Below are 284,417 nucleotides of genomic sequence, written 5' to 3'. Positions count from 1 at the left end.
TATATACTCGCCCTCCCCGCACAGTGAAGATAACTTTACCGTTGAATTGGCTGGAGATTGTACCAGGGGGTTATGTGGATAGCAGCCAAACAGCAAACTTCGCGAGGGCGTAACATTGTGGTTAAATGGGCTAATCGTCCACTTAAAGGAAATTCGGGGGTGCCGTTTAACAGTTATTTGTTGCTTCTCCAAAATTATAATTCTTCTTTCTCTTTCTCCTCCTCGCCCTCCTCCCTCACGCCCTTCGCCTCCCCCCTCTCTCTCTCTCTCTCTCTCTCTCTCTCTCTCTCTCTCTCTCTCTCTCTCTCTCTCTCTCTCTCTCTCTCTTCTCTCTCTCTCTCTCTCTCTCTCTCTCTCTCTCATCCACTCACTCTCTCTCTCTCTCTCTCTCATCCTCTCTCTCTCTCTCATCCACTCTCACTCTCCCTCTCTCTCATCATCTCTCTCTCTCTCTCTCTCATCCTCTCTCTCTCTCTCTCTCTTTCTCTCTCTCTCTCTCTCTCTCTCTCATCCTCTCTCTCTCTTTCATCCCCTCTCTCTCTCTCTCTCTCTCTCTCTCTCTCTCTCTCTCTCTCTCTCTCTCTCTCTCATCCTCTCTCTCTCATCCTCGCTCTCTCTCCCTCTCTCATATTCTCTCTCTCTCGCTCTCTCTCTCTCTCTCTCTCTCTCTCTCTCTCTCTCTCTCTCTCTCTCTCTCTCTCTCTCTCTCTCTCTCTCTCTCTCTCTCTCTCTCTCTCTCTGTCTCTCTCTCTCTCTCTCTCCTCCCCACTCTATTTGGTGTTCCAATTAATATTGTACATCAATATTTATTATAATTCGGGGCATTTGGAGGAAACATCAAAGAAGGGTCCCGACCCGAAACGTCACCTATCCACGTTCTCCAGAGATGCTGCCTGACCGATTGAGTTACTCCAGCACTCTGTTATTTTTTGTTAAACCAGCACCTGCAATGCCTTGTGTATCCATGTCAAGAATGTTGGTTGGGACATCAAAATGCCCCTTCAATCCACTCATAAACATGAAGAATACGTTTTTCTCGCCTAGGTTAACCCTCACACTTTGTGCTTCAAACGAGGGAGACAATTGCCATGGATTGTGGTAACGAAATGGTAAACACTTTCTAATTAGATTTACATGTCCAATCACTTCTCCGCGATCAAAATGTAACTCCTAAATCAAATTCACTGATCACCCACAAGAAATGTGAGAAAAATGCAGCAGGTTATCAAGAGGATTGGTTACATAAGTATCTCCTGAAATTGTGTAGCATTGTGCATTGATCTCTAGTGAACATAGCACCATGAACTGTTGAAAATTTATATAAGGAACTGCAGATGCTGGTTTACCAAAAAAAGACATTGAGTGCCGGAATAACTCAATGGGTCAGGCAGCATCACTGGAGAACATGGACTAGTCTGAAGAAGGGTCCTGATCCAAAACGTCGCCTGTCCATGTTCTCCAGTGATGTGTCGTGACCCACTAAGTTAATACTGTACTTTATGCCTTTGTTAAATAGTTATGCTGTTCTAAGACTCCATGAAGGATTCACAGCAGATAATTAAATGCGTGGCTATAAGGCACGATGTATCCAAGCAATGTGGATTGGGTATTGTATATGGGTACAGTACAGAGAAATATGAATATTATGCCATTTAGGGGAGTAGGACTGACAGGAAATTATGATATAAATTGCCTGAAATAGAGCTAACAGACCCGGTTCCTGCTTTCAATGCAAAAGGTATTTATAGATCAGTAAATGACTGCAGCTGATGATGTAAAATGTTTATCCCCTATTATACCATTTATTTTAAAAGTTCCTTTCCTGTTTTATTCTCATTAAGTGAATCAAATGTTTGCGCCATTCGGTTTAACCCTTGCATTTGTCCCATCCAGTGCCAGCACAAAACTATGCCGACTATTCCTAAATCAACGCCTAACTTTCCGAATGCATGTATTTTGAACCCCTCAGAACACTCTCCTTAACTTGCCATTGCAGTGGCCATTGTGTCATTGGCCAGAGATTCCTCGGAGCAAGAAAGGACGTTTCTTCCTCAAGGAAGCTTTGACCGCATTGTTTAATCTCTTTTTCACTACTTATAGGTAATCGCCTCCCATGAAAGAACTTTTAATGGTGTGTTTGTTTTGGAGTCCAGTGTCAGGCATGTGACCAATGTGGCCAGTCCAACATAGCTGATTGAGAGAAACAAGGGCCTCAATCTCCCAGATCGTCATCCTGGGAGAAGTCACTGAGGTGAGTTTGGGGTTATCTCTCCAATGAATTCACAGGATTTACAACTTTGGGTAGTATTTTCCAATGCCTTGAGAAGCTTGCTGTAGATAGACCTGGCCTCAGAAGCACACAGAGGATCAGAGATCACTGTAGACCACAAGTTTTGTACCAGGGCAGAAGTTTCAATCTTCAATTATATTTTTCCTCAATAGATCAAAGACTGTGTCAGTGCATTTAAAGAGGTGATGGATTTCATCCTTGATGTCTGCCCTTTGCAAGAGATGGCTCCAGAGATTTGTGATGCGATCCACATTCTCCAGGGTCTCACTGTGAACCTTTACTGTGTGAGGGCTGTGCTATACAATGGAGCAGGTTGGTAGAGAACTTCTGCTTTTCAGATGTTACCTGTAAGACCTATTTTTTCACCTATTTATGCTTATGCAAGTCGATATCACGTTGCACAAATATAAGCATCATCTGCAAACTGCAGTTCCACAACTGAGATTTAGGTGACCTTAGTTGCCCATAAGTTGAAGAATTTCACATTAGTTCTGAAAATTAGCTCCAGTCCTATGGGAAGTCTGTTGAAGGTGCAAAATGAAAGGGAGCAGTAATAGTTACTAGGCATGATCGTGTTTGACCTCCCTAAAGCCTTTGGCTTCAGCAGTTGGAGGCACTTGTGGAAAACTCTCCTCAAATTAGGCTGCCCACTGAAATTCTTCCCCATCTTATATTCACTCTATGACAGCCATGATTTTAACGAAGAAATCTTACAGAACAAAATGCAGGAAAAACAATGTCAAACCAGACTATTATTAAACTTATATGAGTGTAAGGACACACAGGCGTTTAGGTTTAGGTTTATTATTGTTGCGTGTACTGAGGTGCAGTGAAAAGCTTTGTTTTGCATGCTATCCAATCAGATCAGATCATACTATACAAAAATACAATCAAGCCAAACTCAAGTACAATAGAGGGAGCAAAGAGGAAGATACAGAGTTCTCGGCATTGTAGTGCATCAGTTCCATATACAAAGTCCAATGCCTGCAATGGGGTAGAGGTGAATGAGACAGTACACTTGCTTATGCAAGGACCGGTCAGAAGCTAGATAACAAAGGGGAAAAAGTTGTTCCCGCGTTTGGTGGTGAGCACTTTCACGTTTATGATATCTGATGGGAGCAGGGAGAAGAAGGAATGACTTGGGCAGGGCAAGTCTTTGATTTTGCTGGCTGCTTTATCCAAGGCAGTGAGAAGTACGGATCACTGGTGGAGTGTCGGGTCTGTCTAATGGACTGGGCTACATCTGCAAATCCTCTGCAATTTGTTTTTGCATTCTTGGGCAGAGTAGTTCCCAAATCAAGCTGCAATGCAACCCAACAGTATGCTTTTAATTGTGCATCTGTAGAAGTTTGTCAGAGTCATTGGAGACATCCATTTAGAACAGAGATGAGGAAAAACTTTTTCAGTCAGAGAGTTGTAAATCTGTGGAATTCACTGCCTCAGAAGGCAGTGGAGGCCAAGTCTCTGAATGCATTCAAGAGAGAGCTAGATAGACCTCTAAAGGATAGCGGAGTCAGGGGGTATGGGAAGAAGGCAGGAACGGGGTACTGATTGAGAATGATCAGCCATGATCACATTGAATGGTGGTGCTGGCTCGAAGGGCCGAATGGCCTACTCCTGCACCTATTGTCTATGTCTATTGTCTATACTGAATTTCCTCAGTCTCCAAGGAAGCAGAGGCAAAGGTGTGCCTTCTTGGCTTTTGCAACAAAGTGGTTGGTCCACACCAATTTTCTGGTAATATTAATGCTAAGAAACTTGAGGCTCTCAACCATTTCCACTTCCACACCATTGATGCTGATTAGGGCATGTGCTCCACCATGCTTCCCTTCCCTCCCAGAACCACAATTGATCAGACTTTATGATTAGTCTCTGACCTGAAATGCATTCTATATCTCTCTCCATATTTGTTGCCTTTATTATTTGTATGCTATGTTTTTATTTCACAATCCAAACACGTTAGCTACGTGTTCTGCTGTCTACTCTTCAATGCAGACAGCAGGCAATGTTTTGATCATATTAATTGATTAACCAGTTTTGCTTTTGTTCCATAGATATAATTTTATTAATCTATTTACAACCCTGTAGCATTTTATGAACTAAATATTAGTTCAGTAATAACAAATTATATTTGTCTCATACTGACTTAATTCATATTATCAATAAACAGGCCTTATTTGTATACAATCCAGTTTGACCATGTTTGGGGTTATGTGGACAAATCTGATGATTACAAAATAGGAAGAATGTATTGGAGAGAGTGAGGTCTAGATTTACAGATCACGATTTCATGAGGTGAAATAACACAAACTGGAATAGTAGTCTCTGGAACTTTGTATATTAGTATCATGGTTTAAACTTTTTAAGGCCATCCTGTATCTCCCACTATGGGTTTACATTTCACTCCACGTCTGTCCGCACCTGACATCTTTTTTACTCCTTTTCATCTCCAATGGTTATCACTCACCCCACCCAGGTGCCGATGAAATCCACCTCACTTGTATCCACGTATTACTTGCCAGGAATTGCCCTGCCTCCAACTCTCTTCCAGCTTTCTCCCCCCCCCCCCCCCCCCCCAACTACAATCAGTGTGAGGAAGGGGCCTGACCCAAAACATGGCATATCCATTCCCTCCACAGATGCTGCCTTAACAGGCTGAGTTACTGCAGCACGTTGTGTTTTGTTGGTAGGAGGATTGATAGATAGGAAGAATCTAGAACTAGGCTCAATAGTCTAAAAAATCAGGTGTGATAATGGGATAACTATTGATAAGCTATTTTATCCATAAATTTGGAACTCTCTTCCAAATATGGCAACCGATTCTTGGTTATTGTGCAATTTTAAATCAGAACTTGATAGATTTTGTGTTTAACCAAGCATGTTAAGGAATGTTGGTCAAAATCAACTGGACTGTGTTTGTTCAAAGGTCATTATTGATCTCATTGAATGATGGAACAGGGTTGAACAAGTAACTTGGCACAAGTTCATATATTCCCCGTATTTTGCGAACAGGATCTGTTAGGACTTAACATATTAGCAGCAGAACGCGGTTGTCATAACCCCAGCATAAAACTGCTCCTTGCTAGTTAGTGCACAAAGGCAAATACATTGATTTGGTGGAGCAGTGGAATTATTCTTCTCAGAGTTATATGGAACAAATGTGAGGTGACGTTGCTATTTATCCAGCTGGATCAGGCACTGGAAACACACTGTGATGTTAATGCCGGCTGCATACTCGCCTCAACCCATACTTGCCTCGACCCATACTCGCCTCGACCCATACTCGCCTCGACCCATACTCGCCTCGACCCATACTCGCCTCGATCCGTACTCGCCTCGATCCGTACTCGCCTCAACCCATACTCGCCTCAACCCATATGAAACACTTCCATATTTCGAGTGACAAGATGACACACCAGTTTAGTCACAAATTATTTTGCTGATCCCTGGCATTTTCATATAATCATTTATAATATTTATCGTCCCTTTACAATTGCAATTGAAAAAATAATTGTAAACCAATTCTTCATGCCTTCCGTTGTACAGTTTCTCCCGTGGCGCTACTCCAAAGCGGATGTGAAGATAGACATCAAGTGCTGGAGTAACTTATCGAGTAAGGCAGCATCTCTAGAGAAAAACGATGGGTGGCGTTTCTGGTCGGAACCCTTCTCCAGACTGCCTCCGTTTTTTGTTTCTCCAGAGATGCTGCCTGATCTGTTGAGTTACTCCAGCACGGTGCCTATCTTCGTTACAAACCAGCAAATGCAGTTCCTTTCTACAAACAGTGGGGATTACTGTTGGCTTCGGTGCGGTTCCTCATCCACATGTGATTAGAGTTGTAATCATATTTGCGTGTAGCAGTGAGTTACGTTCAATAATTCGTTCTTGACTGCACGGGAGGGGACAGGAGACTACTCTGTCGTCGTCGTCGTCGCCCCCCCCCCCCCCCCCCCCAACACACACACACACACACACCTCCACCCCCTTTCTCAAAGTAAATATAAACATAGCACAAAAAGTAAGGAAATTTGTGTTTGGTAGATTATTTCTTTGTTGTAACAATGCTTCTTGGCAATAAATCTTATACCGTTGGAAAGCCTGTTTATTTCCCTTTTAAATGGTGCCACATTTGTAAGGAACATGCATTTGTGGGATGAGCAGCAGAGCTGAGTATATGGGTTGCGCCCATGAAAAATTTGCCAAATCTTCTCTGCCAATGCCAAACAGCTTATTCTGCTGTTGCTATTGACTCTTGTTTTGAGCTTCTGGTACCCCCAGGTGCTGACAATCAGGTGCCTGATTGGCACCTGATTGGCAGCATCTGTGAGCATGTGCCCTGCTACAGTGGTCAGTAGGTGTCTGCTCCAAGAATCGGCATGCCACGTTTGACTGATCTGGATAGGGCCCGTGCGATAGGGCAACTTTAAGGCTGGTGTTCCGCAAAACCAAGTTGCGGCATTATTTGGAGTGAGCCCTAGTACCATCTCCAAAGTGAAGGCCAAGTTCCATATAGACAATAGACAATAGACAATAGACAATAGGTGCAGGAGTAGGCCATTCAGCCCTTCGTGCCAGCACCGCCATTCAATGCGATCATGGCTGATCACTATCAATCAGTACCCCGTTCCTGCCTTCTCCCCATACCCCCTCACTCCGCTATCCTTAAGAGCTCTATCCAGCTCTCTCTTGAAAGCATCCAACGAACTGGCCTCCACTGCCTTCTGAGGCAGAGAATTCCACACCTTCACCACACTCTGACTGAAAAAGTTCTTCCTCATCTCCGTTCTAAATGGCCTACCCCTTATTCTCAAACTGTGGCCCCTTGTTCTGGACTCCCCCAACATTGGGAACATGTTATCTGCCTCTAATGTGTCCAATCCCCTAATTATCTTATATGTTTCAATAAGATCCCCCCTCATCCTTCTAAATTCCAGTGTATACAAGCCCAATCGCTCCAGCCTTTCAACATACGACAGTCCCGCCATTCCGGGAATTAATCTAGTGAACCTACGCTGCACGCCCTCCATAGCAAGAATATCCTTCCTCAAATTTGGAGACCAAAACTGCACACAGTACTCCAGGTGCGGTCTCACCAGGGCCCGGTACAACTGTAGAAGGACCTCTTTGCTCCTATACTCAACTCCTCTTGTTACGAAGGCCAACATTCCATTGGCTTTCTTCACTGCCTGCTGAACCTGCATGCTTCCTTTCATTGACTGATGCACTAGGACACCCAGATCTCGTTGAACTCCCCCTCCTCCTAACTTGACACCATTCAGATAATAATCTGCCTTTCTATTCTTACTTCCAAAGTGAATAACCTCACACTTATCTACATTAAACTGCATCTGCCATGTATCCGCCCACTCACACAACCTGTCCAGGTCACCCTGCAGCCTTATTGCATCTTCCTCACAATTCACACTACCCCCCAACTTAGTATCATCTGCAAATTTGCTAATGGTACTTTTAATCCCTTCGTCTAAGTCATTAATGTATATCGTAAATAGCTGGGGTCCCAGCACCGAACCTTGCGGTACCCCACTGGTCACTGCCTGCCATTCCGAAAGGGACCCATTTATCCCCACTCTTTGCTTTCTGTCTGTTAACCAATTTTCTATCCATGTCAGTACCCTACCCCCAATACCATGTGCCCTAATTTTGCCCACTAATCTCCTATGTGGGACCTTGTCGAAGGCTTTCTGAAAGTCGAGGTACACCACATCCACTGACTCTCCCTTGTCAATTTTCCTAGTTACATCCTCAAAAAATTCCAGTAGATTTGTCAAGCATGATTTCCCCTTCGTAAATCCATGCTGACTCAGAACGATCCCGTTACTGCTATCCAAATGCTCAGCAATTTCGTCTTTTATAATTGACTCCAGCATTTTCCCCACCACTGATGTCAGACTAACTGGTCTATAATTACCCGTTTTCTCTCTCCCTCCTTTCTTAAAAAGTGGGATAACATTTGCTATTCTCCAATCCACAGGAACTGATCCTGAATCTATAGAACATTGAAAAATGATCTCCAATGCTTCCACTATTTCTAGAGCCACCTCCTTAAGTACTCTGGGATGCAGACCATCAGGCCCTGGGGATTTATCAGCCTTCAGTCCCATCAGTCTACCCAAAACCATTTCCTGCCTAATGTGGATTTCCTTCAGTTCCTCCATCACCCTAGGTTCTCCAGCCCCTAGAACATTTGGGAGATTGTGTGTATCTTCCTCAGTGAAGACAGATCCAAAGTAACGGTTTAACTCGTCTGCCATTTCTTTGTTCCCCATAATAAATTCCCCTGCTTCTGTCTTCAAGGGACCCACATTTGCCTTGACTATTTTTTTCCTCTTCACGTACCTAAAAAAACTTTTGCTATCCTCCTTTATATTATTGGCTAGTTTACCCTCGTACCTCATCTTTTCTCCTCGTATTGCCTTTTTAGTTAACTTTTGTTGCTCTTTAAAAGAGTCCCAATCCTCTGTCTTCCCACTCTTCTTTGCTATGTTATACTTCCTCTCCTTAATTTTTATGCTGTCCCTGACTTCCCTTGTCAGCCACAGGTGTCTCTTACTCCCCTTAGAGTCTTTCCACCTCTTTGGAATAAATTGATCCTGCAACCTCTGCATTATTCCCAGGAATACCTGCCATTGCTGTTCTACCGTCTTCCCTGCTAGGGCCTCCTTCCAATCAATTTTGGCCAGCTCCCGCCTCATGCCTCTGTAATCCCCTTTGCTATACTGTAATACCGACACTTCCGATTTTCCCTTCTGCCTTTCCATTTGCAGAGTAAAACTTATCATGTTGTGATCACTGCCTCCTAATGGCTCTTTTACCTCTAGTCCCCTTATCAGATCAGGATCATTACACAACACTAAATCCAGAATTGCCTTCTCCCTGGTAGGCTCCAGTACAAGCTGTTCTAAGAATCCATCTCGAAGGCACTCTACAAACTCTCTTTCCTGGGGTCCATTTCCAACCTGATTTTCCCAGTCTACCTGCATGTTGAAATCTCCCATAACCACCGTAGCATTACATTTTTGACACGCCAATTTTATCTCCTGATTTAACTTGCACCCTAAGTCGAGGCTACTGTTTGGGGGCCTATAGATAACTCCCATTAGGGTCTTTTTACCCTTACAATTTCTCATTTCTATCCATACTGATTCAACATCTCCTGATTCTATGTCACCCCTTGCAAGGGAATGAATATCATTCCTTACCATCAGAGCAACCCCACCCCCTCTGCCCACCTGTCTGTCTTTTCTATACGTTGTGTACCCCTGAATATTCAGTTCCCAGCCCTGGTCCTCTTGTAGCCATGTCTCAGTGATCCCTACAACATCATACTTGCCCATGACTAACTGAGCCTCAAGCTCATCCACTTTATTTTTTATACTACGCGCATTTAAGTACAACACTTTAACTTCTGTATTTACCTCCCCTCTCACATCGTTCACAATTGGCCCTGCCCTTAATTTCTTTTCCGCTCTAGAACTTCTGTTCCCATTCTTCCGAGAGTCTTTTGCAATATCTCCTGTATTCCCTTTTACCTCATCTTCATATTCACAATTTGTTAACCCCTCCCCCCCACTACTTAGTTTAAAGCCACAGGTGTCACACTAGCAAACCTGCCTGCCAGAATGTTTGTCCCCCTGCTGTTAAGATGCAACCCGTCCCTTTTGTACAAGTCACCCCTAGCCCAGAAGAGATCCCAGTGGTCCAGAAATCGAAATCCCTGCTCTCTGCACCAGTCCCTCAGCCATAAATTCATACCCTCTATCTCTCTGTTCCTGGCCTCACCAGCACGAGGTACCGGTAGCAGTCCAGAGATAACTACCTTCGACGTCCTACTTCTCAGCGTTTTTCCCAACTCTCTAAACTCCCGCTGTAGCACCTCCTTCCTCTTCCGCCCGACGTCATTCGTGCCCACGTGCACAACGACTTCAGGTTGATCGCCTTCCCTCGCTAGGATTTTCTGAAGCCGGTCTGTGATGTGTTGAACCCTGGCACCAGGGAGGCAACAGACCATCCTCAAGTCCCTCCTGCTGCCACAGAATCTTCTGTCCGTCCCTCGGACTATGGAGTCACCGACCACTACGGCTCTTCCAGACTTCGGTCTCCCCTGTCGTGTATCCTTGCCAACAGGTCCGCCACTCGGACTGGAAACGTCTTCTGCCCCGACAGTTCCCAAGAGGGTATACCTATTTGCAATAGGCACAGCCACTGGGGTCTCCTGTAGTCCACGTCCACTCCCCCCGGAAACAGTCTCCCACCTTCGCTCGACCTGGACCCTTGGCGTGACAGCCTCACAATAGGTCCTGTCGAGGAAACTCTCGCATTTCCGGAGGATGTCAGAGACAGGCCGTGAAGTGGGCATCCCAAGAAGACGACACCCGAAGAAGACCGTTTCCTCACCCTGTCAGCACTTAGGAATCGTAGGCTGTCTTCTACAGATTTGCAGTCAAGGTTTGCAGGACGATATGGCCGACGGCTCTCTGCCCAGACAATTCGGAACAGACTGCACGCAGCGGATCTCCGGTCTCATAGGGCTGCCAGGGGGCCTGCCATGACTGCCCTTCACCATCAGGCCCGTTTGCGCTGGTGTCGGCAACACGTGCACTGGAACCTGAACATGTGGAGGAACGTTATGTTCAGCGATGAGTCCAGATTCTTCCTACGGCAGTTGGATCATAGGGTCAAAGTGTGGAGAAGACGTGGAGAACGCTATGCTGATTGCTGCACCGATAGAGTAACATCTTTTGGTGGAGGCAGTGTGATGGTGTGGGGCGGCATCTCCCTCACTGGAAATACGAGGCTTGTCATCATTGGAGGCAATCTCAATGCAGAGAGATATCGAGATGAGATTCTGCAACCAGTGGCAATCCCATATCTCCACAGTCTGGGACCGAACTCTATCCTCCAAGATGACAATGCTCGCCCCCACACAGCAGGGTTTCTCAGAGACTACCTCCAGAATTTGGGAGTGGAGAGGATGGAATGGCCTGCCAGCAGTCCTGACCTCAACCCCATTGAACACTTGTGGGATCAGCTTGGGCGTGCTGTTCGTGCCAGAGTGACCAACACAACCACGTTGGCTGACTTGCGACAAATGCTGGTTGAAGAATGGGATGCCATCCCACAACAGTGTGTGACCAGGCTGGTGACCAGCATGAGGAGGAGGTGCCAGGCTGTTGTGGCTGTGTATGGTTCTTCCACACGCTACTGAGGCTCCTGTTTATTAAATGAATAAATTGTTAAATTGCCAATATGTCTTGTTTCTTCAGACTTCAATCATCCAATCCACCAAACAACACCGAACAAGAGTCAATGGCAGAATAAGCTGTTTGGCATTGGCAGAGAAGATTTGGCAGATTTTTCATGGGCGCAACCCACATACTCAGCTCTGCTGCTCATCCCACAAATGCATGTTCCTTACAAATGTGGCACCATTTAAAAGGGAAATAAACAGGCTTTCCAACGGTATAAGATTTATTGCCAAGAAGCATTGTTACAACAGAAATAATCTACCAAACACAAATTTCCTTACTTTTTGTGCTATGTTTATATAGCGATATCCGTTATTACGATGCCAATCCAAGTCTCACGTTCTGTGATACGACTCGGTCAGGATGTCCGATTGGTCAAGCGGAACAACTCGCCGCTAAAGTCGTTGGAAAAAACATCCTCCCGAGTGCCGCGGGATGTTGACGTGTTGAAGCTTCCCGGTGGGACGTTGCTGCCGGTTCTGGTGAAGAATCTCACTGACCACAAGGCTGCCCGTTGCACGTGAAACTCATTGAATCCAATCCCAATAGTTAATTCGAAATTTACATTACTTGGATTTTTAAAAAAAGGATTAGTTTAACGCAGACGACTGGAAACGATGGGATCAGAGATTAAATGAGTAAATAATGGATGAACATTCGTTATATGCGCCAGAGGTAGACACTAAATGCTGGAGTAAATCAACGGGTCAGGCAGCATCTCTGAAGAAAAGGGATAGGTGACGTTTCGGGTAGAGACTTCCTATTATATCATATCATATCATATCATATATATACAGCCGGAAACAGGCCTTTTCGGCCCACCAAGTCCGTGCCGCCCAGCGATCCCCGTACATTAACACTATCCTACACCCACTAGGGACAATTTTTACATTTACCCAGCCAATTAACCTACATACCTGTACGTCTTTGGAGTGTGGGAGGAAACCGAAGATCTCGGAGAAAACCCACGCAGGTCACGGGGAGAACGTACAAACTCCTTACAGTGCAGCACCCGTAGTCAGGATCGAACCTGAGTCTCCGGCGCTGTATTCGCTGTAAAGCAGCAACTCTACCGCTGCGCTACCGTGCCGCCCATATCTGGTCCATATCTGGCCATATCTGGTCCATATCTGGTCCATATCTGGTCATATCTGATCCATATCTGGTCCGTATCTGGCCAGATCTGTAGACACCCGTAATGTCACCTCTCCATGTCTTGCTTGACTCATTAAGTTTCTCCAGCACATTGCACCTATTGCCTATTGCCTTTTGAACAGAGCAACGTTCCACTTTATCTCATGCACAGTGACGGATCACCTTCCAGTTTCTTGGATTTGCTCCAACTGACCTGTAATAATGCAACATCAACAAACGCAAGAAAGTGGCAGAGTTTCAGGATGAAACCGCCTGCCACAGCGGGGAGCGCAGTGAGCGACAAATCCCCACAGGGAAGGTGCAATCTTCTCATAGACGATCCCGCACACAGGACAACTTCACTCATGTCCAGCGCCGCTCGGTGTTAGGCGCTGGACATTACCAGTCACTAGGACGGCTTCAAGCACAAATAAATCATTTATCTTGCTCACAAAATGCTGGAGTAACTCAGCAGGTCAGGCAGCATCTCGGGAGAGAAGGAATGGGTGAAACGTCACCCATTCCTTCTCTCCCGAGATGCTGCCTGACCTGCTGAGTTACTCCAGCATTTTGTGAATAAATACCTTCGATTTGTACCAGCATCTGCAGTTATCTTCTTATAATTTATCTTGCTGTTGCAGGGAACAGCGTGTAGCTTCTGCGATCTCTTCGTCCAGCATGAACAATGAAGATGGTCAAATATCAAAAAATAGGTGTACTGTTAGTATAGGAATGAAGTAGTATTGGAATGAATAGACTTTAGAATTTACCTCATTTTTTTCTAACGTGTTAATCCAACTGTTTTGAGTTCATTGTTATTTATGGGAACAAATCTTTTCAGTGGCACCTTGTGGTTTCGTTTTGGCGGTGAAGACCCCACCGGCAAGACCTGCATTTATTATTATTGTCACGTGTACCGAGGTACAGTGAAAAGCTTTTTGTTGCGTGCTTTTCAGTCAGGGAACAGACGATACATGATTAGAATCAAGCCGTTCACAGTGTTCAGATACAGGATAAATGGTATAACCTTTAGTGCACGATAAAGTCCAGTAAACTCCGATTAGAGTTCAAATGTGTCCAATGAGGTAGTGCCAGGACCTCTCTCTAGTTGGTGAAATTATGATTTAGTCGCCTGACAACAGCTGGAAAGAAACTGTCCCTGAATCTGGAGGTGTGCGTTTTCAAACTTCTTTACCCATCCCGAATGTCCATGATGAGTCATATTATGAACCACTATAGTTCTTCTGGTGAAGATACTTCCCACTATGCTATTAGCTAGGGAGTCCTAGGATTTAGACCCAAGAGCAAAGGTAAAGAAATGGTTGTGTAATGACCACAAGCTTCTAACAGAGGTGAGAATTCTATCGCGGATGCTATCTTCAGAACTTCCAGAATCTGAGCAGAAATTACCTGCATCTGCTCCTCCTCAATAGTCTTGGTTCACCTAGTTTCTAATCAGCAGATCCTGCATTGCTAAGAGTGTTGAGCTCATGGAAATTAATCTGGAAGTTGGCCTGTGAAGTTTAAAGACCCAAACATACAAATGTGTATTCACCTCAATGAACTCCTCCTTCACTCAGCACAGTAATATGGTCAGGATCATTCAACTCCATGCCTCTGGTAGCTGTGGGAGTCAGTGGGTTTGTAGTAAATGGTCAGTGGATTGTTAGTCTTCTAAGATGGAGACACAGAGAGATCTAGAAAAAAGAAGTGAGTGTCAGAAATATCCTTCCCAGCTCTTCAGCAGAGCCAGTTGTGATGCTATTGATGTTTCTTTGCCCAGAGAGACAACTCCCCACAACAGCATCCAAAGTGATGATATACTGTCCCTGTTATAGAGGGAAGACTACAGAGGAACCCAGCAGTGCCTGCCTGTCCCTCCTGTCAGTCACCCTTGTATATGAGGCTGAAGCTCCCTGAACTCCTATCTTCTTTGTAAAAACCCTTGAGCTCAACACTGAGACCACAAAGCAGTGTTTACTTGAAATGGTCTATCCCCATCAGTATTCACGAAAGAGAAGGTTGGGCAAGATGGTGAGTTAAGGAAGAGGTACACTAATATTCTGGAACATGTCTGTGTTGGGAAAAATTAAGTGTAACAGATATTGGTATATTGGTGCACACTAACGTAGATAAGTCCCCAAGTCACAAGGGATCTATCCCAGGACACATTGGTGGTGCTGGACAAGCACATTTCCTGCATTATTGAATGTTGAATCCTGCTGATTATCCAACTCACTTTTAATTCGCCTTCTTAGATGTTACATAGTCACATAGTAGGATAATAACATTTCCACTGAACTCAGTAAGGTGCAAGAGAGCATGGTAATCAGTGGCAGTGGAGTTTTAAGGGAGCTCAAGAAACAGTTCCTGGCTTCTCTTTAAACTCACCAAGGCTCTGGTTTGTGAATGGACGCAAAGGAATCAGCACCTGGTGGGACAAATGCTAAACCGTCAGTAGGATAGCAGATTGTCAGAGTTGTATTGCATCTATACATGAAACTATGCTGTATTTATTTTGCCTCAGAAACACATTATTTTCACACATTGGAAAGTAGTAAAGACAAAAATATTGAAATGTCGTGCCACTCGGGGAGAAAAGCAGAATCAGTACTTAAAGCTGGGTTTAGTTTTCTGTGTTGCCATGTATATCTTAAAAGTGGGAGAAGTAATGATATGGACTGATCTGACCATGTGGTATAATCATGAGTACACTTATGAATATTTTTTCTTCTCAGTATGAGTAATAAATATGCAGTTTGTTTTTTAACAACGTGTTGATGATTTTACTATAAAATCTAAATTAGGAATGCTCACGATGGTGGTAAATATTGTTACTGGACCAGTTCTTGGCCTGTGTCATAATATCCTTAAGCAAGATGCTTTTAAAATATCTCAGCTTTCATTCCCACCCAGATGGATCAGAGCTCAGCTGGTGCACAGGCAACTTTTGCCTGCAACCTGTCTAGTCTCTTTCCACTTCAGGAAGTAACTGGAATCCATCCAACGGATGTCTTAGGCCGACCAGTCTCACAGAATGGGCTCATCCCCCCTTGTTCGGTGACTCTATTAATGCCTAACTTGCGTGCCTCTTCACTGATAACGCGGTTGTTAATATTTGCTTGCATGATGCATCGACGGAGAAATAAAAGTCATTTGTCAAAAAGTGATTTACCATGGGATCTCTTCCTTAAACAGTTTCTGGCCACAGATTTGCCTGGGCTTCAAGTTAAATAAACATGCATTTCCTTAAAGCTTAGTAAGTTAATTTATCATAATACAGTGGGCCTCTCGTGATACTACTCTGCCTTTCCTGTATTTTTTTTTTTGTCCAGCTTCCAGCAATCTGGATACTGGAGAAAGGATCTCTATCCCAACAAGCACTTCCACTCTAGCCTGTCAACAACAGTATGGAGTAATGCTTTAGTGGAAGGAAGTAATGTGGCAGAGTATAGTACATCACTCACAAAAATTACAAACTTATGTAAGACAGGACATTCACCAGCAATTTCAGTACAAGTCATGTTATTCATAGTATTTAATATTTAATGTAACATGTTTTTATTTTCGTACAGCCCAGCACAAAACAGTTCATGGGGTTTACACACTGTTTAGCGGCACAGGAGCCTTAAAGTGTAGCCTTTCCACATAGTCACTCTGCAGCAGCTTCCTGCAGGTTCGGCACATCCCTCAACCCTATCTATTGAGAGGCATAGTTAGGGTAGATAGTCAGAACTTTCTCCACAGGGTGGAAATAGGTCTGAGGAAGGGTCTCGACCCGAAACGTCACCCATTCCTTCTCTCCTGGGATGCTGCCTGACCTGCTGAGTTACTCCAGCATTTTGTGTCTACCTTGGAAATATCCAATTCCCGAGAGGGCATACCTATAAGGCGAGAGAAGAAAAGTTTAATGGAGATGTGAGGGGCAAGTTTGTTTTACACAGAGAGTGGTGGGATCATGGAACACATTACCAAGGATGGTTGCAGAGGCAGATACAACAGTGGTGCTTAAAAGGCTTTTAAATAGGCAGATGGAGGTTCAAGGGCTATGGATCTTGTACAGGCAGATCATAACTTGGCATCTTATTCGGCACAAGCATTGTGGGCAGTTGAGTCCATTCCTGTGCTGTACTGTTCTATGTAATACGTTCTTTGATCTATATTCATGGTCCTGGGCATTAGAGTGTGGTGGTTTGAAACACTGATATCATCCTAATATTAAAGAATTCATATAATCTAACATCCTGAAAATGTTGAAAAATGTCCTGCATTATATACGTATGTAAAATTTATAATTAACGTATATTACCGAATTAAAAATAATGCACACTGTCACTTCACCCCCTTCAATGTCCTGGTGTCAGTGCATTGGAGTAGTGGTTGGAGTAGAGATCCATTGAAAACACATTACTCTGAAGACCAGTGAGTTTCAGGCAGACCAAGTCAAGTCAAGTCAAGTCAATTTTATTTGTATAGCACATTTAAAAACAACCCACGTTGACCAAAGTGCTGTACATCTGATGTCTGTACATCTGATGTACACCAGAGGATGTCTTTCAGTGGGTTTGGTATGAGTTGAGGTGAGGCTGAGCAACACTACATAAATGATGCAAGGTGTTGGCTGTAAGCTCTGGCTGATAAGTAGATTCTGCACAGAAAGTCAACATTTCTATCAGTGCACATTTTACACACAAATTTCATTTGAACACGTGCAAACTAAACATAATAGGGAAGTATCACATGTGAATGTGTGAGCATTTATGGTTTTTTGTCATTATGCAGAGTCTGAATTTCTGTGAGCCAATGGATAGACTTATTGGATACCAGGAAAATGCAATAGGAAGATCAGGATGGAAATATATTTTCAATATATTCTTTTCAATGAGTTAAATGGAAAATTAGAGCAACCATTATATTTATATTTTTGTGTATTCACTGATGTCAAGCAATGTAACATGTGTGGGAAGAGGAAGATTAACCCTCTACTGGTTTAACAATGAATGCTTTTAAGCAAATAAAAACTCTAATTCAAGTTGCAACATGAATTCATGTTGCTGGTTCGATCATCTGTTTCCCAGGCAGTACCCCCCCCCCCCCCCACTCCCCCCAGGACCTGGAATTTTGTAGTGGTCTCCCTTGCAAGTTCAACCAGGTTGGAGTCTGCTCAGCTGGATTCACAGGAGGCACAAGTTCCCATTCTAGCCAGTACAGAAATGGCTGCCCATTATTCAGTTTTCCTGATTAAGCCTTCTAATAACTCCAACAGGAGGAAAAACCAGGCAAGGTTTGCAATAGTTCAGTTGTTCGGTTGCATTTGGTTTATGCAGGTAGTTCAGTTGCACCTGGTTTATATTAGATCCCAAATCTGAAAGTAGTCCAGGATACCCAAACTAAAATATATGTGAATGTAAGTCTGAAGAAGTCTCTCGACCCAAAAGGTCACCTATTCATGTTCTCCAGGAAGAAGGGTCCCAAGCCGAAAAGTTACTCCAGCACTTTGTGTCTTTTTTTTGTAAACCAGCATCTGCAGTTCCTTGTGTCTACAAGAATGTGTGTAGCTTGGCCATGTACTGAAGGGGCTAGTCAAAAGGAGCCTAGATTGTTTGAATTAATATCTATGTAGATCTCAGGCATTCATCTGCTAAAACCATTTTTTATATTCGATGAAAATTAAAAAATTACCTATGCTGCAAATCTGAAATGAAAACAGAAACGACTGAAGTGCAACAGATCAGGCAGCATCTGTGGAAAGGGGAACAGGGTTAACAGGGGGAGAGCTGAGATGTTAACTCTGTTTCTCTCTCCACCGATGCTGCCTGATCAGCTGAGTGTTTCCACCATTTTCTGCTTTCGCTCCATTTTTAAATGCCACTCGATATATTCTTGTATTTCGATCAGTTTAATTCTCCCTTCTCATTTAAATTTCTACACTTTGCGCTGTTCCCCGAACATTACTTCCTTTTAATTTCCAGTGGGTAGAGCAATCAATTCATTATGGAGCATTTCAATTATATGGCCCGGTAATAGATTAAATGATCACTTCACAGGGTGTTCAGTCAGAAATAATCGCGGAATTGTGATTAAAATATTCACAACAAACTAACTTTCCGGACGATTTCGCTGCTATCATATCATATCATCATATATATACAGCCGGAAACAGGCCTTTTCGGCCCACCAAGTCCGTGCCGCCCAGCGATCCCCGTACATTAACACTATCCTACACCCACTATGGACAATTTTTACATTTACCCAGCCAATTAACCTACATACCTGTACATCTTTGGAGTGCTGTTTTGCACTTTCCGGTATCTGCACCTTTTTATTTCCAAGAGCCTAAAGTAAATACAAGCCGGCCCAACAAACGGATGCGCTTTTTGATAAAGCCATTGAAAATTAACCTTTCCATCCCCTTATTGGAACAAGTCAGCGATAGCAAGGGAAACCCGAGTTCTATCTTTAGATCGTGTGCATTTGAGCAGCTGACGTAGGACTAGGGCCAAATGGAACAAGAACACACATCTGTCTGAGGGAAGCAAGTGCTTCGGCCATAAGAACAGGAATGCTGTTAATGGATCTTAAAGAAGTCTGGATTATATAATAATATATTTTATTTGTCATATGTAGGTTGGCACAATGAAATGTATTTGACAAGACAACAGGTCACCTCAGCAGTAATATTCCAAGGATAAATAAGATTTTTTTAAATGACATTAGTAAGGTAAAAAGACAATATTAAAAATAGGTAAAAAGACAATATTAAAAATAATCAACATATATGATGTGAATTGTGTTTATGAGTTCAGAAGCCTGATGGCCTGATGGTAGAAACTGTTCTTAAGTCTGGTGGTACGCGCAGCCATACTCCTGTATCGTCCGACTGATGGTAACAAGGAGAACAGCCTGCGTGCTGGGTGTCTGTGGTCCTTGATGATGCTGTGTGCCTTCCGCAGGCACCGCCGGTAGAAAATGTCCTGAATGGCCGGGAGACAGTTGCCAGTGATGTGCTGTGCCGTCTTCACCACTCTCTGTAGTGATTTGTGGCTGTGGGCAGAACAGTTCCCGTGCCAGACTGTAACGCAGCCCGTCAGCAGGCTCTCGATGGTGCATCTGTAGAAGTTTGTGAGGATGCTGGCGTTTATGCCAAACTTCCTCAGTCTTCTCAGGAAAAAGAGCCGCTGGTGGGCCTTCTTTGTTATTGTGTCCGTGTGCAGTGTCCACGAAAGATCCTCAGTGATGTGCACACCGAGGAACCTAAAGCTGCTGTCCTTGCAGTGGACTTGGGCAGTTTATATCGAGTTTTTTTGCTAACCGCTCTGCCTTATTTATTGAATCTCCCCCCTTTAAGCTTTTTTTTTTACAGTGCTTGGAAGGGGTCAAATCTTTTAAGCAAAGAAAACAAAAATCTCCAAAGGTTACCAATTCTAAACTGTTCAATCTTCCCTCTTAGGACAATCCACCCAACTCAGGTATCAGTCAAGTAAATGTTCTCTGAACTCCTTCCAACATATTTACAATCTTCTTTAAGTAAAGTGACAAACTCTGTCCTTGTGCAATCCATCTAGTCTAAACCTAGAAGAAGGACCTCGACCCGAAACGTCACCTATTCCTTTCCTCCAGAGATGCTACCTGACCCACTGAGATGCTCCAGCATTTTGTGTCTATCTTTAGTTTAATTCTACTGCAGACTTCTCCTTTGTTCTACTCACCCCTCCTTCACTTCCTCTCCTCCTGAAAAGATAACTTGTTTTTCTCTCTTTCCCAGTCCTAATGAAGGGCCTTGAATCTGAAACATCAACTGTTTCTCTTTCCACTGGTGCTGTGTGACCTATATGTACCAACAACAGAACAATTACATTCTTACTTACAGCAGCTTAACATAGATACATCGATACATAGATAGTAGGTGCCTGGTGGTAGGCCATTTGGCCCTTCGAGCCAGCACCACCATTCAATGTGATCATGGCTGATCATTCACAATCAGTACCCCGTTCCTGCCTTCTCCCCATAACCCTTGATTCCGCTAGCCCTAAGAGCTCTATCTAACTCTCTTTTAAATGCATCCAGTGAATCGGCCTCCACTACCTTCTGAGGCAGAGAATTCCTTAGATTCACAACTCTGTGTGAAAAAGTTTTTCCGCATATCAGTTCGAAATGGCCTACCCCTTATTCTTAAACTATGGCCACTGGTTCTGGACTCCCCCAACATCAGGAACATGTTTCCTGCATCTAGCGTGTCCAATCCCTTAATAAATATATATGTCTCTATAAGATCCCCTCTCATCCTTCTAGATTCCAGTGAATACAAGCCCAGACGCTCCATTCTTTCATCATATGACAGTCCCGCCATCCTGGGAATTAACCTCGTGAACCTACGCTGCACTCCCTCAATAGCAAGAATGTCCTTCCTCAAATTAGGAGACCAAAACTGCACACAATACTCCAGGTGTGGTCTCACCAGGCCCCTGTTCAACTGCAGAAGAACCTCTGGTCCTATACTCAACTACTCTCGTTATGAAGGCCAACATGCCATTAGCTTTCTTCACTGGCTGTTTTACCTGCATGCTTACTTTCAGTGACTGATGTACAAGGACACCCAAGTATCGTTGTACATCCCCTTTTCCTAACCTGACACCATTCAGATAATAATCTGCCTTCCCGTTCTTGCCACCAAAGTGGATTGCCTCACATTTATCCACATGCCTGCAAATGCATTACACGCAGATAAATAAAGCTAATCAAAAGATTCAATAAATTGATAATACTAGTGCATAAAAATCCAGAGTCCAAAGACACTGTCCATAGAAGTTCATGGTTGTTGAGGTTAGTACTGTGTGGTGTTCAAGTGCCTGGTGGCTGCTGGGAAGAAGCTATTCTTGACCCTGGTGGTCATAATTTTGCAGCTGTGAAACTTCTTCCCAACAGTAGGAGTGAAATGAGAGTGTAGCCGATGTGGATCTTTTAAAATATTGGCTGCCTTTTTGAGGCAGCGCTTTCTACAACTCTTCCTTCAAGGGCGGTGAGGTCAGTCCCTGTGGTGGACCAGGCAGTGTCTTTCACTTCATTCCTGGCCATTAGAATTGCCGAATCAGGATGCGATGCAACCTATTAATGTGCTCTCTACCATACACCTGCAGAAGTTCAATAATGACATATCAAACCTCCTCAATCTTCTGAAGATGTCGAGGTGTCAATGAGCTTTCACATTGAATGAGGGTGTCATGTCCTATCCATGCTTCAGCAGATTCATATCTGTCTGGCACAACATCGAATATAGAACATAGAACAGTACACCACAAGACCAGGCCCTTCAGTCCACAACATCCATGCCAAACATGATGCTAAGTTAAACTAATCTCCTCTGCCTACAGGTGATCCGTGACCCTACATTCCCTGCATATCTATGCGCCTATCTAAAAAGTCTCTTAAATGCCTTAAACTATTATATCTGACTTATTTGATTGGGTCTGATGATGTTGTGAACAAAGGAGGACCCTGCATGGGGGGGGGGGGGGGGGGGGGGGGGGACCGCCGAGAACTAAGTGTGCTGCAAATGGAATACTTTGTGTTCAAATGGAATACTGTAACTTTGTCAGCGCCCTTTATGTGGCGACTCTTTGCATACCTTGGGTATGGGAAACAAAGAATTTCACAGCGACATGTCAGGTGCGATAACAACGTTTCATTCGTTCATGTTGAATATTTCCCACAAAACAACAGATTGGTGTCATGAAGATCACTGGAAATTTTGACCAGATAACATTTCTTGCCTTTGAATCTTCAGAATGCTTCACCCAATAGGGCAATGGGGACTGAGCATATTCAAGGTAGTGTAGCGACCATAGAGAATGGTCCAGGTCGTCGAACCCTCAGATTGGCCAGCAAGGTCACGTGTGAGCGCGACCGTAGGGATTGGTCCAGAGAGCGACATCGCTGATTGGACAGCGTTGTCATGTGCGCTTTTGGCGCCCGAAATGTTCAGTTCAGAGGAGTCTTCGAAGAAGACAGTGAGTTTTTGATGGTTGTCCTTTACCTTGTTGTTTAACCTTTGTATTCGAATATTGCTGCCGCAATAAACTTCTTCTACAACCAACAAGTTTCCGGACTCGCCATAGTAGAGGTTGAGTAATTGTTGGATATTGAGTATTCAAGTGATGTGGGGTCGATGCGGGAAAATTATGCTGAGGTTTAAAAATAATCAGCTTTTCTTTCTATTTTTAAAGGGAAATCTCTGCAATCTATTCATGGCACGAAACATGTTTCAACGACCGTTCTCTGTGAGGACATGCGCTACCCACCTGAACAAGATGGGGCATCGCTTTCACCACCCACAACCTTAGAGCTCTCTGCAGAGACGAGATTTTTAAAGTACAAAACTTAACCATTCATAATAAAATATATGCCAAAACAAAAAACGTGCAAAATTCTTAATACGTTCTTAATGTTTATACATTCAATATCGCTAGTGTTAGACCCAGAAATGTTAGCACCTATCTTTTTCCTTACACATAGCACTCATGTGATCGCTTGGGGCGATATCCCTTCCCTTATTTGACGTGTATCAGATCTTTCTCTTTAATGATGTCTCTGCTCCCTGTTAACAGGCACGCTGGCAATATCATTGCGGCGAGAACTTCATAGATTTAGCAATGACCGATTGTGACCTGTTTGGAGATATGGTTTGCAATATTGTGTGGAAAGCTTCCACAGGCAAGGACGCTCGCTGTTGTAAATAACAACCATCGTCAAGCTTGGTTATTTCTATTGTATCTTCTCTCCGTTTGAAAAAGTTCTATTTTTGTATGTGGGGCCTAATTTTCGAATATTGTAGCAGTTTGCCTGGTCACTTCAGTCTAACAGGCAGAACTTTGCAACAAATGACAAACTGCAGCCTTTCAATACCAGAGGATTGAATATTTTCGCTTGTAGCGGTTATGGGAGCAATGGGCCTCGTTCGTGTCTTCCTGCGCACACTGTTTGTTGCAAGCATTAATGTCTCGCACAGAAGAAGCTCACGAGTCCCGACGTGTCACGACCCTGACTTTGTGAACCATTCATCTGTGCAACTTGCCCTCAGAACTCCGTGTGGTAGCTTCGCGTTTAAGGACCGTTTGGATGGGACAAAATTCCCCTCAAGTTCCCATATGATTTTTGATAACAATCCTTTAGTAAGCTTGGGGATTGTTCAGTTAACCCCGGTGACTTTAAGGGAAAGTCGTGCTATGGGATTGAGGTTGGTGGTTTAAGACACAGGAAATAAAGAAAGAGATAACCTTTACATTAAACAAAAATATTCCAGAAAGTATGGATTAGATTTGGGGATTTAAGATTATGGGATTGTCATAATAGGAGAACTTGATTAGGTTAGTATCACCTACACACTAAAACTCTCGTTTGTTATCTTGTTTGTGACTGAACTTCAGCCAAAACGGTACATGATAGCGCGACAATTTTAGGCCCACCTTACTCCCCATTGTCACTTTAGTGATAATGCAAGTAGTTTTATGGAAATCGGTGTTATATTTTTTAACTTATTCACATTTTAAAGTTTAAAAGGAAGGGAGGGGGAGGGAGGGGGGGTGGGGGAGAAGGGAGAGGTGAGGGGGGGTTGAGGAGAGGGGAGGGGGTAGGGGAGGGGGTAGGGGAGGGTACTGCACCAATGCAGGAGAGGTTTGGGCTCAACGGGTCCACTTTGTCTAGTATTCTTTAAATTTAAGGAAAATGAGAAGAAATCTTTGATTTAATTCAGGGAGGAGTCTAGGACCAGATGCACTGTTTGAGAATAAGGCAAGGTCCTTTAGGACTGTGATGAGACAAAAATTCTTCACTCCGGGAATGGCGAATATTTGGAATTCTGTACCCTGGATCACTGTAGAGGCTCAGTTACTTTATTCAGAGCACAGATCAGAGCAACTGTCCTGGATTGCCCCCTCGACTCAGTACAGCCAGTGGGATTGAGGAGGATGATGGCAAAGTTAACATCGCTGCTGGACAACGACTCCCACCCCATGCAGGACACTGTCACTGCACTGAGTAGCTCCTTCAGTGATAGACTCCTTCACCCCAAGTGCGCGAAGGAGAGATATAGGAGGTCCTTCCTTCCCGCTGCTGTGAGACTGCACAACCAGCACTGCTCCCAGCAGACGAGTCAACAGTAACAGTTAAGGAATACACAGTAAACTGATGACAATTTATCCTTGTATTTACTTTCATTTATAATGAATGATCTCTTGCTATCCATTTTGCTGCTGTAACACTGTAAATTTCCCCGGTGTGGGACGAATAAAGGAATATATTATTATAATAATTATTATTATTATAATAATTATTATTATTATAATAATTATTATTATTAATTTTCTGGACACAAAGGGGATAGTTCTATTATATAATAATATTATAATAATAATTATTATTATAATAATTATTATTATTAATTTTCTGGACACAAAGGGGATAGTTCTAGAAAACGGTGCAGTGGTAAAAGATCAGCCATGACCTCATTAAATGACAAAGCAAAAGCCCAGGTGATCAACTCTTGATCCTATACATATAACAGAAATTTCAATTTGTATGCATAATTTTTAATCTGACTTTAATATCAATCCAAATATAATTTATCAAGCATTCTAGATGAGCAGATTGATTAAATTACCAGAACTTTTAAAAGTAAAGATGGGAACATTTGTTTTGAGAGATAAATCAGTCAGAATTTGATTACATTGTGGAGGAAATAGGCTGAATGGCTTCTTTCTATTTCTAAAGTTTCAACGTAATCATTTACTGTAAAATAACTTGCCTTGCTGCAAATTAAGATCAACCTTCTAAACGTTGTACTAGATGTAGAGCACCAGTTAATTTGTATCTATATGAGAGGTATAAAATAGATCGTAGAATTCAAATTTGCGATTGTGTGAAGAAGTGTCTCGACCCGAAACGTCGACCCGAAACGTTGCATCATTCCTTCTCTCCAAAGATGCTGCCTGTCCCGCTGAGTTACTCCAGCATTTTGTGTCTACCTTCAGTGGAATTCAAGGATGGCTTTGCAGTGGGAACAAATACATCCTATTCAATAACCATCAACAACTTGTTTAGATAAATTGGCCTTTAAAAAAATGCTTTAATGCAGCCTTTTCAAATTCTCCACATGTTGATTGTTTAATTAAGTAAATGTGAGAAGTATTTGGTTTTGTATAGATGCACAACAAACATCATGGTGTTTTCCTGCCACCAGGTGCCAGTATTGGCTAGGACATTTCCCTTTGCTGCTGGAAATCGTGGAAAAGCCTATTCCTGCCTTAGCTTCTTGATTTGGGCTTTCCATAAACACAAATGTAAAATACGCTAAAAGGTTAGAGAACTGAAAAATATCTCCCAGACACTGCTGTAAGTAAAATCAAATGGGCATTAAATGTAGTGTGACCTGTCCTTTTGCATACGACAATTTTGTGGTCATAAAAATTTTAACACTAATTGCAGGGATTGGGCCCTTGTAAGATAAGCCAGCATTAAATGCCCATCCCTAATTGTTCTTTATAAAGTTGTGAAGAGCAGCCTTCAAGAACTGTTACAGTTCTTGAGTTGTGGGTATACCCACTATGCTAAAGATAGACACAAATTGCTGGAGTAACTCAATGGGTCAGGCAGCATTTCTGGACAAAAAGAATGGGTGACGTTTCGGGTCGGGACCCTACTTCAGACTGAGGACGCTGCCTGACCCGCTGAGTTACTCCAGCACATTGCATTAATATTTGGTATAAACTAGCATCTACATTTCTTTGTTTCTACTATACCCACTATGCTGTTAGGGAGAGAGTGCCAGGATTTAACCCCCCCCCCCCCCAGCAGCCGTGAAGCAAGTTAGGGTGGTTTGTGGCTTGGAAGGAAACTTCCAGGCAGTGGTGTTCACATGCTGTCCTTAGCCTTCTAGCTTGTGGAGGTCAAGCATTTGGAAGGCACTGTCTCAGGAATTATCGTGAGTTCCTGCATTGCATCATTCAGATGGTACAAACTGCTGCCACTGCAGAGTGGAATCAGTGAATGGTTGTGGATGGGGGTGCCTGTCAAGCGAGCTGTATACTTGTGGAAGAAGGATCTGCAGATGCAGGTTTAAACCAAAGGTAGGCACAAAAAGCTGGAGTAACTCAGCCGGACAGGCAGCATCTCTGGAGAGAAGGAATGGACCATTCCTTATCTCCAGAGATGCTGCCTGTCCTGCTGAGTTACTCCAGCTTTTTGTGTCTATCTTCGAGCTGTATGTTTGAATGGTGTTGAACTTCTTGAGTGTTGTTGAAGTTCACTTATCTGGCAATTGGACTGTGATCTATCATAGTCTTGACCTAAGCCTTGTACATGGTAAATAGGCTTTCGGCAGTTAGGAGGTGGGTGAATACAGGAGATAAAGTGTCAATTTAACAAGATGAGACATTTGAAGGCCAGAGGTTACATAATGAAACTTCGAAGATTATGCACAGGGTTGGACTAGCGATAGTCCCTGAGCCAATGGTGGCCGGATTTCTGATGCCTCTTCACATGACGCTGGCCATACAGTAATCACCTCTCCAGATCTTGAGAGCTCTAATTGCCAATCTTCACTTGTAAGAGCATCAAAGGTTAACGGGAGAAGGCAGGAGAATGAAGTTGAGAGGGAAAAATAGATCAGCCATGATCAATTAATGAAATAGTCTTGATGGGCCGAATGGCCTATTTCCGCTCCTATTTTTTATGGTCTCAATCTGAAATCTTGCATCAAACTAAGGTCAAAAGTAAAATACCATCATCTAACATTGGTAGCTCTTCTGGCCCCTTCTTGCCTCCTCTGAACAGTACTGTAGAGTTCATGTGATTGCTGGTGAGGAGAGGACCTTGACATTGCCTCACATATACTTTGGGGCTGCTCCTGGGATGGAATAAAGCTAAATGTGTAGGAAGGAACTGCAGATGTTGGTTTACACCAAAGATAAACACAAATTGCTGGAGTAACTCAGTGGGATAGGCAGCACCTCTGGAGAAAATGAATGGGTGACTTTTCGAGTCGAGACCCTTTGTAGGAAGGAACTGCAGATGCAGGTTTACACCGAAGATAGACACAAAATGCTGGAATAACTCAGCGGGACAGGCAGCAACTCTGGAGAGCAGGAATGGGTGACATTTCGGGTCGAGAATGAAAAACGGTCTCAACCCGAAACGTCACCCGTTCCTTCTCTCCAGAGATGCTGCCTGTCCCGCTGAGTTCCTCCAGCATTTTGTGTCTATGGAATAAAACTATTTGGGTTGATTACATGGATATCCAATAGAGGGCACTATTGGCTCATCCATCTGCCTTTAACAGCACAAGCTGAACAGCTGGCTTGTTCAGGAATTCAGGCTGGTTTTCTGAATTTAGATCAAATGCAGGTAAAGATGTAAAAACCTCTGAACTGACAGCAGGCAACTGATTGAACACTGGGCATTCATTCACAATGTTTCATTATGGTTATTAGGGAAAGCATGGCAGTTTTGAGCAGTTTTGCAGTGGTGCTGGGGGAAAGGGAGAGGAAATTAAGGTCATCTTCATTTATCTTAGATGGCCTTATTAGTAGTTTCAGTGTACTTAGAGTGATGGTTCTTGCTAATGACATAGCAGTGAGCTGAGGGCAGTGTAAAGATCTAATGGCTTTCTGTGTTTTTCCACAATAATCCACTTCACTAATCCAGCAATCCTAAGAGTGTAACTCAGACTGAAGAACGGTCTCGACCCTAAATGTCACCCATTCCTTCTATCCAGAGATGCTGCCTGTCCCGCTGAGTTACTCCAGTATTTTGTGTCTACCTTCGATATAAACCAGCATCTGCAATACCTTCCTACAACAATCCTAGGAGGGTGAAGGTTTGTAACACTCAAAGTATTGAATTTCAATAGGCACATTTGAATGTGAATCACTACAGGTGCTGTGAAGATCATAGCTGGACATTGGATTTAGCTCAGGTACCTCAGGAGAGGAGGCAAAATTGTGTCCATCCCAGTGAGCATATTCCCAAGCAGTTTCCAAATCTACCATGTCATGTCTGTACCTCTCTGTAGAATAATATATACAGATGCTCAGATTTCCCAAGGCTTTTTGTTTAAATGTGACAATCAACAGGAAGATCTTCAGTTGTTCTCCCCCAAGTTCACTGCAGATCCCTGCTGTATCTTCCAATTTGCTGCTCGTAGCTGTCCTGTACAGGCAAAGAAATGGATTCATATACTTTGAGCTGATATTTCAGGTTGAAGGCCCTGAGAAGAGAATTCAACTGAAACATCAACTCCGTTTCTTTCCACCTGATTTGCTGGGTGTTTCAATCATTTTCTAGTTTTATTTCAGATTTCCAGATTCTGAAGTATTTTTACTTACATGTAGTTTAATTTCAGTGACTCGTGAATTTCATCAATCTAGGAGCACCTTTCCGCGTACTGACCGAGCAGACGAGGAAGTACTGGACCGTGAAGCTCACTGGGAGAGCAGCATGCATACAGTAATGATAAATTCAACAATGAATACATGGGCAAACCACCCAAATGGTGCAAGACTGTTGTGCAATCCAAAGTTGTGCAAAGAAGTGATAAAATAGAATATTGGAAATAATACATTAGAACCACAGTGGTTGAGAGCAGTGAACATAACATTTTGATGAGATTAGAGAGTAGGGAGAATGTGGTGAGAAGTTCAAACCAATGAAGCCACAGTTGTACAGCAGTGAGAAGTCCCTCATCTGGCACCAAATGGCATTCATTTCAGGCCATTGCACCAAGTATTTCAGGGTAAGCAATGGGGTGCAATTGATCATTGGTCATAGATCCCCATTTCGCTCGGCTAACAATAATGAGATCAGTTTCGTGCAGTATCTAGGTGTTCAGAACAAGTCATCAATGCCTCAGCTATGCTCCAACACTAATTTCTTTCATTTTCAATGCACTGCATAAAAGATGGCTCTGCTGAAAGGGCAATGGCAAGCAGATGTTTCATTCCAGTGTGGAACCTCCCCCCTGTTTTTTTTCCTTTCAACCCCATTCTCCTGTCGCCCTTACTAATCAAGAACCCACCAATCTCCACATTAAAATACCTAATGACTTGGTCTGCACAGTCGTCTGTGGCAATGAATTCCACAGACTCATCACCCTCTGGCTGAAGAATGTCCTCCTCTTCCCCATTTTAAAGGTATGTCCATTTATTCCAAGGCTGTGTCCTTGATCCGAGACTCTCCCACTACTGGAAACATCCACTCCACATCCACTCTATCTAGGCCATTCATTATTCAGTAGGTTTCAATGAGATTCCCTGTCATCCTTCTGCACTCCACACTCCTTCTACTTCTTCTACACTCCATTGAGTATAGGCCCAAAGCAATCAAATGCTCTTTATACATTAACTCTGGGATCATTCTGGAGCCTCTCCAATGCCAGCACATCTTTCCTCAGATATGGGATCCAAAACTACTCACAACATTCCAAATGTGGTTTGTCCAAGTCCTTCTGAAGACCCCCCAACCTCCTCAACACTACCTGCCCCTCCACCTATCTTTGTATCATGCACAAACTAGGCCACAAAGCCATCAATTCCACCAGCCGGATTATTAACATATAACATGAAAAGTTGTTGACCCAACACTGACCCCTATGGAATTAGTCATTGGCAGCCAAGCAAAAAAGGCTTCTTTATGGCCACTCTTTGCCTTCTGCCAGTTAGCCAATCTTCTATCCATGCTTGCCTCTAATACCATGGGCTCCTATCTTTTTTAGCAGCCTCACGTGTGCATCTTATCAAAGGTTTGAACTCCATCTTCAAGTTTGCCGGCAACACCACCGTTGTTGGACGAATTACAGATAGTGATGAGTCAGAGAATAGAAGTGAGATCGATCGATTGACCAAATGGTGCCAGCACAACAACCTGGCTCTCAATGTCAGTAAGACCAATGAACTAATTGTGGACTTTGGGAGAGGAAGGATGGGAACCCACAATCCTGTTTATATCAACTTGGTGGAGAGTCAAATTCCTGGACGTGCATATTTCCAAAGATTTTTCCTGGACCCCAGCCTCTACTTCCTGAGAAGATTACGGAGATTTGGTATGTCAGAGAGGATTCTCTTGAACATCTACAGGTGTACAGTAGAGAGCATATTGACTGGTTGCATCATGGCGTGGTTCGGCAACTTGAATGTGAACTTGGCTCAGTGAACACTGCGCTGACCTCCCCACCATCGAAGGGATTTATCGGAGTCACTGCCTCAAAAAGGCAGTGAGCATCATCATCACCCACACCTCGCTGGCCACACACTCATTTCACCCCTGCCATCGGGAAGAAGGTACAGGAGCCTGAAAATTGTAACATCCAGGTTCAGGAACAGCTTCTTCCCTACAGCCATCCGGCCATTTAACACTACAACCTCAAATAAACTCTGAACTACATAGACTATTATTATTATTATTGTACCATTATTGTTTGATTTTTGTGTGTACATTTGTGTTCGTTTGTGTGTATATATAAAGAATTCTAACTGATTTGCCAGGCAAGATCTCTCCTTAACAAAACCATGCTGACTTCTGCCTATTTTGTTATGTGTTTCCAAGTACCCCAAAACCTCATCCATAATAAATGACTCTAACATTTTATCAACCACTGAATTCAGGCTAACTGGCCAATAATTTCCTTTCCTTTGCCTTGCTCCCTTCTTAAACAGTGGAGTTAAACAGTGTGATTTTCCAGTCCTCTGGAAACATTCTGACTCTCATGATTCTTGAAAGATCTGTTGTGTGAAATAACTACCAATACCAATTCAACCTTAGGATGTCAAGAAAATCATAAAATTCTTAACATTTTAAGCTCTTAACATTGAAATGCTTCCCAAGATACTGTTTAGTTTAGATTAGTTTAATTTAGTTTAGTTTAGTTTAGTTTCGTTTAATTTTAGTTTAGTGATACAGCATGGTAACAGGCCCTTCGGCCCAACTAGTCTGTGCCGACCAGCAATCACCCGTACGCTAGTTCCATCCTACACACTAGGAACAATTTTACAGAAACCAATTAACCGTCAAACCTGCACGATAAGATGTGGGAGGAAACTGGAGCACCCAGAGAAAACCCTATGCTCACATGGAGCATGTACAAACTCCATTCAGACAGCACCGGTAGTCAGGATCATACCCAGGTCTCTGTCATTGTATGGCAGCAGCTCTACCACTGCACCACTGTGCCATTTTGCTGGGTTGTTAGGTAATATTTGACAACAACCCACAAAGGAACAGTAAAAAAATACTGTGATGTTACAAGATAGAAGTGTCGAGAAGTGACATGGGTTTTTTTTTAAACTTGGATTAAAAAGATGCAAACTCATGATCTGAGTTCATGAATATAAAGGAGTCAAACAATAAAAGTAGTGTTTATTAAGATAAAGAATGTCAATGCAAGAAAAGAGAATACTTCCCATTTCTGGGGCTCCAAGAATCAGCACCGTACTTCTCACTCACTTGGGTTAATACCTGGCTGGTTTATCGCCTGGCTGCTCAGAGTAAGACTTTTATAACTCCATTGTCGGTACATATAGTATTTCAACACTTTTGTGGAAACTCTATCTGCTTCCTTCCAATGTTCAGCAGTATCTCCAGCTTACTTGCAGATAGTAATATGTTTGCCCATATTGCTTTTCCATCAGAATAACGTCCTAATGTTCTCACATAAGCCCTTCCAAACATTTGTTTGCCAGGTTAGGTTCAATTCTGGGCATTATCCCATAGGCCCCTGACACCAGCATCCAATCCAACTGCAGTGCCAGTACTCTTGAAATTTGCTTGTGAAACAGTTGAGCTGCACATTACTGTTAATCCAAAATAGTAGCTGGGATAGAAAAGCAGCATGAATGTAAAATAAGATATTCAATCAGTGTGGGTATTTCAATTGGGTTCTCTCACACTGATTCTGTTTTGGAACATGTAACAAGCACTTTTATGATATGTGTACCGCACTGTGATGTCTATTGATGCTTGTGTCAAACAACACCGGCATTATAAATCTGATATTAATGTGCATTATAATGTGAATATTACTAAATTAGATATTTACTGCAGCTGAACAATTCGATTAGAGTAAGAAATAAAGGAACTGCAATTCCCTCTCACTTGGGGCAAGCAAAAAGGACATCGTAAAACAAGATTCAGCTGATCTTGGATGGAGCAGATGAAACTTGCTGTCTGCAGGAAGCATCAAACTAAATCCTGCTCACCTGTTACACACTCTTCACAGCCTTAAATTGGATTCACATTAGAATTTACAGTTAAAATTATCACATTTAAATTCATTTGCTGCCTCTGTAACCTCTTGTGTCCTGCAACCCAACAAAAAAGCTCAGAGATATTAGAAATGGAACAGGAAGTGGTTATCCAGACCCTCGAGCTTCCCCGCCATTCAATTTGATCATGGCTGGTCTATGCTGGCCTCACCCCTCACCCGTCTCCTCTACCACAACCTTCCATTTCCTGATCTTTATCCATCTCCACCTTAAATATCTCTAACAATGCAGCCTCCAACCCCCCCCCCCCCCCCCCCCCCGCCCTCCCTCCATCCCTCTCCATGGGAACGAAGAGTTCCGGAGATTCACAACAGTCAGAGAAAAGACATTTCTCTTATCACCTTGATTTAAAATGGCTGCCCCCCTTTATTGTAACTATATCCCCTTGTTTGACAATAGACAATAGACAATAGACAATAGGTGCAGGAGGAGGCCATTCGGCCCTTCGAGCCAGCACCGCCATTCAATGTGATCATGGCTGATCATTCTCAATCAGTACCCCGTTCCTGCCTTTTCCCCATACCCCCTGACTCCGCTATCCTTAAGAGCTCTATCTAGCTCTCTCTTGAATGCATTCAGAGAATTGGCCTCCACTGCCTTCTGAGGCAGAGAATTCCGCAGATTCACAACTCTCTGACTGAAAAAGTTTTTCCTCATCTCAGTTCTAAATGGCCTACCCCTTATTCTTAAACTGTGGCCCCTTGTTCTGGACTCCCCCAACATTGGGAACATGTTTCCTGCCGTTTCGATAAGATCTCCTCTGTGAGGAAGAAGCTATCTATCCCACTGATTCCCATGAGCTGCGCACTATCCCACTGATTCCCATGAGCTTCCTAGGGGCACTACTCCAGCAACACTTTCAACCTCCTGGGCTGTGCACTCTGGAATTCCTTTCCAGTTCCAAACAGTTCTTGAAGGCTTTCCCTGGTCCCTTCCTTAGGCTTGGTATCCTTATTTTATTTTTCTCCTGCAAGATGCTTTCTTTGACTTTAGTTTAAAGGCATGTTTTAATCAATTTCTTGTGAATTTCTGGTCTGCTCCAATCAGTGACAATCCTTAACATCTTTTTAACCTGATTTTAGCCATTTACTGAATTGTAAGACATCCGAAAACAAATAATATTGCTCAGGGGAAAGGGATATTAAGATGAGTCCCGGCACGAATCGTCGCCTATACATGTCTTCCATTGATACTGTTTAGTTACTCCAAGATTTTGTACCTTACTCAATATTCCAACATCTGCAGTTCTTTGTGTCTCCAAAGACGTCTGATGGCGAGTTAGCCCATTTAAATACATCATTAAAAGCGAAGTTATGCTTGTTAGTGAGTTAAAATAGAGAAATGCTCATAAAAACACAGCAGGCCAGGCAGCATCTATGGGGCGAGAGAGAGATGCAGAGTTAATATTAAGTGTCGAAGACCCTTCGTCGGTGCCACGAGGTGGCGCTGTCGTCAATGGATTGCATTGGCGAGAGTGGTCGAGCTCCAATTCGTTCGGCGCCGAGTCCCGTGAGTCCGGACACCGCAATCCGCTTCGCTTCTTCTGCAAATCATTGAGTCCTTGAACCCGTCTCTCGTTGGTTTAACTGTGACACACAACTGTGCTCCGGTGAAAACGCTGACACCCCGTCTCCATGTGTGGAATGGGATGCTACTTTAATCTCCTATCTCAGTCCAAACACGCGTCCACATGCCCGGAATTTCCGCAGTTCCATTGAAACTATTTCTGCTGGATATGTATGTCCTCAAGTTCTCCAGTATGTACATCCCGGGCTCCTACCTGCCTGCATGCATCCTTGTATCATGCGTGTTAGATGTAGCACCATTTATATTTGGATCAGAGGAGAAGTTGCGATGCTTGAACCAAGTTTCTATGTCAAGAAATATTTCGTATTGCGGCACATTTATCAAAATCTGCACTTGCATTTTGTGGCAAAAAAAAGTTCCTTATATAAGTGTAATTATGAAATGGCGTGAAACCAAGGGGAATACTTAGATGCTTGGGACATTGAAGTCCAAATTGAGGAAGGAAACGATTTTGATTTTTGAGTTCCATTTTACTAATGTCCACTATTAAACTACCCCCCTTTTCGGTTTGATGGGACAAAGCTGAAGGAGATATTGTTTGGGTACAAAGCCGAGCGGAATAGACAGAATTTCATCTAAATTATTGAACGATAAGCGCGTAGATGGAGAGGGAGATCTCGGTTTGTCTGAGGCTGGGGAAATGTCACTAGTAAATTGATCTTGTCAGTGTCACTATGGATTAAGACGGACATCGAAGATTCGAATATGTTAAAAAATTTAAATAAGAGATTTTCGGAGAAGCCTCGAGGAAGAGGAGATGGTGTGAGATTATGGAGTTGTAGCAATAGCCCTAAATCCGTGGGATCCCTAATTTATCACACTGCCATTCCTGAGTGATTGGGTAAAATGTAAGGTCGCACCAAGCAGTTTATGTTCTAAATGGTTCTAATGAGCACCTAAAGTCTCGGTGTGTTGCGAAAATTGCAGTTTTGCATGCGATCGGCCCAGATCAAAGGATTTTACACAGACAATAAATAAATTGTAGAAATTGCGCTGTTTATTTTTTTGTGTTTTGTCTTATTTGTTGTTGCGGGTCGGGGCGTGTTTCGTTTTATAGTTCCTTTGAATTTTGTCTGTTTGTGTGTGTTCCTAGCAACATTTTACTCCCTCGGGCTCCAATATTAGATCATCCATTTATCCCCCCCACCCCACCCCCCCCCCCTCCTCCCGCCCCCATCTTCCCCAACCTTCCCACGGTTCATTCATCACCCCCTTTGGGTTAACTGTAGACGACCAAGGAGCATTTCCCCTTTATACACGAAAGAAATTAGATAAGTTATTGAAATGTAATTAAAAAGCGATCGTTTCTCGTGTTTTTGAGGGAGTTATATTGATTCCCGCGTTGGATCCATGTTTGAAACGAGCACCGTTTTTTAAACCTTTGGATAAGAACTGCGAGGAGTCGCTTGGACATTGTTCAGTCCGCAAGGTCGGCAGATTATTCCTGAAAACTGTCAGCAGGCACTCGGAGTGAGGGCCAGTAACGGCGAGAGCACATCTTCGGACTCTCCGAAACTCCAGGATCGCTTCCCTGGAACTCTGTCTCCCTGACCTCCTCCTATTCGCTTCATTTTCCTATAAGTAGGAAATCAATTGCCGCCCCCTAAACAACACGCGAGAAGCCAAAAACAATTAAGCGTGGAATAAAAGCCAAGACAACCAGATTGTTGTCATATGTTTAAAAAAAACCCCCGACTAAATTTATTTACAAGCTACAAAGTTAATTGCTGTGTGCAAAACAGCAGGTGCGCGTCTCTCAGTGTCACAAGACAAATAATAAACCCTCACATTATTCCACGGCAGTCAAACGTTTTGTATAATTATTACCTAATATCTACAATACGGATTTATACTGATGGGTGAACGGAATAGGAACGTTATCGCTTCTTCGCAGCACACTGTTAGAGTTGTCACGGATTCCTCCCGCTGTTTTCCTCCCACGCTAGTTCTCAAATTATTTACATACGTATTCCTCCTTTTATTCGGTACTATATTAACTCCAAAAAGATTTGTGTGTAAAAAAAAGTTTTTTTAAATATATTACCCCCCCTTTTTTTTTAGGCGCGCAGGAGAGATAAACTGAGAGAATTGGTCTTGTATTAACACGGATTCACCAGACAGCCGCTCGTTTACCTCCCCTCCGACATCCATCCCGAATCACTAGTTACAAATAATTTCGGTTCTTTAATCCCAAACAAATTCGATCCGATTTTTCCCACAAGACATGTAAAATTCGAAGTGACTGATTCGTTTATTGCGCTGTCATCGTGTTCATTTCATAATTAAAAAGTTAGACAAGTGTGAAAAGATTTTCTGTCAGTGCGATACTTGAGAATTATTAAATATAGACTATGTCAGACTGTCAAAGGGCTACTGTCTTTTTAAAATGCCCCAGAGAGACACATATAATCCTGAATTTATTTGCCGTCCCTCTTGCTGTGCCCATATTCATCATGCTGTTTTGTGTTGAAGAGAAGGTTAACACATGTCGACCATTATCATTCTTACATTCCCTCCTTTCTTTAGGGGCTGTGAAAAGGCCAAGCCTGGTTATAACTCTCCAAGTGTTTCCATGGCGACCATCCCGGCAGGAGCCCATTCTCCCATCCTTCCTATTCAAAGTGCCCTCCTCTCAACAATTTTATCATTACAGAGCCGACAAACTAACGAGCATCAAAACACTACCTTGTGCAATTAGCTGGATATTGGGGTGGTAAGACATGATTGACAGCGCTGAACTATATAATCATCTGTGTCCTAAGGCGGTGAGATCGGATTGGGTCCCGACGTGCAGTTGAACCCCTTTACTTTTATATTAGCATCTATCTGTATAATGTGAGGACGCTCCCGTCCTTATGGTGAAGTGTTGACCCCGAGATTGCTGCCTTCCAACTTTATTTTTTTGGGGGAAAAAAAACTTTTCCCACCTCTGTCTCAATCCCCTCTCTCTGCCACTTACACCCTGCCACACTCATGGATTTGTACCTGTTTGGATTTGTGCTGTCGCTTCTGTTGAATTCGACCCGCGGTCTGGCTGGCTATCCGATCTGGTGGTAAGTGCTTCTCATTGCGGACTCGTGTGTGCGTGTGTGTGTGTGTATGTGTGTGCGTGTGTGTGTGTGTGTGCGTGTGTGTGTGTGTGCGTGTGTATGTGTGTGTGTGTGTGTGTGTGTGTGTGTTTGTGTGTGTGTGTGTGTGTGTACGCGTGCGTGTGCGTGAGTGTGTGCGTGTGTGTTTTGCTTTGCTTTGCTTTTATTCTCGGCTGTGCGCAGTGAATTGGCTGTGAATAAACTCGTTCCAGCTCATTTGAAAAGGCGGTCAAGGAGGTTTGCGAGTGCACTTGGGGAAGTATCTGATCAACAAACGGTGTTATCTGATGCCTGCTGTATCACAGACACCGACTGATTGATACTGTTACAGAACTGGCAATCCGAGACCCGAGCCAGAAAGAAAGAAAGAGGAAGAAATTAGCCGAAACCCACGCCGAACAGGGTTGAACGAGGGGGGGAGAATGGGGGAGCGGTAGAGATAAAACAAAAGATGAGATGCTTTAATGGTAAAGGGAAGTCAAAGAGAGAAATCCGGAGTAAACAGAGGTGGGCTGAGACGGAGTGAAAACTGGGGAGAGAAAGTGAGAATAATATTGAGACAGGAGGCGAGGAGATAGACGGGGCTGGCGGAAAAGAGGAATGCAGAATGCAGAAAGAGTGTCAGGTAAGCCTGACTCGCCCGGTCTGCGAGCCGCGGCAAGGGCGTCTCCGACGCATTGGTAAAACAGAACCCAAGGGGCCTTCACCTGAAGTATTACCCAGTGCCGTGGACTTGCAACGTCGTCGGGCTTTGAAACAGACCCGGGAAAACTGCCCGATGTGTGTTGAAACTTAAAGCTGTCAGCTTCCCCCTCTCTCGCCGCTGGCTCAGGCGCTCCCTGAACATGTCCATTCGCGAAAAAAAAGCTTGAAATAATGTGTTTATATGTAATATATATTTAAAACAAACCATGTTAGTCGTTATCAGGTCTGCCCATAAGCGATTGGGCAAGGAGTGAAGGGAAATCTGACCAACCAATGTACTAATTGCGAAGCACAATTCCGATCAAATAAACTTCCAAATGTTTTGAACTGGTAAGAGCGTGGATAAACTCCTCTGAGATTAGGCCGGCTTATTTCATGAGCGTTATCTCGTTTCTAATTGTAACAGATGGTTTAGGGATTTTTTTCACCAGGTACGCTGTTGAAGTAAGATCACCTTAGGACAGGGACAAGCGCGGACTGAGCCAAAGAAAGATTGGAATTCAAATATTATTTTATTCCAGCACCTAGCAGACTTTTTGGTTGTTGTTGGGAACCAGACTACAGCTTTGACTCAGGTTCCTGTTACCGCAAGGGGCTTTTCAGTTTTTTGAAGAAAATACACTTTTTACCGAGTGTCTGTCACGCCCGTTTAAAAATTATCCCAACGTGCTTTGCAGAGGTTTGGAGACTAGTCACTGTTGCAATGTTGAAATCACCGCCGCTAATTTGTGCACATCAATCCCCAACTCCCAGTCTTGACCCGAAATGGCACCAATTCCCTCTATCCCTCGATGCTGCCTGTCCCGCTGAGTTACTCCAGCATTTTGTGTCTATCTAACCTGAACGTTTTGGAAAAGAGCTGATTGAATGATAATCCGGAATATTCATACCCCTTCCCTCTCTTCTCTTGCACACACCTCGCAGTGGGCTTTGATTTAATTCTATGTGGCCGAATGCGTCGAGGGACCTTCACTACCCAAGGCAGGTATATGCCCTCTCTCTACGCGGCACCCAGCGCCTACCTGTTCCTGCCCAGGTGTATTGCCGCGTGCGGGCTGTGAGGGAAATAATCTAACTCAGCACCACGCCTCCTGTCAGCCTCACAGTCCCCTCTCTTGGCCGCGCCAAGCCATCACCGTTATCAATTAACTTCTACATTGTGTATTTCATTAGGTCACTTTTTTTATTTTACAGAAAGTAATACGCCACCCTGTTTTAACAATATCAGCGAGTTACTGGGTGTGACACATTACGGAGTACCATTCATGGATTCAACGTGACTCACTGGGAGTTACTAGTATGGGCAACCTTTATACAATTAACATTAATTCCGGCGTAGGAACAAAGAGCAAAAGTACCACGTCCCTGCTGTTTGAGGATGTGTTCAATGCGTATACGCCTCGGTGAGAAACTGTGTGTATATTTTATCAGTGGTCGCCGTATAGAAAGAGATGCGGAGACGTTTTCAATATAGTCGGGTAAAATATTACTCAGCAATCAGTTCGGGAAAGGACCAGACACGCACGGCTGTAAGTGACAGACAAAGGGAGAGGAATAAGTAAAGGACAGGGACACAGAGAGATGCGAGCGACATGTAATATGATGAAAGAGAGTTAAAATCCAATTTTTGTTCCTTTCTATTCAATGGCAGATTGAGGGCGTGACTTTGCCAAGGAACGGCAATAGATTCAGAATAATTCCTTCCCCACAACAGCCCGCCCGCACCCTGAAAGCAGCTCACCGCTCCTGGCGCATCGTGCTCTTAATCACTCCCATTTATCGCTTGTCGGACGATAAATGTTTTATCTTCTTTGCCATCACCTGCCTCGCCCCTCCCTCCGACATCTTCATCATCCCCCAGCCAAACCTGACCCTCAGTCTCCGCAGACCTAACATTGGGTTAACGAGGGTGAGCCGATACCGTTTTTACTGGTGTGGACTCCATACGCTTGTATGTGTGACGGGCCCAATTCACGGGGTCCTTAGGTGACATGTGTCGGAAGGAACTGCAGATGCTGGTTTAAACCGACGACAGACACAAACTGTTGGAGTAACTCAGCGGGACAGGCAGCATCTCTGGAGAGAAGGAATGGGTGACGTTTCTTGTCCAGAAGAAACCTCTCGACCCGAAAGTCACCAATTCTTTCTCTCCTTCTTTAATACATTTCAATTTAAACAATATTTGTCACATCATCTAAACAACCGCGGCTACAACGAATAATGCCGGGGGGGGGGGTCGACAGAAAATACTGGAGTAACTCAGCGGGACAGGCAGCATCTCTGGAGAGAAGGAATGGGTGACGTTTCGGGTCGAGACCCTTTTTCAGACTCGTCGCCCATTCCTTCTCTCCAAAGATGCTGCCTGTCCTGCTGAGTTACTCCAGCATTTTGTGTCTATCTTCGGTGTAAACCAACATCTGCAGTGTCTTCCTACACTATCAAATGGGAGATGAAGATACTGTACACTTCAAAAGAGGTGTGCGGAGAACGAGCATCACAGTGGAAAATTGGAAGGGGGGAATTGCTCACGAGGGCCGGCGCAGGTTGGGTGGGGCAACGTGTCTCTTGTGCTGTGGGATTCTCTGGTTCCAATGTTGCTTCAGGTTAACAAGGGATACAAAACCGAGCCTCCAAACTCAAAGCGATTCGTGTTCCCGTTGGGGGGAAAAAATCGCTTCAACAGGTTTCGCGGGTATAAAGATGAGTGTGATTTGTAATGTTTACACCGTAAGTGGCAATTTGTTCACATCTAAAATTAATTATCTTCTTTAGCCAATGAGCTAATTTCAGAAAGTGGAAGTGCACAATCCGAGGGCGCAGTTGCGAGTATTTATTCGTAATGATTGCTCAGACCAACGAGGGGTGAGATCCGGGTGCTGACCTCCCTCTCCCTCTGCCTCTCTCCCCATCGACCCGGGGCTCTACCTGCAGGCATGTCAGGTCATGAACTCTCACCTGACAGATTAACACAAGACAGTTCAAAGCTCCAAACTCAGCGCAGACTGGCCGGCTCTGATATGACTTCAGCGAACACATTTTTAAAAAAGGGGGAAGGGGGCGAATTCTGCGCAAAATAAAGCGAAATGCTTTGGAAAGTTTCAAAACACCCCCCCCCCTCTCCCCCCACCCCCCACCGCCACCTCGTCCCCACATTCACATTCAGTTTGACAGGGTCTTTGTATCCCAGTGTCGGAAATGCGATTCTATGCGAGTTTGCGTTTAAAAGTTTTTAAGTTTTCAGAAACATTAAAAAGATAGTTTTTCCTTCATAGAATACTAAGGGATCAAACTTAAAATTTATTTAGGCAGCACCGATCGAACCCATTCAGACAGCCCTGGTGTTCCGCCCCATCCACTTCAGTTACTTTCTTGGCGTTTAAATTTAAAATATTTAAAGTTTTGTGGCTTATTGTGTTTAGTCTGACATTGTTTGAGCCTCTCTTGAGTGACGCCACGCGACATCATGACACATTTCTTCAGCATCTCAATGTTGTCTGTGACATTATCAAACCGGGTGTTAGATCCCCACAAATAAACTGCCCCCCCCCCCCCCCCCCCCGCCAATCTAGACAGTGCGATAAAAGTGCATTTTTCTTGGCTCAGTCAGACGCGAGGTTCGCACCCTACAGATCGCTGTGTGACTCACCACCAGCGAATATGATGAATGGAGGAAGCGGCTTGTCACCGGCTGTCCTGTACACGGACAGTGATGGAATATGTCTTCTCCGCAGCGATGGCGGGCGCCAGTTCTTGCCCATCCAGGCTCAGAAGGCATATTTCATCCTGACCCGCCCCACTATCATTTACAGTATTTCAAAGCTGTTTTTTAAAAAATCACTCTTAAAGAGACCATTCAGTATTTGGTTCGTTGTGTAGAAAAATAACTGCACATGCTGGTACAAATCGAAGGTATCACAAAATGCTGGAGTAACTCAGCGGGTCAGGCAGCATCTCAGGAGAGAAGGAATGGGTGACGTTTCGGGTCGAGACCCTTCTTCGGACTGAAAAAGGGTCTCGACCCGAAACGTCACCCATTCCTTCTCTCCTGAGATGCTGCCTGTCCCGCTGAGTTACTCCAACATTTTGTGATACCAGTATTTGGTTAGCGATCGGAATAGGGTTTGATAATGTTTATGTATGTCTAAACACTGTTGGACAAAGTCATACCCCTCAACACATAAATTAGCCCTTCGGTCCACCATGTCCATACTTTTCTATAGTAATCTCATTTACCAGCGCGACGCCCACAGCCTGCTACGACCTGGTGATCCAAAGTACTGGTCCAGCCACCTTTTAAATGTTGTGAAAATCGTTACCTCGAAGAAATAATATTTCTGGAACAGAGAAGGTTAAGAGGAGATTTATTGCGGGGGTTTACGACCATGGACAGTTCCGAAAAGAGTGAAAAAGAAAAATATTTTCACTTAGGGAGAGGTAAAGGTGAGATCTTGACGAAAGGATGAGAGGGGACATTGAGGGGATATGGAATTTCCTGGCTGAATGTTGGTGAGAATAAATTCATCAATTTATTTGAAAGTGAATTGGATTTGTACTCAATGGTGAGACAAATGGCGAATCATAGGGAAAAATGCAAGAGAATGTGGCTGCAGTAATATTCATTTATTTCAAAGGCCCAGCAGAAACAGGAAGGGACAAGTGGCCTCCATGATTATGATCCAAATGTTTTTAAATATCTTAATTGATAAGTAAAATTTGCGAGAAGATGATCTTCCTTTTAATGAGGCCGCGAGTTCTGTCCCAAGGAAACCAATGCCATCGCATATGCGTCAGTCATTGGCCGACAATTTAACTCGAGCAAGGCCTGACGTGAGGGGAAGGTGCATATTTAAAAGAATTATGGAAAGTTCTGGAAAAGACGCAGTTTCTGAGAGGGTCTCGGCCAACTCCGAGAACCGTCAACTCCGACCGAATTTTGAAGGATGAGAGCGGACCTTATAGAAACATATCAAATACTTAAGGGATTGGACAGGCTAGATGCAGGAAAAATGTTACCGGTGTTGAGGGAGTCCAAAACCAGAAGTCACAGTTTAGGGAAAAGGGGTAGGCCATTTAGGGCTGAGATGAGGAAAACCTTTTTCACCCAGAGAGTTGTGAATCTGTGGAATTCTCTGCCACAGAAGGCAGTGGAGGCCAATTCACTGGACACATTCAAGAGATAATTAGGTACAGCTCTTGGGGCTAACGGAATCAATGGATATGGGGAGAAAGCAGGAACGGGGTACTGATATTGGATGATCAGCCATGATCATATTGAATGGCGGTGCTGGCTCGAAGGGCCGAGTGGCCTATTTCTGCACCTATTTTCGATGTTTCCATGTTTAACTCGGCGAAGCAGCTTGCAGTGCGTCCCGGAGGTCTACGGGAGACATTCCTGAATACACGTGGGCGTGTGAGCGTGTGTACACATGAATAAAATTACAAACAATGTGAATGACTTCAGGCTCACGACTTTGTCGAAGGAGACGAGGGACAACCTGGGAGCCTTAGGCCGAGGTAGATAGAGAACGATGCTCCGAGTAAGCAGAGGCATGGGGAGAAACAGAAGCTAATAGGCATGGTAATAGATACATAAAATGATCTACGTGATAGCGATGTAGAATGACGATAGATAGACAGAAAGAGAGTCAGAGAAAGATGGAGATAGATGGAGATGGTAGATAAATACGTACCCCATAGATACAAATCACAAAGTGCTGGTGGAACTCAGTGGGTCAGGCAGCATCTGTGGAGGGAATGCCCAGGAGACGTTTCCGGTCGGGACTCCTCTTCAAGCTGAATAAGAGTCCCCATCCGAAACGTCGAATGTTCGTTTCCCTCCAGAGATGCTGTCCGTCCCGGTTAGTTCCTCCCGTATTTTGTGCTTTTTCTCCCTCAAAATTCAAGCACCTGTAGTAGATAGATAGATAGACAGACAGACGGATAGACAGACGGGCGGGCGGGCGGGCGGATAGATAGATACACAGACAGATAGAAGTGTAGATAGACAGAGTGGTAGATATAAGTAGGGCAGATAGATATGGAGGTAGATAGATGTGGAGGTAGATAGATGTGGAGGTAGATGGATGTGGAGGTAGATGGATAGGGGGGTAAATAGATGGAGGGTAGATAGATTGGGAGGTAGATCGATGGGGTGTAGATAGATGGGGGTAGTTAGATGGGGAGGGATAGATGGTGGGGGTAGATACATTAGGGGATAGATAGAAGGTGAGATAGATATATAGGTGGAGAGAGTGGAATGAACAGAAAACTCAGTTAATCACTTGACAGATAGGACAGGTTTGGAGGGATATGGACCAAGCGCAGGCAGGTGGGCCTAGTGTAGTTGGGACATGTTGGTCAATGTGGGCAAGTTGGGCCGAAGGGCCTGTTTCCACACTGTATCACTTTATGACTCTATGACTCTATGACTTGAGACTATTGGGCTGAGTTCTCGAGGTCCTCTTTGGACATTGGCACGTGTCTGTACGGTCTGTGTAACATCTTACACGGTCTGTTGCATATGTTCACGTTGTTTCAACAACGTATTCTTTAAGAAAGAAATGTTGGGCACTCAGTTATCTTTTCCTGATCTAAGAAAATGTAACAGAAAGCCAGTGCGAAGTTACTTTTGCGAGATTCGTTCCCAAGGATTGTGTTTTCTTGGAATCTGTTTGGGATTATTTTCTGGGGCGTGGTAGACGTGACCCACACGCTTTACCTCCCGCCAGGAGATTGCTGTAAGAAATCAGTTACCGTGATCAAGATCTTGCTTCACTCAGTTCGATTCAGTGAAACCACTTACCAATAAATAAATTCCTGTAGGAACATTGCTTGAGTTATGTTTAAAATAAACTGCAAGCATTTCCAAATGTCGGATTTTAATATATATTACGAGCATGCGACCGTATAGCTAAACTACCATTTCATAAGATCATAAGATCATTAGTGATAGGAGCAGAATTAGGCCACACAGCCCATCAAGTTTACTCCGCCATTCAATCATGGCTGATCTATCTCTCCCTCTTAACCCCATTCTCCTGCCTTCTTCCCATTACCTCTGACACCCGTACTAATGAAGAATATATCTATCTCTGCCCTAAGTATATCCACTAACTTGGCCTCCACAGCCTTCTGTGGCAAAGAATTCCACAGATTCACCACCCTCTGACTAATTTCGTGAGCTTGTGCAGGTAAGGGGGTGTAATAGAATAGTCAAAGATAGACACAAAAAGCTGGAATAACTCAGCGGACAAGCAGCATCTCTGGAGAGAAGGGATGGGTGACGTTTCGGATCGAGACCCTTCTTCAGACTATATAACAGCATCGAGTGATGTAGACGGTGACGTGGAGAGATAAAGAACAATGGATGAAAGATATGCAAAAAAGTAACGATGATAAAGGATGCAGGCCATTGTAAGCTGTTTGTAGGGTGAAAATGAGAAGCTAGTGTGACTTGGGTGGGGGAGGGATAGAGACAGAGGGAATGCCGGGGCTACCTGGAGTGAGTGAAATCAATATTCATAGCACTGGGCTGTAAGCTGCCCAAGCGAAATATGAGATGCTGTTCCTCCAATTTGCGTTTAGCCTCACTCTGACAATGGAGGTGACCGAGGACAGAAAGGTTTGTGTAGGAATGGGAAGGAGAATTAAAGTGTCCAGCAACCGGGAGATCAGGTTGGTTCACGCGGGCTGAGCGAAGGTGTCTGGTAGCCATATGTCAGCAAAACACGAATGGGAGACCTGTGCCTCGTGAGCTGAGTGGTTGCTGTGAAGTAGCCATCCCTATTACTTGTTAGTGTTCTTCATTTTGGGGGAATTTCCTATGAGTCGTCCGCCAGTTACATGCTCGGAATTGTGTTCGGCGACTCATTCAGGAAATTGGCAAATGCTAATGAAACTCGTCACCCAGTGGGCGTCAAGATATGTCCCCCGGTCAGCGATGCTGGAAGTCCCTGGGCATCACTGACATGTGCATTCGCCACAATTTGATCCCTAAAAAACTTCGCATTTCACTTTCTTTGCGACGCAGTAACACAAATGTTTATATTGTCATCTGTTTAAAAGAATAATCATCAGTCTGAAGAAGGGTCTCGACCCGAAACGTCGCCCATTCCTTCTCTCCTGAGATGCTGCCTGACCTGCTGAGTTACTCCAGCATTTTGTGAATAAAAAGAATAATCATTCTCTGCGCGATAAGCGTGCCTGCAAACACGTGCCATTGGATATGTACGTGTTTTGTCTATGTTTACATAGATTATGCATATCCGCCTGCATTTGCATTGCGTGCATCGTGCGCCCGTGGTGCATGTCTTCGTGTGTATGTTTTACCTTTGCACATATTCATGCATGTGTTCATTGATGCATGGTCGTGCCTGGGTATGTGTACCAGTTTAATGTCTCTCATGGAGGTGCATGTCTATCATCAGTGCAAGTATCCGCCTCTATGCAAAATCTCGCATGAGCCAGCACTGAATTTAAAACACAGAGTCCTGGAGGAACTCATCGGGTCAATTCGTGTCTGGGCAGTGAATGGACAGGCGATGTTTCCCGTCGGGCCACTTCTTCAAACTTCCCTGATGCTGCCTGACCCGCAGAGTTCCTTCAGCGTTTTCTGTTTTGCTCGAGATTCCAACATCTGCAGGTCATTGTGACAGCACTCAATTTTAACGATTAACACTTAATGTCCGATGAAGGGTCTCGACCTGAAATGTCACCCATGCCTTCGATCCAGAGATGCTGCCTATCCCGCGCAGTTACCACGGCATTTTTGTGTCATTCTTTGGTATAAACTCGCATATCTGCTGTTTCTTTCTGCACCGTTTAAGGAAATGGCTGAGTAACATCAAAGCAGAGGAATTAGCATAATAAAGATACTGAACAAATGATGTTTATTCCAAGCCAGAAAGTTTAAGGAAATGGACACAAAGTGCTGGAGTAACTCAGCGGGTCACGCAGCATCTCTGGAGAAAAATGATGGTTGATGTTTCAGGTCCCGACCCGAAACGCCAACCATCATTTTTCTCCAGAGATGCTGCGTGACCCGCTGAGTTACTCCAGCACTTTGTGTCTATCTCCGGTATAAACTAGCATCTGAGGTTTCATTCTGCACAGTTTAAGAAAATGGCTGAGTAACATCAATGTAGAGGAATTACCACAATAAAGATACTGAGCAAAGGATGCTTCGCACTGTGAGATATTTAAGGGTGAGAGCGTCAGGGTGTGCAGCCAATACTGAACTTGCGAACACTGAATGTTCTGCGTCAGGTAATGGGGCGGAGCGCTGTGGAACTTGGGGGGGTTGGGTGAATGAATGGAGGTGGCATTGAGATGGAAGGGAAATGGAGAAAACAAGTTCACTCAGATCACCATATATTGTCGTAGCGAGGGGAAAGACAGTTAAATGTCAAGTGTATTATGCACGTACTAAAGGTTATCGATAGAAAATGTAACGCATGTTACATTCATGCTTTGCTCTAGAGGTTCCTGCGCCTCACGATAATGTGAGGCACTTAAAGTTGTCATATCATTATGGCTTGTTGGCTGTCGGTGTCATATTGCATAATATTCAGGTTACACACTGTTTTGGACAACATTCGTTTTATTCCTTTTTACACAACCTATTTGACACAGGTTGGATATTCTACCAACCCAACTCCACCATGAATGTGTTTACACGCGTCTGATGGGACACAGGTGTTTGGTAAGTGATTCTTTGGCAAGCTGTTCCGTTAGCAAATTGGCTGCCACTTTGCCTGAACTGTGGCTAAACTAAAACCGAAACCTCATTGTTGTGAATGGCTGTGGGATTCCCCGAACACCGGATACATGCGATGAATGTTAAACCCTTTCTATACCAGGTGTGGCGAGGTTTCATAGGATGTCAAAATTTACATGTAGTGCCCACTCAGGAAGAATAGGTTTAAAATATCGACGTGTCTTTCTGCCCTTCCTAACTTCGCTCCAAATCTCTTAGAGTCATGGAGTCATGGTCAAACAGCGTGGAAACGGCCCCTTCGGCCCAACTTACCCGCACCGGCCAACATCTCCCATCTACACTAGTTCCACCTGCCCGCGTTTGCCCCACATCCCTCCAAACCATGTACCTGTCTAACTGTTTCTTAAACGTTGGGATAGTCCCCGCCTCGTACACCCACCACCCTTTGTGCGGAAAAGTTACCCCTCAGATACCTATTAAATGTATTTAAAATTAAATATTTAAATCCTCTACCTTCTCCTACTAGTGATCAGGGTACTTTATTTTCTTTCATTGAGTCCTTTTCACGCTCAATCCACTCCCTCCCCGCAGCTCCACCTTTCTCCTCGTCATTTTGCCCCATTGGAGTTACTCTTTCAACCTTCACCATTTCAGTGCTCATGGGGAACTGAGTGGTCCAGGCCATCGCCCCTCCTTCACACGAGGAGTTGAATGGAAGCTGCCTCTGCCTTATCTAACGACAGACCATTTGAGGAGGCACCGAGTTGGCCCAGTGATCAGCACTAGCCCCCCAACCTACACCATGTTAAATAAAACAACTTAAATGGTTTGTGGTCTGGACTGTACCTCTGATATGACGACGCGCGGGTTTCCTCCCTTCCGCGTCAGAATATTGTTTTTCTCAAAAATGACCTCGAAATGATTATGTAAAATTACAACCAAATCTCAATCTGGCGACTAATCACATAATCACATCGCCGACAAGTCCCTTCAGTATTCACACTTCTTCACCAATCCTCCACACATACGCATACCACCCTCAAAAAAGACATGGCCATTAACTTTAATTACATTAAATAATCATTATATTTTATCAGACGTTGTTATGTGTTTTCTAGCATTAAGCCAAGCAAGGAACGTGCCACCATTCTGACCAGTTATTTTACAATAGTAGAATATTTGTCACACACGTGGGCCTATTGGGCGCAACAAAAGTGTAACTGTTTATTCTACACTCCATCTTGCTCCCCACCCTGGTCTAACTTCATGTTCGTACTCCTTTCTTTCCACTTGATCCACCCCCACCCCCCTCCCCTCCCCTTCTACCACCACCACTATCAGATACGCGAATGTACGGAGCACAGTCTGTGCTTTGGCAGGCTGTTTCTCCAGCTCCCTATGGACCCATTAGAAAATAGCAAATCTTCCCTTCTGTGGAGGTGGTGATTTCTTATATGTGAACTTCACACAGCTCTGGCCAACCATGCTGGATTCAATACAACCCATTGCTTCGTCAACAAGATGCCATTGGGCACGTGTGACAATCGCTCCACAACTGACAAGTGGACAACTCATATAAGCGTGAGTGTGTTGCGGATGCGGGTAGGCGATGATATCCAACTGCCAGTGACCGTGGGTAGACACAAAATGCTGGAGTAACTCAAAGGGACGGGCAGCATCTGTGGCGAGAAGGAATGGGTGACGTTTCGGGTCGAGACCCTTCGTCTGAAGAAGGGTCTCGACCCGAAACGTCACCCATTCCTTCTCTCCAGAGATGCTGCCTGTCCCGCTGAGTTACTCCAGCATTTTGTGTCTACCTTCGATTTAAACCAGCATCTGCAGTTTCTCCCTACACATTTTGCCAGTGGCCGTGGTTGGTCACAGCGAATCACTGAAATAGTAATTAAAATCTTTTCAGGTTTTCAACTTTCTAACAAAAATGGCAAATATACTCAGGAAATGATAAAAGTACGCAGCATGTAAGGCAACATCTGTGGAGAGAGAATCACAGTTCTAAAGGAAGGAAAGTTCCGTTGCAAGTGTTTGTACCTAAAATATTAGCTTTTCTCCGTCTTTCCACAGAGGTGCCAAACTTGTTAAGCGTTTTCAAAATTAAAGACATAAATTTCTGTAAACGTGGTATTTTGCCATGCACCAAAATGTCTTTGAATTGACTGAGATTGTGCCATGGATATTTAAGTCGTTTGTGAGATGCTGTCTTTTTATTCCTTTTAAAAAATGTAAAAAGATCGATGCTCCTCATCGATGTTGGAAGTTTTCTGTTCTGTGCAAGGACTGTGGTCACCTGTACTTGATCGGTTTCAAAGATAAAATGAGCAAAATTCCACAGGAGGCAATACTAAATTCAAGCCACATTGTTTATTTGCTGAATAAGCAAACGACTAATATTGGTAACGCGGAATAAACACGAAGACAACTGAGTAGAATATGCTTTCTCTGACAAACAGTTACGGGTTAGGATGACAAACATTAGAATAGTTCTAAATGTCTCAGATCCAACAGTCTAAAAGTTTTCAGATAAATAGCGCCAAGACCAGTCAGACTGTGATAAACTGATTGTCACAGTTTATCCATGCTGTGGCCATAGATAAACTGCGACAATTAACAGGGGTTAAACTCGAAGGACAGTGTAGACTGGATGTGTAGGAAGAAACTGCAGATGCTGGTTTACACCGAAGAGAAACAAAGAATGCTGGAATATTTTGGAGATGGATGCTGTCTGAAGAAGTGTCTTGACCAAAACGTTACCTATTCATTTTCTCCAGAGATGCTGCCTGACCCGCTGAGTTACTCTAGCATTTTTGTGCCTATCTTCAGTATGGACTGGACTTGCGTTCCCTAAACAGAATATTAAGGCAGGGTGTCTGAAGATGTTGATGGGTATTTACCCTGGTGGTGGAGTTTGGGAACATGATCTTAAAATTGGACAAAGCGGTTTTCTGGAACCACTGGTTGGAATAAAGGGTAGAAGATATCTAGAACTCTCACCTCCCCACTAACCCCCTCCTCCACCACCACCGCCATTCCCCCCCAAAATGATTAGCTGTATCAAATCAAGTTAGATGTTTAATGTCATACGCACAGGTACAATGAGGTAGAGGTACAATACAAATCTTACTTGCAGCCGCACCACAGGCAACTAGACGCAGATAAACACAGATACACCTAACTTACACGTAACATTATGCAAGACATTAAAGAAAGAAGATTGCAAAAAACAAGATTAGTGCAAACCCAATTGAAACAAACAAAACCTCACTTAAATATTTAAAGTAATTTTGTGATAAAATAATTATTCAATTAATTAAAGTACTAATCACATCAGAACGGCAATTTATGTAACAGAAACTGTATTGGTAGAGGAGATACAATGAACTGCAGATGCAGGTTTGTAAAAAAAAAAACACACAAAGTAGAGGTTCGGAATGAACTAAGTGCAAATTATGGTAAATCGCCCCTCAATAATCCCCGCGTGATGTCCACATGTTAACCTTGACGTACACACAATAAACCCGATGAGTTTAAACAGTTTGATGAAAATATTTGTTAAATAACATTATAGTTGTTCATTGTCATGATAAAGTGTTCTACATTACTTAGTCAGACACTGTGGAAGTGGATATTAATAATTTTAAAAATGTGCAAATATGGAACCTAAATGACGATTCCTAATTTGACGATTATGAAATCCTTTTGGTACTGATAGCTGATACAATAGTACTATTACCATGGCAGAAGCGATATCCCGATGATATATTCCGCGCAATGCGCATTAAAAAAGCGGATTGTAAGCAATTCGTTATTAACTATTTGTTTTACCAAATAGATAAAGGAGGGGATCAAACTATTTTAAATCTGTGTCCTTGCAGTCCTGATGGACTTTGGAACCCGGTGCCGGCTAACCAAATGCCAGAAGCATCCTTGCAGACATATTTTGCAGTAGAGGAATTATCCCAAGTCACGCCCTTCCGCTGCTCCGCCACCAACCATCCTGAACTTGCTAGTTCTGTATGAAGTTCCAACTATTAAAATAGAAAGCGTTAGTCGTAAAATGTAAACTAGGCACGATAGAGTAACGATCGCTGTGAGACTGGGTTTTCAGAACAAGACTTCCTGAGAAGCACTAGGAATTTAAGTTCGGACGGAAAGTTAGTTAATTCTATTGTAACTCGTTTCTTGCTTCCGTAAATCTTACTCTAGCGGTAAATACACTTCGTTTCAACATAGCAACATAAGGAACTGCACGTGTTGGAATTTTGAACAAAACACAAAGTGCTGGAGGAACTCAGCGGGTTAGGCAGCATCTGCATAAGGAATGGATAGACGAGGTTTCGGAAAGGGACCAGTATTCGATCTTATTACCAAGTCCTTTCACGTTGTTTCTCACTTGACGTGTCTATCCTTGTGATGCATTTCTGTTCTTAATAGTGGCCTTTTTTTAATGTTGCCAATATCTATCGATTCTCGGGGTTAAGAAGATTCCCTCTAAGGTGTATTTAGAAAAAAAAAACAATGGCATAAGATATTCAATATGCACCAGATAGTTGTGTTGAGAGGCAAGATTTATTTCATATACATAAAAGGCTTTTTTATGTGCCAGCATTGCCTTTGAAATGTAAAGCATTTTATTGCATTTTGGTGATCAGTACACATTTGGATGGATGCAAGTCAAAATGAATTGGATAAAAGAAGGTGTTTGTAACACTATCTCCACTTGAAGGGTCCTGACCCGAATCGTTATCCATCCATTCCCTCCACAGATCCGCCTGAACTCTGAGTTCATCCAGCATTTTGTGATTTCCCCCGTTTCAATTTCTATCTCAACATAGAAACAATGACTAATTTCTGCAAGTTCAATGTGATCCAAGATCAGTGCAATATTATTAGGAAGAGAAAAATGTGGGGCTAATCGCCAGGTATCCCTTGTTAGTTATTTGGATATAACACCCAAGGGTCCCCTATTTAGATAACATATATCACTGCCCAGCGGACCGTGATACAATCGTCCTGGGTGAAAAATAATACTGGTTGGTTAATTAATCCTCCAAAGGGGTGTAGCCGAACCATCCTATCCCGCCCTTTCCCCACTCTCTCTAACTCTACATATAAGCACTTGTGAACGCCTTCGCAACGTCGCGAGGGTGAATCATTAACTCTAGTCAGAGTGCAATTAAACCGAATAGAGATCGATAGCAATTGTAGTGATATGCTTTAACATAACAAATGACATATCAGAAATACGAAGAAACAAGGAACTGCAGGTTTACAAAGAAAGACACCTACTGCTGGAGTAACTCATTTTTACAGCAGAGATAGACGGACCCATCAATGACGATTCTAGAGGAAACAAAATGTTTAGATTAAACTAATAACTACATTGTTGTGATATAGGGTTATCTGTCCCTTTTTTCTGCAAGATTCACCTTGCTATCCCTGGTGGATAGACGTTTGCAGACGAGTGTTCAGGAAATGTGAAAAATGCCAACATGTTCTCGATGGAATGGAATGGAATGGAATTCGACTTTACTGAGTGTCCAAAGCATTTCTGACTGCGGGGCACAGAACTCCCGGGGAGGGGATTGTAACGCTTGTTACTAATTGATATTGGGACGCAGAGCCGAGCTTCGGTTGAAAACGAACTCACTTGTAGGAATAGCGAGTCAGAGGGGAAAAAGGGGGAGAATGAAAATAAAGGAAATAAAGAGAGAAAAGACCAGAAGCGACAGCGCTCCATCAACATAGCAAACGTGCCAGCTATTTGCGGTTAAAAGCTGTATAACATTGTTCAGTGTAATGTAAATCATCTCGGGCAGTTCTCGAAGCTGTCACCCAGAAGCTCTTTCAGGCGGGTTCCTGCAGCTCTATTTTCCACACGTCATTAATGTGGATTTTATGAACTCAGGCCTTTTTTTTCTTGTTGGGAAGGTGTGAGGAGAAATGAAAGCGAGGACGCGATTCTCACTAATTACAGCCGGTCCCGCGTTATGCTCGTTAGAAGTAGACATCATGAAGGCATCGACATCAGTGGGGCTTTGTGAAGAGCAGAATTAAATATATGATTGTCACACCAAGCATCTCCGATCTATGTCACCTCCCTGCTGGCTCGGGGTCAGGAGCTGAACGCCACTGGATGGGTAATATCGGCAACAAATAACTATGTCCACCTCAGCCATATCAATGGTTCTTTATTGTCACATGTGCAAACGCACAGTGAAATTATTTTCTTACATACAGTCCAATAGTGTATTGGCCTACCTAAACACAAGCATATATTGCACATACGCAGAATACCCCAGCTAGTTCCATCATCTATTTTTGCCTGGCTATTTGCTTGTGTCTAAATGTTCATGTACCTCTGGTCTGTTTAGTCGGTCTGCCAATGTAACACATCACTTACCTCCCTGAGTATTCACACATTCGTGTTTCTAGTTATATATCGGTCTGCTTTTGCACTCAGTTTCCTACTTATTCGCTTATCTAATGAAATAGCTGGAAATACTCGTACACCCCCCCCCCCTCCACCCCCCTCCCCCCCCCCCCCCACACACACACAGAAAATACACACAGAAAACACACACACAGACAAAACACACACTGAAAACACACACACTGAAAACACACACACACACACACACACACACACACACACACACACACACACATACACAACCAAAACACACACACACACACACACACACACACAACATACACAAAACACACACATACATACACACACACAATCACATATGTATATGATTGTTAAAAGAGAATTGCTTCTTTTATATATATATATATGAATATGATATATTGAAAGAAGCAATTCTGTATTAACAATTGTACAAGCGTATGCAGGAAACTATATTTGTGTGCGTGTTTGTAACACACTCTTACTCTCATGCCTGTCCCAAATAATCTCTTCAGTGGCAACGACAGACTGTGAAGCTCAGCAATGTTGTATCAAGCAAAGACTTGAAACATGTTGTGATATTGCAAGGGAGAGAATGAGAAAAGTGAACCAGAGCCTGATATAGAGCCGGAGGGAGACCAACGTGATTTATGCTTGCCTGTTAATAGCTTCAGAGAGTGTGCCCAAAGGAGTCCAGACTAACCTCACAAAACATGTAGGACGTCTGAACGGATTCCTAGACGGATTAGAAAAGGAATCATTATCAAATATCCTCGATTAATGAGAATTATGAGTCCCTCATTGAAATACCTTGTCATATGTAACATTGTGGCCAAATATAATCCAAGGCCAACAAATTGAAATCGAAACGTAAACAATAATGTTTAAACATCCTGGTTGCTAAAGGTTATTCAAACGCGGCCCTGCCTCCTGCCACATGCGCTCAGAGTATAATCCGAGTCTCACCTGTTAAAGACGAGCTCGGGTTACACTGTGGGTCTGAACATTCATGAAGTCTGATTTTGGTCGATGATACCGTTCGCACTGTTTATCTCGAACTTCGCAACTACTGCACGCTCTCACTCCTGGAACAAAATCAAATAAATACTGTCAGTATTGGACCTTAGGGTTGACTTTTGGACGACGGGTCGTAGCGGTACATAAATGCTAATTATGTTGATGTGCACCCAACCAGCAGTTTCAGCCTTAATAGAAAAAGCAAAATCACCTTCAGCTTTGACTCCAAGGTGGCACCTGTCATCTATCTGTGGATTATACGAGGTCCTCGGAAATTTAGCAGTGGCTCTCCCGGTCCTCACGTAACTTAGAATCCAGGAGTTATCACGGGTATGTGCAGGAAGGAACTGCAGGTGCTGGTTTACACCGAAGATAGATACAAAATGCTGGAGTAGTTCAGCGGAAAGATCAGGGGTTCTTGTTGAGTATTAGGATCAATCCCAGTTGCCGCGCAAACACTGTCCCACGGTGCCCATTTCTCTCCCAAACTAAAATTTATAGTCTGCCAGTTATCGCCCTAAATACCAACCAACCCAACAGCTACTTCGTTCAATTCCCTGCGTTAGAGTCATACAGCGAGTCAGAGAGTCATGCAGCATTGAAACAGGCCCTTCGGCCCAAGATGCCCTATCTAACCTAATCTCATTTGCCTGCATTTGGCCATATCACTCTGAACATTTGGATATTTTCCAAAGATTGGCTCAAAAAGCTGGAGTAACTCAGCAGGTCAGACATCATCTCTGGAGAAAAGGAACAGGAGATATTTTCCACATCGCTCTAAACCTTTCCTATTAATGTACCTGCCCAAGTGTTCTTTAAATGTTGTTATTGTACCTGTCTCAGTGATTAGTATAATACTTAAACCATTCACAGCATTTTGCATCCGTATAAAAATGAAAACCATTGACCTGATTTTTTTTTAAAGTTGCTTTAAATGTCAAAACCAAGATCCTAAGCTGAGAGCGAAAGCCGGTGAAACAGTGAATGTTGAGTGAGGGGGGAAATCATGACAGCAAAGTGAAGGTGACAGGTAGCCTGTGGCCTGCATAACCTGCCGTAGAAATGGAATAATCCATGTGCATATTCTGTTTACTTTAATTCCAAAAACTATTTTTAAATAACAGTGGTTGTGAAGATGGCGTTGTTATCAATTTAGACAATTTTCTTTTAACAATCTGTCAGTCTAACAAATGTTTTTTCACACAAAGGGTGGTGGGTGTATGGAACAAGCTGCCAGAGGAGGAAGTTGAGGCAGGGACTATTCCAACATTTAAGAAACAATCAGACAGGTACATGGATAGGACAGGTTTGGAGGGATATGGACCAAATGCTGGCAGGTGGGACTAGGTAGCTGGGAAATGTTGGCCGGTTTGGGCAAGTTGGGCCGAGGGGCCTGTTTCCACACTGTATCACTCTATGATTCTATGACTCTTACAGTGGTGGCCCGATTCCTCTATTCCCTCTCACACCTAAACCAGACAGCGTGCGCTGAAGTGTGTGGAATTCGTTCCTCAGCACACTGCCATTATTATTTCCTTTGGAAGTAACGAGTGGTTATTGAAGAGTTGTTACAGGTAGAAATTGACCCTCACAATAGCAACAGGTCACACCTTTGGCCTGACTCAGATCTAATCACTTGGTGACTGATCAGCGTGGCTTCCTGGTCTCCAAACTTCTGTTTGATACATCTCTGGGATTATATATTTTTTAATATAAAAAGGGCATCAACCCAAAGAAGAATTTAAAATGTTGAGGACTTCTCATTCAGGGCCATTTTAATTCATGGGAAGAATGACTTATTCTGTGAATCATTAAAGACAATAGTCTTCGCTGATAATGGAGTTAAACTGCTCAAATACTGATCAAGAAAGCTCTAAAGTGGAAGGCGTTTGTCAACTGTCCCTGAACTGTGCGCTCGGGAAATGATGGGGTACTGCCCTGGTCTACGCGTAACGGAGCTCAGTCACCCATTAACTTAATCGCATTGTTCTACTCTGCCCTCTTCTATTTTACCAGAGCCTTTTCCCATTTCAGAAACTGCACAAATAGCCATTTTAGTTATTTTAGCAAGGACATGTATTAGGAAGTTCAGTAGAGGCTCACCATAATATCAAGCAATTGTATTATTGTTGCGTAAACATAACTTTATGAATTATTTGAGCAATAGAGTCTACTGCACAGCTCTACTGGTCCTGCTAGTTTTGCTAGTGTGACACCTGTGGCTTTAAACTAAGTAGTGGGGGGGGGGGAGGGGTTAACAAATTGTGAATATGAAGATGAGGTAAAAGGGAATACAGGAGATATTGCAAAAGACTCGGAAGAATGGGAACAGAAGTTCTAGAGCGGAAAAGAAATTAAGGGCAGGGCCAATTGTGAACGATGTGAGAGGGGAGGTAAATACAGAAGTTAAAGTGTTGTACTTAAATGCGCGTAGTATAAAAAATAAAGTGGATGAGCTTGAGGCTCAGTTAGTCATGGGCAAGTATGATGTTGTAGGGATCACAGAGACATGGCTACAAGAGGACCAGGGCTGGGAACTGAATATTCAGGGGTACACAACGTATAGAAAAGACAGACAGGTGGGCAGAGGGGGTGGGGTTGCTCTGATGGTAAGGAATGATATTCATTCCCTTGCAAGGGGTGACATAGAATCAGGAGATGTTGAATCAGTATGGATAGAAATGAGAAATTGTAAGGGTAAAAAGACCCTAATGGGAGTTATCTATAGGCCCCCAAACAGTAGCCTCGACATAGGGTGCAAGTTGAATCAGGAGATAAAATTGGCGTGTCAAAAATGTAATGCTACGGTGGTTATGGGAGATTTCAACATGCAGGTAGACTGGGAAAATCAGGTTGGAAATGGACCCCAGGAAAGAGAGTTTGTAGAGTGCCTTCGAGATGGATTCTTAGAACAGCTTGTACTGGAGCCTACCAGGGAGAAGGCAATTCTGGATTTAGTGTTGTGTAATGATCCTGATCTGATAAGGGGACTAGAGGTAAAAGAGCCATTAGGAGGCAGTGATCACAACATGATAAGTTTTACTCTGCAAATGGAAAGGCAGAAGGGAAAATCGGAAGTGTCGGTATTACAGTATAGCAAAGGGGATTACAGAGGCATGAGGCAGGAGCTGGCCAAAATTGATTGGAAGGAGGCCCTAGCAGGGAAGACGGTAGAACAGCAATGGCAGGTATTCCTGGGAATAATGCAGAGGTTGCAGGATCAATTTATTCCAAAGAGGTGGAAAGACTCTAAGGGGAGTAAGAGACACCTGTGGCTGACAAGGGAAGTCAGGGACAGCATAAAAATTAAGGAGAGGAAGTATAACATAGCAAAGAAGAGTGGGAAGACAGAGGATTGGGACTCTTTTAAAGAGCAACAAAAGTTAACTAAAAAGGCAATACGGGGAGAAAAGATGAGGTACGAGGGTAAACTAGCCAATAATATAAAGGAGGATAGCAAAAGTTTTTTTAGGTACGTGAAGAGGAAAAAAATAGTCAAGGCAAATGTGGGTCCCTTGAAGACAGAAGCAGGGGAATTTATTATGGGGAACAAAGAAATGGCAGACGAGTTAAACCGTTACTTTGGATCTGTCTTCACTGAGGAAGATACACACAATCTCCCAAATGTTCTAGGGGCCGGAGAACCTAGGGTGATGGAGGAACTGAAGGAAATCCACATTAGGCAGGAAATGGTTTTGGGTAGACTGATGGGACTGAAGGCTGATAAATCCCCAGGGCCTGATGGTCTGCATCCCAGAGTACTTAAGGAGGTGGCTCTAGAAATAGTGGAAGCATTGGAGATCATTTTTCAATGTTCTATAGATTCAGGATCAGTTCCTGTGGATTGGAGGATAGCAAATGTTATCCCACTTTTTAAGAAAGGAGGGAGAGAGAAAACGGGTAATTATAGACCAGTTAGTCTGACATCAGTGGTGGGGAAGATGCTGGAGTCAATTATAAAAGACGAAATTGCTGAGCATTTGGATAGCAGTAACGGGATCATTCCGAGTCAGCATGGATTTACGAAGGGGAAATCATGCTTGACAAATCTACTGGAATTTTTTGAGGATGTAACTAGGAAAATTGACAAGGGAGAGTCAGTGGATGTGGTGTACCTCGACTTTCAGAAAGCCTTCGACAAGGTCCCACATAGGAGATTAGTGGGCAAAATTAGGGCACATGGTATTGGGGGTAGGGTACTGACATGGATAGAAAATTGGTTGACAGACAGAAAGCAAAGAGTGGGGATAAATGGGTCCCTTTCGGAATGGCAGGCAGTGACCAGTGGGGTACCGCAAGGTTCGGTGCTGGGACCCCAGCTATTTACGATATACATTAATGACTTAGACGAAGGGATTAAAAGTACCATTAGCAAATTTGCAGATGATACTAAGTTGGGGGGTAGTGTGAATTGTGAGGAAGATGCAATAAGGCTGCAGGGTGACTTGGACAGGTTGTGTGAGTGGGCGGATACATGGCAGATGCAGTTTAATGTAGATAAGTGTGAGGTTATTCACTTTGGAAGTAAGAATAGAAAGGCAGATTATTATCTGAATGGTGTCAAGTTAGGAGGAGGGGGAGTTCAACGAGATCTGGGTGTCCTAGTGCATCAGTCAATGAAAGGAAGCATGCAGGTTCAGCAGGCAGTGAAGAAAGCCAATGGAATGTTGGCCTTCGTAACAAGAGGAGTTGAGTATAGGAGCAAAGAGGTCCTTCTACAGTTGTACCGGGCCCTGGTGAGACCGCACCTGGAGTACTGTGTGCAGTTTTGGTCTCCAAATTTGAGGAAGGATATTCTTGCTATGGAGGGGGTGCAGCGTAGGTTCACTAGGTTAATTCCCGGAATGGCGGGACTGTCGTATGTTGAAAGGCTGGAGCGATTGGGCTTGTATACAATGGAATTTAGAAGGATGAGGGGGGATCTTATTGAAACATATAAGATAATTAGGGGATTGGACACATTAGAGGCAGATAACATGTTCCCAATGTTGGGGGAGTCCAGAACAAGGGGCCACAGTTTGAGAATAAGGGGTAGGCCATTTAGAACGGAGATGAGGAAGAACTTTTTCAGTCAGAGGGTGGTGAAGGTGTGGAATTCTCTGCCTCAGAAGGCAGTGGAGGCCAGTTCGTTGGATGCTTTCAAGAGAGAGCTGGATAGAGCTCTTAAGGATAGCGGAGTGAGGGGGTATGGGGAGAAGGCAGGAACGGGGTACTGATTGAGAGTGATCAGCCATGATCGCATTGAATGGCGGTGCTGGCTCGAAGGGCTGAATGGCCTACTCCTGCACCTATTGTCTATTGTCTATTGCCTCAATGAACACAGAGCTGATGACACATTCCACTCCCACGCCCACAAATACATACAGCACCCATCAGGGTGGGTGAAGTGCCAGTGTGCCTGCTATTTGCTAACAGTGATTTTCATGATGAATAAATACTAACTCAAGAATACCAACAAGTTCCTGAAGGGAAGGGCCAGCAGTGCATTGACAATCAGATAAGGCATGCCCCAGGTGAAATTAGCTATCAGAATGCCGAATATTTCCAAAATTCATACAAATTTGATCTATTACAAATTAATAGAACATAATGGGCCTTTTGACCCACAATATCGGTGCTGAACATTGTGCCAAGATAAACTAATCTCATTTGCCTGCACAAGATCCATATCCATCCTTTCTCTGCATATCCTTGTGCCAATTCAAAAGACTCTTAAATGTCACTATTGTATCTGCCTCCACCACCACCCCTGGTAGTGCATTCCAGGCACCCCCCACACTCTGTAAAATACTTGCCCCATACAACCTCTTTAAACTTTGCCTCTCTCACCTTAAAGCTATGCTCTTTGACATTTCTATCCAGGGTACAAGGTTCTGACTGGTCTATGCTTCATATAATTTTATGCACTTCTATCAGGTCTCCTCTCAATCTCTGGTTTCAATCATACTGTTAAAGATGTTAATCATACGGTTAAAATTTTTAAGCATATTTCACAATTGATATTAAAATATGGCATAATCTTATAAGACAACAGAACACATTTAAATATATTTGTTAACATCATTAATTTTAAAATGTAAAATACTTCAAACTTGCTATTCTGTCACAGAAACATTCCGTCTCCTGTCCATTGAAATAAAGGGAATCATCTAACCTGTGCCATTGCTGGTTCTGGTCTTACTAAATCTGTTTCTTTCCACTCCCCCTCTCCTCTGGCATCCGACAACAACAACATCTCCACTTCTGCTTTGTTAGGCTACAAGAAAAATATATGAGCTTTTTAAAAAATTCCCTCTCACGTTTGGATATTTGAACTCACGATGATTCTAAAAATGCTACCTAGTAAATTTTATGGGATTGTTTTGTGAAACTGTGTATTCAAATGGTTCAAAATCTTGATATTTTAAATATTAAGATTGTTTAAAAATACAAAAGAGAGCAGAGCCAACAAAATGGACATTGGAAGAGCACATTGACAGGAAATGTATGCGATCAATGCGCATAGCTCTATACCTGTATTTGTAGTTGGATGTGTGCATCTTATACCTGTACATGTGGAAATGTATGTGTTCATTCAGAGTATGAGTGGATTTATATATTTCCATATCTGCCCACAAACCGCCTATGACATTATACGTGGAACCAGGGGCCACAGTTTAAGAATAAGGGGTAGGCCATTTCGAACGGAGATGAGGAAAAACTTTTTCAGTCAGAGAGTTGTAAATCTGTGGAATTCTCTGCCTCAGAAGGCAGTGGAGGCCAATTCTCTGGATGCTTTCAAGAGAGAGCTAGATAGAGCTTTTAAAGATAGCGGAGTCATGGGTTATGGGGAGAAGGGGTACTGATTGTGAATGATCAGCCATGATCACATTGAATGGCGGTGCTGGCTCGAAGGGCCGAATGTCCTACTCCTGCACCTATTGTCTATTGTCTATTGGAAGGCAACACAAAGAATATTGTCTGTTACTTCACTCTTTGGCCTTTATGCTGCTGTTTTCTCCTCTTCTTTTTATATCCTATTCTTTGGTGGATCAGTTCCCCCTTCAAATACCATTTTATCTGTTTCTCTAGTTCTTATTTGCTTTTCCTTTCAGTGTGGATGTTGATGTGGTACAGCATTATGATGGGGAAACTGGTCTACTAATTGTTACACTTCTGGTGACTCTTGAAGGAAGATTTCCTCAGCTGCCACCTCACTGCTAAAGTCACTGCATGAGTGGTAGAATGGCGCAGCGGTAGAGTTGCTCACTTACAGGATCAGAGACCTGGATTTGATACTGACTATGGGCACTGTCAGTATGGAGTTTGTACATACTCCCTGTGACCACGTGGGTTTTCCCTGGGTACTCCAGTTTCCTCCAACATTCCAAAGACCTACAGACTTTTGTAGGTGTGTAGGATAGCACTAGAGTACTGGTGGGCTGAAGGGCCTGTTTCCATGATGTATCTCTAACATTCTAAGGTCTAAAGAATATGTAGATCCCAGAGTTTGTCAACACAGTGGGACCTCCCTGCCTCGTGTTCTAATCCTATCTACATTCTGCCAATTACCATTCACTGACATCATTGGAACACTGTCCCATCTCATGGTCATTGATTCTGCAGCTTCATGCCCCTGGAACTACCCAGTGAAACTCATTCTCATTTCCTCTGCTGTCATCTCTCTCTTAAACTCACTCCAACAATTCTCAACGGTGTTACCTACTCTGCTCAAAGGCAGGTGCCGAGTGCCCAAAAACTATGGCACCCACACCATCAACATCAATGATCTCTCCCACACTCCCATCCCCAACAGACCCTTTGCCCCACTCCACTTCTTCTCTGTTCCAAAACTTTCTCTCTGCTTTCATCAATACACTTTGTCAAATGCATCTTGTTTTCAACCGGTCAGGTTGAGTAAAGTGCCCTGTCTTTTGCTTTTCAGGCCACTTCTACCTTGTTGTGTCACAGGGGCCAGCAATGAAATACCCGCCGGTTCTCACTCCCAATTAATCAAGAGATTGTCTACCAGCATCAAAATTCTTCTTGAAAATGGGTTTAAAAAAATAAAAGGAAAAACAGTCTCTTTCCATCTTTTTTATTATATTACATTCTCCAAAATCCGTGGATATATCAAATGCACAAATTATCCATGAATAACTATCACTTACATACTACATCTAGTCGAAAATATATACCAATATATCAATTGGCTGCGTTTACCTGTGTGTGAATGACCAGGATGGTATTTATAAAACAAACAGAAACATTTGGAAATAGTAGATTAAATAGCATCTGTGGAGCAAAAGTTACCCTTTGAAGTCCAGTATCTTCCATCAGAAGTGGAAACAGTATAAGATTGTAAGATGGTGCTTAAAACCATCTTGCCGTATCTTAAAGCTGTTTATTCCAATGAAACGCCATGAATCTGAAACATTGGGCCCATCTCTGATCAGAAGCTGAATGGCTTACTTCTAATATTTTATTATTTTGTAAAAAATATCTCTAGTATTTTGGGGGGTTTTCGGATTACCGTCATCTGCGAGGTCTTGCCATGATGGAGTGCATGGTGCATCGGTCACATCGAGTTATTTATGATCTATATTTTTACATCGACTTGCTTATGCGTCAGAGTAGATGTTTTCACATCGTCTCCATCGGCCATCAGTGCTTCTAGTCAGGTGCTCATTTGTGACTGTCTGAGTTTAGATATCGATAATTTATTTCCATCACTTGATCAGATTTAGATGCATTTATGCTAGTGTGGTTATTTTATTGTTGATAATACAAAGTGTTTCTTGATTTCGGAAGTGTAGCGGCCTATTACATGTATGAAGTAAGTTTTGCTGTTTTATATTTTAGCAAGAAGGTGTCTTCTGATTAAACAGATTGCCCACTATATTAGTGGGGAAAACACGTTTTTGTTGACGTCGTGCATTTATCATTGTATTTAATTATTTTCAATTTATAAAACGATTAACAATTATGAAACACGTTCCAAGTAGTTAACTTGGAAGGCAATGATGGGTTCTTATACCCCATCGAGTTCGATTCGGTTTGGATTGAGCGGAATTCTTTGACGATCAACGTCGGTAATTGACCTTATGGCGTCGTCAGCTCCCGATGGGCTGTAAACAGCGACGTTGGACGTAGATGTTTGTTCACAGGTGGAGCTGGGACGTGTACACGTGTTTCACCAAACTCTCAAAATCACGTTTAAATAAGCACTGTTTAAATCAAAAGGTGCGACGGACACAAGGCCAGAATCTGGGATCTGATCGGCTATCAGTAACGTTGAGTGCTGCGTTTTGCTCAAGATTCCAGCATCTGCAATCCTTTGTGTCTTGGTGTAATAATTATCTGGCAACTTTTCAATGTTTTTATTTTGCTGGAGTGAGGAATTTATCAACTCGAGGAATACAGCCAGGGAAACTGGCCAGATGTCATGGCCAGGAACATTTATTGGAATGCAAAACAGTTCGAAGTATACAATTACAGTGAACTGGAATCTTGGTCCTGCAAGAACCTTTAAGCCCCCACGAGTTTCGAGACGAAAAACCAGAATTGGCAATAATTAAGACATTGGGTCACCTAGATCTGTAAACCTCCGTTAACCTGGCACTCTGTATCTTTCTGCTCATTGCAAATTTTACCCTAAATTCGTTAACTTCAGAAAAGTCGGAAATGGTTGTTGGTGTGATGTTTGTAAAGTTATTTTACGCAGAATGTTTATTAAAAATTGAAACGTCCCAATAAAAAGCACATCAGCGCTGTGCCAACAGATCGCTAGCAAAAGAGTTCGGTGCAAACGAAAAACCGCCGGCAAACTTGCCGTATACGAAACCACCTCAAAAAATAATTAAGTGGGAGAGTAATTGCATTAGAAATTGAAAAATGAATAATTCTAACCGAATATTTGACGACAATATTACAAGATTCACAAGTACTCGTGCTCAGACGTGGAAGAACACCGGAGGAAATGTAGCCTTTCCTGCTAATTGGGAACGAATAAATGTCAACGATTGTAATAAGAATGAACTAAGCATGCTGGTTCAATATTTTGTCTTTGTTTCTGAGTAATAATGAAATAATTTTAAACAAATAATTCCTTAATTGCATTGGTTTGACCATCTCTTATCTTGTCCAGGTCTCTGGCTCTGGGGCATCAGTACTCGTCTCTCGGTTCCCAACCCATCCTCTGCGGTAGTATCCCGGGTCTAGTCCCAAAGCAACTCCGCTTCTGCAGGAACTACATCGAGATCATGCCCAGTGTGGCAGAGGGAGTCAAGATCGGAATCCAGGAGTGCCAACATCAGTTCCGGGGCAGGAGGTGGAACTGTACCACTATCAATGACAACCTGGCCATCTTCGGGCCCGTTTTGGATAAAGGTATTTCAAGCTGACACACCCAGGCAAGATGAGAATGGCGGAATACTAACACACCTACCATTCAGGGGAGGGGCGGGGAGAGTGAAAATCGAGAAAGAAAGATTATGTGGAGAAATGCTTACACTATGAAACCACACAAAATCTTTTACTGAGTAAGATTACCCAATGGGCGAATTAAACCTATGCTTAGAATAACTCTACCCTCGTAAAACAAATTTAATAGTTTGTATAACCAATCAAAATACCATGCATTTGAAATAGCAAGGTGGGGGGGGGGGTTGTTGTTTTTTTGGTGAAGCATATAATAATAATAATAATGCATTACATTTATATAGCGCTTTTCATACACTCAAAGACGCTTTACAGGGATTTAAAGAACATAGGGAAGTGAATAAATAGATAAATAAGTAAACGAACAGAGAAAGGAGACAGAAGGTGAGGTAACCTTCAGTGGTTGAAGGCAGTACTGAACAGGTGAGACTTCAGCGATGTTTTGAATGTGGTGAGTGAGGAGGAGTCTCTGACGGTTTGGGGTAGTGAGTTCCATAGGGTGGGAGCAGCGATGGAGAAAGCCATGTCCCCCCAGGATCTGAGTTTGGTCCGGAGGGGGGGGGGAGATAGGAGATTGGCAGCAGCAGAGCGGAGGGTGCAGGTGGGAGTGTGCCTGTGGAGGAGGTCAGTCAGGTAGGATGGGGCCAGGTTATGGAGGGCTTTGTAGGTCATGAGGAGGATTTTGTACTGGATTCTCTGGGGGATGGGGAGACAGTGGAGTTTGTAAAGGACGGGGGTGATATGGTCACGGATCGGGGTGTGGGTGAGTAGACGGGCAGCGGAGTTTTGAATGTATTGAAGTTTACTGATGATTTTTGAAGGTGCGCCATAGAGGAGGCTGTTGCAGTAGTCCAGACGGGAGGAGATGAAGGCGTGGATGAGGGTTTCTGCAGCTGTGGAGGAGAGGGATGGACGGAGACGGGCAATGTTTTTGAGGTGGAAGAAGGCTGTCTTTGTGATGTGTTTGATGTGTTTGTCGAAGGAGAGGGTTTGATCAAAGATGATTCCAAGATTAATCTTCATATTAATATAGATCAATCCTCAGAAAGTTGGGACAAGTTTCTAACCATGTCATGACGATACTATTGAGATTGTGCTGCGGCTGCGTTGCCACTTAGCTTCAGAGACCCATAAAGTCAACAAGTAAAACGGCCGAGTTCCTCTCCTGCAAGTAATGGTATTGATTTATCATTATCACGTGTACTGAGATAAAGTAAGAAGCTTTATCTTGCTTGCTACCCCAGCCAGATCATACCATGCACGAGTGCAATCACACCATTCCTACAACTGCAAGTGGGAAAGAGAAATAAACACAGTATGGGTTTACAGCTCCAGAGAACCCTAAAACAGGTGTTCTGTCTGTTTCTATAATTATAAAATATAATACATCCAAATTTCCGTGGTTCTCTTTTAATTTAACCTTCCCCTCTCTTTACATCTTATTTGGCCAATTATACTCTTAATGTGCCATGTTTCCTTCTTGATCATTTGTCTCCCTCTCCCTCCTTCATTCTAAGCAGCCCACTGGTTAACTGATGGCAGACTGTAGTTCGCCAAATTCATTAATTTCCCGGTTGTTTTGTTCTCTTCAGTGTGCCATTGTTCGCTCAAATATGACCATCTTGCAATGCAATGTCAATTAACTTAAAGGTGAGGAGAAACTCATTCCAGCAACAGACACAAAATGCTGGAGTAACTCAGCAGGACAGGCAGCATCTCTGGAGGGAAGGAATGGGTGACATTTTGAGTCGAGACCCTTCTTCGGACTGAGTCTGGGGAAAGGGAAACGAAAGATATAGACGGTGAAGTAGAGAGAAATATATAACAAATGAATGAAACATATGCAAAAAGCAACAATGATAAAGGAAACAGGCCATTGTTAGCTGTTTGCTAGGTGAGAATGAGAAGCTGGTGAGACTTGGGTGGGGGAGGGATGGAGAGAGAGGGAATGCAGGGGTTACTTGAAGTTAGAGAAATCAATATTCGTACTACTGGGTTGTAAGCTTCCTAAGTGAAATATGAGATGCAGCAAGTGCATTCCAACAACCTCTGGCACAGTATTTTTGTGATTGTATGGTGATGAAATAAAATCAAACCTGGCATCAGAATGTACACAATAATGACAGATTTATTGTGTGTGCCAGTTACCAAACACAACGCAATGAAATCCTCAAAGGGACATGTGCCAAGTTCCTCAAATCGTTTTATGTTCCATTGAATCTGTGTGACAGTAGCTAAATTGATTGTAGGATGGTGCTAATTTAATTTCACTGACGTGCTTAATGTTACAATGATAAGAATTTCATTTTGAGAGGTCAACAAAAAATATCATCATATATACTTGGGTATTAGCAGTGGAATCACTGATAAGCAAGTCAACTGTGTATCTAAGGTTGACACAAAATGCTGGTGTAACTCAGCGGGTCAAGCAACATCTCTGGAGAGAATGAATGGGTGACGTTTCGGGTCGTGACCCTCCTTCAGTCTGAAGAAGGGTCTCGACCCGAAACGTCACCCATTCCTTCTCTCCAGAGATGCTGCCTGTCCCACTGAGTTACTCCAGCATTTTGTGTCTACCTGCATTTACCATATGTTATATCTCAGATTATTCATTCACTGTATCAAAAATATTACTTTCAAAGGGAAAGCTATCTAATTTGTATTTAAATGATCAGCATAAGACACACTGACCACATAGGGATCTTGTTCCATAGACTGAGCACTTAATCTCCAATGGATGCATCGGTCCATATGATATTGGAGCATTGTTTTAGGGTTCAAATATACTTGGATAATAACTTTTTTTAAGGATTAATCTTGCTCTTCAAATCTTCCAGTTTAATTTATTTTCAATTCTGTTCGAATCATTTCATTTCCCTTCTCTAATCCTCAAACTCCCCCAGCCCAACAAACCTCCAAATCTTTGATTTTAACCAAATTTTAATTCTTGCATAACTTCTGTTCCCTCCATCCATTATTGGTAAACATTTCTTCACCATCTAGGTTCTAAACTCTGAAAATCCACCTCTCCATGCATTCCTTCCTCCTGCAAGTTTCTAGTTACACCTGAAACATCACCTACTCCTTTTCTCCGGAGATGCTGCCAGACCCTCTAAGTTACCCCAGCCTTTTGTGTCTATCTGCAGTGTAAACCAGCATCTGCCATTCTTTTCTACACATTAGTTTCTTAGCATTGGTGTTAGTTTTTGGCTGCTTTCCATATGCTCCTTCATTGAACACATGACAGAAATGCAAGTACTGAAGAAAAACATTGTGATGCTGAAAATTAGGAATAAAATACTAAAACGGAATCCTGGAGCTTTATAGCGTAGAAACTGGCCTATGGCCTAAATTGTCCATGCCGACCAAGTTGCCTGACCAAGATTAGGTAATTTTTTTTAGGTTCAGTTGATCCAATTTCAGTTTACAACCCAATGGTATGAACATTGAATTCTCCAATTTTAGATAACTTCTACAAACTCCCCCCTCCTTCCCTGAACCCTGGCTGACCTTGCATTAGTTTCTCCCCTCACTCTCCCCCTCTACCGACATTCCTTCCTCCAGCTATGCAATTTGGAACTTTTCTATCCTCTGGCTTCACAATTTGCAATTCTTTATCCTTTTGTCTCACACCTGTTTTTTCATCTCTGGCCTTTGTCCAACATTCTGCCGATCAACCACCCCCCTCGCCTGTGTTCGCCTATTACTGTCCATGCTTGTCAGCCCCTCCTCTCTGCCAGCTTTCTTCCCACTCCCCATGCAATTAATCTGAAGTCCAAACATCTATCCATGTTCTTCAGAGATGCTGCTTGATTGACCCTCTGAGTTATTCAAGCATTTTGTGTCTTTCTTTGGTAAACCAACATCTGCATTTCCTTGTTATTACATTTTGCCTGACCAAGATAGTCCCTGTACCTGCTTCATATACCTCCAAACTTTTTCAAGCCATGTATCGTGTACCACAATCTCTGGCAACTCGTTCCATATTAAGCACTACCCTCTGTATGAAACATTGCCGCTCAGATCCATTTTAGATTTTTCCCTATTCGCCTTAAGCACCATGCTCAATACTCAAGTACTGTAAACGAACGAGAAATTGAATTAATGTGTCAAGCTGAGTTTTCATTTGGACTTCTACTGATAAATTGTTCTTGAATTTGGCCTTGTTGTACGGTTGGCTGAATCATAGCTTTGTTTGTGGCAACATAAACAGAAACAACCCCCCCATCCAAGTCTAAGATTTACTTGAGACTTGTTGCCAAGATTATAATTTAGAAGGGATAAGGATAACTCAATTCGATAATGCTACTTCACATTCTAGTCCATTTACTTTTCGTCAAGTCAAGGATTCAAGTAAAGAGGAGTAGAAATCCATTTGTTTTTTTTCTCAACATTAAATTCACCCTACTGCACCCAAGGATATTTTTTTTAAATTTATACTTGGGAAAGCACTTCAGATAGACAATAACTGAGTTTTAAATGGAAATAGATGTCTTTTGATTTATTTTTAAACATCAAATTTAGTTTCATGAAATAGAGTAAGTAAAAATTTACTTCAATTTTCTTTGGGAAATTATTGAGTTAGCAATTAAAGATTGCTGAAATTGAGTTTTTAAAAAATAATGTAATTTTTTTAATGAAGGTTATCTGTAAAGAGGACAATTACATCATTTATTTTCATGATGGTCACCAGTGCAATTGTCAATGTGTTAAAGTTTGAAGCTTGGAGATTTGTTTAGGGTCCTTTATTTTTAAAATTGAACAAACCTTTGCAAAGAAACAATTTCCATAATGCGGATTATTATCAGAGATGCAAAAGCTACAAGGTAAATCAAATAGAAATGTTGTTGTTTGCCGACACTCAAACTAGAAACAGTAGTCGGAAGTGAAATACGAGGATGGTCAGGTGACTCATTTTGGGAATCTGGAAGAGGGTGAGGTAGTGTTGGAAAAACACTTCATCTTCAACAAACTGCATGATAGATATTGCAAATATGTGAAAAATATTCACATGGAGGTATGAAGAGTTCATAAGGTTTTATAGAATTATATAGAGCAATACATATTGGTGGTAGTTTTGCATGCTGTACAACTTTTCATATCATGCATATTTGGATGCTTTATGTTTGAGTCACATATGGGACTTTTTATGTATCTATAATACCAGTTAGGGTTTGGTGAGTCAAAGTTTGGATTGATAACAAAGTCTTCCAAATTTATTGTAAACACAGTATATGATGACCGTTTATGGTAAGTTGCATTGGAGTATGGCAACAGGGTTTCAGACACATCATGTTGGTCATGTTCTCTGTTGCCTTTATTGCAGTCTCTGGCGTTAAAGCTACATAAATTAGATTTTCAACAGATATCTATTTCAATAAAAATTACATAGATTTTATTAAATACAGACTACCTTCTGCTTTTCTTTCTCTCATCGTACCAGCATACCCCTTTGTTTCATTCTCCATTATCTATTTATTCAGTTTCCCAATACAGCCATCAATGTCATCCTTCTCAATCTATCCACGGTTCTGAATGCCTCTGTATCAGCCTGTACAAGATTAGAAGCAATAAAAAAGAATCAGATCAATCTCTCATAATATTCCATTATATTCATTGAAAGAACGCAGTGACGCACTTTGCTTCTGCCACCCTGCAATTGCATGAATTCACAATAAGTAGGCGATTAGTATGGCTAGTAAGGCAATTAACACAATGTTGCATCAATCTGTTAGTTGTTCCAATGTTAATGTTTCCCAATTTTCATTCTGGATGTTTGGTAGATTTGGAAAGGATAATTCATTGAGATATGTAAGAATATAATGTAAAGTATTTGTATTTGCACAATTTACCTAAAGAAAGCGACCATATTACACAGATTTGGTAGGTTTGGTAGTTCTAGATGAACAGACAAAAACTGGCATTTAGTTAGTGCCATATGACCTGAATTAATTGGATTGAAAACAACAATATACAATTCCATAATGTAAAAAATGCCATTTATTTATATTTTAATAAATTGGCATTTAAAACTGTTAATTCAGTATGTACTAGTCATGCTATCAACTATCTACCAAGAATGGCATTGTTATTATTGAGTCAAGATTATGGGATCATGGTTACCTTTCAGAGACTTGTATATCAATAAATCCATTATTCCCAAACATAATCGAGTGAGATATCCAATAATAGAAATGTTGTATTTCAAGTAAGATTTCGATGACTAGAGGATCCAGATGTGTTTCTGAAGAAGAGGAGGGTGCCCTTCAGTCTGAAGAAGGATCCCGACCCAAAATGTCATCTATCCATTTTCTCCAGGGATGCTGCCTGACCCACTGAGTTACTCCAGCATTTTGTGTCTTTCACTGACACACATAATCTGGTTATAATTACATCGTTTTATGTGGGACATTTCCATGTGCAAACTATCTGCCCATTTCTAATATTGTGATAGTGACTTCACTTCATAATCAAATCATTAATGTTGGCATTCCATGAAGTTTCTATGTATGCCCAAATTTGTTTTAAGCAGAATCAAAACTTCCCCAATATTGATATGTTCCAAACAGTTACACTAGCCATGTTAAGAATGAGTAAACCAACCTGCACATCAATACAACCACAGTACAAGGTTACGGATAAAATACTGTGAATCTGCATAGATTTATCCAATAAAGTCATATAAAATATATGTGGTGTTGTAAAGTATAAGGCTTCTCTGGCACACAGTATTAGTTTGAACAAAACTGTTGAAGGAATTTTTGGGAACACTGAGGAGAGAGTAAATTGAAAATCAGTGTAGGATTCTCTTTGCAGGTAGCATTCCAAACATAACAAAACACAAGGAGCTTTAGGGTGCTGAAATAATTTCCATACCTTTGCCAGAATGTGCAAGTGAAAGGCTTTGGGTGGTGACCTGTATCAGGAGTTTTATCACCAAATTTGGTGAGCTATCTACACAAAAGGAAAATATTCTCTAAGGTAATAATGAGCTGAAATATCGTATCAACAGGCCCTTTTCAGTTATATTGTTAAAAGTATGTTGGTTTCCACACGCCTGACGACCCCAGTTGAGTTTACTAATTATCACCACATTTCTTTCATTGCTTGGCTCCCTACCAAAATATGTGTCAGTTGTAGGAACATTCTGCTCGATGACATCTCCCTTTCCATCTGCTTCTGCACATTGCATATCTCCTGCATTTTCAGCCGCCTGAGGCCATTTTTGATTAAATTGATACGCAGAGAGCAGGGGATGAACTGGTGACTTCTTGCAGACAGATAAACAAGTGATAAATATGTTCCTGTTTATTAAGTCACTGTAAAAGCTGCTGATAACCCTCCCTCCATTGATTCAGGTCATGGGTTAAAAGCCCACCCGGGCACAACTAATCGTAAAGAATTGCATAAGAGCTCTCTATTGGTGAGACATTAGACCCAGGTCCTCTTAGATGAACTAACAAAATCCCATGGTAGAATTCTGAAGAATAATAAAGGAATTTCTCCTAACATCCCACCTAATATTCAGCAATATTCAGTCTGAAGAAGGGTCTCGACCTGAAATATCACCCATTCCTTCTCTCCAGAGAAGCTGCCTGTCCCTCTGAGTTACTCCAGCATTTTGTGTCTACCTTTGATTTAAACCACCATCTGCAGTTCTTTCCTACACATTACTCAAGAAAACCCAGATTGTCTTGTCTTTATGACATTGCAGGCCACAAGAGATTGCAGGGCATTCATATGTTATAGCAGTAAGAATACTTCAGTGCGTTCTTCATTAACAGGGCGGCATAGTGGTGCAGCGGTAGAGACCCAGGTTCAATCCTGAACTACTGCTGCTGTCTGTACTGAGTTTGTATGTTCTCCTTGTGACTGCATGGGATTTCTCCAGGTTCTCTGATTTCCTCCCACATCCCAAAGATGTGCAGGTTTCTCGGTTAATTGGCTTCAGTAAATTGTCCCCAGTATATAGGATCGAACCAGTGTACGGGTAATTCTTGGTCAGCACAGACTAGGTGGGCCGAAGGCTCTTGTTTCCACACTGTATCTCTAAACTCTATAATAAGGTTTAAAATTTCCAAAGAACATGAATGGCACTTTATAATTAAAAGTCTTTCTTTCCCACAACAAGAATCATCCCTGCTATATTGCCAAATGTAAAATTGATCCATCTCGGCTTCATAAATCTGAGGTTTGATTGCAATTGCTGAATATTTAGGACCTGTCAGATCTTAGCCAGGAAGATATAGGGCTAAATGTGCCGGCTCTGGCTTGGATTCAGCTATTACTGAGTATCAAGTCTCGGACATTTGAGAACCTATTCTAAGTCTAGGAAATGAAGAATGCTGTGGTGGATTACTGGATTTTATATTACGATTTGTTGTGTAAAATAATAATATGGTGGTCTAAAACTTGGATTCATATACAACTGTAATTTTATCTATTACTACACTAAATAGGGTGTGGAAACATGTTGGTTTCGCGATAAAGCCGTGGGAAACCAATTACAAATGCTTAAAGAATTTAGATGAGGTTTCTTCTTTAGCTATTTTAATAACGTTTTAGATCCCTTTATTTTAAATATGTTAACACCTCAGGCAAAACTGGAGGCATAGATCTGGAACACAATTTGTAGCTCCCACAATGCAGCATGTGATGTGATATGCTTTTGGTAAATAGTTTGATAGTTTTTGGAACATACCTTAATTTATGCAATTCATATATCATGTCTTAAAAATATTTTTGTGTTGTTAAATCTGCATTGTATGGTGGATTTCTACTCTGACCGAATTGGTTGTAGTCTTTTTGACTGAGTGCTCTCAGCATGAAGCCCCAGTGCCTATACAGCAGTCTCGTAAACACTGGATGAATGGAAATTCATAGCAAGCTCATCCATAGTGTTACAATAGATTTTCCTGATGACTGATGCTCCCAGTCGAAGGCATATATTCTAAACACAACCCCTCTGAGCACTCAATATATTTAAAACTTGTCTGCCCTTGTGCTATTAGTGAGGCAGGAGAGCTGCCATTGAGCCAGAAATGACACCCTTTAGTCATACGGCATGGAAACAGGCCCTTCAGCCCAACTTGTCCACACCGGCCAACAAGTCTCAGCTATACTAGTCCCACCTGCCTGCATTTGGCCTATATCCCTCTAGACCTGTCTAATTACCTGTAAAGCTATGTAAAAAACAATAAAAGTATTTATTGCTTGTTAATGGCAGCTTGCTGTGCATTAGAAAGTGGTGAACATTCAAGGCTTACCTGCCCTTCCTTCCCACACGTCCCATGGTGATTTCCTTGATTTTTCTGCTGTTCTTTCCATTCAATCTACGGATTTCTGAACATTTCCTCAGAAAACGGTTTTGTTCAACTATCATTTATTAAGCAGTTGCCCCTATTTTCAGTAATTGGTAGTGTCTTATGCTTGATTATATTGCCATACTTTTCCATGTTTTTAATTATTCCTGGTACCACCTTGATCTTTATTTGTAGAAAGAAACTGTTGCTTCTGCAAGGTTTAAGTTATGTACCTAACTAAGAGATTGTTGAATATTAAGGTTTCTCATTTGGTGAACTAGGAATGGCAGAAAAAATGATGTGATGAGACTTCTCCTGTCCCTCAAGTCCAGAATCTATTGCCCAAGATCCACACAGAAAAACATCACACAAAGCCTCAAATCTCAGTCAGGGGATTTATAAGTGAGCCTCAGATGAGAAACAGAAACACTGTTGTGGTTGGGACTTATGGGGCTAATAGCAGTATAGAAAGTAACATGGAGATTCAATGCAGATTTGTCCTACAATGAGAAAATTAATCACGCACTCTTCAGGACTATCCGTTCCAAGCATGAGAAGCCAAGCAGAGTGTGGGGAACATTATCCTGTGAGGAAACCTTAAGTAGACTGAGCCCGTGCAGTCTAAACTTTAAAAGAATGAGAGGTGATGACATTGAAACAAAGACATTCTTATGGACTTAAGAGGGTGGATGCTGGGATGGCGTTTCCATGGCTGGGGTTTCCGAAACCAGTCACAAAAGAAGGAGATTAGGACTTAGACGAACACTTTCTTCATCCAGAAGATGGTTAGTCTTTGAAATTATCTACCCAAGATGGTTGTGGGGAAGGACATTCGCTGAGTCTATTCAATTCAGAGATTGATAGATTTTTGGATAGTGAGTAAAGTGATGGTTATGGCATTAGGACAGGGAAGTAATGCTCAGTTAAATGATTAGCCATGATCTCATTGAGAACAGGAGCAGTTCAAGGGGCCAAATGGCCTACTCCTACTTCAGTCTATTTTTATGTTAATACATGAACTCCACACATCCACCCTCGGGTGTAGAGTTCTCCTATATTTAGCACAAACAGCTTTCAGTACAGAATACAACGAGAATCATTTTGCACCCCATGACTGAAAATTTTGATTGTGGAGGTCAGTTTATTTCAGCACTCTATCACTGATAATGTACTGTGGACGAATTGTAGCACAGTTCTTATTATTTCCTGGTCTTCCCAACATGAATCATGTAATTCAGGATCAGGTGTACATCAAGGGAGTTTTGGAGCATTGTGAGGTAATAAGTGGGAGTAACCGAAACTGGCCTTTCTCAAAAGTCTTTTTGTTGTGATGTACTGGATGGACGAGGACCATAGTAAACTATGTTATGTGCTTAAGTGGTAATTCTTGTGTACTACCGTACTACTATTCTTACTCTTGCACTTAGTTATAATTGTGCCATGTAGAGTAAGATTTTACTGAATTGCCTGCAGAAAAAAAGAATTTCCCTCTTCCTTGGCACATGTGACTTAAAAAGTACCAATGAACCATTGAGGATTGGGAAAAACGAACGGTGAGGTATAGCAAGGAAGCCAAGGAAACAGTTAACAGCAGACAATGGAAAACATTGGATAAAAGTAAGAGTATGACTGTCAGCATCGTTGTAAATTCAAGCCTCCATTTGTGGCTACACCAGATGGTGACAAAGTTTCACCATCACTTAAAGAATTGTTTACTACTTTTGCATATGGTAACAAAGAGAGATTGTTTGATGAAGGATTGCACCTTAGTAGTTTCATAATTTGTCTGTTAATGGTCCCATAAGGTTGTGTGGCATCTTTCACTTTCTTTCTCGTTTTGTTTGTTTACAACTTTCTGTGACGAACTGATAAACAGATAAATACTACATTATAAAGCATGAAGCTCACTCACTTTTCACCTCTGCTTTTCACTTGCAACATTTCTTAAAATCAATGATCAAATATTTGGCCACAGCTCCTCAACCCAGTCCTTTGGAGTGCCATCGTTTGTTTTAATGTGCTTCTTTAAAGGCTAATTAAAGTTGCCATCTGCTAATTTTTTATTGTTAAAGGGGATATCATGGATTAGAATACTTGCATTATTTTCAGATTCTAGATACAGCCTAGAATAATGGGTTATAATTTCTCTGCCAGCTAGCTGTTGGAGTTTCTACAAATATATGTTTGAGTAGACATGTTTAATTTTCTAGAAAGATATCAAATAGGTCCCTCATTCTCACTGAATTACTGACCCCACCTAATGGAATCAAAATTGATCATTTTTTAAGGAAATTATAACTTTGGCCCTCTGTAGATATCATCAATTGATTGTGCTGAGGCTACATTTCTGAGATGGAACAGAGAGAAATGTAATCTCCATCTAACCTTTACAATAGACAATAGGTGCAGGAGAAGGCCATTCGGCCCTTTGAGCCAGCACTGCCGTTCAATGTGATCATGGCTGATCATCCACAATCAGTACCCTGTTCCTGCCCTCTCCCCACACCCCCTGACTCCACCATCATTAAGAGCTGCATCTAACTCTCTCTAGAAACCATCCATAGAATTGGCCTCCACTGCCTTCTGAGGCAAATAATTCCACAGATTTTCAACTCTGAGTGAAAATGTGTTTCCTCATCTCTGTTCTAAATGGCCTACCCCTTATTCTTAAACAGTGGCCCCTGGTTCTGGATCATTGGTGCTAATATGGGATGCTAGCAATAAACAAGTGACAGAAAATTACAATCTTTTAGCTGTTGAATCATCATTCTGGGATGATCTCCAACTAATCTGAAACTTATCTAGACCACAGCTAACTTTCATGTGGCTATGAGAGTAGGTGAAAGATCCTGCAACAAGTAATTAACCTTCTGACTTCTCAAAACATTTACAAAGCACAAGTCAGAACTGTGAAGGAAAATGTCTCTAGTTGCTTGGATGAGAGCTGCAGCAGCAATACCAGCAGTAGAGCAATCCTGGATAAAGCAATCTATTTAACTGGGCTCAAACCTCACTCTCGGAATATTTACCACTTGCACACTACAGCTATTACATAGCAACAAACAAAGGCTTCCATTGCAGTACCTTCCAAACTCCAGTCTCTGTCACCTAGAAACATGGGAGTAGGGCGCACAAGTATTGTCTTTCCGCTGACTGGTTAGCATGCAACTCTACCTCAGTACATGTGATAATAAACTAAACTCAAGGAAACACTAATGTCTGCCAGTATCCATCCTTACCACACACCATAATTGGGAATACATAATTATTCCTTCTTAGTTACATCCTCCCTAATATTATCAGGGAATTACCATCACCACCAGAGCTGAAACAGTTCAAGGTGCCATTTCCCAATTATCTTCCCATAGCAATTAAACGCTGGATTTCCATACCTCTGGAAACAACAAATTATCAACAAAAAAAGAGAAACATTAAATTGTGTAAAATGTAGATTGTGCATGAAGGAAAAAGGAGCAAAGTAAGAACTATATACTTTATTCTAATATAAATATGCTTTAATTCTAAAAAAAATTCAGCTGCACAATCTAGTCTTAGTCATAGAGTGATGCAGTGTGGAAACAGGTCCTTCGGCCCAACTTGCCCACACCGGCCAACATGTCCCAGCTACACTAGTCACACCTGCCTGGGCTTGGTCCATATCCCTGCACTAACCATGTACCTGTCTAACTGTTTCTTAAATGTTGGGATAGTCCAAACCTCAACTACCTCATCTGGCAACTTGTTCCATACACCCACCTTCCTTTGTGTGGAAAAAATTACCCCTCAGATTCCTGTTAAATCTTTCCCTCTTCACCTTGAACCTATGTCCTCTGGTCCTCAATTCCCCTACTCTGGGCAAGAGACTCTGTGCATCTACCATCTCTATGATTTGTTAACTTTAAGTCAGTGATTTGTTAGTCTTAATATTAAGCCAGCCTCGTGTCTATGTTGGTTTATATGATTTGTCAAAATCATCAGTATCATAACTGCTATCATGAAGTACTGAATTGCTGAGGTACTGATCGCAAAGGTCATCAAAGCAAATGTGTAATCATTCTCTCTTTTAGTGTCCCATGCAGTGATGTGAAGGCGTAGATAAGGGGTCTTTCAATTCTCCATGACATTGAGGAACAGACAATAAAAATTAGATTGCTTAATGTGTGGGTTCAGCATATGATATTGAACCATATATGAAACAGAGTTCCTGTTCAATCCCCATTAGTCCTACTGCCTAAATAGCAATTGAATTGATGGAATTTGGTTGAAAGATTTTAGATTAGCAATAGGTTAAGAAAATCAGTCATGTTTCTCCACATTCAGTTTATGCTAGTGAAAAGGAAGGGAATGTATTACAGATTCATTCTCTTTCACAATTACGTAATAGAGTCAACAATCAAAAGGCTGCTGATGCTGGAAACCTGAGATAAAATAAAATGTAGTCAACGTGCTCAGTAGGTCAAGGAGTATCTGTGGAAAGAGAAACCGAGGTGACATTTCAGGTCAAGTTTTAGATTCCATGTCAGGTAGATCGTGCAAGTTAGAATTCTTCCCATCTGCCAAACTCAACCTAAACTTGGAGAAATGTATTCCATGTCCCACAGCAGCTGTAATGGAGTATGGTTCTTTAAGCTGTTGTCATGCCTGAGGCTAATGGGTATAGTACAAACCAAAGTGAGTTCACACAAATCTTATCATCCATTAATAGAAGCAATTTTCACCCCCCCATTAGTTTGAACTGGATTCAAAGCTCGATCCCAGAAGTTTACCCTCATTGCTTCCTTAATTATTAAAAACATTACGTTGATAGATTTTTTTGGACGTATTTGTACAAAACTGGAACATTGTTTTATTATCTGTTCCTAGAATGCATTTTTTTGCGACCAAATAACTGAGTCACTGCAAATGAAATTGGACTTCAGTTGCATATGTAGTATGAAGTTAGGAAATTACCTGCACTTGGTTCTGTCTGGATGGTGGCACTCTAACCAAAGGTCTCACAGACAGTTCACAGGATGATAGAATTTTTGTACCAGTAGTAAAAGTGTGGAACTGATAAAATGAATGAAACATAACCTAGATCATTGCTGGCTATCAATAAGGGAAGACTGAGACCAGTGGAGATTCAAAAAGAGCCTAAAGTATGTACCTCAAAAATAATGCATTGAAGAGCGTTTAACATTGCTGGCAATTATTGACGACTTTACCATTTGTGGCCTTATTGGAAGAAAGTCTCCTTGATAATTGTCCATTAACCTTGTATATTATAGAATAGAATTGACATCAGCTCATCTAATGGTATTTGCTAATGATCCCACTAGAGATTATATTTATTCAGCAAACAAATGGTCCAATATAGTTATTTTAAATATTGCCTAGGTTGTCTATGCTTCAAATTATCTGGTGTGGAAAACTTCACCCATTATCTTTTTACTTCTAGATAGAACATTTCAGATGTCTTCTGGCCAGGCTCCCATCTCCCACACTCCATAAACATAGATTCACCCAAAACCTCTGAACACATTGTAACCTGCTTTAGATGCCTTTCATCTATCAGCTTTGAGTTTGTTGAGCTACACTGTGCCCCAGATTGCAATCGCAAAGATTCTCACCCAAACCTTGCAATGGGTGTGAAATACCCTCCTTATGAACCTCTCCATCTCTGTGTTCTCTAACCCCAATGAAACAGACTCCAAAGCGAAACCCAACACAAGGCGAAATTAGCCCTAGATTGCACTATGGGCTAAATTGAGATTGAAACTGACATCCTGAAGGAATCCTGTGCATGCTATGAAGTTCTGATTCAGGTTAACCTTAGCACAAAATGTGTAGGTAGATCAGATAGCCAAAATCTATATCCATTCGCTTATGTATTTTGTTAATGAACTCCAAAATTGCATGAAACTTCTATTCTTAATGAGATCTCTAATTTTCTGAATTCTATTCATCCTTGAAAAGTAGAATCAGGCAGCAAACAGGAATGTTTCTCTGTGTAGTCAACAAAGTGAAAAACTTTGCTGCTCACTAAAGAAGAACAAGTTGAATCTGGCCAAATGCTGTCAAATTTGTCCACTCTTAATCATCAGCGGATTAATGGGAGGTGTCGTCAAGAGATATTTACACTTCTTAATCAATCAACAATGCTCAGTTTGTGTTCCACCAGAATCATAGTTTCAGACCTCCTTACCAGTCTTAATCCAAATGGGGACAAAGTCTCTGGATTTCATATGTAAGGTGAAGACAATGGCACTAGATATGAAGGTGCTACTTGACCTTCAAAGGTTACATGGTTACATCAAATAGATCCACAAAAGATTGAAGTCAATAGGAATCAAAGGAAAATTCCCAAGTCTAAAGTTAGCTCATACACATTAGAGGATGATTATATGATTGGAAGTCAATTATCAAACTGAAGACATCACCCTCGGGGCAGTGTGGACACAACCACATTCAGCTGCCCCTCCTTCCAACAGGTCAGAAGTGAGTAAGTTCACTGACAATTCCGCAATCTGGTTCCATTGACAATTTCTTGGATAAGTACAAGTCTGGAGCAATATTCAGCCTTGCGCTGACACTCAGCAAGTAACATTCATACAATACAAGTAACAGGTGTGAACCACTTCCCGCACCGGAAAGGCCAATAACCTTCCAAAGTCATTCAATGACGTCAACATCATTCAAACCACTAGGATGATTATGGGGAACAAAGAAATGGCAGACGAGTTAAACCGTTACTTTGGATCTGTCTTCACTGAGGAAGATACACACAATCTCCCAAATGTTCTAGGGGCCGGAGAACCTAGGGTGATGGAGGAACTGAAGGAAATCCACATTAGGCAGGAAATGGTTTTGGGTAGACTGATGGGACTGAAGGCTGATAAATCCCCAGGGCCTGATGGTCTGCATCCCAGGGTACTTAAGGAGGTGGCTCTAGAAATAGTGGAAGCATTGGAGGTCATTTTTCAATGTTCTATAGATTCAGGATCAGTTCCTGTGGATTGGAGAATAGCAAATGTTATCCCACTTTTTAAGAAAGGAGGGAGAGAGAAAACGGGTAATTATAGACCAGTTAGTCTGACATCAGTGGTGGGGAAAATGCTGGAGTCAATTATAAAAGACGAAATTGCTGAGCATTTGGATAGCAGTAACGGGATCATTCCGAGTCAGCATGGATTTACGAAGGGGAAATCATGCTTGACAAATCTACTGGAATTTTTTGAGGATGTAACTAGGAAAATTGACAGGGGAGAGTCAGTGGATGTGGTGTACCTCGACTTTCAGAAAGCCTTCGACAAGGTCCCACATAGGAGATTAGTGGGCAAAATTAGGGCACATGGTATTGGGGGTAGGGTACTGACATGGATAGAAAATTGGTTAACAGACAGAAAGCAAAGAGTGGGGATAAATGGGTCCCTTTCGGAATGGCAGGCAGTGACCAGTGGGGTACCGCAAGGTTCGGTGCTGGGACCCCAGCTATTTACGATATACATTAATGACTTAGACGAAGGGATTAAAAGTACCATTAGCAAATTTGCAGATGATACTAAGTTGGGGGGTAGTGTGAATTGTGAGGAAGATGCAATAAGGCTGCAGGGTGACTTGGACAGGTTGTGTGAGTGGGCGGATACATGGCAGATGCAGTTTAATGTAGATAAGTGTGAGGTTATTCACTTTGGAAGTAAGAATAGAAAGGCAGATTATTATCTGAATGGTGTCAAGTTAGGAGGAGGGGGAGTTCAACGAGATCTGGGTGTCCTAGTGCATCAGTCAATGAAAGGAAGCATGCAGGTTCAGCAGGCAGTGAAGAAAGCCAATGGAATGTTGGCCTTCGTAACAAGAGGAGTTGAGTATAGGAGCAAAGAGGTCCTTCTACAGTTGTACCGGGCCCTGGTGAGACCGCACCTGGAGTACTGTGTGCAGTTTTGGTCTCCAAATTTGAGGAAGGATATTCTTGCTATGGAGGGCGTGCAGCGTAGGTTCACTAGATTAATTCCCGGAATGGCGGGATTGTCGTATGTTGAAAGGCTGGAGCGATTGGGCTTGTATACACTGGAATTTAGAAGGATGAGGGGGGATCTTATTGAAACATATAAGATAATTAGGGGATTGGACACATTAGAGGCAGATAACATGTTCCCAATGTAGGGGGAGTCCAGAACAAGGGGCCACAGTTTGAGAATAAGGGGTAGGCCATTTAAAACGGAGATGAGGAAGAACTTTTTCAGTCAGAGGGTGGTGAAGGTGTGGAATTCTCTGCCTCAGAAGGCAGTGGAGGCCAGTTCGTTGGATGCTTTCAAGAGAGAGCTGGATAGAGCTCTTAAGGATAGCGGAGTGAGGGGGTATGGGGAGAAGGCAGGAACGGGGTACTGATTGATAGTGATCAGCCATGATCGCATTGAATGGCGGTGCTGGCTCGAAGGGCTGAATGGCCTACTCCTGCACCTATTGTCTATTGTCTATTGTCTATTGTCTATTGACAACATCGAGGCGACACCGTTGATCAACAGCTTGACTGGACACATATTTTGATACAGGTTTTCCCACAGTGAGTAGCTGACATCCCAACTATCCACTCTTCTGGCTCCATCAAAACTCATAAAAGTTCACACCATGACAAAGCAGGGTGTCTGACACAGCATCAACAAAACGTACTCCGACAACCTGCACTCCAAGAACCTTCAGAATGTGTGACACATACCCGCACACACCTGCGGGCCCACACCCCCACCATTCACAATCAGCTACCTATAACAGGGCAGCTGGCACATGTGCTGTACCATCATCTTTTCTCCCCTTCAAAAAATATACCGCTCTGCCTTGATTACCAGTCTGTGGTCTACATTCAAACTGCTGAAGCTCCCTGACTGTCTACTGTGGGAGTGCTCTCAGTGCACATGTAGGCAACCGATTACCCAGCTCTTATCAGGGGATGGCAATAAATCCTGAAGAAGGGTCTCCACTGATTCCTTTTCTCCGGAGATGCTGCCTGGCCCTCTGAGTTACTCTAGCATTTCGTGTCGGCCTTCAGTGGAAACCTGCATCGGCAGTCACTTCCTAAAGAATAAATCATTAGCCTGGTCAGCAACACCCACATTCCCTGAATGAATTTTTTTTAAAAATATTTTTTAGCTTACATAAAAATCTTGCCATAAGTGTTTAATGTAGGTTATGGGGGATATTTAGAGAGATTTCTGCATTTGCTTTTCACACGATTCGGCACAATATTGTATTGACTGTGACTAATCGACAGCAACTTTCTCCCTAAAGTGTTGAGACTTGCATGACGCCTCCAGACTGAAATTCCCTGGCACTCAGCCCATTCGTAAAGGTGGAATGCCACTTCGTAAACCAGCTACAAACTCGTGTGCACGTTCTGTACCCCCAGCTCCTTGACTGCACGGCCCATTAGGTCATTTCGAAACGACTTGTTTGATTTCGCTTAGAAGGAGTTCTGGGGCACAACATACAGCCATCTCCGGCACTTTTCACAGCAGAGCACACCAAGGAAAAAAACTAATCACCTCTGGCTTTCGCATATTTTAATCTGGAGAAATAGTTATGATGTTGCACGGCTCATTATTAAGACTATTGTATGTGTAGGAAGGAAATGCAGATGCTGGTTTACACCGAAGAGAGACACTTCTTACACTTTATTTTAACCACTGAGAAGAAACCTCAGCCCTATTTCTATGAACACGTCTCCAGAAGTGAAAACGCAATGGAGTTTTCTGCCATCAGCAAGTTAATGCTGAACGATACACAGAAACCAGGGCGCTCTGTAACCTCCTGCATCTCCCAGTTGCTCCTTACCAATCCTCTCCCTGCCTCGGTTCTCGCTTCCTCAACCAATTCGCACTAAGTCCCGGAGGAGATGCGTTTTTGAGACTAAATCCCCAAATAGATTCTTGTATTTCTTTAAAATCACTCTGAATTCAGTTGGTAATAAATATTAGGTTTCCGCGAAGTGTAATTTGGCGAGAATGCCCGAAAGAGGAGAAAATACCGGGTTAATTCTAAATCGGATTTTTATTAGAACGAAAACATCTTCCATTTAGGACGGTTTACAGTGCACGGATTTGGGGGCTTGGTAATAATTACTCTCACTGTTATATTGGCCTGCTCTTTCTGTGCAACAATGGGAGAGTTTTACAAGTAATCCGTGGTATTCTGATCCATTGTTACCTGACCACTGAAATACCCTCACATTCAAAGTGATGTTGGCTTTAGTATTTTGGGTCTAGATCCTCAAGCGGGTCAACTCTTGATCGGTTTATGATGACCGATTGCACTTGGTACACAATGCTTTACGGTTTTTGTTTAAATTGAGATTTGGCCGACTTCGGAGGGAAGTTGGCGATGTTCCACAGATTTTATCATCTCTCTACAATCCACAATGTGTGAATTTTAAATCAATGAAGTAAGCAAACAGTTTAATGCGGTCTGAAGAAGGGTCTCGACCCGAAACGTCAACCTATTCCCTTTCTCCAGAGATGCTGCCTGACCCGCTGTGTTACTCCAGCTTTTTGTGTCTATCTTCAATATAAATCAACGAATGAATCATTCGTTCCTAAGAATTGAATGGATGAATTAATGAATCATAAAATTAACCGAGAATTCCGTGTAAGGAATTTTAACCGGCACTGTATTCGCCGTCCCACTTTGAAATGTTTATTCATTTTTAACTTTAGCTGCTCTCTGTTTTTGGTTTGTGCCCCGTGGTTCTTCCCCCCTCTCCCCTTTCTCTTCAGAGATTCAGTAGGTTTCGAAATTTCTCGCTCTTCAATCAAGTCGGGGAGGTGGGGAGGGGGGTGGTGGTGGGTGAGGAGGGAGCATTGAGATTAGAGAGGAGTGTGTGTGTGTCGCGCTCGTTGACACCTTTACCCTGATCCGCGCCGCCCCCTCTTAGCACCAGGTCAGCAGACCCGACAAGATGTTACGGCCTGGTTCTACCATTACTGCCACTTAAATTAATTTTTTAAACCATATCTTCTTTAAAAAAAAAACATTATTTGCTTCTGAGTTGAAATGCCCAGGATCAGTTTTGATGCTTCATGAGCTAAAGGGATTAAAAAGAGCAAAATAAGCTTATACTGAGAAAAAGAGTTAAGCTTCTACCCCACTGCGAGAGAGGGCAAACTATATCAGCGCGAACTAGTGATTAGGGCCATAGCTGCGCTATTCACACGCCCTTTAGTCATTTTGATGAAAGTGTTTCAATAGGGATTTCCTAGTCCACCCCACCCGATTGGGGACACACTAGAATTAAGAATAGTTGGCTGTTGCTACGATTTGTCAGGGAATGCCAGAACTCTGCAGTGGGTAACGTTGCCTGAAGTAACTCTCTCTATTGTATTAATAATACAGTGTGACACCGAGCTAACAAAGGCAGATTCAGACACTCAGCAGGTAATGCAACTCATTTTCCAGGCAAGAGAGTCGGCCTCTGTCCTGAGCTGTCACAGGGCATTCCCACACCTCCGACATTTACACTCTCACACTTACTCTCTCATACTTAATTCCAGGACCATCCCACACCTTTAAACGGTCCCAGGACACACTGATTGTGTCTCCTAGATCACTGTCCATTGGCCTTGCTCTTTTGGTGAGTTCCTCGTTCACAATTACGTTAACACCATGCTCCTTGTCCTACTCCTGGGCGTCTGCACGTCGCTAAATATTCATCATTGACCTTTCATTGCAACCCCCTTATCTTTCACCCATCGTGTTTTTTTTTTTGACATTTCGAGGACCAGGGTTAAGCAAGAATATATCATTGTTTGTTTGTTTTCAGGGTATCGGTAAGTATCATGCACATCCAGTTTTCCCATGGACATTAAAAGCCAACAACGCCATCGAATTTCTTTAGATTAGATGGAGATGACAAGTCTCTTTCTATGAGGGACACCCATGACCCAATTGAGTATTTATGGCATGCATTGTTTTTTTTAATCATTGTTAGTTAGATTCAGGGGAAATAAAGCTAGATTTGCTTCTTTTTTATGCTAAAGATCCAGGAGATGACTGTTAAATCAATTTCAACGTGATTGCCCTGAGTAAAAATCCTATTATGGTTGTGAAGTACATGTAATTAACTTTCCAGCACACAGCACCAGGCGATTCACAAGTTAAATGTACAATAATATGCAAGCTCATATCTCTCATAACTCTCCGGCAGATTAATGAAACTATATCATTTTTGTTCGCAATGTTAAACTGTCTATACCCTCAGGTGGTTAAAATGGTGAAGACCAGAGTAGTTATTCCTTGTATTCTCGGCAACATTTATCCTTTAGGCAACATACATTCTGTAAACCAGGGTGAAGGTGCCTGCAGCCACAACACACACTCACTCCTCTCTACATCTACTGGACTTTATCTTCCACTAAACATTATTCATGTTATTCTCTTTATCCGATATCTGTACACAATGGATGTCTCGATTTGTAATCATGTATTTTCTTTCCGCTGACTGCTTAGCACGTAACAAAAGCTTTGCACTGTACCTTGGTATGCCTGACAATGGACTAAACTAAACCAAACTTCTGTTTCTTGAAACTTTCTGTGTGCAAATTGACTTCAATGACTACCTCCAATTTCAAATGACCGTATTAATCGTTAGGGGTTAGGATTCCTTGATATTACAAAAGCATTCTATAAGTGTAAGTTTTTAAAAAATGTTTGTTTCTGTTTTTGTCTTTTCTTTCGTTTACATAGAGCGGATTTCAAAAATTGAATCATATGTTATAGAACACATTGATACCAAAATGGAAAGTAACTTGTCAGTGATGATTGATGGCATTATCTGTGCTGGATAGGGAAATGCAAATAATTAGAAGGGAAACGGTAAATGTGTCCATTATAGAACTGAGCAAGAGAGCCCGTAAGGTTGTAGGATCATTCTCCGAGCTGTGCCGGTTTGCTGGTCCAATTTGGTTGCTGGGATCTTGTTAGGTAAGATTATTAAAGGGTCATGGAGCCAATATGAGTAAATGGAGAAGCAAAGGCTTAGATGTAGAAATACCATTTCATCTACTCTGGACATCTTCACATTGAACACAACCAACAGTGAACACTCTCACGGATATGAACTGTTCATTAGAAGTGATCAACCAGATTCAAACTCAGTGTGGCTCCCTCCACCAAAAGCAATAGATATATAAATGGGTGGGGGAAATCACACTGTTAATATAAAAACATTATCATATCCTAATTAAATTTTACTAGTTTTCTTTTCAACTGAGGAGATAATAACCAAAATGTTTAAAGGTTTCCAGCACTCCAGAAAAGCACAAAGAAATATCATACAGTGCCAATGATGTTTTCATGTTATTACTTAACTGTTTTCTAATTCAAAATATAGAAATAAGATGTGATTCCATCTAATTTGATCTCCCTGCCAACTGGTAAGATAATAATGGATGCTTTTGACAGGAGTCCCCAGTGTGCAACTCAATGGCTGGGGTTTGTTGATGTCATGAAAAGAGAGCTGAAGATTATCAGTAAACCACTGAAATTTATTTTAATGCCTAGCTGCGACCATTGGTGCTCCTCGTAATGAAGTGCGGATAATAATCAGCGCCTTTTTTAATGGGGAAATCTCACATATATCACAATTTAAAGGCAAACGCCTGGAATCAGCAACCCTCTTATATGGGAAAGATGCAGCATGACAATAATTCTATATAGTACTTTGGTAATAATTCTTCTTAATGTGTCACTTTTAACGGATGAATCTCACCATAAGCACCTCTTTTAACAGAAATATTGTCAACAATCCTTTCAATATGGGAGGGTAATTATTTTTATGCCGTGACTCTCATCATCTTTAAAGAGGGAGCTTTCATTGCAAATGACCTCTTTATTTGGAGATCTTCACCTTCAAAGATGATTGACAATATAAATGCTTCTTTTTAAAGGGCTAATCTCATCATCAGCTTCCCTTTTTAATTGAAGAGTTTCCCCAGCAGTATGTAATAACATCAGCACAAAAATGCACCATCCTACGAATGCGTTTATTGTCTCTGAGTGGGAAGGAAATAAATAACCCAGAGGCCCCACTCCTGATTAGTATTCATTAACCCTTGCTGAAATTATGCATGCATTTTCACATGAGGAAGAATCCAAGATTAGTTTTGGCTGTGATGCCCCTTCAGTAAAATAGCTCACAAATGAAAAAGTAAACGTGCTAGATCTGAATTTGCTCCTACGAACAAGAGATTTTTAAGTGAGAAAGTAGCGGCAAAAAAACCCTTCCTGAAAAACACATGCAAATTTACAATGCAGATTTTTTTTTAAAAGGAGCGTTTCATTCCAGCTTCATTTAAAATGTTTTCAGGAGTAGACTTTCCAACTGGCAATAAACATTGTATTTAATCCAGAATCACTTGTGTGAACTAAATTAATGTAACTCTTAGGTTCAGTGACAAATCATACGAGTTTTCCAAAATTATTTCCAAGCCAGGTTGTTGTAAACAAAATGAAGTTGATCAGACTTAGTAAAATATCATACTGCCTCAATTCATCATCACTTCAGCCACAGATTCTCAGAAGAGGTCCTATTGGCAAAACTCTCTTTAAATCACAATATCTTGCCTGCTATTTAACGTAATATATAATAATTACATTTCTAATGATGAAAGAAACACAAACATTGGCAACAGACATCTTCACAATAGTTTACAGATGCATCATGTCATTAGTTCAGATTACAAAACATGAACCATTGGCTTCTTTTCTGTGGCAGTGTTGAAATCTGTCCATGTCCTGATCCCCTTCTCTCCTTTTTGTCTCAACTTCCAGCCACCCGGGAGTCTGCCTTTGTCCATGCCATTGCCTCAGCTGGAGTGGCCTTTGCCGTGACACGTTCCTGCGCCGAGGGCTCCAACACCATCTGTGGCTGCGACTCGCACCACAAGGGGCCGCCGGGCGAGGGCTGGAAGTGGGGGGGCTGCAGCGAGGATGCCGAGTTTGGCGTGCTGGTGTCCAGGGAGTTTGCTGACGCACGGGAGAACAGGCCCGATGCCAGGTCTGCCATGAACCGACATAACAACGAGGCTGGACGGACGGTAAGGAACAAAACTGACCTGGTCTTGATGCAATGCAGTCTTCTCATATCAGATTGAATGGGATGTGAGATCTGCTTTGAAACATCATTTATCTTTTTCATTATTTTAGATTGTAGTCTAGTTTGAACATTCTCATGGAGAATTTTTTTTGCTTGCACGGAAGAAGTTAATATGCGCCGTGTTATCTAAATTACATCAGGCCGGTCATTTGAGGTTTCAGTACAGCCTCAGGAGAGCATATCTGACAATGCAGCATTCCCTTTGTACTTCACACAGGGAGTAAGGCACATCTGGCCTACACTTGCTAGGTAGGGGACTGAATTCACTGCCTTCTGATACAACAAGTCCTGTCAAGCTCTGAGTACAATGGGATTGGGAGGTGAAGGGTGCAGGGGAGAGGGTGTCACCCTCCAGCCATTGCATTAGTCTCAGCAACTCACTACCCAACAGTGCTGTCATACTGTGAGTTATATTGGAGCTTGCTTCTCTTCAATGGAAAGTGAGAGACGGGAACTCAAAAAGTGTCCGTAGAGTTGGCACTCAATGGTTTCAGATCCAGACTGAATATTGAAAAGAAGGAGAATGGATATTCTAAGTTTCTAGGGTTTCTGAATACACTACTCATCGACATGCATCCTTCCTACGTTGGCTATGATAGGCAGCTTCCTGGCCATCAGGTATGTCTGAAGAAGAGTTTCAACCCAAAACATCACCCATTCTTTCTATCCAGAGATGCTGCCTGTCCAGTTACTGCCTGCCTGAGTTGCTGCTGCCTGAGTTGCTGCTGCCTGAGTTGTTCCAGCTTTTTGTGTCTATCATCAATGTAAGACGGTACTCTATTGCACCAGATATATGCCCAGTTCCAAAAAGTTGCAGCAACCATGGATGCGACCATCTCTGATGGGAGTTGATTGCTGGAATTGTGGTCATTATGGCATTCCATTGCTGAATTGCTGGAATCATTTGTGCCCTAATGCCCAAGAAAGAGCGTGACATGACTGAAGTAGTCAGTCCCTGCCAAGAAAATGGTGAGATAGACATGGGCGCCATCAGTGACAAATAGAGGTTAATTCCATTCCTGTGCCTGATGTCGCCAAGAGGGAACAAGGATGAAAAGGGCAAGGATTTCATCAATGATGAGTGAGCAGAAAAGCAAGTCTTCAAACAGGAATTGAGCGTGCTCAGACAAATATTGGTATGAACCAAGCTAGTTAGTTTCTATAACTCTAAAAGTATGTGGCATTCAGGGCACTTATAAAGAGTCATTCATGGTAGTTGCTTTCCCGAGGTAGGACTGTACTTGCGGGAATGGATGAGTTGAGTATATTCATAAGGGAGGGGTAACTACAGTTTACTGGTAGTTTATATAACACTGTAAATTACGCCCTGAAACAAGCCTGGCAATGAAAATAATACATGAGGCAGTTTGGCACGAAGACCTCCCCATCCAGGTGTTTGCTGTGGGTAAACAGGTAGGTGGCATAAAGCCAGTGGATCTTCCTGGCATTCACGTCATTAAGGTACATATCATTTATTCTCAATCAGGACTCTTTTAAAGAGTACTGCAAATTAGTCACTTTCCAGAAGATGACTGTGAGAAGAAGCATCGGTATGCCTGCTTCAACTGATCTAATCTGCACCCAGGCCTAATTTGTCTCTGGTAATTGCAGTCTAGTGCCCTCAGCTGCTGGGTGAACCCTTCACATTGAAGTGAAGTGAACCGATCTACTGGCATACACTGTACCCAGCCCATGGGGAAGATCTGTTTGATCAATAGGTGTTCTGGTTAATGGTCCTGACCACCAGAGCCAATTTTTCAGTGCAAGCTACACTGATCAGTGGATCATTGAACATAATGGGTCTTTGAAAATGTTCGTAGCGCCATCGAGCCATAGCTCAGAGGATAGATGAATCTTTGAGTTGGAGGTACGTAGGTTTATGTCTCACTCTGAATCTCAATTGATATTCCTATGTAATATAGAGAGAGTGCTTCAATGTCAGAGATGTTGCTTTTTGGATGAAGGGTAAAGTCAAGGTGCTATTGAGCATCTTGGAACATGAAGAACTTTGTGACACTAGCGTCACGGAGTGCTAGAGTCAGAGATCATCAGCTGAACCTGTTAATGCCGACCAAGATGCACCATCTCAGCCAGTCCCAAATGCCCACATTTGGTCCATGTCCCTCTAAATCTTTCCTATCCATGTATCCAGTGTATTTTAAATATTGTTAAAGCACATGTCTCAACTACCTCCTCTGGCAATTCATTCCATACGTTCACCATCCTCTGTGTGGAAAAAGTTGCCCCTCAGGTTCCTGATAAATCTTTCCTCTCTCACCTTAAACCTATGTCTCCTCTCGTTCTTGATTACCCTGGAAAAAAAGACTGTGATTCACACGAAGAAATGTTCAGAAGTGATAGGAACAGTATTAAGCCATTCAGTCTACTCCATCATTCAATCATGGCTGATCTATCTTTCCCTCTTAACCTCATTTTCCGGCCTTCTCCCCATAACCCCTGACTAAGCAAGATGCAAGCAGTGCATGTTATTTTCTCTTCAGGCAATGGCACTAAATGGGATTCACTGATTGAGTGTCCTGCTCTGGGGACATGACCACTCTTCAAAACGCCCGCCATGGGCTATAAGCACCGTGGGGCATTCTGAGATCAGATTGTGGTGGTGGTAGGATAGGAACTTATCAGACAGTTGCACAAAGTTGGTTTCAGATTTTAGTTAAAGACTGGAATAAGCTGCAGAGAATACAGTTCAGCCAGGAGTCACACAATTGCTGGGTCCAATTTGTTGTTGACTTGGTGACAGTTGCTTATTTCAGTCACAAAATTGGAGTCAAAACATAGATTACAGAATTGATAGTTATGACTCCAAAATAGGTAACAGAAGTATTCTAATAACGATTTATGTGGAATATGAAAGTGTTATCAAGGTTGCATTAAATGTTATGGTCACAGCTAGAGGTACTAACCATAACTTCATGACTGTGTGTAATGTAATTAAGCTGACAACATGTTTTTACTCACAATGCACAAAAACTGAGTCAGTGGAACAAACACTTAAATTATTTTAGGTTAAGAACTGATATTAATAAAAATGATTAAAAAAGAATAAGATAGTCCAGGTCAGTCAGTTGGGAGAAGCTACATTAGAAAGGGTGGGTTAATGGATTTGTGTACTGAATGGTATCCTCTTTACCAATTTTTCTTGCGCATTTCTGACATTTCATCGGTTCCATGAGCGAGTGGTGGAGATGGGATTTCCAGAAATTACAAATGCATTTATGTGAGCTGTGAAATTGCGCCACAGTGGTGTGTTTCTCTGGTCATCGTCAGACAGTAAATCAACAGCGTCTCCAACTGCAACAACTCTTCAGGTTTCTTGGCAAGTGAGAACCATGCCTTGTGTTTATGCTGGGTTTTGGACTCGTTCCAAAGAGGAAGCTATCTGGCAGAATGATAAAAGAAGGAGAACTGTACTGAAAAGGATGGCATATTTTGGATGCCACATTAAATGAGGCACCACCTTGATTTTTCAGGGGAACATAATAGATTGGGTAGCACTAAGTTGTAGAAAAGTAGGGAAGGTTTCCTCAGTGTTCTATCAAATATTTATCCCATCAATTAACATCACTAAACTGGGTTATGTGGCATTATCATAGTGATGTTCACGGGATCTTGCTGAGTGCCTTGTTCTCTATATTGCACCATTGACAACCCTTCTGCATCTTTGGGATTACCCGAGGCTATAAACGGCAAGTACAATGTGAATCTTTCTTTTTATTTATTATGTTTTCAGACGACATTTTGTCATCATGATCACAGACTTGGCCTACATCCAAATTGTACCCCTCCTGACTCAAACCTCAAGAACAATGTTCACAACATAACCACTAAACAGATCAGCCATCTCCATCAGCAATCAATGTTTGTGTGCTGGAACTAGTATTATTATGTCAAATTATTGTAAATATAACACTACAATTCACTTCACACTTTCATATTCCAGCAGATTATGGAGCTCCTTGGCTCATCATCAACAAAGAATCCATTTCAAATCCTGAAGCCATAAATCTATCCCCAATTTCCAAAAGAGAAGTGCAAATATACCTCAGACATTCAGGAGACTGCAGATGCTGGAAACCTGAGTGAAATCTGAGCGCTGGAGGAAGTCAGCAGACCAGGCAGCATCTGTGGAGGGAAATGGACAACCAACATTTTGGATCAGGAGGTAGACACAAAATGCTGGACTAACTCAGCGGGACAGGCAGCATCTCTGGAGAGAAGGAATGGGTGACATTTTGGGTCGAGACCTTTCTTCAGTCCGAAGGGGGGTCTCGACCCGAAATGTCACCCATTCCTTCTTTCCAGAGATGCTGCCTGTCCTGCTGAGTTACTCCAGCATTTTGCGTCTACCTTCGATTTAAACCAGCATCTGCAGTTCTTTCCTACACACTTTGGGTCAGGATCTGCTTCAGACCTGAAGGTTTTCTAAAGTAGGGTCCCAAACCGATACGTCATCTGTCCATTTCCCTCCATAGATGCTGCCTGACCTGCTCAGTTCCTCTGGCAATTTGTTTTTTCCTGTAAATGTATCTCAACTGTTAATATTTACTGATTGTTAACTAACTTGTCACTGGAGGAGATGAGGCAGTAACTCCCATTCTCAGCAACCTCCAGTCCTACGTTCAAAGCAGCCCCAAGGAAAGACGTGGGTGTACAACCACCTATTCTACTTGATGTAATGTCTTTCCCTTTTTCTATGTGTGAAACATAAATGCAAAGAAATTCCCAGCAAGGACTTGACATTTGCATTATGCTTTTGGGTCCGTTTCATTAAGAAGAAAGAATGATAATGTCTTTTGTAATCTCAAGACACACCAAATGGGGGATGTCTTTTTGGAGCATTTGAGGCAATAATGGTGTTGAAATACATGAAACACAGCAACCAAATTTGCACAAAGCAAGGGGTCTTGAGCAGTAATTTGATATCCTCAGATAATCTGCTCTTTAGTAATGTTGGTTGAGGTTTTAGTTTTAGTTAGGCCTGATAAGATTTTGAGACCACTGCCCTGGTGTCACTGTGGAACTCACCATAGAATGCATTACAGTGGCACTTGAACCCATAGGTCACTGAGTTGGGGGGAAATCAGAGAACATCACCACCACGGCTTACATTAAACCCTCAGGCCAAACCAATGCTAAAAGTTACCTTTCATGGTACTCCTTGTTTGGATTTCCCAAAGCACAACCCCTTTCTTCTTGCTAGTGTCTCAAGATGGCTTTGACCAAAGTCTTTAATGTCATATGTTTTGGCAAATGCAACCTACTTTGTCCTTATTTATTTCTGAGCTGTCTGCTCCCTTGGTGTGATTGACTGCACAACACCTTCTTCCCCAGTACCTTCCACTTTCATTGATCTGTGTGAAACTGCCTTCTGGTTCCACCATATTTAACCAGTCCTAGGCAAGGAATCACCTACAATAGCTTCTCTTCCCATCTACACTATCACTCTAGTGTCCACAAGGATTCATCTTTGGCCTTTCAAATCTATCTGTCATAAGCGGTCAGTCCACATTCAATAATTTTCATATCACTTTAATGCTAGTTTCCATCGAGTCATAGATCCATAGACACATATAAGCATGTAAACAGGCCATTCAGCCAAGCATGTCCGTGCCAGCAAGTAGATACCCATCTGCATAAATCGTATCTTCCAACCTTTGGCCTTTAGTCTTCTATGCCTTGGAAATTCAAGTGCATGTCAATGACTCCTGGCAGTAATTCTTGCCTAATTTAAGCTGAAACAAAGCTCCCCAGAAGAGGAAGCTGGTCAGGGTGAATGTACAGAGTATTTTTCTCCAGAGTAAGTGAATCAAGAACTAGAAAGCATGGGGTTAAGGAGAGAGGGGAAATATTTAATAGGAACCCGAGGGACAACTTCTTCACACTGAGGGTCGTACATGGAACGAGCTGCCAGATGAAATAGTTAAGTCAGGTACAATAACACATTAAAAAGTAATCTGAACAGGTACGTGAATAAGAAAGGTTGGAGGGATATGGGCCAGATGCAGGCAAATGGAACTGGATGGGACATCTTGGGTGGTATGGACAAGTTGAACCTAAAGGGTTATTTTAGTGCAGTATGACTTTGACTATACAGTGGAGCAACAGTAAGGTATTTATTCACAAAATGCTGGAGTAACTCAGCAGGTCAGGCAGCACCTCAGGTGAGAAGGAATGGGTGACGTTTCGGGTCAAGACCCTTCTTCAGACTGGTATATTCCTGGCTTATGGTGGTGATTATTTAAGGGAGTCACAAGTCCATTATGAGCTTTAACAGAATAGTTGGTTTGGTTTGCTTTGAGGATGTAATTGAAGTGCTAAATGCACATTTAAAACCATTGATTTGGTGCTGATAGAATTTATATGTAAAATTCAAAAAACTGGAGGCAAAATTATACAGTGGGTAGCAATTGGATAAGAATACACAGAAAAGGTTAAGCTCCCTTTTTAACGTAATAATTCTATGCTTTACTTAATCTAATTAATTGATCTTGCATTAATGCCAGAGTAGGGGAATCAAGAACTAGAGGACATAGGTTTAAGGTGAGAGGTGAAAGCTTTAATAGGGACCCGAGGGCAACTGTTTCATATAGCGGGTAGTGCGTATATGGAACAAGCTGCCAGAGAACGTGGTTAAGGCAGGTACTGTAACAGCATTTGAAATGCATTTGGACAGGGACATGGATAGGAGAGGTTTAGAGGAAAAGGCCAAAATGTGGGCACGTGGTCTAGCGTAGATGGGGTATCTTGAACTGCATGGACAGGTTGGGTTGAAGGGCCTGCTTCCATGCGCTATAACTCTATAACTCTTATGGTGGAGTAATCAGACAGTTGTGGGGGCCACGGCACTAATACACTGCATGTCACCATTAGCAGGAGATTGCAAACACACCAGTGTGGTTGACATAGGCAGGATCCATGATCACATGAGACAAGGGAATCTACAATGACAACATTTTTCAACAAGTAGAGTATTATAGCTGGCAAAATGAGAATATCACAGATAATTCAAAATTTTCTCTCACGAGAAAGATACACAATATCATAACAATTCTGTCCTGTTCTGAAGAGAGTTTGCTAATTGTGTCACTTAATTGTTGTTGCAGTCAATCCTGGACCACATGCACCTGAAATGCAAATGCCATGGGTTATCTGGGAGCTGTGAGGTGAAGACCTGCTGGTGGGCCCAGCCGGATTTCCGGGTGATTGGGGATTATCTGAAAGATAAATACGACAGTGCATCTGAGATGGTGGTGGAGAAGCACAGAGAGTCCCGGGGCTGGGTGGAAACCCTTCGTGCCAAGTACGAGCTCTTTAAACCGCCGACCGAGAGGGACCTTGTCTATTATGAAAACTCGCCAAACTTTTGCGAGCCAAACCCCGAAACTGGCTCTTTTGGGACCAGGGACAGGATCTGCAACGTCACATCTCACGGCATCGACGGTTGCGACTTGCTGTGCTGCGGCCGTGGGCACAACACCAGGACGGAGAAACGCAAGGAGAAATGTCACTGCATATTCCACTGGTGTTGTTATGTCAGTTGCCAGGAGTGTGTTCGTGTATATGATGTACATACATGCAAATAACAGGACAAACAACCCCTCCCCCCCAAACATCAATAACAAGCTCGCATGCATACATGCACACACACATGCACATACAAACACACGCACTCACACACACAAACATGCACAAGTACGCCCAGACACATACGTGTACGCACAGACACATACGTGTACACACACACACACACACACACACACACAGACACACACACACACACACACACACACACACACACACACACACACACACACACACACACACACACACACACACACACACACACACACACACACACACACACACAGAATGGCACCATCCAGCCACTGTTGGGCAAAGCAGGATATGTGAACTTTGGTTTTCACATACATTGTCAACAATGAATTCTGGGGAATGTAGTCTCTAATTAATCAAATTTATTATTTTATTCAAATACTAGGAGGTCATAATTTAAAATGATTGAGGAAGAGGTGACATTTCTAATTGAACCCCAAACAGGTTCTGTACAATAATTTTATCTCGTTACCTACCACATCTTGCTCCCATCTTCCCAGACTGCCCTTACACTTGAACAGCTGCCATTTTGTGTCACTATTACAATCAGTAACATTTATGGCATTCCCATAGTTTTAACTATTATGGATTTGTTTATTTTATCCCAGCAACCTGATAAGTAATTATGACGAATAATGCTAATGAATTATTGGAAGAATTATAGCTCATTACCAATGATCATAACTTGGATGGATCACAGGTTAGGTGGCTTTGTATTTTGTTATTTTAAAAGTGACAAACACAAAGCCAATTTGTGTGATCTTCTCTGGGAATTAGATTGTCATCAAGACAGAGGTGAAGGGACAGGGATCAGGGTGCTGTTCTTGGGAAATAGTCATCACTCAAGTAAACTGAACCACCTCGCAAAACATTGATAGGGTAGTAAAGATAAACAGAACTAAATTCAGGATATGCCATTGGGAAGTTTGGAAGACCTTGGGTACATAAAACATAGAATAGTACAACATAGGAATTGTCTCTTTGGCTCACAAATGCCTGTGCTGAACATGATGCCAAGTTAAAGTGGTCTCCTCTGCATGTTTGTGATCCATATCCCTCCCTTCCCTGCATATCTTTGTGCCTTTCCAAAATCCTCTTAAATGCCACTATCGTATCTGCCCCCTTCAACACACCTGGCAGCACATTCCAGGCACCCACCATTCTCCACGTAAACAACTTGGCTTTATATCTCCTTTGCCCCTCTTATCTAGTGTTTGACATTTCCACCCTAGAAAAAAAGTTTCTGACTGTCTATCCTATCAGTGCCTCTCGTAACTTTATATAGTTCTATCAGGGACTATACTAGGAGAGAATAGTCCCTGATCCCTGAATACCCCTCAGCCTCTGATGTTCCACGTAGAAGGATTTATAATAGACCTTTGAAATTCTTCAACAATTACATATTTTAAAATGTCCCCTAGTAGGTCGGCTTTGAAGAGCTTTGTATATGGAATTATTTTTGAATATTTGATAAAACATGAATCTATTCTGAAATAAAGCTCCCCAGAAAGGGAAGCTGATACCACCAAGGGCGTCTTTAAATCAATTTCATTCTAGTTTTGTTCAGGCCCAATTTTTATGTTTCTGAATTTAAATACTGTCACCTTGGCATTAATGACTACAACCTCCAGAATGCATTGCACAATGCAATATCCCACAGGGCTCAAGATACAAGCTGTGGTATTAATATCGTAACAACAGCTTAATATTTCAGCTGTAAATTTGTTATATCCCCAAGTCAAAGGATATCAGACAAGATCCTGGTTACAAAAATTCATAGTTCTTTAGGATGGTGACTATATCACATACTACACATCGACTTAAGTATTAATACTGCCTGTATTTCTCACCTATCAGTTGCACCTTTATCATATGATTGAAAGTTGAGATTTGAGTGGATTTATGATTTCGGCTGATGCAGACATGCCTTCCCCTTACAGGGACCTTGCATCCACCACCCACTGAAGAGCAATTCTACTTACATACAAATGTGCCTTCTTTCTGTGAAAGAAACAAAAAATGTTGGATAAGATAAAGAAGCAAGGTGGGAATTCATTGTTGAGCCCCATGGATAGCTTTCCTGAATGAGTAGTTACTTCAAGCAAATGGGCATTGACATCCTATGCTCTAAAAATAACCAACAGTCTGCAGCATTTATCGTAGCATTTTTCTACCTTGTAGCCTGGAATTACTAGCTCCAAGTTGAACCTGTATTGCAAGTTGCTATATCCAAAGTTTTGTACAAATTAGATGTTTGACCCTTTGATTTTATATTCTTAAAGCCTATGTTTTTATAATTATTTATTGCACAATGTGTATATATATGACTCAACTGAGATTATATATTTGCAGAAAGTGTCTTATCTGCTGTTTCTAGTTTATAAACTTGCCATGGTGGCTTGAAGACAGTGTGAGCTACATTTACTATCATGCTTCACAGCGCAGGATCCAGAGTGAGTTCTATGGAAGCGGATGTTAAATGTATAATCTCTCCTGTCACTCAGTGTACATATTCTTCTTTTAGTATTTAGAAATAGCAACAAACAAAGAAATAAAATTTATTCATGTAGTGTATTCTGGTGTGCTGCTCTTTCTTACCTGGACACCCAAACTCATTGACTGTCACTTAACATAATGTTACCGCTCTTCTCAGTCCCATTGAACTGGTGGACTGTTAACTCCCAACTCCTCCACAGGTCGTCTGCAACTGGTTGCCCTTGTTTAAAGTTGCTGTTGTTCACATGTGGGAGAGGCAGTAAATGTCAGCTGGCTGGTTAACTGATGACCTGGGTCCTGCTCACTCTGGCACCTCTGTAGAAAAAAAAGGCAAAATAAACAGCGGGGAATTTAACAAATGGCCGCTCCGGCACCAGTGACAGCTCCGGCACCTAAAATATCAGCACTGCAACACTGCCCGGGTCTTGTTCTTATCTGCCGTCTTTGCACTAATGTCAATGGGGTAGTAATCAGGAGCATCAACTCTGGCTGGGAATCTCAAATGCTCTGTCAGGTTCAAACCAGGGACATGATGACATTGTGTGTAGGAAGTCTGAAGAAGGGTCTCAACCCGAAACATCACCTATTCCTTTTCTCCAGAGATGCTGTCTGACCCTGCTGAGTTACTCCAGCTTTTTGTGTCTATTTTTGATTTGATGACATTGCTCGGTAGGCCCAGCTCACTTTGAAATGTTAACGTAAACTGGGGCTTTAAAATGCAGCCAGTGTTCAGCAACCACTGTATTTTCAGCATTTACGTCTCCTAACATTGAGTCACTTGACAGGACAGTTTTAAACCTGACCGTAGGCCGTTGAAACGCCTTCCAAAGTTCACAGAGTGGTGTCAGATGAATAGGGAACAGGTTTTGCAGCATTTATCTGCAGAGAAACTCATTCAATGGGTGAGTATTGATATTCACTTAGCTGGCAATTCTGGTCGCATCAGCAATGACTCAGGACAGTTTGAGGACTTTGGAGAAGGAGGCAGAGATGTGGCAATCTCTGAAGAATCGACCATGAGTCATCAGAGACACCACATTCTAACCAGATAATGAGACGTAACTGTATACTTGGACTGTGGATGGTTGGGATACGTGAACCGCTGCAGGAAAGGCTTCAGACACACTCTTGTGCTTGGTTTGCTGTCTCTCTCCACGGTGGCCAAGGTCACATTGACTTGCACCTTCCTCACCACATGATCATTCGAGGCACTGCAACACTCACCACCTTCACAAACTGTGCTCATCGCAGCAAGAGAGAGAACGTCCAGATGTTGTATTTGCAAATACAGGCAAATTCATCAGCTTTGATTTTATTGAAGAACAGGTGTCCTCCTCAGGAATTGGGATTTGTTGCACTGTGGACCTCCTACAAGTGCGGACAGCCATTGCCTCACCTCTCGCACAAAATCAAACTGCTGGATGAACTCAGCAGGTCAGGCAGCATCTGTGGAGGGAAGTAGACAGATGGGGTTTTGAAGAGGAACCCTTCTTCAGACAGAATCCCTTGCTTCTTCTGTCAGGGCTGTCCTTAAAAAAAAATGGCCCTTTCCTCAACACAAAAGGTTTCCACTCCCACAGGAGGACGCAAGAAGAGGAGATGGGCATGAAAAGCTGGAGTAACTCAGCAGGTCAGGCAGCATCTCTGGAGAAAAGGAATAGGTGACGTTTTGGGTCGAGGTCCTTCTTCAGATGGGAGCAGACTTCAAACCTGAGCTGTTGTTCAGTAGGATTGTAGCTGATCAACCCTTAGCTTCATCTCCTTCTCACTGCCAGATTGTCATTGCCCTCATCTATTGGACTCCCTCTAAGTTACATTGATTGTGGAACATCACAAAACTTTCCTGATGGCAAACGCCCACCTCCCGGGAATGCACGACACGTTCATCCACAGAGAAAACAAACCAGCCCCATCAGGACAATGGTTCACAGGAGACAAAGGTCACCCTCTACTCCCCCAACTCCTCACTCCAACTCCCAGTCCTCCTGCAGTTGCTGATCTCTGCTACAACCAGATCCCCTGGAGAACGTGACTGTGGCTCCAGCAGCTTGTCAGAGATTGCTCTGCACTGCATGCCCAGCTGGTGGGGAGTTTTTCATCATGGACTGTGTGCTGTAAGCTGCACATCCTCACAATCCACACCAAAGGAAAAGCAGCAGGTGAGCTGGAGCCTGAGGGACCTGATGCTTTGGCTGAAGAGCAGGAACAGGCAAAGGATGAGGAAGGCAGCCGGTGGAATTCCCAGCGGAATGCCAACAGCCTCCTCTCCCAAAATAACAGCGGAGGGAGGCATTTAGTGCCTGGGCAACATGGGACTCAGTGACAGAGCCTTTTCATAAAGATATTAAATCAAGGACTCCAATCCAGGCAGAATTACCCTCTCTGCACACCAACAATAATCATCCAAAAGCCCAGGTATCACCTAATGATCCCTCACATGCTTCTGTAGGACCACCTGTACTTATCATATCACAGCAATGACTGAACCCCTGATCCATTCACAGAAGTTGCTCGGTAGAAGTTTCCAGCTGTGCTGTATCATGAGGGCATAAATCTTTTGCTCAAATGAGTGAGCATTCTCACAGCTGGAGGGGATAGCTGGAGCCACCTCTTGCCAGACTCTTCCAAAGGCTGTCTGGTGGGTGTCCTGGTTCCTGTGACACAGGATCCTGGGCTGTATCTCATTGATAAGAATACCAAGTCTCTAACCAAATCCAGGAGCACTCAATATGCTTCATGCAAACTAGGAATTGCATTGCACCCTGGTGTACGCGACAATAAAGTAACCTGAATCTGAATTGTCTGTTCTGATTAGTGTTCCGTGGACATTAAGCTCCAATATTTCAATCCTTAGAGCAAAAGTCTATTCTCAGATACCAAATGAGCCTCCAATACAGACTGTACTATTAGAAGATCAGACATCCCTCAAACTTGAAGCCAATAGAGAAAACTAATGCATTCCCTTCCCAACCTTTTTATCAAAAGGCACTCTGTTTTTTTGGAGTTAAACAGTTTCTCACCACTTCAGTTTTGCTGAGGAAGGTTTTCGCAAAGTAGGGTCAAGTCAAACTCATAAATTCTAGGATCATCAATAGGAATGCAGCTCAGTCCACATTGGATGTAGGGAGGAGATTTCCCCTGACAAAAAAAGCCCAGCACTAGGGGCTTCTACCCTCCTCCTCAAATCCATTGTATTAAAAAAACTTCTATCTCACAAACCACTTCCTTGAACACACTCTGGGCATCTTTGCCAGAATTCCCAGAACCCTTCAGCATTCTTGCCACTACCATCCTTTCAAACCACTTTGCAGAATTGATTCCACACACTTACCCATCACTGAAGTTAGACTAACTGGTCTGTTGTTACTTAGTTTCTCCTTTTCTCCTTCTTTAAACAGCACAACATCTGTGTGGAGTTTTGCATGTTCTTCTTCCCATGATTGTGTGGGTTTCCTCCAGTTATTCAATTTCCTCCCACATCCCAAAGTCATCCTCGTCAGCTGGTAAAAGACCACTATAAGTTGGCAAGAGTTTCGGGTGAGAATTAGAATGTGGAGGGAATTACTGTGAGAATGAGATTAATGCATGTGGGTGCTTGAGAGTTGGCATGGACTTGATTAGTCTCTTTCTGTGCTGTACAATTCCATGATAATTCCTAATCCTCTAATCCTATACACCACACATGTAGCTGGTAGTGACTGAAATTTGATGCTCAGAACTTCTGTAATTTCACCTCTTACATTATATATCCACTTATTTAATAGAGTTCAGATTTTGCCTTTAATTACAAAGACTCATTGCCTCTAGAACTCCAGGCCCTGGGGTCCATCATTCTTGGTCAGTACAGAGATTCACAAGCTCTTCTCAAACACATGCCTTTTCCAGATGTGTTGAGCAAGTGTTCTACCACTTCTCTCCTCCTGAATTTGCAACCACCACTGTCTTTCTGAAAGTAGACATTCCCTCAGAAATTCTGTTCTCATCTTGCATATAGAATTACATGACAGGATAGGATCACTTCTCCTGCTAATTCTCTCATAAATGTATCCAGTTCAAACAGCTTCTTTATCAATGGTTTTGTTAAATGGCGACCCTTCAGTGTTCCTTAATGAAAACGCTGTGAACTTGAATATCTTTGAACTTTCCTTTCTGCAGGATATGAACAACACCATATTCAAGGTGTACACTTCACTGCCTGGACTGTAGACAGTCTGAGTACTTTATGTCTGTAACCACTAACATCAGATTCCAAGGAAACTACATGAGACGAAGATCCCTCACTTGCAGGGGCTTGTGATCCGTCTGCAATGTGCACGTCTTCCATGTATTGATGAACCTGTCAAGCACAAATGTCAGACACGTTTGGGCTTGACAATTCAACCAGTGTGCCTCAGCAGCTATCAGACCTTAACATGTGTATGCTCACTGGTTGGCCATTGTGAAAGATTAGCTGCTTCCAGGCCTTTTTGTGTGGTGATTGATGCATTAGTTTTTTCCCTCATTGAACCAGTACACATTGCCTCTGCCGTAGCCATCTCTGATTCATTGGGCTGCTTGCCCTTGGTTGTCCATCCAACACCACCCAACCTCATTCCTTCTCAGACATTGCTCACCTCACCCAAATGGAGCAGCAATTTGTTTTAGTAGCTGATAAACCCTGTGAAATGGTGGACACCACCAATGTCCATCAAACCTTGTATTTCCAACACTGCCTTCATGAGGATTGGTTGCTGTCCCTCTGTGAGATCACATGGCTCACCATGCAAACAGCAGATTGCTCTTCAATTGTGTCTCTTCCTGCTTCGGTTCAGGTATTTTGCTGGCTGTACACCAGTTTATCTTCTCCAAAGACTGGAACATCAAGCACTATGGTCTTCTCACCAGCAAGTCATTCACACACCTGACCTAGTCTTTACTGAAACTCTTTATGGGCCATCAACCTAAACGGATTCCTCCGTTCCCAACACCTCCCAAAAGGTGTGCTGAAAGTCAGTAGAAACAACCCGCTGTCATGCCCAACTTACCAATATCCATTCTTCACATCCAGCACACTGAAAACTTCTGTGCTGCTCAGATGTGACATAATATCTTCAATCGTCTTCAGCGCCATATTCAGATTGTGCAACTCCTCAGCATGTTAGCTATTTGCACATATCGAACTGGATAACCAAGGTTTATTGGGAATTCCACTGGTGTAGTGATCGCTCCTTCCATCAGTCCTTGCACCTCAGTTCAGTTCCTCTTTGTCATCAGCAAGAACATGCCTTGGAACATTTTCAGTTGTTAACTCTTATCCCAACTCCAATGTTATTTCCTCTCGAGCTTTTTATTTCCTTCATACCTCTGCTAATTCATTCAGCAACGGCTTCTGCACTTTCATCTAGTTCCTGGTGTATGGCAATCTCTTCTATTTTCTGGGTGGAAGGCTGATGACGTTTGTCAAACAGTTCTACTGAAGCACAACAAACATGGTGTTGTATTTCTTTCCATTTTTTTGGAATTTGACTTTCATCTTGGGTTTATCAAGTGGTACTACTGTCATTATTGGCACTTGTGTCTTTTAAGCTTCCTTGTAATGTTAGGAATGACAATATATGTTCCAATTCTTGCCTCTCATACATCCACCATTTTAAACCACACTACCAATGGCTAGCATGTCTCAAACAGCCAAGCACCAAGTTCTGGAATTCTTTACCTGAAACACTCCATCACGTTTTCCCTCTTCTCTTTCATAATTGGCACTGACTAAGCTTCCCAGTAATCTATCTTAATAACTTTGCAGCTTAGTGTCAAATATTATTGATAACACCTTTGTTGGAATAATTCACTTTTGCAAAGATGCAATGTAAATTTAAATTATTTATGTAATATTTTCTATACCTGTAAAGTAGGACTGGTCTGCAAATCTCCCCTCAAAAAATAGGATCAAATTTTCCTCATGAACTTACATTGATTCTAAACCATTTTGTGGCTCTGATAGACACAAAATGCTGGAGCAACTCAGCGGGACTGGCAGCGTCTCTGGAGATAAGGAATGGGTGATATTTTTGGGTCAAGGGTCCCCCTGAGTTACTCCAGCATTTTGTGTCCATCTTCGGTTTAAACCAGCATTTGCGGTTCCTTCCTACACATTTTGTGGCTCTTTTCTTTATAACCTTCTCTTCAGTGACAGACCTCTGGCCAAGATGTCCAGTGTAGGTTTACTAGGTTAATTCCCAGAATGGCGGGACTATCATATGCTGAAAGCGACTAGGCTTGTATACACTGGAATTTAGAAGGATGAGAGGAGATCTTATCGAAACGTATAAGATTATTAAGGGGTTGGACACGTTAGAGGCAGGAAACATGTTCCCAATGTTGGGGGAGTCCAGAACAAGGGCCCACAGTTTAAGAATAAGGGGTAGGCCATTTAGAACTGAGATGAGGAAAAACTTTTTCAGTCAGAGAGTTGTGAATCTGTGGAATTCTCTGCCTCAGAAGGCAGTGGAGGCCAATTCTCTGAATGCATTCAAGAGAGAGCTGGATACAGCTCTTAAGGATAGTGGCGTCAGGGGGTATGGGGAGAAGGCAGGAACGGGGTACTGATTGAGGATGATCAGCCATGATCACATTGAATGGCGGTGCTGGCTCGAAGGGCCGAATGGCCTCCTCCTGCACCTATTGTCTATTGTCTAAGATCCATGCTGCATCTTCAAAGGGTAAATGCAAATACTACATTGGAATCAAATGCGTTAACATCAAGTTGAGGATTTGTACTGATTCATTTGTATGTAACTAAAATGCAAACAGACTGAAAAAGGTTGGCTTTAAAAAGCAGGCCTTATTTGGACACAGATTTTCCAGCCTCATTACGTTACTACTGAATATTTTCTGAAATATTTGCCACTGGCAATAACAACAGATGAACTGCACAAGTGGAACAGAATAGCACCTGCATGCCCTGCAGCCTTTTGTTTTGGCAATTAATTTGATTTGCTCTTTTTTTCCCCCTTTGTAGAATTTCTTTCAATACTCGGCTTCCCTGGTTGTTTCTGTACTGTTAAGAGTTAACGAGCAGTGGGCACCAGTATTTGCTGCTATTTGCATGGCTCCTTTCACAGTGAAATACAAAATGAATGTGCAGTGTGTTGGAAACAAAGTGCAGAAACATATCCAGCTCAAAATGGCACCCATTCTGCAGTAGCAAAGTACCACAGACAGCTGAGATTAATGACCAGTTACATCCAAGAGAGATGCAGAAATTGATGGAACACTGTTAAAAATGGAATTTCCCTCTGCACAACTCACTAATGTTTTGAGGTTTTTCAGTTTTAAATAGATCGTTTTGCAGATATTGTACAGACCCACACAAATCTATGAGCATGCACCTTTGCTTGGGTGGTTTGTGAAGAACCCACTACACCAGGTAAAGTTAACTCCCCCTTGGCATTATACCAACCCACCTTGTATCTGCACAAGATGGTGCTTCTTGGAATCTATTCCTGTCCCTTATGAAACCAGCTTGCATGCATCCTCAGTCTTAAGCATATCATGGAGCACAGAAACATGCTTTTTGGCCCACTGAGACCAGACTAACCATTAAGAAACCATTTACACTGATTCCTTGTGCCATGAATTATGAGTTTATTATCTACCATGGCAATACATGCTGCGCTCACCCACCTGGACAAAGGAAATACATATGTGAGAATGCTCTTTATTGACTACGGTTCGGCATTCAACACTATTATTCCCTCAAAACTCGTCCTCAAACTCCTTAATCTTGGACTGGAGACCTCCATCTGCGGATGGATATTCGATTTCCTGACGGGCAGGCCCTAGGTGGTGAGAATTGGCAGCCACACCTCTTCCTCACTGATCCTCAACACAGGCACACCACAGGGCTGTGTGCTCAGTCCTCTCCTGTACTCCCTGTTCAGGCACGACTGTACTGCTAAGCACAGCTCAAACAGCATCCTAAAGTTTGCTGACGACACGACCATCTTGGGCCTCATCACAGACAACAATGAGACGGCCTACAGAGAGGAGGCAAAGGCACTAAACAGCTGGGAAAATAACCTCTCCCTCAATGTCAGCAAAACTAAAGAGATGATCGTGGACTACAGTGGACACACCTCCTCATCCACATCAGTGATGCTGAGGTTGAAAGGGTCAGCAGCTTTAAGTTCCTTGGTGTGCACATCACTGAGGACCTTTCCTGGACACTGCCCACGGACACAATAACAAAGAAGGCCCACCAGTGGCTCTTTTTCCTGAGAAGACTGAGGAAGTTTGGCATGAACGCCAGCATCCTCCCAAACTTCTACAGATGCACCATCGAGAGCCTGCTGATGGGCTCCATTACAGTCTGGTACGGGAACTGTTCTGCCCACAGCCACAAATCACTACAGAGAGTGGTGAAGACGGCACAGCACATCACTGGCAACTGTCTCCCGGCCATTCAGGACATTTTCTACCGGCGGTGCCTGCGGAAAGCACGCAGCATCATCAAGGACCACAGCCACCCAGCACGCAGGCTGTTCTCCTTGTTACCGTCAGGCAGACGATACAGGAGTATGGTTGCGCGTCCCACCAGACTTAAGAACAGTTTCTACCATCAGGCCATCAGGCTTCTGAACTCATAAACACAATTCAAATCATATATGTTGATTATTTTTAATATTGTCTTTTTTACCTATTTTTAATATTGACTTTTTACCTTACTAATGTCATTTTAAAAAAAAATCTTATTTATCCTTGAAATATTACTGCTGAGGTGACCCGTTGTCTTGTCAAATACATTTCATTGTACCGTTAGCCGTGCCAACCTACATATATGACAAATAAAATTTATTATTATTATTACCACATAAGTACATAACATTTATTTAAACTTATACTTCCACTGTTAAGATTCTTTGGCCTAATCTTTCACACTCTTGAAAATGTCAATCAGACCCTTTCGTCTCTTTCTCTGTTATGTGGCAATTAGGATTTTAATCCCGACCTCCACCTGCAAGGTCTGAATGCCCTGACAATTCCCACATATTGAATGGAGAGCAATAAACTTTAGTTCTATATAGAAATAAATGTAAGCAGTTCCATCACTTTTAGTGATTAAACTCTTTGTGTCAAACTATACCGAACTGGAGAAGCACAACAGCCTTGGTTCTTTTCAGTACCATCTTCACCAAAGTCCACAATGTTGACCTGGGTTAAGAGGTCACGGATTGCCAATAGACTCATGGACATTTGTGAAGAATTCTGGCGCGACTTCAATTCTGTGAGATATGGCTCTAATTTTTGGACTTCTCAACCTGCAGGAATAGGACAGTCAGACTGAAACTCCATAGTATCGTTTACTTTGTGAAATGGCAATTTGGGTAATGGAACTTTACCCTTATGGAAATTACAAATTACAATTAAAAAAATTGAGATACAAAATAAAAATTCACATTTATGGAATTTGGGAGAAAAAAAATAGCCAAACAAACACAGTAAGCCAACCAAATGTCAATTCTTTTCATGTGTTCGTCTTGCGATAATCAGTTTGGACGGTTTTCGATGAACACAACTCCTTCATAAAGTGGGGAAGCGCTAAACTTCAAATCACTTCTTAAGCACCCAAAGTTCGCGAATGTAATCGTAGTTTATGTAATCTCACTTTAATTGAGTATTTGGAGTCCAGGTGTCATTTTGGTTAATCTACGCTGTACTTCAAGATTCTTCGTCATGTGCTGTCATCAATCTCTATTCATGAGCTTTTGTTCACAGCTTTGGTGACACTTCAAACAGAAGGTACCCAACAAAATCTGTCATCTGAATCTTTATTGCATCACAGCTGCATTCAACCCTACATGTATTAAACAGCTTTGAATAACAGTACATTTTCACTGTAAAAAGATTTACATCACGGTATAACAGAGCTCATTATAACTTGGGACATTAGATGAGCCATAGATCTATGAGACTATTTAAGCACCATCAAACGATGCCCATGCTTATGCCCATTAATTTACACCAATATTTCATCTCAACACAGAAGCTTTTTTTATAACAATTGTTTTTTTTTAAATACTTAGATTGGAAACAGCACAGAAATAAATACAGTCATGAAATAAAGTTGCATTTCTCCAAACAAGATGTCAAAACATTTATCAGTAGATATCTGCATTCAAGGTTTTAGTTTGATCACTTCCATAGTATAATTTTAAACTTGCTAAATGGACAATAACTTCAATTGGTTATCACAGAATGCTGGAAAATGCTAAAAGAAAATGTTGTGGTCCAATCTTTCCTGGTGGATTTTGTTCACAATCTAATACTGTGATTTACCTATTGGTATGACTATAATTTGAGTATATTAATTAACCTATGTAGAATCTGCAGCATTATAAAATGACAGATCCTAGATTCTGGGCAATAGATCAAGGATAAAGTGAGAAGACACTCAGCAAACTAACTATCCTCCAGCACCACAGAAGCATCATTCACAAATACTGGATCATGATTTCTCTTCACAGCAACATTTGCTTCATATCATCTTTGGTGACTGAAACTAATGGTTGCAGAAAGGGGTGATCATTTACACAGCCTGAAAGCACTATAACATTCCAAAGTGCTTGGATGTAGATGTACGGATATACCAAGCTTGGCTGGAGACTGATTTCCCAGTGTAATTTGACGCATCAGGAAACTTGTTATGATTAGGAGCTGTACCTTCTTTTGCACTCAGCTAACCAAGAGAGATGCAGTTAAGATCTCCATTATTCTTCAAATTTTCTTTTATAGAGTTTGAAACATGAACATTTTGCAAAAATATTTCTGGAACCCAAAAACAAATGTGATGATTACCCAAATCAAACAATGAATCCTCTTTCGAACCAGAAATAGAATACAATTCTAATTAGCTTACTCCGTATTTCCAGAGTTGCATCAATTGTGATTTGCCCTGTCCACTTAAGACTGCAGCTGTGCATGCCGGATAGGTGAGAGAATCTATTCTAGGGATTGAGATCGGCACTGAATCTGATTCACACAAATGCAGGATTGAGAGAGGGAAGTGGAGCAACAGAAAAATAAGAGTCAGGTGCATTAAACATTTCACAGGTGGCCCCAAACAGCATTGTCACAATTCATTGCAATCATGCAGCAGAACGACAATAACAAAAGCACTTGAATATTTAAGTGTGTCAAAAATAATGCTTCGATTTATATTGCACATTTTTTTAAAAAGTAGGCTCCATCAAATTGTGGCCAGAATTTTGAGAAGAAAAATGGGAGTTCATTAGATTTTAAAACAATATTGCAGACATTTTAAAAACACACAAGGATGAAAGACTGATACCATCTGTGGAATTTTAGCTATAGAAAGTCAAACTTCTGACCAGCATCAAACAGATGCTGTCTGAAGTAAATTCAGTCTGTGAGAATCAAAGGGAGTTCAGCAATACTGCTAACATAAGGATGCACCATTGCAGCCAAGTCCTACATATGGGAATAAAATTGCATGCAAATCCCTGTTGTGAGATTTTCTGCCTCTCTCAATCCCAATAAAACACATTTTTATCATATACATACAGACCAATCCACCATATTGCAAATTCCAATGCTCCAAAACAATATTACTGGCCCCTCTTTCCGACAACGTCAATTAGTTTATAAGTGCACAATTTAACAAAATAATGTTCACATTGAAAGGTCTAAGATTCGAACTGCAGTGAAGAGGAATCCCTGACCTGCATCGTAACAAGTGAAAATATCCTTAAAAATGCCTGGTGCATGTCCAATATTAAATCAATAAAACCAAGAATGCTGATGTCTATGTTGTGCGCATATGTATATATATATATATTTTTTTAATTTAAGACATATAAGAGGAGTTTCTTTGCAAGGAGCATGCAAAATGCTACGGGTCTTTAGACTCAAGATTCCTTTCTTCTAAGATGACCAATTAAATTGGTGCCTCTTCATTAGATGTGATTCACAGTGATGACCAAATGGTCTTTCCTGGTTTTATTGCCAGTGGTCCCGGCGATGAGGTTCACTGTAAGATACAACCAAGAGAAAGTGCACTGAGAAATATTGTAGAGAAGTAGTTTCCAGTTATTGGGCAATTCATAAGTTGCTTGTTAACTCTGAATCAATTATTTCAATATATTTTCCGAGCATATTTACACACAGTTTCCTCAACACATTTCAGTCAATCCAAAAGATTTTGCTGCCCACAACACATAGAAGTTAGTGAAGAAATGGGCGGCAAGGTGGTAGGGTGGGTTTATAAAAACAGAAATAAAGAAACTAACCTTCCTTCTTCTTTCAGGAGAGACAGAAACTTGTTAACACGGTATTCAGGTTCCATCTGAAACATAACCAAGATAGATATGATGTTGCAGTCAGTAAATAAACAAAGTAGCATAATCTGCGGACGTGGTTGGCCAATGTGAAGAAAAACAAATAAAAACCTACATACAGAAAGCCCTGATCAAGCCCTGGTGTTTAAGGAACCAAAATCCATCAATTAAACATTGAGCTCACATTCCTCTACCCTGAATTCTGGAGCTAAAGGTTAAAACACCAACTCAATGGTGGCTGAGGTTAATTGTGCCAAAGGTGTTGACAACAAATATTTACACAGAAGAGCAAACTGGAACTTTTTAGTGAAGTCTTCTCCCAAATTTCCCCTATTTTCTTCTCCGAAAGGCATCAGTTCTAACTAAAAAGCATTCTGAAGCCATCAACTGAAATTCAGCTGTCAGAGATGAAGGCATTCTAGACATAAGGAAAACAGACATGACTACAATACTACTTTTTAGTAACCAGTGATAAAAGTAGTAAAGATAAATGTTTAAGTGCAAATCTGAACATTAGTGGGAAACCAACAGATATAACAGCTTGAAATGTGTAGGAAGGAACTGCAGATGCTGGTTTAAACCGAAGATAGACACAAAACGCTGGAGTAACTCAGCGGGACAGGCAGCATCTCCGGAGAGAAGGAATGGGTGATGTTTCGGGTCTCGACCCGAAACGTCACCCATTCCTTCTTTCCAGAGATGCTGCCTGTCCTGTTGAGTTACTCCAGCATTTTGTGTCTATCTTAGATATAACAGCTTGTCTGAATACATGGGGTGCACGAGAAAGGAATGTTTATATTGATTGATTGATCTTAAGTTTTTATGCCAATAACTGACTATACAGTTATAGCACCTGAGTAAATAACACAAACTTTGTAGCAAGAACCACTGGATAATATATTGGAGTAAAAATGCCCACTGATTTCCACTGACTATCTGCTCCCCTCTTCTTAACGCAGGGGCTCTATACCTTTCAATGGAGTAGCAGAGACCATTACTGACTTGATCAGTTCTCTTGTACCAGATAAAGCACCATCTTAGACTTGAGGGGAACAGGCCATTAATTCCTATTGCAGAGGATGCGCCATGCTATTTCAACCATTCATTGACATGTCTAAGCTAGACCATCAATTACTGCCGAAATTCAAAGGTAATTATGTAGGAAATTTGCTTAATAATTTCAATCTAAATCAACAAATCCAAAAAAAAAAATTTGCCTCCAGAATGCAATTTATGTAATTGAAAATTTCCGCTGCTGAAATTATCACATTTATGTTTCATCATCAAGGATATGTGATCAAAAGCAAATGATTCTCAAGGCTAGGAATGGGTACACTGTAAGAGAATGGTATAAAATATTAAGAGTTAAAATACATGCATAAAATAAAAGATAAAAACAGCTGAACAATTTTAAGATGATGTGGGCTTCTATGGTTAAGCCAAAAACTGATGAGCACATTGGAATTTACAAAGCTCTCGCCAAAACAACAATTAAACGAAGAATGACTCAGGACTCTTGCTTAACAATTCGACTTGGGGGATCTGAATGAGCAGTGGGTTAGACTTTGTACCTTCCACCAAACATCTAGACTTAAATCCAGCCAAGACTGATCAAGTAGGAGCACTCTCACTGACTTTTAAGAATTTCACTTGAAATAAGTACAAATAATTTTAAATTTACAGAGAAATAATCACATATACAAAGGTAACCAAACTTCAAAATACAAATGAATTATACTCCATTTAAGGGAATCACCCGTGAATGTGAATCGTAAATTTATTAATCGCACAAGTAATAGAAGAATTTGCAAGAAACATTAAAGGAAGAAAGCTTTTGTTAACAGGGGCAGTGTCCAGATGACTTTCTTTTGTTTAACATAATTCTTTTCCACTTCCTTGTGCCAATTTTAATTTGAGGAATAAATTCTCTCTTTAGATTTTTCTGACCTTTATATAATCCATATATCTACTAAATTCCTCATGTGATTTACACTTTAATGAGGATTACCCAACATTTTGTGCAACTTCCAAATCCAACCATCGGGTCTTTCGCTGCTGCTCATTGTGAAGTCAGGGAGCATCCATTTTACACAGAGGCAGCAGAGGATAAATGGTTTCATTTGGGAATGAGTTTAGGTGAAATTTCTGCACACCAATGGCCAAAGGTTTTTTTAAAAATTCCCCATCACAGAGCTCTGATGGATGTCATTTGCTGATTATATTGATTTTTGTAAGTGATGGCAAGGATGTGGGGAAACATCAACATGGAAGAGATACTGCATGTCCCATAATCTTGCTGAATTTCACAGCAAGTTTGAAGGATCGAATCCTGCTTGCAAGCATAAATTAGGAGCTGGAATAGATCTTTGACCTCTGAATTGTACCTCCTTTCCATCAGATATTGCTGATCTGATCTCAGCCGAGACTCCACGTTCTTGCTTTTACTCTCTTTAAACCCAAATGTTGGTTTCTATTTTATATGCTCTTCAACAATCGAGGTGGGAATAAACAAATGGAATACACTGTTCATTCTATTTATGTTGATCCACACTGGCTGGTTGGATGGTGTGTTAATTTATAAAAAGGAATGTATTTCATTACTGCATCCCAACTTCTTGGGGTCATTCATTTACAAAGATATTCATCATTTGGGGTACACATCCTCATATACATGGGGTGAGAGCTTGCAGTGCAAACACTAATGAGAGTTGTGTACACATGCAATACAAAAAAATCTAGTTAACCTAAGAGAATCTATTGGTATATTAAGAGAGAAAGGGTAACTAGGGAAATGATAGGTCCCCTGTAGATTCATTGGTGTCATCTGTGTGTGGAGCCACAGGAGGGGAAGATGTTAAATGAATATTTCTTATCTGTCTTGACCATGGAGAACGTCATGGAAGATAAGGAATGAAGGGAAATGAAGAGTGATACAATGGAACATACAAACATTGCGACAGAGTAGGTGCTGGCGTTCTTGAGGCCTATCAAGGTGGAAAAATCCCTGACCCTTGATCAAGTGTATTCTGAGACAGCTAAGGAAGAAATTACAACGGTCGGGCAAAGATGTTTGCATCACTTTAGCCACAAGGGAGGTACCAGAAGACTGGAGGGTAATGTCATGCCTTTAATTAAGAAGGGCTACAAGGACAAGCTCGGGCAATATAGGATGGTGAGCCTAACAATCGTGGTGGGACAGATTCAGAGCAACAGGATCTACCAGAATTTGGAAAGATTAGAATTGATTAGAGATAATCAGCACGGCTCTGTGCATCGTGCTTTACAAATTAGATTCAGTTTTTTGTAGAGATGACGAAGAAGATTGACACGGGCAGGACAGTAGACCTTGTCCACATAAACCTTGGTAAGGCATTTGACAGGGTCCTGTGTAGTAGGCTAGTCCAGAAGGTTAGATCACATGGTGCAATAGTCAAATAGACACAAAATTGGCTTGAATAATTGGAATAAGGCAGAGGGTGGTAGTGGAGAATTGTTATTCAGATTGGAGCACTGTGACCAGAACGGTGCTTAGTCCACTGTTGTTGTTAATTTCGGGGCGTTTGTAGATGACACCAAAATTGGTGGTTTGGTGGACAGTGGAGGTGGCTACCTCTGGTTACAATAGTATCTAAATGAGCCTAGTGGGCCAAGGAATGGCAGATGCAATTTAACTCAGACAAGATGTGAGATGTTGCATTTGGTAAGCTAAACCAGGTCTGGACTCACACAGTAAATGGTAGGTTTCTGGAGAGTTTTCTGAAACAGAAAGACTTAGGAATAAAGGTACATAGTTCCCCGAAAATGACGATAGGGTGGCGAAAATGGCGTTTGATCCACTTGCCCTTCATTGGTCAGGGCATTAAGTACAGGCGTTGGATGTCATGTTGCAACTTTGCAAGTCATTGGTTAATCCAAACTTGGAGTAATGTTCATAGTTCTGATCAGCCAGTTTTAGGAAGGATTTTATTAAGCTGGAGAGGTTGCAAGAAAAAATCACAAAGATGTTACTGGAACTGGAGGAACTGATTTATAAAAAGGTAAATTGGCTTGGACTAGTTTTGCCTGGAGCGTAGGAAGCTGAGGGGTAACCTTATTAAAGTATATAAAATCAGTAGGGCTGTTGATAAGTAGGATAGTCACAGGGTATGGAACTACAAAAATTAGAAGACGTAAACTTCAGGGCACAGCAAAAGATTTAAAAGAAAACTGAGCACCAAGTTTTCCACTACGAAAGTGGTGGATTTACAGAGCAAGCTACTAATTGAAGCTGAAGAAATGGGTACAATTACAATGGTTAAAATATATTAGTTCAGGTGCATCAATAGAAAAAAAATTAAGAGAGATACGGGCCCAAAAGCAACCAAATGGGACTAGCTTGGATAGATATCTTGGATGTCATGAATGAATTGGGTCAAAGGGCTTGTTGCCGTGCTGTAAAGCTATGACATTTTCCCAGTTTGTATTACTCATCTGCACATTTGAGGCAATTTACAGTGATCAATTACCAGCCAATCTGTCTTTGGGATGTGGGACAAAATCAGAAGAGCCAGAGGAACCCACGCAGTCTACAGAGAGAATATGCGAGTTCCAGACTCAAAGCAACCTCTTTAAAACAATCCTCCACCCTGTTAATACTTCCACTGATTATGGGGAATCAGTGGAATCAAGTTAAACTTGTGCCTTTTTGTCATGCTTCCATCCAAAAGTTCCTGTACGCTCTTCCAATACATCTGGCTCCAACATTCAATCATGGCTGATCCATCTTTCCCTCTCAACCCCACTTTCCTGCCTTCTCTCCATAACCCCGGACACCCGTACTAATCTGCATTTAATTCAGACAGTGCATAGTGTTGCATTTTGGGATGTTTACTCAGTGCAGGACATACGTAGTGAATGGCAGGGCTCTGCAGAGTGTTATAAAACAGGGGTACAAATTGTACCCAGGGGTACAAGTACATAGTTTCTTGAAAGTATCGACAGGGTGGTGAAGGAAACATTTGGCACACTTGCTTTCAATGATCAGAATACAAGAATCTGGATGTAATATTACAGCTGTTGAAACTGCAATTGGAGTACTATGCAGTTCTGGGTGCCTAGCTGGAGAAAGGATGTTCTTATTCTAGGAAGAGTGTGAAAAATATTCACAAGGATGCTGCCAAGAGTAGATAACTACTATTTTGTCTTTCACATTCAAGTAACTCCTTAAGAGTAAAAACCCGATATTATGAAGCCGCACTATCCAGTCAAAACATGAAAACGTCTAATTAACTAATGAGCAATGGATCTGGCAGTTTTCTGCTAATTTTTATATTGTTGAGTCATAAAAAGTATATTCTCTGTAGACTAGTACGATATCCACTCTTCATCTTGGCACCTTTGTCTCGACTATTACTCGGATTTTGATGCTTTCAGCTAATGGAAAAAGAACATTCCAGAGTGACAGTTATAGCCACCAGCAAAAAAAAAAACACTTTCTGCCTAATAAACATTAAATCCCAGTCTTGTAACATGACCTAACTGGCTGCAGGTTACCTGAAATCAAGTTAAGCATATAGAATCAAAATGATACATCACTTGCAGTTGTTTGTATCACTGCACTGTGTCACGTATGCATCACAGAAAATAATTCTGCTAATTGCTACTGAACAGTAGAGTCTGTCACAGTTCATATTTGGGCCTTCCTCTTAACTACTCCTTACAATTTGATTAGTTTCACCATAACTCAAATGCACAGGAACAAAGAAGATTGCAAAGAGTGTTGAACACTGCCCAGATACACTGTACTGATCTCCCCTCCATCGAAGGGATCTTACAAGAGTCGTTGCCTCAAAAATGCAGCCAACATCATCAGAGACCCACATCACCCTGGCCACACTCTCATTTCACTCCTGCCATATTGATGGAGGTAAAGGAGCCTGAAAACTGTAACGTCCAAGTTCACAAGCAGCTTCTTTCCGACTGCCCTCAGGCTATTAAACACTACAACCTCCAAAGAGGTTCCGAACTACATAGACTTGGGAACATTATTTATACACTATTATTGTCTATTTATTTGTCTGCTTTTTAAAATTATATATACTGAACATTTTCTTGTTGTTTATTTTGGGGCTTACAGAGTACTATGATTGCATATCTTTTGTGCTGCTGTAAGAATTTCACTGTTCAGTTTTGGCAAAACACTCTTGACTCTTATGTAACTGAATACGTATCAAGATCATGACCATAATGGTTTTATTTAGTGCAAGTCTTCCAATAGATGTTGGATCCCTGTTCCAGAATCCATTAAAATAAAAAATTCTCATCATGTCTATTCATCCATGGGCTATCTGAAACCAAGACTTACTATCTCCAGTCCAGCATATCTGCCTGAGCTCACCAAAATCTCCAACTGACCTGACACTCCTCCATTCTATTGCTTGTAAAGGCATGAGCCACCAAAATCCCACCATCTGCAGTGCCCCTTGTAAACGTTTATGCCTCTCTTGGCTTCTTTGACTCTTTGCATTTATTTCACCAGATTTTTAGCTACTTTTCCTAATCTCTTCCTTCTAAGCTCAGTGTCAATTTTCACGTGAACCACCCTTGGATGATTACAAAAGAAAACCAGAAAATAATAGAAATGTTTAACAGACTATGGAGATAGAAACAAAGTTTATGTTTCAGCCTGATGTGTGTCGGTGTTGGGATGGTTTTTATATATATATATTTTTTCGGTTGTGTATGTGTGGGAGGGGGTGGTGGTGTGGGTGTGGGGGGGGGGGGGGGACTTTTCTCTTCCTCACGGCGCGGGGTGCGGCTCGGCTGCGGGGCCTAACATCGCCCGCTGCGGCTCGGCCGCTGGACTTTACATCACCCGGTGCGGCTTGGCCGCTGGACTTTACATCCCGGTGCGGCTTGGCCGCTGGACTTTACATCCCGGTGCGGCTTGGCCGCTGGACTTAACAGTGCCCGGTGCAGCTCGGCTGCGGGGCTTAACATCGCCCGGTGCAGCTCGGCTGCGGGGCTTAACATCGCCCGGTGCGGCTTGGCCGCTGGACTTTACATCCCGGTGCGGCTTGGCCGCTGGACTTTACATCCCGGTGCGGCTTGGCCGCTGGACTTAACAGTGCCCGGTGCAGCTCGGCTGCGGGGCTTAACATCGCCCGGTGCAGCTCGGCTGCGGGGCTTTTCACCGCTGGTGCGGCTCGGCTGCGGGACTTAACATAGCCCGGTGCGGCTCGGCCGCGGGGCTTAACATCGCCCGGTGCAGCTCGGCTGCGGGGCTTTTCATCGCTGGTGCGGCTCGGCTGCGGACTTGACATCGCCCGGTGCGGCTCGACCACGGGACTTAGCTGCGCAAGGCTTGGTCGCGGGCCTTTCATCGCCCGGTTCGGCCGCGAGACGTTTCAGCGCCCGGTGCGGGGACTGTGCGGGTCGGTCGGGGACGAGCTGTCTGTCCGTGGGCGTGGGGAAGAGAGTGGAAGTTTTGTTGCCTCCATCACAGTGAGGGGGTGTTTGGAGTCACTGTGATGGACGTTTGTGTTGGGGTTATGTGTCTTGTGTTCTTTTTTTTTTTTCTATGACTGCTATGTAGTTTCGTTCGGTACTTCGGTACCGAACGACAAATAAAGCTCTGTTATACCTGTTATACCTGTTATTATTTTATCCACAAAGATCATTATAAATACAAAATAATATAAATACCGATATGAAAAATAAAGCATGCCAAGAGCATAATACTTTGCAGTAAATTCAGCACAAGATGAGCAAGAATAAAAACAAAAAATGCTGGAAATGCTTAGCAGATCAGGCAGCATCTACGGAGAGAGAATCAGAGTTAATGTTTCAGGTCGGAGGCCTGTCAGAGGTGATGAGCATCTTAAAATAGATGAATGCTCCAACTTTGTTATGCACCAATCAAAAAGCATTGCCAGTACTTTGTTCCAAGTTTCTTATTCACACATCTCATCTTCCAAATGTGCACGAGTGAAAATTAGCTCTTTAAAAGTTTAGTAAAACATGGTCTGTCCAGTATGGTACTAAACTATAAACATCCGAACAGTTTCAGATTAGAGCTTTGACCACTGTTGAATACAACGAAGAGACAAGGGGTCCTGGTGTTGGTTTTCATCAGTGTTCACTCTCCAACAGGCAACCCGTCTAAATAGTCTACATGAAATCCAGATAAGGCATAATCACACTCTATTGCACTACATTATACAATCCTTGTCTATTAGCAATGTCCTTTTTATGTTAAAGACAGGCAAAATTTTTAGCTCTCTTACTTGCAAGAGCCAGTCTAGAATTGGTCCCCATGACAGAGAAGTTGCCATGTAATAGAGTATCAAGCCATTAAGGGCCATGAAGTATAGGAAATACAGGCCATGAAGGTAGAATAAAGAGAGGTTCCGAAGGAACATTAATGAATCAATTCGTATGATTTGTTCCTCTGCCATCGGCTCTATATATTGCTCTGGTGAAAGATATTAATGATACTATTTTTATCGGCTGGATACAGCTACTCCCACTCTCCTCCATCACTCCACTCTAAGATGGGACATTACTAATTACTAACATATGGGTTAAGTGTTCCTGTAAAATTTAAACTTGCAAAAATAACTATTTAAACAGTTCAGTTCTGTCATGAATTTCCAGACATATTTTATTGGACTGGGCAGGAACCCAGTAGCAGTCAGTACTTGTAGGCCCTTGCCCTGTGAAGTATTTCTTACACTAACTCTGCTCCTAGCCCTCAGCTATGGAATTAAAATGAAAAAAAAAAGTAATCTAGATAAATGGCTTTATTCCCTGGGGAGATATCTTGTCACTACAGGTCCTCGTTAGTGTGCAAGTTAGAACAAAGATGGAAGAAGCAATCAGGAATCTACATAACCACAATTAATCTTAATACATACCTGAGTCTCGATTAAAGGTGATATCTACCCTCAAAACCTATGGTTTTTCTCAATTCCCCACCACTGTACAATCCTACCCTATTAAACAATCCTAACCTATCCCAGTACCATCACACATTGGTAAAAGCAGGAAGATCTCAGATTAAAGGAGATGGGTGGTAATAGAGTTTAAAGTTGTCATTTTATATGAATTTAGAATGCTCCCATTGCAATCTACAAAATCCAGAGTAACTTTTATTTTTCACACTCATGATACATAGAAAAGGCAGACGACTATTAAAAACGGATGTTATTTACATCCTTCCCTGCCCAACCAAGCTTCAATTCAGCACTGCCCTTCTAAAGAGAAAATATATTTGAGACAAGGTACTGCTCTTGCTGGAATGCACCAGTCCCTCACTAAACTAGATGTGTCTAAAGACCCAAAGTGCCACCATGCACCCTAAGTCATAAAGAGCAATTGTGGCAACCTTCATTGGTTTGACCCAGTAGGCACAGCATGGTGGTGTAGCGGTAGAGCCTGACAACACCCGAGACCCAGGTTCGACCCTTACAATAGACAATAGACAATAGGTGCAGGAGTAGGCCATTCAGCCCTTCGAGCCAGCACCGCCATTCAATGCGATCATGGCTGATCACTCTCAATCAGTACCCCGTACCTGCCTTCTCCCCATACCCCCTCACTCCGCTATCCTTAAGAGCTCTATCCAGCTCTCTCTTGAAAGCATCCAACGAACTGGCCTCCACTGCCTTCGGAGGCAGAGAATTCCACACCTTCACCACCCTCTGACTGAAAAAGTTCTTCCTCATCTCGGTTCTAAATGGCCTACCCCTTATTCTTAAACTGTGGCCCCTTGTTCTGGACTCCCCCAACATTGGGAACATGTTATCTGCCTCTAATGTGTCCAATCCCCTAATTATCTTATATGTTTCAATAAGATCCCCCCTCATCCTTCTAAATTCCAGTGTATACAAGCTCAATCGCTCCAGCCTTTCAACATACGACAGTCCCGCCATTCCGGGAATTAACCTAGTGAACCTACGCTGCACGCCCTCCATAGCAAGAATATCCTTCCTCAAATTTGGAGACCAAAACTGCACACAGTACTCCAGGTGCGGACTCACCAGGGCCCGGTACAACTGTAGAAGGACCTCTTTACTCCTATACTCAACTCCTCTTGTTACGAAGGCCAACATTCCATTGGCTTTCTTCACTGCCTGCTGTACCTGGTTGGACAGTTGGACAGCCTTACAGAGCCAGAGACCCGGGTTTGATCCTGACTATGGGTGCTGTCTGTGTGGAGTTTGTACGCTTTCCCCATGGGTTTTCTGTGGAAGCTCCAGTTTCCTCCCACACTTCAACGATGTCCAGGTTTGTAGGCTAATTGGCTTGGTAAAATTGAAATTGTCCCTAGTGTGTGCAGGATAGTGTTGGTGTGCGGGGATCACTGTTCGGTGCGGACTCGGTGGGCTGCAGGGACTGTTTCCGTGCTGTAACTGTAAAACTAAAGAAACTAATATTTATTCACTTCATATGTGGATGCCAAATGCTCTTCACAACCTAATGATCATCAATCCCAACATCTAAGCACAATTCTAACTGTCACCTAGGCTGACGACTGCAAACTCTGACACCCAACAGCAAACCTGACAGTGTCCACCGCCCTGATTGACTGCTGCACCTTCCCTCTGCCCATTACGCTCTACTGTTGATGCTCACCTCAATACTTCAACCTCTTTCTCCCACAAGCACCACAGATCCTACCCTGATTTACTTTGTGCAGAGCATGCAAATAAAAAGGCATTCCTCAAGTAAGGCAAGGCGAAGGGTTGACCCTGTCACAGAAGAACGTGAAACAGAAACAGGTATCGACCAGTGGAACCCTCAAACATGCTCCACAATTCAATATTATTATGGCTTATCTACACTGGCCTCAACTCTTCTGTGACCATTCCCCATGGCCTTCAATATCTCAATCTTACAAGTATTTATTCATCCTCACTTTCATTATATGTAATGATCTGGTTTCCACTACAATTGGATTGGAGGGAATAAGAATTTCAAAGATTCACTAGCCCTATGAGAAAATAAATTTCAATGCACTTCAATCTCCTCCAGAAATGATAGCTATAAATTATTATATTTATAAAATTGACATATTGGTAACCAAAGGTATTGGGAAAATCAGAGCAAAGTTAAGGCACAGGTCACACTAAGTGGTAGAGCAGATTCCCCATTTTCAAACAGTATAGAATGCAATCTGGCTACTCAATCAACCTAATGAACCTACTCTGAAATGCCTCCAATGCAGGGACATTCCACCCAAACAAATAGACCAAAGATGAATGTGGAACTCTCAATATTGTTTCACCAATGCCCTTTCTATTTCAAGCAAGACTTTCCAACTGTTGTATTCAATCCCTCTGTAATAAAGGCCAACATTGTAATTTGCCTTCCCAACTAATCATGCCAATTTTGTGGTTCATGTCCGGAAACACCCAATTTTACAGAATAACCCTCTGTACTCTATCTCTATTTAAGAACATAAGAGATAGAAGCAGGAGTGGGCCATTTGGCCCCTTGTACCTGCTCTGACATTCAATTAAACAAAAGATAATCTTTGACCTCATTTACACTTTACTGTATTTATCCCATTTTCCACAATTTTGTTAAAATCAAAAAATTTATTAATATGTCTTGAATGTGGCCTATAAAGTCTTCATGACTCTATTAGGCACAGAATCACAAAGATTCCCTCTTTTCTGGATGACAATTTTCCCCCCTCCTCTTGGCCCTGAGAGTTGAGAAAATGCATTGACATTAGTCAAGCTCTAAGAATGTAATATGTTTTCATTCTTCAAAAATCCAGAGACTATAGACAGACTATAAATCATTGTACCATCCTAGAAAAATTCAGCATTATGAATTAGATAAGAAGGCTGTTCAGTCATAAATAAACAATTAACACTATAATCAGGTCTGGTTCAAGGTCACTGTTTCATGTGCTAACAAAGTATTTCATACCTATGGCAAGTATGAATCCCATTTGAACAAGTGGTTTAGTTTAAGCATGACTAACAAAAATACTTTCATACAAAAGGGTGTGTTCGTAGTCAAAATGTTGATTAAATCCTATAGAAATTGAAAAGAGCTGGTATTTTCAAAATTTCATACAGACTAGAAAATCTCTTGTACTGGGGGAGCGTAACACTAAATAACCTGTCCTACTTGTTCTTTCACTTTACTCTCCTGAAGGCCTGGTTGTGATGCCTCTGAACATCCGAAAGGTATGCAATCATTCACTGCTTAAACATGTCGCACAGCAATGGACACTTGAATGGAGGTGCCAAATTTACATAGGGTGTGGAGGGGGAGTGCTGCTGTCCATTGACATTTACTCCAACCTTATTATCTGTAAGTTTACGCATGCGCAGTAGCACTACCATTTCTGACTTGCATAACAACTGACTTATGCAAGGGTCCTTGGCACTTAATTCTCATGCAAGTCGCGGAACGTCTGTATATGGAATAATCTGTCAGAGGAAATTGTAGACATAGGTGCACTTACAACGTTTAAAAGGCATTTGGACAGGTACATTGACAGAAAAGGTTTAGAGGGATTTGGGCCAAACATCGGCAAATGGGACCAGCATGGATAGACATCATGGTCAGCATGGACAAGTCGGCCCAAAGAGCCTGTTTCTGAGCTCTGTGAGGCCGACAAAAAAGCAAAAGTAATAAATAAATACGCAGAGCAGAATTTTCCTTGCATACAATTTGGCAAGATCATGAACTCCAGTCTGGAATCTCTAGTCTGAGGAGCTTTCTGAAGTTATCCTGTTGGAATTGTAACTGTCTTCACATGCCTATGTTTTAATATAGCTTTCTTAGACCAGTATCTAGCCATTATAATAACAATATAGCCCAGTTAGCCCAACAGCAGATTTTAAAACCAAATAGTTTTTACCCTGCTCCGAATTGTGCAGGAGCATAAGTTTACTGAAGAATGACTGATATTTATTGTGCACATTTTTCTGGATCCCAAGTCCATGTTCAAGGTTGCAAAGCATCACAGAGCTTTAAAACAAAGTTTGATATTGAGTCAGATAAAAAGAAATTAGGACAGGTGACCAAAAACTTGATCAAAAAGTGTCTTAAAGGACAAGAGTCAGAATTGGTTAACGTAGAAATCTTATGACTGAAGGCTTGTCACTAATGAAGGAGGTCTGAAGTACAATGCAGTGACCTTGGAATGGTACAGAGATTTGTCGATTACAGAGAAAGGGCTGGATGGGGCAAATGAGGCAGGTTTTAGAAAGGGATTTGCAAGCCAGGATGAAAATGTAAACTGAGACTTTGCTGAATGGGGAGCTAATGTAAGATAGTGAGAAGGGGGGTTAAATACACATGAAAAGATACTTTGCAAACGGTGAGAGCTGAGAACAGAAAAATCAAGAGAGGAAAACAAAATCAAAACATAATGCCTTTTTCAAATGAACCATTCTCCGATATTGGAAGTGCATAACCAGATGCCTATTGTTACGTAACTAACGGGAGTCAGGATCTTGAAAGAGCAGCCTGTCCAAATAATTTACTTCAAAGAAGGAGGAAATGATACAAAAGGTTAGGCATCTCTTTTCTTTGTTCTATCAAAGCCTACATTTTCCTGTTGCTATGGCTATGAAAATAAACGTAATGAGGATGATGCTTGTGCTTGTCTTGTGATACCACACATGATCCTTGATGAGACTTGAGTTTGCCCACATTAATTAGTTGCATCATCTTAATGGACACTCAAAATGCCGTTTTGTAACCATGCAATCATTCCATTAAGATTCATGCAGATGCTTGTATATTTATTATGCAAGGATGGCTCTTAAGGTGTGCAAGATATTTTTCTACTTATTCACAAGAAATAGGCGTTGCCACCAAAGTTGCATTTCCCAAACCATCTATCGCAAACCGTCACTGTCTGAAGAAGGGTCTCGACCCGAAACATCACCCATTCCTTCTCTCCCGAGATGCTGCCTGACCTGCTGAGTTACTCCAGCATTTTGTGAATAAATCCATTTGTACCAGCATCTGCAGTTATTTTCTTATACTGTCTTTAAGAATATATGAAATAGGAGCAAGATGAAACAGTTTCCCTCCTGGAATGTGCTTTGCTGATCAATATGAACATGGGTACTCTCGTTTCTTCTCCATATTCCCAAATTATTCTACACATCCTGTGATTAGCTTCTAATCGCAGTCAAATCAGCAATAGTCCTCAATCATGCTTCAACAATTTTGAAGTAAAGATGAACAGGTGATTTGTTTATCTGATTAGTTGATATATCTGCCGACCACTTGTATTGTCATTAACGCGAATAGACATTGTGTGGGAACACAAGCCATGAAGGGGATACAAAGTGGCAGCTGGGTTTGATAAACAAACAGGAAATGGCTAATATTGTGCAACGTGAAGCTGAGAAATAGCAGGCCAGCATATTTGGAGAATTCTTCCTATTGCCACAGTAATTTTTTATGCAGCTTGTCTAGTTTCTGGTCATCGATAACCCCCAGGATGTTGATAGTGGGGCACTTTGTGATGATAACAATGAATACCTGGTATCGGCTCCCTTTTGTCGGCTATGGCAATCAACTGGCACTTGCCTCACTCAATCAAACAATCTCAACCAGAAGGGCAGGTTGACTTCACAACCACTAAAATCACTGACAACTCACCTGCAGCGACATTTCAATGATCATCATCAGTTTTTTAATGCCGATCCAAACAGGCTTAGCCTTCACATGTTGTGTGATTCGAGCTCGTTCATGATCATCAAATCTGCCAAGGAGCTGCAAAGATATTATTATTTTTTAAACAGTAATTATCAACTTTCCTTCAATATCTTTTACAATCTTCCCTCTCCGCCTCAAGGTATGGTCACTTGCTGGGGGATAAAGCCACAAAAAGCTGCTTCCCCTGGGTACAGTACTTTGCCCAATGAACATCAGCACCATATCCATATTGGTGCATTCTTCCAACTAGTGTACAGTAGATGCACGCCTCAATCACTTTCCCCATTCAAAGTGTAAAGTCTAAAGTCACTACAATACTCGATGTTGACAAGAGAATTGCCAGTCAATTGGAACCTCCAAGGTATGAATAGGTTAAAAAAATGGCCTATCATGTACTAATGTTGACCCACAACAGTTGTGTTATGCCAGCACATGATATAACATATGAATGGGTTAACGGGGAATAGTTGTATCGACACTGAATTGAAATCAGTTCAGCTGCTTTTTGCTGTGGATAAATAGGTTTAAAATTACTTGCAAATGCAATTCATTTAAAGTATTTGTATCAACCTATATTAAACATTATTGCAAAGGAATAAATTATTCACATAACTTACTAACATTCCATTTAACTAGTTGGGACACATTGTACCGGAACAAATTTTATTAAAAAGATCCCAATATTCATCACATGCTCCAGCTTCTTTTACCAATTACCTTGAATCTGAGTTCCCCAATTATGGACCTTTCTGCAAAGGTAAATGGGTTCTTCTGATTCATTCCTCCTCTCAATTTTAACACCTCAATTAAACCTATAATTCACCTCCTCTGTATTTTAGAGAACAGAATAATAGGTGCAGGACCAGGCCATTCGGCCCTTCGAGCATGATCATGGCTGATCATCTAAAATCAGTATACCGTTCCTGTTTTTTCCCTATATCCCTTGATTCCTTTAGCCCGATGAGCTAAATCTAACTCTCTCTTGAAAACATCCAGTTAATTGGCCTCCACTGCCTTCTGTGGCAGAGAATTCTGCATTGCCATCCCAAACTTCTGGCAGCATGCCATTTCAATTCCCCCTTCCCATACAGAACTGTTAGTCCTCAGCCTTCTCCACGGGAAGCCAAATACAAACTAGAAGAATAGTACCTCATATTCCACCTGATAGTCTACAACCCAATGGAATAAATATTGCATTTTCTGATTTCAGTTAACCCGTGCATCGTGTTCCTTTCTCTCTCCTTCTGATCCACCCAGGTTCTCTCAAGCTGTTCTTTTCAACCATCCTCCAGTTCCTGTTACCCAGTTACTTTCCCCTCCTCTTTGGTTCTGTCCCTCCCTTTTCTGGTTCCACATTACCTTCCTCACTCAGCAAATTTCAGAATCTGCACCTTTTTGCTCTCTCTACTTTTCACCTTCCAGCCTCTGTCTCTATCTCCACCCTCCCCTCCCTTTCACATAACCGCTGCATCCCCTTCCTCCTGGTTTCACCTATCACCCACCAGCCCGATTCACCCGTCCCCCTCACTCTTGTATTGCTTAACACAGTGGACATGCTGACACAGTGAATCAGTATATGAATGATGGTCTTGGATCCTTGTTGCATGTACATAAGCTCGAATCACAGGCTGCAGGGTTTTCTTCAACAGACTAAGAACCATTCTTAACTGCCAGTGCATTGTTTTCAATGTAGTTGAGAATTTTAAAGTGAAACTAGCTCACCAGTGCGTCATTGATTGAGAGTGCAGTACTTCAGTTATTTTTGTATTATTACACAAATAAGAATTGGAATTTAGAAAGTTGAACTGTAACTTCTGAGTAAAATCCAAGATAGGGAGGATAAATTTAAAAAAGTCTTCTATCGAATGCTCAAGATGAACAAGCTTACCTCCAGAGCTTCCATCAACTGTTCTCCTGTGCTAATGTTCGGAATATGGATAGTAGCGCTGAAAACATCCGTCATCTCCATCTCCTGGAGAACATCTTTACGACTGGTAGTTCCAATGATCAACAACTTGCGGCCCTGTAACCAGACATGCAACGTAATATTAACCAACAGGTAAGTTAGATGCAGCACCACAATGATCCCTTAATAATCACCAACAAATCTTAATAATCACTATCTGGACAATAATAAAATCAAGTATTCTTGAGCCAACTGCACCGTAGGTAGTTTGGAAACTCTTGGCTACTCTCGACTTCTACTTAGTTACAGGGTGTTCCCAATGTTGGAATCCTGTACTGTTCGGCTCCTCCACTCACTAATCCTTCAAGCTTTTTTATTTTCTGGCACTCTGCTTTTCTGAGGCTGCGTGAAGTATCGATGGAGTCAAGCCAATTCAAGTGGTGGTGGTTGCAAACAACGCAGGGTGGCTTCTTTGCATGACGGACTGAGCTGCAGCTGGCAAACTGAGCAGTTGTTAAACCAAGAAGATGCTTTCTGCGGTGCATCTATAGAAATTGGTAAGTCATTGAGGAAATGTCGAATTTCCTTTACCTTCCGAGGAAGTAGAGGCTTGGTGTGCTTTCTCGGCCACAGAGCCAATGTGGTTGGATGTGGACTAATTGTTGGTGATATTCCCAATAGATCCAGTGTCACTTATATGCACATACTTACCTTTGCAGACATCGGTACCCATTACATAGTGCACACAGTCAAAAGACATGGATCAGCATTCACATGTTCAAGCCAGAGAGATACAAATTCACATTCTAGAGACTTGACATAATCAATGTTCTCATTACAGCATAGTATTGCACTACTCGAAGTGGAAGATATCAATTAAATAACACTCTGTCCCTTATCAGAGGTGACTTTAAAACATCTGGAAGAATTTTGTGTATCATTCTGAACTAGAATCGCCTTACATAAAAAACATACTGAGACGTTTAACCTGCTTTGTGTAAATTGTAACTGTTCCCGCAAAGTGGTCAATGTTTCAAAAATACTTAAATGGCTCTAAAGCTGTTAGGCAATTCAGGGTTATGGGGATCTTTCATTGAAATACTTTCTTTTCACCCCTGAACACCATCTGACTGTTAGTTAAAGTTAAAGAGAATGAAGGCCAGGGTGGACATTCTATGGTACTGGGTTGAGGTTGGTTACGGAGAACTGGAGGGGTGAGGCAAGGCCACGGAAATAGCAAAAAAAGACATCCATTGGTCGATTATGATGTGAGCTTTCCGCTTCCTTAAAATTGTCATCTTTGCCACCAATAAGGATGGTCTTAAGTATCAATAGCCTGGAAGATTACAGTCAGTTCAAACAAATAAGCTCAAAATTCTTCCAAAATAATAGTTGAGCGACAATTTTCAAGAGCAGGATGGAAATTATTCCTCCACAGTAGAAATAAATTGTACACTACATGAAGGTATCAATATTGGGCACTAGAACCGAAGCAGAATTTGATTTGTTTCCCACCAAAACAGAAGTACACGATAATAAACTTGAAAGGTCATCACATTAGAAAAGGAGGACTCTGATGATGCAATACTTTTCTACAGAAGAAATGTGCCAAGTAATTAGGCTTATTTGGGTCATTCCGCCTTTTCCTGAAATATTGCAAGTTAATTCTTTTAATACAAAGCGATGGAGCACAAATTGGTTTGATAATGATAAACCTGTTAATTGCCATAAAGGAACAATTAAATTCTGACTTGCAGCCTCACAGGCCTGAAAATGTAATAAGTAAAGATATTTCCAGAGTTTCCGAAACAGGCTGTGTTGCAACCAGTTAGTGTGCTTTCTACTGTACCCGTGCAGAATTTCAATGTACTGAATCACCTCAATCTTCAAAGGAAGTAGAGGCATTGATGAGCTTTCTTTGAGATTGCATCAATGTACTGGGGCCAGGATATATCTTCAGAGATATATTTGCCCATGAACTTGAAGCTGTTGACTCTCTCCACCACTGTCCCGTCGATGAAGATAGCTTCGTGAATCCCCAGATATCCCCTCCTGAAGTCAACAATCAGCTCCTTGCTCTTGCTAACGTTGAGAGAAAGATTATTGTTCTGGCACCACTCAAACAGATTTTCAATCTCCCTCCTGAACTCTACTCCTTGCTACCCATTATTCACCTGATAACAGTGGCATTGCCGGCTAATTTAAAGATGGTGCTGGAGCTATATCCGGCTACATAGCTGTGTGTATGGAGAGAATGGAGCAGGAGTGAACTCACAGCTTTGAGGTGCTCTTGTGCTGATGGTTATTGAAGAGGAAGTGTCTTTGCCACTTCGTACTGATTGTGGTTTGCGAATGAGACAGCCAAGGATCCAATTACAAATAGATGAACAGAGACCACAGTTCTCTTGTCTAAGGAAGCATCTCAAACCGAAATGTCACCTATTCCTTTTCTCCAGATATGCTGTCTGACCCGCTGAGTTACTCCAGCTTTTTGTAGCTATACACGGTTCTCTTAGTTTGATAAGCTTGAGGGGAGGGTGGTGTTGGGCAACAGGCTGTAGTCAATGAACAATGGCCTGACATACATGTTCTTATTGTCCAAGCAGTCCAGCGTAGAATGGAGAGCCAGTGAGATTGCATCCCTATTGATCTGTTGTGGCATTAGGTGAATTGTGGTGGGTCCAGGTCCTTACAAAAACAGGATATGTTATGCATCATAACCAACCTCAAAAGACTTGATCACTAAGGATGTTAGTGATGGCGGCCTTTTACTGGAGTCCTCCCTCCAAAGGAGATACTAAATGCAGATGCCAAGTTGTACTTTACCACAGCACCATTAACATTTCTATTGAGGACACTATGGCTCACGTGGCCAGATACATATTAAAAAAAACATCAAGAAAAACTTTCACGAATAGAGAATGCAAATCATATTGGAAGATGAATTTTATGTTCATATATGCACAAAATGACAATTATGCCAGTAACTTTGCTTTTCGGAAAGGATTGTGGATTGCAACACGGGCTGAAGGCGAGTCTGGAAAGTCTGTTTTCTGGCTTCTGGGCTGCTACGTTAAAATGGAAGAAACAAAAAGCAAAAGACACATCCACTGACACTGGACTTTAAAACCTACATTGAGCAAATTGCAAGAGTGCTCAGGCTCTGTTATCCTGCAGTAAACTCTCTATTTTATGGGGCGGATGCAAATAGGAGAGGGTAATTCATATTCACTCCACATTTGCTAAATCCACCCTATTTAATCAACATTGTCCGTCTATTCAAATTCAACTTGGGCCTTGACTCAAGTATGTTAGTCCAGAGAATAAACTGAGAAAAGAGCAGTACTGTATCTGTTTCTCCCCACCCCCAATGCAAACAGTTTGAGATTCTTTTACTGTGGTCTCAACTTCAATTACAGGATTAGCCGTGTTTCTCAATTCTCGCTACCTGTGGTGTGTTAAATACCCTGATGGCTCAGAGAAGCTAACTGATAGGGACTGTAGCACATTTCTTTCACTTTCCTCCTACTCCCCAATTCACCAGAATAACAACACTCCCTTTTATTAGAGTTGCTTCTTTAATACCAAACATGCAGATTCCAACAAATCACCATGTCCCGCCCATCCAAACACCCTCTATAATTCAGGGGAAGATTCCGCAGGGTAGCAGAAATACGTTGCAAGCATACAATTATAAAGTGTGTAAATGAGCTTCAATAGAGCAACATCAAATACAGGGAATTAGGTCCATAATTGCTTTGCATTTGAACGCATATTAACTGTTGAACACAGGCTGCTAAAATGCTTTGCCTTCCTGTGCCGTGCAATCTACCCTCTTTGCTCCCATCCATGCTATCTTTGCCGAGGTTTAAAAACCATGGCCATCTTTATGCAATGCCTGTAACTTAACCAGTGGCAACACTGGAACGGATATTTTTCAGTATCTTCTAATCCAGGGCAGGGATTGAATCAAAGCACAGGGTTTCCCCATAGAGGTAAAGAATAATTCAAGTGAGTCAGCAATGCAATTGGTTTCCATAGTTGGTAAGAAATTAGCCATTGGGGAGATCCTCAAATAACTTCCAGACAACAGTTACTGGCAGCCTGTTGGCCAATGCTTCAATTCCAGATCTGTGCACTTTGCAATTAATTGAAAATTTACAGCTCGTTTAAAGTTGATGAGAGACATGGAGGGGTGGGTAGGAAGTAAAGAGGGAAAAAAAAGATACTGAAGGTAACAGTGCAGAATGCAGGCAGACCTTGTAATTCTTTGAACACACGTGCACGTGTTAGCATGCGTCTGCAAGTTGCCTGGAGGATACAAATGGCGTCAAGAGCTATGCGGGTAATTCCGCCTTTGGTTAATATCAAATTACTATTGCAGTTTACACCAAGTTAACTGTTTGTAAAGAAAAAATAAATTACAAAAGTAGAATACCCCAATAACTATAGAATATTTATGAGAGGTATTGAGGTTTTGGCAGTAATGGTTCAGAACAATTTCCAAGGTCAACACAGAATTCGACTACTCAAGTAGCTTGATAATCGCTCAGGAATCCCAAAGGTCTTAAAGCAAGATTCAGGATATTGTGAATGGAGAGAGGACCAAGATAATACCGAATTACCTTTTCCCTACCTGATCTCCATACCACATAATATTATGACTGGTTATATGCACATTACAACTTTTCCCACTGAAGTATGCACTTGGAGAGGACACGAAGATGCAGAATTTTATGTAATTGATGAAAATTATTATTTTTTAAGTTTCATGGAATCACACAACATGGAAACAGAGCCTTTGGCCCTCTAAGTTTGCACAGACGATCAAAACACGTGTTTACATTAATATTGCACTAACCTAATTTCATTCTCAACAAATTCCCTTCAAATATCCACAGAATTTATCGCTCACTTAGACATTAGGAACGGTTACAATGGCAATTCCCCCCACCAACCTGCACATCCCTGAGATAAAGGAGGAAACAGGGAGAATGTGCAAACTCCACACAATCTGTAAATCTCAGTAAAATGTCTGCGTATTTGGAGCTGTGAAGCAGCAGCTCTGCTGGATGTGCCATGGCGCTAAAACAAAAGCACTGTGTTAACCCATTATGCCATTCCATGGTCTATTTAACAGCCTGAGGTCATATAAAGATGCTTTGATTTTTTAGAAGAAAACTTCTGCTGCTCTTTGACACAAAAGTTCACCACCAAAAACATTCACAGCACATAAAAGTTCAGGAGAGCTGGAAATAAGGTGGAATAAGGAAACCCTTCTTTTAGTTGATTCCACAAACAAATCTGATTTTTAAAAAAATATTCTCGTTTTTGATGCTGCATGACCTGCTGCGTATTTCCAACACAAGCTTGTTCTCTCCGAGCTATGCTAACATCAGATTGTAATACCCTTTCCCCAAATCCAGAGGGGCTCACATGAAGAATGGCTGCTTAGTAAGAGTATTGCCATTGGTCAATGTGTCCCAGCAGGATCATGGCAGGAGAGGAAATTGGAGGAGAAATAACTAGCACCACCAAAGTTAAGCCAATTGCCAAAGCCTGGGGCAAGGCTGGTGCCGATTTGAATAATGTACTCCTAAGCATTAGCATTTCAATATCTAATATGTAGCTTCCAACAGCTTTCCCTGTTTCTTAGGAAATGTCAGTTTTCTTGTCCATTAAAAAAATGCAAACTAAACCGTTTCCCCCCCACCCTCATAGGGTCATGCTATAGGTCACACTGCCTTGCTTATTCTTTTACATTCCTTTGATGTTGTTTTTGCGTAATTTGTCTGAAGGTCTGCCCCTGCCTGTCTTCACCAACACTCCTGACTTCAGCACACACACACAAAACGAAGAGAGGTTGTAACATCACAGGCCACCTGTCAGTTAATGCAATCTAACATCTCAGACTCTGAAATGGCCCCGGGTATGTCTTCTGAGTAACAAGAGGAAAGACAGAGTTCAGTCAGCTGAAATACAGCTGGTTACATTGAACATGTACTTTCTACTCAGTTGAAACTTTCTTTCTGCCCAATATTAAAAATCTGTTACGATAATAAAGTGTTACCCTTGGCAGGTTTCATCGAGCATGACCTGGGTTTCATCGAACATGACCATGACCATGGGGTGAGTGTCCTGGTCAGGTTTGAAGGACACCAAAAGTTTTGGGTGGATGAATTTCCAAATGGAGAAGGCAATTAGATGATAAAATGAGCTTTCCATTAATTAGCCAACAGCATCTAGACTACGTGCAGTGCATGTAATCCAACTCTACCATAACGCAGCTCAAGTGAAGGAGCTGACTGGATGGATACACAATTTCTCCACAAACTTATCTTACACTGACATTGATGTACCTCAGCATCAAACTTTGCCAATTTAGTTATTGGCCTCTCATAACAGATGCAGTGCAGTGATTTGAGTACAACACCTAAAACAAAATCCTGCATATGTTAACTGGAACGTGGTAACTTCAACAGCCTGACCGCAGGAGAAGACGGCAGGGGAAGAGAAAATACATTCTGGCCTTCCATCACAGTGAGGAGGTGACTGGAAGAGACTCACTGTGATGGATGTTTCTTTTTTTTGTTTTGTGTTGGTTTGTGATTGTGTGTGAAATTGCTTATTTTTATTGCTCTTATTGTTGGGCTGTGGGTAACTGAATTTTGTCAAAAAGACTTTTTTTTTGGATGACAATAAAGGCTATTCTGATTCTGATTCTAACCTTGTGAATAAGCTGTGTTCCTGGGGCAAATTTCAATGTTTTCGTTAATATTTTTTACAAAGTAAATAATTGAATGCATCTTCTATATTTAGAAGATGCAAGTTTATAAATTCTAACATCCAGTGAGACAAAGTCCCAAAGCACAATGATGACGGCCATTTTGATCATTGGACATTCACTGAAAACATGCTGCTTTTACTCCATGGAGGCTGTGCTCAAGAATTCAGCAGCCCGAAGTCCAAATGAGCCCTGAGTAGTTGTAGGAATAGAGTGAGAGAAAAAAGGGAAAGAAAAAATGTACTAGCATTATCTGAAGGAGGGGGAGAAAACAGGGAGAGGAACAAATACAAATCTTTGACTGATACTTGACATCGGGTCTGTTGCGACTAGCGATCACCCCGTACACTAGCACTATCCGACACACCAGGGACATTACAGGAGGATTTTCCAATGGGGCAGGTATGAGGAGGGAATGGTGGTACTGTGATGGAGGGGTTCCCTCTAAGGATGAAAGCAAGTAATTTACTTATCAAGCAAACATCCAAGTCCTGCATTTTATGATCAAGATGTCCTCGGAGTGCCCAATGATATCTCAGCTCAACATGGCTCGATTTCCTTTGCTCTCCTCCCAAGGATGGTTTCACAAGGAATTATGTTATACCACGCAACCTGTTGTCCGATATTATCCCATGCAACCTGACATCGGAACTTCAGTTTGTAGAATGTTTCATTTCCTTTGGAAGCACGACAAGCTACATAGGTAAGGGGGCACAATTTTGAATGGGGTACAAGAACAGGAAGATCTGAAGGTATATGCGTAGTCTCTTTCAAAATGACTGGGCAGGTTGAGAATGTGATACAGGATCCCGGACTTGATAGAACAATGAAATGGCTGTGAACCTTAAAAGATTGGTTCAACCACAAATGGATTAGTGTGCCCAGCTTTGAGTGCCAGACTTTAGAAAGAAATGTGAACTTTTTGCAGAGGGTGCTGAAGAGATTTCAAAATGAATTAATGGAGAAATGATTTTATTTATGCAAATTTGCTGGGGCTGTTCTCCTTGGAAAAGAGAAGGTTGAAAGTTCCTTTAGAGAGATCTAAATTAATGAATGGTTTAGATTAGTCGGAAATAAACTGCACCAATGGACAGAAGGGGAAGAACCAGCTGACATCAAATGAAGATGATTGGCCAAAGAACCAAAAGTAACACAAGGATATTTCTTCCTCCCCAAGACCCAGCCAATGGTTAAGGTCCAGAGTCAGTTGACAATGAAGGTAGATTTAAACACATCATCCAAAAGGGAGCTGAATAAATATCTGAGAATTAAGAATTAGCAGGGCTGAGAAGGTGGGGAGTAGGACGAGCTGAAATGAGTAAGTACAGAGTCAATGACTCCCAATTGTCTAGCTTCGATACTCAACATTTTTTTCATATATGCATGAATATATTTGTTATTACAATCCTGTAATTCTGTGATTTCTTTTTCATTCAGATTGACCTGTAATGAGTACATAAACTAATTGCAATGACATTTACAAAATGTTCAGAGGGCTAAATGTCTGCATATTATGTTTATCGGAATAAAATGGCTGTTGAGTATGAAAGCTAGAGTCTCAGGTGCAAAGACCCTTCATATTTTGCTAATAGCCCAGGAAACTTACAATTTAGTTTAAACTAGTTTAGTTGGAGCTGTCATTTATCAAAAATTCCAAAAGTTATCCATTTGTTCGTTGTGATTGTCATCCATGCCTAACCATCAATAAAAGGGGGATCATTTTTAAAGTGTGCGAAAATTCCTCCCGAGAAGATAATCTGGAGAATCCTTCCACACTGTGATCCCATTGTTTCCAATGAGATAGAATGTAAACCAGCTTTAACAAGAGCAGTGCTCAGAACGTGACAGCACATTTCAAAACCTCTCATTGACATCTAGCTGGATAAGGTTTCAGGAGACTATACATTGGACTTCACACGCTCCCAACTGGATAGTAAAACATATTAGCTGAATGTAAGCGTACAAGCAGCCTGCCAGCTGTGTCTGTAGGCCTTATGCTCTTAAAGGTTCTGGACAAAAAGACCCAAAACACTGCTTTCATCTTGAAAAGTGAGGACACATTCGTCACCAGTGTAATTTTCCAGACACAAAAGAAATACAGATCACCCAAATCCATCTTATATGTCGCAAAATATGCCCCTGAAGGCATTGGAAAGTTGATACAATTTTTAATGTATGTTGTAACAGGAGGAGAAGTTGAATATTTAAGATATATATATACATAGGAAAGAACTGCAGATGCTGGTTTAAATCGAAGGTAGACACAAAATGCTGGAGTAACTCAGCGGGACAGGCAGCATCTCTGGAGAGAAGGAATGGGTGTCATTTCGGGTTGAGACCCTTCTTCAGACTGAAGGGTCTCGGCCCAAAAAATCATCCATTCCTTTTCTCCAGAGAAGCTGCCTGTCCTGCTTAGTTACTCCAGCATTTTATGTATATATATATATACACATATACATATACACATATATATACATATATATACACATAAAATACTGGAGTAACTATAGTCAAGCTGTATAATGTATGTACAAGTGCACAGGTTTCTTCCTTTGAACCCGAACAACAGAGCACATAATGAAACAAGAAGAGCTGCTAGAACATGCATAATTTGTTTATTCAATTCTCTACGAATGAACGTGCTCATGATTTCATATTTGCCATGTTTACATTCACTGCGTGCCCTTTTCTGAAACGAATGAGTCATATAGGCACATTAGCAAACTTCACCCAATTCACAAGTTTGGATTAAGCTGATCTTTTGAAAGAAATATGTCATTGGCATTGCATATTAAGTGATACTTCCTAACTCAACAGAATCTTGTGTCATTTCTTCCAATCTCAACTAGATCAAATTCGGAATCCAATGTAATTTTCTGATTGCATAACATTGATACTTTATTTTATCACTTTTAGCTAGAATTTAAATGGTTTATATACGCACAAGAAAGTTTCTCTCTTCCAGTTGTCTCTTTCTCCTCCATGTCCCACGTATGCTGCATATTGCTATATTTCTCCAATTTCTTACTGCAAGATTTGCTTGGCTGTGTAAATTGATGAACTTTTATAATTTGAATTACTTCCCTCTGAAACCAGAGATATAATTTCATTTTATATCGACTTCCCCTTAAGGTTCAGCTGAACTTCTCCCCTCACTGAGAGAATGTAACCAGTTGAGGAATGTGACATGACTCTTTCATAAGCAAATGTCTTGCTAAACTAATCTCTTGTCAAATTGAAATACAACACCCTTATCTTCAGTGCTATTTTGATAACTGTCAGCCATATAATTTGATGCTAGACTACCTGGGTGAAATAAGATGCACGATTAATTCAATTTTATTTCATAAAACACTAAATAGAAAAAAGACGAATTTGAGGACTTAGAGACCAGTTCTTCCGCTAGGTTCTTCTAGTGTGCTGCTTTGTCACATAGGAATCAACATATGTTTCCCCTTGACCCATTTCACCTTGAACACTAATAAATTCTCTGAAAGCTTAGGCAGAGTAGATGAAAAGAAGGCGTTTCCAGTAGTGGGAGAGCTGACCATTCTGATGCACGGTTCTGGACCTGAAACATGAACAAATATGTTTCTTTCCACAGATACGGCAGAGTGTCTCCAGTGTTCTATGATTTTATTTCAGATTTTCAGCATCTGTAGTTTTTGTTTTGAATTGTTTACGATTGGTGTTGCTGAATTACCCTGGCTTGTCTTCACTAGCATTCCATTTCATTCTAATTTATCTAATTCTTCCATTGTTTTTCCAATGCATTTCAAACAGGTTAACGCTTGCAGTATTCTGGTTTTGCACCTGGCTTGAAACAGATTTGAGTATGATAAATACATATGTAGATATCTTTGAACACTTGTATATACTTTCCCAATGTATGATTAAGCACAAATTTGAAACAACTATATTTAACCCTTACCATTTTAACTTCAGTTTTGAGCCATTCTTTGCCCATCAATATGTAGGAACTGCAGATGCTAGTTTATACCGAAGTCAGACACAAAATGCTGGAGTGACACAACGGGTCAGACAACATCTCTGGAGATAAGGGGTGACGTTTCAGGTTGGAAACCTTCTTCAGACCCTTCTTCGTCTGTCAAACTATTGCCCATCAATATTGACCAATTAGAATCACAGCTGCAAACATCTGTAGTTTGATTTGTTGACTGCTGTGAACTCTAAACATTTCAACCATCCTTCAGTACTTCACCTGAATATATATTTTCTGGTTCACCTTACCCTCCTTTCCAGTGCTTGGCTGAACATGCTTGGAAATCTTATTCTTGTCCACATATAAACAATCGGCTGCTGTTATGATGATCATGTCAATGTAGAGACCATTTAACTGGAGTTTTGGCTTTAAGACGTGGTTGTCCAGCATTATTGCTATTCTGTAAATGTTGCACGAGCTGAATGTCCCATCACTCACTTTGACTTTTATAATGCGCAGATCTCCCCTTGTGGCTTCTTGTTGTGAAAGCATCCCTTGTGTAATTACATTACTCCAAGTGCTTTAACTTTCTACCAAGGCTTTTGACTTGGAAGCTCAGAATAAGTGCCTCTTTTCATCCAGTTAAAATATTCTGCCCTTTTAAATTCATGTAAAGTGCTGTATATTTTACTACATTTTTAACAGCAATTCACACCAGTCACTCCAGCCTTCCCTATCACTCTACAATGGTCATTTCAATGCCCCTCTAAGAATATAGCAATTTTGCATGGTAAAACAAATATGAAAATGTGTTTATTAACTTAGATTTAATTTGATTTAACTCCAGCCTCGATTCACTGCTGTTTGCCAACTGTCACCACATGTCCAAGGCAGACCCCATCTCGCTGGCCCTACACACATTTCTAGACCATTTAGATAACAAGGACACCTATGCCCGACTCTTATTTATTGACTATAGTTCTACCTCCCACACCATAATCCCAACCAATCTCATCTCTGAAGATCTGGACCAAGGAGTCAGCAAACCTCTCTGCCACTGGGTCCTTGACTCCCTGACCACAATCAGCAAGGATGTGTGACAGATCATTCTGCACGATAATTCTCAACAGCAACGATCCACAAGGATGGATTCTCAGCCCCTCACTACACACTCATGCCCAATTTGTAAGATGTGCCGATGTTCCCTACTTTGCTACAGAACAATGCAAAGAGAGCTGCCGCAGCATGTACAGCTGGTTTATTCAACCACACCTCACATTCGCTTCCATCATGACATAATGCTATAATTTGTGATTAAGATTTATATTTGAAGATAGATTAAAACAAAAAGTAAATCCCCTACATTAATCTATTTATTGCTACAATGAATCATGCTTCTGCATGACCAAAGGTAGCATTTGTAAATCCAAATATTTAACCACCTCATCTCCCTGGAGGATTACTCAAACTTGTCAAGTGTGAATCTCTAAAACAAAATAAAGTATGAATCGGGGAAGAATAATTTTAGATTCTTTATTAATTTTGTTAAAAGAGAAGTTCACAAAATGTTTCCTTTAAATTTAAAATACAATCTATCCCTAAGAAAATCCCTTGATCAGCATCAGGGGTTATTTTCTACAAGATGCTGTTTTTGAGAGGAAAAATGAACTTTCCACTTGGATTTTCATCCCTTAAAGAAACTGGACATAATTTCAGGACATTCTGAAGTGCTTAAAAGCTAAAAGGTTTTTAGCTTGCCTGAACTGTTATAAGATATCAAACATAACAACCAAATTTTACTCAAATGCTCTGTAAACAATGACAGTCAAACTTTAGTCAAACTTAAAATGCATTTAATCCTGTTTTAGTTGCAAGGTCTTCACATAAATCTACATTGAACTGTATCTGCATTTTATCTCCAAGGTAGCTACACCTTCAAGTACACGCAACATTATTTACCAAGAAAGAAGCAGTTGAGTTAATTATGGGTTTTCTGTAAGAACTTCTCATTAACCAGCCACTCCAAGGCATGTACAAGGCTACCATTTATGGCTCTTTTTCCTTCAAAAGTTACACTTTGGTTCTCGTGGGAAAGCTGTTTCAACTCTGTGGTGGTCCCCAAGATGAACCAGGTGTTTCATTCAGAATGTAGCTTTCAACAATATGGCTGATTTGAACCTGAATGGACCTGCCAGACACCTTGGTCCTGTTCCCATCTCTCTTTTTCAGCTTTTTCCTGGCCTACGACTATCAGTCTGAGGAAGGGCCTTGACCCGAAACATTGCCTGTTCATTTCATCCACAGAATTTACCTGACCCACTGGAGTTCCACCAGCACTTTGTTTTTTGCTCCTGATTACAAGACTTAGTCGGACTTATTACACATGCTTGGCTTCATGTTGCCAAATATTTTCAACAATTTAAAGTATAAATAGGGTGCAATCAGAAGCTCATACCAATGTTCAAAAGATTGAAAACTTTGCCAACTTTCAATATTCTATGTTTAAGGTTGTACATTAATAACTCAGATCTTTCTACACATGGCATCAGAAAGCCATGGAGACATTTTCACCACAGCACCAGCATTGTGAAAGAGAAGTCTAATTAGTTCTACTCACCTTATCTTCATCCAAATATATTTCTGTGCATTCCTTTTTAAAATTAATTCATCTTCCCTTTCATAGCATATTCCAATGCTTGTTATTGACTTTTCTCCCAGTGAATAAAATATTCTTCGAACATGACAATCACAAATTTTACATACAATAATAGAGGTTGAAAATATCCAATTTGAATGGAGGAAACATTATAAGGTTGGACGGCACAGTGGCACAGCAGTAGAGTTGCTGCCTTACAGCGGCAGACACCTGGGTTCGATCCTGATTATGGGTGCTGAATATATGGAGCTTGTATGTTCTCCCTGTGACCGTGTGGGTTTTCTCTTCCCATACTCCAAAGACGTTTGTAGGTTAATTGGCTTTGGTAAAATTTGAAATTATCCCCAGTGTACAGGACAATGCTAGTGCACGTGGTGATCGCTGGTTGGCATGGTGGTCGCTGGTCAGTGGGCCGAAGGGCCTTGTTTCCCTGCTAAATGCTAAAGATGGGAACACTTATTGAAGTAGAAATATCCTGACCATTGTACAATGGTTGCACCCAATGTTGTGCCCTTTATCCTTTGTCTGTGTACCGTGGACAGCTTGATTGTATTCATGTATAGCCTTTTCAAGTCAAGAGTCAAGAGTGTTTTATTGTCATATGACTGAAGCAGAATATTCTGCTGGGTTATAGGGAAGAAGCTGCTCATAAACATTACAGTTTACAGGCCCCTGTACCTGTTTTCCAATGGCAGGAGTAAAATGAGAGTATGGGCAGACTAGCATGCAAACAAAAGCTTTTCACTGGACCTCTGTACATGTGACACTAATAAACTAAACTTAAACTAAAACTAAAAACTCAGGTCATCAGGTTCCTACAATTTTCAGAAATGCATCACAGCAAAGTTCCTGGCAGTTCATTAGCAATTTTAGAAAAACTCTTGCAAATACTTCATCATTGGAGACATATTACAGCACACTAGTTAGATAAAATGTAAAGACTATTAGTAGGTCTTTCGCTTGAAAGAGAAGGTTGATTTTCATTTCATTAAGTGAAGACATGGCTAAAACACGTTCTCATTCATGCTAACATCATATGGCGTTAAACAGGGATTGTGACCGACCTCTCAGGAGGATAAAAGAAGACATGATGGTTCTTCTTTGGTGATGGATCAGAGAAATTCTTCTATGGCCTGGCAAAAACATATTCCTTAGTTAACCATACTGGAACATCTTTTCTCATCATCATACTGTTACTCATATTTGTAACAGATAGCTGCTACTTTATGTACATTATGGCAAAATCACTGCTTAATTAAAAGAGTTTGGAAATCCAGAGGTCCCAATAGATGTAAACCTTATAATTATTTCTTTTAGAGACAAAATAGATTTTAAAGTTACCTCAACAAGATGTTATACTTCCCTAGACACCAACAACAAGCAAGGGATTAACTAAACTACCCAAACAACATTACCTCAGGCAAGCAACAAAAACAAAAAAAAATTTTTTTTCTCACCTACACAGATTCTCTGTGTTCTCTTGGACAGTGCATTTGGCAGTGCATTTAACAATGGAACAGCTAAGGAAAACTAATAAAGCTCTCTTTGAGGTGTCCATATCCTATGGGAAGGTGAAGGAATGGGTGCCTTTTCATGGGTGCACCCCGTGTATTGGAATCTAAGCTTCAAGGAACAAATATGACATGTAGCCACTTCTAAGAAAAGAGGCCATGTGCATTAATTTAAAAAAAAATTATTAACTCTTATGCACTTGTGAGTTTCATTGCACAGTTAGAGGCCAGCACCTGCAAAGCCACTTCCAGTCAGGAAGAGTACAGTTAGTAGCACAGGTTGGTCACTCTTCCTAAACAGGAAACCAGAACAGCTCAGAATCTTACAGTAATTTTAATGCTTCCTACCACATTCCACATCTGAGAGCTGGTATAATTAAATGACCTATGCAAGTTGCGGCTTATTAGCTCAACCCACTACCCTTCAAAGAACTAAACTGCTTGAATAATTCATTAGTCACCTGTTAGAGGTTACACCAAAAAGATCAGCACATGCCTGAACCTCAACAAATTAACACCCACCAAAACCCCACTGCTGAATTCTCTCTCCACAAGACTGCTATTAGGTTAACTGAAATTTTAAGAGATTGATGAGACATCTGTTAGATAATGGCAGGAGAGAAAATGGAGTAAAGTTGGGTAAATGGAAGTTAGGAGATGGAAGTTAAATACATTTGGTCAAATTACTAAATCAAAGTACTGAAGATGCTAAAATGTAAAACAAGTTGGAAATACTTGAGGTCCAGCAGAATCTGCATGGAGACAAAACAAATTAAAGCATGGAGATAGATAAAATGATTTCTTGTCAGTGGCTGGCAGGTCACTTCTGATCACCGTACTCAAGGAGTCTCTCGGGGGTTCAAGGATGATTTGCTTCAACTTCATTTCTATGGGTTTTGACATAGTCAGAGGTCAATGTAGGACCTCAAGACATCAAATACATGCAGGGCAAGAGGTGCTTAACCAGGCAGATGGGCAGTTTAACAGACGGTGCACTCCGTCTGCCATTTATTCACTGCCCTTCTTTGGATTCCTATTAATTCTCAATGTCTTACTGAATTTGGGCGGCAGTGGTAGAGTTATTGCCTATAGCGCCAAAGACGCGGGTTCGATCCAGACCACTGGTGCTGTCTGTAAGGAATTGGTATGTTCTCCCTCTGACTGCATGGGTTTACTTTGGGTGCACCAATTTCCTCCCACACTCCGAAAAGACGTACATGTTTGTAGGTTAATTGGCGTCGGTAAAATTGTCCCTTCTGTGTAGGATAGTGTTAGCGTACGGGGGTGATCGATGATCGGCGCGGTCTCGGTGGGCCGAAGGGCCTGTATCGACACTGTATCTCTAAAGTCTAAAGAATGCTCCTCCTCCATTATAATCAATCATGGTCCAAAGCTCCCACATATTGGTGAAGATGTCACACTTCAAGGAAGCTTTCAAAAAATCTTTGAGAAACATCTGCCTCCCTGGCAATCTTTTACTGTAATAGAGCTTAGAATTGAGTATCAATTTCAGGAGACCTCATCCCACCACAATCAACTGAGTTTAGTCAGGATATAAATGCTGGAGATACTGAACCAGGAGACTAAACTGATATTGGGGTTCATGTATCTTGCAGAAAATTTGGAGTTTTGCAAACACTGCATTGATCAGACTTCTCCATTGCTTTGAAATCCATGCAGTAGGATGATCATGTTTCTTTACAATCATTTTGGAGATTTGGGCATCATTGGAAAGTCCAGCATTTATTGCCCATCCCCAATTTCTGTCCAGGAGATGCAGATGAGCTGTCTCCTTGAGCTGCCATAATCTTTCACGGTTCCACAGTGCTGTTGGGCAGGGAGTTCCGCAATCTTTCCAAATCAGGATGGTGCGTAACTTGAAGAGGAGCCTGCAGATGGTGATGTCCCAAGCAGATGCGCCCATTATCCTTGGTTGTAGAGTTTGTGGTTTATGGAGGTGTTGTTCGAGTAGTCTGGGTGAATAAAGGCAGTACATTTTGCAAATGAAACATACTGTAGCCATTGTGCACGTTGCAAGGTGATGAATGTTCAGCATGGTTAATGGGTTGCCAAACAAGCAGACTGCTTTGGATAGAATCAAACTTCTTAATAATAATAATAATAATGTATTTTATTTATATAGCGCTTTTCATATACTCAAAGACGCTTTACAGAGATTTAGAGAACATAGGGAAATGAATAAATAGATAAATAAGTAAATAAATAAACGAACAGAGAAAGGAGACAGAAGGTGAGGTGACCTTCAGTGGTTGAAGGCAGTACTGAACAGGTGAGACTTCAGCGATGTTTTGAATGTGGTGAGTGTGGAGGAGTCTCTAACGGTTTGGGGTAGTGAGTTCCATAGGGTAGGAGCAGCGATGGAGAAAGCCCTGTCCCCCCAGGATCTGAGTTTGGTCCGGATGTGGGGGGATAGGAGATTGGCAGCAGCAGAGCGGAGGGTGCAGGTGGGAGTGTGCCTGTGGAGGAGGTCGGTCAGGTAGGATGGGGCCAGGTTATGGAGGGCTTTGTAGGTTATGAGGAGGATTTTGTACTGGATTCTCTGGGGGATGGGGAGCCAGTGGAGTTTATAAAGGACGGGGGTGATATGGTCACGGATCGGGGTGTGGGTGAGTAGACGGGCAGCGGAGTTTTGAATGTATTGAAGTTTACTGATGATTTTTGAGGGTGCGCCATAGAGGAGGCTGTTGCAGTAGACCAGACGGGAGGTGATGAAGGCGTGGATGAGGGTTTCTGCAGCTGTGGAGGAGAGGGATGGACGGAGACGGGCAATGTTTTTGAGGTGGAAGAAGGCTGTCTTTGTGATGTGTTTGATGTGTTTGTCGAAGGAGAGGGTTTGATCAAAGATGATTCCAAGATTCCGGATGTGAGGTGAGGTGGATACTGGGAGACCATCAATGTTGAGGATGAAGTTTTGGGTGGATTTGGTGAGCGTTTTTGGACCAATGATGATGATTTCAGATTTGTTGCAATTGAGTTTGAGGAAATTTGATTGAAGCCAAGATTTTATTTCAGTGATGCAGTTTGTCAGTGTAGAGTGTGTGGTGGGGGAGATTGACTTGGTGGAGATGAGGAGCTGGATATCATCGGCGAAGCAGTGGAAGTTGAGACCATGACGGCGGATTAATTGACCAAGGGGGAACAGGTAGAGGATGAAGAGGAGGGGGCCAAGGACTGAGCCTTGGGGGACACCTTGGGGGAGGGGAGCGGTGGGGGATTTACAGTTGTTAATGGAGATGAACTGGTGTCTGTCAGAGAGGTAAGATTTGAACCAGGATAGGGCTGTGCCGGTGATGTTAAGGGAGGTTTCAAGTCGGGTGAGGAGAATGGAGTGATTTATGGTGTCAAAGGCGGCGCTGAGGTCAAGTAGGATGAGGATGTTGAGGTTGCCCGCGTCGGAGGAGAGGAGAATGTCGTTTGTGATTTTGAGGAGCGCAGTTTCAGTACAGTGGTTCGAGCGGAATCCGGATTGGAAAGTTTCATACAGGTTATTGGTAGAGAGGTGGTATTTGAGTTGGGAAGCTACAGCACGTTCCAAAACTTTGGACAGAAAGGGTAGGTTGGAGATTGGTCTGAAGTTGTTTGGGGTGTCAGGGTTTAGACCAGGTTTTTTCAGAATGGGGGTGACAGCAGCGATTTTGAGGGATGGCGGGACGATGCCAGTGGACAGGGAGGAGTTTATTGTTGCAGTGATAAGTGGAGAGATAAGGATATCGATGTTGCACTCATCCAGGCAAGTGGAGTAATCTATCACACCCATGATTTGTAGATGGTGGAAAAGCCCTTAGTATGTCAGGAAGGGAGTCATTCAATACAGGATACTCAGCTCTGACTCAGCTTCAGAGCTATGGTGTTTATGTGGCTAGTCCAGATGAGTTACTGGTCAGTGGTATTGACGGTGAGAACTTGGCCATAGCAATACCACTGAATGTCAGGGGTGCATGAAATGGTCTCTATTTCTGGAGATTGTCACGGTCTGGCACTTTGTGGTACAAATACTACTCATCATTTATCAGCCTAGGCCTAAATGTTGTCTGGATCTTCATGCATGCTGACACAGATTAGTTCATTTGCCAAGTTAAACAGAACCGAACATTCTGCATTCGCAAAATTTCCACAGGCAGCCCAATTTGAAAAGGGTCTCCATCATCCCTGCCAATTCAGATTTGCAGGATTTGAGAGGTCATGAAAGGCTACCCATGATGGTTGATACATTTATCTGTATTCTATTAAGAGTCACCTTTCAGTAAAGGGCACTTTTATAGATCTGCTGGATGCATTAAATCCACAATGTGATCTTTGGAGCAATTCTTCAGCTGTTCAGAGATGATGATAGAGGATGATTTTGGCAATGACGTTGCCTGTGAAGAATACTCTATAGTTACTCCAGAAAGGGAAGACCGCTCCATCATTACATCAGTTGGATTTGACCCTTTAAAATGGTACAAGATTCCCAGGCATATCCTCCTTTTCTCAGATGTGGGAGATAAAATGTAGTTGTGAATGAAGCACCTTCCTGCCATGTGTTAGACCTTCAACAAGTATACTGTCCAGTCCCTATGCCTTATTTTTCAGTTGGCCCACAGCAGTTAGGTTTTTGGTCAAGGGTGGCAGTAAGGCTTGTTGTAGAAGGTCAAATAAAAAGGACACTGACGCAGAATAGATAGACAGCATGGAAACAGGTCTTTCACACCCACCACCAACCACCTGTTTACACTCTTACTACATTAGTCTCATCTCCCCGCATTCCCATCAACACCTCCCAAATTCGACCACTGACCTACACACTCAGGGCAATTTACCATGGCCAATTAGCCTAGTAACACAATTAATAGGGTATGGTAAGAAACTGAAAAAACAAGTGTAAAGCCATGCAGTCACAGAGAAAATGTGCAAACTCCAACAGATAGCACTAAAGGTCAGAACTGAACCAGGGTATCTGCTGTGGTGAAGCAGAAGCTGCACAATCTGTGCCACCATATATTTGGCTCTCTTCACAAATGCCAGCTTAGCTGTGTTTTGTTTTTTATTTCAGACATGAACTAACTGGATGATGAAATAAGCTCAATGCACTGAACATCCATGGCCTTAAGGCTGAGAATGTCAAAGATTTACAACCATCTAATGAAAATTCTTCTCATTTCAGAAGTAATGGGCCAACCATTTATCTTGCGACCTGGTCCCATGGTCGCGGACTCTACAGTTAAACGAAAATATATTTCTGCTGTCTACTTATTGGCAAGATTAGGGATTGATAATTTAAAACTGGGATGCACAAGAACTACTTCTCAAAGAGGGCAGTCAATCCTCTACCTGTACAGGCTAGATCATCGGGGCTATTCATAAAGGAAATAAATACATTTTTAAGAGGTCAAGGAGTTGAGGTCCATGAGGAATTGACAGAGAAGAAGAGGCGAAATCTGGGATAGATCAGCTATGATCACATTGAGTGTATAGATGGCCTACTCCAATATTCATGTACCCTCATATCCTTGCTTGTCTCAACAAGTTCACCTAATTTTTCTCAATTTTTCTCCTGGGGGAATCATTCAGCGTAAAAATCGAACCTGTGAATATGATATCACCGATATCAAAAAACAAATTTCCTCCAGAATGAAAGCAAAATTGCAGACTGGCGATGAGGAGGAATTAGTCAGGGAGTGTCGAATCTGGACTTCCTTGCCACAGACAGTGGAGGAGGCCAAGTCATATGGTATTTTTAAAGTGGAGATTGATAGGTTCTTGATTAGTAAGGGCATCAAAGGTTTCGGGTGTAGGCAAGAGAATGGGGTTGAGAGGGAAAAATAGATCAGCCGTGATTGAACGGCAGAGCAGACTCAATGGGCCGAATGGCCTAATTCTGCTCCAATGTCTTATGGTCTTAGGAGGTGACAGTCCTATGCAAAAGTCAAATAAACAAGTACAGCAATCACACATTGCTGGAATGAAATCGAAAAGTAGGGAGGTCACACTCAAGTTAAAAAGACAATAGTGAGACCAGATCTGGAATATCTGTACATGGTACTCAGATCTTTTTGAAAAGTAAGGATGTTAATGCATCTGATCTTTTATTTAAAGGAAGGATGTTAACGCACTGGAAGCAGTTGAGAGGAAAGGATGGACAGGCTGGGCTGATATCCACTGCTGTATAGAAGATGACTTGCTTAAAACAAAAGTTCCAGAGGGATCCTGATAGGATGAATGTCATGACGATGTTTCTGGAAAAAGGGATCATCAATTTAAGATAAAGATGAGGCGGGGTTTTTTTTCCAATTTCTGAGCGTCATAAGTCCCTGAAAACCTTTAAGACAGAAACGGAAAGATCCTTGAAGAGCAAGGAATTAAAGTTTCATGGGGTGGAGATGGGAATGTGGGATTGAAGTTACATTCATATCTGTCATGAGATTATTAAAAGGAAAACTATGCTTAAGGGCCAGTGGTCTACTCCTGCTCCTAGTTTGTTTGTCCATTGGTTAACATACCACCATCCTTCCTAATTACTTGCTGTGCCTCTAAAATGGCTTTCTGCCTCCCATGGAGCAGCACAAAATGATCCTTCAGTACAACAAAATTTACTAGCTTCTTCTTGCTTTCAGATATACTGCTCTCCCATTCTCCCAACCAAGGGCATAACCTCTCATTCCCCCATCTCCTGGCTCCTCACTTAAGCCTATGCTCCCTTCAAAAGATAATTGTAAAATGTAATTAAACACAAAACAATGCTGTGAAAAATATTGTCAATTATATAGCGATTGTCGCATCCAATTATTTTATCATCACTTTTGTTTATTGGACAAACTCAAGTTGCCAATTTGAATGGAGAAAGGTCTAATTGGACTAATTATCATTTGGTAGTATTGATAAGAAAACAACTGTTTACCAAGCACCAGGAAATACCTTTTGGTCTTTCAATAATACCACATAATCGTTTGTATTCACAAAGTGACAGAACAGAACCTCGATTTAATATCCAAGCCAAATGACTTGATGGTCCAATGCTCTCTCAGTATTCCATCAATGGGAATGACATGAAAAAGCTTCCTGCTTGTGTCCTCATCGTGAAGTGCACTTGGGGGCGTTTGTCTATGCCGAAGGTTGCGGGAGAAGGCAGAGAGGTGCAGCTATGAGAATCACTGGCCTCAGAGTGGGAAAACAACGCCATCCAAGACAGCAAGAAATTGCAGCAAATTGTGGATGCAGCCCAGACCATGACCCAAACCAACCTCTCTCCTATTGACTCCATTTATACCTCACGCTGCCCTGGCAAGGCCAGCAGCAAAATCAAGGATGAGTCGCAACCTGGCCACTCTTTTCTCCCCTCTCCCATCAGGCAAAAGGTATAGAAATGTGAAAATGCACACGTCCAGATTCAGAGACAGTTTCTTCCCAACTGTTATCAGGCAACTGATACCACAACCTACCACAACCAATGCTGAACAACTATCTACCTCTGGTGACCCTTGGACTATCCTTGATTAGACTTTGCTGGCTTTACCTTGCTCTAAACGTTATTCCCTTATCATGTATCTACACACTGTAAATGGCTCGATTGTAATCATGTATTGTCTTTCTGCTGACAGGATAGCACACAACAAAAGCTTTTCACTGTACCTTGGCACACGTGACAATACTAAACTAAACTAAAACTAAAAATCAATCCTGACCTCGGGTGCTCCCTATGGAGTTTGCCGTTCTCCCCGTGACTATGCGGGTTTCCTCCAGGTAGTCCAATTCCTTCCCACATCCCGAAGTGCGGATTGGTAGGTTAATTGGGCATTGCAAACTGCTCCTAGTGTGTAGATGAATGACAGAATCTGAGAGAGATAATGGAATGTAGGGGGAATGGGATTGAAACAGGATAAACGTAAAAGGGTGGTTGATGGTCTACATCAAGTCAGTGGGCTGAAGGGTTGCATCGATGACTATGAGAGGAGTAAGAGACAGAAAGGGCACAGGTAGGCAGTCTGCAAGGCAGTTGCCACAATTGAGTTAGTTTTGAGAACCTGCTGCAATACTGGTAACGACTTGTCTTTGAAAATGTGCAGCTATTTTCTGGTTGAACAAGCAAAGAACTGAAAAAATTATTTTTGCTTTGAGAATCCTACATGAATACAGAGGACGTGCATTACTATGTTCAGAAGCAGTTAAAACTTCCAAGAACTGGAAAGTTCAGTTTGCCCGACAGGGATTCACATCACGTTTTATAACAGCCTGGCCTGGATTGAGTGAAGTTATAGGTCAATCACAGTAGCACCCAGGAAGGGCCACAACAGCTACGACATTTTGGCATCCCGATTATTGATACAAGTTGTTTCAAGGGCATTTCTTGCTTCTTTATAATACAGAGCAGATCATTGGTGAAGCCCGAGTAATTAATAACTAACATTTTCAATGTCAGGATACATTTTCCTCATTCTTCTAAACTCATAGTGTATAAATAAATCACTGACTACTGACAGTTCTTCAAAAATCTCCATTAGTTTTTTGCCCTGCAGCAGAGCTGCTGTCTGCAGGAACTCATCCCAACTTCAGAAACATGCCAAAGCAGAGGCTGTAAAACTGCTGTCCAGATTTCACAAACCAAATTGAACCCTTACATACTTTGCAATGCTTTTGACCAATGCTCTCACCTATATTTTTGTGCGTTTGTTTTTTCCAGACACACCTGGGTGGCACAGCATTGCTGACGCAGCAGAATAGACAGGGCAGGTTAGTAACTGAAGGCGTAGCCAGTTTCTCTCCATTCCCTGCTGAACTGCCGAGCTAATCTATTACCACTTTTAAATATTTAAAAAACCTGTATCAACCTGTTACTGAAATCCGAGACCAACTCAATCCTAACAGCACCTTGTGCAGTACAGGGAGCTCAATGACTCTCATGTACCTATAATTTAGATTGCTTTATTGTTGATATCTATTGTTTGTATACAGCAGGGTGACTGAAATACTTACAATGGAGCCATTTTCAGGGATTTGTTGATAAACATTTAGACAGAAAGAGTTTACTTGACATCTCCCTTAGACATGAGAATTATACAGATTGCATTCCCCTGTAATGACGTGTAGCTGTAATGAGGAGTATCTGTTCCATATGTTCCACTGCACTATAATTTCAGGTCTATAAACCATTTCTCAAACAAAGATACAGGACTAACAGTCCAGGAAGATCTCCGGATCTCCAGTCTCAATGGAGTAATCTGAAGATAGCAGGGGTAAGATCCCATAACTGGTCGATCTTGCTAGTTTTTTCCTGCAAATTTTAAAAGATTGAGGAAGAGGTATGCTGATCATTGATAGACACAAAAAACTGGAGTAACTCAGCGGGGCTGGCAGCATCTCTGGAGAGAAGGAATGGGTGACGTTCCGGGTCGAGACCCTTCTTCAGACCATTGACCAGCTATATTGTGGTGTAAACAACATCTGCAAAGTGACAGGAGCAGGATTAAGAGAGGCACAAGAAACTGTAGACACTGGAATCTTGAGCAAAGCACAAAGTGTTGCCTGGCGCACTGAGTTCCTCCAACCTTTTGTGTTTCGAGCAGGATTTCAACAATCCAGGCTTCCATCTAAAAGGGGAAAAGCAATCATTCATTTTCAAAGTTTGAACTGGGCAGCCAACACCAAAAAGCTACGAGAGCTCCAGTCACAACCCTGGCCAAATCCAGCCAATTTTCACAATTGGCTGAGTGTAACAACCATCTAAATCCCAATTCCCATCTGCAATATAATTAATATAGGAGATTTCAGCTAATTTCTGCTGAAAGCCAGAAACAAAAATAGCCCAGAGGTTTATGTGGGAAGGAACTGCAGATGTTGGTTTAAACCGAAGAGAGACACAAAATGCTGGAGTAACTCAGTGGGATAGGCAGCATCTCTGAAGGGAATGAATGGGTGACGTTTCGGATCGAGACCCTTCTTCAGACTGATGAAGAAACCCAGAGGTTTCTTTAAACCCAGAGGTTTCCTGGTTGCAGTAGAGTTACAGTACAAGGTACAGCAATACTATTTACGCAACATCAAACATGTTAAGGAAGAAAATTTTAAAACATGTAAAATTAATGTTGAATAAATAGTTCAAGTCAATATATTCTGCCTGCTTCATCTTAGATTGCTACAAGGATCATCTTCATTGCATCCACATATCTACTCTGAATGATCTTGATCCACTAATTCCCAATATTATGGCATAAGTTCCACACTGCTGAATTCTGGTGAACATGCAACAAGCTCAGTTATTTCCACGTTTTACTTCCAATTAAGTATTTTTGGGCCTCTTGCAACTCTAATTGATTGCCTAGGCCATTCTGCTGACTTCAGGCAGTGCTTTTTTTTATTACACAATTTCATTGCTAAAAATGCCAATGATTCACACAATCCTTGGCTATAATCATGAAATGTGTCACTTGTGTGGAAATCGATAGGACAAGGATAGCAGGAGCAGGTGTTGAGTTGCAAAAGGAAGTAGTCAGAGAGGTCCTGATGGATTGAGAGATGCAGGCAGTAGCCAGTCACGGATATGCTGTGTCACAGCATCGCAACAGACATGACAAGGGATGATGCTCGACAGCACCAAGAGCTTTTGAGTTATGACTCAGTTTTCAAGACTGCCCAAAAAGAAAATGAGCTGCATGGCAATAGCGAGTCAATGACCAAAGGAGAGCACAGTTTAACAACTGTTGCACGAGTGCAAGGATGATGATATTATTGTGACACAACCAGAGGCAGGTTCTCTAAACTTGCAAGTTAGACTAATCCTCATTTTAATGTTCACTACATTGCAGTTGAAGGGAACCCTGGGGAAGTTGAAAGTATTGGGTCAATTCTTTGAAGAATAACCTGTTCTATATGTTTGTAAGCTATACCAAGTAATGGTGCTTCAGTTCATTGGTTCCTAGTGATGACCATTCTTCATTCAGAGGGTGGTGAACCTGCAGAATCCCCTTCCACAATGGGTTAGAGTCTTACAGCATGGAAACAGGCCCTTTCAGCCCAACTTACCCATGCTGACCAAGATGCCCCATCTACAATAGTGCCACCTGCCCGTATTTGGCCCTTATCCCTCTAAACATTCCCTATCCATGTACCTGTCCAAATGTCTTCTAAATATTGTTATTGCACCTGCCTGACCTATCTCCTCTTGCAGCTTGTTCCATATAAACTCCCCCCTGTGGAAAAGTTGTTCTTAGGGTTCCTAATAAATCTTTCCCCTCTCATCTTAAACCTATGTCCTCTGGTGCTTGATTCCCCTAATTTGGGTAAGAGACAATGTGTATTTACCCTATCTATTCCCCGCATGATCTTATCCACCTCTATTAGAAAACCAGCATACTGCACTCCAAGGAAAGTCTTAGCCTTCCAAACCTCTCCCAAAAAATCCTTGTAACTCTTCTCAGCACTCTTTCCAGCTTAACAACATACTTTCTTTAGCAGGATGACCAAAACTGAACACAATACTCCAAATGTGACCACGCCAATGTCGTATAAATGTAATATAACATCTCAAATGACCCAACCACCTTCCAGACCTGTAGAAGAGCCTGTGGTTTGCACAGTGGCCTCATTAGCAACCTCAAAACCACAACACCGAAATGGTAGCCTGAGGGACCAACCAAGAGAGAAGAAATAAAATTCTGAAAGCAAAAGTAATTAAGGTTTTGCATACCAGATAGGTGATCAGCATCCTGGTGAAAATCTCCTCTGACGCCCTCTCCAGAGAAACTGCATTCTTTCAACACTGTACACCAAAATTGCACACAAAATTCCAGAAGTGGCCTCACCAATGATTTATAAATCCATACCATAACTTCATGTCATAGCTATATAGCACAGAGACAGATTCTAATCCATGCCAACCAACATGATATTCTGGGTGAGTCACATATGCCTACATTTGGCTAATATCCCTCTAAATCCTGACCATCCATATTTCTGTTCAAATGTCTCTTGAAAGTATAATTGTATCTGCTTTTAAAGCTTCCTGTGGAAGTTTGATCCAGATACGGACTACCCTGTGAGTGAGAAAGTTACCCATCAGTTCCCTCTTAAATCTCTCCCCTCATACATTAAATCTCTAGGTTTAGAAATCTCAACTCTGGGAAAAAGACTGTGTTCACTTAATCATATCCCTCGTGGTTTTCAAGAAGGTCACCCCCTCAGCTTCTTGCACTCCAAAGAAAAAAGTCCCAGCTTATTCAGCCTCTTCCAATAACTCAAGTCCGGCTAACATGCTGGTGAATCCATTTTGCCACTCTTTCCAACTTAATGACATCCTTTCTATAGCTGGGTTTCCAGAACTGCACACTGTACTCCAAGTGGTCTTACCAATGAGGCTTCACAGTGTCACAACTTTTGTAATCAATACAACTTCCCATTGTTCAACACATTCTTCACCATCCTATCCATCTGAAACCTGAAGGGTCTCGACCCGAAACATCACCCATTCCCTCCCTCCTAGATGCTGCCTGACCTGCTGGGTTACTCCAGTATTTTGTGATATCCACCTGAGTCACCACTTTCAGGGAACGATGTTCCTGGGTCCTAGATCTCTCTGTTCCACAACACTCTCCAGTGCTTTGTCACTTACTCTGCGGGTACGATGTACCAAAGTGCAACACATCGCAACTATCAGAGTTAAATTCCATTCTCCCTCCCCAAAATCTCGAGCATTGTCTTTCTGAATACAGCAGAGAAACATTCATTTCTGTATTTACAAATCTTTGTCCTGAGATTTGGGTAACTGAAGATATATTTAGAACAAGTGCACACTATTGGGAAATTGGAGTACTGCAAATCAAGGCAAAACCATTCAACCTGACTTCTGCTAAATGTCCCTCTGTTTTGTGGTTTAGATATCGGGTGTTATAGACACAATAGCAATGCAAGTATTTGCTTTGTTGCAACTTTCCTACACTTGGTACATTCGTGGAAAAATGTACATCATTCAGCTACACAAAAACAAACCAGTATAAAATGCACCACTGCTGCTTAAAAAGAAATTAAGATCCATTTCTGCAGAACAAACTCCATGGTGGGTCTATAGCCCACAGTGTAAGAGGAGGGGATTCATTCACTCTCTGTAGAAGGGGATCATACAAAAGGTTGAAATAGAGTCTATAGAAACCTCGAGGGTCTTTATGGCTTTCCCCAGAGGTGGCTTTTTTTAATTTCAGGGGCAATACCCACCGCTGATTTCGGAAGATACTTCGTTATAGAAAAACATGTTGCTGTGCTGTAAGCTGCAAATGAATCTCAGCGCGTAAAAATAAAAGACTAATAAAATTTTCTAGTTATTTCTCCTCGTCGCGCTGTGCTCTGTGTGACCGTGCATGCAGATTAGCAGCCCACACAGGCACTGAGAACGAGCACTGCTCATTTCAACCAAGGTCCTTTTCTCTCTCCTTCGACTCCCCGTTGTGACCGCCTTTTCAATCTCACTCCCAGCCCTTCCACATCGTACAAAATAGTCACAAACACAGAGCATAGCAATTGTCTCCGCATATACACCCAACTGAGTGTGCTGTTTTTAAAAAATGAATCTATCCCATTAAATCACAATGATCTATAGTCCTGATTGACACAATTGCTGTTATTTTACATATATAAGACATCTTGTGCTAAACATTTCCATCCTGGACTGCTGGGACGGATTATGCACTGCTGTCTATATACAATTAACCTCTGAGTGCAACATTGAAGCAACCAAGACCAAAATACAGATTATAACAAGACTTTAGTTTATTCCAAGAATGCAGTGAATAACGATGTTCTATGTCTCTAAATTTCCCTAATTCTGCCTTTATGATACAGGGTATAGAGGGGAATAACTGACGGAGGCTGGATGAATAGCAATGGTCCGAAACAACTATTCTGGAAAGCAACGTGTGTGAAAGTAAGCCACGTTTTAAACTATTCCAAACAGTCTTGCATTCAACTTTAAGTGATGCAAACTGCCCAAATATCAGAAAGAGCGAAATATCAGAAATTAAACTTAAGCAGTGGAGATGTGAAGGGAGCTCCAGAGAAAGTTGCTGTTCACATGTTTAAAGGAAATTCAAAACAACTACAAAAGACTAGCATCCAATCAAGATCAGGACACCACAAAGAGATGACTCCTATTTAATAATAAATATTCTCTGATCATTGTACGCCATCTTTACATCCACTCTTAATTTTAGGCAAAACACATATGGCATGCTCGCTAATTTAAAAGCGAAGCTGGAAACGGATTGTAAATCATCAACAAACAGATAGAAGGATGTATTGCTGAGAAAACAGAACAAGTAAAACTAGTTTCTTTCATGTAAATAATCACGCTGTATTAGGTTCCATTTACTCCGTGTAATGGTCAGCAGTACACAATATTTCCTGATCAGAGAATAAGCTTGTTGTTAGTTCAGTCCGAAGATGGATCTCGACCTGAAAAGAAACCCATTCCTTCTCTCCAGAGATGCTGCCGGTCTTGCTTCGATTTAAACCAGCATCTGCAGTTCCTTCCTACACAATTTATTTCCCTGATTTAAAGCCATATCTTTATCACCATTATTTGTGGCATCTTGACTTTAGAAATACAGCACGGAAATAGGTCCTTCGGCTCACCGAATCTGTGCCGGACAGCCCGTACGCTAACACTATCCTACACACCAAGGACAATTTACAATTTGTATCAAAGCCATTAAAACTACAAACCTGCACGTCTTTGGAGTATGGGAGGAAACTGGAGCATCCGGAGAAAGCCCACGCAGTCACAGCGAGAACATAGAAACTCCATACAGACAGCACCCATAGTCAGGATTGAACCCTGGTCTCTGGCGCTGTAAAGCAGCAACTCTACCACTGTGCCACGACTATGATGGGCAAGGCGCTGGAGTATGGCCAAAGTACACTATAAAACGGAGTCAATAGAAAAACTGGAACATGTAAAATTGTGGCATACCCTGGGGAAATGGATTTCAATGTTCGCAAATATTTCAATGCATTTAATTTGCAGCAAAAAAGTAATGGGCTTGATTCGACAAAAACATTCACGGCATCTGATGGGAGCAGTCTAAATATGAGAACTGGGCCATCCAGGAGTGAAGTACTTCTACATACAAAGGGGGGGGGATCACTTTTTCCACTTTTATTACCAGTCAACTGCTGGTAATAAAATTGTTCATTTAAATCTGAAGTAAACATAAAATCATAGCCAAGGTAGGATCAAGTATCATTCCCGCTGATATTATAGGGCCACAAGCATCTGCAAGTATTCGGTATTGAAATATTATTTGCTTTTTTAATCAAACATCAATCAGAATGATAACTGTGACTTGTAACTGTGCCATCGGGCTGCTCTCCTCTTACTTTTCCATGACATTTATATCATCCACAATGCAAGAGGGCCACTGTTGAAAGTGTCACTGTTGAAGCTCTATCACAGTCTATACAAAAAAAATTGGTGTTTTATGAAAATGTAATAATGCTGATGCATATTCTAAACCTCCATTTGTTTTCTTTCAATAGCAAAACCACAATGACGTGCTAATTATCATAGTCTGGCTAGTCGTTTCCCCAGGATGGGAATTTATTTGCAGACCTAAAATTACTAACCCAGGCAAAACAGACATCAGTCATCCAACTTTGGGCCTTATTTTTAACAAACATTCGAAAATCCAGCAAAAACATTGTCTTCCTCTTTAATCTGTTATCAGATCATATACATTACAACTTTTCCAATTGTGCCTTTACCATTGTAAATAAAGTCCTTCATTTGTAACTGCACTTCAAAAGTTGCAGTGCAGAGTCTGCACTGACTGACCATCAATCACTTGTCTACAACTAATTTTATTCTGCCTGAATTCTCATCAACAACCTCCAGATTCCACCACTTGCATATTCACTAACAATATTTTAGAGGCTAATAATTTACAGCGGAATATTCTCACCAAGCGAGGTGAAGAAGTTATCTACACAGTTCTTGATGGTATTTGGTTTGTGAGTGGACATTTCAGCAAGTGAATAGGGAAACATTCAGTCCCAACCTTTCCTTAAAAAATATGAACAGAAGCAGAGGAGTTGGGCTTGAACTGGACGTCAACCATGTCAACAGCAATGCCAGAGTTTGGTTTGCTCACAAATGGAAGCACTTCTTTCACATTAAGATAAAGTGCCTTAGTTTTAAAAGGCCTCTATTACGTCAATCCTAGTTAATTCATTTTTTCTGCACTCTCTCTTCACAATTTTTGCACTTCTAAAACAAGATATTATTAAAGAGCCCCAAGTGTGGTCTAGTCAGTATACAATCGACGCATCTTGCAGTGTTAATATTAGTCATGACATCTGAACTCCTAATTTTTTCTTAAGATGGCAAAAGATCTTTTACAGAAACCCCAATATACATGATGTTATCCTAAATAACACTGCACTTCAGTGCTGATATAACTAATATTTTTTCCCCCCCAAGCAGTTTACAAACACATGACAACAGAGTACGTCCTGCATGTTATAAATTATTTAATCTGGTTGTAAATAACTAACTCCACAAATAATGTTTTTTTTGTTGCTTTTATTAGTAAAACAAAATGTATTTAATTTTAGAACATAGAAATGTACAGCACAAGAACAGCCCCTTCAGCTCAATGTCTGTGATGAACATGGTGCCAAGATAACCTAATCTCATCTCTTAAATGATTCCTATTGAATCTTTCCCCTCTCACTTTAACCCCATGTTCTCTGGTTCTTGATTGCCCTACTCTAGATAAAAGGCTCTGTGCATCTACCCTATCTATTCCCTTCATGATCTTATACATCTCCATAAGGTCACCCCTCATTCTCCTGCACTCCAGGAATAAAGTCATAGCTTGCCCAACCTCTCCCCATAGCTCAGGTCCCCAAGTCCTAGTAACATCCTCATAAATCTTCTCTGCACTCTTTCAAGCTTAACACCAATTTTCCTATGGCAGGGTGATCAAAAGTGAACACAATACTTCAAATGTGGCCTCACCAACATCTTGTACAACAGTAAGATGACATCACAACTTCTGTATTCAATACTTTGACCGATGAAGACCAATATGCCGAAAACATTCTTAATCACCCTATCACCCTGTGACAAAACTTCCAAGAAATTATGTACCTGGACTCCTAGATGTACTCTACAGCACTCCGCAGAGCTTTGCCTTTCACTGTGAAGGTCCTGCCCTGGTTTGACTTCCCTCATCCACTTTTGATTAAAAAAATAAAATGGAACTTCAAATACATTAGTTAGCAGTCAGCACAAACAAACAAAAATTAACAGCTAAAATCCTAGTGATAGTTTAAAGAGCGTCGGGTTTAAAGAGTTCAGTCACCCAGCGAAAGGATCATTGTTTCAATAATGCTCTTTACAGCGCTACATTATTTTCTTTCCTGCTGTTGCTTCTTATTTAGTTTTGCATCGATAAAACCTGTGTGTATAATTCCATCCACTGACCTATAATTAACTGCACTTTGCCAGACGCCTGATTTTACTTGTAAGATTAAACCTTTCATTAAATCCTAAAAACAGACTTTCAAGTTTCAGTACTTCACAAGAGGTAAACCATTTATTTATTTAAAAAGCAACTTGAACAGTGCAATTTGTTTTGATATAGTTACTTCTAGAGTTGCTAAAAATATAATTTATTAAAAAAACTACTGAAAACCTGACTTAAGTTCAAAGTCTCCCTAAATTGCTTAACAGTAAGTGAGGTCAAGAGAGGGCTGGAATGACCTTATAACTGTACCACTAATACTTGTGTGTCATGAAAGTAAATTGTTTGGAGGTTAGCAGGACATCCCAGGGTTCACATCTGTTCTGGGTGGAGTGTATAAGTGGATCCATAACTACCCTCAAAACCCTCACTGTGTTTTCAATCACTTAAACTCAATGCACCTGCACAGATGCCAAAGGAGATCAGAGCGACTTCTGACCACACCAACCCTTCTGTGGAAGAACCATTATGGTGTCAGCTGATCCCCATATGACAGCATTTAAAACAAGAGAAAAGAAACTGCAGGTGTTGGAAACTAGTTCAAAAACAGAATGCCGGAACAACTCAGCGGGACAAGCAGCATCTGTGGAGGCAAAAGATTTACGTTGAAGTGTCCAGCGTTCAGCACTGAGAAACAAGCTAGCTTTGGAAACAAGTGAGGGTTAGAAAAGGACAAGAGGGCCAGAATGCTACTGTGGAAAGAATGACATACAGGGAAAGAAATGCTCTGATATTTATTGCCAAATGCAACTCAAATACGGACTTCTTTGATTTCTTTTTCATAAAAAAACCTGATAAACAGCTTACTAATGAACATGGACATTCTGGCCCAATAAAACAGAACATTTAAAATTCTTATTCCAGTATTTATACACTTTTCATACATCTTTCATTCCTTGACGGTAACGTGTCTGCAATCAAAGTACTGGAATTCCATCCAAGATTTTCACAGTTTTCATTTTCCTCTTATGACACAAGAGGTGGCCAATTGGATCATCAAGTCCATGCTGGCTCTTTGCACAATGCCATCAATCCCCCTATAACACTTTATCAATGTTCATTAATTCCCCTCATTCCAACCCCATTCTCTTATTACCCATCTACACCTGGGGCGATTTATAGTGGCCAATTAATCCACCAACCTCTCCAACTCGCACTGTTCCATTGAGGCTTTCCTTAAAACCCAACCTTATGGCCAAATTTCTCCAGGCTCTCGAACATATCCCTCCTTCAGCTCACAATCCATTTTTATTATTTGCCTGTCCCTCTCAGTGCATTGGTATGGCTTGCCAAGTTAAAATATACAACAAAACAATAAGTGGTTATGATGATGCAGCAACACAACGTAACAATGAGATGAACACAAGATTTTAACCTCAGACTACTATTCATGGACATCCCTGCCCCCATCTGAGAGAGATGGGAACACCAGAACTTTCAATACAGCATGGTTTCAAACAATATGGAAGCAAATTTGAGAGAGCACCAAAAAATATTAAAAGTTCTCAAAAGAACATCATGTAAACACATAAGAACAATGCAAGAACTGCCCAGTTTACCATAAAACAACCTGCAGGTTAATGAGTGAACATTAATGAACAGAAATCATTCTCGTTTCTAAGTAGGAGCACTGGCTCTGCACCGTGTGATTTAGTTGCAGCCTATTCTTACTTATCTAGTTTGGTTGCGAGTTTGGTTCGCAAACTACATGGCAACATTTAAAGTGATCTATGCTGCTTTAAAATGAACTTGATTAGAATCAGAATAGCCTTTATTGTCATCCAAAAAAAAAGTATTTTGGACAAAATTCCATTACCCACAGTCCAACAATAAGAGCAATAAAAATAAGCAATAACACACACAATCACAAACCAACACAAATTGAAAGATACAGCATGGAAACAGGCCCTTCAGCCCACTGTCTACACCGACCATCGATCACCCATAAGCACCCATAAGCATATTGACCGTCTCCGGTACGCGGTTGGCATTGATGGCACTGCCCTGAGCTGGTTCGCTTCGTACCTCAAAGATAGGAGTTTCGCCATCAACATAGGCAGTTATTCCTCTGCTCCAGCTAGCCTCTCCTGCGGAGTTCCACAAGGCTCCATCCTAGGCCCCATTCTCTTCTCTCTATACATGCTCCCCCTTGGCCAAATCATTCAAAGGCACGGCATTTCTTTCCACTGCTATGCCGATGACACTCAGCTTTACCTCCCCCTGAAACCCAACAACCAGTCAAATTTAAACAGCCTCTCACACTGCCTTGAGGACATAAAATGTTGGATGGCACAGAACTTCCTCCAATTAAATGAGAGCAAGTCTGAGGTCATCCTATTCGGCCCCCCCCGACTCCATCAAATTGATAACAGGCAGTCTTGGAAGCCTATCCTGCCTAGTCAAACCGCATGTCAAAAACCTCGGCATGATATTTGACTCTGCATTAAAATTTGATAAGCAAGTCAACGCTGTGGTAAAAGCCAGCTTCTTCCAACTTCGAACCATAGCTAAAATCAAACCTTTCCTCAAATTCGACGACACAGAAAAAATCATTCACGCTTTCATTTCCTCCCGCCTAGACTACTGCAACTCCCTATACACTGGGATCAGCCAATCTTCCCTGTCCCGCCTGCAACTGGTCCAAAACGCCGCAGCGAGACTCCTGACGGGTACCCGTAAAAGGGACCACATCACCCCGATTCTGGCCTCTCTCCACTGGCTCCCTGTACGGTACAGAATCAACTTCAAGCTCCTCCTATTCACGTATAAAGCCCTAAATGGACACTCCCCCCCCTACATCAAAAATCTTCTAACCCCCCTCTCTAACTCCAGGTCCCTCAGATCGGCCGACTTGGGGCTATTCACTATCCCGCGGTCTAGGCTTAAACTCAGGGGTGACCGCGCTTTTGCGGTTGCAGCTCCTAGACTGTGGAACAGCATCCCTCTCCCGATCAGAACTGCCCCCTCCATCGACTCCTTTAAGTCCAGGCTCAAAACATATTTCTACTCCCTAGCGTTTGAGGCTCATTGAGGAGGCGCTGTGAACTGTTTGCGTACTACTGTATGTTTTCATTTTTTTTCTATTGGAACCTAATCAAATGTACAGCACTTTGGTCAACGTGGGTTGTTTTTAAATGTGCTATACAAATAAAATTGACTTGACTTGACTTGACATGTTCCATGTTATCCTACTTTTGCACCCACTCTCTACACACCAGGGGCAATTTACAAAAGGATGATTATCCTACAAACCCGCACGTCTTTGGGATGCGAGAGGAAACTGGAGCACCTGGAAGAGGCGTCAGTCAAAGGAAGAAATCAAAAGCTCCGCACGGACACCAACCAAGGTTGGTATCGAACCCAGGTCACTGGCATTGTGAGGCAGCAGCTCTGTCAGCTGCTCCACCTTCTTGACAATTATTGCTGAAATCAGTGCACCTTTCGGCATATTTCTGAAGGGTCAGTGTGGCTCCATAATTAAAAAGTAGTCTGTCACATGAGAAAAATGATCAGTGTGATGGGGCACTGCAGTTTGTGGGGTTTGGGATCATGTAACATCCCCATGCCTTTTATTCCATCAATGTAGATCGCCTCAGAGGAAGCACAAGTTGATCTCTGCTTGAAACTGGCATCCAATTAGCGAGGCTTTTCTGGAAACAATGTTTGAAGAATAATGTTTGAAAATTGAAAGGGAAAAAACATTCTGAAGGCTGGTTGAGCAGTTATGCCTGTTGGAAAGCAAGTCAGCACTGTTTGCTTTCACAGTATGCAACAGGTAGAGCACTGTTTCTGTTCACAGTATGCTGTGCACAAATCTTGACTGCCAAGAAACGGGTGGGGATCAGATTGCTCTGAGAGATGGCACAGGCTCAATGGGCTGAATGGTCTCTGTGCACTTCATAAGACAAATAAGTATTCAGTTAAAAAAACCTTTAAATATTAACGTTCATGGAGGTGGTCACTGATTCCTCAGCTGGGAAGTGAAGTGTTTCAAATGAATAGACAGCTGTCTTTAACCAGTCCAGTCTTTAAACCTTTCACACTGCATTGGAAACTCAACTGCAAAGGTGGATGAAGGGGCCCAATAATTTTACTGCATTTCTCACATGGTTAAAGTTTACAAATTTCTCTGTATAGGATGGTGCACCTACTACTATGCGCCATACAGTCGTGCTAAATAGCAACTCTGGAAAATCATTATTTTATCTGATGGAAGATGGACACACAGCAACTCAGCGGATTCGGCAGCATGTCTGGTGAAAAAGAATGAGTGAGGTTTCGGGTCGGGACCCTTCTTCCTCTCATCCCATGGATCCCTACGTTAACACATCTTGACTTAAGGTTGCATCCAAATATCTGGGTAAATAACACAACCGAGTGCATTGTGGTGTTGCACAAGAATTCGAGCCTTCCAGGCTTCACCTGTAGCAGGAATGGAAATGCCTTAATGCCTGCTCAGGAGTATGGATTTTAATCACAGCTCTACTGCAAAAACCACTGAATCAAATCAATTCCTCCTCTGTAAATGCTAAGAAATCCTCGAGCTCGGCCAGTGATAACGAATTTAACTCAGATGTATTAACTTGTGACGATTTACGCTAGGGACCAATTTGCTGCCTGAAGCAGCAAACTCTTTTGAAGGTAAGAGAGTAGTCATTAAACCCCCATTGACTTGTTCATTCTGAACGGCCAAATGAGTAATGCTTGATTCATCAGCTGAAGCTAGCTTTGGTAATGGTTAGCTTCACCCCAGCTTGCCTCAGGTTTCAATGTAAACATGATTTTCAGAAGCAGCTGTAGTAATTACAGAAGTTGAAATGTAGAAAGTCAAGACAGGAACCTCCAACCACAGGATCTTGAGAACAGACTTCAAAGGGAGGCAGCTTGAGAGCAAAATATCATCTCCAAATACTACCTCTCTCTGCCTGGCATAGGGCCCATGAAGTGATGTTCTCATGAGATGTTCCTTGGAATCAGATTGGTCTCAACAGAACGATTCAGAAGAGACCCACGTGCATCTCTGAAGATACGCTTTCTCCGATTCCTCAATGCCTGGCTCCTCATCAGATAGACAACAAATAACCTCATTACCTGTGTGAAATGATAGTAGTTCCTCACACAGAAACCCCAATAGTTCCCGATCAATTTCCAGAATGACAAGAGTTGAAGATTACCCGAGTTTGAGCAATTTCCTTCTTAAAAAAGGTAAACTTATAGCAAAAGGCTTAAAGTTACCATTTGAAGAATTGAACTTTCAAAGCAAGAGTGCCTGCAGGAAGTAATTGTTTTGCACAAGGTAAAGTGCTACACTTGGGTTTTCTTTGACTGAAAAACATAGAAGATTCAAGAATCATCTATCAAGTCACACAGTATTAATTACAAAAGCCTAAATAGTAGTTGAGATTGACATTAAAAGATTGTGCTGGTGATGTTTCCATTTGCAAATGCACATTTGAAACACCACTGAGAAATGGTCCAAAATATTTCCAGGTTACATCCCAAATTTAACAATATCATTGATAACACTATAGCATGGAATCTCATGTACATATCATACCTGCAGTAGGTAGCTTTAGTTCTAGATTGAATCATTTTAATTTAAATACCCTGCATGTCATTGTAATTCAAACTCATGGCTCTGTCTGTGGGTCCAGTAACATAATTCTTGCCACTAATAGACCCGTTTGAAACTTCCATAATTATCTGTTGTTTGAGGATATCTGCAGTCGGCAAGTATCCTAGGCTTCATTTGTCAAGATAGGGAAAGCAGAGGAGTTGTTATCTTCAAGGAATTAGAAAATTGTTAGCTGTCATCTTCAAGGAGTTCAAAAATTGGGGGCAACAAATCACATCAAAAGTACTGCCATTATTAGTGTGTACAATGAAAAGGTAAGACAATCATTATTTAATATAAATTTCACATGGATTTACGTTAAAATCCCATGACCATTTTGGAGAACAGCAGTTGCTGAAATAGCAGTTTGAGACCAGGTGATTTACTCCAACTCTAAAATTATTCTGTACACAAGAACTTGGTTCAAGGTCACATACAATTTAAGGTTCTTACAACATTCACATATCCATTTCACCCAACGAAGAAACTAATTATATTTTTAGAAATGTGACGGATAATATTCAGAAATGTTCAAATTTCCTTCAATATCTAAAAAATAATGGATTCATAAAATGATACCCACAATTCCATCATCAGCATTGTTGCAACTTACATGAGGAGATGACTTTTTCAACAGGACCAGCAGAGCTTGAAGTACTAGGTTTGAGAAGCGTGGGCCAATAGGGACATAATCTGAAATCAGACAGTAACAGTTTTTTTCGACTTTATAATTGTATGATCAGTATCTAACTCATTGCTGTGTTTTGATTCAACAAACACACTGTACTCCTTGTACCAGGATAATAATATTAAAAAGACACGTGTGTAGCTAAACCAGATTGGGTCTTATGTTTACTCAAGAGAATAACTGGAGCTGTAGTGGTGTGTTCATTTCTGAGTGCCACACTTTCGAGTCACAAATAGATTTTATTGTCATATGTACCGAAAGGGAACAATGAAATTCTTACTTACAGCAACACCACAGGTTTGTAATAGATAATATAATAAAGATTTAAAAAATCCAATAAATAAAAAGTACAACATTCTAAAAAATAAAAAACAAAGTCTGAAGTTTGGTTCATCGTTGGGAGTTTAGTTGAAGTTTGTAGTGCTCAATAGTCTGATGGTCATTGAGAAGAAGCAGTTCCTGAACCTGGATGTTAACAGTTTTCAGCCTCTAATACCTTCTTTCTGATGGCACAAGTGAAATGAGAGCATGGACATGGTGTTGTGGGTGCTTGATTCTAGTTGCCTTTTTGACACAGATCCTATAGTGTGTAAGAGACAGAGATTTACCAAGAATGGGGGACTTCAATTAGAGGTGAAGCTGGGCTTGATCCTATGACAAGAGGATAATGTTAAGATTTCAGAGACGTGTTCAAAATCATGAACCAGAAATTGTTTCTAGTTGGAGAATGTCAGCTACCAAGGAACAGAACTTTAAGCCGAATGGTAAAAACAAAACAGAGGCAGTACAAGGAAAAAAAAATCCTAAAAATATTAATTGTGAGTTGGAATTCATTAAGAAATGGTGCTAGAAGTAGATTCAACAGTAATATGCTGAAAAGAAGTGGATAAATGTTATCAAGCTACTTAACGGTCCTTCCATAAGCTAGAGTACTGTTCGATTTACCTCTACCCCATTGAGGACATTGGACTTTGTCAATGGAACTCGTGTGCTACAATGCTGAGAACGCATTCTGCGCTCTGCAGCTTCCACTTTTGCTCTATTGTACTTGAATTTGAATTGATTGCACGATGCAACGTATATCTGATTTGAATAAAATGCAAAACAAAGCTTTTCAATGTACCTCAGTACACGTGGCAATAATAAACCTAAACCTTGAAGGAAATATATTTACAGGGACACAGAGAAGGAGCGAGATGGTGGAATTGGAAAGTTTTGACCAGAGAGCCTGCATAGTGATGTCGGATTAAATGCCCACCTCCTGTGCTGTATCATTCTATAATTCTATGTTGTGCCAAATACTCATTCTTGAGTAGAGCTTTCACCTGTTTCTGAAGGCGTGAGCAGATGATAATGGGCTCAATTGGTCAGATGGCATTAAAAATAAAGAGATTTATCCAATGTTTTTGAGATAGCTATAACAGCTTTTCTATGATCCTGCATGCAGTCTTGGTCACTCACAGGAGAGGTCTATAAATACAACAACGTCTCTTAGCTCACACTTCCTAACACAGCTGCCTCAATATGCAAAACAGTGGGATTTACACCAAGAAGCATTTGTTACCCAGGCAGAACATTTGCTAATTTACATAGATTGCGGATATCATAACCTAAATCGGATCCGAGATTTGGCTTGCGTGGTAAATGCCCTTTGCAGTTTGTTCACATATTAAAACTAGCTACTTGGAAATGAACAGTGTTTGGTTAAAAAATCTTCAATCCTGCAAAACACTTCTCCTTCCTTATTCTACCAACAATGGTCAGAGTGCAGTAAGTAACCTGGAACCAGAAAATGGACTTGTTTCCTGCTCCATCACGACGCTGCCCAGAGGATCTGAAAGTTGCCATGCAATCCAGAATTATTTCAGTTGTGAACTTGGATACTGATACTGGCATGTTGTCTGACCAGAAGGAGCACCACATCTGAAGAGAATACACGATGTATTAATCTGAATTGAGAACATTTCAGAGCCTCTCTTTGTGCCTCCACTTACAGTCCATCGTCACTGAATATAATGCCAGAGATCACTGCGAATGATTGTCTGAAATGTCTTTCAGCTTATTTTGCCCATGACATCTCCTTGTAATCTCGTCCCAAACCCATGACTAAAGACAATACAAAGATCTTGAAGATCCCAGCAACCTCTTCTCTTGCTTCTCTCAATAACTTGGGATAGATCCCATCGTTTCCTGGTGATTTATCAACCTTGATGCTCTTCAAGAGACACATCACCACCACCTTCTAGATCTCAAAAAGCCCAAGCATATCAGTATACCCCACATTTATCTCACTATTCATCATGCCGCTCCAAAAGGTCACCCTTCAGCTTATTTAGCATGGCTAACCTACCTGGCTGATACACAGGAAGTCAAAGTTGTTCTGAGGTTTTAACGGTTGAATAAAGGTACAAATTAATAATTTGATAAAAATCAGTGCTGGAAAATCATATCATTAGAATTCTGTGCTTTATATTATGCTCAATTCACGGTGTACAGATAAGTAGTTAAAGTGAGATTCTGCACTCCAACAAGTAGTTCTGTGACACTGTGCTCAAATTAGTCTAATTGCTTTGTCGTTGCCAATGAATGCTTTGATTTCAATAATTCACCATATGGGATGGGACTCCTACTTCTCTCATACAAGCAATTTACTCAATCTCATTAAGCACCAAGTCCAGCTAGGAATTAGGAGAATATCGCACCAAAGCTTCCGTGAAGTGATTATTAAGGTCCCATTCACCGCATTATCCCACCTAACCCAGACAACTTCAATCCCAGGTTGCATCACTAGTCAATTTGAAATAAGCTTTTGCAGCAAATTTATCTTTGGTCAATGGCTGAGGGAACAGGAAAAACAAAAACAAAAATCAATGGGGGTTATTATTCCTCATCCATCTCACATTACATGAACTGGTTCTTTACTGCACTTTAGGACAGAGACAAACTACTAGTTGCATTCATAATAATATAAACAAATCGATTAATTAAAGGAGGGGATCTGATCCGAGCCATGGCCGAGCTCAATCAGAATGAGTTAAGGCCCCTTGGCAAAAGTAGCATGCAATATGTCCACAGGGAAGGCAAAAGGAGAAAAGAAAGACAATTACAGCTACCACTGATCCCTGATGCAATGTTCGCTCTCATACTGATATGTTGGAACTGGAGACAGACTGGATTGCCAATATGACTGTGTGCCCTAATTCTGCCCCAAAACCATTTCTGCAGAGGGACTATTCAGCCCATCTAGCTTGTGTCCGCTTTGTGGAAAGCTTTATTCATTGCTGTTTCCCCTACGCTCATTCCATTTTGAAAATTCTAGTAATTACTCTGCCACCTCAAAGGGTGATAGAAAATAAATAGAAATGGAGTTGCCAAAATAACTGAGGAAGCCAATCTGACATTTGCAAATCTAATAAAGAAAAATGGTTCCTCAGTTAATCAGAGAATAATCCACGCTCAGTGTAGACAGCTAAGTGATTGGATTGTCATGATGTTACTCCAACTTACCTAGCAGGCGCTCAATGTCATCAACCACAACACAGCTCAGTTGCGACTTGTATGCATCCTCAAAAATCTGTCAACAGAAATTAATAGATTATTAACCAGTTCATCAGATTGGCTTGTAGTAGCATATCTGTTTTGGTAAACGGAGAGCACGCACACACATTACTGCTCAGAGAATTGGCCTGCAATGTTTCAGATCAAAGACCTTCTTCAGAATTGAAAATGTGGAAAATTAATGTTGTTTTAAGGTGCAGAAGGGATGAGGGAGTGATGGATAGGAAATTGGGAATGTTCCTGATTTGCCTGTGATCTAGATTGCCATTGTGATATGCTGTTTGATTTATAGATTGGAGGGAAAAAACAAAGGGACATGTAAAAGTTGTAAAATACAGACAGAGTTGTTGCAGAGAAATGAAACTAAAAGAATGTTGGACTTTCCCCATGAGATCAGGTAGCACCTGGAGAATATTATTAAGTGTCCCTGTCAAAATGTATTTCTCAATATAATTACAATTTACAATACAAGCGGACACAATAATAACTTTCAAAAGTCATTTGGGCAGACATATAGCTAGCAAAGGTTGAGGTGAATAGAGGCTATATGCAGACAAATTGGGATTAACCCGGAATGGCAACTTGGTCAGCATGAACAAGATTGGCTGAATGGCCTGGCTCTATGCATTACAGCTCTATAACAATCACTAAAATAATTAATATCATATTGCTGCTCATATGCATTTGAGAACCAAATAGATGAGATATTTAATTGTCTACATTAAAGCAGCAATCGCACACTATAAATTGGACTCTTGGACATTTTCCTTGAGTGGAAATTTCAGCCTTTCAATGCATACATTTAATGAAATAGTTACAAAGGTACATGGCACACAAGACTCAAGAATCTCTGAAGCAACCAAATGTCAAGATGTTCCTGGTCATTTAAGTGTTAGACTTTTTTCAAAATCTATTCTTGGCAACATCCACTGCTCTCATTCTCAAAACAGAGAACCTTTGAAAGGAAGATAGACGCAAAAAGCTGGAGTAACTCAGCGGGACAGGCAGCATCTCTGGAGAGAAGGAATGGGTGACATTTCGGGTCGAGACCCTTCTTCAGACCTTCTTCAGACCATGTGAACCTTTGAAAGGTCTGTGCTCCTCCAAAACGAATTTTAAGAAACCAGATATTAAATATCCCTCCTCTAACTGATCTTGGCTCCAAGATCAGGGCTCCCCCCCAACCAAACCTTGCTAGCTTTCTTCCCAGTTACATTTAATAACACTTCTGCGAAATACGTCAAGATGTTTTACATATAATTGAAAGATCTGGTGGCAAAATCATCCTGAAATGCACTTTCTGATTGGATTAGGTTGAAAGTTTAGCTTGTTGCAGCAAAGAGGCTTTTGCGGCTTGATTCTACTGGCCACCAGATGGCAGTGCCTCACTTACATGATACCCAACCCCACTTCGAACATCTGCAAATAAAGATTTGGCTTCTTTCTTGGGCAAGGTTGCCCAACCTCTGCATGACAAAGTTGAACTGGATGTAGTGAAGGTGAAGAGGAGATTATTACACAGAGAGATGCGAAAAATATGGGATGAGAGATGAGGGAAGATCTTTTTTTAAAGATCAAAGGGTGCACTTTTTTATCTTTGGTTTATTTGACCCAGAAAATCGCCTTGTTCTGTGCAAAGGAAATGCTACCTTCAAATGAATTGCAGTCTGGTGACGTGAGCTAAGGAATGGTGCTTGGAAAGGACTACTAAGACTCAGTCATCCAACTATTCCCCTCAGCAACAAAAAAAAAGGCACTTCAGGCATCATCCTAGAGGCAAACCGTAACTACCCAGATTTGGAAACAATTTAGTCCGCAGAAAATGGAGAATGATCCATGCAGGTTCAGATGCAAAGCTAAAGTTGAGAGCAGGTATGACAGGAAATTTCTTATTTAAAAACACACAGATTAAGCACAGAAAGCAGTCACCTTCTTTATGGCCTGGCATTTTGCCGTTTCTGAGAATCCAATCATCTTTTCAGGAGAACAGATTTTAATGAATGGGAATCCAGACTTCTCTGCAATCTTCGCAGCCAATGCAGTCTTTCCACTGTTTGGTGGCCCTATTTACAATGAAAGCCAGAAATGAATGAGCAAATCGGGCATATTTTCACATTAGCAACATGAATTTAGACATTAAAAAAAATATTTATTGATAAAGTACATAATCATGGGACACAGCAATGTCTTCATTCAATACACCAAGAATATCATACTTGCTCACAATACTTACAAAACACTTCAAAAGATTTACTTAGGACATGTCGTTGTCTTGCTCACTGCACCAGGCAATTCAACACATTTTCTTCCAAAGTTTTGCCTTCACAAATGTTTCTTCCTTAAACACTGCATCAATGAATCAGGTCAGGGTTGTTACACAGGACTCCGTCCTTCAGTGTCCAGTGGTGTGGGACCCCAGACTATAGAACTTCTCCACAGAGTCTTTGCAGAGTCAGCAAACACACAATCCACAAGGAGATGGATATCCGTCATTGTAGTCATCTCAAGGGCAGTGCAGCGGATCTGAAAATCTGGCCGTGTAAGAAGTATCTGAGAGGGAGGGCCATTCTCGCCACCGACCAAGAGAGGACTTGATGTTTATTTTGCGAGCTGGTGATGAGGCATTCTTTCAAATGAATTTCACAATGTGCGCAGGGAGCCACCTCACAGGATGCATCGTCTCCTTCTCCTGCAGAGTCTCCAAGACACTTCATGCAAACCACTGCCTGATTGACGTGGTTGCAGCCGTTTTCCACACAAGCTTCTCACAAGGGACAGCTGGTGCAGCTGAAAGGACCAACTGAAAGGAACGATTCGCAGCAAGGAGGCCTGGCTTATCCTTTGCAACAGTGGGACAAGCCATCATTTCACATACAACAGAGTGTAACAAATCTATCACAAAGGCAGGACAATTTCAGTCCTCTGGTCCTTCCAGCCTTTCTCATGAAACTGCAATCTCGTACAGATCACAGTGCATACACTTTATTGCCACCATCTCTCAATGGGAAATTATAAATCAATCCACTGTGGAGGATGTGGGTCAGGGTGGCAAGCTGGGAAACGTGTTAAAGAAGCAGTTTTACTTTGTTCAATTTAATCTACATAGTCTGGATTTCTCAAAACCCCAGCTGCTGTCCACAATAGTAAAATAACTGATGCAACAGCAAGTAAATATGTACTTTTATTTGAATTAAATACTTTGAATTTTAGCCAGAGCACATTCCAGTATGGGCAAGAAAAGACAAGAATACACACTAATTTTAGTTAACCTTAAATCAACAGATACTTTGAAATACCAGTCAGCATTGACTGAGATCTTTTAGTTTTGTGAGATTAGAATAAGTTTCAGGATCTTTGATGATAATGAATATTGACATGAATATTGATGATAATGATATTCTGGCCTTCCATCACAGTGAGGAGGGGACTGGAGGAGACTCACTGTGATGGATGTTTCTTTTTTTTGTGTGTTGGTTGGGGTTGTGTAATTTGCTTATTTTATTGCTTTTATTGTTGGACTGTGGGTGACTAAATTTCATCCAAAAAAATTGTTTTTTGGATGACAAATAAAGATATCTTGAATCTCTTGAATGATTGGTTGGCAGGACTTTCCTAATCTCAAGTATGTCTTTCCTCATATTTTGCAAGTTCAAATGCATTGACTAATTTCACACTTTGTATCAGTGGAAACCTGCATTTATGTATCACCTTCCATGATTTCAGGGTTATTCAAATTTATTTTACAATAGTGAAGTACTCTTGATGTCACTCGTCGCATACATAATGCAGAAGCTATTTTGAACCCAGCTAAGTATCACACATGGCAATATAATGAATTATCATTACCTGTGGCCTCGTGATGAGGGATAAATATTGGTTTAGAATCCATTACTCTTTCCCAAAATGGTTCCATGATTTCATTCACCTTCACACGAGTATATAGGCAATTACACAGGACGTATGGCACAGAAACAGGCTACCCATTCCAAACAACCAATGGTGCAGTTTCTGTGTCAGTCTAGTATGCCCCAGATTTTCCCCATCTAAATTTATTGGGTTAATCCTCTATTCTGTTCTCCCTCATTTACTCGTCTATCCTCCTTTAAGTGTATCAGTGCTATTAGCTTACAGAAATAGGGATCACTTTATATAAGAGGTTGCTCATTTAAGACAAATCAGGCAAAATCCTTTCTCTGAGGGTTTTGAACGGTTATCCTCAAGAAGCAGTGGCGACACAGTGCTTGAAGAGTTTTAAGGCAAAGGTAGATACATTTTTGATACCAAATGGGTGACCGTGGTTTGGAATGCGGAGCTGAGATTACAATCAGATCAGCTACAATCTTGCTGAATGCAGGGTATGCAAAATGCCAAGGAGTAGCTCACTTGGCATTAAGGTCTAAGTGTGCTAATCCTGTTCCTAATTCATATGACTGGTGACTGTGGTAACGAGTTTTGCATTTGTGCCATTCTTGGGGTAAAGAAGTTTCTTCAAATTTCTCAATCCATTTGCTTAGTGACTACGTTATGTTGAAGACTGCTATTTATGTTCTTTTCCACAGATGGAACCATTTTCTCTGTATCCAGACTAATAAAACTTATTTTAAAAGTCTTGGTCATGCCTCAGTATTCTTATCTAATGATAAAAGAGACACAGTCTGTTCAATCTTTCCACGTAATGAAATGGCAGCAAAGTGGTCCAACAATTAGTGCTGCCTCTGAGCTGCCTCCCAGTACGTTTGATTCTGACCTTGTATGCCGTCAGCATGGAATTTGCACGTCTTCTCAATGATGGTGGTTTTTACTTGGGTGCTCCCATTCTCTCTCACATCTCAAAGATGTGCTGGTAGATTAATTACAAAAATACATTTTCCTTCACAGGCAGAAAAAAAGAATCAATGGGAGTCCTTGGCCTCCTCTGCTGCTCCAGTGAGGCCACACGCAACCTGGGAGAACAGCACCTCATATGCTGCCTGGGTAGCCTACAACCCAATGAAATGAACATTGATGTTTCCAATTCCCCCCTTGCCCCAACTCCTTTTCCTCTCCCCTGCCCATCACCTTACTTTCCACTACCTTTGACCTTATCACCCAAATTTCCTGCCCCTCCTCCATCTGCTCAACTCCCACTCCTTCCTACCCATGCCCCCCAATATTTTCCCACTTTCCCACCCCCTTTCCCTTCAACACAGCATCCCTCCCTCTGGTTTTACATTTCGCTCCCCACCATCCTTCACAGATTCCACCCTTTACACCCCTTTATCCTTCCCCATCTCCAGCCTCGGTTACCATCTTCACACTTCTGTCTCACCTGATTCTACTGTGAATCAACCACGCTTCACCTGGATCCCCCTGTGCAGTTCTGGTCGGCCCAATACAGGACGGATGTGGAGGCTTCGGAGAGGGTAGAGCTTTCCCAGGATGCTGCCTGGATTGAAGCATGTTACCTATAAGGGGGGGTTTGACAAGTTTGGATTGTTTTCTCTGGAGCATCAGAGACCGAGGGGAAACCTGACAGAAGTTCATAAAGTTATGAGAACCAGAGATTGGGTAGACAGTCAGAACCTTTTCTGCAGGGTGGAAATATCAATTACCAGAGAGCAGAACTTTAAATTGTGGGAGAGAAAGTTTAAAAGATGTGTGTGTATTTTTTTTAAAACACAGAGTGGTAGGTGACTGGAATGTGTTGCCAGGGGTGATGGAGGAAACCGATATGATGGTGTCATTTAAGAGGCTGCTAGATAGGTACATGAATACGCAGAAAATGGAAGGAAATGGATCATGTGCCGGCAGAAGGGATTAGTTCAATTTGGCATCATGTTCAGGAGAGACGAAATGAGCTGAAGGCCTGTGCTGCTCTGTTTTATGTTCTAAAATTCTCTCAATGAGCTATGTTTATGTTGCTTCAATGCCTTTACCAAGTCTACTTTTCCATCTTTGGGGTAATTTCAACTTCCATCACAATTAACTGAACACCTAGATTCCACCGTCAATGCCTTTGAATGGTTGCAGTCTCTCTGCAGCAATGCTCGAACTTGGAGATCCGATCAGCAGTGAGGATATTATAGACTACAAGATAACATAGATAGACTTGAAGAATGTCAGGGAAGTGACAGATAAAATTTAATACAGAGACGTGTGAAGTGATGCATTTTGGCAGAAAGAATGTGAAGATACTATATAAATGGCACTGTTCCAAAGAATGTTTGAATGTAAAAATGTACATCAGCACAAATCTCTGAAAGTGGTAAGACATGTTGAGAGAGTAGTTAGTAATGTGTATAGGATTAATAAATGGAGGGGTAGAACACATGAAGGAAGCTTGTATTGAACTTCTATGTACTGATTTTTGCACAATTATTTTGCTACTGATTCTAACAGTTTAGGAGTAAGGAGTATGCCCTGGAGCAACTACAAAAAAAATTACCACAGCGGTTTTCAGAATGAGGCATTTCAGCAAAATAGGCCGAAAGAAGAAACCAAGGTTGACATTGTTGGAGGCAAAGGGTTGACAGGAGATGTGTTAGACACAAGTACAATCTTACAGAGTAAATAGATAAACTGTTCTCATTTGTGGGTAGCTCAAGGACCAAGTTTTACAATACAAAAGAATTGTTATAAAACAAACTTGCTGCATGTTAAATGTTCATACCTCAAAGCAATAAATGCAATATTTATTTGGTTCATTCTCCACTTCCCAGGACTGACTACAACTATCACACCAATTAATCTTTAAATAAACTATGCAAACACCCATGTGACTTTTCCTTTGAGTTTGCATTCGCAATAGAGTGTGAACTTACCTTCCAAAAGAACGCTAACTAGTGGAGTGCGGTCACTGTTCTTGGTTTGCTGGACAAGTAACTCTCCGTCATCCAGGGCCCGTGTGACTGGATCACCCCACACATAGATCCCATTCATGATATAGCAGTCATAGTCCTCCTGGTTTATGCCAAAAGCCTATGAAAGATGCAAATCAACATCACATTCTCACCTCTGGAAATTTCACCTTGCAAGCTGTTAATTTATGCAAAGGTACTATGATCTAACCACAATCCAGATTCATGTTTAAGAGCTGCACATCACCATTTGCTTGTTGCACCAAGAACTATGTATGGAACATTCAGCATATTTGGGGCTCCATTTACTGCATACTGTTCTAAAAGGGAGGATGTATGAGCAGCTCAGAACTCTCCAAGGGGTTTGCTGCCAATTTGGTGTTCGGAGGTCTGTCAGAATAACAGAGTGGCAGGAGCTGGTACTGTGAATAGATATGCTCCTCTTTCTGTAATGCACTCAGGCTTTCCAACTCAAAAAGTTCAAATCAAGAGCTGAATACAATTATGGGAAAAGCAAGGGACTGCAATGCGGCTTCAACTTTCAATGTTGAGCCATATTAGTTTAACAGAGTGGAACCTCTTCTTGAAGATTCATTACACAATTTGTGTAACGTGAAGCATGGAATGAAGTAACCAGTAACTTCCAAATTCTATTAAGCACGTGTTATAAAGTTTAAACTGGCTTTCTGAGATAACCAGAGACCTATATCATCAGTGTTCAAAACATTTTGCCATCCCACCAAATTATATGCCCAGCAAAATTTCACAATTCTTGTTCAACTAGATATAAAATATGAAATGTCATATGAAATAATTTTCTCATGAGAACATGAAATACAATTTAAAAGCTGAACCAGATTTCAGCCAATTCTATTTGACACAGCCCATGATTAACGTGTTCAAATGAGGCGAGTCAGAGGGCACCACTTTTAAAATGAGTGCCAAATCACACTGGCTTTGAATGGACACCCCATCCATTTCTATACCGACCATGCACCCTGAAATTGTGCACTCTTGTGTTCTCTTCTGCACCATAATCAGATACTTACAGGTTTTATGTCATTCTCCAAAGAATTCAAGAAATCTCCCCTTGTGACTTTCAGTTTCTCAGCTTTCTCCATGTCAACTTCCACTTTGGTTGCAGCCTAGTTATGGGAAGTGAAGGAAATAATAAATCTGGTTACAATTGTACACATTGTCCAATTCCATCATGTTGTCAGATCTAGGTGCTAAATAAGTAATTGCATTAGCTGATATTTCACTTTGCTAACCAATTACCAAACCCATCTCCTTTAAGATGCTCCTTAAAACTTTCTTCACTGGCCAAGCTTTTGGTCAACTGCCCATATATTTTGTGATAAATTTCATTTGATAGTGCAGCTGTGAAGCATCTTGGAATATCTCACAAATCAAAGAGTTCTAACTAAGTCACCACTATTGTGTGAAGAAGCCAGAAAATATATTTTAAGGAGAAAGAAACCATGCGTCAAATCTAATCAGATAATTCTTTAAAAAAACAACCTTCGCCTTTCTTGTGCCATGAACATGAAGAATTCTGTAAATAAGTTAGAGTACAGTTCCAATCTATTCCATGCATAAAGTACCCCATTACCTAAAGTTATTTTTGTTTGTTTACCATGGTTCCTATAAAGAATGAATGTGCATCTTTGGAGGGAAATGGACAAACACCTTTTTGGGTCGAGACCTTTCTTCAAGAATGAATGTTGTCTGTCCATATCCCTGCACAGTAGTTGCTTCAGAAGCTTGTATTTTGCTCAAGATTCCAGCATCCGCAGTCTCTTGTATCACCACATTGAAAGAAAGACCTCTTTCCTGGTGACGTGACTTAGAATCCACCTTCTATCCTAGATAACCCTGTGCCAATACCAAAACTAGGGAATTACACGAGCCACACAAATATATGTCCGTTCAAAGTACCACACATGGAACATGACAATCTTCCTTCTTTGCAGCCTTATGGAACTGGAGAATCAAATCTCCAGCCATGGTTAATAGCCAAGTGGTTAGTACTTTATTGACAATGATGCATAAATGTAAACAACACTAGGCACTGCAATAACAGCTTCACCTTCATGCAAGTGGATACTCAGCATGGTCTCATTTACAGAGAGCATACAATTCAGTTCACCTGCAGGTGGCCCAAATAACTCAAGGTAAATTCCGTGCCTTACATATTCAACTACACCGAAACAAACAGGAGCCACAAAGGGTTAGTCTATCACCCCGGCTGGGATAACCTGACATTTAAACCCCTGTTAGTTGATCAGTAGTACATGACCTAAAGTGCCTGGAGGAAGACTTCTCTCTGATCCCGTGGGACCAACCGACCATTTGGTTCAAACAGCTGCCCACATACACAATAACAGCTCCCTGGAGATTGGAGGAACACAAAAGACACTTAATGTATTGTTGTGCAACAGATACCTGGGGCTGTAAGTAACACCACTTTTATAGCATCAAGAAAAGCAGTACCCTCTGGCACCAAGCCTGGTGTTTCAAACAGTGTTGTACCTGCACCACCAAACACAGGCCTCTCTACAGCTAATCCACACTCGAGTCACCTGTCTTTGTTTAATGTCCTTTGAAAACTAGGGGCAATTGCTCTGCTGTACATGAAACAGTCTTTAGATTTAGCCTCCAACTTCAACATCCATACCGATTTCAATTAATTACATTGGGAAGCCTTTATTACGCTGTAACATAAGACACCCAAGTGTAATTTGGCATGTAAACTATCCATAATAGTCTTTATATGTGGGAAAGAAATAAAGCTCTTCCTCGTTCAGGTTGCTCTTATGTTAATTAACACAGACCATTTCCAGTAGACAAATGCTCCAATGACTTTTGCTTTACAGTGGCACTTCACAAGGAAGCCCATGGCATCTTGGTTCACCAGTGAGAAAAGTGCAAGAGCTCTCAAATTTAGCTACACTTCGTTCACTAAACCATCTTGGAATGGATAATTTTGTGAAAGGAACTTGCCGATATAAGGTTTTTTTTAAACAATCATCTTGATACTGGAAAGGTAACCTAGGTGACTGGGCTAATAATTTGGAAATTGAGCTCAGATCACAATGTTCCACTTCAAGAACCTGAAGTCAGCCTTAAAAAGTCAAACTGAAACACTCATGTCAATGAATTAATGTTCTGAAGCACAGGTTTTATTCCATCAGTCCACAGGACAACCCTCAAAATAGAGACACAAAGTGCTGGAGTAACTCAGCGGGACAGGCAGCATCTCTGGAGGAAAATGATAGATAATGTTTCGTGATGGCACCCTTCTTCAGATGGAGGGGATGGTGGAGTGGGTGATGAGCTGGAGTTGGGAAAGGACCAGGAACAACCAGCGATGCCAACAAATGACCTCAGGCAGGGAGATGCCCTGGTAGGCCCATTTTTGGCTAGGAAAGGTGTGAACTTCAGAGGGATACAATGTAGTTAAACAAATAGCATGGAGGTGTATACATATTTCGCCTGGGTAGCTTACAACCCAGCGATATGAATGTTAAATTCTCTAGTTTTAAGTAACATATACTAACATTCCCCTCCCCTTCCCTCACCGGTCCTTTCCACGACATGGTTCACCATGACCCACAGCAAACACCTAAATCAGTCACACGTGATCCCTCTAAACCAGCAGAGTCTGACTTCCAGATCCCATGATCTCTAAGTAAAAACATTGCACAATTCACTTTATATTTGTGATTCTACGACAGAACATTCATTGGCAACCTGCTGCAAAACCCATTCAGTCCACCCGTTCAAGAGCTTCCAGGTATTTAATGTGACCACTTAAGTCTTCTTATTCTATTTCACCATACAGTAATGCGATTAGAACATGAATATAGAAATTAGGAGGATGTAAATGCCACACCACCCCTCAGTCTCTGTGTGTTTCTGGAGTAAAGGAACTCCAAAGAAAGTAGAACTTTCTCCTATCTTCACTTTGAATGGGCGACCCAAACCTTTATTCTGAAGGCATGCCTCAGAGTTATAAAATAGAGCATCTCACAACAAGATTGCCTTTCATTCCTTTGAATTCTAATGAGTATGGGTGCAACTTTCTTCAGTAGACATCCATTTCACCTCCGGAATAAACGGTGAACCTTTCTGAAGCACAGCCAATTCAAGAATACCCCTCCTGAAGAGGCACCAAAACAGGAACTGAGTCTTGGAAAGACTGTGGAGGAGGTTTACCAGTATGATCCTTGGATTAGAGGGTATTATCCACAAGGAGAAATTGAACAAACTTGAATTGCTTTTTCTGAAATATTGGAAATTCAGGGGAGACCTGATAGAAATGTGTAAAATTATGAGAGGCATAGATAGGGTAGACAGTCAGAACCTTTATCCCAGGATGGAAATGTCAAGACTAGACAGCAAGGGCTTTAAGGTGAGATGTTTAAAGGAGATGTGCGAGGCAAGTTTTTTTTTTTAAACACAATGATAAGTGCCTGGACCATGCTGGCAGAGATGGTGGTGGAGGCAGATATAATAGTGGCATCTAAGAGGCTTTTAGATAGGCACATGCATGTGCAGAGAATGGAGGAATATAGATCATGTGCAAGCAGATGAGAATAGCTTATCTTGGCATAATGTTCGGCACAGACATTGTGGGCTGAAGGGCCTGCTCTTGTGCTGTACTAAACTGTTTAATGTAAAATAGGTGTGGCTTCACCAGAGTTTTGTATAATTGCAGTGTGGCTTTTTTCATTATATGTTCTATCCCCTTTGGAATCAAGCCCAATATTCCAATCGCTGTCCTAACTAATGTAGGTTAACTTCATCACCTGGTAAACTCTGAACAGAGTCATTCTGGAGTTTCTCTCCATCTAAAAACTTTAATTTATTGGGCCAAAATCTAGCAGCCTGGAACACAAATATAAATCCTAGCAAGGCAACAGCGGAATTTAAGTAATTTTGTTGTATGGCCAAGCAATTGGAATCACTGAATTTAGGCTTCTGTTTTATGGGCATGGCTTCAAACCCTACTGAATTGCTTCAAATTGTACCGATTCCAACGTCTGGAATTTGATTAGATTTTCACAATGGATTAGATACGTCATAACTTTCATTGTACTGGTTTTGCTGTTGAAAGAATAAACTTGTTTGGCTGTCAGTGACAAAAATGCTGTTTGAGGACAGCGGAAATTTTGATCTGAAATATGCTTATAATAGCAGCTGTCTACCTACACGCGCCAACAATTTACAATTATATTGTACCTTTAAACATGGAAAAATCCAAAGTCAAATTAGTCGCATTGTTCGATGGCACCTACAATAAGGCAGCTTATGAAGATGTGTACAAAATCAAGAGAGGAATTAGATTGTGTAAATGCACAGAGTCTTTTGCCCAGAGTAGGAGAGGACATAGGTTTAAGGTGACAGGGTAAAGATTTAATGGGAACCCGAGGGGTAATTTATTTTATTTTTTTAAACACACAAAGGCCGGTCAGTGTATGGAACAAGCTGCCAGAGGAGGTAGTTGAGGCAGGTACTATTGCAACATTTAAGAAACATTTAGACAGGTACATGGATAAGATAGGTTTAGAGAGATATTGGCCAAAAGCAGGCAAGTGGGAATAGTGTAGATGGGACATGTTGGTCGGCGTGGGCAAGGGGCCGAAGGACCTGTTTCCATGCTGTATGACTCTATGACATGTGCTACACACCTGGAGCGGGGCGTAAATCACAAACATTCCAGTTCACTTCAGGTATTTTGTTTTGATGGAAAACAACTTAGTAAGCACAAGAAATTGTAAAATGTAAATCAAAGGACTGTAATAAAATGAACAAAATTTATAAATGATGTAATTTACATATGGGATATTACATATGAAGAGTCAGCCAGACAGGGTTAACAAAGCAAGTTGAAGAAAAATGTTTTGTTACTGTAACATTGCATTTAAAAAAATTCTAAATTGCACTTTCAAGTGAATGACACTGACTTTCCACAAAACAAGCTCAGGTGACAATTTAAATACAAATTATTAATGCATGTAAAACAAGAAGCAATACGCAAGGAGAGAAGCACAGAAAAAGACCTTCTGGAATGCTTCAAATTTGTCCTGGAGCACATGGTATTCTCTGCAGCTTTAGCCTCTACACTTGCCTGGACTGGTTACAGGGACTATGCTGCAGAATACTGAGCAGCGAAAGGTTAAACTGTGTGGTGAAATACCTGCATCATTTCAAAAAAACATCAGTCCAAGTGAACAATAAAACCTATATTTAACAGCTCAACAGCATCAGAGGGGGTTTGGGGAGGTGTGCGTGTGGTTGGGGAGTGGTGGTAAGGAAGGTGGAGCGGGGAGATATCTGGCAGCTCTGCATGCTTTAAAACTGGAGTCCTTCCTTCTGCCTTTGGCCAAGAAAGATTAACCAGTCCACAAATGACAAGCAAAAGGAACCTGAATTCATTGGTATCAGTTGAGAGTTGGCAGATAGCACAACTGATCATAGTATACTATACTGTAGTTTACATTACATTTTCCTCACCTCAGTGCACTTCACAAGACTTACCAGACAAGATCTGGCATCGAGTCACATTAGGACACCACTAGGAAAGATGATCAGAAACCTGGTCAAAGTGGTGGATTTTAAGAAGTATATCTTAGAAAACGTGAGAAAGTGCAGGAGGGTTCACAGCAAAAATTCCAGAGTGGAATTTGGTGTTGGAAGATCTGCATGTGTGTTTTCATCAGCTCATGTGAAAAATATTTGGGACTTTTTGATGAATGTTATGCTATACTAATAAAAGTCATTTGCATCGATATTGATCTTGCATTACCCATAATGATGAACGATCAAGCAATTTATCTCACTGACATTAACACAAGATACCACAGGGTAAATTATGCCTCAGGAAGTAGTCGATGATTTCTAAACGGCTATGTTCATTAAACCTTGGAAAGTTGAACACAGCAAAGAATGTTGGTAACGAATCATAAAAGACAGTATTACTGGTTTGTGGAGCAAGCTAAATGTTTCTCCTGCAGGTATATTATTAAAATGATTGCTCCAACTTTGCCATCTACAAAAGTGGCAAACACAAAATCGATGTAATTGTGTGAAACTGGGAAAATACTAGAAATTGTTTAGAACATTTACAGAAAGACACTAAACAAACAAACTAAACTCAAACTCAAGGTAGTGGAATGCAGAGGCTGTCATTTCTTCAAATTCCCTTCCCCTTCCGTTATTACCTCCCACACAAACACAAAAGAGAGTTTGAAATCATGAACAAATACGAGAATCTGATTGATTAATTAACATTGAAAATTAACATTGGTACATCTGAATTCTAGTACTCAGTGTAATCAGGTTTGTCATTAGTTAGTTAACGGTAGCCAACTCAACATCTATCCAAAACAAAGCAGGAGAGTACATTACCTCTGATGCTAACCCATCAACAGCATATAGAGCAAAGGTTAGAGAACTGACTGAATACGTTCTCAATATTTGGCAGTCGCTGCCAAATTTTACTGCTAAGGGGCAAACAAGTGGTAGCAAGATCCCTTCTCAATAAGACACACTAACTTAGAAAGAGACCTGTTAATGTAGGACTGTCCCAAAATGAAGTATAAAATGTTTTATTATACATTGCAACATACAGGCACACTGGTGTCAAACAACAAATCCAATTTCAAGGCAAAAAAAATTATCCATTTTATATTGGTGTGGCCAATTGTTGTGCAATCCTCAATATTTGTCTTTAGTAGATGACTACTCTCACTACTATGAGGCTCAGTGTAAACAGTGACCTACATCAACTTATTTGATAACGAGCACAGCACAGCAAAGAGACATTCAGTTCATCACACACAGGCCAATTTAGATCAAATCCAATTGCAGTCCTCACTAACAACAGGTGGGATGTAAATAAGCAAATCGGCAAATAAGCAAATCCTGATATGGCTTCCTTTACATTGACGAGACCAAGTGTATACTAGGCGGCTGTTTTTGCCGAACAATTGGGCTTGGTGTGCCAAGGCCTGTGGACCTCCTGGTTGCCAACCATTTTTCACTACACTTCCCATACCAGTCTTTCTTTCCTCTGCCTCCTCCAGAGTCGGGATGAGGCTGAACTCTCCAAGATCAAATAATACCCTTTCTATCTTCCCCCTTTTTACCCTGCAACCCTTCGCACCCCTTCCTAATTACTTTTGATAATTGTCTTTGATTTACAACAAACCAATCTGCAACACTCATTTAAGTGATTCAAATAAACATTATTGTATTTAGCAGCTTTTTGCAAACTGGATATTCAAAATATGTTGGAGCAAATAAAATACTGTTAAAAGTCATTGCTTTTGTGGTGCCTTGTTGGGCCAACCTGCGCATAGCAAGACACCACAATAACAGTTAAATATATGACCAGTTTGGTCTCGGCATTAATTGAGGGGTACCAATTGGCCAGGACACCAGGGAGAACCATCAGGCTCCTCCTCAGAGTGCCATGGGATTTATTTTTGTCTTTGTAAACACATCAGACTACAATTCATTGCATCATCCAAAAAAATTAACCTGCAACAAACAGCACTAACCTTGCCCGACTATAACTGCTGGATGACATTTAGCACAAGTCAGAATATTTGCTGTAATCACTGTAGTGGGATTTGAACACAGCACTATCTGTCAGAGACCAGAAAGCCATAACTACACCACAAATGCATTGGAGCCTTAGAGATGCGAGCATGAAGAGTTAGATTTTCAGAACAGGAACTAGGGAAGTGTAGTCTGAAGAAGGGTCTCGACCCGAAACGTCACCCATTCCTTCTCTCCCGAGATGCTGCCCGACCTGCTGAGATACTCCAGCATTTTGTGAATAAATAGGGAAGTGTCGAACTTTGTTGGAAGTGCAGCTACAATGCAAGTATCGAGGAAGGATGAAGGAAAAAATGTTAAATTTTCTTCAGAGCCATAGATCATTGTTATTCCAGTCTTATTGTGTTTTAATCACCCTTTCAGCATTTGGTTAAAAACAGGGCCTTGCAAGGATGGTCAATGTTTTTGGTTGTTGGTACACCAACCTGCATGAAAGGGTTGCCAGGTAGAGCAGTTTTGTTTGGGAACAGCCATTAATGCACACAATAGAATTAATTTAAGGTGGACAAATAGAGCCTCACCTGGAATGTAACCAAACATTAGGCAGGAGATCAATTTCAGAGCGGTAATGAGTGAAAGCAGGATAACGTTACACATGATTTAGCTGGGGAGCAGAGAAGAAGATTTCATGGTGGAGGGAGAAGATGGAAGTCAAGTCCTGAGGGCAATTAGAGAGAAACAAAGAAAAACCCAAACAAACACAACAATGAAACTTGTCTAATCTACAGCATCTACATTCTCAGGAAAACATCCAGACATGGTTAATGCTGTTTAGATAAGGAGGAAATAAATACCAGGACCTACATGAATTTGCTTCTGGTTACCAATTCAGGACACTCACTGAGAGAGAAATGACACAATGAAGTAAAGAGATAGAATAAATGTATTTTTTGCCAGTTTAACATTCATCTTTGGATCCACATGTTACTGATCACTTTGACCTGCCAGTCAGACCTCCACTGAGTTTAAAGGAGCAAAGGTGCATTTTTTTGGGATGTGAGGTATTAAAATTGAGGAATGCAAGATAAGCAGGACCATATCATTGTGTAAGAAGGAACTGCAGATGCTGGTTTAAACTGAAGATAGACACAAAAAGCTGGAGTAACTCAGCAGGACAGGCAGCGTTTCTGGAGAGGAAGGAAAGGGTGACGTATCTGGTCGAGACCCTTTTTCGGACTTCTTCAACTCTCAAATTTTCATCTTTTGGGAACTTTTGCACTATAAGAACAGGAGTGTAAGCTTACAGCTTATGGTTATGCAGCTGTCAATCTCCAGGCACGATGGAAGCACAATGATTCGTACCAGCGTTGGAAATGGTATTGTGCACTATTTTGGTTGAGGAGATGGAATGGAGCCATAAAGATATCGTCTCAAACCACTGTCAGTGCAAATCAATCAAACCGTGTTAGCTGGAGACACAAGTGATTGCAGGTACTGGAACCTTGAGCAAAAAACAAAATGCTGGAGCAAATGTATTCTCTGTAGAGGGAGTTCATCTCCCAACCACAGCCTGTAAGCTAATGGGCAGATGTGCATCCAGGTACCCAATTCTCCAATTCTCATCTTTAGGGAACTTTTGCAACTTCTTCACAATAATATGACTGCAATATGGAGATCATAGAACCTCAAACTTATTTATGTTTCAGAACAGAGCTGACGTTGACCTTTATGACTTATCTTAAAATATGAATGCAAATGAAGGATGAAAATGGAGCTTATTGAAGCACCCATCAACATGTAGTGCTACAAAGTTAGACGGCCAGCAAATAGCTGCATGACCAAGTAGAGTTCCTGTCTTGGGTGCACTGCTCCAAATGTATTGCCTCTTGGACACCCCTAATGTTGTTATATACACTGCCAGTTAGAATTTTAGAAGTCAATGTGAGATTTGTGGTTTCATGTGTTGTGGACAGCAGAGAAAGCAAAGAACACTTATTAAATACAGCAGTGAGCTGCAGATGATTGGTGGCGGGAAGGGGATGGGGAAAGAGCAGCAGCAGTACGAATTGAGACCAAAGGATCCTTCATCCATCACACGTGCCTAACCTCAGTTCCCTCAAGTGCCCATCAGTTTTTATTGCAGATTGGAATATTCTTTGATGAATCAGTGCTGGGAAGAAGTATCCTGCTGCCCAGACTAAAAGGGTTTTCTTCATCATGGAGATCACTTTGGTACAATAAACATTCAGGCAGTGATTTGGAGATGCGAGGGTTCCATTCCTAAAAATTGTCCATAAACCAATTATTCCTCAAGTCACAAATGTCCTACCCATATCACAATGCTCTACATACACTTGCTATAATTCTTCCACTGCATTGAATATTCTGACCGCGGGAGAAGACAGCAGGGGAAGAGAAAAGACATTCTGGCCTTCCATCACAGTGAGGAGGTGACTGGAGGAGACTCACTGTGATGGATGTTTCTTTTTGTTTGGTGTTGGTTTATGATTGTGTGTGTTATTGCTTATTTTTATTGCTCTTATTGTTGGACTGTGGGTAATCTTTCATTTCACTGCACATTTATGTATATGTGACAAATAAAATTGACTTGACCTTACACTATAGAAAACATAAACATGATTTAGTTTTTCAGCTTTAAACGAAAGTAACTATAATAATGCATCCTAAGACCAAATTACAAAATATTTTTGTACCAATTAAATACTTGCATAAACAATATATTTGAATGTCAACCATGCAGCTTGCTTTATGACTGCAACAAGCAAAGTGTCCATAGGTCACTTTTTGTTTTTGATGGTGTTGATAGGTGTTTTTGATAGGTTTTTTGATGCATATTGAATGTGCAAGTGAAATACCTGACAGAGATTAGTTTAGTTTGGTGATCCAGCATAGAAACAGGCCCTTCGGTCCATCAAGCCCATGTCGACCATCAATTGGTTTTATGGTATCCCATTTTCACATCCACTCCCAACACACTAGGGGCAATTTACGAAGGCCAATTAACCAGCAAACCCACACGTCTTTGGGTTGTGGGAAGAAACCGGAGCACCCGGAGGAAACCCACACGGTCACAGGGAGATTGTGCAAACTCCACATAGACAGCACCCTAGAGCAGCACCAAACTAGTGTCTCTGGCACAGTGGTGAGCAGATCTACCAGATGCGCCACTGTGCCGCCTAGATAACCAGGGGAAGAAAAAAAAAGTGCTGCTATCAATTGATGAATTTCAAAAAGCAGGTATTACCAAAACTAAAACTGAATTGAAGAATCCTAAAATTAACTGATTGGCTAAGTTTTGTTTTAAGTCAACAAAAATGCCCAATATTTCTACAATGATAATAAAAGGAAACTTTCAACCTGAAGCATAAGCTAAAGAAGTTCCATTTTATGGCATGGCTATTATTGTACCCATCAGTTTAATTAAAGGAACAAAATACCCGTACATACCTTTATGTGCCGATTCATTGCAGTTGACTGGGCAGCTCGCACTAGACCCTCCAACTCGGCACCACTGAAATTCTTGGTCTCTTGAGCTAGCTCATTAATATCAACATCATTATCCAACAGGTTGTGCTCTCGCATTCTTGCTGTGTGAATATTCAAAATTTGTATTCTGCCTTTCTCATCTGGTAAACCTGTAAGGGCGGGGGGGGGGGGGGGGGTGGAAGGGAAAGAGGGCACAATAAAACCCAAAAAATCAATAGACACATATTTACAATATTAAACCTTATTTTAGCTGAGCTTTGGAATTTTACCATTGCAGAGGTGGATTTCCTGCATGGTCAAGCTTTTCCCCAAGTAATAGTCTACTGCAAATGTCTTCATAGCTTTGACATTTATATTATGCAGTCGACATTTGTGATGCGCCCGTTTCACGGTCACACCTCCTCCACAATAATTCTCAACACTGGTGCTCAAGTATGCACTCTCAGTCCCCTATACACTCATGACTGTATGGCCAAATTCAGCCCCAATTCCATCTACAAGTTTGCAGATGATGCAATTGTGGGGGACCCGAATCAAGAACAATGGTGAGATGGAGTACAGGAAGGAGATAGAAAATTTAGTGAATGTGGCAGAACAATAACTTCTCCAGCAGTATCAGCAAAATGAAGGAGCTAGTTATTGACTTCAGGAAGCGTGGTAGAGTACATGCCCCAATCAGCATCAATGGTGCAGATGTGGAAATGGTTGAGAGCTTCAGGTTCCTTGCCGTTAATATTACCAATGATCAGTCGTGAAGCAACCACATTGATGCGAACGTCAAGAAAGCATACCAACAGCTCTACCTCCTTCTCCTGAGGATGTTGAGGAAACCTTGAGACGAAACATGATTACAATCAAGCTGTCCACAGTGTGCAGATACAGGATAAAGGGTATAACATTAAGTCCAAGATAAAGTCCAGTAAAGAATGAATAAAGATAGTCTGAGGGTCTCCAATGAGGTAGATGGTAGGTCAGGACCACTCTCTAGTTGGTGAAAGAACGATTCAGTTGCTTGATAACAGCTGGGAAGATACTGTTCCTGTATCTGGAGGTATGCGTTTTCAGTGTTCTTTACCTCTCGCCTGATGGGAGACGAGAGTGTAATCGGGGTGAGATTCGTCCTTGATTATGCTGATGGCCTTGCCAAGAGTGAAATGTAGTGGGTGAGGGGTTGGGGGAGAGCATAGTCATATGTTTTGTTTATTAAATTCTTAAGTTCCAGGAAAGTCTGGGTTAACTAAGGTTATTTCTTCATGCATCTTTTGGCACTTGTTTCATGATAAAGTAAAAACTGTCAGGGAAGGACAACCCATCAAGTGAAAAAAAAATGTTGCTCTATGTCTGCAAATGCTTCATTAAGGAAACAAGCAGTAAAACAGAATCAAAAACGTTTATAAACTGCACAGAGCCGATCAACAAGGGAAGTACACATCGTCAATTCGCCAGGCCTGCTGTACCAATTAATATTTTCATGGTAGATCAGATATTTGTTCTCATAGAATCGGGGTAAATAGAACAGACTACAGAGATGTCGCATTGATAATTAGACCCGGGAGGCAAAAAGAAAAAAACCTAGAGCTACTTCTGAAAATCAAAACTCTGCTGATACTAGAAATCTGAAATATAAATAGGAAATCCTGAAATCAGCATGCCAGGCAGCATCTGAGGTGAAGTGAAACAGAGTTAACGTTTCAGGTCTAAGGCCACTTCAAATAACTATTCTGCTTCAGCAACAATGGTGAACTAATTGCAAGGAAATAGCTGGCCTTGTCATGCTAGCTGACACCGATAGCTCATCTGTTCACCGCTCAGGTGCCTTATGCGGCCAAATGTAGTGCATCCGACTGCCCACTCACCAAGTCCAGTGGCAATGCCTCACTGAACAGTAAATCCATTTGCACATTGCATCTGACTTTCAACATTATGGGGAGGGGGGCTGGAGTAGGAACAGCCGCTCCATGGGCTTGAATTAGGTTGCAATTAGTTTTAATGTAATTAGTTTAAAATTATTTATATTTATTAAAATCATGTTTAAATGTCTCCATCAAAAAGAATTAGAGTTGAGCACAGCTAAAGCATCAACAAGAGCTGTCAAAGAATTCCAAAGTGGAGTCTCTGGATACAAAATCCCAGAGCTTCTCAAAGTACAGGGCACATTCCACTTCATGGAACAGACGTTGGGTGCTAAGGATCAACTTATTCAATGCTCCCTCATCAGAACAAAGTGCAGGCAAAGCAGGAATCATAGGCATCATGCTAAGGAAGCAAGCCAGGTCCAAGACAATCAAGTTCATGTGTAGCAGAATGGCAGATCAACCTTTGGGTAAGTTATGAGACATCAATGCAACTTGCAAAAATCTGGGAAAGATCCCTGAAATGAATTTTATGCTTAAATTTTAAAAGTGCAGATGACTTTATAAATAAAACAAATATTAAAAAGTGCTGACCTCCAATGGACCAAGATTCGATTCCAAGACAAATTTTATCCAGAGACATATTACAATTAGATCTCTGGTCTTAAAAGGGTGCATGGCAGCAGAAAAAAGTAATGTAAATATATTGGGTGCCAATATTCTTCTTTAGCCATCCTTTGGGATAGATCACTTACTTCAACTCTGATTTTGTAGGGTTTGAGGTGGTTAAGGAGTATAAGTTAGGAACTGCAGACTCTTCCAAAAATGGAGCAGGCATTTGACAATGGGGTAGGCAGGTGTATCGTATACGAGGTTGGCTATTCCTTTTGCAGGGTGGCTGTGTGCTCCGGATGCAATGACCTGCGATTCTCAAAAGCATCTGAATGCTTTGTGTCCACATGGAGCAGCAGTGACCCAGAGATTCCCAGGACTTGGAGGGATGTTGCACTTAAGGAAGCTTCGAGTCCATCCTTGATTCATTTTCTCCAGCATGTCACTAATTTACTACAAATCGTTATCGCAAATACTCACTGGTAAAAAGCATAATTCTCTGAAAATAATGCAAAACCGTACTACTTCATTTGTAATTCAATACCTAAACTTGAAGTGCAATGAATAATGAAAAGATTAGACATAATGTTTCAGCCATACTCTGTGGGCCAAAGGGCCTGTTTCCAAGCCGTATCTGTCCCCATCTCTCTAATCATTTCATCTGTCTTCTGATGAAAAGTCATTGACAGCAAGTATTTTTTTTTCTTTTAACTTTTCTTCACAGATGAGGCCCAACATAAATATTCTTTAGAGTTTTCAATTTTTATTCCAGATTTCAAGCAACTAGATTATTACCCTCAGATTGGGTCTGATGCCACAAGCATCTACATTAAAAGCCATGGCCTGCTGTACACATCTCATTGACTTCATATTCTACCCTGCCACATGCATCTGAGACTTCAGCATTTCATCCTTCATAATGACTTAACTTTGGTGAGGCAGGCAGCAAAATAGAAAGAGGTGAACCCTTGAGAAATTGTTGCAGATTTACCAACAACTGAAAATGTGACCTTTGTAGATTAATTTTTATCCAACAGAAACAGTGCTAAATTATACTTTGCCAGAAACTGATCTTGCACGGCCTACCAACTGAGGTGGTATCGGGTCGCAAAGATAAAGAAAATGAAAAGACCAGCCAGGAAAAAAACTCATTTAAAGAGAGTAATTCTTTTGTTAACAGACAAACTATTTATTCCACGTTTTTTTTCAAATTATTAAAATAACAGCACTGTGCTAATCAAAATCAGTGATATGCTGAAAGGTCACCCATTCATTGAATCTTGGCATTCAAAGGAGCAAAGATAGGGCATGGGAAACCACAAATAGCTCAACAATGTCAAGTCAGGCCAAGGCTTCAGAACAGAGAGATATACTTCTCTTTGCTCCATTTTGGAAGGTGGACACAATTACTATCTCACTGATGCCCTGCAGTTAAAACAAAGTTGGAGGTTTTGCCAGGCTTTACTGCTAGTGCCAAGCAGAAGCCAGCGAATCATTCCCTGGGACACGGGGATCAAAAGGGCACACTGAGCAGAGTGAAGGAAAACCTACCCAAGGTGTTCATAGCATGAAACAATGCTCCTGCATCTACAAAGCAAACTTTGGGGACTGAGTTAAACCACTTTCTGCTTCCCCAGTGATTCTGACATAACCAGTACAAGAGAAGAGAAATGTCTCTTTATGGGTCAAGGCTTACCAATCTCCATTTTGACTTCCAATCGGCCAGGTCGCAGAAGAGCATCATCAATCAAGTCCGGTCGGTTTGTCATACCTAAATGGGAGTGTTACAAAGATCAAATTGAATTGGTCTTTTGATACAAACCTTGCACTAAAAGCGAATGCAAAACCTATAAAACAATTCTTACCCAAGGTTCATATATGTCCAAAAGATTGGTTACTTAATTATTCAGCTAATAGCAATAAAGTAGATTGGACATGGAAATTTTGTTAAATAGCCAACAATTTTAAACTGGGAAGATTTTCAAAATATAGGAAATTCTTTAGTAAATGTTAGAGTTAGAAACACTGAAAATTGGAAGAGGAAATCTCAATACTCCTGCTAACCTTTACCTCCCTCTAATTTTTCCTCCCTCTAATGTTGGATGAAAATGTACACCTTATATTATACAAATTGGAAAAGCAGGGCACAATCAATAGGGCATGCATTGGGTAATTATAAAGGATATTTGAAGACATGTCCATTTGGTGCAAACAATTTGGGTGGCACGGTAGCGCAGCGGTAGAGTTGCTGCTTTACAGCGAATGCAGCGCCGGAGACTCAGGTTCGATCCTGACTACGGGTGCTGCACTGTAAGGAGTTTGTACGTTCTCCCCGTGACCTGCGTGGGTTTTCTCCGAGATCTTCGGTTTCCTCCCACACTCCAAAGACGTACAGGTATGTAGGTTAATTGGCTGGGTAAATGTAAAAATTGTCCCTAGTGGGTGTTAATGTACTGGGATCACTGGGCGGCACGGATTTGGTGGGCCGAAAAGGCCTGTTTCCGGCTGTATATATATGATATGATATGATATGAATTGCAATGTGCAGGAACAAAATAAACACTGAATCAATGGCAAACTAAAAAGTAGATTAAGGTAGAAAAAAAGTAACAAAAAAATGTGAGTACAAATATACCTTGAGAAAATAAAGCATAGGCGACTCACATAGTGGTTTAATATCCACTGGCAAAGCACATAATATTTACAGTGAATGGAGGTGTAGGGCTAAGTGTTAAATGTCATACCAGTTGGGTTCTTGCTACAGTATAAAGAAGGCAGTCAACAGTGTATTAACATAACATTGGACCCAAGCACAGAGAGAGAGCAAATACCAAAAGAAAATTCTTCCTTGCATTACTTTTCTTTGTTGATGATGGACCCAGGCCCAAGTGCTGTCACATAAAATATTTAAAATGCCAAAAGACAGGCAAGCCTGCTCACAGTCCCTTACCTATAACAAGGATGTTATTGAGCTGTTCCACTCCATCTATTTTGGAAAGCAGTTGATTGACAACTGTGTCGTGTACACCCGTGCTGCCTGCCATGGTCCCTCTCTGCTTGCAAATGGCATCTATTTCATCAAATATGATGATGTGCAGACCGCTGTTTGCTGCAAGCTGCGAAAAGACACCACAAAAAAAAGAAACTTTTGAATTAAAGGTGAAGGTGGTGGCTGCCACGAAGGTGATGTCCACAGTGTCGATATTGTTCTGGAAATCTGTCTTCACTTCGATGATCTGCCTTGACATTGGCTCAGATGGGAGCTGACCTTTACAAAATATAGCTCTCATCCAGAACAGATGCAAGAAGTTTTAAGCCCCAACGTCCAAAATAACAACCAACATTTGACTAAAATCAGGGTTAATTAAAAGAGAACAATTCACAGAATCCGTTCTGAGTGAAGCTGGCTTTGAATGGCAGTGCCCCCACCACAGACTCAGTGCTTCACTCTGCACCTGGATCTGCCACACATGAAGCGGACAGGTTTCACAGGATCCCGCCAAGCACTATTCCCCCCAAACCTGCGCCACCTAGAAATAGTCAGCAACCACATCTTTCCTCTCCCTTTACTTTCCGCAAATCCATTAGCGGAGGCTTAAATTAGTGAGTGGCAAATCAAGAAGTGGAAGACTAAACCCTACACTGAAAGAAAATTTGATTGTTCAATTATTACCATTGATCCATACAGCACACAAACATGCCCATGCCCATGCCCATGCCAATTATCAAATATATTATTCCCAGCATTTGGTCTGTATTTTATACACTGGTGATTCAAGTTCTTGAATAGATACTACTGAAATGTTGTAAATACACTTTTTCTCCATGTCCTCCAGCAGTGTATTCCATGTTCCAACTACCTTCTGGGTGACCATTTCCTCCAGATCCTCCCAAAACGTCTTACCTTAAACCTATGTCCTCTAGTTTTAAACAGCACTGCTAAGGGGAATAGTTTCTTTACAAGGCAAATTGATTCTAAATTTATTGTTCTTCTCAAATAAAAAAACTGCCAGACCATCTCAGTGGGTAAGGCAGCACCTGTGAAGGCAGAGGAATGGTTGATATTTTGGGTCAACATCCTGCATATTCACATTTCGGTTGCCATTCTGTGAAAAATTATAATACATTTACTGCAATACACAAGGCCAATAAAATAAGTATCTTCCAGAATCTGACTTTCCTTTCACCGCCATCCCCAACAAATCAAGCACATTGACTGAATCCTGCAAAATTAAATACAAAACCCAAGCAAGACTGTTGTTAGATTGAGAAAATAAATCCAAAATGTCTGCATTTTTACACTGAAGTAAGCAAGACAAGGTACATTGAGACTGAGCATCGATAAAAGAAGATTCAATACCAGTTTCAAAGGGGAATCAGATAAAGGTTTGCAGGGCTAACAATGGAGAGTCGCTGCCTCACAGTGCCGGAGACCAGGCTTTGATCCTGATCTCGGGTGCTGTCTCTGGGGAGTTTGCACGTTCTCTCCGTGACCATGTGGGTTTCCTTTGGGTGCTCTGGTTTCCTCCTTCAAAAATGTGTGGGTATGTGGATTGATTGGTCTCTGTAAATTGCCCCTGATGCGTAGTGAAAGTGGGATAATATAGAACTAGTGTGAATAGATGGTTGGCATGGACTCTGTGGGCCAAAGGGTCTCCAAACTAAAACAAAGAACCTTGAAGTACCTGCATAGAGGTAACGGACAGAGGAGCCGTATCAGATATAGATTGTCAACAGCTCCATATCAGTTACTACCACCATATAAAGGCAATGTTGCCATGTCACTCAATTCAACCTATAGGCCATTTTAGAACTATGCCTTAACTGGTTTATGCAGCATCACTTTCTTCATTCTGTGTAATGCAGATGCCTAACCATATATAATCAAGTCTTCGCAGCATACATTTTGTAGAAAATTGCTCAAAAAGACCATTTAATGACCATAACATGCCAATAATATGGCAGATAACGCCATTTTATTCACCCCCAGCAACCATTTGCCACTGTCACTGAAAGAGGTGAGAAATAACACCAATAGCAAATTATTTCCTCAGAAGAATCTGAATTAAAACCTAGATTATCCAGTACTACAAGATCCAGACCAAAAATCTTGGGCACCAACTAGCCTGTGTTGGAATTCACATTGCTTGACAATGTGTAACACCTCATTGCCGTAAAATGTGCCCACACACCTCCAGCTGCAAACATTCCTGAAATGTTCTCCTTTTTCATTGTCTGCCACTATGAATGAACTTCACTGCCAAAAGTAAGTTATCGTTCATCATGATTCACGGCACTCACCCTCCTCTGCTCTTCCTCTGCATCTGCAAAGAGCTTACGAATGTTTGCTTCCGATTCACCCACATATTTATTGAGAATTTCAGGCCCATTCACAACTTTGGGCTCACGGGCATTCAGCATTTTCCCAATCTGTCGAGCCATGAGGGTTTTCCCACATCCTGGTGGACCAAACAGCAGAATACCTTTCACGTGCTTGCAACCTAGAAAAGGATGAAGGATAGTAAATCACTAGTTAAAACTAATGATGCACTTTTTTTCCGAAGCTTGGGAAAAATTCTGAATTAAAACAAATGAATTTTATGTTGATTTTTAGAAAACTCTGCACAAAAATCCTTTCTAGGTGAAAAAGGGCAAAGAGAGGAAGACTATTTGAAATTCAACCAAGAAGAAATGTTAGCTTAGTCAGTAATGATTATGTCAGGTTTAACCTCTGTCGGTGTCATATTGTGCACTGAGATACAGTGAAAAGCTTTGTAGTATTATAGTTAGAGAAAGTGTACAAAAGAAATTGCATAATCTGCAATGAGGTGGGTTGGAAGATTGGGATTATACCCTGGCTTCTGGGAAGACCGAACAGTAGTTTGATAACAGAGGTGCACAAGCTATTCCTGAGCTTTCAAGTTTTTGTATCTTCTGCCTAATGAGAGAGGCTAGAAGGAGGAAAGTCTAGGGTGAAAATATTCCTTGATTTTGTTGACTGCTTTCCCAAGGCAGCAAATATATAGTTAGGATCAAGGAGTGGGGGGGGGGGGGGGGGGGGGGGGGAGGTAAGGCTTGTTTACATGATGGACTCAGCTACATCCATAATTCTGCAATTTCCTGCAGTCTCAGGCAGAGCCGTCCCCAAACCAAACAGTGATGCATCTAACAGGATGCTTTCTAAAGTGCATATGTTGATGTTGCCAAGAGTCGTTTGAGACATGCCAAACATCAGTAGTCTTTTGAGGATGTAGAGGCATTGTTGTGCCTTTTTTATTGTAATTTCAGTGGTACATGGACAGGAAAGGTTTAGACACCTATGGATCAAACACGGGAAGGTGGGACTACTGATGATGGGGAATTTGGTCGGCATGGGCAAGGTGGGCCGAAGGGCCTTTATCCATGCTGTGTGACTACAACACATTGTTAGTAATATTTTTGGATTTAATTATTTAGGACAGCACAGTCCCTTGTAATCCTGTTGCCCCACAGATCGTGATCCAGATTCCATCCTAATCCCCGGTGCCATGTCGAATTTACATGTCCTTTAGTGTGAGAGTTTCTGCCTGGTGCCCTAATATCTTCCCACATCACATAGGCATGCAGATTGATAGGTTAATTGCGGAGTCAAAGTTGCTCCAAGTATAGATGTGAAATGTAGTATGAGAGGGAGTTTATGTGAATTGGGGGGGGTGGGGGGGGGGAGAAGAGAGATTAGATTCTAGGAACATTTAGTGGGGACTGTGATTTTTCTCGTGAGCCAGAATGGACTCACTCGGTCAAATGACCACCTCCTATAAAACACAAGAAAAATATGGAGAACATAATGAATATGCAAAATGAAGATCAAGAACATTGGAAACTTTGGACAGGTACTTCAAAATGAGTAAGCATTGATAGACATCACGGTCGTCATGGATGAGGAATGTTAAGAGGTCCCTTTTCTGTGCCGTACGACAATGATAATGGAGATATAGCATGAGCATTAACCATTTCAAAAACATCCCACTAAAAAGGCAAAAACAGATTAGAAATGACTCAGTGAGTGAAGAAATAAACAATGGCACAATCAGAGTGGCAGGGACAGAATGAAGTGCATAAGGGCAGAGGGTTGAGGGGCAAAAGAAAACTTGGAAGAAAAAAACAGAATATGAGGGATAAAGCCAAGAAAGTGGGAGGTTGAAGCAAAATTACAGAGAAGGACAGTAAAAAATGAATAGAAGCAGATTCAAAAATAGTTCAATGTTGGTGTCAGGAAGAGTTATGAAATCATTAGAAAAGATGCAACAGAAAAATGCCAAGAAATGGGACAGATTTAAAATGGAAAGTACTGCTAGGTCAAGCTGAGTAAACGTTTTAAAGATGTAACAAAAGATGGGCGTAACATATTTCAAAATTCTAATTTTCATACAAGTTATCCATTAGTACATTGGTCGACAAGGGAAGATAATGAGTCAAGAGATCAATAATAATAGAACTAAATAGCAGGGGCTAGCGTTAAGAAAATTACAGGAGAATCAGATGTTGGAAGTGAACCCGCAAGCACCAGTACTGTTCCCCATTTACAATAACTTCTGCGTTCAAGCAGTTAAGTTTAGAGGTGTAGTTAATATAAAGGACTACTATGACAAGTTTAGAGTTTAACATCAGGAAGCATGCAAAATGGATACTAATACTTGGAGACACTTAACAATGCTTGGGAACTCAATGTCTGAATGAGGAACAAAGAATGATTTTCATCACATTGGTCAAGAAATACATTGTTACCATGAAGTCTCAAGTATCAACATTATCATCTTCTCTTTACACATCCCATAGCTGTAGCATCCAGAAGACACATCAAAAAATTACTTTCAAAGACAGAGTTAAAGAAATAAATAATACCCGATGCTTAAGACATACCTCATTGTCTGAAAAACTTCAGTAAAGGGTGCCAAAATGCATCCCCTACGCTACCAAAGGAAAGTTTAAAAGGACAAATCTGATGTGTAAACCAGCAATCACTCAGACTGCAGAACTGGTAGAGGCAGCAGGAAAATGCTTTCAAGTAGCTGGGGGCAAGATAATAATTTATTAAATTACTGGCTCCAAATTCAGCCCGCAGCACGCGGAGCTGCTAACCTCTGCTCCGCACAATAAAAATGCAATACTCCAGACATACCAGCTCAGGTCTTCCTTCTGAGCAAGGTAAGACAAGTGACATATAGAACGAACACAACTGTTAAAATCACAACCCAGCTCAAAAGGAGAATGTGTGCACAGAGACAGAGGCACAACTGATTCTTCTAACTTCAAAGACGTGCGCTAATGATACAAACGTTGGCAGCATTGTTGATAGTGTTGAATAAAGTTTTAAGGGGCTGGATTGTATCAATAGACTTGTCAGAGTACAAAAAAAGTGGCAAATGGAATTCAATCCAGGATAACAATACCACTTCAAAGCAAGACAATTCAAAACAAATGGTAGGATGCCAATAGCTGACTCTTAAATCAGTGTGCATCACTACACATTTCTCAGAATTAAATTTAATCTGCCACCTGCCTGCCCACTTTGACAGCTTGATGAAGATACCACAGATCCCTAAAGGTAGCAGCACATGTAGCTAAAGCAGATAAGCAGGGCTATATTAGTGTTGCCTTTATTAGTCAAGATGCAGAATATATGAGCAAAGAAATCATGTTAGAATTGGAAGGACCAAAGGGAATTCAGGGAAAAATTCATCCAAATGCAAGTTGGAAGACATCGAGTCTGGAACTCAACATTTCAAAGAATGGAGGCAGAACCTTTCTCAGCTGTAATCCAAAAGATTTCTGACAGAGTTGAGAATGTGGGAATAATTTAAATCCCTCCATATCTGAATCAAATTGTGTCCTTCCCTCCCCTACTCTCAGTGTTTGGCTTCTGCAGTCTGTGTTCAAGACAAGAACATGCATTAAGTTTGTCAAGTCTGTGGGCTGTTGATATCATGCCCAACTCATCCTTGTACTACATCTACACCGCTAGAATGCATTCTACAGGACCCTCTAAGGGCGGCACGATGGCGCAGCGGTAGAGTTGCTGCCTTACAGCGAGTGCAGCGCCGGAGACCCGAGTTTGATCCTGACTACGGGTGCCGTCTGTACGGAGTTAGTACATTCTACCCTTGACAGCCGTGGGTTTTCTCTGAAATTTTCAGTTTCCTCCCACACTCCAAAGAGGTACAGGTATGTAGGTTCATTGGCTTGGCAAATGTAAAAATTGTCCCTAGTGGGTGCAGGATAGTGTTAATATGCGGGAAATCGCTGGTCAGAGCGGACTTGGTGGGCCGAAGGGCCTGCTTCCACGCTGTATCTCTAAACTAAAGAGAACGAACATTGGTTTCCAATATAAAGCTGTATGTGGCACCCACTAAGTCACAACCAATGTTAATTCACTCTGCACTTACTAGGAAACCCAAACTGAAAGCCCTCTGGTATGTCACAGTGCAGTTCAAACATTAACCCATGGTGTCCGAAAGAAAAGCAAACATGAATAATTGCCTTTCTCTGTTAACTAGCAAAATGCTAAAAATAACAGTAGCAAGTGCTGTTCCATTACATTGTTTGGTTGCATGATGGTGTACACTTGGTAAGTAAATATACAAGTTGCATTAACATATGTAATTCAAGTGGGTGTCACTACAGCCACATATCTTGGCATTTCAACAGCTCCTGTTTGATTCCCTGATTTATATAGTAAAACGCCACATGCCGACTTTTTTCTTCATTAACAAAACAGGCAGCAGGGATCAACTGTTCCTTTGACGGTAAGTATTACTCAAATGATTAAAAATAAAGTGGAACTGAAAGTTTTATAGCCACTTACATAGACTGATCATAGCTACCTCAACTTCTGTGGGCAGCATATACCGGCACTTTCACTCTAGCTAGCGAGTAGGATTGCAGCCCCTCAGGTCATTGTTGTTTACAAGGTTCAACAAATCTTGATAATCTATAAAACATGGGGTGACTAACAGACATGACAAGAGTCATTGGTGCAGTTCTGTTAGCTAATTTTACACCAAAGTGAAGAAACAAATTCATACCAGTCCTGCCAAATTAGTGTCAGGCACAAGGCATTAATAAGCACTAAGTGGCAATTGAATCCCTTTTGTATATGGGGAGGGGTGTGAAGCAAGATTGGGTGATGAGTGAAGTTCAAAGATGTAATGCAGAACTGCTCCTAGCTGAGACATGCTGACATACTGCAGCTAACAAGGCATTGAGAAGCAGTCAACCCTTATAGGGTCACACAGCCTATTACAGCATGATGCTTTATTTACTGAGTCTTCAACAAACGTTGTCAGAAATACTGACAGAAGTAGTGACGATGTGAACTTTCTCATTCTGGAGGATAAAATTGAAAGTAATTATAAATGTAATTATATTTATTTAAAACACAGGCATTACTCAAAGGAAAGAGTGAAAAACATTGCACGGAGAATGACTGCAGTAATGTAATCGAACTCTGTAAAATTGACTCTAAGATGTAGGGATTGGATGAGAAAGTGGGATAACAGAATTAGTGCGATCGAGGGTCAGCATAGATTCGGTGGTCCTAAAGGCCCGTTTCCATGCCGTATTTCTAAACTAAACTAAACTGCGCAAAATCACTCACCATCATGACACAAAGCAACAGAGGTTGGAATCCTAGCCTTTGGCTTGGTCAGCCTCTGTCAGTGTAGTGATAGATTTTATATAGCTATCCTTTAATACGAGTATAAAATGTTTGAAAAACTATTCAATTACCTTTGGCAGAATAGGCACCCACAAGGATAGCACAAGATCCCATTGTCATATCTTCATTGGTCAAACAAACATTTGGAGTAAAGCTACTGGATATTAAAATGTTGCATTTCCACAAGGCAGAGAACCTTCATTTACAGGAATACATAATGGGATGGTGGCGGATAAAGATTTTTTTGGAAAATAAAAGGCCAAAATAACTCGTCCAACTTACGTTGCGAATTTCTGCAATAACGAGGAGAATGCCCCACATCACTTACACTTGGGCAATTTTTATTCTTACAAAGGAATTCTCCAGATAGTCTAACAAATGTTAATCCTGTCGCATTATATGGTGCAGTGCAGAAGTGCTAGAGCAGAACTTAAAGGATTACAATAAATCCCTCAACTCTCCTACTCCATCAGCAAACAGCATCTTAAATAAACAGATACTCAAAGGAGCTACTTCAAAGAGACCTAGTACCTAAATTATGTTAAACACAAGGATAAGGTCCTGGAAATGTTACCCCATACTACTTTTTAACGCGAGGCTGGGGGGAGGAAGATGGTAAAATAGACACGCTCAAACACACACAAAACCTGCTTAGACAAGCCAAGAAATTGGAGCTATGCCACAAAATTTTAACTGCACATTCTGGAAACTTCAAGATTTTCCTGGTATAGAAACCATCTGAATAAGTGACAGCGATTAGATGACTCACAGTGCAGGAAAGCCAAGCCTTTTGCTAAATTAAGTATTCTCAGGGTTTAGATGGCATTTCGAAGATGTCGCATTAAAGGTTATTATTTTGTCTTCTGCGTCGACGCAACGTGCTGTTGAGAGTTTTGGAATCCAAGAGATAAGCCAGGTGTGCCGGTGATCACTGCTTGGACTTGGGAGGTTTGCTGTCAGCCACCACTAATCCCCACTGAGCACAGCCTCACCCACTAAAGCAGGTGTGTGACCTGTACAATCTGGCCACAATACAGCAGAGAAACCAAGCATTACACCAAGGATAGTGAAAAACATTGCATGGAGAATGACTGCAGTAATGTAATTCAATCACTGCCCCCTCCCATCCAATGCCCCGAGGGACAGTGAAATCAATGATGTCCGATTACCTTTCTCCCCCTTCTATGGATTAGATTAGAGATGAAGATAGACACGAAAAGCTGGAGTAACTCAGTGGGACAGGCAGCATCTCTGGAGAGAGGGAATGAGTAACGTTTCAGGTCAAGACCCTTTTTCAGTCTCATCAGACTCAGACTGAATTAGATTAGTTAGGAATCGGAATTTATAATTTAGATTGAAAAATTACATTGGATACAAAACTTATCTTACTCAGGCCTTTAATAACCATTGTTTTGAAACCCGAGTGGCTATATAGACATTAACAAAAATTATTGCAAACAATTTTACACCCCCGGTGCTTTTTTTTTTGCTCCATTTTAGCTTCTGTTCATATTGTTTTCTTCATCTCACCCAGCTGACATACCCATTCTCCCTCATGTACATTCCTAGCCATTTTGTTAATGCAACAATAACATTTGGTTAAACATTTTGGGACGTAGAACAAGGGCAGGATCTACACTGTAAATGGTAGGCCTCTGGGTAGTGTTGTAGAGCAGAGGGATCTAGGAGTAGAGGTGCTTCATGGATCCTTGAAGGTCTAGTCGCAGGGAGATAAGGTGGTCAAAAAGGCTTTTGGCACTTTGGCCTTCATCAGTCAGAGTATTGAGTATAGAAGTTGGGTGCAATTGTATAAGACGTTGGTGAGACCGCATTTAGAATATTGTGTTCAGTTCTAGGCACCATGTTATAGGAAAGATATTGTAAAGCTTGAAAGGGTTCAGAAAAGATTTACGGGGATGTTGCCAGGACTAGAGGGTGTGAGCTACAGGGAAAGGTTGAGTAGGCTGGGTCTCTATTCCATGGAGCTCAGGAGGATGAGGGGGAATCCCCAGAGTAGGGAAATCGAGGACCAGAGGACATAGGTTCAAGGTGAAGGGGAAAAGATTTAATAGGAATCCGATGGGTAACTTTTTCACACAAAGGGTGGTGGGTGTACTGTATGGAACAAGCTGCCAGAGGAGGTAGTTGAGGCTGGGACTACCCCATCGTTTAAGAAACAGTTAGACAGGTACATGGATAGGACAGGTTTGGAGGGATATGGACCAAGCGCAGGCAAGTGGGACCAGTGCAGCTGGGACATTGTTGGCCGGTGTGGGCAAGTTGGGCCGAAGGGCCTGTTTCCACATTGTATGACTAAGGAATAGTGAGTTCTCACCAGAGGAATAAACTTTCCTGAATTTAAAAAAGGATCTATTCATGACTGAGGAGAAACTGAGGAGGACTTAAGGAGAAACATAGAAACAAAGAAAATAGGTGCAGGAGGAGGTCATTTGGCCTCTCGAGCCAGCACCACCATTCATTGTGATCGTGACTGATCATCTACCATTAGTAACCTGTGCCTGCCAACACCCCATATCCCTTGATTCCACTAGCCCCTAGAGCTCTTTTAAATTCATCCAGTGAATTGGCCTCCACTGCCTTCTGTGGCAGAGAATTCCACAAATTCTCAACTCTCTGGGTGAAAAAGTTTCTTCTCACCTCAGTTTTAAATGGCCTCCCCTTTATTCTTAGACTGTGTCCCCTGGTTCTGGACTCCGCCAACATTGGGAACATTTTTCCTGCCTCTAGCTTGCCCAGTCCTTTTATGATTTTATACATCTCTATAGGATCCCCTCTCATCCTTCTAAACTCAAGTGAATACAAGCCTAGTCTTTCCAATCTTTTCTCAAATGACAGTCCTCCATCCCAGGGATTAACCTTGTGAACCTCCGCTGCACTGCCTCAACAGCAATGGCGTCCTTCCTCAAATTAGGAGATCAAAACTGCACACAATACTCCAGATGTGGTCTCGCCAAGGCCCAAAACAACTGCAGAAGGACTTCTTTGCTGCTGTACTCAAATCCTCTCGTTATGGCCAACAACCCATTAGCTTTCTTCACTGCCTGCTGTACCTACACGCTTACTTTCAGTGACTGGTGTACAAGATCACCGAGGTCTCGTTGCACTTCCCCTTTACCTAATCTGACACCATTGAGATAATAATCTTCCTCATTATTTTTGCCGCCAAAGTGGATAACCTCACATTTATCTACATTATACTGCTTGGCTGGCAGTAAGGGGAGCCCTCCCAGTCAGATCCTTCCTGCACCGTCAGAAACCTCACTACCTGGCACGCTGCCCTCGGGACGGCTGCTATGGAGAGGAGACGGCTGCCCACCTCTTCGCAGTGTGTGGATTTGCAAAGCAAGTCTGGAGAGGTTTGCAAGGGCCCCTGTCACGATTTATTCCAAAGAACTCCACAGGACTCTGTGATTTACAGACTGTTCCCAGGGGCATTCAGAGACAGCTAACGAGTGCTGCTGGAAGGTCATCAACTCAGTGAAAGATGCTCTTTGGTCTGCCAGAGCTTTGTTGACTTCCCAGCAGAGCGAGATGTCCGTCGAGGAACGTGGCCGACTGGCCCTCTGCAGACTGCAGGAGTACGTGCTGAGAGACACACGGCAGTTTGGTGCAGCCAACGCCAAGGCTCTGTGGGGGAGGACCAGTCTAAGATCCTTCCACTGCTGGACATGGGCGGTGGGGTGTGGTCGAGACGCCCCTCAAAATAAGGGAAGGGATTCCACGCCATATACACTTGTGTGGCAAGGGTGCGGAGTAAAATTGTGATTTGGGGAAACTGTATTGCATGTATGTATAGCCTCCGAGAATGTTGGATGGATTTTTGTAAGGATCATGTATTGTATATATTTATTTCTTGAGTAAAGTCTATTTAGAAATAAAATAAAATTTAAAAAATGATGTCTCTTGGTCTCTGCCCTGTTACAGACATGCCCTTTATCATCGCTACCACTTCCCCTTCTTTGCAACTTAATCAGATACAGGGTCAACCACCTAAAACACTTCCTTCCTGGGCATTGACAGCTTAAAGACAACAAAAAAATCTCCTTCAAATGCTTACATTCCTTCGGTAATTTATTTCCTTCAAAAATCCACTGTTGTGGTAGCTTATTTACTCCATCAGCACAAAAGCTAATGGTAGACTACTTAATGGAAGGAAATCAAGTCACTTGGTCTTGCTTCTACTGAATCCTCTCTTTGGACAGATATCTGTCTGGAATGCAATCACACAACCATCAGCACTTTGTCTGACCAACTGAATGAAAAGACTAGCTCCTTCAACTCTTGCCATAAACCTTCAATTCTCCTTTTGCATCCTTACAGCTTTTTTGTTTCAATTGTTAAATCAATATTTCTGACAAAACCCAACTTTAATTAGATCTAACATGCTCAATCCACTTTCTGACACTTATGTTGTTCTGAATAGTTGGTTCTTATTTACAATAAAATACTACTCACTGCATTCTGTGAATTCACAGTCAGTCATATTATGTTCTTGAGCTGCTTTCAAGCTGGCAATCTGGTATTCTTCCCCCTCTTGCCATACTATGTGTGATCTCTATGTGCACTGTGCTTACAATTCCTACACTAACATAAATTTCAAGTGGCATAAGAGGGATTTTAAAAATTATCTAAATTTCTAATTTAAATACTCAGCACCTGAGAGTGGAAATAGATATTTGAAGACAATGACATTTCATCAAATGGAAACATTAACCTTTGTCTTTCCAATGTTGTTTTTGATTCCCTGGTTTCCAAATCATTGAGTAGGATTTAATGTGACCACTGGCTTTCCAAATAAAGGGACACAATAAGACAACAGGAAGTAGTTTATTTAAAAAATGATTACCATCAACCTTCCTCCACTAAAATTACAAGATTAAAATACTTTCTTTCTTTGCTATATTTTAAACTAGTTGGCCATATATCTAATTTACACACACAGTTTAATCTCCAGAAGCTACACTGCTTTCGAGAACATTTCAGGACAAATGTAGAACATCAAGCACACAATCTGTACAAGATGCCGTGCCAAAACACTGACCATTATTAATTGTAAAGTTCAGAGGGAAATAAAAGGTTACAATAAAATATTTCATTTAGCCCTCCATGTCAACGTCAACAAAAATGCACTCGGTTTATTCCACCGCAGTGAGACCGCACCTGGAGTACTGTGTGCAGTTTTGGTCTCCAAATTTGAGGAAGGATATTCTTGCTATTGAGGGCGTGCAGCGTAGGTTTACTAGGTTAATTCCTGGAATGGCGGGACTGTCATATGTTGAAAAGACTGGAGCGACTCGGCTTGTATACACTGGAATTTAGAAGGATGAGAGGAGATCTTATCGAAACGTACAAGATTATTAAGGGGTTGGACACGTTAGAGGCAGGAAACATGTTCCCAATGTTGGGGGAGTCCAGAACAAGGGGCCACAGTTTAAGAATAAGGGGTAGGCCATTTAGAACTGAGATGAGGAAAACCTTTTTCAGTCAGAGAGTTGTGAATCTGTGGAATTCTCTGCCTCAGAAGGCAGTGGAGGCCAATTCTCTGAATGCATTCAAGAGAGAGCTCTTAAGGATAGCGGAGTCAGGGGGTATGGGGAGAAGGCAGGCATGGGGTACTGATTGAGAATGATCAGCCATGATCACATTGAATGGCGGTGCTGGCTCGAAGGGCCAAATGGCCTCCTCCTGCACCTATTGTCTATTGTCTATTCCCAGCTCTTGGGATACTGCCCTGCAAGTTCTGGCGCTTAAAATGCTCATGCATAATTTTTTTTTTACATGAGGAGAGAGTTTCTGCTTCCATTTCAATAGTGCCTTCCAGACATCCATTACATTTTCTCTCCCCCACCCAACAATCCTCCTTTGCTCCAATTCCTCCATAAAACTAAATGCATGCCTCCCGGTTACTGATCTTCCTGCCAAGGAAAATAAATTCTTCCTGTTTACACTGTAGAAACATCAAGTTTTTTTTAGAAATATCATTCAACTGAATCTCTCCTCGATCATCTTTGTTCCAAAGAAAACAATGACAGCTGTAACAGTCACTCCCAATAAATGCATATTACTAGCCCGGCAACATTTCTGTATCTCTGATTGCAACTCTTTCTATTGCAATCACATCTTTCCTCAGGAGTAGCCCAACAGCTCTGAGACCCATGATGGACTCTAACCTTGGGCAGTATTTGTGACCCCATTGATTCCTGCTGGATGCACTGTTTCCTCCCAAAGATGTGCTAATCAGTTAGTTGATGCAGGTATATAGACACAAAATGCTGAAGTAACTCAGCAGGACAGGCAGCATCCCCGGAGAGGAGGAATGGGCGATGTTTCGGGTCAAGACCTTTCTTCAGTCTGATGAAGGTTCTCGACCCGAAACTTCACCCACTCCTTCTCTGCCGAGATGCTGCCTGTCCCAGTGTTACTCCAGCATTTTGCGTCTATCTTCAGTGGAAACCAGCAACTGCATTTCCTTTCTACACAGGCAATACTCCCAATACCTCAGTCTACGCTGCATCTGCTTCCAAGATGAGGTGTTCCATACTAGAACATCCGATATGTCCTCATTCTTTAGGGAACGGGGGTTCCCCTCTCCCATCATAGATGAAGCCCTCACTCGTGTCTTCTCGGTACCCCGCAGCTCCGCCCGCAGCTCCCGCTCGTCGCAACAGAGACAGAGTCCCCCTAGTTCTTACCTTCCACCCCATCAGCCGTCGCATACAACACATAATCCTCCAAAATTTCCGCCAACTCCAACAGGATCCCACCATTAGCCACATTTTCCCATGTCGGCCCCTGTCCGCCTTCCGCAGAGACCGTTCCCTCCGCAACTCCTTGGTCAACTCATCCCTTCCCACCCAAACCACCCCCTCGCCAGGTACCTTCCTCAGCAACCGCAGAAGATGCAACACCTGCTGCTATACCTCCTCTCTCGACTCTGTCCAGGGACCTGTTCAGGATAGGCAGAGGATCACTTGCACCTCCTCCAACTTCATCTACTGTATCCGTTGTTCAAGATGTGGATTCCCATACATCAGCGAGACCAAATGCAGACTGAGCAATCGTTTCGCGGAACACCTTTGCTCAGCCTGCCTGAACCAACTTGATCTCCCAGTTGCTAGACACTTTAAATCTCCTTCCCATTCCTACACAGATCCTTCTTCCCTCGATCTTGTCCATTGTCAGAGTGAGGCTAAACGCAAATTGGAGGAACAGCATCTCATATTTCGCTTGGGCAGCTTGCAGCCCAGTGCCATGAATATTGATTTCTCTCACTTCAGGTAGACCTTTCATTCCCTCTCTCCCCATCCCTCCCCCACCCAAGTTGTACTAGGTTCTCATTTTCACCCTGCAAACAGCTTACAATGGCCTGTTTCCTTTATCATCATTACTTTTTTTACATATCTTTCATTCATGGTTCTTTATCTCTTCACATCACTGTCTATATCTCTAGTTTCCCTTATCCCTAACCAGTCTGAAGAAAGGTCTCGACCCGAAATGTCACCCATTCCTTCTCTCCAGAGATGCTGCCTGTCCCGTTGAGTTCCTCCAGCTTTTTGTGTATCTTTGGTGTAAACCAGCAACTGCATTTCCTTCTTACACATGTGTAGCATAGCAACAGATGCGGGTTGTACAACTCTTAAACTGTTCTGCTGTTCAATTGAATTGCATCTGACCTGTACCTAAAAACAATGTCAGATTGGTTCTGTGCCCCTTCAAAATCTGTTATCTAAAACTCTTACCTAATATGATTACTAGCCTCAATGACCACCAGCTTCCGCAGCTTTTGGGCAGAGTCCAGATTTTAACCACTATTTCTGGGGAAAGTGATTCCTCATATTAACCTGTTCTACCTCAAGTGGATAGACACAAAACGGTAGAGTAACTCAGTGGTCAGGCAGCATCTCTGGAGATAAAGAATAGGTGACGTTTCAGGTTGAGACCCTTCTTCAGACATATTAATCAACATGAAAACATGCACTTAAGTCTTGATTAGTAATTGAAGATGTTGCAGCTGTTCAATTAGATAGAAGGTTCATCAGTTGGGTAACAGCAAGGGCGGCACGGTAGCGCAGCGGTAGAGTTGCTGCTTTACAGCGAATGCAGCGCCGGAGACTCAGGTTCGATCCTGACTACGGGTGCTGCACTGTAAGGAGTTTGTACGTTCTCCCCGTGACCTGCGTGGGTTTTCTCCGAGATCTTCGGTTTCCTCCCACACTCCAAAGGCTTACAGGTATGTAGGTTAATTGGCTGGGTAAATGTAAAAATTGTCCCTAGTGGGTGTAGGATAGTGTTAATGTACGGGGATCACTGGGCGGCACGGACTTGGAGGGCCGAAAAAAAGGCCTGTTTCCGGCTGTATATATATGATGATAAGATCATTCTTTTTGGCCCTTTTGCAGTGTTTTTTTTAAAAAATTGAGGTCAGGACAAAATTTAACATTTTTTGGTTCAAATAAAATGTTTTTCCTACATTTCGAGATGATGGGTGGACACAGAAAATTCTCATTAATATACTTATTACATTCATATTTCTAGAACAGGAGGGCAGTACATATTTTTTACCCATAGCTTTAATGTGTTCAATCCCTTTAAGGCAGTGCCTTTATTGGCTTCTGCCAATTGCTTTGTAATGTTTCAATCCCCTCTGTATGCTGCGGTGTTTGCCCATATCTGACAATAGGGACTGAAGTTTCATTGAGATGCATCTAAAATTACCCATTTCAGAAATATTTTTTTTTTAAGACTAGGGCAAAAACGGGGACGATGAGAGCAGGAGAACCATAAGTTTATTTGACTTCAACAGCGCCACCCACTAATCCATCAGAGCTGCAGTGACAGGGCGGCACGGTAGCGCAGCGGTAGAGTTGTTGCTTTACAGCGAATGCAGCGCCGGAGACTCAGGTTCGATCCTGACTACGGGTGCTGCACTGTAAGGAGTTTGTACGTTCTCCCCGTGACCTGCGTGGGTTTTCTCCGAGATCTTCGGTTTCCTCCCACACTCCAAAGACGTACAGGTATGTAGGTTAATTGGCTGGGTAAATGTGAAAATTGTCCCTAGTGGGTGTAGGATAGTGTTAATGTGCAGGGATCACTGGGCGGCACGGACTTGGAGGGCCGAAAAGGCCTGTTTCCGGCTGTATACATATGATATGATGATATGATATGATATGATAGGGGCCGGCGAAGACAGCAACTCGATCAATAATTTCCACCTGACACGAGGCCCCTCGGCAACATACAGTGCAATCATGGAAGAAAACAGCAGAAAAATGTTGGGTGGGCTACAGAAAACTGGATGCTTGTTCTATAACTCATGAAGCAATAAAAAATGGTCATGTTTGCACTGATGCCCAAGAAGTAATAACATAGAAACACAGAAAATAGGTGCAGGAGTAGGCCATTCGGCCCTTCGAGCCTGCACCGCCATTCAATATGATCATGGCTGATCATCCAGCACAGTAACCTGTACCTGCCTTCTCTCCATACCCCCTGATCCCTTTAGCCACAAGGGCCACATCTAACTCCCTCTTAAATATAGCCAATGAACTGGCCTCAACTACCTTCTGTGGCAGAGAATTCCAGACTCACCACTCTCTGTGTGAAGAAATGTTTTCTCATCTCGGTCCTAAAAGACTTCCCCCTTATCCTTAAGCTGTGACGCCTGGTTCTGGACTTCCCCAACATCGGGAACAATCTTCCCGCATCTAGCCTCTCCAACCCCTTAAGAATTTTATATGTTTCTATAAGATCCCCCCTCAGTCTTCTAAATTCCAGCGAGTATAAGCCTAATCTATCCAGTCTTTCTTCATATGAAAGTCCTGCCATCCCAGGGATCAATCTGGTGAACCTTCTCTGTACTCACTCTAAGGCTCGAATGTCTTTCCTCAGATTAGGGTAGGTAGTACTACTACGAAATAGTAGGGATGCAAAATTTGTCTTCAATTTGCATTTAGCAACACCATCCTATGTTTCTACTCACCCATCTGTTCCACAAGATCCACTGGAAAAACCCTCGAAGCGAATGCACGGCGAAAAATATCAGAAAACTCCCTGTCAAGGCCACCAATTCCCATTTTCTCAAAGTTCCAGTCTGGATTAATGATGGATTGTCTTCCCTGCTTGGTTTTAGATTTGCCTTTGAGAAAAAAGTGAAAAGTAATTAGATTGAAAACACACAAACCTATCGCCACCCAGTGGTTATATCAGGTACTGCAACACAAAATTGCTCTGCATTTATTCTCATTCATCTCTGCCTGTTGCAACTAACATATAATTAAAATAGTTCAAAGGGTTCAGTTGAAATAGATGTGAATGGAAACAAGGTACATGTGTATCTTCAGTCCATTTGCACACAATTTGATTTATATTGAAGATAGACATAAAACGCTGGAGTAACTCAGCGGGTCAGGCAGAATCGCTAGAGAAAAGGAATAGGGGACGTATCAGGTCAAGACACTTCTTCAGACTTTGATTTCTGTTGTTTGATTCTAAATAATTAATACACCAGATGTATTTAAAATAAGCGTAAAGGGCAGTTTGGACTGGGAAAATAATTCCTCAAGATCTTTAGGTTCAGTAGTGAGCAAATGAAGGAAATGCTGAGTTCACATACTTGCTGGGAACAAAATCCCTTAACAGAACACGGGCAAAGATGTTAACTGTTGCACAAACCCAAAATAAACACATAAAATGCTGGAAATGCTCAAAGTTGGGAAACATTTGAAAGAGAAACAGAGTTAATGTTTCGGACTGAAGACCCTTCATCAGAAAGGGAAAAGGGAAGAAAGAAACGTATTAAGCTGCAGGGAGGGTCGGAGAGAACAGTGTCTCTGATGGGGTAAAACTAGTGTGACCATGGAAATAACTGGAAACAACAATATCAGGTCAAGGTGTGAATGTTTGAGTGAGAAAGGAAAATGGGCAAAAGAATGTGGGAGTGCAAAGGGCAGGATAGGAAGACATGCCCAGCAGGTCAGGCTAGGCATGTTTCCTACCCCCAGAGAGTAAAAGAAAAAAGGAGGCAAAAAAAGTAAAACAAACAAGCTGATACAGACAGAAATCAAGTTAAAGACCAAGTTTTTCCACAAAGGCTTTTTAAGGTAGGAACCCTGCCTTCCCTCATTTCCAGCCCTACATACACAAGGATGCAGCTACTCTCTGAATTCCAGTAATACAATCTGTTTTACCGGAACCACCTTTTTACAGCAACATTAACACTGGTGTGGCTATGGCATGTTTAAAACAATCCCAACATCTCTATATATATATATATATATATATATATTATTTATTACTAAAACTCTCATCTTGTTTATTTGTATATATATTTGACTGTTTGTTCCCAAAATACTGCCAAAATGGTACCCGAAAGCATGACAATTTTAGGCCCACCTTACTCACCATTGTCCTAAGGTGTGCAGTAACATGTTTCGTTTAAATTGGTGTTATATTTTAAAAGATACTGACATTTTAAACTTTAATAAACCCCTTAAATCCCCTTTCCACTTGCCATGCCCAAGATGGCCACGGGGGCGGAACCCACCTGAGTGAAGGGAGTGGCGGCCAATGAGGGGGGGTGCACAAGATGGCCACCGGAGGCGGGACCCACCCAAGTGACGGGAGTGGCGGCCAATGAGGGGGGGTGCCCAAGAGGGCCGCCGGGCACGGGACCTGCCCGAGTGATGGGAGTGGCAGCCAGAGGGGGGGTGCCCAAGAGGGCGGCCGGGGGCAGGACCCACCCGAGTGACGGGTGTGGCGGCCAATGAGGGGGGGTGCCTAAGAGGGCCGCCAAGGGTGGGACCTACCCGAGTGACGGTAGTGGCGGCCAATGAAGGGGGTGAGGAGAGTGGAAGAGGCGGGACCTGCCTGTTGCTCAGCTACTAAAGAATTTTTGCAGGAGAGGTTTCGATGGCCGCCCGGGGCCGGGGTGAATGGCTCCCACAGGAGAGTTTTGGACCCAACGGGTCCACCCTAATCCAGTCTGCATTAAATTGCAGCATTTTCTCTACCACCTGGCACAGTCACGTGTCATTTTCCATGAGTTTATTATCCACTGTCTTTGTGTAAAATGGTCAAGTTGCAGTTTTACTCATGGTCACAGTATGGGAATTGTCATATGTTCAGAATCCCTTTGGCCCATTGTTCTTGTGCCCATTCTTTGATAGAATTACTAAGACAGCCCAGTCCCTTCCTCACGACCGTACAATTGTGTTTCCTTTGATGCGTGAAACCGAATCCTTGATTTAAGCCTTTATTAAATTGGCCGTAACCAGTTTCATGGCAGCAACCAGTTTCAGGCGGTGAATTTCAATTAATTACTCTTTATTTAGAAATAATTCATATCACCTCAAACCGGTTCTTTTGCCAATTTTGCCAGAGTTGTGAATCTGTGGAATTCTCTGCCTCAGAAGGCAGTGGAGGCCAATTCTCTGAATGCATTCGAGAGAGCTAGATAGAGCTCTTAAGGATAGCGGAGTCAGGGGGTATGGGGAGAAGGCAGGAACGGGGTACTAATTGAGAATGATCAGCCATGATCACATTGAATGGCGGTGCTGGCTCGAAGGCCCGAATGGCCTCCTCCTGCACCTATTGTCTATAAGTCAGGCTGGCAGTTGAGCTTCCTACAACTGAATCAGTTTTTTGGGAAATAATCATCAATAGTCCTTTTTATTCGGGTAGTTTCAAAATTAGAGCTGAAAGCAAGATCTCCCAATTATTAAGTTGGCAACTTCAGTAGGCAAAATAAGCCACAATGATTTGAATGTCTTGACTTTCCAGCAAGTTTCGAGACACTACGTTGAGGCTGGGCAGCCTGAAGAAAGCAACGGAGGGTCTTAATTAATGTATGAAAGCGAAAAAAACGCAGAGAAAAACAGGAAGCTGAATTTCATAGCTAAAACTGCAATAGTGCACCGTTTAATAATACTTAATACATGAAATTTGCTCTTCACAGATTTTGCCTGGTGCCTGATCCGAGCTGTTCACACTTAAGTTTTAGTTTAGATTTCTGTTATCTGCAGTGTTCTGCTTTTGTATGGAGAATTAATGGTGTAGAGTTGTGTTGTCCATTGCCATCGGCCACAGAGATTTTTCTAAGGTTATGGTCATCCAGATTATTGACGTCGTTGACTAAAGCAAAAGGCACTGGATGTAGGGGTAACAGTTTATACTTCATCTAATCAAACTTCACCTCCAGCATTAGCTTTTGTAGTATCAGTTCTCCTTTGGTAAACCCACAGCAGCGTCTAAATAAAATCGGTATCATCAAGGGTGAATTCACATATTGGATGGCAGGGTCCAGAGAAAGAAGGAGTAAACCTATTTTCAAAAACCTTAGAAGTATTAAAGCCAGAACCAAAGCGAAAGAAAAGGATGGTTAAATAAGTGAAGAGGGTTAAGGCAGCTGAACTAGCAATCTCAAGATTTTAGGAACTGCTAAATGAAATTGGTTTATTGTTGAAGTGAAGTAGAGGCAAATTACACTTTAAAAACATCCAAACATCAATTACTCGATCAAAGCTGAATCGCACAAATCAAATACTCACCAATCAGAGTCAGAGATGAGCTATCTGCCTTTTCAAATATAACCTGGGAATTGGCTACAGCCAGCCCTAGATCGATCTGGATTAACAAGACAGAAAAAATTCAAATGAACACGGTGATATGTAACAGCAAAACGTTAGAGCCAAAATAAATCATCTCAGCCATGATCACGGTGAATGGCGGTGCTGGCTCGAAGGGCCGAATGGCCTACTCCTGCACCTATTGTCTATTGTCTACTATCTAAGTGTTGGTTCTCTTTAATAAGAATCTCCCTGGGCATATTGCTCACTTCCAAAAAAAACTCAAAACCTTTTCAATTACCTGCCTTGACTAGATGAGTGCAAATGAAAGTGGTCTTCAGTACAAAGGCCCTGACCAATGACTTTAGAGGTTGAATGTTTGCTGTTCATTGATCCTTTCAGCCAAATTCACAAAAGATCACAATTTTAATGTTTCATCTTCACATCGTTTCCTTTTGCAACACAGGCAAAAAGCTGGCAAACCCCCTTCAATCACACTCTGCTTTCTTCAACTGACATCTCCAGAACGTCAGAAATTAAAGGATCAATGTGATCTAAAAGATGGTTAATCAAACACCCTTCGCCTGTGTTCACTTATTACCTGCTATGCTTAATTGTGCCTCTCTCTTCTAGCTTTCTCCCTGCCCCCACAATGATCACAAAACTCAAAAATCCCACTGTCACAGATAAGACTTTAATTTAATTTGCTCAAAGTGATAAATAGGGCAAGCGCACTGGTCCTCGGAAATTCCAAGGGCCCCAATTGGAATCTGTGCTCCAGAACTGCAAGTGCCTTGGCAAGGCATTATCATACAATTATTGTACCCGCTCTACTATCAATGCAAATAACCACCGCATCCCAAAAAGTAGATCAAATTAAACCCGACTAATTACCATCAGCAGCAATTTCCTAAGAGTTATTTTGCTAACAATAAAACCAATTTATTAATGGCGCAAAAGAACCATCAGAAAACTGGAGTGTTTTCACTCAACCTGGTAAGAAAGAAAACAACTTTAAAGGCCACTGGTGAAGACAGCAAGTTTGGCATTGCTAAATTAAAAGTAATATTCTTCTAATCCCATTGTATATCATCCATCCAAGATATTATCTCTTTTGTCCCCTTACAATTCATTGATTGATTGAAAGATACAGCATGGAAACAGGCCTTTCAGCCCACCAAGTCCACCCTGACCATCCATCACCCATTCACACCAGGATCCCCTTCTTCCCCTCCTTTAGCAGACTTCTGAAGTCATTCCATATGCTAGGGTACTATCCGATTCACCTCTACCCCATTGAGGACATGAGACTTTGTCTAAGGAACTGATGCGTTACAATGCAGAGAACTATATTCTGCACTCTGCATCTTCCCCTTTTCTCGATCTATTGTACTTGAGTTTGGAAAGAATGGATAGATGATATTTTGGGTCAAAACCTTTCTGCATACTGTTAGAGTAGGAGGGGAGAGAGCTGGGGGGGAAATTGCATTTGGTGCTCCTAACGTGACTTCCTCGTGGGAGAGGAAGTGTGGACTAGGCAACCATTTCGCTGGATACTTCAGCAAGACCTACTAGAACTCCTGGTTGCTCTCCAATTTAACTCCCCTTCCCATTCCTACAATGACCTTTCTGCTCCTTGCCCTCTCCACTCCGAGGGAGAGGCCACACACAAACTGGAAGATCAGATTCTCATACGTAATTTAGATACCCGACAAGTCAACAGTAGGAACATTGAAATCACCACCCCCGGTGCTCACACAATTCTTCCATCATCTCCCATGAACTTTGTCATCATGTTCCTTTCTCCTCTGCCGCAAGCTCATCTCTCACCCCTCCCATCTCCTAGCCCCCATTTTCTTTTTATCCCCCCCCCCCTTTCCTCTCCCCTCAATTCCTTTCAACCCATATCTCTCCCCCTGGCTTTACATTTCACTCCAATTCTTCTTTCTGTAGCTGACACTCTTTTGTCTCCCTTTCACCTCCAGCCTGCAACATTATCTCCACCCATCTGTTCATCAACACCCCCTCCCAACCTATATCCACCTATCGCTTGTTGAGCTTTTCCCCACTCCTCTATCTTTTTTCCAGCTTTCTCCCTCCCAATCCATCAGTCTGGAGAAGAGTCCACACCCCAAAAGTTGTCTGTCCATCCCTCCATAGATGCCGAATCCCTCCAGTAATTTGTTTTGCACTTCAATTCGGGTCTGTGGTAAGAATTGACAAAAGTTTGTTCTAAGAGACATTATGACACTTTAAACTTGTTTAGCATAGCCATGAGTAATAAATCACATCATCCTCAAAGGTGCAACACAATGTGTTTAATGGCTCCACATCCTGTACAAAGTGAATATGTGACTTAATATGCGACTATTTCCAACTTTTTTTCTATTACATTTTATTAAATATAATTTTTTCCACAGCCTAATTAAAGGTCTACGTTAAAATGCTACCTTCTGTTGCTTGTCAGAAGCCTGCTCGCCTTTCAGTATGCTGGGGTCCATAGCTTCAATGTCCTTCACCATTAACCCAAAGAGCTTGTCAACAAAACTAAACACAAGCTGAAAAGCAAAGGAAGAAATAGAAAGGGTTAATCATCTGAAAATATCAACTTCAATGTAAAATCTTGATTGGTGTTTGGTTCATGTAATACTGGTTATTTGGATACCATTCAAACCAATAGGTTTGGCATCAAAAGGCTACTCTGTTCAATCTCCTTATTACCAGCATCAGTCCACAGATACTTATAGATTGAAGTCATTATTAGGAGTGAAAACTGTAGATGTGAGGAAAGATTGGACTAGTTAAAATTGTTTTCTCTTAAATAGGGAAGGCAAAGCAGAAATTTAAACAAAGTGTATAAAATTGAAAGGGACCACAGTGGTAGAATTGCTGCCTTGCAGCACCAGACTCAATCCTGACTACAGGTGCTGCCTGTACAGAATTTGTACATTCTCCCTGTGATTGCATAGATTTTCTCTGGGTGCTCTGGTTTCCTCCCACATCACAAAGATGTGCAGGTTTGTGGGTTAATTGGCCATTGTAAATTGTCCCTGGTGTATAGGATACAACTAGTGTGCGGGTGATCATTGCTCGGTGCGGACTCGGTGGGCCGAAGAGCCTTTTTCCACACCATATCTCTAAACTAAACTTAGAATAAATTTGAAGGACCTATGCTTCGTAGCAGAGGGAGTGAAAAACCAGGGGGAAAAAGATTTTAAATGATTATTAAAAGGAACCCAGGTTGATGGCTCTTCTCCAACCAAAGCTCATATAATGAGCTGAATGCCTTCCTTCTATTTTGTAGACATCAGGGTTTTGTGATGGACCAAATGACACACAAGGTTAACAACAAGGACCCTTAAAATATTATGTACCCACTAACTTGTCAGCGAACAGATGAATGCATATATCCAACTAATGTTGAGTAATGATTAGGCATGTTTTTTGTTTGGTTTAACCAACATTAATTTTATTGGATGCACACATACCATCACAATGAGAATTATTTTACTTAAGAACCCACAAGTGGGCAGCACAGTGGCACAGCTAGTAGAGCCACTGCCTCACAGCACCAGAGACTAGTGTCCATTCCTAACCTTGGGTGCTGTCTGTGTGGTGTTAACACCGTCTCCGTGACAACTTGGATTTTCTCTGCATGCTTTGGTTTCCTGCAACAGTTTGGTGGGGCAGTTGGACACGCTACCTTGCCCTCAGTGTGCAGGCGAGTAGTTCAGAATTTAGGGAAAATTGATAAAAAGGTACCAATGTGGAATGAATGTAAATGCATGGTTGGCAGTCTGCGTGTACTCAGTGGACTGAAGAGCCTATTTGCGTACTGCATCTTTCTAGAACTTCAGATCAAGTATCCAAGAATCATGTCAATCTGACATACATCAACGGCCACAGAAACTGCTTTACCATCTTTTAATGGCATTTTAACATTGCAGTGATGCACAATGCTGTATTCTACAATATCACAAATTCATTATTCTTTAATTGCAAAGTTCACAAGACTTAGCAATTGGTTTTCCTTGGGTCATGCTATCCCAAGTCAGTTTCATCTGGCATTGTCTTTTCATCCAATGTACATTCTCAATTGCCAGGATGTAGCCCGACATATGCAATCACAGTAGCTAGGTATTAAACGGAACTTACCACAATACAAGCAGTAATTGCTGCCACAGGGGGATGTTGTTACCTAATAAATAGAAGCTGCAATGTTGAGAGAGGAGGTGGAGGAGCACCAGTGGTATCACTGGTAGAGAGGGCAACAAACAAAGTGTTGGCATGTTGGCATTGGGTACAAAAGTTGGGACGCCATATTACAACTGCACAAGAGGCTGGCAAGATCAAACTTGGCGATGCGTGCTATTGTGATCACCCAGCTTTACGAAGGCTATCATTATGCTTAAAAGAGCTCAGAAAAGATTCACAAGGAAGAAACCACAGGACTGATGGGAGGAGGGCTTGAGGTATAATGAGAGACTGGATTGACTGAGACATATTTTGCGTGGGTACAAAGGACCTCCAGAGTCTGAGCCAGCTACAGCTAAGAACTGACGGACTTTGTCAAAAACTCCAGTGCAGAGAAATTTCCAATACAAACCCTGTCTGCTCCTTTAAGCTGGAGAAAAATTAGACAAATTGTCCCCTTGAGGATGGTGTTTGGGCGACCTCCCTAACACAGCAATGAGTAACAAACTGAGGTGTGCCAGAGATCAGCACAGCGTCCTGGAATGAACCCGAGGCAACAACAGAGGGAATGATTGTGACCTGACCTGCCAGGCAAAGCATTCAGGCACAATGTGTGTCTGCATTTGAGGTCACAGGTCATATCTCACCGAGTACTCAGAATGCACTTTTCAGCAGGAACAAGGTCAGCAAAAGCTGGTTGTTTTTCAGTATATAAGAATTGTTTCAGACAAGTGGATTGAAGAAACTCACTAAATTTTGTACTTAATACTGCTATTGACATTATTTTAGAGATGGGAAGTGGAATTTTTCACAGGACAATTGAAAAGCATACTGAAGTCAGCAGTTCAATTTCCTGCTGGGCATTAATTTAACTAGAAATCCAGAAATTACCCCAATATTGTTCTACTTTCAGTAAGCTGATTCCCAATGCGCAGCATCTTTGTTGTGGTCGGGCAACTGAACACCCAGGAACAAAAGAGATTACAAAAAGTGGTGGACACTACCCGGTCCATCACAGGTACTGAACTCCCCACAATCGTAGAGATCAATAGGATGCATTGCCTCAAAAAGACAGCCAGCATCAAGGAATCACACCATCCTGTCCACACTATAATTTTTCCTGCCATCGGGAAGAAGGTATTGGTGTCTTAAAACCGTGACTTCCAAGTTCAAGAACAGCTTCTTCCCAACAACTATCAAGATCTTGAACACTACAAACCCCAACTAAACTATGAGCTACAAACAGTCTTGGTTGCACTAAGGACTGGGCTTTTTGCACTAATATTGTTTTTTTAAATTTAATGCACTTTTTTTTGTTTATTATGTTATCTTTTACTGTGTTTACAGAGCCGTTATGCTGCTGCTGCTAATTGTTCTGCTTTGACAATTAAACTTTCTTGATCATCTCAGCCTTTGTGCATGAATGTCATATTTAATCGGTTGACTGATGAATTACATTTGTTAGGGTGTGAATGGTGAAATTTCTCTTGTAATAAGAGAAACGTTTTAATCTTCCTGGAAGTGCAGATCTGCGTTCTAGCAGGAGAGATGAACAGATATAGAAAACAGAAGCCGAGGTAATCATTCAGCCCTTCTAAATACTCCACCATCTCTGTGATTTTAATATTATACCACTGCTCTCTCCCCGAAACCAACTTGATGCCTTTGGGTCTAGGAATTAACATTGTTTTTTTGAAAATATACACAAATTTGGTTTCTCCAGACTTCTGATAGCGAATTCCAAAGATTCACCACTCATTAGGTGAAGAAATTCCTCAAACTAGTCCCACATCTCACGCCCTGTACCTAAGACAGTGACTTCTCATTGTAGACACTCCAGCAAGGGAGATCATCATGCCCACTTCCAGTTTGTCTAGATAAGTCAGAATTTCTGCAAGTTTCAATGAAATCTCCTCAGATACAAGAATGCGTAAATCTACACAGAAGATGTCCAGAGTTGGATAAGGGTACATGTCCTGGTGGACTTGTTTTTGACATTCAACCCACAAAACACGCAGCAAATAACAAATGTAAACAAGGATTTTGAGGGAATCGCAGCTAAATTTATGTTTTAGTCAAAATTCCCCTAGATATTATTTTTAGATTTAGAAACAGGCCCTTCGGCCCACCGAGTCCACGCCGCCCAGCGATCCTTGCACATTAACATTATCCTACACACACTAGGGACAATTTTTAATTTTTTTTTACATTTACCCAGTCAATTAACCTACATACCTGTACGTCTTTGGAGTGTGGGAGGAAACCGAAGATCTCGGAGAAAACCCACGCAGGTCACGGGGAGAACGTACAAACTCCGTACAGACAGCGCTCGTAGTCAGGATCGAACCCGAGTCTCCGGCGCTGCATTCGCTGTAAGGCGAATTATTTCACTCAGACTCATACCTGCTGACTAGTTGAAAAAGCCTGGCTGTTGAAATGCTGAATGAACTCCGCTGCCATCTTGTCAGTGTCGTATGGGTTTGAATCCACATTCTTCTTCTGTAGGAAGTCAATCTCAATCGTCATGGTCCCAATGCACTGCTTTGTTTTGTCGAAGGTATAGGAGCTCACTGTAAATAGAGCAGTCACAAACTGGTCAAGCTGTCATGTTTTACAGATTTCCCTGTAAATACAAGCAGAAATGTCTATTCCAGGTATTTTCTTAAGTTTCACAGACAAGACTTAAGGCCACTCAACAGCATAGAGGGATAGTATTCTGTGAGGACTGCTCTCCAAACAAAATGTTTCCACACACCACCTAAGAAAATGTTTATATACAAGCTAGTAACAAAACAATTGAAATATTATTAACTCAAGAGATTATGAAATCCCAACAATTGAAAAAATTCAAAAAGCATTGCATGTACTTGGTCACGTAGTCATGCATACCTTGAAAGCGATTTGGTTGAGTTAGGTTAATTCCACTGATTAGTTTAGTTATTGATATGTCACTAACGATGCACCTTCACACATGGAAGCATTTCACACATAGGATTTGGGTAAGTCAGTCATCTTCTAAATCATGTCATTTTTCTCAGGCAATCCCCTGGGATTGTGGACAACTTGCTTCCATTTTTGTTTTGTGTGTTCCAAGGGGCAAGTGAGGATAAGGTGGAAACCACGAACATTTCCGCAGATGGGGCAGGTGGGTGGAGTGGTGTGCTCATCATCAACCTGATGGAGCAGGTTGGGGGGAGGGGGGGGTGGTGTACTCCTTCAGGTATTTATTCAGGGCCTCTACACACTGCCACCGAGATGTGGCCTCAGGGCTCTCAATACCATGCAAAATGCTTGTTCATCACTTTGAACGGTCATGAGCCAGAGATTCATAGAAGTCAATGAGGATGTTACAATTCTTCAAAGAGGCTTTGAGAACATCCCTGATAGACCTTAGAACGGTGTCTGTTTCAGAAAGCAGGCATACAAATAACATGGTCCACTCAATAAAGCCACATGAATGCAACCAAGACCTAATTGAGGTTATAGGCCCGGGAAAGGACTCCGACATCAGAGGGCTTACCCATCTGGTTAACTGAATGGATCTCTGTAAGCACCATCCATACAAACTACAAGAATGCAACAGTGATGATATCATGTCAGTAGAAACCACAAATGGTAATATTAGCTCAACAAATCATAGCTAGGTTTACTTAAGATTAACTCAACAGTAAATAAAAAGGTGAACAGTATAAAATATGGTCATATTACAACACCACACACAGGTGGTGAATGCTTCAAACAAATGCAAATATAATAAAAAGTAACTGCAGATGCAGACACGAAATGCTGGAGTAACTCAGCCGGTTAAGCAGCATCTCTAGAGAAAATGGATATGTGGCTTTTCGGGTTAGGACCCTTCTTCGGACAGATTGTAGAGGGAGGGAACTGGAAGCATGAAAAGATCAGGTAAAAAAGTACAGATGTATCTTAATTTTGTGCCTGGTCGACATCTTACCCGGTTAAACAAGATGGATTGAAAATAAGAACAGATTGAAAAGGAATGCAATGAAAGTTGGACAAAATGCCCCACTGTAAGAAATAGATTGTCTAGTAGACAAAACACAAGTAAAAGCAAGGAATGCAAAATTGCCAACCCTCTTTCTTGACCATCCCCCAACCTCCAAGACAAGTCAGTGCTGCAGGGCAGTTGTCCTGGGAGACAGTCATTTGAACCACAAAGATCATTCCATTATGAATACATCTTATTCACTGCCTGGACTAAACAATTTAAATATCTCAAAGATTAATGTCATTAAAACTTGTAGTACTTCAACACAAGAAAGCTAGATAATCATCTTAGGGCTGGACAAAGGCTGTGTTTAGCATAATTTCACTGAACCTGTCAGAAATAACCTGCATTCTTATCGTACCTTTGACATGGGGGAAACACACTAAGGTGTGACAGTGCAGCATAAGCAAAAATTAAGAATGCGAAATTAAAAATACTCAAAACAAAACTAAGAAAATTGATCCCATCATCATTAATCGATGGGTGCACCAACACAAACCATGGGAGCAGTTAAGGTGTTTGGTAAAGATGCAGTAAGTGGGTCTGAAATTGGTGTTATTTCGGTAGATGGTACTTGCATGATTCCACTCTGTTTGCTATAATAGTCTCTTATTATATTAACACCCTAGTATTAAACAAACATCTCCAATTGACTAAATGCCAGTGTTAAACAGTAATTTGTTAGTTTTCAAAAACATAACTGAGCACACGAAGGTGCAACTTCTTATATACAATTACTTACCTATTGTCTCTGGCATTATATTCAACACAAAGGGAATGACAAGATAAATAAAACATTATATTGATCAGACTTGACGAGTCCAAAACAGCTATGTCAACTTGGGCACCTGTCTCCAACAGGTTAGTATCAAACCTGCTGTAAACTAACAAATGTACAAAACTGGATAGCCCGATTCCTCAATCTAAGCATTAAATTCAGTGAGGATAAAGTAACAGAGCCCACTCAATCCTGCTGGTACCTACCCACTATTCAGATTTATTACAATTACTTTTCAGATAAATACAATAATAAACACAATTGCACAGAATTACTGAGGTAGTGCAAAAAAAAAAGCTTTAAACTGGAACATCAAAAAACCTAATAACCAAATCAGGTAAAGTTAAGAGTAAGTGTAAATGATAGCACCTCCAGGAAAGGGGTGCAAATGAGGCAATTAGTTCAGCAGTGGGGGATCTGTACTGACGTCTGGATTTCAAAGCATTCAAGTTCCTGTACTTTCTCCCAGAAGGTAGAAGAGAGAAAAGGAAATGGCCAGAGCGGCAGGCATTCTTGACGATACTTCCACCTTTACCTTGAAGGCGAGGGATGGAACTATAGGTTTATTTGATGCCGGGGGAGCTGTGGTCTAGAGTATTAAAACCCAGGGTGGGCAGGAGATATGCTGATGGTTTTGGAGAGTACATCCCTGAAAGTTGCGTGATATATAGTTGAGGATCGAATGCCATGTTGACAAAACTGCCTCACAGATCAGTCAGGAAGGTTATCAGGCTGCAGTTTATCAGCCAACATTCTGGACATCTACAGGTCATCCTTGGGTACAAGCCCAGATTGGCAATCTACCAGTTCCTGCAAGTGTGGCGAGATCGGTCTTTATGGAATTTTTTTTAAAAACAGCAAGCCAGTCCTTCAGCTCACCTGCCCTGCACTGACAATCAAGCATTCATCTACACTGATCCTGCTTTCTTCTTTATTTCCCTATCAACTTCCACCTGCAAACTTCCCCAAAACACAATTGCAACTATCTACACTATCAGTTTTCAGTTGCCAATTAACCCACCGACTTGCATGTCTTTGGCATCTGAGAGGAAACATGTGGTCACAGAGAGAATGTGCAAACTCCACATTGACAGCACCAGAGGTCAGGATCAAGCCCAGTTGATTGAGAGGCAAAGATGCTAACCAAGGTGTCATTGTGCATGTGTTCAATGTTAAATAGCAAGCACTCCATACTTTTATTTGCTCTGATTTATGCATTATGATGTTGCTGTGTTGCTACACTACCCGAATCCTCATCTTTCAATGAGACCACATCTGGAATTTGCATCGAGTGCCCAAGTTAATTCTCCAATGGGGAAAAATATGGATGAACCTAAACTGGCCAACCCTAAATACAATACCACAAACATGGACAATAAACTGCCCCCAAAATGTAAAATAGTTGAGAAAAATAAAAACTTGGGATACCTAAGCCACTCAGTGGGTGAAAAGAACCAATTTGTTCTATCCTTGTACAACAACTGGAATTCTGAGAAACGGGGAGCAGCACATTTACTGAAGATATTCCTGATTGCAAAAGCAGTGCAAACCCATTTAAGTAAAAGGCGTCCAAAACACAAAATGCTTAGCTAGATATAAATGTTGTTATTGAGGAAAGCAAGCCAGAACAGGAGGAAAAATGTCAGGAAGGAAATAAACCAGTAATGCACACAGGTTGAGCCCTGTTCAATTATTTTACATTACATTTTAAACAGCTTATCTAAACAAAATGAAAAATTATTATTACAATTAGGTCTACAATAAAATAACACATAGATGAATAAAAATAAAAGTATGCTTAACTGTCTAGAGGGCTTTGTTTTTAGTACACATTTTCTTGCATACAAAAAACATAAAAGTAAGCATAAAGCTATTTTGACATATAGCTCTGAGTTTGAACATGCTGTTTATTAGCCCTGGGTACATGCTATCCTGCTCGAAAAGAGCACAATGAAGATGAAGAAAAACAGCGTGATCCCATTGCATCTGGACATTTATCATCAATCTACATGCAATACCCCGAAAACAGGTGTTTAGAAATTTTTGCAAAGTAATTAAAAAGAAATAACTGAAATATCACATTTATATAAGTATTCAGACCCTTTGCTTTGACACTCAAAATTGAGCTTAGGTTCATCCTGTTTCCATTGATTATCCACGAGATGTTTCTACAACTTGACTAGAGTCCGCCAGAGGTAAATTAAATTGATTGGACATGATTTGGAAAGGCACACTCCAGCCTATATAAGGTCCCACAGTTGACTGCATGTCAGAGCAAAAACCAAGCCATGAAGACGAAGGAATTGTCCGCAAACCTCCGAGACAGGATTGTATCGAGACACAGATCTGGGGAAGAGTATAAAATAATTTCTGCAGCATTGCAGGTCCAGAATAGCACAGTGGCCTCCGTCATTCTTAAATGGAAGAACTTTGGAACGGCCAGGACTCTTCATAGAGCTGGCCGCCCAGCCAAACCGAGCAATCGGGGGAGAAGGACCTTGGTCAGGGAGGTGACCAAGAACCCGATGGTCACTCTGACAGCACCCCACAGTTCCTCTGTGAAGAAGGGAGAACCTTCCAGAAGACCAACTATATCTGCAGCACTCCAATCAGGCCTTTATGGTAGAGTGGCCAGACGGAAGCCACTCCTCGGTAAAAGGCACATGACAGCCTGCTTGGAGTTTGCCCAAAGGCACCTAAAGGACTCACAGACCATGAGAAACAAGATTCTCTGGTCTGATGAAACCATGATTGAACCTTTTGGCCTGAATGCCAAGCATCACGTCTGGAGGAAACCTGGCATCATAGCGACAGTGAAGCATGGTGGTGGCAGCATCATGCTGTTGGGATGTTTCTCAGTGGCAGGAACTGGGAGACTAGTCAGGATTGAGGAAAAGATGAACAGAGCAAAGTACAGAGAGATTCTTGATGAAAACCTGTTCCAGAGTGTTCTGGACCTCAGACTGGGGCAGAGGTTCATCTTCCAACAGGACAACGACCCTAAGCACACAGCCAAGACAATGCAGGAGTGGCTTCGTGACAAGTATGTGAATGTCCTTGAGTGGCCCAGCCAGAGCCAGGACTTGAACCCAATCGAATATCTCTGGAAGGACCTGAAAATAGCTGTGCATCGACGCTCCCCATCCAACCTGACAGAGCTTGAGAGGATCTGCAGAGAAGAATGGGAGAAATTACCCAAATACAGGTGTGCCAAGCTTGTAGCGTCATATCCAAGAAGACTCGAGGCTGGAATTGCTGCCAAAGGTTCTTCAACAAAGTACTGAGTAAAGGGTCTGAATACTTGTGTAAATGTGGTATTTCAGTTATTTCTTTTTAATTACTTTGCAAAAATTTCTAAATATCTGTTTTCGCTTTTTTATTATGGGGTATTGGATGTAGATTGATGATAAAAACAAAAGGATTTAATCCATTTTAAAATAAGGCTGTAACGTAACAAAATGTGGAAAAAGTGAAGGGGTCTGAATACTTTCTGAATGCACTGTAGATGATTCATATCTTCCCACGGATAATGAACTAACATTCAAATAAACCACCAAAGGAATTATTAGAGGATAGAAATACACAATATACTCTGTGACATGAGCATCCCGCACCGAGGATGACTTGTGCAGGAAGGAACTGCAGATGCTGGTTTACACCGAAGATAGACCAAAGTGCTGGAGTAACTCAGCAGGACAGGCAGCATCTCTGGAGAGAAGGAATGGGTGACTTTTCAGGTCGAGACCCTTCTTCAGTTTGAGTCCCGCTGAGATACTCGTGCATTTTGTGTCTACCGAGGGTGACTTTGCAGAACCAATAGTCAAGTTGGCCAAGCCTTGAAGTTGCTAGACTGCCCTTCAAGAGGATCAACAGTTTGGGCAAGCATTTGTCTTTGAGGCAGTATTGGAAAAGCACACGCCAAGCAGCTCATATAATGCAGGGTCAATTTCAATTAAATACTTCACTGGCTGGAGTTCTACTTGGCACAGAAGATGATGGCCATTGAGGTTCATCATCCGTACGGTAATGTGAAGACCAACTAACATTTGCTGCTTTACTTTTTTTTTAATAAAAAAAAGCATATTTTGATGGATGGGTCTTAAAGGGAACCTGGTAGACTTCCTAAGGTTATTTTTGTTCTAAACTTAAATCTGGACTGAGTTCAACTGACAAGTAGAATATAGAAAAACACGAAGACACTTGGTTTACAAAGCTTTAGCATTTAGTTATCATGTGAACACGCAAAGACGCTACTTCTGATAAAATACTAAAGGATAAAAAAGATTGAAGATTGTGAAATCAATTATTCTTGGCATTATCAACGTGTTAATTTAGGGTTATATCCTGGACATCTATTAAATGCTAACCATTAATTCAGAGTGAAGTTGAATTGAGGCAAAGGTTTTGTCTTGCTAAATGCCATCTTATAAATCTCAACTTCCCAAATGATCAACTGATGGCAGGTTATTGTAAGGAATGCCAATAACAGAAAGATGTCAGACTAAAACTCAGTTGATCCTTGAAATCTTTCAACTTCTTCACTTGCTGCACAAGAGCCCCCAGGGAGTACAGCATTCAAAGATACCATGAGCAAAGCTGTCTTAAAGGCAAAGCCTACAAAGATCTAAACTACAAAGTTGCCTTTTGATGCATATTACTGGAAAAGCATGGCCAGTTTTAAAGCAATAATTTATATTTTACATGGGGCCGGTGACTAAGCAAAAGGAAAAATAAATATTAAACTAAGGGATTGAGGTAGTCAGGGACCAGATTCAAAACTTAATAACAGGAAGTGTAGATGCAACCATCACCGCTCCAACAGGACTGACCATTGTCCAAAGAATAATCTTGTCCATGACAAATAGTTCACATCACTAGCACTATCTAATAAGCATATACAGCTTTAAGAGACCATTGGAAAACATAACATCACTCAACACAGAGTAATAAAATCCATGGGGATGACAGCTATAAAGGACATGCAGATTTAAAACCATTACCAAGCCAGTTACTGAACCTTTATTGTTGGACTGGAGGGTAGGGTATTCATTATTTTTGTACACAGATAGGCAACTGTCTGCCAGTTTCAGGGAAAGAGAGACCAGCACATTTCACTATAATTAATCACAGCAGAAGGGATAAAACACCTGCAGCTGCCACATAAAACTTTATCACTGGTCATCATTCTGATAGCCTGCAACGTATTTTTTTATAATTTACCATGAGATGATACATTAAAACCTCAATTGTAAAAGAGGATAATCAGAATCATGTTGGAAACCCCCTCAATCCGAACAGGAACAGGTTTCAGATCTGCATTGCGCACTTAAGGAATGCCAGAAACCACAGCAGCAGTGAATTATGCACCAGCTGCACATGATACTGTCTGCCACTTGGTGGCCTTAACTCACACTCTCCTCAATATTCTGTTGTAATTTTTCAAAACAGCACTTTCTTTATGTGGGAAAACAAACCGATGTCTAATCTAACAAATTATACGATTTGAACATCTCTGTAGACTTTAACTATATATATATCAATGGAATACTTCTAATGTTGAATATTATCCGAAGATATATCACAAAGTCCACTGAGCAAAAAACATAATAATTGAAGGAAGTGGTCTTTTGGCAGTGAAGGCATTTAAAGGAGTTGCAATGAGTGGGTGTGCACAATTCAGTTCAGAGCTTACTCTATCTATCTATGACAATATTAAAGTATGAAGAAGCATTAATTTGTGCATCTCTTTAGAGTTTAACTATATATATATTACTTCTAATGTTGAATATAATCACAAATAATGAGAATAGAGTATGTCATTGCGGTCAGATTTTACGAGCAAATGTGTAGAGGGCAGTATGCCAAAGATGATGATACCACATCAGTCTGAAGAAGGGTCTCGGCCCAAAACGTCACCCATTCCTTTTCTCTAGAGATACTGTGCTGTGAGGCAGTAGCTTTACCGCTATACCACCAGGTCTGCAACATTCAAGTCAAATGATCCCGAGCAGTACAAGCCTAAAGAAACTTGAAGGGTCTCGACCCGAAACGTCATCCATTCTTTCTCTCCAGAGATGCTGCCTGTCCCACTGAGTTACTCCAGCATTTTGTGTCTACCTTCAATTTAAACTAGCATCTGCAGTTGTTTTCTACACAAAAAGAAAGGTAATGTTCCTTCATGACTACAGTCCAGTGCCTCTGATATCCACCATCATGAAGTGCTTCACAAGACTGGTGATGGCACAGCATTAACTCCAGCCTGCCAACCACCATTGATCCACGGCAGTTTGCTTACTGTTGCAACAGGTCCACAGCAGATGCCTTCTCCCTGGTCATAAAGTTACCTCTGAAACACCTAGGCAACAATGCCTCCAACACTAAACTCCTATTTATCGACTACAGCTTGGCCTTTAACACCATAATCTCATCCAAACCGATCTCCAAACCTCTGGACCTAGGAATTAGCTGCATCTTCTGCCACAGAATCCTCGACTGTCTGATCCACACACTTCTGCAAGGATAGGTGACAACACTACCTCCACAATAACTCTCAACACTGGTACCCTGCAAGGATGCGTTCCTCAGTCCCCTGCTGTGCTCCCTCCTATGTTCCCTATAACACTCGCAACTCTAAAGCCAAGTTCGGTTTTAGTTCCATCTACAAGTTTGCAGACAACACCACTGTGGTGAGCCAAATCATGAACAATGACGAGACAGAGTACAGGAAGGAGATAGAGAACTTAGTGACCTTGTGCCAGGATAATAACGTCTCCCTCAATGTCAGCAAGATGAAGGAGCTAGTCATCGATTTCAGGAAACAAGCCCCAATCAATGGTGCAATGAATGAGAGCGTCAAGTTCCTTGGCATTAATATTCCAATGATCTGTCACAGCCAAGCACATTGATATGACAGACAAGGCAGCACACCAACACCTCTACTTCGAGACAAGTGGTGAAATTCACCATGTCTACAATTACTCTTGTGAGAGAGTTGGAAGAGATGTCAGGAATAGGGCAAAGATTGGCAAGTAGTGGGTGGGTATAGGTGAGGGGGGAATGATTGGCAGATAGGTGGAGAGAGTGACAGAGTGAAAGGGAAATAAAAGGGAGTCATATCAGGAAAAAAAAGAGGAAGGGTAAAAGTTAGTGCAGGAGTGAGGGATATGACTGGAAGAGGGCATGGGAAAGATGGGAGATAAAAGGGAAATATGAGATTCAGGGACGGGAGATAAGCGAATGGAGAAGGGACTAGATGGGGAACAATTGGTATGGGAATAGGAGGGGCTGTTGTAATCATTAGCAACCAGGAGATCCAGCAGGCCTTGATGGACAGAGCGCAAGTGTTCAGCGAAACCTGCGCACTGGTCTAAACTTGGTCTTGCCAATGTAAAAGTAGTCGATAGCACCAAATTCAATAGATGAGGTGACAGAGATGCACATGAACCTATGTCTCACCTGGAAGAACTTCTGGGCTTCCTGGATGCAAGTGAGAGAGGAGGTGTAGGGTTAAGTGATCCATCCCCTATGGTTGGAGGAGAAAGTACCTGGGGAGGGGGGCAGGTTTGAGCGATAAGAGACAAGCAAACCAAGAAGTTGTGAGGAGAATGGTCACTGCAGAAGTCAATTCCAATCTTAACAATTGTTTAAAGACAGTCTTATTGACTTGGAAAATTATTGGATTCCCGATGACTGTTTGGGATCACATATTTTTAAGTCTGCACCTATTTTCTATGTTTCTATATCACGCAAAGGTAGATCTGAAATTTAGATATACAGATCACTGGCGGCTCATAACTAACAAGGACGTCAATTAGTTTTAATCTTCTGCCACTTTGTTAAGTGCCCAGATTAAATGTGATATTTCCAAGACACAAGAGACTGCAGATGGTGGAACATTAAACAAAACAAAAACGTGTTGGAGGAACTCAGCGTGTCAGACAGACTGTCCAAAGAAGGGTCCCTACCCGAAAGGTTGCCTGTCCATTTCCCTCCACAAATGCAGCCTGACCTGTCGAGTTCCTCCTGCTCTTTGTTTGTTAAACACTTTGAAGAACTCAGCTGTGATTTCAGTTGCTACTGCGATCCATTTACATGCAGATTGCATTACATTTTGTTTCTATACACGAGAATTAATTATTGACAATTTTATGATTCAACATTCCTCTTGTTAACATTAACATTAACAGCAAAGCATCGTGTTCAACATCATATGTTTAACTAAATCAATGACATCAGACTCCCCAGATTATATAATTCCACACCATCGTTCATTGAGGACAGACTTGTTAAGATTTCCCCTCGGGCAACGAATGACTATTGCACAGGCTGACTGATCTTGTCACAGTGGACTGTTGAGCTAAAGGGCCGTTCTCTAAATCACCCTGAATAACACTGTCATACACATGCACAAGTACATGCACAACACGAAGGTCTTTTCCCCTCCTTCCCCAAGATGCCTTACAGATGAGTGGGGGTGGAGGCACGAGAGGGGAGAAATAAGTCACACATTCTACTCATTAAAATAGTTCAAAAGCTATTGGAAATGGAAAGAAAGAGCAGGTACCAGAATAACAATGAATGCTCGAAAGATACATTAGCTCCAGTTTAAAACAAAATGGTGCTTACAGAATTATTGCAGTTCACCAGACAATCTAATAGGCAAAATTATCACTGCTCAGTACAAATTCTAAAGGATGAATTAACAATTTGATGGACATTGCTACCCTGAAGAATCAACTAGGCTTCTATTTCGGTACAACTCTAAGCATCACTTCTATATGTTAAGGCAACAACAACGCTGCTCAAATAATAAATCAAACTGGAAAGTTGTTTAAACCGCCTGCCAGAATCGATAGACAATTAAATTCACACTGCAGCTCACTGAAGAAGGCTCATAAGAGCATGATGTCAAGGAGCAGACAGCTGCATGAAAGGAGCAGAACAAACCTTTACATTACAACCTTAAACACAAGTTGACCTTGCACTCAGTATAGTTTCAGTAACCAAACAATTCTCAAACCCAATCTAACACACCATGAACTTAGATTCAGAGTTGTGCATCATAGAGGCAGACCCTTCAAACCGCCATGTCTATGTTGACCATCATGCCCTCTATTCTAATCCTAATTGTATTAATTAATTCTATATCACTCCGCAACCTGCTCATTCATGTACCTGTCAAGATGCCTCTTAAATGTTGTTAATGTTCCTGCCTCTGTCACCTCATTCCAGATACCAACTACTCTGTTAAAAGTGTTCCCTTCACATCTCCTTTGAACCATCTCGCCTCTCATCTGAAAACTGTGCCCTCCAGTTTGACATCCCAGAGAGCCATATCTACCCTATGTTCCTAATAATATTTTTATACCACTATCATGTAATTAATGTCCCACATTATATCTATTAAGTCCTCCCACGTCCTTCCTACACCATGATCACCAGAACGGCACACAATACTCAAAGTACAGCCCTAACAACATTTTGTACAACTGTAACATGGCAACCTGTAACTCGCAAACCCAAACTCTTATACTCAATGTCTCTCATTATTGAATAATTTGCCTGACATCAAATTTATGCCAAAATTCAACTTTTTAAAATAACACTGACACATACATAGATGGTTTTAAATCCTCCCTTATTAAATTAATAATTTCCCCCCCATTAGCAACACAAATGCTTAATAAACAGCGGATGCAAAATAATCCCAGTTCTCCCACTGTCTTCACGTCTCCTACTACATCCTATCTTTGTCCCGCCCCCTACCCTGACATCAGTCTGAAGAAGGGTCTCGACCCGAAACGTCACCCATTCTTTCTTTCCTGAGATGCTGCCTGACCCGCTAAGTTACTCCAGTATTTTGTGTCTACCTTCAATTTGAAACCAGCATCTGCAGTTATTTTCCTACAAAAATTAAGTAGTGTTAGAATTAGGATACTGGCAACACAAATAGACAGGGATTATTGGTGCTTTGAAAATCGGCTCTCTGGCTGTACTAATAAGAACATATGCAACTTTCCAGAACCTATGCACAACTCCCAAATGATCTCACCTTATTTCCAAATTTGCATTTAAACCTTTCGCCATTGTTTTATAGATACACAACCCTACCTCTACTATCGAGTTTCTTTGGAGTTACACTACATACTTGGCTTCCACTATGGTCTGGTTTACATGGAATAACCAATCATTTATTGTATCTTTATTATTTGTTGTGTTATTGTGTTTAATGTGCTCGTGAAGCAGTAACAGCGATTTTATTGTTCTGGTCTTGGCTCGTATGATAATTAAACTGTCTTGACCGCAAAAATACAGCCTGCTTAACCTGCAGTGTTATTGAATCATATTTTTCAACATAAAAATGTCAAACCCTTCTTCTTCAAAGCTCCACAGCCTCATCCCTCTCCACTCCATCTCTTGCACATACTCTCCTGGGTCACCATCGCTATCTCACCACTTCCTTTCAAAGCAAAGGCAGGAATACTGAAGATACACAGCAGGTCAGACAGTCTCTATACAGCAAGAAACATTGATGCCTCAGATTAAATACGTCTAATTTGATTGGATAAAGATATTATTTACTGGGAAAGCAACTTCCAATATAGGTAGAGCAAATTCCTGCAAATCGAACAATACGCTCACTACCAGATATTCTAAAAAATACGAAGCTAACAGAATGATGAACATTGCCTGATACAGTAGTAGTCCCCCGCTCTTTGCAACTGCCACAGCCCTCTGTGTCTACAGACAGGGCAGATAAGGCTCCAATCCAATAACTCATCTGAAAAACGAGGTGTACCATTCCCTCAGTATTGCACTGGTCGGTTATCCTAAACCTTCTTGGTTAAATGTCTGGAAAAGAATGGGGTTGGAACCTACTAATTTGCAATCTTTACATTCAGGTGAATGTTTGTAAATGAACCAACAAAAGGCTAGGTACAGGATAAGGTGGTAGTCAGGAGACAAAATGGCAAAAGGAAACATAATGCAAGCTAAAGTAGATGGGGCTTGGATTAATCAAAGAATGGTGGATTTTGAAGGATAATTGGCAGCAAGAGCTAATTCGCTACCAACAGCTGCTGTCCAAGATAAATGGAAGTAGCAGTTTATAATATAAAATGGTTAGAATTTGTTCCAAAATTGCAGGGTTATTGCCATGACCATAACTGAAAGATCGGGTTCTATCGGCACGGTAGCGCAGCGGTAGTTGCTGCTTTACAGCGAATGCAGCGCCGGAGACTCAGGTTCGATCCTGACTACGGGTGCTGCACTGCAAGGAGTTTGTACGTTCTCCCCGTGACCTGCGTGGGTTTTCTCCGAGATCTTCGGTTTCCTCCCACACTCCAAAGACGTACAGGTATGTAGGTTAATTGGCTGGGTAAATGTAAAAATTGTCCCTAGTGGGTGTAGGATAGTGTTAGTGTACGGGGATCGCTGGGCGGCACGGACTTGGAGGGCCGAAAAGGCCTGTTTCCGGCTGTATATATATGATATGATATGATATTCAAGTTTTAAAAAAACTCTCTAAACCCCGTTAAAAATGTTCTGACCATGTCAGACCAATGTGCACCATTACACCCCCCCCCCCTCCTTTATTCACTTGTCCTCGTTCCATGTCTCAGCTTTTTAAATAGCAACCCTGGCTCCTATACAAAATACCCTATGTCATCAAGTACCACTTCCTCCTCACTTTTCTCACAGTAATATCCAAATTTAACCCAACAAAGAGGCAGGTGGCTGCTCAACAGCATCTTTGAACAGATGGTTGCAAGTAGCAGCACACCACCAAAGTACTGTGGCTGAGGGACACATTTTCATGTTTGGAGAGAGAAAAGGAGCAACAGCAAAAAAAAAAAGTATTGTTCCCACTTGCTCACAAAATGCTAAAACGTAAAGAATATTCAGATTTTAATTTGCACTTATCAGTCTGGCTAAGCATCCACAAAATTCCAAAGCAATAGTAAGCCTATGTAGGATGTTGTAAAGACAGGTTGCAACAATCAGGTTGTCAGGTCTGTCTGAGCAGACTTCTATTGATTTGATTCCATATTAAAATGAAAGGATGACACTGGACTTCAAGTGTAGGAAGGAACTGCAGATGGTTTAAACCGAAGATGGACACAAAATGCTGGAGTAATTCAACGGGACAGGCAGCATCTTTGGAGAGAAGGAATGGGTGACGTCTGAAGAAGGGTCTTGACCTGAAACGTCACCCATTCTTTTACACTAGACTTCAATCTCAATTTACGTGTTAAACAAGAGATGGCAATCTTATGATAAAAAGGAATTCATTACAATTTTATTTTCAGTAGTTGAAGATGACAAGAGCTTCAGAAGATACTAAGAGCCATTTGACACAAAAGCAGCACATTTGATTTTTCCTAGTCAAAATGGAGCAGGAACACAAAGCAGCTACAATCTCCCCACATGAAGTTAGAGTACAGATGAAGGAACTAATGTTTTAACAGCAATTTCTCACCACCCTCGCTGTTAATCTCAGATTTGAGCAAATGTTGCATCCATTTAACTTTGCCAGGAGATTGCCTTGCACAAGTTGGCAAAGTGCAGACTTCATGTAGTGCAGGATAAATTTGATGTCTAGACATATCCACTTTTCCACAAATCTCCAAAAAGTAATGAGAGGTGGTAAAGTTGAATTGCCCTTTATAACTAGGGTACTGATACAAATGATGTCTGCAGAATGTTTTCAGATAACATGAAGTTGCAAATTATTCTATGATGTATTTCATGAACCTTTCAATGTTATTAACAATTATTTTAATGCCAATATCTTTTATCCAGTTGATTTTATAGTTCCCAAAGTTCCACTTGGATTTAACTACCCCACCTGTGATATACAACCAGTTGCATAGAACTCCAAATTCATAACCATAGATGCAAGTTATAAACAGGTCCAAACATCAATAATGAAGGCACCTAAAACCTCATTAGTTGTACAAGTAGTGCACACCTTAGTTTGTAATAAAGATAAATTGTTTAGGTTTCTACTCGTTACTAGAGAAAAATGTATTAATCAAATGAAAAGAAACCTACCTTCCACATCCTGACCAATGGAGAGTCCCACCCATTTTCTCTGCAAGAAAAATCACCAGCTAATGTAAGAGCATTGCAATAAATTCATAAACGTGTTTTCAAAGTCAGATTTTAAACATGGCATTGAGCATATTACTGAAAATTTGATTTCAAACCAACTTTCAAAATACCTCAGATAAAGATAAATGCAAGAGTAAACATTTTAAGAATCACAGACTTTAAAAGTGCACCTATTACATTTTACCACAATGCAAAGTGTTTTCAAATTGGTTTCCCAGACTTGCACTAAGGATGGTGAAACATTATTTAGATTCATAAAAAGGCTTTGCAAATGACAATATAATAAATTGTAAGATTACCATATAGCAAAATGACAATATAGCAAGTTGTAAGTAGTAAGATTTTGTTTTACCTCAAGCACTATCCCATCACAGACTTTGTCTTATTTCAATGTGCTAATTTGGCAAAAGTGATATTCTGAATGATTAAGTATCAATTTTTTGTGCTGGATCCCACTGATTTATTCAAAAAGGTTACCAAGAAGGCACTGATAAGTCAACAAAGCTGGACATTGTCACGTGTGCTCTACATCAACCAAATGGACATGTTAACATTTGAGATTCACCTTTGAGACCCCATTACAATGCCATGTCATCAGATCTGGGCTGACATTAAACTTACAACTGCCAACCATCATCGTTTCCATCTCAAATTTATCGGAAAAAATTCTCCAAACATTCTTCTCCCAGATATAGCTGGACCCAGTTCAAGGTTTCTATGTGTAGGAAGGAACTGCAGATGCTGGTTAAAATCTAAGATAGGCAAAAAATGTTGGAGTAACTTCTGTGGGACAAGCAGCATCTCTGGAGAGAAGGAATGGGGGACGTTTCGGGTCGAGAAAGGTCACCCATTCCTTCACTCCAGAGATGCTGCCCGTCCCGCTGAGTTACTCCAGCTGAGTGACAATGAAGGTTTCTATATGGTATTTTAACTCAATGGTACAGTCAACAAACTTAAGAATTCCCAATTCCCTGTTTGGCTCCATGCCAAGCAATACTGATCAGGTTCAGCGCGTCTTTGGCTAACAACTTTGGCCTTTTGTAAGCAAACCAGATACATGCAAGTCAGAGATGTTTAAGGAGTGATGCCAGTGACAGATCTAATCATCAGCAGGTGGGAGGTAAAAGGTAAAATGGTCACAGAAAATAAGCTAACTTTACTTTAATCACACTATGCAATTGGAAAACTTCCTTATATTGAATATTACAGAAAAGCCCTGGCTTACAACTTTAAAGCATCATTATCATATCTATCAGCATCAGACTTCAAAATATCACATGATACCACAATTTAAATAAGAACACTCTCCCTGGGCACAATAACATAAAACGACAAAAATAAAAAGCAATTATCAGTAACTTGAGAGACTACAATTTCACACATCCAGTGCTTCAAAAGTAACACGAGGATGTTTAACACACACTAACATTGACAGCATCGTATTCCTCCCACAAGAACAAATTAACATGCTTTATAAAAGTCATGTTGAAATCATGTAATTGCATCACGAAGAAGAAAAGTATTCCATTCCCATAATGTGCTAAAAAGTGCAGGGCAGCTTAAGACACAATTGTCAACATTGGAGGAAAAAGGATTTCCAATTATTTCATTTATTAATTACTATTTATTAATTTCATTTATTAATTTATTTAATTAGTGCATTTCCAATTTTTAAAAAAAGGCACACACTGGAAATCTGAAACAAAACCAAAATGTAGGTTAGGCAGCTTCCGAGGAAGGAGAAAACAATTTAACACTTGGATACAGGCTCCTTCCCTGAACAAGGAAAGAAAAATACAAAGTTAGTTTCATTCAGAGTAGATTCAGAAACACGAAGAACAAAGGAATAGGCACGTTAAAATGGCTTACTGGAGCCAAAACAGAATCCTGGTATAACTCAGCAGGTCCAGTGGTCTCTACAGAAGCAAGAGGTGTAAATCAAATGTTTAGGTCAAGACCCTGCAACAGGATTGAGAAGAAACTGGATACATTTCCAGTGGATAGACATGATGGATTTCCAGTATACGGGGCAGTACATAGGAGGTGGGATAGAGGCTGACAGGTGATAATGGGGATTGGGAGAGAATAATGGGAAGGTGGAACCAGGTGAGGGGAGGGGATGGGAGGGATGAACAAAGGGAGAAGAAAACTAGATGGACAGGTGAGTATGCACGGAGGAGAGCATTTGAGGGTGTAGTTATCCTGAATATTCAAATTTCAAATTCAAATCATTGGGTTGTAAGCTATTAAAGCGGAATACAAGATGTTCTTCCAATTTACGTTTGGCCACTTAGCAGCAATGGAAAAAGCAGAGGACAGACACTTCAGTGTGGGAGTTGGGGGACAAGTAAAAATGGCATGTAACCAGAAATTCTAGATGGCCTAGCAAAGAAAGTGCAGGTGCTCGGCTAAATATTTGCCTCGTCTACAGTTGGATTCACCATATTGGGAAGGTCTCATCGCAAGCACCAAATGCAGCGGGCTAGTTTGGAAGAAGTGCTGGTGAACCCCTGCCTCATCTGGAAGACCTGTTTTAGGTCCACGGGTAGTGATGGTGTTGCAACTCTTACAGTTGCAGGAAAAAGTGCCAGAGGATGGGAGGAATGGGTGGGAAAGAATGAATTGACCAGCGAGTCACAAAGTGACCAGTCCCTTTGGAAAGTAAAAAAGGGAGAGAGGGGGAGGTAGGGGGTGGAGATTTGACTGACGGTGGGATCACAGCAGAGCAGGCAGAAAGGACAGAGGAAAATATCTTGGATGCAGAGGCAGGTGGGGGTGAAAAGTGAGGACCAATGGAACATATGACAAAATTAAGAAAAGATTAAGAAAAGAGGATGGCATGAGCTAGGTGAGGAGGAACTATAGTGAAGGTGACTGTGGGAGTATGGGGACTTATGAATATGAGTGGCAAGTCCGACTGTCAGTTTAAATACTATAGACTTGTCGCAGGTAAATGAAAAAATTCAACCAAACAAATCTGAAATTATTGAAATAAAGTAAAAACACAGGTAAAATTCCATTATGATTTATTAGAAGTAATGATAGGCAACAGAGTACAAACAATAGTTTGTACTACAGCAGGAATGGGGCTGAAGCCTCGATTCAAAGCTCCAGAGGATGCTAAGATGACCTAAACTAGGTGTAATATAAAGTCACCAGCTGTGGCACAGACTTTGTGGCAGGTTGCCTTCCCAAAGCTGCCTTTAAAGAAATTGAGGCTCAATAAGAACAGAATGAGAAAAACAGTGGAAGAGGAGAGAAGTAGGGTTAAATGTAGTTTGCACACATTCATAGGGTGGCCACAAGGGCAGGTATCAAATCAAAATTAACTGAAGATTCAGGGATATCATTTGGAAAAAGATTAAAACAGAATTCAAAAATACAAGGGATGAAAATTGGCAATGGAATCAGCACTCAATTCTGAAATGCACCTGTAACATTTGGATAAAAGAGTTAGATTTGATGGTATTAAAATGTGCAAATAATACCCTAATGGGAAGAACACTACAGAAAATCAAATAATATTGGTGGGGAATATTGTCAAGAGAATGTAATGGATAAATATATGATATTCAATACCAGCATATCAGAATGTACGCTGGTAGAATAAAATGAGAACAATGTGAATGTTAAAGAGCAGAGGGACTTGGAAATTCACTTTCATTAATATTAAAGGCAGCTCTGGGTGATAATCTTGTGAATAGCTTGGTAGAATTTTCTGTTTAAAAATAATAAAGCATATGATTATAATATCTGGAAACGTTAGGACTCCAAGTCAGGTGACCATGCTGACCCACTCCAGGGAAGATGCTGATGCTTTAAAGACAGTACATTGTAGATTCTTCAAGACTGATTTTACTGCCATAACCATATAGATTAGAGGAAGATGCAATAGAATTACAAAACAATCAGAAATCAGTCAGAAGATGATGCTCCCAGTACCCAAGACCTCAACCAAGATTAAATGCAAAATTAGAATACAACAAAGACAGCAGCTGAAGTAGGCACGGTTCAAGATTAGATTGGAGGTGGGAGGAAGCAAGATGAATGACTCAACCCTCCCCTCTTTCTTCTGACTATTTTTTCTCCCCATTCTCAATCTTGAACTGAATTATTCCCCAAGCCCCCACCCCCACAGATGCTGGTCCACCTGCCGAGTTCCTCCAGCAGTTTATTTTTTTGCTTCAGATTCCTGCATCCTCAGACTCCAATGACAAAGATAAATGCAGATTAAAAGCCAACGATTAAAACAAGGATTAAGTAACTTCAAAAGTAACAGCATATTTTAAGACTTGGGTACAGCAGTTTTGCATATACAGTAAACTTGCATAATATACTTTGTCTACTTAGCAGTCCTGATGTTCTAACATCCGACTCATCAGCTGCTAATTCCAGCATTCCCTCCAACACATCGCAGATCGAATTCCCACACTCCCATCAAACGTAACTGGCTCTGTTTTCCAGTTCACTGAAATTACTACTGAACGACATGATAGCTAATAAATTTAATTAAAAGTGTCTGCAGTATTAATTGTAATAACATCCAATAGTCCAGAAAGTCTGCCAGTCCAGCACCAAGGTCTTGAGCATGCCAGATTACCTTCCTCCCCATCAGCCGTCGCATACAGCAGATAATCCTCCAACACTTTCGCCACCACCAACGGGATCTCACAACTGGCCACATCTTCCCATCTCCACCCCTTTCTGCTTTCTGCAGAGACCATTCCCTCCAAAACTCCCTGGTCAACTCGTCCCTTCACCCCCCAACCCAGGTACTTTCCCCAGCAACTGCAGGAGGTGCAACACCTGTCCCTTTACCTCCCCCATCAACTCCATCCAAGGACCCAACAGTCTTTCCAGGTGAGCCAGAGGTTCACTTGCACCTCCTCCAACCTCATCTACGGTATCCGCTGTTCCAGGTGTCAACTTCTCGACATCAGTGAGACCAAGCGCAGGCTCGGCGATCGTTTCGCTGAACACCTCCGCTCAGTGCGCCTTAACCTACCTGATCTCCCGATTGTTCAGCACTTCAACTCCCCCTCCCAATCTGACCTTTCTGTCCTGGGCCTCCTCCATTGTCAGAATGAGGCCCAGCACAAATTGGAGGAACAGCACCTCATATCTCGCTTGGGTAGCTTACACCCCAGCGGTATGAACATTGACTTCTATACCTTCAAGTAGCCCTTGCTTTCCCTCTCTCTCCATCCCCTCCCTCTTCCCAGTTCTCCCACTAGTCTTACTGTCTCAGACTATATTCTATCTTTGTCCCGCCCCCCTCCCCTGACATCAGTCTGAAGGGTCTCGACCCGAAACATCACCCATTCCTTCTATCCAGAAATGCTTCCTGACCCGCTGAGTTACACCAGCATTTTGTGTTGACCTGTCATTTCATCACTGCAGCCTTCTTTTGATAAGTTAGGATTAATGGCGTACCCAACACAAAGTAACCATCCTTACCTGTGGCAGGCTGAAGGCAATCCTCCCTTGAGGCACAGTGGAATGACTTTTCGCCGTGAAGACAAATTTGTGATTTGGACTGGTTTTAACGAGCACATGTCTAGAATGAAGAAACAAGATGGTGAGGCACTTGAAAATCAAATCCATATGGTGAAACTAAAGTTCATTAGTTGATGAAGCTGAACATGTCCAAAGACGCTGTGATTCCTGCAGAGTGCATGCACAATTAGAACATCATGCAGGGATGACAGTAAGCCTTTAAAAAGCAGGTTGCACCAGTACTCAGTCACTGCAGCACTCCTGGATGCTGCCATGAACTACAAAGCCGCAATTTACCACGGGGACAACAACCAGCCTTGCATCGCATCTTCCAGGTCCTTTAGGAAACAATCCTTCCAGCAAATCCCTTCAGTCAAACTCTCCATTTCTCACCACGTCGTCAGTGTTCCATAAACAATGTCAATAATTTGTTTCCAATACTGAGCTGGAATTTTTTACTCAAAAATAAATTTTGAGAAAGTTATAAAATCAACTCAGAGTAGGATGTTTTACATGGCCCATATAGATTTCAGCAACGCATTAGCAAACGCCTATATTCCATTAGGTAAAAAACACAACAGATGAGATGATTAAAGACAGGTGGCACAGTGAAGCAGTGGTAGAGTCGCTGCCTTACAGCGCCAGAGACCCGGGTTCCATCTCCCCGTGACCCACATGGGTTTTCGCTGGGATCTCCAGTTTCGTCCCACACTCCAAAGACATACAGGTTTGTAGGTTAATTGGCCTGGTACAAGTGTAAATTGCCCGTGCGTATGTAGGATAATGTGTGGGAGATCACTGGTCTGTGCAGACTCGGTGGGCCGGAGGGCCTGTTTCCATGCTGTAAACAAAAAAAACCTGCGTGCACTCCTGATCATGCCCGTTCAGGAAGGATGACATATCACTGGAGGGGGAAGAGAAGATGTTTGTGTCCAAGGCTGCAAAGCAAAGCAAGACGACACTAGCTGGGCTGGAAGTGGTGTCAGTCACCACACTGGAGTTTAATGAGACAGTAACTTTGCACAAACCGAATTAAACTTATAGCTTACTAACACTTTGTTTAGCTTCAATCTTGCTAATTTAATCCTTTCTCACATCTGAGCCATTAACAACATTATAGCCACATGTTGATTGCTGTTGGGCTATTCAACTCCAGGTTGTCTCAGAGCTTAAGCATTTTTTTTCCCATCTGACATCCATAGCAAATCAACACAATTATGGCATTGTGGGTAATCATAGCGAGCAGTATTTTGCATTTGCATTTTAAAAGTTTGTCTTGCTCAGAAATTAATTAGACATATTCTGAAATTGATGAAATGCAGCAAAAAGGTTTTCTATGCAGAGACTAAAGCACAACTATATGTAAAATTGCTCACTGGGTTATAATCAAATGTTAAATGTATCACAGTAAAGACAAAATAAAAATAAATGCTATCAGAAGGGAATTTGCTATGAACATCAATATCTTATTTGCAATTTGAGAAAGTCAGGCTCTTCCACTCCATTTCAAGCTAGGCCTTGAATCCAGATTTTGTTTCCTCGCCCCCTGATTTGCACCAATGTCACACTGAAGTTTTAATTTACTGAGAAACATGTAGTTTACATACAGCATGTTTTTTGAAAATGCCTAAAACAATGCCCTTGGTAATATTTCAATAAAGCTTAATGTACCAAGGAGATATTTAAGCTATAAGCCTTCATTGACTGTAAAATGTAACTGTCATCAAGCATTAATTCTCATTTTTGCTGGGTGCTTCTGTTTTACTCAGACTTAGACATAAGGAGATTTAGCTATAAATCAGAAACTGCGTCACAGTCTATTAAGTCCGAGACTGAAGAATTACCACTGGCACAATAGCTCTGGCCTTGGAACAATATCTGGCATCTGGTCAAATTACATTTCCTTAATTTTGCTTGCATAGCACTGGTCAGTGTGAGAAAGCAATATATCATACAGTAAAATACGCATCAGCAATCTTTCAAGGTCAATCGTCTCAAAAAAAAGGTTTGAGACAGCTGCATCTGGCAGCAGACCTGAATGCAAGAAAAATATAGAAATTCTGCCTCCCCACTGCTCCTGTGAAGCTAGTACTGAACGAAGACTAAATCACAAGCTGAAAATCTGGCTTAACAAGACTAGCATGAGAAACACTGAAGCAACTATGTGAACTGCATATAATAATTTGGTATCAGCGTAAAATTCAAATCAATTACAAATATAGTTATAGTGTTAAAATCAAGATTGAAAACGCATTGCTCTTTGCAATCGTTTAAATATAAATTCTCACCCAAAAATAAGCTTTTGCTTCTCAACAACATCAATAAAATGTAGATTACAAATATTAATCTGCTTGACACATTAGCAGGAAAATGTTGGTTCATACAGCAATGTAGAAAGGGTGAATTAGATCTGAATAATGAAAATTTAAACCAGCAAACTTCTTGCCCATTGGCGAAAAATAAGATGGACAAATATAGCCTTTATTCCTTACACAAAACTGTCTAAGCATTTAGGAACTCAAGCGACTGTGATATTGCAGGGCAACTGAAAGCAAATGATGACATTATAATATAAAAGCTAACAATAAGTACAGTTAATCACTGGCACAGTGAAATTATTATACTTTTTAGCATGCTATTGTTTAAACTAGCCATACTCAACTGCATTAAAGGTAGGTAGTGTAGAAAACCATGTCCAATGGATCTGTCTCAGTGGCATAAATTGATAGCTTCAGTTGGATAGGAAAGACCACCAAATCCACCAACTTGTTTTGAACAGTTACCATCTTTACACAACAATCAAGAGGTAAATGGAAGCTACTTCCTGTACATATCCAGAAGGCCAGAGACAAAATTCCTTTTCTCTTTGGCCTAGAGGTTTCATGACCTTGTATGTTCAAATGATTGGTTAATCGAATTAATGGTGCAATGATGCACACAAGTCTTTGAGTCACTTTAAACAATAGCTTGAAAATCTGCTTTTAATTTTAATGATTCCTCCGCTAAAGAATGCATCTTCATTAGGGCAAAAATGGAGATTATCTTTACACTGACAAAGATTAGAGCTATCTGTTATTCTGTATTTTGTCTTCACATAAAAACAATATGGCTGCATCCTGTGTACCAAAGGTGGATGGTGATTAAATAAGAAACAGTTATAAAAAATGAGTATCTATTTATTTCTACTAGTCAATTAATTAGCAATGAGACTGGAATTATAGCTCAAGACCTAGAAGCATAAACAGGACGCATCAAAATATATAATGATGAATCCATCAACAATGACAGTGAATACAAAGTCAACTTATTACAAGGATACAGTACATCATACAAAAGTCGGTATTTACAAGGAGATGGAATGCAAAATTCTAAAGCTAAACTAAAATTGTGACCCAATTGGCCAAATAGGCTTTTTGTCAGATTTTCTAAAGACAGGGCAAAGTTGCTTAACTGGAGCTGAGAAAATAAAATGATGTCAATGACTGACACAGTCAGAACAGTGGACAGCAGCAATAGACCACTCAGCCAACGGCAATTGTCAGGCAGGACACAAACATACAGTTAACAATTAAGAATAAAGCATAACACATCAAAACAATAAGGATACACCATTACGGTCTAAACAAGTGGGTGGAAATAAACCAGAGCAAAAAAGACACTGCAGACTTTGGTTATTGAGTAGAATTACCACTCGTGGAAAAAAGCTGTTTTTATGTCTGTGGCTGCTTTGACAGTCCGGAGTCGCCTTCCAGAGGGAAGTGCTTCAAAGAGTTTGTGGCCAGGGTGAGAGGGGTCAGAGATGATCTTGCCCCCTCGCTTCCTGGCCCTTGCAGTGTACAGTTCGTCAATGGGGGGGGGAGGTTGCAGCCAACAACCCTCTCAGCTGTGTGAACTATCCGTCGCAGCCTCCTTTGGTTTGCAGATCATACCAAGCCTAGAGTTTTATGTACAGTTCTGGTCACCACCAAACAGAAAGTGTGTGATAGTGTAATCGGGGTTTGTGGAAGATGGATTTGAGGTTCAAGGGGCGAAGCTGTGTTCTGGACTCACAGTAGCATAAATCGAACATCAGGATTATATCCCAAGGAGCTGGGAAGGCAATTTTCACACAGCACAAAACAGCATGCGAAGGAAACAGACAAGGTTAAAATGTAATCATGATCAAATTAGTGGACAGACAGATTAAGTCATTTGGTGCTGACAAGTTACAAATTGTACTAATCAAGAGAGCATTAAAACTGAACTGATCAATCATGTCGAGACTAAAAACTAATCAAGGGCTAACCCCAACAAGTAAATTAACAACTCTTCATGGAAGGACAAAGTTCACACTAGCAAGCAACATCTCCATGGAAACCAACTTACATAAAGAGAGCATTCTATGTCCAGGACATAAGAGACCAACAGTGAAGAGTCAAGTGGAAGCCCCCATTGCTAGGGAAAGGTCAGAGGATCTGGATAGTTCAATATTACATATCTAGCCATTCACCTTGTATGGGTAATATACCAACTTGTTTTAGTAATTGTTTTAGCACAGGCCATCCCCGGGTTACAAATGGGTTCTGTTTTTACAGTCATCCATAAGTCCATTTTGTTGGAAAATATGTTTCTATATACATGAAATCACTCGAGAAAATGACCACATCTCCACAGTATTGAGGCAGATGTAACAGGTTCTAGAGATGCTGCTGAGGCAGAGGCAATGAGCTCTGATCTCCTTAAAAACTTTTAAAAATACAAAGCAAAAATGTAACTGTTGCTTTTCCTTTTTCCTCTAATTTGTCTTTGTAGCATCGAAAACTTGATAACACTCCAACAAACCTTGGTGCATCTTGGTAAATTAGTGTCTTGCTCTTTCAGCTTGTCAAACCTCCTTCAAATTTCTTCAAAGCTAATGCCTTTCCTTCAGTGGTGATTTTTTTTTTCCCTGGATCTGGCGTTTCAACTTCTCATTCTTTTTCATCTTCTAACATCTGTTTTTCGAGTACCATAAGATCTTCATTGCTTATCTTCAGCATGAGATTTGAGCAAGTCAGTGACTCAATAATCTCAAGCAATGGATTGTCAAGGGCCATCACTTTCGCCAACACATAAAAAATGGGTGTAGGCCATTCGGCCCTTCGAGCCATTCAATGTGATCATGGCTGATCATCCACAATCAGTACCCCGTTGCTGCCTTCTCCCCATATCCCTTGATTCCACTAGCCCCAAGAGCTCTATTTAACACTCTTTTGAATGCATCCAGTGAATCGGTCTCCACTGCCTTCTGAGGCAGAGAATTCCACAAATTCACAACTCTCTGGGTAAAAACGTTTTTCCTTATCTCAGTTCTAAATGGCCTACCCCTTATTCTTAAACTGTGGCCCCTGGTTCTGGACTCCCCAACATCGTGAACACGTTTCCTGCATCTAGTTTATCCAATCCTTTAATAATTTTATATGTTTCTATAAGATCCCCTCTCATCCTTCTAAATTCCAGTGAATACAAGTCCAGTTGTTCCTTTCTTTCATCATATGACACTCCCGCCATCCCGGGAATTAACCTCGCTGCATTCCCTCGATAGCAAGAATGTCCTTCCTCAAATTGGGAGACCAAAACTGCACACAATACTCCAGGTGTGGTCTCACCAGGGCCCTGTACAACTGCAGAAGGACCTCTTTGCTCCTATACTCAACCCTTCGTTATGAAGGCCAACATGCCATTAGCTTTCTTCACTGCCTGCTGTACCTGCATGCTTACTTGGTGACTGATGTACTCCCAGGTCTCGTTGCACTTTCCCTTTTCCTAATATGACACTATTTAGACAATAATCTGCTTTCTTGTTCTTGCCACCAAAATGGATAACATCACATTTATCCACAATTTTCTGGGCCAAAGTGCCTGTTCCTGTGCTATTCTATGTCCTAAATGCCCAACCACACCTCCATTCTGATGGTACAAATATCAAATAGACTATTTTCCTCAAGATTATAATCCAACAGTTAAGATACAGATTCAATTAAGAAACAAGAAAAGAGTTCTGTGTTTTGCATAAATCAATATTCCATTACTAAATAGATATTGAGCTTTTATACAACCGGAGTTCTCAAATAATAAATAGAGCCAAGATACATGAACCTTTTACTCATGTTTTCCAATTATATATTGTTCCTCAATGGATTATTAATCCAACTCTAGCAGTAACTAAAGAAACCCTACAACCTTAGAGAATGGAAAGATGGGGAATGTGCAGTATCGTTTGACAGCTAAGTTAGTAGCATTAGTCTGAAGAAGGATCCCAACCCAAGAAGTCATCTATTCACGGCCTCCTGAGATGCGGCCTGACCCATTGAGTTCTACATGGTGGGTCAGCACTGTGTTCTATGCAAGATTCTCGCATCTGCAGTTCCTTGTGCCTCTAGTCTATCCTATATCTGGCTACTACCAAAATCCTTGGCACCATAGTCATGCTTTTATTGCCACTGAATCATTCAAAACAATCATAAATAAAATTGTAGTACATTTTCCTAACAAATCAAAGAAATAGTAAGGAATGTTTGCTTTTTTACCCTTCATTTTATTTTAACATAACACTTATTTAAAAGTAGGCCTGGCTGAGAGGGTTTCACTCAATGAATGAGAGATGACATTTTAAATCAAAGTGCCCAATAATTTTTGGCCAGGAAAATCCATGCTGACAATTGTCAGACAAACTATGTCCTATTTGTCTTTTGCAACTTTAACATTCTACAATTTGGGAAGGTGTGCAGCGGAATTCCAATTGATTTATAAAATTATCCCTGGGTATTTCTGCGGCAGCAATGAAATTTTGCTAAAGATCCACAGAAAAAATCCCTGCTTTTCCAAAATTAGATACAATTCAAACGTACAAAATCAGTAAATCATAGAAAATAATGGCATATTGTACACTGGGTTCAATAAAACAGAGGCAGAGTTGTGGATTGTGAATTTGTTCTGCACTAGGTCAGCTGCACAACAACCAGCTTGAATCATAGCTTCACAATTCAGCCAGGAATTTGAGAACAGTTACAGCTGAACATCATCAGTGATGGCATGCTGATATTAATTCTGCTCCTGGCCCAGGAAACTCATCAACTCTAATTAGTAAGTGTCATTACTTGCATCCAAAAAAACCCACCAAAATCAGACATTGCAAAAACAGTCAAATACTGAGGCTGGGTCGACAACAATCCAACAGTATGAACACTGAATTCCCCAATTCAGAGTAATACCCCCCCTATCCCCTCTCTCTTTCCTATACCCCCACCCTGGTGTGCATGCATTTATCACACCATCTCCAACTCTCATAAACCCTGCTCCTTTCCCCCCTTTCATACACTAATGTCCCATCTCAGAGGCCCCATTTCCCATTTATCCCCCACTCTCTCCCCTTATTAATTCCCCCTTCCACTTGTATATCTCCCTCTGGCTTTACATTTCAACCCTCTTCTCAAACACCCTTTCACCTCCTTTGTCACTTACTCCATCCATCTGCCAATCCAACCCCCTCACCTATCACTTGCCAAGCATAGTTCCTCCCTCTTTCCATCTTTCTCTCCCCCCCACTAATCAATCTGAAGAGTCCCAACCTAAACTTCGCCTGTCCATTCCCTCTAAAGATGCTGCCTATCCCGCCAAGTTCCTCCAACACTTAGTGTTTTCTTTACGATTCCAGAAACTGCAGTTCATTGTTCATAAGTTCATGGGTGATAGGAGCAGAATTTGGCCATTTAAGTCCACTCTGTCATTCAATCATGGCTGATCTATCTTTCCTTCTCAACCCCACTCTCCTGCCTTCTCCCCATCACCCATACCAATCAAGAATCTATCAATCCCTGCCTCAAAAATATCCATTGATTTGGCCTCCACAGCCAGCTGTGGCAATGAATTCCAGATTCACAACCCTCTGACCAAAGAAATTCCTCATCATCTCCATCCTAAAGGGACGTTCTTTTATTCTGAGGCTATGGCCTCCGGTCCTAGACTCGCCCACTAGTGGTAACATCCTCTCTACATCCACTTTATTCAAGCCTTGTGTCTCTGTAGCCACATCAGCTGTGCTACCTTTATTCAAGATTACACAACTCTCCAAAATATCAGTCAACGAAGCCCAGTATTCTTTTACACACACAAAACCAAATCTACCAAACACACTGGCATTTACAGAAGCTAGATAAAAGCAAAATAATAAAAGAATCAAGGTTATCGCACATAAAGAAAGAGCCTTGCATTTTCTGCAACATTGACAGAAATCAGGCGAACAAATGGTTTCTTTCCACACTGCAAATTAAAAGGAGCACAGTCCTGCAACAAGGATATACTTGGTGCAACGGACAATTACTCATCTGGGAAAGAACGCAAGGAATGAATGATTTATGCAGTTACATAAACTCAAATCACTTTCAAACATAAAAGCATCCACCTACAACCTTATTTTAATATTCAAAATGCCATCCGCAAAAGCACTGAAATGATCTTTGATGTGCTAGGCATTTGCACAGAAATTCCTATTTTTATCTAGTAAATCTGTAGCTAATCTCAAATCTGCTAAACAAAATGTAAATGTGCATGTATTACATCTCTTATGCTCATAGAATGAAAAAAAAATCAAGTCACATCATCCAGGGCCTTTTGAAGAGATGCCAAGGTTGCCATTGGATCATATCACAAAAACATTGGCTGCAACAATAATTCAAAATCCGTAGTCTTCATGAACAATTCTGTATTTCCAGTACAATTAATGGATCAGTTACCTGCTCATAATCAAGAACAAGCAATACCTTTGTGGACTACCAAATGAACTAATTGATAGCAATACTGTTGTTACTCTACGAATTAAAATTCTTCAACCAAGCAACCCACTGACCCAATATATACTAATAAAAATCCTTCCCCAAGTTATGACAGTGTTCTGTTTCTGTGAATTGTTTGTAAAGTGAACAGTTCATAAAAGATATCTGCAGCCCTACGACAGCCGACCAATCTATTCCACTAGTCTCCCGAAAGGTTTTTTTTTGTCAGGAGGGTATATAAGTCAGGTTTTCAAAAGATGGGGAGGGTCTGTATGATTTAAATATTCATTATTAAATGACATAAGAATATGGCTTTGGCGTCTTGTGAACATAATTGCCAGACAAGAACCAATGAAAATTGAGTCAATGTACAAAGTAGTCTGCATTTTGGAAGGGGCTATGATGTCCTGGAGTAAATTAGTTGTGCCACATCTATGTTTTACTGTTGTATCTCTGTTTTACATGCCCATACTAGAGTAGACATTACATTCAGCAAAATATTTTTAATTTTATTACTTTAGGAAAAGATATGCCAGGGTGCGTTAAATTTGAGGATTTCAAGGTAGAATAAGTTTCTTACTCAGCAGCTGGATGCAGATTTAAGAAAAACATAGCAGATGTGCAGACATTAACCTGGATAGCATCATTCATCATAAAAAATCTGCCATTTTGGGAGCAAAATTGCAAATTAATTCACACACATGGGTACAGCAATTTCAGACTGGAAGCCTGCAGTGAAGTGAATGATGCATTGTCAGTGTTAATTACAAACCTCACTCCGGCAGCTACATCCCAAACCAAAGTTAATAAGTTGAAATTTGACCGTGTGAATATACACCTTTTCAACCATTAAAATGAAGATCACGAGAAATCTGATACCCAACACTGAAGTTATAATCCAATTCTCATATGGTCAACAAAAATAGTACATCTACTTGCAGAAAACAATACGAAGAAAAGGGAAATTATTTTTCAATAATTTATTTAAGCAAATTATTTAATCAACTAAATGACCACCCATTTTGTCAATGCACAGTCCCTCAGCTCTCCTACAGTTAGTTAATATTGCACAGCAGAGAGGTGGTGAACCAAAAGAATGTTGCCATAGTCATGTCCAGCAGTAACAAAGGCATTATATTAGAGATGCCTTAAGACAAGTCAGAATCAGACACTATAAAAATAGAAAAAAGAACCTTGGTGAAGCAAATGCAAGTCTAAAGCTTAAGAGTTAAAAAAAATACCAGCAAGTTGCAATTGTACCAATTCAGCTTGCAATGGGTTGCCAGGAAACAGAGTTGATTGGAAGTGGGCGAGATTAGAATAAAAGGTCTCGATGAGAATATGAAGTAAACAGACTGAAATGTTGCATTAATTGCTATGGTTGTATAAAACCCAGTTCACAGAAGAGTAGGAATCAAATCTATTGAACCAAGAACCACCCACCATTTGAGAACAAAAAATTTGGTGTAGGAATAAGCCAAACATCTTCTCAAGCTGCTTCCACTGTTCACTAGGTTGATCTGATTATTGGTCCAATCACCATGAACCTCACATACCTTCGATACCTTTGATACCTTCGATTTGTACCAGCATCTGCAGTTATTTTCTTACATGAACCTCAGATACATCAATACCAAAAGCTTACCACAATTTCAAAAATATTTAATGACTACAACCTCAGTTTGAGGTTGAGAACAGCAAAGATTCACTTAAAACATAAAATCTTCCCCACTTCACCCTTGCATCATCATTCTGAACCTATAAGCCCCAATTTGTCATTACCTCATCAGAGAAAACATCCTCACAGCATCTACCGCTTCAAGAGTCCTCAGAAATTTGTATGCTCAAAAGAGATCACCTCTCACTCTTCAAACCTTAAACACCCAGACTCAACTTAAATTTTCCTAATAGTAACAAACATTCATACCAAAAAAAATCTCTGCTGCTTCCAAGGCACGTGAATTCTTTAAGGAAGATCACAACGATTGAACAGATTACTCCAAGTGTAACAATGCCATAACCCTGTATAACAGCAGCAAGCCTTGCCTTTTACACTCCTTCCACCTTGTAATAAAGGCCCTGTATAACAGCAGCAAGCCTTGCCTTTTACACTCCCTTCCACCTTGTAACAAAGGCCCTGTATAACAGCAGCAAGCCTGGCCTTTTACACTCCTTCCACCTTGTAACAAAGGACAGAAATTCCATGTCGTCCTAATTGCTTATTGAACCTACATTCAAATTGTATTCCTGACACAAGGACATTCGGGTCTCTGAACATCGGCTTTCATTAATCTAACGCTACCAAATAATATACTCCTCTACTATTCTCAAAATGAATAGCCTCATTTGGCTACTTTAAACCATATACCTTTGCATTCCTTTTGATCTTTTATGTCCCTTCAACTTCTTTTTCCAGTCTTCATATCAGCACCAAACTTGGATACAATATATTTTCTCCTCCTTCCAAGTATGCTAAAGAAAGCGGAGGCCCCAGCACCAATCGCTGTGGAATTAAATCAATTACAATTAACCAGTCTGAAAATGACCCATATATCTCCACAATTCTTTGTCAGTAAATCAATCCATTTTCATTGCAATTACCTCAATTCAGCAAGCCACTATCTTTCAGTCACAGAGCTTAACCGACAGAAACAGACCCTTCGGCATACTTGCTCACTTGACATGTGTCTCTCCAAACCTTTCTTATCCATACCCATGCAAGAGTCTTTTTAATGCCGTAATTGTATCCACCACTGCCACTTAATCTGGCAGCTAGTTCCATGTACCCACCTATGTGAAAAAATTACTGCTCGGGTCGCATTTAAATCTTTCAACACTGATCTTAAACATATGTCCTCTAGTTTTAGACTCCCTCAAGTTGGGTAAAAGATCTTTTCTGTGCTCATGATTTCATATGACTCTATTAGGTCTGCCCTCAGCCTCCCACACTCGTGACACAGCCAACCTAGCCTTTCTTAAACTCAAACCCTCTTGATCCAGTAACATCCTTGTAAATTGTTCTTGCACCTTTCCAATTTAATGACATCCTTCCTATTGCAGGGCAATCAGAACTGTAACAGTACTCCCAAAGTGGTCTTACCTACATCTTGCGCAGCTGTAACATGGCATCCCAACTCCTGCACATCTGACTTATGAATGCAAACATGCCAAGCACCTTCTTAATCACTCTGTCTGGCTGAATCAGCTTTTACAATTGTGCACAGTGTCCCTGCACCCCGATGCTCTGTTCTACAACACTCCGCACGTTTACTACGCAAGTTTGTTTTTATGGTTTGTTTTTTTTGGACATCTTCGACATCTCATTCCCAAGTTCTCAGGTCCCCGTCTACTTTAATGGACATCAGTAATGTGCCAAAGAAGAGCAAGGATACATGTCTACCAACCCGTGGCAATGATGTCCATGGTGGTGAAGCGCTTTGAGAGGTTGGTTATGACACCTATCAAGTCCTGCCTTAGTATGGACCCAGATTCTCTACAATTCACTTACCGCCATAACCGATCAAGACGGGAGGTAATCTCCACTCTGCACTTGATCATTTGAGCAATATGAACGTGTACTTCAGGCTCCTGTTTTTCGACTATGGTAGAGCATTAACACCATTATCGTCCCTAAATATGTCATCAAACTCGGGGAACTAGGACTCGTCCCTATGCAATTGGATCCTCAACTTCCTCATCGGCAGACCGCAATCAACAATAACACCTCTTCCTCAAAAGACCAACACAGAAGCATATCAAGGCTGTGTGCGCAGTCCCCTGCTCCACTCTCTTTAAACCCATGCCATCTTTAAATTCAACGACAATACCATTGTGGTTGGATGAAAAATGGGCCAGAGTACAGGAGGGCGATAGATAACCTGATTGATAACGGTGCTGAGGATCCATGAACCCATCTTCATCGATGGGATAGCAGCAGAGAGAGGCAACAGCTTCAAATTCCTGGGTGCGCATAGCTCTGAAGATCTGTCCTGGGCTCAGTACATTGATGCAATTACAAAGAAAACTCCAACTAATTCCACAGATCAAGGAGATTCTTTAAGATTGTTAAACTCAGCTTTCTTTCTACTTTCAACAAAGTAAAGCCTTTACTGTAGATTATGCTCAATTTTTAAAATGCTACATGAAAATTGTCTTTAAATTCAGAATGAAAACTATAAATAGAACAATGATATCATATGCAGCAGGTGACTAACATCAACATGATCAGATTACACCCCTAGGTCTCTGGAGAAAATAGAATTAATTCTGGTCTATTCTTGTACTTCCCTCTGTCCTGATACAGTTAACATTAGTACATCCATGAGGATTGGAAGCCAATACTAATTTACAGTTCATTAGAAGCTTTCATAGCTGAATGTGGAAAACAAATGTTGTAAAGCATGTTGGATATTAATTTTCATGTGCCTTTTATTCCATTCATTCGTGGGTAGTGTGTGGAATTAGTCCATTTAGCCACAAATAATTACAGAAGGATGAATAAAACCAATATAGTATAACCACTTGCACTTCTAAATAAAAATGCACAATCATATTACCAACATTTCATTTCCCCTACTAAAATGAATCTTGTGTCTCTCTCAAGGTGCCAAACAATGAGCAAATTGCAAGATAGACACAAAATGTGGGAGTAACTCAGTGAGTAAGGCAGCATCTCTGGAGAAAATGAATAGGTGACGTTTCGGATCGGAAACCTTCTTCACTATCTTTGACATCAGGCAGAAATGAAAGATTAAATAACACCTTTTGAGTAATAAGGAGTTTTCCTTATTCCTGGCTGGCTCGTCACGCTTCAAAATAGGGATCAAATGGAGCAAAGGCTTATGTAACCTAACCAACAAATGAGAAAAAAATTAATCTTTCAACACATTTAAATCCAATGGATACCAATGAGAAATCAATTTATTTAAAAAAAATTAAAAGCTGAACCATGGACCCATAATTTTAATGCTGCAATCCTTAACTTTAGATTTATATCATAGATTTGGATGAGAATGTACAAGGCATGATTAGTAAGTTTGCAGATGACACTAAAGTGGATGGTATTATAGATGGTGAAGATGTTTATCATTTATAGCCGGTGACTAATTACTGCAGGCTCTTTGTCCGTAGGGGAAGTGGGCTGAAGAATTGCTAATGGAGCTTAATGAAGATAAGTGTGACATGCTTCATTTTGGGAAGTCAAACCAGAGAAAGTCCTTCACAATGAATGGCAGGGCCCTGGGGAGTGTTGGAGAGCAGAGATCTTGGAGTGCAAATACATAGTTCTCTGAAAGTAGCATCACTGGTAGATGGGTGATTAAGAAGGTTTTTGGTACATTGGCCTTCATCTGTCATGGAACAGAGTATGGACATCGGAACATACGTTACAGTTGTACAAGACATTGGTGAGGCCACACGGCGTACTGTGTTCATTTTTGGTCACTGTGTTCATTTTTGGTCACCCTACTATAGGAAGGATGTCATTAAGCTGGAAAGAATGCAGAGAAGATTTACGAGGATGTTGTCAAGGTTTGAGGGAGAAGTTGGGCAGGCTAGGACTTTATTCCTTGGAGTGCAAGTAGTTTTAAGTGGCGATTTTATAGAGGTGCACAAGATCATGAGGGGAATAAATTGCGAAATGCACAGAATTTTTTACGCAGGGAAGGGGGATCAAAACCTGAAGACATATGTTTAAGATGAGACAGGCAATTTTTAACCAAACCTGAGAGATAACCTTTAAACTCAAGAGGGTGGGTATATGAACAAGCTGCCAGGGGAGGTAGTTGAGGCATGTATTATAATAGCATTTAAATGACACTTGAACAGGTTTAGAAGGACATGGACCAAAAGCTGGCAAATGGGATAAGCTTAGATGGGACACCTTGGTCAGCATGGATGAGTTTGGCCAAAGGATCAATTTCTGTGCTGTATGACTCTATGAATTGTAGTGCAGCATGTGACAAACGTAAGACAGCTCCTTTCCTGACTCACCAATCAGGAATAACCAGTGAAAGGCGCAGATCAATTTTTTTATCAGGTTAGATATCAAGACTCTTCCTGCAGAAAAAAAAATTGTTTTTACCTTTTGCATAATGGCTGAGACAAGAAACTAATTTATTTCACAGCAAAACAGAGTGCTGGAGGAACTCAGCGGGTCAGGCAGCCAAATGGGGAGGAAATGAACAGGTGGCATTTCAGATCGGGACCTGAAACACTGGCTGCACCAACCTAGCTAGATGACCCAAGTTAGCTTGCACTTCAACCAATCACTGCCTTTCCTTGAAACAATCAAACCTACAAATAAAGAAAAGCAAGACTACTTGTCTTAAACAGACGCATCCAACACACTGGGAAACTCAGATTAATGTCTCATGTACAATTTGGGTCACCCCATTACAGGAAAGATATGGAAGCTTTGGAGAGGGTGCAGAGGTGGTTTACCAGAATGCTGCTTGGATTAGAGGGTTTCCAGCTACAGGGAGCAGTTGAATAGACTTGGAGATAGACATAAAATGCTGGAGTAACTCAACAGGTCAGGCAGCATCTCTGGGGGAAAAGGAATAGATGACGTTTTGGGTTGAGACTCTTCTTCACACTAAGGCAGGAAGAATCACAGAGGTGGAATAGATTTGGATTGTTTTCTCTAGAACAGTGGTCCAGGGAGACTTGAGAGAAGTATATAAGATTATGAGTGGTATAGATAGGGGAGATAGTCAGAACCTCCCCCCCCCCCCCAGAGTGAAGAGGATAGCTAATAAGGTGAAAGGAGGAAAGATTCACGGAGATGTGCGAGGCAAGTTTTTTTCCACACAGAGGAGAGTGGTGGAGACCTGGAACGCATTGCCAGGGGTAGTGGTCGAGGCAGATACATTGGTGGTGTTTAAGAGGCTTCTGGATAGGCACATAAAACTATAGAGAATAGAGGGGAAATGATCTTGTGCAGGGAGATGAGATCAGTTAGGCATCGTGTTCGGCACAAATATCGTGGGCCGAAGGGCCCGTTCCTGTGCGGTATTATTCTATGTTCTATGACAGTCCAAAACTCTGACAGCAACAGGATCACAGCTGCAAAGTCCATAGTTAAAGGCAAATATAGCAGATTGCAGTTGCCCAAGTTTAAAGCATGGCTTCATGTTATCTTTTTGGAATTAACAGCAGTGCTAATGAGCAAAAGTTTAAATCAATTTCTAACATATCTGACTCTTTTCTTTTTCTAGAAGGGCTAGCTGCTAATATTCCTTACAAGCCCAATGGTACTTTGACTACATCTCCTCTCACGGAATTCCCATAAGGATGAGAGGAGGTGTAGCAACTGTTCATACACTCATATCTAGACACAAGAGACTGCAAATGCTGGAATCTGGAGCCAAAGAAAAACTGTTGTAAGTCAGTAGGACACGTGGCATCAGGGAGGGAGAGGCAAGGGTTGGGAGATGAAAGGTGCCGCATTTCAGGTCAAAGTAGTCCATCAGGATGAGCGTGAAAGGCAGGATATGCAGTATAAGGAAGGGGGAGTTGGAAAGGTGAAGCAAGGGCCAGCAGGTGTTAGGTCAACCAAGGAGCAAAGGATGATCACACAAGGGATTAAACAGCTGAGGAAGGATTTGCTTCCATTCACATCCAATTAAATTTGAGCCTTGGGGTCTGAAGACAAAAAGCCAACTGACTGGACTATCTGGAATACAGATTCTTTAAACTCTAGGTAAAACTTTAGAGTACACATGTTGCACAGGATCACTCAAGGATTCTTTCAACCCAGTTAGATAATGGTAAATGTTATTATTTGTACTGGCTACTGCCTTAGGCCCCCCTCAGTCATGGTTGATCATGGGTGATGCATCCTAGTTGGCTGCTTGCTCCACACCTCAGCTAGAGCAGCGTCGCTTGTGGCTGAAGAGACCAATGTGGGAGTGACAGTCTCTGTCACAAAGGTCACATTTGTGTGTGGTCTCTGGTCTGTTGAAGTTGCTGCACTCCTTTCTGCGTGTCAGCTTGTCTGCCGCTGCGTTCATCAGTTTCTCTGCCCCCCATTTTGAGATGTTGGTTCAGGGTACCTCTCCACCTCGTACAGTCACCTGCAAGGCTCTCCCAGGACTCCACATCGATGTCGAGCGGCTTCAAATCTCTCTTGCAGACATCCTTGTAACATAGCTGGGGGCGGCCGATGGTTCTCCTCCCAGATGTCAGCTCTCCATAGAGGATGTCTTTTGGAATACGGCCATCCTCCATGTGGTGGACATGGCCCAGCCACCGCAGCCTGAGAAGAGTGTACATACTCGGAAGGCCAGCGTGAGACAGAATCTCGACGTTGGACACTCTGTTTTGCCAGGATACGGTGGATGCTTCTAAGGTGGAAGGTGTTGAGTCTACTCTCCAGTCTGGCATATGTAGTCCATGCCTCACTGCCGTACAGCAGCATGCTGTTGACACAGGCGTTGTAGACTGCTATCTTTGTCTTCACTGTCAGCTTTGGGTTGGTCCACACTCGAGTTGTGAGGTGAGCGAGAGTTGAGGCTGCCTTCCCGATCCTCTTGTCAATCTCTGTGTCCAAGGAGAGGTTGTCGGTGATGGTGGAGCCAAGGTACGTGAACTGATGAACGGCATCGAGTTCGTAGTCGTCAATGGTGATGACAGGTGGTGCCTCTGTATCCTGCCCCAGGATGTTCAGCCTCTTCAGGCTGATAGTCAGCCCGAAGTCCTTGCAAGCCCGATAGAAGCAGTCCATCAGTGACTGTAATTCTTGCTGGGTGTGGGACACAACTGCTACTGTACTCACATAGATAATTGTCTCATATTGACATCTTAACAAACTGTGACTGAAAAACTGAAGCATAGAATAAAACTGCATACAAACATTTAACAAAGATCATACATACTGGCCAGACTGGAAATCTTTTTCATTCACAACAGCACAGTTGGTCAATGACAATTCATCTGTGGGACATCGCGCTGCTTGCATAGTCTGTGGGAAATAATGGGATCCAATTAGTTATATTTTTCAATGAGTCATTAAGTCACATAAGTCACAGGAGCACCAAGGACTCCTGGAAAGCTACACAAGTCACTGGCAGCTATACAAGTACAGAAAGATTTCAGCTTCTGAAAAATTCATGGCTAAATAACGTACCTATTTTTTTTTTTTTTAAAGTGTTTCCAGAATACCTTTCACATTAATTTATTCACAAAATGCTGGAGTAACTCAGCAGGTCAGGCAGCATCTCGGGAGAGAAGGAATGGGTGACGTTTCGGGTCGAGACCCTTACATCAGTCTGAAGAAGACTATCCCAGTGAGTATCGATTCTGGGATCTGACTGACACAAGGAGCAGGATTTTCTGATTCTGCAATCTGATTGGCCGTAGAATCAGAGTCATACGTCGTGGAAATAGGCCCTTCAGCCCAACTTGCCCACACCGACCAACGTGTCCCATCAATGCCAGTCCCACCTGCCTGCATTTGGCCCATTCCCTCTAAACCGGTCCTTTTCATGTACGTCTAAATGACAAAAGTCAAAACAGGGAATGTTTGACCAAATGTCAAAAGAGGCAATATGGTATAACATCATGAACGCATATGAATTCCTAGGACCATTCACAAAGCTGTACATCAGAGTGCTTAACCACAAGATCACTGGTCAGGACAACGTGCACTCCATCCAAGCTAGCTCAGTTTCCAATTTAAGCAATCCCTCAAATATTTCCTGCACCCCTTTTTAAATGTCACACTAGGAAATTAAAGCTACAATCAATGACTTATTTAATCAACAGACAATCCCAAGGAATGAATAAACCATAATTATCACATCAGGGGTCTAGACAGATTGTTGCGACAAATACTTCCCCCATGAGGGCACCCAATTGTACCCAATCCCTAGTTTAGAGATACAGCGCAGAAACAGGCCCTTCGGCACACCATGTCTGCACCGACCAGTGATCCCCGCACATTAACACTACCCTACACACACTAGGGACATTACATTTATACCAACCCAATTAAGCTACAAATCTGTATGATTTTGGAGTGTGGGAGGAAACCAACGTTCCTCGGATAAAATCCAAGCGTTCAAGGGGAAAACGTACAAACTCCGTACGGACAAGCACCTGTGGTCGGGATTGAACCCGGGTCTCTGGTGCTGTAAGCGCTGTAAGGCAACAACTCTACCGCTGCGCCACCGTAGAAATAATTTGTTGCAAATGTATGAAACTTCTGGTGCTAGATTAATTCAAGGCTGATTTGTACTTGCAAACCGCATACTAAGGATAGCATCCTTTCTCTCTTCACAACTCATACCTTGAAATACTACTTTGCGCTAGAAATGTTGACAAGATATCAAGACCTATTTCAAGAACTGCATGGAACAGAATACCAAAGAAAATACTTCCAAGAGGTCTTCCAAGAGGCTGCACAGGTGTGTAGTGGTAGAGGTGCTGCCTTACAGCGCCAGAGACAGCGTTCGATCCTGATTACGGGTGCTGTCTGCATGGAGTTTGTACATTCTCCCTGTGATGCGTGGATTTCCTCGTGGTGCTCTCGCACTCCCTCGGAGAAAACCCATGCGGTCACAGGGAGAACTTACAAACTCCCGTAGTCAGGATCGAACCCGGGTCTCTGGCACTGTAAGGCTCTACCTCTACGCCACTGTGCTGCCCGAACAAGACAAATCATATTAGATACGAGTAGAATCAAGCCATTTCACAAGTACGGCAGGTAGGGCAAAGAGAAAAATATAGTGTTACGGTTTTATAGCGTTTCAGTTAGAGAAAGTGCAAATAATAAAGAAAAAAATCCAATTAGCAATGAGCTGGATTGCGATTGCACCCTAGTTTACAGGGTGAGCTTTCACACTCCCCCAACAGGAGAGGGAAGAATAGGGAATGACCGGAGTAAAAATGGTCCTTAATTATGTTGTGTATTTTCCTGAGAGCAATGAGAAATGTAGATAGAGGCGATGGGGGTCAAGTGGGGGGCAGAGGCCGGTTTGTTGACAGCCTAGGTTACATCCACAACTCTCTGCAATTTCTTGCAATCTTGGGCAGAGCTGTTGCCAAAACAAGAAGCTTGCCAAAAGGATGCTTTCTCCGAAGCTTCTGTAGAAGTCGGTAGGAGTCATTGAAGACAGCAAAACTTCTCAGACTTCCAAAGACGACAAAGTGCTTTCTTGGTCGTAGCTTCAATGTGGTGGCACACGACAAATTGTTGGTAATATTTATGCCTAGGAATTTAAAGTTCTCCACCATCTCCACATCAGTACCATTGATGTGGACTGAAGCATGGCTCCTAAAGTCAATAACATGGACCTTTGTCTAACTGCCAATGAGAGGGGGATTGTTGACCTGGCGCCTTGTTACTAAACTCTTGATCTACTTGTATTCCCTCTCATCAATGTCCAAGATCCAGCAAAATCCAGTGGTGTCTTTTACCAAAGTCTTTGATGGAACACTGATCTTCAACTTAAAATTACAAACACTATACTTTCCACTACCCCTCTGCCTGGCCCACAGCACCTTATTGATAATTTCTTGATTGAATCATACTACAAACTACCTTGTGATTGAAAGATATTATCTGTTTCCTGATCCTGCAAGCAAGCGAGGTGAGTGTATTGAGGAAAACACAAATTATTCTATTACATCTGAATATCAATGGATTGTGTCTTTGTTGGCACTATGGACTGTTTTTTTCTTTTACACTAGTATTACTTCAATAAATTATTGATTGTTTATTATTTGATTTATTTGCGTATTGCTCTAATGAGTATTTTAAACTAGTGCAAGTAAGAATTTCATTGTTCTGTTGTCAGTATATATGATAACTAAATACTCAATAGACAATAGGTGCAGGAGTAGGCCATTTGGCCCTTCGAGCCAGCACCAACATTCAGTATGATCATGGCTGATCATTCTCAATCAGTACCCCATTCCTGCCTTCTCCCCATACCCCCTGACTCCGCTATCCTTTAGAGCTCTATCTAGCTCTCTCATGACTCCTATTATCATAAGAATGCACTATTGCAACCAAACTCAAATGGGGAATATGTAAAATGGATCACAATCTTACAAGCAGAAGGAAAAATACACCAAGCCATTCGTTTAAAACAACATCCGGGAAAGCAGGAGAGAGATGCAGAACAAATGTCAAATTGGCAGCAAAAATGAAATGGCACTCTAAAATGTGAAAAAGAATATTAACCATAATTGGTCACAAAACAGAAAATGCTACAAGATTAATGGAAGTCTTTCAGCACCTGCCAATTGAGGTTTAATAAAGGCAACAATTTTAATTTTAAAAGATTCTGGAGAATAATGACTAATAATTCACCATTTATCAACTGACTATTGTTCTGAGGTAACAGTTGAGCCATTTTAGAAAATAGTGAAGTACGAACCACATTTGTAAAATATGTAAATATTGTATCTTTTTGCCAGATCAAGGATGTCATATTTCTCTAAAAACTGGTATAAGGGACCAGTTCTCAAACCATTTACATCCTCTCCCCTTCCTCATTAGAGATGCCGCAGCATCAGCTTCGAGCATTTTCTGCATCCAACATTTTGCTTTTATGCTGAATTTCAGATATTGCTTGTTCAATTTTTTTTTTTTAATGGGTAATATACAAGTTCCTATAGACAGTATTTATGCAAAATAGCACAAGCATGTTTACTTTAAATTTGAAAGCAGGCAGAATAAGAATGAATGAGAAGCAAAAGTATGCAACATGGTGTTAAATGATTTCTCAGTGTGTGGAAATTAATGTCCAAGAACCCTGTCTACAAACACTCATAATGTAAGTTTGCCACAAACAAAATTAGCTGAATAATGATTCTGATCCATGGGATGAAAAAATACATTCGAAAAAGTGATAATCATTTCTGACGTACGTGTAAACTTCCCTCTACCAAATCATTCTTCGTTCATCTTTAAAACCATCTGGGGTATTTAGAAATTAAACCCTTTCATCTGATCAGTACATTCCAAGGGTGTTTACATTAAACAAAATTCAAAACGTTGATCGGATTTTACTCAGATTTTAACCCCATTAAAACCAATCATCATCTCCAAAATATCATTTTAAAACTGCAGAATCCGTGGAGTAAAATCAAATTGGTGCAATGCAACATGGTACGTTTCATATAATTGAGATAGTTTATTTCTCTCTGCCCATTCAGACCAGCTGTCAAACGCAGCAAGCATCCTGCAGCAGGGAGTGTACGTGTGATGCCTAGTTAGAAGGCTAAATTCTGCAATTCCCACCCTTCCCTCCTCTAACCCAAACTGTGTGCTTTACAGCCACTGCCGGTGACCAGGGAAGGAGGTGAGTGGAGGGGGGATAACGAGGAAAGCAGCGCTTGGGGTTGCAGTACTAGTGTTTGGTGCATCCACACTGTCTCAGCACCGACCTCAGCCCTCAGCCCTCAGCCCTCAGCCCTCAGCCCTCAGCCCTCAGCCCTCAGCCCTCAGCCCTCAGCCCTCAGCCCTCAGCCCTCAGCCCTCAGCCCTCAGCCCTCAGCCCAGCGCCTGACTCGGGAACCTTTTTGGCCTCAACCAACACCACTTTACAGCCCACACGTACGCCCGCCACCAGGGTGTCACACTCACCCGGCTTGCCATCTTGAACGCTTGAGGGGAGTAAGGAAGGGGAAGAGAAAGAGACACTGCACTTCTCCTCAGCTTCTCCTCCGGCCAGCTCTCCTCTTCCTCCTCACGTTTGGACCCCGGCCACGCTTTATAAGGTCGACGCCTCACGTCAGCGCGCCCGCCGTCACTGCCTGCGGCCCAGTTGGATATGTTTACGTGGAGCCTGCGCCTGCCGGTGAGTGCGCGTTACTGCATTGCTCCATCATTTATTGATCATCTCAACTTGCATACGCCTCTCTATCTCTCCAAGCCCGCGTTATCATTAATCAGGGAGTCACGCAGCGTAGAAACAGGCCCTTCGGCCCAACTTGCCATCATGTCCCATCTACCCTAGTCCCACCTGCCTGCGTTTGACAATAGACAATAGGTGCAGGAGGATGCCATTCGGCCCTTCGAGCCAGCACCGCCATTCAATGTGATCATTGCTGATCATTCTCAATCAGTACCCCGTTCCTGCCTTCTCCCCATACCCCCTGACTCCGTTATCCTTAAGAGCTCTAACCAGCTCTCTCTTGAATCCATTCAGAGATTTGGCCTCCACTGCCTTCTGAGGCAGAGAATTCCACAGATTCACAACTCTCTGACTGAAAATGTTTTTCCTCATCTCAGTTCTAAATGGCCTACCCCTTATTCTTAAACTGGCCCCTGGTTCTGGACTCCCCCAACATTGGGAACATGTTTCCTGCCTCTAACGTGTCCAACCCCTTAATAATCTTATACGTTTCGATAAGATCTCCTCTCATCCTTCTAAATTCCAGTGTATACAAGCCTAGTCGCTCCAGTCTTTCAACATATGACAGTCCCGCCATTCCGGGAATTAACCTAGTAAACCTACGCTGCACACCCTCAATAGCAAGAATATCCTTCCTCAAATTTGGAGACCAAAACTGCACACAGTACTCCAGGTGCGGTCTCACTAGGGCCCTGTACAACTGCAGAAGGACCTCTTTGCTCCTATACTCAACTCCTCTTGTTATGAAGGCCAACATTCCATTGGCTTTCTTCACTGCCTGCTGTACCTGCATGCTTCCTTTCAGTGACTGATGCACTAGGACACCCAGATCTCGTTGTACGTCCCCTGTTCCTAACTTGACACCTTTCAGATAATACTCTGCCTTCCTATTCTTACCACCAAAGTGGATAACCTCACACTTATCCACATTAAACTGCATCTGGCATGCATCCGCTCACTCACACAACCTGTCCAAGTCACCCTGCAACCTCATAGCATCTTCCTCACAGTTCACACTACCACCCAGCTTTGTATCATCTTCAAATTTGCTAATGGTACTTTTAATCCCTTCATCCAAGTCATTAATGTATATTGTACATAGCTGTGGTCCCAGCACCGAGCCTTGCGGTACCCCACTAGTTACTGCCTGCCATTCTGAAAGGGACCCATTTATCCCTACTCTTTGCTTTCTGTCTGTCAACCAATTTTCTATCCATGTCAGTACCCTACCTCCAATACCATGTGCTCTAATTTTGCCCACTAATCTCCTATGTGGAACCTTGTCAAAGGCTTTCTGAAAGTCAAGGTACACCCATCCACCGGCTCTCCCCTGTCAATTTTCCTAGTTACATCCTCAAAGAATTCCAGAAGATTAGTCAAGCATGATTTCCCCTTCGTAAATCCATGCTGACTCGGAACAATCCTGTTACTACTATCCAAATGCTCCGCTATTTTGTCTTTTATAATTGACTCCAGCATCTTCCCCATCACTGATGTCAGACTAACTGGTCTATAATTTCCCATTTTCTCTCTCCCTCCTTTCTTAAAAAGTGGGACAACATTAGCTACCCTCCAATCCACAGGAACTGACCCTGAATCTACAGAACATTGGAAAATGATCACCAATGCGTCCACAATTTCTAGCGCCACCTCCTTAAGTACTCTGGGATGCAGACCATCAGGCCCTGGGGATTTATCAGCCTTCAGTCCCATCAGTCTACCCAACACCATTTCCTGCCTAATGTGGATTTCCTTCAGTTCCTCCGTTACCCTAGGATCTCTGGCCACTAGAACATCTGGGAGATTGCTTGTATCTTCCTTAGTGAAGACAGATCCAAAGTACCGGTTCAACTCATCTGCCATTTCCTTGTTCCCCATAATAAATTCCCCCGCTTCTGGCTTCAAGGGACCTACATTTGCCTTGACTATTTTTTTCCTCTTTACATACCTAAAAAAGCTTTTACTATCCTCCTTTATATTATTGGCTAGTTTACCCTCGTACCTCATCTTTTCTCCCCGTATTCCCTTCTTAGTCATCTTCTGTTGCTCTTTAAAAGAGTCCCAATCGTCTGGACCCTTGTCAGCCACGGGTGCCTCTTACTCTCCTTGGAATCTTTCCTCCTCTTTGGGATAAATTGATCCTGCAACTTGTGCATTATTCCCAGGAATACCTGCCATTGCTGTTCCACCGTCTTCCCTGCTAGGGCCTCCTTCCAGTCAATTCTGGCCAGGAGGCCAGAAGGCCTCATGCCTCTGTAATCCCCTTTGCTATACTGTAATACTGACACTTCCGATTTTCCCTTCTCCCTCTCAATTTGTAGAGTAAAACTTATCATATTGTGATCACTGCATCCTAATGGCTCTTTTACCTCGAGTCCCCTTATCAGATCAGGTTCATTACACAACACTAAATCCAGAATTGCCTTTTCTCTAATAGGCTCCAGTACAAGCTGTTCTAAGAATCCATCTCGGAGACACTCCACAAACTCTCTTTCCTGGGATCCATTACCAACCTGATTTTCCCAGTCTACCTGCATGTTGAAATCTCCCATAACCACCGTCGCATTACATTTGCGACATGCCAATTTTAGCTCCTGATTCAATTTGCACCCTATGTCGAGGCCGCTGTTTGGGAGCCTGTAGATAACTCCCATTAGGGTCTTTTTACCCTTACAATTCCTCATTTCTATCCATACTGTTTCTACATCTCCTGATTCTATGTCACCCCTTGGAAGGGAGTGAAATATCATTCCTCACCAACAGAGCAACCCCACCCCCTCTGCCCACCTGTCTGTCTTTTCTGAAGAAGGGTCTCGACCCGAAACGTCACCCATTCCTTCTCTCCCGAGATGCTGCCTGACCTGCTGAGTTACTCCAGCATTTTATGATTAAATCGATTTGTACCAGCATCTGCAGTTATTTTCTTATATATATGTCTTTTCTATATGTTGTGTACCTCTGAATATTCAGTTCTCAGCCCTGGTTCTCTTGTAGCCATGTCTCAGTGATTCCCACAACATCATACTTGCCAATGTCTAACTGAGCCTCAAGCTCATCCACTTTATTTCTTATACTTTGCACATTTAAATACAACACTTTAATTTCGGTATTCACCTCCCCTCTCACACCGGTCACAATTGGCCCTGACCTTACTCTCTTATCCCTTCTAGAATTTCCCTCCCCATTCATTCGAGATGAATTGGCCCATATCCCTGAAAACCTGCCCGACCCATGTACCTGTCCAAATATTCTTAAATGTTGCGATAGCAACTACCTCTGTAGGCAACTCGTTCCATGCACCTACCATCCTTTGTGTGAAAAAGTTACTCTTCAGGTTCCTATTAAATCTTTCCCTCTAAACCTCAAACCTATGTCTTTTTAATCTTGATTCAGCCCAACCTGCCCCTTGGTCATGGACACTAGTTCCACCTGCATGCGTTTGGCCCATATCCCTCTGAACCTATACTATCCATTTACATGTCTAACTGTTTCTTAAATGTTGCAATAGTCCCTGCCTCAACTATCTCCAACTGAGGGCTTACGTTGCTGGAGGACAGCACTAGCTGATTGAAAAGCTGCTGCGGTCAATGAGGGAACTGAACCCACTGTGTGGCTGCAGAATCTCTGACAACTCTGTTGGCCTCCAGTTCCACTTTACGCCAAGTGTACCTAACACATTTAAAAGTGCAGCCTTGATAAATACCTGAAATGAGAATATTTGGTAGAGGTGGTCAATTTTTTAATCAATAAATAGTTGTAAATAAGTGTCAGTAACCAAAGGGCTCAGATTTATTTAAGATAACTGGAAACATAACTGGAAGTGTTTTGAGGTAACTTTCATGTAACAATTGGAAATCAAAAACCACTCCAGACGCTGAAAATCTTAAATAAAAATAGAAAATGTTGGAAAGTCTCAGCCGGTCAGGCAGCATCTGTGGAATGAGGTGTGTGAAATCCCTGCTTCCTTAAAGACTCTATCCTCTACTCCCAGTTCCTCTGTCTACGCTGCATCTGTGCCCAGGATGAGATTTTCCGTACCAGGTCATCGGAGATATCCTCATTCTTTAGGGAACGGGGGTTCCCCTTTTCCATTATAGTTGAGGCTCTCATTAGGGTCTCCTCAATATCCTGCAGCTCCGCTTTGCTCCCCCCCCCTTTCATAAACAATGACAGAGTCCCCCTTGTCCTCGCCTTCCACCCCATCAGCCGCCGCATACAGCATATAATCCTCCAACATTTTCGCCACCTCCAGCGGGATCCCACTATTGGCCACATCTTCCCATCTCCACCCCTTTCTGCTTTCCGCTGGGACTGTTTACTCCACAACTGCCTAGTCAACTCATCCCTTCCCACCCAAACCACCCCCTCCCCAGGACCTTTCTGTCCTGGGCCTTCTCCATTGTCAGAGTGAGACCCAGTGCAAATTGGAGGAACAGCACCTCATATTTTGCTTGGGTAGCTTACACCCCAGCGATATGAACATTGACTTCTCTAACTTCAAGTAGCCCTTGCTTTCCCTCTCTCTCCATCCCCTCCCCTTCCCAGTTCTCCCACCAGTCTTTCTGTCTCTGTCTACGTTCTATCTCTGTCCCACCCGTGCGGCACGGTGGCGCAGCGGTAAAGTTGCTGCCTTACAGCGAATGCAGCGCCGCAGACTCAGGTTCGATCCTGACTACGGGTGCTGTACTGTACGGAGTTTGTACGTTCTCCCGTGACCTGCGTGGGTTTTCTCCGAGATCTTCGGTTTCCTCCCACACTCCAAAGACGTACAGGTTTGTAGGTTAATTGGCTGGGCAAATGTAAAAAAAAATCGCCCCTAGTGGGTGTAGGATAGTGTTAATGTGCGGGGATCGCTGGGCGGCGAGGACCCGGTGGGCCGAAGGGCCTGTTTCTGCGCTGTATCTCTAAATCTAAAAATCACCCACTCCCCTGAAATCAGTCTGAAGAAGGGTCTCAACCCGAAACGTCACCCATTCCTCTCCAGAGATGTTGACTGCCCCGCTGAGTTACTCCAGCATTTTCTGTCTACCTTGTGTGAAATCAAAGACCCTTTGGCTTTAAGAAACAAGGAACTGCAGAATTGATTTATTCACAAAATGCTGGAGTAACTCAGCAGGTCGGGCAGCATCTCGGGAGAGAAGGAATGGGTGACGTTTTGGGTCGAGACCCTTCTTCAGACTGATGTCAGGGGGGTGGGACAAAGGAAGGATATAGGTGGAGACAGGAAGATAGAGGGAGATCTGGGAAGGAGGAGGGGAAGGGAGGGACAGAGGAGCTATCTAAAGTTGGAGAAGTCGACGTTCATACCGCCGGGCTGCAAACTGCCCAGGCGAAATATGAGGTGCTGTTCCTCCAATTTCCGGTAGGCCTCACTATGGCACTGGAGGAGGCCCATGACAGAAAAGTCAGACTGGAAATGGGAGGGGGAGTTAAAGTGCTCGGCCACCGGGAGATCAGTTTTGTTAATGCGGACCGAGCGCAGGTGTTCAGCGAAGCGATCGCCGAGCCTGCGCTTGGTTTCGCCGATGTAAATAAGTTGACATCTAGAGCAGCGGATGCAATAGATGAGGTTGGAGGAGGTGCAGGTGAACCTTTGTCTCACCTGGAAAGACTGTTTGGGTCCTTGGATGGAGTTGAGGGGGGAGGTAAAGTGACAGGTGTTGCATCTCGTGCGGTTGCAGGGGAAAGTGCCCGGGGTTGGGGTGGTTTGGGTAGGAAGGGACGAGTGGACCAGGGAGTTGCGGAGGGAACGGTCTCTGCGGAACGCAGAGAGGGGAGGGGATGGGAAGATATAGCCAGTGGTGGGGTCCTGTTGTAGGTGACGGAAATGTTGGTGGATGATATGTTGAATCCGCTGGCTGGTGGGGTGGAAGGTGCGAACGAGGGGGATTCTGTCCTTGTTGCGAGTGGGGGGAGGGGGAGCAAGAGCGGAGCTGCGGGATGTAGAAGAACTGCAGAATGTTGGTTTATAAAATAATGCACGGTGTTGGAGTAGCTCGGTGGGTCAGTCAAAATCTCAGGAGAACATCGGCAGGCAATGTTTAGGTTTGGGATCCTTCTTCAGACTGATTGTGGGGACAAGGAGGGCGGAAGCCTCCAGCTTTACAATTCACAACTCTTCAATCCTTTAGTCTGATTCCTTGTGTCTTTTCATCTCTGGACTTTGTCAAACCCTCCTCATCTGTGTCAGCCTATTACCTGCCAGGCTTTGTCCTGTCCCTCCTCTCTCCCAGCTGTCTTTCTACCCCCGCCCCTACATTCAGTCAGAAGAAGGGTCCTGACCTGAAACATTGCCTACCCATGTTCTGAGATGCTACCTAACCCACTGAGCTACTCCAGAACTCTATGTCACCCGTGGGCATTTTCTGTTCTTTTGTGAAACAAGTTGTTAGAATGTACAAAAAAAGGAAACAAAAACAGTCAACAGCAATGAAAAGCACTTCATGTGAAGAAGTTAAGATAGGGAAACCAGCAGGGTAATGGAACCGGATTGGTCTTTTGTTAAGAATCTTGAAATGTGATGGGTCTCTTATACTGCACTGTCTGAATTTATTTATTAAAGTCTATCAATCATAATTTTGATTTAATTGCTGTTATTTGGAAAATGTTTAACCTAATTTGTTTAGTACTATGGTCCCTATAGTTTTAATGCATTCCTTACCCAAGCCACATGGAATACCTCCGTGTGCTAAAGTTGCACAAAAACTAATTGAATTGTATTCACCTAACACCAAATAAAACCAACAATTCAGGCCTTGGACCAAAAGGAAAAGTGACCCGCTCTGATTGGTCGCCGGCGCGTCCTGATTTGCTCCTGCCGTTCACCCCCACGTGGAATCCATTGATTGGCTCAAACTCCCACTCGACCTTTTTATTTTACATAGGATCTTTATTTCCTTGAGATTCATTTCATTTTTTTTAAAAAGCTATTGTAAAGAAAGGGTGAGTTGGGGGGATGGGGGTAAGGGTGCTAGACCAATACAGGAGAGGCTTTGGGACCACGGCAAGCTCGCTGCGGCGCTGGGGCCGAGGTGATTGGCACCCTCTCCCCTTCCCTATCCCCCCTTGCCCGCCCACGGTCCCGGGAGACACTCCCCGCCTGACCGCCCATTTTTAGGAAAGACCTCGGATCCATCTCGGCCTCTTTATTTTACATAGCATATTTATTTAATTGAGATTTTAAAAAAAAAATTTTTTAAAGCAATTTATTTTAAAGAAGAAATGCGATTTTCCCAAGTCACAATGGAACCCTACGAGGAATGGGCCCACTTGGTCTAGTATATTACTAAAACTCTCTCTTTGTGTGTTTTATTAATTGTATATTTTTTGGGACTTGACGCAGCCAAAACGGTACACGATAGCGCAACAATTTTAGACCCTTCTTACTCACTATTGTCCTGGGGGTGGAATAAATGTTATGAAAAAAAATCACTTTTTAATCTTTCAAAATCTCTTTTTAAAGTTTAAAAAATTGCTTTTTTCTCCCTTTAGCCATCACCCGCGTGTGACATCACAAAGGGAAGTCCGAGTCCGTGTCTGCGCTGTTGGGACCCGTTGATATGCTCAAGGCTTGCCAGTTCAGCTCCGGCGCCTGTGCAGTAATAAAGTTTAAAAATTCACTTTCCCACTTAACTTGCCCGTGTTCAGAGTTGATGTCACAATGGCACCCGCCCGAGTAACGGGAGTGACGGTCAATTGGGGGGGGGGGCACAATGACCTCTGGGGTTGGGACCCGCCAGAGTGACGGGAGTGGCGGCCAATGAGGGGGGGGGGGAGGACTGACGTTAACAAGTGCGCTCCCCCCCCACCTCGGAGGACCAGATGCCCGTCCCGGCAAGCCTCGCGCCTGAATTTCCTCCCGTGTTGCAGCGCGGCGCCTAAAGTGGCGGCAGAGGGTCTATCAAGATGGCCATCGCCGCCGATCAGCACTGCATGCACGGGGCACAGGTAAATGACTATCGCCGCCAACGGTTCCACGGATTGCTAGGCCCATTTATGTTGAGAGGGGATGGGATGGATGGGGGGGTGGTGGGGGAGAGGAGGAGGGGGTGATAAGGGGGGAGGAGGGGGGATAAGGGGGGTTGGAGTCGTTGAGTGGGGGCTGCAGTGCTGGTGGCACGGGGCCGAGGTGAGTGGCTCCCTCTTCCCTTCCCTGTCCCCCTTCGTCCGCACACGGCTCCGAGGGACACTCCCCGCCCGGCAATGGGCTTCGTCAGTTGGACAGGGTTGCCAGGCCTACAGGATCGTCAGTTGGGGGAGAGGCCCGCAGGAGAGGTTTGAACCCAACAGGTCCACCTCAGTCTAGTATTTTATAAAAGTTTTTAACATTAAATAACCAACATTCCAATTAATCTGGGGAAACAAGGAATTGCAAAATAAAACACAGGGGTACTGGAGTAACTCAGTGCATCAAGCAGCATCTGTGGAGAACATGGATAGGTGAAGTTTCGGGTCAGGAAAATTCTTCAGACCCAGGTGGGTAATGTTTCGGGTTGGAACCCTTCTTCGGTTGGACTAATCTTATTGATCCTTTTGAGAATTTGGATCCCTTTTGTCAGAAATGGTGATTCAGGCTGTCCAATTTTGCCAGAATGAAAAAACAAGTTGGTGGAGAAAACAACTAAGAAATTATCATTAAATCCCATGCCTCTTTGGTGTGGCTATATGTTTATTATTGTCACATGTACTAAGGTACAGTGAAAAGCTTTGTTTTGCATGCTTTCCAAACAGTTCAGATGTACTATATATAAATGCAATCAAGTCAATCTCAAGTTTATGGTCTAGCATATGGAAGGACCGTTCAAAAGCCTAATAACAGAGAGGAAGAAGCTGTTCCTGAGTCTGGTTGTGGGTGCTTTGAAGCTTTTGGATCATCTGCCAGATTAGATCAGGGAGAAGAAAGAATGACTGAGTTGGGGCAAGTCTTCGATTATGTTGGCACTTTACCAAGGCAGCGTAAAATATAGATGGAGTCAATGGTGGGAAGTCTGGTTTGTGTGATGGACTGGGTTACATCGACAATTCTGCAATTTCTTTCGGTTTTGGGCAGAGCTGATCCCATATCAAACTGTGATGCAACCTGACGCTATGCTTCCTATGGTACAACTGTCGAGGTTTGTAAGAGTCATTGAAGACATGCCGAATTTTCTGTCTCCTCAGAAAGTAGAGATGTTGGGATGCCTTCTTGGCATATGGGTGTTCCAATCTTATTCATTCCAAGTAGCATCATTACCTCTGTGTTCAAAGAGAAAATTTATCCCTTGATCCATTCCTCATAAACCAAATCTCCTTCCTACTTGTCTAGGAAATTGACAGAGGAAAATTAAAGGAAAAACGAGGATTTCAAGTTTTGCTTCAAGAGACTTTATTGCATTATATTATGGAGAGATGGCGGCAATTAACTGCTCACCGATTCTCTGTCTTTGAAGCAGAATTAGCCGACAGTTATACAGTGCAGTAAACAACTTTTTTTTTTTAGATACAATTATACGAAAATATACTTCGTCCTTGGCTAAATGTTTTCCTGTTATTACTACCTACTACATGGATATTAATTATTTCATTAGTCATAATATAGTTTTTGTTTATGTTAATCTTATTCAATAACAGATGGTTAATACAAGTCAAACATAATACAAGGGCATCTTGACATTATTCTATCTCATCTTTCAAGCAGACTGCTCCACTGCCCCCCCCCCCCCCGAACCAATCATAAGCCCGCATTGTCTGCAACGTTTCTGCGCTACTAGCGGTAGGGGGCGCTATACCCAACGATTGCTGTTGTGTTTTGTTCACCAACACTACGTATTCCCAGACAATAAACACATTCTAGGAGATAGTGTCTGAAACCTGTTTTGCTCTGCAGTTGGTCAACAAGAGATGCCAATTGCCACAACCGCACACCCTTTCGTTACCTTATTTAATTCCAACCATAATTAAGCATCTGGAGATTTTAATTTTTCTTCTGCTCTACTTAATTAATCCTGTGTTCTTTCTGTAAAAATCTGTACTTTATGTCACTTGCTACTGATCTTTCCAATTCTTAACTACTTACCCTTTGGCCTCCGTCCTCACATTCTGCATCGACCAAGAAATGTAATGAGACACGTAACCAAAAGCTCAGGGTCACCAGTGCATACTGAACAAAAATGTTCTGCAAAGCAGTCACCCAATCATGTCATTTTAATTCACCATCCTACTTTCACTCTGAACTCTCTAACTCTCTTTTCCAATAAAGCTCAATGTACTATCATGGAACAGCATCACAATGTGCAGTTAGGATGTTCCAGCCCTCAGGACTCAACAGTGAATCAAACAATTTCAAATAACCAGCCTTTCTAGTTTGTATCAGATCTCAGCTAGTTCAAATAAAAAATCATGGACCTTTGAAGTTTTCTCCATTATTTTACTGCACAGATCCTGTTGAGTATTTCCCGCATTCTTTTTCATTTCAGATTTTCAACAACCTCTGTGTTTATATCTCAGATTCACCATAGTTTTTTTTCTCTCTGTCCTCTGTTCTCATTCATCTCCTTTAATTTATATCTTTTCCAGACTGGTCAGCTGCCGTTTATATCACCTTTCGCTACTCGCATTTATCACCTTCTTTCAACCAGCACCAACTCCACTTGCATTTTTGAGTCTCTCGGCTCTGCTCTGTTAAAGATATTCCCTTTATTCGCCTTTTGACGTTCCTTGCAATGTATAGCATGTTCAATTTCTAACTTTTCCTAATTCTGGTTAAAGGTTATCAATCTATAAAACGTGTTCTGTTTATGTCTCTTCATATGCTGCCTGACCAGCTGAGAATTCCCAACAATTTCTGTATTTTTGCTTTTCCAGGAGCATGTAGCATAGACCAGAAACATAGTTGAAACTCTATGGTACCATGAACTGCTGGCCTCTCTCAGGATATCAGCATTCACCCTTCTACCACTACAGGTGTCCTTAAGATTGCCAGCCATCCTAGCGTAGATAGTAGAGTCTGAAAAAAGACCTTCTGAGCCAAAGATGTTCTCCAAAATTGTTCTCCAACTGCTTAGTCTTCCCTGCTGAAATTCACCAGATTCCTGCCATGCTCTAATCTTTGGGATTCTGCTGTGCATCAGAATGAGGATGGCCAAAGAGACACCAAAGGCAACCACTAACCAAGAATGCATTGATGATTAACTGAAATATTGGTGGTCCGCACCATGCCTACATTGGTTTAGAATGTTTATGGTATATTATTTTTTCAGCATATAGTCAACTGGAAAATATGCTGATCAATATCCAAGGGAAAGTGGGACTGATGCTGTATGTTGGTTCAAGAATAGCCGAGACAGAAAGAGGCTTTGTAGGTTGCTGCTTCCTCCCTCGTTCTTTTCCTCATCCAGCAGGTGCAACTGTTCCTCATCATGACTAACTTCTGCTTGCTTTTTCAATAGGTAATAAGAGCTGTGACCACCCCTCCATGATAGCAAGGTTGCATAGCATACGGCAGGCCACCATGTACTTGATCTGCTCTGCTCATTAACAACAGGATACCTTCAGGCTGGTCTAGGCATTATTTCTGCATGTCAGTGGTGCTCAAATTTTACGTGCCAGCATGCATGTCTAGTTGCACAATGAAGCCATAATGATTACTACTGGATCTATGGCGGATTTAATTTGTACCATCATTTTAACATAACTAAACAACGTGTGGACATAAACTTGACTGTTACCAAACAAGGACTAAAGCTGAGCAATATAATAGACATCAAAGAACATGGTAGTTAAGGTAGATTTAAAGTAGCATCTTAAATAATGCAATAGAGGTTGGGGAAAGGAATTCCTGACTTTTGGCACTTGGTAGTTGAAGACATAGCTACCTAAAATACAATGATTAAATGTGGAAGGCGAAGCTGCAATTATGGGAGGCTGGAGTTTTGAGATTGGAGAAGATTATAGAGATAGGAGGCAATGCAACAATGATGAAATTTGGAAACACAAGTGAGCAATTATGTTTATTATTGTCTCGTGTATGAGACAGTCATAACAGCAAAAGCTTTGTTTTACATGTTATCCAATCAAACCAAATAATACTATACATAAATCCAAACTCCAGTACAATAGGTAGACCTATTGAAGACATGATGAGGTTCTAAGTCTCCTGAGGAAGTAGAGGCGCTGGTGTGCCTTCTTGGTTGTGACTTCAATGTGGTTGGTTCACAACAGATCGTTGGTAATATTTATACCAAGAAACATTAAGCTATCAACCTTTTCTACTCCGGCACCATTGATGTTGATTGGGGCATGTAGTCCACCATGCCTCCTGAAGTTGTTGACTAGCTCCTTTGTCTTGGTGACATTGAGGGAGAGATTGTTGACCTGACACCAACATACTAAGTTCTCCATCTCCTTCCTGTATTCCTCGTCATTGTTCATGATGCAGCCCGCCACATCGGTGTCTCCTGCAAACTTGTAGATGCAGTTAGTCTTATTTGGCCACGAAGTTTTGAGTGCTAATTTAAAATTAAACGCAGTGCTTAACCAGGATTCAGCAGACGCAGTGAGTTTAGCATAGCAAAAAATGAAAGAAAAAGTAGGAAAAAACAAAGCAAAGAACTTTAGTGCTATGGCTGGGAATGATATATTCACATGCACAGAATGGCCAGATCTTAAGGGAGTAATGGTTGTAGTGCCTTTCAGACGCTAAATGGATTATAGAGTTTGACAGCACGAAAACTGCCCCAATGGCACATCTTGTCCTTGTTGACAAAGAACTCTATCTGTGCCAGTCCCATTTGCCTGCATTTGGCCCATATTCCTCTAAACTATTTCTATCCATCTGGATTTTACTGTTCTTCCAAAATGCATTTTGTTTCCCCATCTGTATAATTAGATCATATTGCACAAAATAGCAAGTCTTGATTCTGAGAAATGAGTTGTTAAAAAAGAATTGGCAACTTGGCGATATGACAGTCTGGAATTTAATTCATTTTGACATTTTCGTCAAATAATTCATTCAGTTTGGAATCTAGTTAAAACACTGTACCAGTTAATTTCATAAAATTAACATCTGCTTAATAAAGCACGGCCAATTATAATAATAGAGTGATAAATAATAGAACATTGTGAAGAAAATTAGTATGTTTAAATGAAACTGGAACAATTGGATAATGTGAAATTGTAATTATGGACAGATTAAAACTCAATTTTTCACCAAATTATAAGAAAATTGCAAATAGGAAAAAATTAGATCATCTTGGAAAATGACAGCTAAAAGAATAATGCTTGCCATAAAACAGCTAAAATTGGGGATGACAAAATGTTAGGAGCCATTGAACCATTGATCAAGGGTACAGATGGCCCTCTCCTGCTCCTTTTTCTTATGTCAAGCCATTCTCCCCATCTTTGGCTTTTAGATCAAACCCTTCCACCTCTATCCCTGCTAATGATCATTCTGTTATTCTCATTCACACCTTCATTGCTCGTTTTACTTGTCCCATAATCGCTTCTTTTCCCTTCCATTATTTTGACATTTGATCTCTTGTATTTTACCCTATTGCCCACTGACTGAATCGCATGCTGATTGTTTTCAGCATTCCTTCCATTAAAAGACACCCCTTCACCAAACTACAGCACTGTCTATATTAAATGTGGTGCTATATGTCAAGATGGCTGATATAGATACAGTGCAGTGGACCCAGTTTACTTATTTTACCAACATTGAATGTGGCATGCCTGCATCCAGAAGGACACAATGTTTCTGCATCAGAAGAAAAGCAGGTGCCTCTTCATGGCCCTATCATTTTGTCAACGTTAAGGCATAAATTCCTTGCTCATAAATGCAGCCTTGAAACATGTTCTACAACAGCACCACTGTCATATACTGCAGCTCAACCCACATACGCTGCCTGACCTGCTGAGTTCATCAAGTAATTTGGATTTTGCTCAAGTTTCCAGCATCTGCTGCTTGTGTGAGATTTATGAATCGAGCAGAGAGCAGACAAAACAGGGGAGCCTAGTGTACCAACTTTCTGGCAGCCTTTGTTTGGGGCTGCCGATTTAAGAAAACCAGAGTAGATATACTGTATATGGATGTATTTAATGAATTATCTAACCTCCTAGAAAAGCCTGTGAGAAGAATCTAGCACCATGAGGAAATCCTTTCCCAAACTCGATTGGATTTGCAGCAGAGTCCAGAGCTCAGTTTGCCACTATGGATATTGTTAGCACCTTCCTCCCAGCAGATGCTGACACAACCATGGTGCCGCAGTTGATAGACAGATACCCAGTGATGCAGTCACAGTATGCGTCACTTTACTCCTTTTACTTGGTATTTACCTTGACCTTGATGATATTACGGAGGCGAGCTTGCTTCAGTTGCACTTAACTCAGTAACATGTTCCAACACCTACAGTGTGCAGAAAAAATTAACATTGTGGAGATGTATTTTCAGTCAGCATAGCTAAGCAGATTTCAAAATGAAAGGAAATCTTTACATTGTGACAGCTGGTTTACTGGAATCTGTTCTCTGGGAGCTCATGGAAATGAGTAATGGATTACTCCAGCGTTAAAACTGCTCATGCTGCAAACATTTGCAGAGTACAGAAGTGTTAGGTATAGATATGGAGATGTTGTTAGTTATTGTTTTAGGCTCTTTCAGCTTATTGTTGGGGACATTAAAATGTAATGAGAAAATATACAATTAATGGCATGTCTGAACACCATTGATGGACAGAGGGATCTTGGAGTCCAATTACGCTCTGAAAGTGGCAACGCAAGTAAATAGAGCGGTAAAGAAGACATATGGTATGTTTGTCTACATTGGTCAAGGCATTGAGTATAAGAATCAGGAAGTCATAGTTGAGGTAGGTACAATAATAACATTTAATAGATACATGGACAGGTACATGGATATGAAAGGTTTTGAGGGATATGGACCAAATGCCAGCAAATGGGACGAGCTTAAATGGGGCAAGTTAGTCTGCATAAGCGATTTGGGCCGAAGGGCCTGTTTCCGTGCTGTATGACTCTCTGATGCAAGTTTATAGGACTTTGATTAGACTTCATTTGGAGTATTACATGCCGTTCTGGAGCCCCAATACAGGAAGGATGTGGAGGCTCTGGAAATGGTGCATTGGTTTACCAGAATGATGCCTAGATTAGAGGGTATTAGTTACAAGGAGAGGTTGGGCAGACCTGTATTTCTGACAGGAGATCTGACAGAAGTATATAAAATCATGAGAAGCATAGCTTGGGTAGATGATCAAAATCTTCTCCCAGGATGGAAATGTCAAATACTAAACGGCATAGCTTTAAAGTGAGAGGGGCAAAGTATAAAAGAAATGTGTGCGGCCCGTGTTATTAAACTGAGGGTGTTCAGTGCCTGGAATGCACTGCCAAGGGTGCCGGTGGAGGCAAATATTGTGATAGTGGTGTTTAAGAAGGTTTTGGATAGGCACCTGGCTATACAGGGACTGGAGGGATAAACAAGTGCAGGCAGCTAAAATGTTATCTTTGCATGATATTCAGCACATACATTGTGGGTCAAAGGCTCTGTTCCTGAGATGTACGGTTCTGTGTTGTATGTCATCGAGATAGTGTCATCATTGGTGTGCAAAGTTTGAGGGGCCCCAGGTAGCGTGATCTGCAGGCAGGGGATCAACATATTGCAAATGGTTTGAACTTCAAAATAATTCCCTTTTAGACAGACTAATATCCACAGGGAGTTTGAGACCTAGTATTCCATTGCAGGTTAAGAATGGTGAAGAAGTGCCCTGTTACAACTAGTTCAGGTAATTTGTGTTGGATTGACTGGAAGGTGAGAAATGATATCGTTATTGCTGCTTGTGTTGACCATTTAATACATCATCATGTAAGACAAGGTCAGTGTGGAACGTAAAGGATGCTGTGAGGAGAAATATTGGTAGCGATGATTTATCACAATGATTATCAAGTCATTAATTTTATCACAAACAACTGAGGATCCAGCACTAACTTTTGCAGCACACCATTAGTCACAAGCTCCTAATCTGAAAGTCAACCCTCCATTATAATTCTCTGACACCTTCCACATAGCCAATTTTTTATCCAATTGGCTAGCTCATCCTGGATCTCATGTGATCTAACCTTCCAGACCAACCTAACACACGGGACCTTGTCATTGGCTTTGCTAAAGTCCATATACATCTACCTCCCTATCCTCATCAAACCTCTTGGCCATCTCTTCAAAAAGCTCAATTATGTGCATGAGACAGGATTTCTAATGTACAAAGTCATAAACTGCAGCCTGGAGTATGTATTCCTGTTTTTCAGATGGTCCAGAACAGAGTGAAGAGCCAGTAAGAAAGCATCTACTATTGACCTGTTATGGTGATTGGCAACCTGAAGCGGACTCAAATCATTTCTGAAGAGTTGCTTCCTGCCACAAATAACGTTTTGAAGCACTTCATTACAGTGGATGCAAGTGCTACTGGACGGTAGTCATTGAGATGTGCTCTTCTTGGGCAAGCGGAACAATAGATGCCCTATGAAGCAGGTGGGAACCTCAGAGCACAGAAGCAAGAGGTTAAGAATGTCCTTGAATACTCTAGCCAGTTGGTCCACACATGTCTCCCATGGTAAAACTAGCGGCCTGTGTTCTTAAAAGACAATAGTATCTGTTTAATATGGAGAAGATAACAGAAAACATTTTTTCAAGACTGATTCTCGTTTGAATTTAATAATATTTATTGGAGCTCAATCGGTTGCAAAGGGTGTCCTCATGTCAGGTGTTCATACCCAGCAGAGAATGCAGGAGATACCAGCTGATCTGTGGAGAGAAAGAAACAAAGTTAACATTTTGGGCCAATGGCCTTTTCAT

General features: G+C 41.7%; 2 protein-coding genes across 2 annotated transcripts; one reads left to right on the top strand and one right to left on the bottom strand.

Moving 5' to 3' along the window:
• Nucleotides 1-37,552: 37,552 nt before the first annotated feature.
• LOC144607809 (proto-oncogene Wnt-3) lies at nucleotides 37,553-97,982 on the top strand. The gene is made up of 4 exons (XM_078424913.1): nucleotides 37,553-37,636; nucleotides 65,663-65,904; nucleotides 90,054-90,319; nucleotides 97,503-97,982. The coding sequence occupies exons 1-4, from the start codon at nucleotides 37,557-37,559 to the stop codon at nucleotides 97,980-97,982; spliced, it is 1,068 nt and encodes a 355-aa protein (XP_078281039.1). The 5' UTR covers nucleotides 37,553-37,556.
• Nucleotides 97,983-110,301: 12,319 nt separating this feature from the next.
• On the bottom strand, nucleotides 110,302-267,461 carry nsfa (N-ethylmaleimide-sensitive factor a). The gene is made up of 21 exons (XM_078424925.1): nucleotides 267,316-267,461; nucleotides 262,598-262,683; nucleotides 244,891-244,990; nucleotides 239,374-239,413; nucleotides 223,937-224,103; nucleotides 219,790-219,897; nucleotides 217,322-217,397; nucleotides 213,757-213,912; nucleotides 198,362-198,561; nucleotides 196,011-196,176; nucleotides 194,757-194,831; nucleotides 190,557-190,744; nucleotides 179,570-179,665; nucleotides 178,485-178,641; nucleotides 173,614-173,747; nucleotides 171,634-171,700; nucleotides 168,052-168,131; nucleotides 129,409-129,543; nucleotides 127,464-127,577; nucleotides 112,794-112,849; nucleotides 110,302-112,534 (listed from the first exon to the last, which is right to left on the bottom strand). Exons 1-21 carry the CDS (start codon nucleotides 267,325-267,327, stop codon nucleotides 112,504-112,506), a joined length of 2,244 nt encoding a protein of 747 aa, XP_078281051.1. The 5' UTR covers nucleotides 267,328-267,461; the 3' UTR covers nucleotides 110,302-112,503.
• Between the last annotated feature and the right edge of the window lie 16,956 nt (nucleotides 267,462-284,417).

This window comes from Rhinoraja longicauda, chromosome 29 (assembly GCF_053455715.1).
Source record: "Rhinoraja longicauda isolate Sanriku21f chromosome 29, sRhiLon1.1, whole genome shotgun sequence".
Classification (NCBI taxonomy): domain Eukaryota; kingdom Metazoa; phylum Chordata; class Chondrichthyes; order Rajiformes; family Arhynchobatidae; genus Rhinoraja; species Rhinoraja longicauda.
This window is presented reverse-complemented; position numbering and strand designations above follow the sequence as displayed.

Coding starts and splice junctions, on each gene's coding strand:
- nsfa (XM_078424925.1), bottom strand. Junction 173,748..178,484: donor AGTTAGCGTTCTTTTGGAAG/GTAAGTTCACAC, acceptor CATTGTAAATAG/GGCCACCAAACAGTGGAAAG. Junction 127,578..129,408: donor AGTTGATGGAAGCTCTGGAG/GTAAGCTTGTTC, acceptor ATATCTTTGCAG/CTCCTTGGCAGATTTGATGA.
- LOC144607809 (XM_078424913.1), top strand. CDS start 37,557: ATGGATTTGTACCTGTTTGGATTTGTGCTGTCGCTTCTGTTGAATTCG. Junction 65,905..90,053: donor CGGGCCCGTTTTGGATAAAG/GTATTTCAAGCT, acceptor CTCAACTTCCAG/CCACCCGGGAGTCTGCCTTT. Junction 90,320..97,502: donor ACAACGAGGCTGGACGGACG/GTAAGGAACAAA, acceptor TTGTTGTTGCAG/TCAATCCTGGACCACATGCA.